At 44.8% G+C, this 255,727-nt stretch overlaps 1 protein-coding gene across 4 annotated transcripts; it reads left to right on the top strand.

The window, feature by feature from the left end:
- The first annotated feature begins 43,787 nt into the window (after nucleotides 1–43,787).
- GFRA1 (GDNF family receptor alpha 1) lies at nucleotides 43,788–255,220 on the top strand. Of its 4 annotated transcripts, none has more exons than XM_045040726.1 (11): nucleotides 43,788–43,805; nucleotides 44,663–44,968; nucleotides 45,785–46,078; nucleotides 47,269–47,352; nucleotides 105,828–105,842; nucleotides 191,443–191,779; nucleotides 219,144–219,253; nucleotides 221,932–222,066; nucleotides 226,012–226,193; nucleotides 250,855–250,908; nucleotides 252,039–255,220. In XM_045040726.1, the coding sequence occupies exons 2-11, from the start codon at nucleotides 44,929–44,931 to the stop codon at nucleotides 252,192–252,194; spliced, it is 1,407 nt and encodes a 468-aa protein (XP_044896661.1). In that variant the 5' UTR covers nucleotides 43,788–43,805; nucleotides 44,663–44,928; the 3' UTR covers nucleotides 252,195–255,220. The 4 variants fall into 4 exon arrangements, with proteins under 4 accessions (XP_044896661.1, XP_023096743.1, XP_023096746.1 ...); XM_023240975.2 differs by lacking the exon at nucleotides 43,788–43,805 and adding an exon at nucleotides 44,207–44,361; XM_045040727.1 differs by lacking the exon at nucleotides 43,788–43,805 and adding an exon at nucleotides 44,478–44,495.
- Nucleotides 255,221–255,727: the final 507 nt, after the last annotated feature.

The following is a 255,727-nucleotide window of genomic DNA, read 5'->3' as shown; positions in this document are numbered from 1 at the left end:
ACGTATGATTATAAGTTAATTTTTAAACTTTATTATAAAAGAATATGTACAGAAAAGTGAATAATATAGAAAAGAATTGCCCATAAACATACCATTCAGAAGCAAATATTAATAACATTTTGGCTATTGCCTTCCGAATAATCCTCCTCACCTTGAATTGTTCTTTCCCAAGCTTGAAAATATTATGAATAAGTAATAATTACAACTAATACTATTTATTGAATGTTTGCTGGGTACTACTCTGAACACAACGATTTTTACTATTACCTTCACAGTATTGAGACACGGAAGAGTTAAGTATCTTGCCAAGGTGGCAAAGCTAGTATATGGCAGACCTAGAGCTGAAACCAAGAAATCTGAGATCAAAGACCATGAATTTAATTTTGGCTTTGACTCTGTTTTCCTTTGATTACATCATAAGCAGTTTACCATTTCGTTGAAAACTCTTCATAAGTACATTTTTCTATCTTCATAATCCCCATCATGTGATGCATGTGTAAAATGTAGATGTACTGAAATAAATTTGACTATTTTATCTGTTCAAGGATGGAAAACAAAACTGAAATTGTGGTTTGAACCATTTTCTTTGAGCGCTCGTTTGGAGGCTTATGAACTGTGCCACAGCACTGTCAAAGGAAAGGGCTTCCAGAAGATAAATTATATCACTAATTAATATCACTCCCTTCAGAATTATTTCCCGTGGACTTGCACAGGGAGCAGCCTCACAAGGAGGCTGCTTTTCAAAAGCATGCTGCTCTTTAACATCCCAATTTTATTAGTTACACTCAAACTCACATTTATTATTTAACATGTTCTTTCTGTACTGAAACTTGGCAGAGTGGAATTTGGGCAGCCTTTGGGGAGCCTGGTCGCCTCACTCACGCAGGCGTATCCAAGAGAGAACTGTTGGAAATTCTGGAATGGGGTAAGGGGGAAGAAATGTCTTCTTCGTCTTCTGCAGTATGTAACAGAGTATTTTGGTGCTCTTAAATCCCAAGTTCAATTCTTAAGGTACCAAACTATAGGTACCTCTAGGCATGGTTCCTTTCTTTTAGTTGTTCAAACAAACATGACTATACAAGCCCACAATCAAATTCTAATTTTTTTTAATAATGAGTAAAAGTACCATGTTACGATATTAAAATATTGTTATCGTGTACTAGCTTTATTCATTTGTCATATACTAGCTTTATTCATATATTGTATTCAGTAATATATTCTTATAGATATACATGCTAATTACATTCTATAATATTCAGAGCAAGGGTAGCATTACTTAAATTGATGCCAAATAAAAATGGTATATGGCATGCTAAAACTAGGGCATACCGTTTTCTGAAAATGTTATCTTATATGTATAAAAAAAAGTGATTCATTCGACAACTGTTTAATGAGTCTGCTATTCAATCAACATTCACTCAACAAATATTATTGAGCATCTCCTATGTGCCATATTAGAGAAATAACAACAGGATTTAATAAAAACAGAACTACATAAAAACTATTTTTCTTCCCCCGGATATTTCTAACCTCATTGGAGAATTATTATATTTTTCAGCATTTTGGCATCAGTATAAACAACTGCTCTCAGATGTTTCAACAGATGTTCTTTAGAAAGAAAGCCAATTATTTGCATTATGATACCACATATGATTCTCAGATCTAAACTTTCCATCTGTACATGTTTCATTGAATTGCATACCTATGAAATATAAAAGTTAAGATCACTCATTGTCTCTCAACCTCAGACTTGTGTTCATAAAAACTCTAGCACCTGGGTTATTGAGCCATTGATAATTGCTTTGCTAGAAGGCCTTACATAAGGCTAGATTGCTCTTGTGATTTAAAATGCATTTCCTCTCCTTTCTTAGATTGATGACTTCCCTAGGTTCTAAACCAGGCTTGCAAATACCCACTAGCCCAGGGCATATATATTGCAATGAAAAGAAGAAAAGTAATTCATTTATTTTATGTTTTTCTTAGGGCATCTGCCAAAAAGAAAAACAAAACGTAGGTTCAACCAAGTTTAACAACCATTTATTGAGTATCTACTAAGTATAAGAAAGTCTCTGCCAGGTACCATGGGGATACAAAATTGAAAGGTACAAGCCCTGCCCTCCTAGAGGTCATCAGCTATCAAATGAGATATAGCATGCACAAATAACTCCTAAGCAGGCTGTGTATGAGACCTTCACTCCCGTGTTACGGGAATCTGGCAGAGGGAGAAAGAATAAGTCTGATGTGGGTGACCTGGGAGACTTATCACTTGGGGGTAGACTCTGAGCTACATTTCAGTGAGGGTGCAACTTCAACAGATAGCGAGTAAGGGAGAAAAAAAGCAGAAAGTTAGATGAAGTCAACATTGAGATGGTGTTTAACATTTTCATAAGCTATATAATGGGAAATCATGTAATGTTTTCTAGCAGGTGAGTGGGCCTGTCCGAGGTGCTCTAGGTACTCAATCTGTGGCAGTGAGTTAGAAGTACTAGAAAGGAAGAGAACAACAGCTAAAAATGTATTAATAACTTAGTACGTGCCAACCACCATCTGAGACCTTGACATGTCTTAATTCTCCTTATCAACCCAATAACCTTATAAGATCAATGCGTTTATTTGTTCCACATTACGGTTGGAGAACTGAGGCAGAGAGAACTAACCTGTTCAAATCACATACAGTAGCAGAATCAGGATTTAAACCCTGATAATATCTTAAGGCAGATCCTTAACCACTTCATTTGCCGCCTCCAAAAACTAGAGGCTGGAGAAAATAAGACTATTTCAGCAGCTGTGTTTCATTTCAAAGCAGATACGTTTAAAGAAAAAAAAAAAAAGCTCATCACCAACAAATTAATATCTTTTCAAAGGCTTTTTGGATTTATGGAATTTAGATTAGTAATGCAATCCATGTATAACAAATTAAAATCAAAAGTGATTTAAAGAAAAATAATTGAGAATGGATCATGCTTTGTAAATGTTTATTTAACCAGCAATATATCTAACATGAAAAACTAAAAATGAAAATTGTATACAAAAGTATTGTATTCACTTCCTAATATTTATATTAGTTTTCTAGAACTGCTAAAACAAAAGTATCACATCTCGGTGCTTCAGAACAACAGAAATATATTCTCTCACACAATGGAAGCCAGAAGTCTAAAATCAAGATGTCGGCAGGGTTGGCTCCTTCTGGGCCCCCTAAGGGAGAATCTGGTCTTTGCCTCTTCCTACGTGCTGATCCTTACTAGGAATTTTTGGCATTCCTTGATTCCTAGATGCAACACTCCAATCTCTACCTCCATCGTCCCTTGGAGTTCTCTTAATCTGTCTCTGCCTCTTTGTCTCTTTCCTCTTCTTGTAAGGATACTGCTCATTTTGGATAAAAGGCTTACCATACACCAGCATGACCTAATCTTAAATAATCACATCTGTAATAACCTTATTTCCAAATAAGGTCACATTCTGAGCTACTGAGGGTTTAGGACTTCCAAGTATCTTTTTGGGGATACAATTCAATGCATAAAACAGACATTAAAACTCAAGCTGCAAAAAAATAGTTACAAAAAAATCTAAGTGACTGATTTATTTCTATTACAATCAAAGCATTTTTAGTGTTTAAAGCATTTTAGTGTTTAGTGTTTATTTTAGGCTTTAGAAAACATCTTGCACAATCCTTTTATTTTATAGGTGTTAGCACTGAGCCCATGGAGGTTGATGGATTTTCCCCACATTGCACAGGCAATTAATGTCAGAACTAGTCTAGAACTCCTTCCTAATTCCTTCTGCTCCAATGAAAGATCTTTTTTGTTCACCAGTGGCTCTCAACTACTTTAGTTAAAACAATTCCTCTTTTATCTTTTTTCTGTATTGAACTTTCTAGTAAGAGTTTGAAGAAAGGGTATACAGCTAGGGTTCAGAGCTGGCCTGGGGCAATTCACCTACTGTAGGAGCCCTTCTTCATTAAGGAGATTAGATAGATAGATAGATAAAGAGAGAAAGACAGGTAGATAAATATAGGTGCATATTGAGAAAACACACATGCATACACACATACACATACATATATAAATGCACCCATATATATGGTAAAGTCATATATATAAATATAAATATAAATATAAATACTTAAAGGTGCCAATTTTATTTTTGGTCTTGCAATTCCACAATAAGAGTGAAAGTAAACTGTCAATTCTTAATTATTGATTGAGAAAAGCAGACTTGTTTTGTTTGTGAAATACATTGCATGAAGAAATTCCAATAGCCCATTAAGAGTCATGGGATTAAAAAAAAAAAAAAGAGTCAGGGGATAGCAAACTTTGGAATTAGGAAGCCATAGTGAAGGTGCTGAACTTGGAGCTTCACGCTGTCAGAGTCAGGAGCCCAGCACAGGAGCCAGGAAGGCTGCCCCAGGTGCACCTACCCGAGATTAACCCATCAGCCCCCCACCCAGAACAAAAACAAAACAGACCTTGGAAGCCATTCTCTTCCACCTTGCATAATTAATTTGTTTAGTTGATAAATATTTATTGCGTGGACACTATATAAGGCAGGTAAGAATTTTCTATTACAAAGGTGAATAAAATGAACGAGGGCCTTGAAATCTGGTTGTGTCAAATTGTAGTTCCCATGACAATAAATTTAAGTGGTTTGGGATTGCACAGAAAAAAATTAAAAGAGAAATTTAAGCCTTTTTTTGTTTCTCACCGGTTATTTGTTTTCATCATTAACATAGTCTCTGACTACCTCATAAGACATGGTTGCTTAGTAAATAAATGACTTTAGCTATTGAATACTTTCAAATTTAAACCAACAATTAACATGTCCTACTCTTATTCCAATCTCCATGCAGATTTCTATTAATTTCAGGAAATTGGTCATAGTGACTATTTGGAAATTTGGGATAAATTTTAATACTTCTATTACTTTCTATGAATTATTCACAGTGGCTCTCTGGAAAGTTTGAAAAAAAATGTGATGTCCATATATACATATAGGCAGAGTGAACCATAAATCCTCTTTCTTCTTAAAACAATTTGCTAAATTGCTCATTTATCAGGATAAAATTACTTTATGCTTCCAATGCTTAAAATGACTTACTGGCCTTAGTACAATAGTATTGCATTATAAAAGCCAGACACTGCCATTATTTTCCCTTCACGATGCCATAGACAGTTCAAAATGTTTCATCATAGTTTACATGGCTCATAAACCTTATCTTTTATTTGACATTGCAGGTGTGTTGATAATAGAATATGGAAACTCTGTACTATGGTTAAAGGAAACAATTAATTAGCATTTAAATAAAAGAGCTCAGTAAGAAACATTTTAAACAGAGAATAAACTGATTATTTTATAGGTAAGAGTATGCAGTTCTGGAATAGAATTGAAAGGAATGCATACAGAGTGAAAGGAATTTAAATATCTGAAAACTAATAAGGAAATATTACAAACATTAGAATTACTGAAGTTGTATATACATCATCATTTGGAATTTGACGGCCTTGTAATTCCGTGCTTGCTATATCCCGTTATTCCACTTATAAAACACGTACATGAATAGTTTTCTTAAACTGTTTGATGATCTACCTTTACCATTTCGTTTTTCAAGATGTTAACGCAGAGCAAAGCAGGAAAGAGCTGAGATCTTGCACTCCACTGTGCCTTAGCCTCAAGTGAATAAATGCAAAGATTGTGCACACGGGATCCAAACACTCGTAAAAAAGATTCATGGTGATATTCTTAGAAGAAATTAATAAAACCTAAGAGAACTTGTCAGAAGAATGTCCTCAAGATGATTTTATTTCAGTAATTGTTGTATTTTAAATGCTTTCATTTTCTTTTGTGATGTCTTTTATCTTACTTACAGATGCTATTACTCATAAAATATGATATTTCAGTCCAGAAGGCTGTAACTATAAACGAGACATAATATTCTCATCTGGAAGTAGATAAGGGGATTCAAATCTCCTGCTTCACGGTGTAAGCTGATTACTGCAGAGGTCAGAAAGCTAGTTTCCACTTCCTTTAAGTACCAGCTATGATATTTTCCACAAATGACCAGGCACCTTGTCTTTCCTTTATTCAGCCCCCGCATCTGGTTGGCAGCCTGTGTCGGTGGCTGACGAGATGGCCTAGGAATTCTGTGCCTTGAGAGTGCTAAGATGACTTTAGGGTGAGGCCTTGAGGAGTGACCACGAGCATCATTCACAAAGTGTTCATTAAAGCACTATTGCGTACACACAACAGCGAACAAGATGAATAAGCTCTCTGAATGCATGGAGCCTCTGGGGGAACAAGAAACAGAGTACAGCCATTCATTAATTCAACACGCACAGAGTAAGTGAAAGTGTAAAATCTATCAGCGTGAGGCAAGGACCTGCTGTGGCCAGTGCAGACAACACATTTATGCTCCCACAAAGCCCCGAGGGCAGGACAGAACTGGTGTCTGAGAAGGGAGGGACCAGTGGGATCATGGTACAAATGGGGTTGATGAAGTGGTCAGGGCCAGACCATGCAGGTCCCTGAGAGCAGTGGAAACAGTTCAGATTTTATTCAGAGTGCAGCAGAAGGCCATAGATGGATCTGTAGGAGACTGAACCCAATTTAAGAATGAGAAGATGACCGCTAAGCATCATTCCCTTGGTGGAGGTGTGATTTCACATCCCTGAACGGGGTGTTGACCCAGGTCCTGCCCTCGGTGTGGCTGGCAACTAGGTTGGGGACTTTGAGCAAGTCTCTTTTCCCCTTATTTCACTTGTTTGCAAATGAGAAGAGGAGAGGCAGGGTTAAAGAAAGGAGGAAATAGGAAAGATGAAAAGGAGAAAACATCCTCAATACTTAGAGATGGAATGTTCAGATAGTAAGTTGGAAAAACAAACAAACAAGAATTTCATTTTTAGAGAGAGGGAAACAAAGCATGAGAGTCTCTTAAAGATAGAGAACAAACTGAGGGTTGATGGAGAGAGGGAGGTGGGAGATGGGCTAGATGGGTGATGGGTATTAAGGAGGGCACTTGTGGTGAACACTGGGCATTGTCTGCAAGTTATGAATCACTGAATTCTCCTCCTGAAACCAATATTGCACTGTATGTTGATTAACCAGAATTTAAATAAAAATTTGAAAAAGAAAAAAAAGCGTTTAATTTTTTTTTAATCTTTATCTATTTTTAAGAAAGAGAGACATTGTGTGAGCAGGGGAGGAACCGAGAGAGAAGGAGACACAGAACCCGAAGCAGGCTCCAGGCTCTGAGCTGTCTACACAGAGCGCGATGTGGGGCTCACACTCATGAACTGCGAGTTCATGACCTGAGCTGAAGTCCATGACCTGAGCTGAAGTTGGATGCCTAACCGATTGAACCACCCAGGTGCCCCAAGAATTTCATTTTTTACAAGTTCCTGAGCAAAAAGGAGTCATTCCGGTCCACACCCTGTAAAATCCCAGTGTAGGACACATAGAAATGAATATAGAATTCTTTTATTTTTAATTTTTTTAAAGTTTATTTATTTTTGAGACAGAGAGAGACAGAGCATGAACGGGGGAGGGGCAGAGAGAGAGGGAGACACAGAATCGGAAGCATGCTCCAGGCTCTGAGCTATCAGCCCAGAGCCCGACGCGGGGCTCGAACTCACGGACCGCGAGATCGTGACCTGAGCTGAAGTCGGAGGCTTAGCTGACTGAGCCACCCAGGTGCCCCTTGGCCACTCTGATTAAGAGTTCATATCGGGGCCTTAGGGAAGAAAAATTCAAGACTCATGCCAGAATCCACTCTACATACATCCATCAGATTTAGTTGTGCATGAGTGTGTGCCTAGCAGAAATCCACCAGTACACCCATTCTGACTATAAAGATATTGAAACACTGCCACAGTCGTTGGTAAATAACCACTACCAGGCTGTCCCAACTCCATGACCATGCAGATCTCCCATAACCTGGCAACTAAGAGGTAACATCCAGCTTAGCAAAGAGCCTCAAGGAGCCTGCTCAGGTTCAGTTCTGATTTCCCAGCGCCTGGGCCTGTGTACTGTCTTATTGATGGATGCTACAACAGATCACAACTTTAGTGGTTTAAAACAATGCGAATTTGTTGTCTTACAGTTCTGGAGGCTACAAATCTAAAATGGATCTTACTGGGCTAAAATCAAAGGATCTGCAGTCCTTCTGGAAGCTCTCGAGGCTAACTCGTTTCCTTACCTTTTCTAGCTTGTAGAAGTTGCCTGCATCCCTTGGCTCCTGCTCCTTCCTCCGTCTTCGAGCCAGCAACATAGCACCCTAAAATCTCTTTCCTTCTCTGCCATTCTCTTTCAAGGATGCTTGTATTTCTGTTGGGACTACCTGGATAAGTCAAGATGCTCTCACCATTTCAAGATCCTTAATTGGATCACATCTTGAAAGTCCTTTTTGCCACATAAGGTGACATACTCCCAGGTTTCAGGGGTTAGGATGAAAATATCCTTGGGGGGGGCCATCATTTTGTCTACCATGGTGGTTATACATTTCAAGTAACATACCTGAGCGTATATAATACGCTACCTAGAATTCTCATAAAATAAAACTGAGTGTGTCACAGTCAAAATATGAGATACAAGAGTAAAGAATCTGAGTCTATAGAAAAAAAACTTTAAGTAAGTAGGTCTGTATTTCAAGAACTTTCTGGAACACTGCAGACCTTTAATTTTCCTCTCTTGTTTAGTCGTTATCAGCATCAAATAGATGAAATACTTAAAAGGAGAAAAGAGTTGGGGAGTACAGAGAGAAGAATTGAAGAAGACGGAGAAAGAATGCAAATGTCACTTGTCTGTCTGAATCTCCTGTGAGGGCTCGGCAGAGGAAAAGGACTCTCAAGCGGATGGATCCCAGCAAGGACAAGGGAGGACTTTAGAAAATGATGGTAAGGTGGGACTAGTCAATGTCCCACTCTTCTAGGGTCAGTTGTCTCTTAATCTGGGGTACCGAGGGACAAAGAGAGTGAAAAAAGGCAATTTCAATTTCTTCTGTAACTGAAGAACGACTCGGGGTTTGGGAAAATTTTAACATGAGTAAGGGACAACAAATCTAGTATAGCTTATCTGCTTTTGGGGGCAGGACCATATCTGCCTTGGCTCCTTGTGTATAACAGTTCCCTGTATGCAATAAAAGTAACAGTCCTGAGATGAAATCCAGGAGCCACAATAGAATGTTGGCCTCATGAGGAAGCACCCGTTTGTTTTGTGCACCATCAATTCCAAGCTTCCAGAATAGTGCCAGGCCAATAGCAGGTGCCCAGGAACTCTGCATTGAATACATAAGGGAAAAATGAATGTATGCAAAGCTTCGGTGTCAGTAAGGTTTTTGGCATGAACAAAGAACGTTAAATGTTTGTTTTAATAACCAGAAAACCCTGGAAACCAATACACCAATGAACTAACACTTTGATCTGCTAGATCAAAGCTGAAGTGACCAGGTGAACTGAAAAGACCTATATTCCTGCCTATACATAGTTGCCAGATTCAGCAAATAAAAATACTGGGTGCCCAGTATCTGAATGTCAGGTAAACAATGAGTAATTTTTTAGTGTAAGTGCATCCCAAATATTGCAGGACAACCTAGCTCTAGAGTCATATTGTATCATCTTTCAGCTAAATTCTGACTTGGTAAAAATGCTGTGTGTTTAATGATGGCACTGTTCAGGAAGAAACAGGAGATGCTGCCCTAGATTATGTTGAATATGAGGGTAGGGGAGAGTGAAAACTGGCTGTGTCATGTTACCCTATAAAAGCATGCTTTTCTGTGAGCGAGGGCCCATGGAGGAGGACTAAAACTCAGCTTCTCATAAATTCTTCAGAGCTACCAGGGAACAGTAATCAACAAGGATATAATCTGAAGGGAAGGTCAGCGAGGCAGGTAAGAGCTGCTGCCTCCGTATTACCTAAAGCACACGCAGCTCCACAAAGCGGGACAGGGTAGAGAGCACGCGAGGGAGGAGAGAATCATCCCACGCGAGCCTCCTTCGACCGCCTTTAGGAAAAAGCCCCCGTCTGCCCCAATAGCACTTTTATTTTATACGAATGTGGTGCTTGCTTAGTTCACGATATAAAGGTGAACATGTTCCACGTGCTAAGTGGTTTGTCTTTCATGCGTCCTGTCGCTGATGAAGCAATTCAGTTTTTCTCAGAAAGGACGTGGTATTGCTATGTTCATTTGTGTCTGATCTGGAGAATCTCTATCAATACTTTTTTTCCCCCCACTAAGCATTTAGATGCTACCTGGCTGTTAGGCCTGAAAATACCAGATGGAGCTGGGGAGCAGAGCAGACACTGTTGTCATAGAAACAAGATGCTATCCCGGCTCTATGCAGCTGCCATCTTTTTTTTTTTTTTTTTCCCTTTCACTGTGAGCAGTTCTGATAGGAGCCCATACTGATAAAATATAGAGATTCCCCCCCGCCCTTGGAAAATAGAGCTACATTTCAAGTACTGCTTGGACAATTCGTGAATGTGTCCCTCAGTTTGTGGAGAGCCTAAACCTATGGAAAAATGACTTGATTTCCCGGTCTTCTAATCAGAGTATCTATAACTGGGAAGCCCATGTTTTGATACCATCTTCTTCCCCTAAACTGAAATGATGCATTTGTCTTATCCCCAAATGAGATGATATCCCTTGTAGCCAGGGAGCCTCAACGTTGACGTTCCTGGAAAATGCAACCTAAGTGTTCATAATCACTCTGAAATGTGTGTATTCAGCACGAGAATAGGGAGTGACTTCTCCTGGTTCTCTGAATTCCCCACAGTAGCTACAGAATGCTGAGTACACAGGCGGGGAATGATGAATTCCTGTGGCTTGATGTCCAAATTTGAGGGATGCAGTTATTGGCCACAGTCCCACATTGCTGCCTTTTCTCTTTCGGGTAGTTGTGGCATCCTCAAGGGCACATGACTGTGAAGAAAGTGCCCACCACAGATGGGAAGGGGAGTGGCAGTGTTTTCTGGAGGCAGGGCTGCATTTGTGCTGGGAAATGGGTTAAATCCTAGAGCCTTGAAGGTCTGGCTTAAAAGGCTGTGTTTAGCAACAGAGGACTACTAGAACTAAGGTGGCTGAGGGCAGTTGTTCTTGCACAGTTTCCTAATGCTGCTGGAAAAATGACTGCAAATAATGGCTTAAAAAACAACACATATTTATTATTTTACAGTTCTGAAGGTCAAATGTCCAAAATCTCTTTCACCAGGCTAACAAGACATCAGCAGGGCTGGCTCCTTCTGGAGGCTCTAGGAGAGGCTTCTTCTTTTCTCACTTCCAAAGCCTACCTACCTTCCTTGGCTCCTGGCCCTTCCCTCCATCTTCAAAACCAGCAGGCCACCATCTTGTTTCCATCCTCACTTTGCCTTGATCCATAACCAAATCTCCCTCTATCTCCCTCTTAAAAGGAAACTTCTGATTACATTTACAGCCCATCAGATAACCTAGGATAGTCCCCCCCCCCCCCATCTCAAGAATCTTAATTTAATTACACCTGTAATCTCCTTTTTGCTACATAAGGTAACACCCACAGGTTTCAGGGATGAGGATGTGGATATTTGTGTGGGGGGGGGGGCAATATTCTTTCTGCTTCCAAGTGATCATCAGAATTACCTGGGAAACTTTTCAAAAATAAAGATTTCCAGGCCCTGCACTAGAGTGATTCTACTAGAATTTCTGGGCAAAGGCCTGAAAATCTCTTTGTGAGACTCTCTCAGGTGATTCTCTGGAAGACGTCTGTTAAGGGCTTCTTCAGGCTCTTTCTCAGACACATGCAGTAAGAATTATAACACTGTGATTAGGTTTTCTGGATCATGTTCAGGGTCAATGAGTGTATGGGAAAGTTTTTAAAAATGTATTTGTTTGAAAGCTTGGAAGGTCATACTATCCTCTGAGGTTCAGAATACTCCCACAGAACGGCTCCAGCAAAAGATTGTGTCACGTGAACTGGGCCTAAAATCTCTTCAGTTTAATGGTAAACATACCAAATTGTTTGCCAATGCCTCCCTAGACCTTTAACCGTATGAAATATGTATCTTGATATCTGGGATTAGCTGCTGTTTCTTCTCCTTGTGGAGACTTTTGCACTTAGTGCCTCAGAACATTCTCTTCCTTCATAGATGCTTCCATGTTGTTCTCAGAGCTCTTACAGTTGCCTATTTTGCCTGCTTCAAGAAAAATGGCTGTGGTAGAGGAAAAAACCCATACAGTGTCTTTAGAAAAACTGTAAATATTTCATCATTTCTTACTAAACATACATTATTTACTCTGTAATGTAAATATTTTATGGCCTGCAACTGGCAATTTTGGAATATATTGGTATGTTTGGAGAATTGCAGTTCAGTTACAAATCCAACACTGCACACCCAGCTCATATTTAACTTACACAACTCTTTATAAAGCATTTAACTCTCAGAATGAAGGAAGTAACAGAATCTATTTTTCAAAGGGGCCTTGAGGACCAGACTTAGAACCTGAGACAACACATCTTTGTTAAGGACGAAAGTTGGAGGCTGTAATAGCCCAGGACTTGCCTTGCCTACAGGATGACAGCATAATATAGTTCCCCGCGCCTGAGTGGGTCTGATTTCATCCAGTGGAGAGAAGGGCCCACAAGCAGCCCTTTAGAATGTTCACGATCTGGTTGAGAGTGGAATCTGAGAAGAAGAGTTTTACCACACACAAAAAGGCAGAAAATCTTCCCCAGCTTTGGGATAAGTATTTGGAGCTATGCATTGGACAGGAAAATCTTTTCATTAAATAAAATGGCTAGATGTCAGAACATTTAAGCCAGATTTTCAAATATAAACCTAAACTGTTTAGAGATTTTTTTTTTAATTTTAGTGACTCTCCAATATAGAGGTCATAGAAGCTGCCATCATTCTAAATTACAGCCCATTTCAGAGGTTGGCTGTAATCCAGGAGGTTGCATTATTCCAAATTGCCTGTCAAAAACTGTCAAAACACTGCCATTATCAAAAAGTAGTCCTTTTAAATAATTTTCTCACTCTCTTCCCTGAAACTTTACTGGCATTGAACCTTAATATCATAGCTTATAGGCATAGTAAGTGAAAGCCTTTGAAATGAGAAATGGGGGGAAAACATTCGAGGCATACAACAGCAACAAACAAAATTCTAGGCAGAAAATTGAGTCAAGTTTGGAAATGCTGTAACCCCTAAAGCAAAACCATGACTAATCTACACGTGAAATGGAAACCAAAGAATACGTAATCATGAGGCCTAATAGTATGACTTCCCACCGTCACCCCCCCCCCCGCCATGTTTAACACGTGGAAAGAATCCTATAGTTAGTTGCTACACTCCATATTTTTCCTTGTTTTCCTCTCCTTCCATACCAACTTTCTAAGAAAACATGTTCCATCTTCTGGATTACTGATGCCCTTTCCTTTCATTTCATAAATATGGAAATTGACACCTGGACTACGGCCTGATTTACCCAAGGCTTCATTTCAGGTCTACACCTAAACCCTGTACTCTTTTTAATACACATTCCGGCTCTCCTTTTGAACTGGAAACCCCTTTCATCTTCTTTTCTTTACTTTAGACTTGACCCTACAGAATTCCGCTGCTTGGATTAGAAAAACCTGCCCCCCAAAAGAGCAATCCCTGCCACCTACATTCTCTTGGATATAGACCTTGATGCTAAAACTTCCATTCTGGCAAAGAATTTCAGCAACTATTTTGTTTAAGACCGTTTATCTTTCAAACGGTGTAAGATGACAAAATATTTTAGAGAGACTGCTTTTATTTTGAGTCATTACAATTCAAGCAACGAATTAGGAAATCAACAGGGTAATTCAGTCCTACAATCACTGTGACAGTCGTATTTGTCAACAACTAGTTTGCAGAAGAAATGGAACTCAGAGAAAATACATAGCTTCCAAATTCAGACAAAGAGATGCACAGAAATATTTCTTTAAGCTATCAGTAGTATACTATAGAGAAAATTCAACGTGCAGGTGAATTCTTTTAACAGAAAGACAATGCTTTGAACAAATGTAGCATAAAGATATTTCAAAATAGATCCTCAGCTTCTGAGGATGCCGGTAATATATGTAATGGTGCTTGATCTCATTAACAAGCAGCTCATACCCCTCAGCTACCATAAAATACAAATCATCATCAGCACATTCTTGAGAGCAGTATATCTGTCTGACCCGACTTCTGCTCTACAGTTAACAATTTTGTTTTAATCCATAAAAAAGAAATTCTCATCATCTCTCAATTGTACAAATGGGTTCCCAAAAGATCACACTTAAGTCTGGTGTTCATAGTGCATGTGGTTCTACGTTCCACAGCAAGCTCTCAGGTTTGGGAGATGTTCTTTTTAAATCACTGACAAGCCATTATTAACTCATTATCCACAATGGCAACCCCAAGACCTTCCAGTGGAAGATTCCACAAAGCACTACCCCTCCCCCCCAACAATAGAGTATTTTGTTGAGTACTCTTTACTGGACGAAAATATCTGAATTTGAGAAAAATTATTTAAAGAAGTATTTTCCAAGCTGTGTTTTAAGGGATTTTTAATATTCCTCGTGATTTTATAGGCTTTCCTTTAAAAAAAAAAAGAAGGGACAAAAACAATGATTCTGTATGAAAATAAGTAGTCCCCTGGAGACTCAGAATGCACATTAGTTTATTAAGGTTTATGAGACATCCCACAATGAAGAGACCTGATTTGTAGAGTTGAACACAGCTTCCCAAACATATTTGGCCATAACCCTTTTTTCATGAAGCATATGTCACCATGTTAGGGCCAATAATGTTCTACAAAATACAGTTGGTAGTTCAGAGCCTGGTATGGATTTCTGTTTAGGTAGCTCCCAGGACTTGTCCACAGGCCACTCAGCTTTCTTTCTCCAAGGAATTCCAAAAGTTACTATCCTGCTCTATGCTAGTAGTATTCTGCTAAAGTATTGGTCACCAGGGAGAAAGGACATGAATGTGTGTTTTGAACAAAGTAAATCGCCACTGATGATTTTGCTTAAAACACAGGTCCTCCTGATGATAAAATAATGAACATGTATTAGGCCCTTGCAACATGTAGAGACACCATTCTCAGTTCTTTGGGTGTGAACTCATTTAATCTGTAAGAACATACCTATATATTTTTTTTCTTTTCCAGATAAGGAAACTGAGAAACAGCCGGACTGAGATGAAGCTCCTTGTGAAAGTTACAAGCAAGTAAGTAGGATTCAGATTTAAGCCACCTGGTTCCAGAATCCCAGAATTAGCTGTTAGGCACACACACATACACACATGCTCATTTTTACAAATGCATAGTTGGGCTCATCTATGCACATTAATTCCCATAGCTATTGAAGTGTGACCAGTATTTCCTTATGACCCCTCAGCCTGAGGATGCAAATAAGATTAGGAAACAAATAGCACAGGATGCCTGAGTGGCTCCATCAGTTAAGCATCCGACTTCAGTCAGGTCATGATCCAATGGTTTGTGAGTTCGAGCCCCATGTCGGGCTCTGTGCTGACAGCTCAGAGCCTGGAGCCTGCTTCGGATTCTGTGTCTTCCTCTCTCTCCGCCCCTCCCCCACTCATGCTCGCTCTTGCTCTCTCTCTCTCACTCAAAATAAAGAAACATTAAAATTTTTTTTTAAATAAAAAATAATAAAACAAATAGCACAGTATTATCTCACTTTCAAGACAACAGTTACCTTTGGAAATCAGGTCTTATGTCACCTTGCTCCCACACAGGACTACATGGGTGTGACTTTAATTCTCCTTAAATTAATTAATTATAAGATAATAATAATGGTAGCTTAGATCTGCTTTCTCTTTTCTCAATGTTTCTTTTTGAGAGGGAGAGAGAGAGAGCACACGAGCAGGAGAGGGGCAGAGAGAGATGGGGACGGAGGATCTGAAGGAAGCTTTGTAAGCAGTAAGCCCAACATTGGGCTCGAACTCACAAACGGTGAGATCACGACCTGAGCCAAGGTCGGACGTTCAACTGACTGAGCCACGCAGACGCCCCACATCTACTTTCTTGTTTGATCTTCACAATTTGTGGCGGAAGCAGAGCCGTTAGTATCATTGCCTGCGTTTTATAATTTGAGCAACTGAGGTTCCGGTTTGCTCAAGTGTTCATGTGCTAGAACTGGTTCTACGCTCCAAAGCCCCCACTTGGGGTTGTCGTTTTCTGAACTGAGAAGCCCTAATGGATACAGCTTCTTTGTCCATTTAAAAAATTCTGTCAACCTTACTCTTGTTAAAGAAAACTGAGAGGCCATTGCACGCAGAGCCGAAGTCCATTACAATGTCACTTGAAAAATTGACCTAAGAAACTAGTATTTAATTATGACTACAAATCATAGTTTCTATCCATTCTGCAAAGTTGTGTTTATTTGATCTTGCAAAATCTAACATGTCTATTTGGTTCCCCATTAAATATTTTTTTTTTTTATTGTGAACACAACCACGGTGTGGCCCATTCCTGCTATCCCAACTTCACTTTGCTCTTTTTCTAAATTGTATCTCCCTTTGTACTTAATCATCATTTGGAATGATAGATGACCACAAGGAGCTGTATCTTGCAACCGTTCAGCTGTTTTAATAAATCACAAACAGTCGACACATCCCTTTGGTGTACGTATCCAGCTAAAGATGAATTTAAATGGCAGGTATGTGAACAAAGTCATAGGACAGCCTGCCCACAAAGTATATAGCCCTAAGCACTATCTTCCACCTGTCTATTTTCAGTTTGGTATCTGTAATCAGTCATATTTTATTCCTTGTATGTTAAATGAGATGAATTATAATGTTTGAAGCCGTTAAGTATAAAACTAAGGCACAAAAAGGTCTAATTTACAACACAGGGAAGTGAGAATTTTGCCGTGACTTGTGTTTGCCCACACACTCTTATTTTAGTTCCTTTGTAAGAGATCAATCCCCGTCAAGAGTCCAACAAGCAAATCTATCTATCTATCTATCTATCTATCTATCTATCTATCTATCATCTATCTATCTATCTATCTATCATCTATCTATCTATCTATCTATCATCTATCATCTATGGATCCATCTATCTATCATCGATCTATCTATCTATCTATCTATCATCTATGGATCTATCTACCTATCATCTAGCTAGCTATCATCTATCTATCTATCTATCTATCTATCTATCTATCTATGTATCTATCTATTTATTGGATTAAAAACAAGCAGCACTGAATTATGCTCCTACTTCTTATGTGTAACATAAAGAGAATGTTCACACTCACTTTTGAACTATAGACAACTCCACTGTTACCCACACTACACTTCAGTTAGAAGCTTTTGTATGATACCTTTTGTCTTACAAAAAGAATATGCAACTCAAGCTTAAAGGTCAAACATTAGCAAATTCGAAGCCTTAATGGAAGGAGATGCTTTTGAGATGTATTTTCAGAGAACAGGAGGATGTTTTGCCCTGGGACAGGGAAAGGCTTGGTGTCCTGGCCTTTGGAGCTCAGTGTTAACATCACATTCAGATCTCCCCCTTCTCTGCAACCAAACTCACATGGTGCCAAATGGCCAATCCCCTCTTTTCAGGAAAGAGAGTTCAGTGCTTTTCTCAGGCAGAAAGGTTTTCAGGGAGAGTAAAAGGCACTGAAGGTCATCCCTTGGCCCTCTGGTGATATCCAACACAGATTAATGTCATAGTGACAGTCTGCAAATCATGTTAATGCAACACTTCAATGAAGGGACAAACAAATTAGACTCTTGTTACAATATCTGCTTCTGTGGATAGTATCAATTGTGGGGGCAATTTCATAGAATTCATTGCTCTGTTGATTTCAAGGTAACACTGTGCCGGGCACCATGTGGAGTATTTTTACATGGATTATCCTCTTTAATGCTCAAAATACCTCTATGTAGTAGATACTGCCATTATTCCCATTTTAAAACTGAGGTCTAGAGAGATTAAGAAATGTGCCCAAAATTACACAGCTAATATATTAATGGTGGTGCTGAACTTCAAATCAGGGTCTATTCGATCAGTTTCTGTTCATGTGTGGTGCATTTTGTGGACTTTAAGCCAACATCTCTTCCCTGTTTAGATTTCTGCATACATTTCTCCCAAAGAGTTGTTTTCACATAAATTCATAATCTCTTTCCTTGCAAGGCAAAAATTTAATGCTATTTAATCTTCAAAGGATGTGTTGAATGCTAACAAGCTACTCAGGCATTTGGGGAGATGGGATAAGGGAGAGGAGGGCGTGGGAGTCAATTCCTGGAGTTGCACTTTATTTTAAGTCTGATGTTAGGAAATTCTTGAAAAATTATTTGAATAATTACCATCATCCTACTACAACTATTTATTTTATTTTTTAATGTTTTTATTTATTTTTTTTTATTTTTGAGACAGATCATGAGCAGGGGAGGGGCAGAGAGAGAGAGGGAGACACAGCATCTGAAGCAGGCTCCAGGATCTGAGCTGTCAGCACAGAGCCTGACGCGGGGCTCGAACTCATGGCCTGAGCTGATGTTGGACACTTAACCAACTGAGCCACCCAAGCGCCCCTACTACAACTATTTATTAAGTTCTCCCAAGTCACCAAATGCTGTGGACACAGGGTTTTTGCTCCATAGATTTGCTCTTTGAAGTGAAACCTTCCTCCACCCATCTCCCTCCACCCACAGAAAAGGAAGAGGGAAGACGAGAGGGACAGAGAGACAGAGAACAAAGGGTTTTGTTTTCCTTCCCTATGAAGTCTGGTTTTCCCAGACTAGTTGAATTCAGGTGCTCTGGTTTTTCTCTATACTATCGAAAAAGTAATTCTTCCACCACTTACCATTGTGTGGTCTCTGGAATCAAGGCTCTTTTTCTTATGAAAATGAAACAATGGCCAAATTTCCACAGCCTGGAGAAAAGGAAAGATTGAGACAGTTTTCTCAATAATTGCTTCAATTCTCCCTCTTGCGCTAGCTGTGGGAACTTGGCCAGCAACTATTAAAGAGATGTCAGATTGATTTCCTCCCTCCCTCTTTTTACTGTTTCCTCTGCCTAAAATGCTGTTCTCCCCCTTCTAAGTTATCACACCCCCTCTCATTCTTCAGGTCAGATGTCACGTCCCCTGGGAGACCTCAACCAACATCCCTGTCTCTCCACTTCCCTGATTACTGCTCATTCCCTCTATCCCCAGAAAAATTAATCACCTCTCCCCCTTTGCTCCTGTAACACTTCATTATACTATTCCCATAGCATTAATCACGTTGTATTATAGTTAGCTGTTTGCTTTTCTATGTTCCCCTAAAAGCTGCGAATTTCCTAGAGGCAGGGAATTTTTTAAAAATTCACCAGTATGTCCTCATAATGCCTGGTACACAAGAGATGCACAGTACTTCTTTATTTGATCAGGCTTGCGCCGGGAATGGCCTCTACACCACCTTAGCCGAATTTCAAGGGAAGAGAATTTTCCTGTGTTAATTCCTCCCCTCATTTCCTCGCAGTAAACACCAGACTCACTGCTCCATGGGGTGGCATCATGTCTACACTTTGAAGCCTAGGTACACTTGAATGAGTTTGAGCAACACGTTTTTGGTGAGGATGGGACCTATTTCAACTGGCTTTACTGGTGTCAACTGAATCAGAAAACAGACATCAGAGAAAATCACATAAAACAACAAATCCTTATTCTTACAGTGGTTTCAATAGTTGACGTAGAGTCTGTTTCTTATGTGTTACAGAATACTTTCTTCTGGGGACTGCTTCCCTTACCCCAACTGCACATGTAATCAGTGGGGCTGTCCATCATGACATGTCTTCTTCTCATGGGGTTGGGCATGCCCAGAACACTCTATTCCACTGGGTACCATGATTGGCAAGGATTGGGGGTGGTTCCCTCAGCGGAACCAATTGGTGCCCTGTTTCAAACTTTGATACCGATTGGGAGGGTTGTTGGGAGTTGGGGAGGGAAGGAAGAGAGAATGTGAAACAAAAACAGAGCAAGATAGAGACAGATGGAATCTCTTACCTTGTAAAATCATCATGGAAGCCCATGAACTGGACCAATGAGGGGAGAGGACAGTACACGTTATGGGGTAAGAGATCCAGAGGAGTGCTCTGGGCCTCCGTGTGCTGTTCCATACAAAACCAGTGTAAAGATTTTTAACCAGTTTCATCCTTGCCAGAACGCCTGAAAAAAGAATTCCTCCAGGCCACACCAGCTGTCAGCAGCCCTGCCTGTCAGGGGTCTTCACATAGTTACAGCAAGTGTGGGAATACATCTATTACAGAGGAAGAACAACTGAGAGATGGAGACAGACATCTTCCTGATAACATCGTCTGAACACTTGGATCCAGCCTTACTTGAGCTCTCCAATAACATGCAATAATAAGTGATCTTTTTGGCTTAAGATAGCTCGAGTTTGGCTTTTCTCACATGCAACTGAAAGAGTTCTGACCAATAGATTTTTCTAATACACAAATCTGCTTATTGTTTTCAAGTTATGGGAAGAGCACTTCGAGAGCAACGATGCAGGACCATTGAGTTAATCTCGATGGCATATTTGACGGTTACTTTTGGGAAGACTGTTACCTAAAGATGATTTCAAAGGAGTGGGTAGGTCGAGAGGGTTCCGAATCAGGCTCTGTTAGAGCACGTGTGTCACCCATATATCGGAAGTTAGTTCCCAATAAAATTTCTTGCCTACATGAATACATCTGGGTCTCTCAAAGGTGGCTGCTTTGGCCTACTAGAGTTTCCATTAAGGATATCACTGCCTATGGGTTCTGCCCAAATGTACACTTCCTCTAACATACAATGAATTTATATTTTGAGTGTCTGGGTACTTTTCAAGTACCTTGCTTGGTAACAAAGGCTTGAAGTTAAGGAGATTCCTCTTAGTTTGCATTGTTTCTTCTACTACCTAAAAACAAAACAAAACTCAAACCTAAATAATTTAAAATGACCATTGACCAGTCAAATAGTTCTCACATTTTCAATTTTCCTGTAATAGATCATGTCTCCATTGAAGTGGACTATTACAGCTGCCTGAAAAAGTATTGTTTGATGTCTGTAAGCACAGTCAGCAATCAATAATTTGAAATTTGTACCATTTGTACCTTTAAGTCCTGGCACATCATTTTTTTATTTCATTCAATCTGCTTACTGTTGAAGAAAAGGGATTTTGAACCATTGCCACAAAGCACATTTATGTGTGAAACAAGGTTCATTTATACGGTGGGAAGTATATCATTTTGACGTTTATTTGCAATATTAATTGTATATATTGATTCAGTTTTTTTCAGAAATTGTAAATTCATTATAAATACTACCACTGATGACCTTATTTTGGTGAGAATATTTTCCTGCAGAACTTGAAAACATTTTGGAGTCAAGACATGGATTTTTAAATTCAGAAAGACAACATATGCTGTAATATTAAATTAAAATTCCATAATCAGTTGTTAGTTCAAGGACACACTGGAGCAGGAAATGCATTTTTTTTTTAAATGTTGTCTCTTAGCTGTGAGATTAAGAAGGAGTGGCCTTCGCTCTCAGCATTTCTTCACTCATTTCTTGTGTTTGATCTTAGCCCAAATATGAATGTAGTGTGGAAAGTTACCTTTAGCCATTTCCAGGTGTCACTAGTGTTTTTAGTTAGTAATCATAAAAGCAGCCTAACCCAAGGCCCTTCTCTGCCCTCCTCAAGTATGCCCCCCACCCGACCCCCTATACGCAGACGCACAAGAGTAGGTTTGGCTTTGGAAATAGCTGAGTAATGATCCTTTCAAGGAACACTTGAGTTCAGCATACCCGGGAAGAAGGGGAGTCAAAGAACCACCACCCAAGATCCCTGGACACGTCTTTGGAAAGAAGAAAAAAGATTTGAGACTCCTCACAAGGGATGAGATGTTGTCAAACTGTTAGAAGGGATATGAGATTTTGGCCAGGCAGGCAAGCTTGTCCCCGAAGGATTGCTGCCTGCCAGGAAGAACACTCGTCAGAGAGGATAACTACCCTGTGGGAGAGAGAGAATCTGGATTCTATCCTTTTACTCACTCAAAAGTGTAGGTGAGTCCCCTTAGTTTGCAGACATGGTAATTAAAACAAAAATTACACCAAGCGCTTTAGTATTTATCAAGCGCCCACCTACTGTGGGATGATGTGATGGGCATCATGGTGGGGATGGGGGAGGGGAAGATGGAAGAGGTGACCCTCGCAGCTAAGAGGCTTCTCATACGGTGGGGACCTCTAATACGGTGGGGGTATAAAGCAAATGTACAGAACCCTAAGACAATGCAGAAGGAGATAGGCACCTGCAGAGAATTATACATAAAGTGCTATAAATACTTCCGGGAGGGAAGACGATCTCTGCCCTGGGGAATTTGAGCAGACTTATCCAGGAAGGAGCATTTGAGTTGAATCTTGAAGGGTGAGTAGAGAGAGATGGAGGGAAGAACATTATGCAAAGGGAATCACATAAGCAAAAGCCCAGAAAATATATAACGTATTCAGAAAACATTGTCTCGTATACATGGCACATCGAATATCTAGGGGAAAGAAGGGACCGCAAAAACAGATTGGAGCCAAAGTGTGGCAGGATAGGTCTTAAAGACGAAAACAGAATCTGAACGTTCCTCTCAGACACTGGGAGACCAGTGCTCTTCGGGAGGAGAGACAGGGTCCTCGGTAAGGTCTGGGAAGGTGTCCCCCGTACCGTTCTTCTTGCAGAGAAGGATGGGAGTGGACTGGAGGAGCTTTCCAGGCGAAAGGCAGTGAGGGGCCGAGTGGAGTAGAGGCAGCTGGCATGGAAGGAAGGGGAACAATAAAGGAGTCGTGGCAGAGGTCAAACTGTCAGGTCTCAGCAAGTGGGGTGGGGGAGGCAAGAGCCCAGGGATCGGCTGGAGCCCTGGGAACGACAGGGCGGTAGGAGGTGATGAATTCCATTCTGGACACGTTGACTTGAAGTTTCCGGCGTGAGGCTGAAGAGAAGAGTCCAGCAGACATCTGGAAATGTGGTTGGGAGAGAGGACGGAGCTGAGATAAGCACCTGGGAGGCAGCCACAGGGAGGTGAGCGTAGAAGCCCCGAGAATGGATGAGAACCACCAGGAAAAACATATGGAGGGAGGGCCTGGAGGAACCCAGAGGAAACGGAACATAAAAGGAGAAAAAAAGCACTTTGGAAGACTGGCGAGTGCCAGAGAAATGCTAGATAGTAATGAGGATTCATGGGCTGAAAGGCTATTATTTGGAGCTGAAAGAGACCTCAGAGATCCGTGGGTCCAATCTTTTCATTTGACAGGAAGCAGCGACTTAAAAAGGTTAAATTACAGCCGCCAAACAGCTGTATTCTGGGCTGTACTTAGGCCAAATGGCGAAGTAGGTAAAGCTGGTTTCCCTCCCGCCTCCTTTTCCCAGACTACCCTCTCCCTCTTCATTATTTATAGTAACATGCAAAGTAGTGGCCATTGTTAAGCTCTTTCTCCAGAGGTGGCAGTGGCACGGTGTAACGGTTGGGACTTTGGAGCCCAGCTTCCTGGACTCCAAACGTGGCTCCTCTGCGTAACGTCTGCGTTGTGACTTTAAACAAACTCCTTGAACTTTCCAAGCCTCAGTGTCCTCGACCGTGAATGGGGTAATAACAGTACTTGTCTCCTCACTAGTACATGTAGAACACTTAGAGTAGTGCTTGGCCTCTCCGAATAGCTATGGAAGCATTAGCCATTATTTTATGAAGTACTCTAAATTAAGGAACCGTGTAATTTATTGTTCCAACTGGGATGCTTTCGAGCAGTGCCATGTGGAGCCATATGGGAGCCCGAGGCAAAGAAAAAAAATCAGTAATGCTGATCTTTCTTTTACTTAAAATGTGGGTATTTTGATAATCATGGGTTTTTTGGTATTGATTTAGATTTTTAAGAGGATTGCCTTAAAATGTGGTGTATCTTGCTTGCTGAGTTTTTGGTGCCCCTTGAATTTTGCATCCTAGGCAAGTACCTCACTCACTTCCTTCCCCTAGTTTTGGCTCTGTGGTGGGGTTGATATGGAAGACTTTGAAGAACTCTGTGGGGACAGCAGGCATACGTCAGTACTTTCCTGGGCACGGTGACACCTGTGATTGCCTTCGCTCTCAGCGCACCACCTATAGAGCATCTCTTTGTGTGTATGTGTGTGTGCACATACACGTGTGCGACTTATCTCCCACCAGTGTATACACTACCTTTCCCAGGGCATAGCTGTGGCCTCAGGACCAATCAGGAACCATGTACGAAATTCGGGTGTGTTCTTCAAAAGGTCACCTGGCATTGGAACCTGGACCCCAAGCCATTACCTCACTGAACTTGTTTCCCTGGAAGGGTGTGGCCTGAAACTTCAATCCTTATAGCCTTCAAATCATGCCACAAGGCCCAGCGAGAAGCTGATCTCACAAGGTGGTGACTAACAGCTTAACATCTTACGATTTCCTGGAGCGTTTACCTAATTTGAGGGATAATATTAGAACCTACTGTCTCAAGATTAAATGAAAAACTGTATATAAACTACTTAGTAAAATGTGTGGACATGACAGATATTCATTAGGTGGCAAGCAGTAACCACTATTATTTAATGACAAATAATTATACAATACCTAAATAGGTAGTGATTATTACTATAGTTGAATTGTATGAAGTTGTTGGTAGTCAACAGTGTTTGACCTACAAAAATAACAACCTCGTAGAGTTCAACCTACTACTACTACGATCATGATAATTAGCATATTAGATTGAACCATATTGAACCGCCATGTGGGAGATCAAAAATGATCGAGTGTTGGCAATCTCATATGGTTCCACCTAATAAAAACAGTACATTGTTGGCACCATTGGATTAATCCAAAGGTCTGAGTGATTAGCAACTGTTACATTGGGTAATCACTTCACATGGGCAACTGCTTACTTTATGAATTAGAAAGCTCTTCCTAATTACATGCGATACAATTATCCGCACAGTATATTGTGTTCATTCCCCTCCATTCTACAGACATTTCTGGAGCTTCCCCCATGTGCCAGGTGTTGAGAGAACACCGAAGGGGACTAAATGGCTGCCAGAGCGTGGGTTTTCTCCAGAGCACGGTGTTCTGGAAACAGAGGTTGTACCTCAGATTGTGTCCTCTTAGAAGCCAGAAATTACTATAAGTAATTGCTGCACGTGGTGACTTCCCTATGTGGATGACTCCCGGAGTTTAAAAACAAAAACGAAAACGAACACAAAAAAACTTCACTTTTTTTCAGCAGAGCCAGTGAAGTTATCAGAAATGATATACGAGTCAGTGTCAAATGATAGAGGGAGTTGTTGCATTTCCGGCTTTATTCCCAGTTCTGTAGGATACAGCCCAGAACAGGCTGAAAGGAAACCCCCACACTTGATTTGGATTTGCTGACACACTGTGAACCTCTTCTGCCCAGACTCCTAAGTCATCTCTATAAGAAGACAGCATTTAAAAACGTGGAAGGATCATACTCTCTGGAAACAATATGGTGTAAGTTACACTATGTCAGCCAGCATGACCTTTTTATGTTTGCCTTTGGAGAGAAGTGGAGGGATTTGCAGATTCTTCCCTGTCTTTCCAAGTCTTCACTACTGACTTCCTAGATTCTCTCCCCAGTGTAATAATTCAGCCTCCCTTCATTTACAAAGAATTTGACCTCATCTGAAGTTGACGCAAAAGTAAGTGTTCTGGTTAAATGGGGGTCAAAAAACTGGGACTCATCAGCAGTACAGGAAAATGCCCGGGAAGTCCGTTGCCAAGGATCTGTAGAAATAAACAGATTCAAGATTTGTTTTTGGTTTTGGTTTTTTTGTTTTGTTTTGTTTTGCTTTTGAACTCCCATTAAAACCAGTGAAGCAGAAACTGGGACACGATTAGCCCTCAGAAACAGTGGATGGCAGAGAGGCAGGTGTATGTGAACCCAACGCAAACAGCTCTGACTGCAAGAACTTTTTCCATCGAAAATGACCAACTACGAAAATAGTTTCTAGGAAAGATTTTCCGAGGATGTCTCAGTCACTTAAACAATATTGGGAGGCTCAATCTTTGTTTTACTGACTTAATTATTAGCTACAATTTTTCTTTTCTTTTTCTATTTCTGTTTTGTGCTAAGAACATTTAAGATCTACCCTTTCAGCAAATTTCAAGGACACAATACAGTATTAATAACTACAGTCACCATGAAGTATAGTAGACACCCCAGAACTTACTCACCCAGCGTAACTGAACCTTTATACTTCTGACCAACATCTCCCATTTTCTCCAGCCTCCAGCCCCTAGTAATCACCATTCTACTCTCTGCCTTTGTGAATTTGACCTCTTTAGATTCCACCTATAAGCGAGATCTGCAATATTTGCCCTCCAGCTTGGTTTCACTTAGCACAATTCTTCCAGGTCCATCCATTCGGTTGCAAATTACAGATTTCCTCCTTTGTAAAGGCTGAATACAATTCTATTGCCTATGGCGGCTTTTTTTAATTCTCTTTCTTTCTGGAATAGAGGCGAAAGAGCCTTCAAAACTTCAAGTTAACAGTTCCGCTGGTGTTATTATGGTCAGCGTGAGCCGCTGGATTCCTCCATGCACAGAGTACAAAATATGTCTGCTTGTTCTCTCATGTTCTATAATCTGCCCCAAACAGTTCCTTTATTCCTGGCGGCGTGGAGTCCTCCATTTCTCTTCCTCTGATTCTTGGTCTGGTTTATCCTTACAGACAGGAAGGAGCATTCTCACTTCTGAGAGAGGCACTTTTTGAAGGATAAGCCACAAGCTTCTTAAGGCACTGCTTTTCTTTAAAAGAAAAAAAAAACAAGTGAAGGTTTTATTTGCAACATTTTGTTTTCATAATTGTTTTGCTACCCAGCGTCTCTAACACATAAATGTATTGATTTTAAGCAGCTGGTAAGCCAATTTGCTTCTTCCAAAATTGCTGTTTGTGGGTCATATTCATTTATTTGTTCATTCACTGACTTTTTTTTTTTTTTTTTGGATCTCTATTTTATTAGGGAAGCATAATCCAGTGTGAGTTATCCAGTGCTGTGAGTTACTCAGTGAGTTCTCAGATGCTGAGAACTGATCAAATCTGATTGAGAAATAGCTTCTACCTTCAAGAAACTTGCAATCAGGTAAGGCAAAAATCATTGCTATACACAGTAACCTATAACACAAGGAATGTTGTAATAAATATCATCAAAATTAACCTAAGTATTCATAAAAACATTCTTCTGAATTTCTTTGAGACTCCTGTAGCCTAAAACTTTAATTTCTGAGGGGCGCTTGGGTGGCGCAGTCAGTTAAGCGTCCGACTTCAGCCAGGTCACGATCTCTCGGTCCGTGAGTTCGAGCCCCGCGTCGGGCTCTGGGCTGATGGCTCAGAGCCTGGAGCCTGTTTCCAATTCTGTGTCTCCCTCTCTCTCTGCCCCTTCCCCGTTCATGCTCTGTCTCTCTCTGTCCCAAAAAATAAATAAACGTTGAAAAAAAATTTAAAAAAAACCAAAACTTTAATCTCTGATTCAAACATTTAAACAATCATGTCCCACTAGGCTTTTTTTTTTTTTCTATCAGATCTTTTAAAAGTAATTTAACCAGAAAGACTTCCTCTATTTTCCCTCTCAAAGAACCACAGCTTTCTAGTCAATGCGTCAAGATCACCCTTATGGGGCATCGGTAAACTCTGATAAACGTGAGTCATCCTTAAATGTGAACACCCAGGAATCGATGTCAATGTTTCATCAACAACAAAAACGTAGATTAGTGATTGAAGTAAAAGATGTCTCAAAAACTCAGAAATCATCACAGGTAATAATTTCTTCATGGCTAAGGAAAAACATTTTTAATGTCATCAGCTCAGGGGCCTACAGGTAGGTATTCAAGTATCAAATAATTCTTTGACATTCTCAGAGAACAGCATGGAAAGAGATTTTAATATTGATAAGTGACACAAAATTACATACAGCAACAATTTCCTATAATTTCCCAGTACTTGGCATAGAGTTCCGCGCACTATCAGTGAACAGATAAATGAGCACACGTATTTCTTTGACCTAGTAAGGTGCCTGGCATACAGAGGCGCTTACATATTTGTTAAGGGAATGATCGATTAATAACTCCTGTTTTAGGTACTCAACTAAGTTATGACCCCCATTTACAGTCCTCAGTACTGATGAATGTTCGTGGCAACTCCAGTATCTCAGTATGTGAGGCAAAGGGGAGAGTGCACACGGAACAGGGTTACTGCTCTTCCCTTCCCTTCACCTGATCAAATCTTACACATGCTTTGACTCAGTGTGAATGCCAGTTCCTCAAAGACACTTTCCCTGACTCCCAGACCAGCATTGATCAAAGTCTGGCTCATGACCCACCTGTATTAGATTCACCTGGGTTATTAGTCAAAGCGCAGATCCCGACTCGAGCAGATGCTTGCGCACCCATGTTCATAGCAGCATCAATCGCAAGAGCCAATAGATGGAAAGCATCCACGTGTGCACCCACAGACGAATGGATACACAAAATAGGCTGCATTCCATATCCACAATGGAATATTACTTGGCCTCAAAAAGGAAGGAGATTCTGAGACATGGCACAGTGTGGTTGAACCTGGAAGACATTGTACTGCTAGGGGAGAAGGTGAGGAGTGAACATGTGGCGTTTCGGATCGGGAAGAGAAAAACGGTTCTGGAGATGGATGGTGCTGATGTTTACACAATGATGAATATATTAATGCCATTGAATTGTGCACCTAAAATTTTAAATACTCAAATGATAAGTACTTTGCTTTCTACCCTTTACCACACACACACACACACACACACACACACACACGCACACGCAAAGGGTAGGGGCAGATTCCTGGCTTCTACTTTGGCCTATGTAAATCACAAAATTGAGAGGTGGGGATAAGCATGCAGCGGGGACCTGAAATTTTCCCGGGTGACGCTGATACAAAAATCTGGGACCACTGAGCCAGACCAGAACAAATTCCCCTGCTTTATACCTCCATCACAGTCTACTCTTTCACTTTACGATCACGCTCGTAATTCGATCGTAAGCTCCATGAGGGCAAAAACCATGGCTTGGCTTGGCTTGGTGGGCACTGAATCCCCAGCATTTAATACAATACCTGGCTCAGAGTGGCATCCATTGTATATTGACTGAATTACTTTATTTGAACAAGAGTTTCATATTCCTTGTTTGCAAACTATAATAATTATCTTGAGTGGTTGGTATGCAGATTTGAGATAATACAAATATAGGACCTCCCACCATGCCAGATTTATAGTAAGTGTTCAGTCACCAGAAGCTGCTTTATTATTATAATTATTACTGGGAGGAGGAAGAGTATAATTATTCAGGGTTTAGACCAGGAGTTACAGACTCAGATGCTTACAGGCTCCAAGCAGATAATGTGATTGCATTCAGCATGCTGCTTTTATACTAGCCAATAGGAAGGGGTGGGCACTGCAGGGAACTGAACGTGTACCTGCCATATAAAGGAGGTTACCACTACTGACCTCCCAAGGACGAGAGGTGCCATATAGGTCCTTGGTGCTATATAGGTTCTCCGGCCCAGAGCTACCAGATCTTTTGACTCTTTAAGAGAAGCGGAAAGTAAACTTTTATATGAAATTTCCCAATTTGTAAAAGTCACCTCGTTCTTTAAAGATTTTCAAAGCTCTGTGCAAACCAAACAAAACACGTTTGTCCACGGGCCATGAATTTATATCCCCTGATATACCTCAAGCCCGGGTATCAGGTCCCTAAGATAGACACTCCTTCTGCTGACAATAGAACTGGAATCGTCCATCAGGATCCTGCTTACTGTACTTCTGGGCTTAGGAGACCATCTAGTTTAAATCAATCAAATCAATCAAAAGAAGGGTGATGACAGTGTCCTCCTTATAACTGACCTATGAAGGGGCTCAGGAGTGTGGAGGGCCAGGATAGATGTCCATGGATGCTCAGACCAGTGTTGGCATGACTACCAACCCAAATGGTAAGACAATAGCAGAGAATCCTGCCGTATGCTTTTATTTCATTGCTTTCCAGTAGGTTTCTTGGTGAAGTACTTAACTGCCTTTGCAGTTAGGTTATTTACCCACACCTAGGAGGACAGAATTATTTCCAACAGCTAGGGGGCTCTAGCAGTCCACCTTTCAGACACAAATGGATTTGCAATAATTGTTTCAAATCTAAAAATGGATGCTTTGCCATCGGAATCTCTAAATATCGATATATTAATGTTATTGACACGCTGACGTTGTCAAATATTATTTTCTTTTTTTCACTTTTTCTCCCGTCCATGAATTTTTTTCTTTGTGTAATTAAGCTTCTTGATTTTATGTTACAAGTGTTTTTTAAATGATCTCAATTAGAAAGTAAATTTCTATGATTGTGGTAAATAAGGGAGAGGCCTGGTAATCATACTAAGCATTTAAGTTGGTGTATTTTCACTCAATTCTTACCCAGCACATCTAGGGAAAAATTATATATTGATACCGATAGATAAGAAGTTCTCACTCCACCAAAATTACATAATTTGACCATTTTAGAACCCAAACAACTTTTCAGCTCTTAGGGATGTTCAATAAAAGCAGCTTTAAATGGTGCATCTACGTTCTAGCTGCTCGTCACTCCTGCTATTTTTTCTGACATTTCCACCATCAAGACACTTAAATGTAATAAGTTAGCCTTAATTCCCAGTTTCTCTTTATTGTGCCCTCCATTCTGCTCTAGGACATGTTTTAAAAGCACTTAGAGGCCCTTAATGGGCAGAGTTAGCAAAATCTTCATCCTGTTTCCACAGCTCAGTTGCATACAAAAGCCTGAATAAACTCTTTCCTCCTTCTGCCTTCATCCCCTAAAAATATTGATTGTGGTGGGGGTGGGGGGAGCAAAGGGAGATTTCTCTTACGTGAAAGCTACACAGAAAAAAAAATTTTTTTTTGAATTGGTTCTTTTCAGATGCTAACTGCCCACTTCCTCTCTCTTATCAGCCACTTTAGTGCACTACTGGAAATAACAGTACTTAAACAAGTAACATAGCTTCAGTTTTCTGAACATCTCCAACATCACTGTTTCCCAAATATACTGACTTCGGGAAAATAGAAAATGCATTTTCTTCCAGACCTTTCTTTCCAATTTGCAATCCCAAGAGAGTTTAAGGGAAATGCAAGCCACATGTTCCTGGCCATTTCTCCTCAAATACATTCATCTAAAGGTTCTATTTTTTTTTCTTTATGAAAGTAATTTGAAGTCTACAAAGCTTTTAAAATCAATTTTGGTTATCTCCCCTCCCACCCCCTATTTTTTTCCTAAGAAAGAGGATGTTTTTTGGATAAGATTAAAGTAATATAAACTCTGTAGGGTTTGACTTTGGCTCCAAATTTAAGTCATTTCGGTAAGGGTGGGAGTTCCAAATTCACTTCTTTTTTTTAATTATTTTATTTATTCTTTTATTTATTTATTCTTTATTTATTTATTTTGAGAGAGAGTGAATACAGGCAAGTGTGTGAGTGGGGGAGGGGCAAAGAGAGAGAATCCCAAGCAGGCTCCATTCTGTCAGCGCAGAGCCTGACATGGGGCTCAAACTCAAGAACCTGTGAGATCATGACCTGAGCCGAAATCAAGAGTCAGACACTCATCCTACTGAGCCACCCAGGCGCCCCCCGAACTCACTTCTAAACTATCACATCACCTAGTTCCTCATCTATTTTTATCATTTCCTGTATTACATTGCTTCAAATTCTTTCGTAAAGCTTTCACTCCCTCCGCCCATGTTTAGAGTGCCCATTTGTGCCAGACCCTGTGCCAGGTGCTGGGGGTACAGCAAGAACACGGTGGACATGTTCCTTGCCTTCATGGAGCTTAGAGTCTAGCAGAAAAGAGAGATGTTGAGCAAGGGATTACAAGTCTGAAGACAGAAAGCCAGGGCATGGCAGACAAGGCTTCCTAGAGGAAGTGTCCTATAACTCAAGACCTTCGGTCAAAGAAAAGAAGGGCCAGGTCAACGGTCAGGCTCAGCAAGCAGCAAGTGCAAAGCTCTGCGGTGGAAAGGAAAGACGGTCAGTGTGGCAGGTGTTTAGGAAAGTGAGGGGGAGGAGCATAAGATGAGGCTAGGAAAGACCACACAGGAGCCTGTTTCCCTGTCTGCCTCTTAGAATTCATGGCACAGTCATGGCCCCTAATAGGGACCAAACTAGATCCTCCCAGACTGACACGTCTCCCAGACCAGTCTGCTATGAGCTTTTCTACTTGAGGGCCACTAGCCGGGCAAAGCAAAGGCTCAAAGGGCAAAGGCACCTCGTTTGAAATCTTTTACATATATAGGCACACATCTGTATGTTTATTTACATTTGTGAATATATATATATTATCTGTGAATAATTTTCATATATATTTTATATGTATCTTTGTGTATGTATGCGTGTGTGTTATGTGTGCGTGTTTAGGTGCGTCTTTCATATTTTATCAACTTTTCAGTGAAGCCCTTTCTCTTTTCCCTTGCCTTTCTCCGATGCTGCCTTGGTGCAGACTTCTTTTTCATAACACCCCTAGACTTTGAAATAACCTCTCCAGTCTCCTTGCCTCCAGCCTCTCTCCTTTCCAATCTCCAAACAGCTGCCAGGTTTAATAATGTCACTTCCCTGGCTAGAAATCTCTGAGAAGTCCTAGATGAACCACTGATAAATCTGTTTTGCCAGAGTTCAGAATCCAAAGCAGTTTCTGGCCCCAATCCACGTAAGCAGCCTGGCCTCCCGCCATTTTGCACCCCCCAGCCCATCTTCCCCACCATCCCACACTGTAGCCATAAAGCCCCACAGACTTTCCTCTCTTCATCAAAGCGAGCATCTCTCAACTTATGCCATGAAACACTGGTGCCATGGGATATTTATAGGAGTGAGACTTTCAAATACTTAAATATGTTGGGAAATGACGATAAAGTTTGTTATGGGTTGAATTTTGCAGCCCCCCAAATTCACGTGTTGAATTCTGAACGCCCAGTACCTCAGAGTGTGACCTAATTTGGAAATAAGGTCTTTATAAGGGGTAATCAAATTCAAATTAGGTCATTGGGGTGAAACCTAATCCAATATGACCAGTGTCCCAATGCAAAGGGGAAATTTGGACACAGGAACACACACATAGGGAGAATTCCATGTGAAAAAGAAGGCAGAGCTTAGAGTGATATATCTCCAAGTTAAGGAATGCCAAAGATTGCCTGCAAACCATTGCAAGGGAAGAGGTATGGAACAGATTCTCCTTCACAGCTTTCAGAAGGCATCAACCCTGCTGACACCATGATCTCAGGCTTCCAGCCTCTGGAACCGTGAGACAGTACATTTCTGTTGTTTCATCCACCTAGTTTGTGCCACTTTGTCATGGTACCTCTGGGAAACTAATACAGTGCCAAATGGCTTACTACAGTGCAAGACTTTTTCAGAGTCCTTCATATGCTAACATGCATCCTAAATCTCCAGAAGGGTTCAGAGCATCCCTAACTTATTTGAAAATGAAACTTTTTCCCTCATGGGAATGAGCGTTCTGAGGAACAAACTTTGCGAGATGTCCACCTAGGACCCTGAACTCAGCTAAAGGTTAAAGAGGAGAATATGTAGTGAGTGAATGTGTAAACAAGTTTGCCATAAATTGTGAATAACTAACAGCCATTACCCATTCCCAGAACATTCTCCTCCACAAGGTGACTCTATAATTAGCAGACTTTTAAGCCCTGTGAGAAGTTGAGTAAAAAATTGCCAATGGTGAGAGTAAGCATTTAGGGTGATAGGATGTTCCATTCTCTTATCTCTAAGTATTACCTTGACCCAGGAGTCATTTTATAATTTGCAGGACCCAGTGGAAAATTAAAATACAGGATTTCTTGTTTATAAATTATTAGCTTCAAAAGACAGAGCATGAAGCCAAGATCTGGGCTCTTCTAAGCACGGAGCCCTATGTGACCATGCTCATGGAGCTACTCCTGCCCGGACTGGCCCAACATAATCCTTTATAATCTTATACTGCTGTGTGCTCATTGGATGAGTTACATTTAGAATATTTCTGCATTGGAGGTCCCTAAGACCACCTCTAGGTTCAGGATTGCCTAGGAAGACTCACAGGACTCAGCATCTGGTGGTACTCATGGCTATGATTTACGACCGTGAAAGGAAACAAAGCAAGATCAGAAAGGGAAAAGACAAATGGGCAAAATCCAGAAGAAACCAAGCACAAGCTTCCAAGAGTTCTCTCTCTGAGGAGTCACACAGGATGAGCTTAATTCCCTCAGCAAGGAGGTGTAACAGCTCGGGAACTGTTATCTACTAGAAGAGCTCATTAGAGACTTTGTGTCCAAGGTTTCTTTTGGGAGTGGGTCATATAATGATCTTCTTCCTAGCGTAAACCAAAATTCTAGACTCCCAGGAGGAAAATGAGTGTTTAGCATAAACCATATTGTTTTCATAAGTAGTTCAGGCAGAATGAGCTGTTCTTATCAGGAAATGATGGGAACCATCCTGAAATCCAAGTTCCCAGGTGTCAGCCAAGGGCCAACCTTGTAAGCAGGCCTTTCTAAGGATTGCAGGGGATATTAGTGACATTAAACTGTCACCATAGACCTTCAGACATGAGCCAGAAAGATAGGACACCATTTTGGTAGGACAAGCATCTGTCCTCAAGTCCCTGAATGAGCCTCGTGCTCACTATGGAATTGATAGCATTCAACAAAAATCTGCCCACTGAAAGGCTGCACTGACTTGATGTTCTTAACTATTGTTTGGCCTTCACAGTGATCACAGGGAAGATAACTCAGGTTAAGCCAACTGTCCTGTAGTATTTTTGGAGAAACATGTAGGAGAAGGGGTCTGGGGTAACTCTCCAGATATTCAAATTTCTATTTATCCAGGTTGTATTTAGTCTTAATCAGTCGATACGAGGTTACTATTTTAGTATTCCATAAATGAAACAATCAGACAATTAAATATTCATTTTCAAAGATAAATTAGTATTTAACACTTGCCAATTCAATGCGCAAGGAACGTGGCAATATCAACGTTTGGTTTTTGCTCTCTAAGATGCCATGAATGTTGGAGCGTTTGGCCTACAGAAAAGGATATTGGGCTTAGAACTTGGTTCCTCCACTAAGAAGCTATGTGGCCCTGTGCAAGTCATAGACAGCTCTGAGCTTCAGTTTCCTTATCTGCTCAGTGGAAAAAATAACATCTCTCCTTCATTACAGAATAGGTATAGAAACCAAATAATGTAATTGAATTCATGTGGAAGTGGTTGGTAAACTATAAATCAATTCGTGGGGGGGGGGGGATGCTTAAAGAATAAAGGAAAGTGACTACATTTAAGAAAGCCAGCATGCTTAATAAATGATGACAATAACCCAACCCCATTATGGGGAGCAGTTACTGTCATCGTCTGCATCACTGATGGCGCAATTAACTTAATTAACACATACCTCTGTGGTGAGTCTGCTGAAATAACACTTTTCCTTTTTACATGCCCCTGCCTTGCCAGCAAGGCATCTCCAAGTTATGCGTCTTCCAAGTAGGGAAGCCAGAGTGTGAAATGGCTTTGAGTTGGTATGCAGAAAACCGGATTCCAGAATATCCACATTGTTAGCTGCTCAAGATACCTAGAAGAAATAATAGAGGCTTCATCAAAATCTTGTAGAATAGGGAAAAAGACCAATGCATCTTAAAGTGGAGGTGTGCCAGGGTGGGTTGACTATGACCCCATAGGGAAGTCGTTCTCATCAAATCCAGAAAGATTTCCCACAGAATAACATCCTGTTCTCCCTAAGGTTCTGACAAAGGGGCCTTTGGCCTTTGGTCTGTCATGATGGTGACGGGGATTTTTGACAAGTGAGGATGAGTCTGTGTCTACATGAGGAGCAGGTATATAGCTGGGCTGCTCTTCCGTATCACGAACCCCTTCTGATAACCTTGGTTGAGTTCTCTGTGGGACTGCAATGGGGAGACCTCAGATGAAGGGGCATACCACTTCTGTTTCGGAAGTTTTCCACTTCATTCAAGTTCTTCAGAGTAGTTGAAAACTTCTCGGGAATGTTCCTCTCACTCTTTTACCCTCTCTTTTCCTCTTCTCCCAATTCCATGGATCCATTTGCTTTTCTACCTTCTACCTATGTCTTCTGATTCTGTAGAGCCTATTCTCATTTTATGTTGACCATTCATTATACACTCCTTTACAATATTATTTGATTATTTCAGATAGGCAACTCCTCAGGGAGATTACATTTTCCTCTAGAGCCAACATTCTCCTGTATGTCCTACAACCGCCTAGTGGGGGGCCAGCGCATCATAATCTAAGTAAATAATTGCTGAGTTAAATTTGTTTTCCTTTCTTTCTCTTCTCTCATTAGAAATTGAACGTACTAGTTCCGCAAGATCAGCCGCATGGATCGGAAACCCGGTGTAACAGCGGCTTATATAAGACAAGTTTATTTGTCCCTCACATAATAGTATGGGGCTAGGAATCTGAGGCGGGCAGGCAGTTTTCCTCCAGGAGGTCATCTTGGGACTCGGATCACTTGTTTCTGCTATCTCTCGTTATTCGCGCCTGCCTGGTCGAACAGCACACCAAGCCAGGAGGATGGTTGATGATGGAAAAGTATAAAGTAAGAGCGCCCCTCAGATATCCTTCACGTCATTTTTGTCACATCTCATTCATCGTATCCTGGCCACGTGACCATAATGGCTACAATGGAAGCTGGGGAGTGTAGTCTTCATTCTGGCTGGCCAGCCATCCAAAGAAACATCAGAGCATTACTAATATGAAACAGTGGTTTTCAAAATTTTTAACCATGAGTCACAATAAGAAAGACCTTTTGCATGGCGATTCAATACAGGCACCATACATAAATAGAAATTAAAAGTGTTTTGAAACAATACTTACTCATACTCTGTGCAGTGCATTTTATTATGATGATTTTATAGTTTATAAAATAAAGGTGTCTGCAACTAATGAATGAAGAGTGGCCTGCGACCTGAAAGGCACAGCTATAGAAGGAAGAGAGAAGAATCCTAGGGGGCAATTAGGCGTCTCTATCACTGGGAAGGAAGCATTCAGTTCTCATCTTAGGCAAGATCATCTCCCCGCATTCTTAGTGGTGACTGTCACAATGCTAGGTACTGGATAGGCACAAGAAAATAAATAAGTCAACCAAAGCAATCAGTCTATGAATCAATCAAGCAGTCAGTGAAATCTTAGAGAGTATAGATAGAATCTCTCTACTGACACTTGAGGCAGGATATTGAAGGCTAGAGAGGACTTTTCACCAAGAGAACCTTTCAAGGTGGGAGAAGAGGAAATTCTTTTTGTCTCTTAACACAGGTTGTATGTAGATAAACCGCAAACACAAATATCCACCCCCATTGATCCTTCTGTATTTTAGGCTTATCGGATAATTCACATCAAAACCAAACTGGTTTCATTTTAATTCTTTGACATGGCCTCTAATATATGGACGGTGTCAAGGGCAACCTCATATTTTCATTATGATAGTATCTCCTAGACTATCCTAATTCACTTTTGTGCTCGAGAAATCTATATATCAGATTTGTCATTCTTTCCATAGACTTCAACTTTGAGGAAAACCTCATCTCCCGTGATGTTTTCTTCTTGACAGTTTCAACTGACTTTTGTCAGATTTTTGACAGGGGAAAATAAAACCAACAACTCAAAGAACATTACACGGCATTTGTTTTCAGAGCCACAGTTTTGGATGAGTTTGAAATGACTTTTAAATGATGTCACAATGGATGCTTTAAAACAGGCCCCACATCCTTTGTGCTACAAGCACCGTTGGCTTAATTAGTTCTGGTGGGGGCATCATCATTAACTGCAAGCTAATTGCGTTAGTGGGCTCACACTACAGTGGTTCCAGAGATTTGGGTTTTGGTAAACAGGGCATTTCCATGGTGTTTATGGAAAGACGCCTGGGCAAGTGGTCTGACAAGGACAATCCGCACCACAGAGCCTTTGACCGCTGCAGCCGGGACCTCCGACCCGCTGACCCCTGGTTTCTGATTGCCTTTGACACCTCCCTGCTTCATTCCCCGGACCCAGTGAGCTTCAGTAGAAATCAGAAGTTTATGCTGTCTTAAAGGCTGCTAAAGGGCTTCTGAAGAAAAGAGTCAATGTTTTCATTCCACGTCCCAAAGCTCATCTGGATCTGCATCTGTGTTTGCTGTCTCCAGAGAGAGAGGCTAATTACTGGACAAAGCTGGGGATTAAGCTTCCCTCTTGCCCTTATGAAGCAACAGTCCCTCCGGAACAGGGTTTAGGACTCATTAGAGGAGAGTGGTGGAAAGAAGAGGCGTTTCTTCCCCATCCTTTCTGGATAAGGAGGACCCACATGTACAGGGCTTTTACTCCGGCACCTTTGACGATCACTAAGAAAAGCTCGCAAGTCCCCCGAAGATGGTCTACTTTTTGCCATATATTCAAGCACTAAGCCTTGACAGGCACATTATTTCATCAGGACTGCATACCTTCGATGCATTCGGTGGCATAAGGCCAAAGTACAAATGACTTCAACGCTCATGAAATGCACTATTCTTTAACAAACGCATTAACATCTTCGCACTGGGGTATTAGTATGACGAAATGAAAATTGCTTGAAAACGAAGGAGGAAGAGAGATTCCCTAGGATAGGTTCCTAGGGGTCAGGCACCTTGACAGCCAATAAGAAACTGCCATTTGCAAATAATGTTCAAAAGACATATCTTAATATAGTCAGCCTGGAAAAGAGCTTTGAAATCTGAGAGCAAGTAGCTCTTCCCTTGTCACCAAAGGGCAGATGTTGAAGGTACAGCAGTAGAAGGTGAGCCCTGTGTCAGCAGGTGCACCCTCACACCAGCCTTCCAAGTTTGGATGATGACTAGTTTCTCATTTTCCTAAAAGATTGCACGAGGTCTTGTGTGTCTATAAAAGCATTTCTAACACTATGGGGTCAATTTGGCTTTTAAAATTTTGCCTTCCAGGATGAAGGCTCCAGGGTAATTGTAATCTGGCTCTTCTAAATCTTTCTCTCCCAGAGAGAGGCACATTTCTAGATGATTAGAGAACTTCAGGTGAGAACGCTACTCTGCCTCTGGCTTTATGCCTTAAAATATGACCTAAGGCGAGCTATCATTTCCCAGAAATGAAATATGTCATATGTTACTATTAAAGTGAACTAGAAAAAGAGCATTCTATTACAATAATGGGTTTTGTGTTTTTTTTTTTGAAAATGTAAATGTCAAATCCCCAAAGGAATAATACATATTTGATACTATTATTGGTACGGCAATACCAGTAATTGCGTGAAGTACTTATATTTAGTATTGTTCATATAGTAAAGGGATTTTATGTAAACCTTTCAATAGAATTATTGTGTCAGAGGAAAATGAGAAACAACATCACTCATTATTCATGCAATCAATATACATTTATTGGAGGTGACTGTGTGTCAGTCATCACTCTAAATGCTGAGGATGCCAGAGCAAGAAAGAGGAGGAAGAGGAGGAGGAGGAGGAGGAGGAGGAGGAGGAGGAGGAGAATAAGAGGAGAATGTCTTCCTGCCTTCAAGGAACTCACATTCCAGATGAAGAGACAGATACAGCAATTAACTCCAATGTGTGTTGCAACAGCTATAGTAAAGATCCCAACAGGGCTGTGGGAATATACTACAGAGAACTAGTCGTTCTGGCTGAAGGCGTCCTTGCTATCCTTAGTGGCCTGTTGGAGCTGTACTACATTTTTTTAATGTTTATTTATTTTTGAGGGAGAGAGGGATACAGAACGCGAGTGAGGGAGGGGCGGAGAGAGAGAGGGAGACGCAGAATTCAAGGCAAGCTTCAGGCTCCGAGCTGTCAGCACCGAGCCCGACGTGGGGCTCGAACTCATGACTGGTGAGATCACGCCCTGAGCCGAAGTCGGAGGCTTAACTGACTGAACCACCCAGGTGCCCCAGTACTGCGTTTTAAAATTTTATTTTGAAGCACATATTAGGCAGGTGGAACAGCATGGGCAAAGGTGTAGCAGTAGCAAATAATAATAATAATAATAATAATAATAATAATAATAATAGATAAAATCATGGCACATTTAGGGAATAGTGAGTGGTTTTGTGTAGCTAGAGGTAAGTCTGTCAAACCGCCTAATGTCAAATACTTTGATGGTCTAGTTTGAGTTAGAGAAACTTGAGTGGTTGTTGAGCAGTATAAGTTTACAAAATGAATGTGTTTTACATTATACTCTATAGGGCCAAGGCAAAGAGAGTAGGAGACAAAATACTGCATGGAATAAAACCGTCATTCTCACCATGACTCATCTGTTAACTCATGAAAACACACGACGAAATGCAAGCAAATTGCTCATTTCACATGCTTATGGGTAGATTGAACCTAATTTTGTAGCATTAAAACCAATTTCCCACCGAGAAAACATGTCACAGAGGATACCATGAGCCTTTATCATTATTAATAATATTTGATATTTCAGCGTCACCTTTCATCTTGAGATCAGGCCTGTACACATGAGAATAGATAAGCTCCAAGGAAACAGAGATAATATTAATACAGTAAGTCACATGCGTTTCTATCTTCCATATTGCAAGGGCTTTTCAGCTGTGTGTTTGTCTCACATTTAGAAGTTAGTAGATATAGTTGCAAAGCAGTGATGTTTTGTTAACTCCTTCTACAAGAAGTCTCAGGGTAGATAGAGTAAGGGCCACATCCTTCCACGCACAGCTCTCCTTGGAAGATCAGCCTTCGACGCATCCATTCTCCATTCTTTGGCTTCTTTGCCTGGTCATCTCCATTCTGAGTGGAGGGCACACCAACAGGGAGTTGTGTCTTCATGGATTCTTCAGCTTCTTCAAAAGAGTAGCAAGGCATAGTGATCATGATCGTATCATCATCACAACAATAACTACTACTACTGTTTCTTATGCAGCACTCATTTCACGTGTGCATCATTCTATAATTCTAAGAACTTTACTTATACATCACATTAACTAATTTCACATCAACTGCCCGACAGAACTTTCTGTGATGGTGATGTTCCGTATCTGGGCTGTCCAATACGGTAGCCACTAGCCACATGCAGTCACTGAGCACTTGAAATGTAGCTAGTGCTACCAAGAAACCCCATTTTTCTTTCATTTAATTTGAATTATCTTTTCTTGAAATAGTCATATGGCTAGTAACTCTTGTCTTGGACAACAGACTTCTAGTGGCTGGCGGTTTATTTTTTAAAGAAAATAAAGCTCTGTTTTCATCATCGGTAAGAACTTAACGAGGACTAGTTTGAATGGTTCCAATACATTATTGAAGCTATAAATATTTAAAAAAAAATTTTTTTTTCAACGTTTATTTATTTTTGGGACAGAGAGAGACAGAGCATGAACGGGGGAGGGGCAGAGAGAGAGGGAGACACAGAATCGGAAACAGGCTCCAGGCTCTGAGCCATCAGCCCAGAGCCTGACGCGGGGCTCGAACTCCCGGACCGCGAGATCGTGACCTGGCTGAAGTCGGACGCTTAACCGACTGCGCCACCCAGGCGCCCCGAAGCTATAAATATTTTTAAAGAAGTCCCATGTTTTACATTTGGAGAATTTTTTTTTTCCATCCTTACCCCACCCTGTTAAAATTTTATTTAAAACATATCTGTGGAACATTAGGGCAACATAGAATCATTTCTAAACAAAGAACACTCATAAAAGATGGGGAGGGGTGGCTGTCCTCAAATGAAACCTCATTGTCATCCAATCATCCCATGTGGTCAGCAATGATGGATACTAGTCTATCCATTGAGAATTGGAATTCTAATTACTGACTTCCCAAAGGGAGATATTCACCTCCACTTATAAAGTAGAATGAGGAAAGGGGGTTTTATGTTTTGGGTGTCCATGGAGAAACACAGTCTTGATTCATTTTGGGCCCTCCTCTTACTAAAACCACCTCCCTGGGATTTCTCTGGTTTGTGGGTGAAAATATGAGAATAAACTTAACGTGAAGAAATTGATTAGAAGACTTAATTACATTTCCGCGTAGTCAGCCCAGTAACTTAGACTGTTACCACTGTTAGAGAACTAAGTAGCCCTTGGTTTGAACCATCTGTCGCGAAAATGTGACATATGTTTGCTTTGTTTACTCAACAACCAAGTGTAAGCTGATACACTGAACAAGAAATCCGTGTATGGTATGACCGTGTGTGTGTGTGTGTGTGTGTGTGTGTGTGTGTGTGTGTGTGTGTGAAAGAGGGAGAAAGAGAGAGACAGAGAGAGCTCATGTGTTGAGCGTCAGTCCTCTCCTACTGTTCCTGAGGAACACGTGCACAGACGTGCAGATCGGTGGAGTGTCCCCTGGGTTTGGGGCGCGCACGGAGGCGCAGACACACCAAACAATACACAGCACGCACTGGAGCCACCACAGCCGAGGGGCGCGCCTGGCTGTTGTGGAACTGAATGGAGCGCTACCCTCCTCTTTCCTTCTTATCTCCCCGCCCTTAACACCCCAGCCTCAAACTTCACCCAAAGCCCGTGCCCTTTTCAATTAACCTCTCTTGATGAAGATCAGCGTTTCTTTTCTCTCCTCCCAGGCCCATTGTCTGGTGCGATGGGTTTGCAGATTTGACAGCTGAGCTCACCCAGACTCGATTCAAACTCGGTTTCCGTGAATGATGAACTTGGATATCAGCAACGATCCCGAACACAAGCCCTGAGCAGCGGGACTGCCATCCGCCAAGGAGGGCTGTTCCCCAGACCCTTCTCTCCACCCAGTGTAGACTTCAGTGCTCCAGGCGCCCCCCGGTGCACTGGGAGAGGAGTGTGTATTGGGGTGGGGGGGGGGGGTGGTCAGCAGTATAGCAGAGATTGAGTGCTCCCAGAAATTGGGGTGAGAGGCTGTGTATGTGCTGGGGTTTTAATTTATGATTTAAAAATTTACTCTTGAAACAGCCAAGATGGAGGTCAGCTTATAAATTTCCCCAAGCCAGATCTGACGCGGTTTAAATGCAGTGGCCGGGGGGTTCCGCTTTTGTCTCCTTGCCCAAGCTCCCGGAGAGCGATCGAGACTGCGTGTGCATGTGTGAGTGCGTGCGCGCTGGCGTGCATCGGTGCGTGGGCATATCCTGCGATCTCGGCTCCGAGGGTCTGGGTCTGAGTGTGTCTTTAACGCGCCAAGTCTTGAGTCATAGCCACGAGTGACGTGGGGAAAAACTTTGTGTTCGGAAGAAGGGTCTGGTTCGATTGCACTAGGTCGGAAGAAAGAGCCCTTGTGCTTTGTGCCCTTTTTTTTTTTTTTTTTTTTTTTTTGTCTCTGAGAGAGAGAGAGAGAGAGAGAGAGAGAGAGAGAGAGAGAGAGAGAGTCTGGCAGCACTCGCGGCCCGCTGCATAGCGCTGTGTGTCCTGTGCGCGCGTGCTGGGTCTGGCGCCGGATCCCACCGCGGACCGGCGTGTTCATCTGAGGCGTCGCGGCCGGCGAGCCTCAGAGGGGCTTGGCGGGTGTGCTACGGGGCGGCGGGAGCAGGAGCAGGCCGAGGGTCCTCAGGCAAAGAAATCTGGCCTCGGAACCCGCTAGCCTCTGCACAGCTTCCCATATCCCTCACCGGCACCCGAGAGCCGGGGCTCTGCTCGGAAATCTTCCTGGCCCCACTCAGTCCTTTGAGCTCTCGGAGATTACCGCATCTTTTTCCTAGCGCAGAGAAGTGAGTCCGGAAAGGGAAGAAAGGGGCGGGGACACCCCCCCCCCAATAAATAAATAAATAAACAAACTGTCTCCTCGACACAGCTGGACACGGTCGGTTGAGTCCAGGTTGGTGGCATTTGGAGAGAGTTTTCTCGTTCTGTGGGTTTGGGAACCCATCGCCGCTCCCCCACCCCCTTTTCCCCTTTTGCAGGCGCCCCTCAACTTTGGGGTCCGGGGGCGCGCGCGACTCCGGGCTGCACCTGCCCTAGCGCTCCGGGGCTGCCGGCCGTTGCGCTCTCCCCGGGCGGTGGCGTTGATGAGCCCGAGTCCAGGGCTCTGGGCGAGTGTGTGCACGGCGCGGACACCCGGGAGGCAGCGGTCGCACGGCGGGTAGGGGCGCGCGAACCGGGTTTCGGCCCCAGCCGGGACGTCGGTTCCCCATGGCCCCGCTGCCTCCGAAAGGAGGCGAGCCCAGGGAGGGGAGGGGGGACGGCGACCGGGGACGGCGATTGGTGGTTTGGGTGAAGAGGGCCGGCAGCGGAGCCAGCGAGCTGGCTGGAGGAGGGGGCGGCGAACTTCCAGGGAGAAGGGGCTCTTTCTGCGCCAGGGCTGGAGGAAGAGCTGCTGCCGCCGTGTGCTTCGACTCCCGGCAGCTGCTGGCTCCGCTCGCAGCGCTCGGAAAGTAACGTTATTTATTTATTTGCTTGCGTTCTGCCTCTTGGGTTGGACCCGATAGACGCCCCTTGGACTTTGGGAGCCCGCGTCCGACCTCTCCAGCCCCCGCCCTGCCCTCGCGGGCGGCTCCCCGGAATACACGTACATGCCCTCCCCCTCGCGCCCCCTTCCTGCGCCCCGACCGGGTTAGGGGTGGGCCCTCACCCGGGCGCTAGAAAGTCCCCCAAGGCGGGAGCAGGGGAGGGCAGAGGGGCGGGGGAGGCTCTAGCGCTCTCGGCTCTCATTTCAAAGCGCGCTCTCCCTTCCAGGTTGGGTCAGACCTGAACCCCTAAAAGCGGAACCGCCTCCCACCTTCGCGCCAGCCGCCCGCCGGGAGCTGAGTCGCCGGCGGCGGCGGCGGCGGCGGCGGCGGCGGACGGACCCGGGAGTTTCGTCTCGCACTGGATGGAGCTGAACTTTGGGCGGCCAGAGCAGCGCGGCCGTCCGGGGAACGCTGTATGCTGAGCTCCCCCGGAGAGACCCAGCGGCGGCTCGGGATTTTTTGGGGGGCGGGGACCAGCTGCGCGCCGGCACCATGTTCCTGGCGACCTTGTACTTCGCGCTGCCGCTCCTGGGTAAGTCGAGGCCGCCGCTAGCTTTCCTACCCGCTGAGTCCGAGGGGTCCTCGCGGCAGCCCCTTCGAATTGCAGTGCGGTGGCGCTGGGTGTGGGCGGGCGAAGTTTCATTTGGGGGAAGGGGATCGTGAATCCTCAGCACGCTGGGCTTCGGAGGCGGGGATGGCGCGGCACTTGCCCGCAGCTTTTTGTGCATGGTTTTTAATTTCTGTGCCTTTTCATGCCCTATCCTGGCGGAGAGCGAAGGGGTCCGAGCCCTCCAGCCCCGGGACCCGCGCCTCCAGCGAGTCCCGGGAGCATGCGGAGGCGCAGCGGGCAGGTGGGGTGTGGGCCAGCATTGGACTGGGAGAGCAAACTTGGAAGGGAAAACTTTTTCCACCGAATAGCGGCTGAGCGCTCCCCGCCCGGCCGGCCGCGGACCGGGGCTCGTCCGCCCAGCGCCGGGCCCGCAGCCGCCCTCTTGTTCGGAAAGCCCCGGGTTGCAGTCGGGTGGGGCCGAGCAGCTGCTCCCGCCGGGCTCTGCCCCGGAGCGGCGGGGCGGGCACGCGCGGTGGGCGGCGCGCGCTGCGGGGCAAACCGCGAAAAGCCCGCAAAGCCTGGCTGGCTGGGGATCGGCGTGGGGGTCGGCGTGGGGGGTGGGGAGACCAAGGAGGCAGGAGGTCCCGGGGCGGGAAAAGGACTCCCCGGCGTAGAGGGGCGGGCCCGTTGGCTGCGCAGGGCACCCCAGAAGCCCGCTCTAGCGCGCGCCCTCCCCGGAGCCTGGGGCTTCGGGCCCCTGCCCAGCTGCCCTCACGCTCCCTCCCCCTCCGCCCGTAGACCTGCTCCTGTCGGCGGAGGTGAGCGGCGGGGACCGCCTGGACTGTGTGAAAGCCAGCGATCAGTGCCTGAAAGAGCAGAGCTGCAGCACCAAGTACCGCACGCTGAGGCAGTGCGTGGCGGGCAAGGAGACCAACTTCAGCCTGACATCGGGCCTGGAGGCCAAGGACGAGTGCCGCAGTGCCATGGAGGCCCTCAAGCAGAAGTCTCTCTACAACTGCCGCTGCAAGCGGGGTATGAAGAAGGAGAAGAACTGCCTGCGCATCTACTGGAGCATGTACCAGAGCCTGCAGGGTACGCGCCCGCCGTCCTCGCCCCCCCACCCCTCCCCCTCCCCCCTCAAAGGCAGGCGGGCCCCTCGGCCGGGTCCCGCTGACCTCATCCGCGACTCGCTTCTCCCCAGCTGCAGAATGAGGACCTTTCATTGGCCCCCAGGGACAGCCGCAGCTGGTGTTTGCTGCCTCCCGAGCAGCATTGTTGGGGCCTGGTTGTTGGAAAACCCATGAGGGGGTGGGGGACACCCCCGGGCCCCCGCTGACCTCTCTGAAACCTGGTCGGAGCATCCGAGCAGGAGCCCGTTAAAAGACTTGGCAGGAACTCACAACTTTTCTCCAAGGAGAGCTGGCTTCAGAGAATAATAATACAAAGACTTGCCCTGAATCGTGTCCGGACTCTCTCCCCTTTCTTCCTTTCTATCTATTCTGACATCAGATAAAGAATTAAGAATAAAAGGTCCAGTAGAATCTATTCTGTCTTAACCCCCCACAAACCTGATCAAAGGCAGATGTGTGAGAAAGCATTTGTCATCATAGATTCCCTGAGTCTTGAACCAGCTGGTGTGGTTCAAACCTCGGTTAACACAGAAGTGGCTTTGAGAGAAAAAGGACCACTTGTCACAACCACCCATTCCAAGGGGAATTTGGGGGTCCTTGTGTGCCAGAGGTGTCTGAGGTTTGTAAATCTAACACAAACGTTCAGTGCATTCCTTCTCCACGGAGACTCACACCAAGAATTTGTAACCTACAGACTTGACCTCTCAGCTGCCACTTCCTCCAGAACCTATGCCTGTTGAATAGCCAGCATACCCGCTTTCTGACCACATGCCATGTTTAAGAGCAAAGACACGGGGGGCCTCTTTTGGGTCACCTTTCTTCCATTGGCTCCTGGAGGCAAGCTGGGCTGGTGACATCACTGGTTTCTTCCTCTCGTATTTCATTCCTTTGCAAAGAGTGGGAGAGTTTTCTGGCAAGATCAGGCTGGGTTGCTCTCCAGTGTTTTCATGGCACTCTGGGGAGAGCAAGGACAACAAAGGCGGAAGGAGGGAAAAATATCCATGGCCGAATAGATGCCTTTGAGATCTTTGAAAGTTTCAGCATCTTTTTGTTACACAATCATAGCATAATTAGAATTTAGATTCAATAACAACAACTCTCTGAAATATGCCTGTTTTCCAGATCTAAGCCCAGTCATTCTGTTGTTTTTAGGAAATGATCTGCTCGAAGATTCCCCTTATGAACCAGTTAACAGCAGATTGTCTGATATATTCCGGGTGGTCCCATTCATACCAGGTAAGCAGATTCGTGCTTCCACTCTGATGCCTCTGCCTGCTTGAAATCCATTGGCTTGCATTCGCTTTGGCTCTCAGATGGTGTATAAGTAGATATTGGAATGGCACAGTGTTTCTGGGAAATTAGAAATAGGATGATGATAATGAAGAGGCAGAATGCCTAGAGATGATTGTATGACTTGAAAGTAATTCTAAATGAAGTAATGTGGTGTGGTGATTTGAAAGGTTGGAGGGAGGTGATTTGGTTGCATTTTTTTTCCACATTGAAATATGATTGGCTGGCTCTTGCATAGGGAGTGCTGCTTCTGTCTGTAGGTGGCAATCATATTCCCTTCTTGCTACACACCATTCACTGTGCCTCCCTGCAAAGGGATCAGTTTAAACGATGCCACTTACTTTCCGAGACTTCTGAAGATAATCTTAGCTTGTTGAAGAATCTCGGACGGACCCACGGGTCTGCCTTTGATTTGAAAGATTAAACTCTACCATTTGTTAACAATTCTATTTTTAATTTTTCCTGAGCAAGTGTGGGCACGTATAAAAGAATGTGTTACTGCTCCAGTGGCCCTTTAAAAAGTGGTCTCGCTTCCCGGGATTTGTTCGGTCTCCTTTTGCAGTTCTACATTTGTTTTGGAAGTACACTGCGTTGTAGAATTACGTTTTTCATAACACTGGCAGCTCCATAAATAATGAGCAAGGTAGTAGTTTCTCTTAATGACATACAGATTCCCCACTGATGTTGCCTTTCTTTGTTTACAGTTAAGACATTTTCTCCAGTGTATACAGCCGTCACAGATTATATGTTTTCTTGGTGGTTGTACATGGCGGTTCATGTTGAATTCTATGAGATGATGGTTTGTGACTGGTGAGGGTGTCCTGGTTTCTAACGTTTCTAAACGTTTTCTGTTTTCCTGCAGAAAGCCATAGACAGCCAAGGGAGTATGTAAATAGTGATACTATGTGTGGGTGTATTATACATACATTCACAGACATCCTTTGAGTACCTACTACGTTCTAGCCATTGGGATTTTGGCAGGGAGCCAGACAGATGTCACCCCTGCCCTCATGAATCTTAGAGACAGCCAGCAACTGGCGTTTATTAAGCCCCTCTTATATTCCAGGCATGATGTTAAGAGCTTTTCATCATGAACTTAGCTAACAATCTTCACGTGTATCTTAGATATTATTATTTCCACTTTAGGAATGAAGCAGTTGAAGCAGTGTGAAGTCAGGAAACCAACCCAAGACCGCAAAGCTCATGATCAGTGACACCAGAATTTAAACCTAGATTTGTCTGATTCTAGGCTTTTGTAATATCTGCCCCTAGCTGTTCAGGGCGCGGTCTTTTGACCAGTGGCGTGGACATCGCCTGGGAATTGGTTAGAAGCGTGGGATCTCAAGCTCCATCCCAGACCTACTGAATTAGAATTTGCACTTTAAGAAAATCCCTGGACTGGGTGCTTCATATACACATACAGCTTGAGAAGCATTCTTCTACATTATTCTGTTTTTTTTTGATTCAGAGGGAAAAAAGTGTGTGTGTGTTTGTGTGTGTGTGTGTGTGTGTGTGTGTGTGTGTGGGCGCGCGCACGTCTACACGTTTTTTGGGATAAGATACAAGGGTATGAGTTTCGCACCAGAGGCATTCGTGTATTATCTAAACAATACTGATAATTTCCACTCCAAATCCCTAATAATGCTCCCTGTCCCCTTGGCCCCTCTAAGGCAGTGTCTCAAGCCCTGGAAGAAAGACCCACAGACACATCTGGGCTCTCATGGGAGCAAGTCTGTAGGAGCTGGGGTGGGATATGGCACACGGCATACTGGAGGCGAACCTGGCCTTCCTGGTCCTTTGAGGAGCAGTGCCTCTTGCCTGAACCTGCCCTGGGGAAGACTTACTCCTTAGTCTTTGTACTAAGATGCTTGGAGGGATTGAACCCCCCCTGGGTACAGTAGGAGTGAGGAGGTGGGCAAGGAAGAAGGTTCATTTGGGTTTTAATTTCAGAACTGCTATGGACTATAGGACTTCAGCAAACTCATTTTCCCTCTCGGGGTCTCTCTTTGCTTGGTATAATGAGACCACTGAAGTAAATAATCTCTAGTCCTGACAGCTCATGATTCTGATGGAAGATTGAAGTCACCTCCAGAACCCATGCACTGTGGTCTTCAATGGTGTTTTCAATCCTTGCATTCATTCTACACTTAAAAGGGCTTGGCCATTCTCAGATACCACTGGTTTGTCTGAATTTCTTTTATGAATTTTGGAAGTTCTTCTGCATGGACCAAGTGTCACTCATTCATTTTCTTGGATCCCTTTCTCTGCCAGGTTTCTTTTCATAGCAGACAGGAGCCTGAGGTTGTGAGACCTGTCCTGCTGAGAACCCAGAAGTCATAATGAATTAATCAGAGCCAGGAAGGCCTTGTCAGGAGCTAGGTTTTATATCTCAAGGGCATTGAGTTTAGGTTCCAGTGCTAATGAGCTTTGACCTCTGACAGTGACCGTGTCCCCTGAGTGGGCCTAGGGAAGCCAAATGGAACCTTGAGAGGCTTTAAGTCATTGAATAATGCATCTTATCCAGTTTGGCATTTGTAGGATAGAGAAAGACAGAAGAACAGGATGACGAATGTTGCTTTCGTGGTTTGAATCCGAGTTTCTAGAACGTCTCTTCTGTCTTGAAAATCTCTCTGACGAAACCAGGACAACAGGGCCTCTGCCTTTTACAGATATGGTGGCAATCACAGTTTCCATATTTGGGTTTCTTTGCCTAATGTGAAGGGAATGTTTATCCACGTACATTAAACGTGAACTGAATTGTCTCACCGAACAAGACATGTTTGACGTTCTCGTGTTTCCATTTTCTTTGGACTCCTCACACCCACGGCCGTCTTTGCCATTGTTTACTTGATCAGGCTGTGTGGACGTGCGATCAGTGGCCTGGCAGGAACAAGGAAGGGAGGAAAAGAAGATAGAGTCTAAAACCTGTCATCTCTGGTCTGAAGCCTGCGCTGCAGGAGGGAAATCAGACAGCCTAGTCAGGCGAGAACTGGGGAGCTGCAGTGGGGAGTTGGAGGGACAGCCCTTGTGGAAACGTGTTGGTGGAAGCATTGGACCTTAAAAACACTTTTAAGGGCTCAAGGAGGTGCCTTTGTTGTGGGTTGATGCCAGAGTGGTTCTTAGAGGTCTCAAATGGGAAGAACCAGACCGTGAGGGGGAGTGCACAAAGGAAGGAGGGAGCCAGTGCCAAAGGAGGTTGGAGGAGAGGAGAGAACACGGAAAAGTGTCTTGGGAGCCAAGAGAGCAGAGCCACGTGGGCATATGGAGCCCCAGAGGACAGACCTACCACGTCTGTTTCACCTCTACCGTAACTTTCTGCTTTCGCCTTTTCTTCTTCGTGAAAGTCCTAGAAGCAGCAAAAAGTAAAAAGTGATTCGAAAGGGGGATGAACGTGTTGGCCGTGCTTTTGGACTCTCTAGGGGGAGAGCAGAGTAACAAGAAATTTGGAAGGCACAGTGGGTGCCAAGAAAAGCCTGAGGATGGACAATCAGAGGGGAATATAAGCACCTCTATGGCAGCAAGGGAAAAAGAGGGCTTCAGGGTCTAAAAGTATTGACTGGGAGGTTGGGTTTTGTAGAGAAGAGTCAAGAGACGCCAGCCTTTCTCAAACATAACGAAAGCCGATGGTACTGCAAGCAAGAGACAAGATAGAGGTGGGGAAAGGGCGCTATTAGGATTTGAACATGCTGACTCTGGTTTGGGGAAAGACAAAGGTCTAGCTCTCTAGCTCTGTCATCATTTCCTGCCAAGTCCCAGGAGTGGCTTAGACCTTCCCAGGAAGCCTTAGGATCTTGACATTGGTTCCCACATACTTGGAAATCTGTTGCTTCAGGAGAAGATGGCCCTAAACACTCTTTTGAGTATGGCTTCTCTTTTTCTGAATGATGTTATGAATAGTTAGCCATGTGGAGCATTTCTGTTTTAATGTGCCATCGTATTTATGTCAGTATGAAAAAAAAAAAGCTTTCTTAAAACTTGTATATATCGAAGATGGGTCTTATAAGGTCCTGCGCTATCTTGTGAAATCAGGACAAGAGAGAGGTGTTTGTAAATACCAAGTCCTGGGGTGTCTGGTGGCCCTTTGCTTTGCACTCGGCTCTCCAAAACAACTCTAATCACGTTTTGCCAATAGTTTAGGACCCCCGCTGTTCCTTGTCTGGCAAACTCCTCAGCAGGCCGGCTGGTGCCTGCCCGCCTTCTACAAACCCCGTCACCTCCTCTGCACTCAAGCGCACCGAGCAGTCCATTCCCCAGGTATTCCATGTGCATTCGCTGTTTTGTGCCTTTGCACATGCTCTTGCCTCTGTTAGTGCCTCGACACGTAGATCCAACTTCATCTCTGAGGGCCGTGCTGGATTCCCCCAGACAGGCACCCTCTACTCGGGACTCTTTTATGCTGCATTTTGCTCTTGCCTTTATGATAGCAGTTTATCACCGTGTATTGAGCGGCCTTATGTATGTGTCTGTCTTTCCCGCTGGAAAGTTAGGGACCTGCTTGTTATGCCAAGTTTCCTGTCAGCATGGAGCATTCTTCCTGGCTCTGAGTAGCCATCTTGTTAATCATGGGTGCTTGGATATCAGGGAAGGGCCTTAGAGGTCTAGTCTGACCTTCTGTTTTTACAGAATTGAAGCTCAGAGAGGGGAAGTGATTTGGCCAGGGCCACACTGCCTGAGGGTGGCCTCTAAGACCTTTGCCAGGACATGGCAATGCCATAGGGGAGGCCAATGTTGGCCTCTTTCTGTTCTGCATGCTTTCTGGACAAACTTCATCCGTTCCTGGGATGGAAGCTACCGCTTAGACTGACGACTCAGTGCCTTCCCTCTAACTCCGGCCTCTCCAGAGCTCTCAACCAACATTTCCAGCTGTGTCCTGCACAACTCCGTCCGGATGTATCTCAGTTACTTCACCCCCAACGCATCCAAGACGGATCTCACCATCTCTCCCCTTTTCTCCTTACACCCTTCTCTTTCCGACTCTTCTGTCTTACATGTGACATTGTCTGCCTAAATCGTAAGCTTTGGGGTTACTTCCACCCTGTCTGCCATTCTCATTCCTCAGCCAGACCCATCACCAAGTCTTTTGCAGTCCACCGGCTGTCTTTTGAATTGCTTTCCTCTCTCCATCCCCTAAATATACTCAACTTGCACTTGAATGTTACATTGACCTTCTTATTGCCATCACTGTGTCAAGTTCCTCTCAATCCAACCTGGCCTTCTCATTGGCAGGGCTTATCTTAGCACCCTGGTGACTGGTAGGAACAATCTGGCTTCAGTTTTCCTCCATAGATCCTTCCACTAACTGACTTTCCATCTCACCGCAGCTGCCCTGCGTCCAAACAAGCCAGGCCACTGTCTGCTGTCCCACCAGTGCCCTGGGCAGCTTCGTGCGTCCACACCTTTGTGGGTACCAGTGCTGGAGAATGAACTTATGCTCTGAGGCCTACCGGCCTGGGTGCCTCCTAGCTCTGCCACTCACTTCATTTTGGACACATCACTTGAGCTCACTGTACCTCAGGTTCCTCGGATATAAAATGAGATGAAGGTTATTACCTTATAGGTTCTTGTGGACTTGAAGACACTATATGTAAAATACTGGACAGAAGCATCGTTGATCCCCAGGAAGTCTCAGCCACTTTTCATGCGGTGCCAAGGTCACGTTAGCTGTTGGCTCGCTCCTGATTCCAAGACCGGGACTCTTTTCAGCAGACCTTGTTCCCTGGTCATGGAACAACGATTCTATATCTTGAAAAGGATGGCCATCCCAAGGCTTCAGGAAGGCTGCTCATAAACTACCTGGGACAAAAATGAAAAATCTATTCTTTATCTAAAGGGCCCTGGAGGAAAGGCCTGTCTCTTAATAACCCTGTTTGAGTCTTAACTTCCCTTTGGGGAAAGTCTTCTGTATTCCTGCTCTGAATCCCCCTGTTCCTCTGGGGCCCTGTTTTTATGTTCTTTGGTCAGAGGTGCCTGTGCTGCAGGTGGTGATAACCCGGGGTGGGGGCTCTTCCTGTGTTTAAGGATTCTTGTGACCAGCTTTCCCTTCTCAGCTTGACTGATTCCCATTCTTCTAACCTCTGCTCATAAATCTGCTCTCCAACGCCCCTCATAGCAGGAAGAATTACTGCTCCCTGAGAAGGGCATGCCTTAAACCTGGGAGATGCGTCCGTCTCCACAGGCCGTGCTGAGTACACTTACATTTCACTTTCGCAGACCGTGACTTTTGGTTTTTATTTTCTCCCTCTCTCAGTCCCTCAGCAACTCATTTTTTTTTTGTAGAATAATAAGAAATTACAAACAAGTAAAAAAGGAAAAGGAATTGAAATCAGCCTTAGTCACAGCTCCCAAAGATAGCCACTGTAAACATGTTGATATGAGACTTTCCAGAATGTGTTTTCCTGTAAATGTGAACGTGTATATACGTAGGTGTGTATACACACATCTACACACATATGTCTTTTTTTTCTTTTTCCAGAAATAAGGTAGTCATAGGCTACACGTACTCTCTTACTACCTGCATGTTGACCCGAGGAATGTATGTCTTCTTGTATCACTGACCACTTCCCGAAGGCAAACTTTATTAGATTAACTGTCAACCTCGAGAAGTTCATGGAGAAAACAGCAGGTCACTCCAGTGTCTAGATACTTATGGCCAAGGCCTGAACGTTCCAGTGAGGGATGTGAAGCTAGAGAGAGCCAAATATTTTTGCATCGCATGACCATGGGTCCCGTTACCGGAAGAGGGGAGATAAAACATCAGTACGTGACAGGTAACGGCATGAACTGAAGATTGTGACAAGGTGCAAAATTATTTATGGCCAATAGGTCTGTCCTCATTCCTTCTCCTTAGTCCTTGGAAGTGTTTCTTTCTGCCATCTCTTAATTTTTCTGCTGCCCAAGCTTATTCTTTCCACAAGATGCTCTTTCTTGGGTCTCTGGGATATAGTACTGAATTTGCAAAAGAAGGTGTCAAGTCAGGATTGTTTGGTCCATGGGGTACTGTTCAGGAGTCAGGAGACTGGTGTTCTGTCTCCAGCTTCATCCCTCACCAGCCAGGTGACCTTGGGCAAGTGTCTGCCCTTTCTGAGAGGTAGCCACTCCTTTGATAAAATGAGGGCAGTGGACTAGAATGGTCTTTAACATATTTTCCTTCCTTTTCTAAAGGGCCTGCATATTGAATCTTGAATTATTCTGGGACAGACTGTTTTTCTTTGCAGCAATTTCTTCATACCAAAGAAACTTGTGATCTTGGTATATATATTTTTCATATTACTAACACTTATAAAGCATGATTTATGCAATATATACCTTACTTGAACCAGAATGTGTTTAAAGCATCTCATTTGAATACATGGAAGAAAATGAAACAAAATAAGAAGTGAGTGGGAAAAGAGGGACAAGGGGAAAATGAGATAGGAAAGAGAAAAATGAAGCCAGGAGTGAGTTCAGTAGACACAATGCACGTCATCAGATTATATTTAAACAAATTAAATCATCAGAAGCGCCGTGTTTGTTTTACAGAGGGATAAATAAAATCCCTAGATTGTAGATGGAGTAGGACTTTTGGAGGTCATTCTCGTCCAATCCCTTTATTTCACTGATAAGAAATCTGAGAGTTCCATAAATTTCTAGGGCAGTAGAACATAAATTGTGCAGGACAGTGATGACAAGTAAAATTAGGTGTGTGTTTGTTTTTAAATTGATATTCGAAACTCTCCACATCCTGGCATTTCCCCACCTCCTTTATATTGTCCTTCCCCTGCTCAGGTCTGTGCACCTGTTCTGAAGCCATACTTGGTTTCTCCACAGTTAGGGTGAGAACCACAGCCATTGGCTTTCGTTCAGGAGGGTCGTTGTCTGTTGTTTTGGAATTGTTTCAGAATAAGGGTTAATTACTAAGTCTCTGTTTGGCAACAGGAGCCGATAGCCGGAAGGTTAATTTTCATATTTTTTCGGCCCCCTTCAGAGTTGTCTGCAGGGGAAAGTGAGAAATTATTTTTTGCTGTAAGCTCTCCCAGCCTTCAGATTAAAAAAAAATTAATCTTTCATCTGGAATTTTTTGTTAAAGAAGCTAACCGCTTCCCGTAATTTAGAGACTCAGCTAGCTGGGTCAGTGATGAAAACGAATGGGTGATTTGCATAAGGGGCTAATTTATTATGTCCCCTGGGCATTTCTTTCATCTCTTTCCATTCTAATTAATGTTCTAAGAGGGTCTATCACCATATCAGAAATTAGGGGTGAAAGCAGCCATTGTTAACCTTTATTCTTATGATTTTTTATCTTCTGTGATCTTTTAACCATTTTCTTTTCGTATCCAAGAATTTACATAGATAGGGCTGGGGAGTGTGTGGAGAGGAGGTTTGGGGGCTGTGCTCATTCACGAGCTTTATTCAAACAGTAGGTTGTTGTAAAAAAAATAAAAATGACTCCGGATAGCTCTCCAACCACAGAGGGATTTGCAAAACACACAGAAGGGCACCACCATGGTGCAGAATTGTTTCTAAAGTCGAGGTCTCTAAAACACATATAAACATGTATATGCACACAGAGGGAGATATATTTGTACGTCTGCCTGTTCGTGTCTGCCTGTATTTATAGCGTATGCGTGAATGTGGCTATCTATATTATTAAGCAGTTCGCCTCCAAAAGATCTTCCTTGACATGTGTTGCAGTTGGTTCTGGCTGTGACAAAGGCAGCTGTGTGTGAGAGAGTGTGACACAGCTGAGGAAAGGCAAGAGAACAAGCAATTTCTTCGAAAATCAATTGCAATTTACTCCTACTAAATTGGCCCAGGGTCCGCCCCATCCAAGCATTAGCATATGACAGACTTTTAATCATTTGGTCAAATGGCCTATTTTTGGTCAAACCACAGTTCCCTCCGGGATGCTGCCCATCAGTACTAGAGCTCTGTAATCTCCAGACCTGCACTTTTTTTTGTTGTTTTTTTTAAGTGGAGGTGAGTGTGGGGAGAGAGTCCCCCGGGGTGTCCCGGCTGATCGTCCTGCACTGCCCGGCCTGTTCATGGGCATTAGTTCCTTTCGGTCCCCCATGACACTTAGCAGCAGGTATTCTCTCTGATTTCCAAGACAGAGACCTGAGTCCAGAGAGGTTGAGCAGCTTTCCCAGGGCCACACTGCCCATGAGCGGAAGAGTGCAGATTTGTATCTTGTTCCTGTCTCCTTCTGCTGTTAAGTGATGAACTTTTCAACACAGGCCTGGACTCTTTATTAAGGATATGCTGAAGGGAAGACCTGCTTCTCTCCCTCCTTAATTCCCCGTCTTGCCTGCTCTGTCTTCCACCTTCAAACACTGTTCGACAAAGGGCCTCTAAAGTTGAAATACGAGCCAATCTCTATTATTTTAATATTTATCCCTGCATTCTGTGGGGTTCTTAATTGACAACCGAAATCCAGAACACGCACGCTATTAAAACCATTCCTGCGGAACTGCAGAAATATTAACCAAAGAAGCAATTTCTGGATTGTATCTTTTTTTCATTTCAGTGTGAGACGGAAGGCTTCTAAACTAGAGCAGAATGCCTAGGGCCATTTTTTGTCATGTTGTCATATAAATAGCATTACACAGTGGTAAAGAAAGGAATATGTAGTTTAGTCCCACTTTAAGGTGACCTAATATGCTATTCATTTGTCTTTCACCATGCTGGTACCACTTTCCTTTCCGTCCCTCTGAATGGTCTAAGAAGCACCATGCCGGCTGTTATTTCTATTACCCTTTGCACATTATCGTTTGGTATACAGTTAATAATGTATGAAAATAAGTATTGATTGCATTCTTTGTAGGAACAGGCCAGCAGGTTTCTTAAAGCCCATGTTTATGAAATGTTTCATTGATCCCTGTTACTATGAGTTTCAAATGCAGAAGATACCAGGAAATCCATGAATTCTGGGGAGCCCTCGTTGGAACCACCGTTTCCTTGTGCCCTTGAAGGTAGTTAAGTGGCGTTCGAATGGGAAAAGGAGTGACCGCACTGAAACTCGAACCATATTCCCCATGAGACGTCAAGAGGAATAAAAATAATAATACTTGCAACAGCTGAGAGAGGTCATTGACTAAGCGTTTCGCGTGGAATAATTTGTGTCAACCTGATTAAATGGTAGGTACGCTTAGCCCCACTTGGTGGATAAGGAAACTGAGGTCCAAATGAGAAACTTGTGTAGGGGTACACACCTAGGAATTGGTTGAGCCACATTCTCATCCAGGAAGTCTGGTTCCAGAACCCAGGCTGTAGCCCCCATTTGCAAATATGTAAGAGGAGAGATAGTCTGGGAAAGTTAGGTGCACAAACTGCATGAAGGATTATTAGGCACTTTGTACTGACTGACAGAGACAGTAGAGGCAGAGATAAAATATAATGCATATATTTATTTTAGGGTAAAGAGAAGAGTTGGTCAGTTTCTGTGATCTGTATCAATTTTCAGTACTTCAGCGTGATGGAGTGACATTTCTGCCAAATTCCCTCATTGCATATTTATTTATTGAGAACTTACCAAGAGCCTAGTATGAAGCCTGGGTGATTCAGGAGTAAATAGGACCCAGCCATTGCCTCCGAAAACTTTTCTTTTTGGTTTAGGAATAGGTATAAACAAAAGAAATCATGATGCAAAATGGTGAGTGATTGAGAAGAACTTCACCAGGCTCACAAGTAGCCCCAGGGAGGGCTATTCACCTGACTTGATGGGAGTTGTGGGTCAGAGAAGGCTTGCTGAAGGTGACTTGGGGCCGGGTTTTGAGGAACGGTTAGGAGTTTGGTAGGTAGAGATGGTTGGGGAGGGTATTCGAGGCAGGGGCAACGGCGTGGGCAAAGGCACGGAGTGTCCAGGGTGCTAGTGTTAAGTCGCTTGCTATGGCCGGAGCGCAAGGTACAGACTGTGGTGAGAGAAGAACGGGACAGAGAGGCGGGTTTGCCACACTCGGGGGCTTGGCCTTTGTCTCAGCAGAACCGGAGAAAGAGAAACTGGACTCCTTTACCTCAGCAGTGCTGCATTTTTAGGTTGAATCATATGAAATTGCCACTTTTGGTAGGTCAGCGTGGCACAAAAGCAGAAGTCGCATCTGGTTCGGCTTAGACATTCTGTGTCCTCAAAGCATACAAGGGCTCTGGATGCTCCTAGACTAGAGGATGAAGTAGGCCTGTTAGCATGAGTAGTAACTTCTTATCACACAGGGTACCTTCTGGGGAAGGAAACAGTGAGGCCAGGAGCCCTGTGCTATTAGCCTCCGTTCCTGGTACCTTCTTCCTGCGGGGAGAGAAGGTGCACCAGGCCCCAGGATGCAAAGACCAAGCGCGCACAGCTTCCCATTTAGATGCCAGCGGTGCGCAGAGGCGCCGGGGTCAGTGGGGCCGCCTGGTCCTCGCAGGGTGGTCCTGGGAAGGCGGCTGGAGGCACCCGTAGAACAGATGACAGCAGAGCAGACGGGTGCCCGGAGGAATGAGTGCAGGAGGCAGAGCGGTCCGGAGCCAGGGCCTGGAGGGTCTTAATGATCGTGGTAGGAGAGAACGTCCCTAAAAATTATTCCTTATATGCTGGGTTGCCTGGCGGGTAAGAGGAGGCCTCCGCTGGTGGGTGGTGGGAATGTGGACAGTCTGGGCCCCCTGAGAGGAATGAGTCTCCGCCTCCCTTTCTGCGTCATCCCCGTCCCAACCCCAGTGCTGCCCTCTGTCCTGGGCTCAGGATGGGCTTCTGCCTTTTCCCTTCGTGGCCAGTGGCTCAGGCTGTCTCCTTGGATGGGAGGCATGGCCCTCCCAGCTTCTCTGTGGACCTTTCAACCCCCGTTGGGTAGTACCTGTTTAGAGGACTCGACATACGGGCTTGTGTTTCCTCTGTTTTCTCTATACTATCTCATTCTTCTGGTGCCCTAATCCCGTGTCTCACTTGGCTGTTTCCTGCAGCAGTCTCTCAACTTGCTTCAGAACGTTTCGCAAGAGAGTGTCTGAATAAAAACTCAAAGATCCTAAATGCAAGGAGCTGTCTTAATTGAAAGAGATGCCCGCTCACCCCAGGGCACGCCTGGCGAGGGAAGGATTGAGGAGGGGCGGCCGCTGGAACTGGAGCCGGTAATTAGTGCAGCTCACAGAGCTGGGTCTGAAGAAGTGACCGGACCCTCCCTTGTGTCCTTTCTTGAGCCCAGGGTGTGTTTATGACATTGTTTTCATGCTATTGTCGGAGGGGGAGCAGGGAGAGAGGGCGCTGCCCTTTTGGGCTGTAACTGATCTCCGGGTAGGAACGCACCCGGAGCTGGGCAGCACTTTCCCACATGAAGAATCAGCAGGCAGACCATCTGCATTCATTCCAGAGATTGGGGTGGGACTGGGGAGGGGCAGGAGATGAGGTCCTGATGATCCGGGGAAATTATGAAATGTCTAAGAGCAGAGGCACAGAGCAAAAGTCTGGGGGTTAAGCACGCCCAGATTTACGTTCCACGTTCCAGCACTTACTAGCTGTGGGAGCACGGGTAAATAGTTACCCAGCTCTAGGTTCTGTATCTCAAAATGGGGATAATAGTAGTATCTAATGCATAAGGTTATTGGAGGTAACACTTAGGAAGAGTGCTCGGAAGCGCCCAGTAAATGGTGGCCGAGTGACTGCCAGTCTCTACCTCCCTTCTTCCTCCTCTCCCAATTTATTAGCACGAAACAGGAATGGTAGATTATTTGAGTGGATGTAGATCTCTTCTGCTCTGAAAACAAAACAAAACAAAACAAAACAACAAAATGACAAGGAGAAAAAGGAGAGGGAGACTTTAATAGCCGTACCTGAAGTGAAGACCACCAATTCAGTTCAGTCCAAAACATGGATTATCTACTCTAAAGTAACAGTAGTCACATTCTTGGAGAACTCTCTCAGTGCCTGGCACTGTGCTGGCTTCTAGGGACATGGTGGAGAACCAGAAAGAAAGCTCAGGGCAGAGTGAAGTGCCACGGAGGGAGAGGGGAGGAGGAGGAAAGACGAAAGGAACTCGATGGTAGAAAGAAAGTTCTAGAAGGAGGTGCCAGGGACTCCTGGGGTACAGGGATCTGGGGAAAGATTCCAGGGGAGCCAAGGCACACTGGTGGGAAAAGTAAAGGTGTTCACCCAGCACGGAAGTTTATATTGGATATGCTGATTCTGTGTTGAGTGGATGTGGGTGTGGTGAAAGCCTAGCGGGTTTTTATTACTATTATTATTTTCAAGGCTGTTTAAAAAATGTAATGTTTGCAAAACAAAGTGGAAACAGTCGACGCATTGTTTTCTCTTAGTGGTATAGGGTTCACTGGCTGTGGGTACTTTTTCATCCTTGTCTTCCAAATTGTAATTTTCAAAGATGAGACGTTTCATATTCAAGAGTTTCCTTTGTCTGAAATAAATTATTCATTTCTACCCAGTTTCAGAAACAATGAACATAATACTTAATGCATCACAATTAAGCGGGTGTAGTTTCATATAAAATTATGTTCTATGCATTTTGGTGGCAAACAAAGCAACGTCTCCTGTATCTTGTCGACACTTGTTCCTCATAAGCAAAACATAAAGATTAGAGACTCAGAAATGTGTTTGTTTTCCTCTCCTGGTGGAGGAGGGATAAGTTTAGACCCGGGCAGCCTCATTTTGACATTTCCCAGCTGTTGGTGGCTACCTCGCTCTGCAGAGAAAGTGAAGTTACTGCTTCTATATCGTGCATGGGGTCAGGTGAGGGTCAGAATTCTTGAACACGACCCATTCATCCTAGTCCCCTTTGTCTGGATATGAGGTCTCTCTGGAATCCTCTCACCAAAGGGCATTGGCTGGGAGTGACTTTTGGGTTTGGTGGCCACTGCTGTTTGAATGCCGGCTGCTTTGTCACGTGTACCTTTACCAAGGGTCCAGCTCTTGGAGTACCCTTCTCGTGACAAGGACTCCTCGTGAGGGCAGGCATTGCCAGCTAGGGGTCAGCTCTCTAGAGTAATAAGCCTCTTCAGGCTTGAAGGTTTAGCTGTGATGGCCCCCAGGCATGTTTTTGAGATGCCTCCAACTCAAGTCCCAGCCCCGAGGTCAGAGTCAAAGCTGGCTGTGGTTGCCAGAGAGCAGTTGTGAAGACATTAATTGTGAAATGCCTGCTGTCTGCCCAGCAGGAGGGTTCGCGATGCCTTCATAGGTTATTTCGTCTGATGCTCACAAAAGCCCTGAGTGTTGGCCCGGAGTGGGGGAGTGGGAGTGGGGAGGATTATTCACGTTTTACGTGAGAGGAAACCAAGAACTCAGAGAAGTCAAATGGTGTGCCTTAGGCTGCACAGCTAGCTGGTGGAGGATCCGGAACATGAGCCAAGTGCATCCAGCTCCAAAGGCCTAGCTCCTTTCATGCTCTTCCGCTGGTCGCCTGTTTGATTGTGAGGTCAAAACCCAAAGCAACCAAAACAAGATGGATTCTCAGCTACCTCTGGTCTAAGCACTGGTTTGTATTTGAACGGGGAAAATGACGTCTTTCTAATTTTAGGGAGACTTAGGAAGAAGTCTCTGCACTTGGCCAGAAGTTTTCCCAGATGCTTCCCTGTTCTTGACCCTAGTTTAGTTTGTTGAGCGCCTGCCATGACTGGCGGGACTGACCTTGGGCCCCCAAGGATATGGGCCCTCTCGCGGTCTTGGCTTCCTCTCGTGTGCTGGTGCCACACTGAGTCCCTTGCTCCCACCAATATTTCCTGCGTGGGGTTCAGAGGACCCTGGAGTCTGCACTCTCAATTTGAGGAGCTCCTTTTTTAGAGTTTATCCATGTAACTGCCTGCTGGATGGTTCCGTGAAGACATTCTGGCTAGAAGTCTGGCAAGTTCCCTATTAAGCTTGCCTTCTCTCTTCAACCTGGGGGGGGGGGGGAGGGGAGGGAAGGCAGAGGCATGTTAGCATCTTAGGGAGGTGTTTTTCTATTTTGGGGGGAGCAGCGCTGTGGTGGAAAGAATGTGGATTTGGAGTCGGGCCTGGGTTTGCATCCGGACTTCATCAGATCATGACTTAGGCAAGTTATTTCTGTCTCAGTTTCTTGATTTGTCAGATGTAGATAATATCTGCTCTGCAGAGTCACCGTGAGGTTGGGATCTCAGTGGTGTGTGTGTATAACGCACTGTGCGGGGGCCTCAAAATGATAGAAGTTCTTTTCTTTTAATGCTTATTTATTTTTGAGAGAGAGAGTAGGGGCAGGGCAGAGAGAGTGTTGGTCAGAGGATCCGAAGCAGGCTCTGCACTGTCGGCACAGAGCCCGACGCGGGGCTCGAACTCATGAACCTTGAGATCACGACCTGAGCCGAAGTCGGACGCTTAACCCACTGAGCCACCCAGGTGCCCCTCTTTTTTTTTTTTTTTTAAGTTTATTTATTTTTAGAGAGAGGGCGCCAGCGAGCGTGAGTAGGGCTGGGACAGAGAGAACGAGAGAGAGAATCCCAAGCAGGCTCCACACTGTCAGCACAGAGTCCGATGCGGGGCTCGAACTCATGAACCGTGAGATCACGACCTGAGCCGAAGCCGGACGCTTAACTGACTGAGCCACCCGGGCGCCCCTCGAGAAGTTCTCACTGAGAAAATGAGAGTGCACTCATTGGCCTCGAGACATCTCACTGCACCGAGGGAAGGCGTGTGTGAGGATGGCCCTTGTCCTGGCTTTCCAGTTTGCTTTCAGGTTCTGTGGCTGCTTCTGCAGACCCATTCGTGGGTTTGTAGTTGCAGTCTTGAGATGAACGATCGAGCCTGTTTCCTGTGTGATACAGGGCGGCCACACCCCGTCGTATGCGCCAGCTGCCTGCCTCCCTTGTTATAATCTGCAGCCCTGCCTTTTGGGTACTTAATTTTCCCCAACCTTCCCCGCAGCCTGGCACCTGAGCGGAGGGTCAGTCTTCGACTTGTTCCTCCACACACCCTCTCCCTTAGTTAAGAGAAAGTGCAGCACACACAGATGGACCTTCCAGAAAGGGCTCTTACGCAGATCCGGCCGGCGCTCGGCTCACGCTGTGGTGAACCCTGGAGACTGAGGGAAGGAGAGTTCTTGCGGGTTCACACGCAGGGTGAGTATCCTGACTCGAATGGGAATTTTCCTACTAAGAGCAGGACCAGATAACTTTTTAGATAAGCACTCTGATGTGGGCCAGAAATTCCGGGCAAATATTTACCCTAGATGTACAACACCAAGTTAAATGTTGTTTAGAAAACCCTAAAATAGAAAAATTTATACTTGGGGGTTTATATTTGGTCATTGTAAACACAAAACAAAACAAAAGGACTGTGTTGTTTTCTGTTTCTTCTGAGCGGCCTCTTAGAATACAGAATGATGACAACGCTGTGGCCTCCCTGGCCTGCCCGTTCGTGTACCTTCCCCTTGCTCGTTCAGCCTTCTTCCGTGTTCTCCTCTCAGAACATACCTCCCCTCTGACCAGAGTGACTCTGGTGACTTTGCTCTGTAATCCCTGACCATGGACTTGGCCCCGTCTCACTGGGGGAACCTCATGAATCTCCACATGCTGAGCGTGGATGCCGGTGTTTCCAGACTTTCCTCCCCACCAGCTTCCAGGAGTAAAGGAATACTATAGACTGTGGTGTTTAAACTCCCAAAGGACTGGCCTTGGGGACTTGAGAAATTCTTGGCATGTGTCAAGTCCCTGGGTTTGAGTCTTTGAACGTCCCATTAAATAAGTTGCTTCTTTGGCTAGACCCTTCTGTTCCTCTTTGGCAATGCACAGTGTATGGGTCAGACCATCGGTTCTAAGCTAGCAAGTTCACGGATTTTGTGCTGTCATTGTCCTGTGGGGGAGGGGTATGAAACTCTGAAAGCTGTTCCCAACCCAGCTGTGTCGGTCGAAAGTTGTTGTGCAACAAACAGATGACTTCCCGGGAACTTCCTGTTCTGACCTGCCACGTGCCCTTCCGTGATTTGTCAAGGATCTTTGGGTGGCTTCAACAAATCGTTGACAAAATTTTTAAATATCAAGTTTTAAAATACCAGCAAATACTTAGCAAGCCAACGTTTGTGCGCGGGGCATGGTGCTGGCTCCTGAGGGCTTGGGCACAGACAAGACAGATGAGGCCCCTGAACTCATGAAGCTTACAGTCTAGCAGAGGAGACATAATGAATTAAAACAAGCATTTTTTGATGGCAGTGAGTACTCTGAAGAAGACAGACCGCTGTGACAGCAAATGGAAGGGAAAGAGAAATCCCATCACACAGGGAAGTGAGGAGGCAATTCTTGGAGGAGGTGACTTTGCCCTGAGACCTAAATGTCAAGGAAGAACTGACCATTCTCCTCACTGGCTGAAGTGCAACATTAGAACGCCAAGGGCTCTAGGGGGGTAAAAGGCTGGTGCAGTTCTTCACGAACAGGGATGCCAGGCTCCTGGGAGCCTGTGTGTCTTTGTCTCTGATGATCACCTCTTGCCGCCTGGGGCAGGGAAACAGTGATGGGGTACAGATCACCACCAGGGGTTCCACTAGGTACCTGTGGCCGGAGGGCAGTTGGTGGTGGGAGCAGTGAGAGGCTTTAGGGCCATTGCATCTGCTTTTGGGGGTGCTCGTGTAACTTATACCAAAAAAGCATCCATGGCTGCATCCCCCCACTCCAGAACTCTGAGATGCGAACAGAGCAGCTGTCTGAATTGGAGACTGTATCTGGGTGTGACCAAAGTGACCAACTTTGCCCTGTTGCCTTGAAAATGTAATTCTTCGGTGACAGTTCTTTGTTGGGGGCTGGGTTCCTATTCTCTGTTGATTCGTCTCTCTTATAAAAAGAATGCAGAGGGAAATAATTCTATAATGTTGGGGTTGAAAGAGTCTTTTATGGCCCCCAAGTCCAGGTGTCGGTGGATGCATGGATGACAGAACAGGAGACCAGAATGGTTAAGGAGCGAACTGGTCCAGGAACAGAGTCCCACACTTCTTTCTCTGCCCTCAGTAGACATATGCAGAATGTCCAAGTAAAATAGGCCTGAAGGGTGGGGAGACTTGAAGCTGTGATGACTTTGTCCCTGCAGGCATCTGGACTATCCTTGGAAAAGGAATTCTTAAGTAACTGGCTTCGTGCCCACTTCTCTGGCCTCATCTTGTCTCATTCTCTTCCAGAAGGGCACAGGGACTCTGTAGTCACTCTGCCTTTTTGCTGCCCCTCAAATACATCAAGACTACCTCTAACAGGCTTGCCTAACAAAGGGAAATTGTTAGCTCTTGGGATTTATAATATATCCAGAGGTAGGGCAGATTTCTGGCACTGTCCCCAAGAACATGACTTCTTCTTTTTTTTAATGTTTATTTATTTATTTTGAGAGAGAGAGAGAGAGAGAGAGAGAGAGAGAGAGAGCATGTGTGCACAACAGTGGAAGGGGCAAAGAGAGAGAGGGAGAGAGAGAATCCCAAGCAGCTTCTGTGCTCTCAGCACAGAGCCTGACTTGGGGCCCTATCCCACGAACCATGAGATCATGACCTGAGCTGAAATCAAGAGTCGGACGCTTAACCCACGGAGCCACCCAGGTGCCCCAAGAACATGACTTGACCTTCAGTCTTGGATCTGCCCCTTTGTATTAGGGTATCGTCCTCAGGGTCCACCCTTCCCCGGAAGAGTGACATCTTCCAGAAGCTCCACACTTGTCCCTCAAGGTCACAAAAGGGCCTCAGCATTTCCAGACATCTCAGCCTCACACGTGCCATCCTTGGCCAGGTACTTGGTGATATAATGGTGCACAAAGTCAGATTGGCCCTGCCTTCATGGAGGTTATAGTCTAGCAGGGAGAGAGACACAAATACGTGGAAAATCCCAAGCGTAACAAGCGCTCTCAAGGTGAGGCTGGTGGTAAGAGCCTGTAATAGGGATCAGATGTGGGCTGGGTGGGACGAGCCCTCCAGGCGGGGAGAGGGCAAGGCCAGTGGTGTGAAGGAGCAGGCCCTGGGGAAGGCCAGTGTGAGATGAGACTGAAGAAGTGGCCTCAGGCTGGTTAGGACTCCGCAGGGAGGAGCAGGCCTGCATTCTCAGCCTGTGTGCCTAAACATCCGAGTGTAGTGTGGCGGAAACTGTGGGGCCTGCGTGGTTTGCTCAGCCATTGTCGTCATTGTCACATTTGGGGACCGACTACACCCATCTGTGAAAAAGAAGCTTCTGGGCGTACTAGGGATTTAATTCATTTACTTTTCAAAGACAGCTCCACTCTTTTAGGCTGGCCCCTCCACTCTCCCAGCCTCAGCTGTGGCCTGGGCTCGTATTCATGCCTGCCCTAGGTACCTTATAGCCTTGTTGGCAGGCTTGCTTGAAATGACACACGGCAAATGCTTTGTGAACTCCACGGTTCAAAACCAAGTTGTTTTGGGTGTTTTGATTTTCCTTCAACTGTGGGAAAAGATACAGATTCAAGACAGTTTGAAATCGTGAGTCCTAGAACTTTGGGGCCGGAGGGAACCTGAGGGAGCTTTTGGTTAAACTGTCCAAGGTGAGATGTGAATTGTTGAGGCTGTCTACCAGCTGGGGGTTTGACGTCATCTCAAGGCCGGCTACCTCCCGTCCTCTGTGGGCCGCGGGTCCCCTCCATGCCTTTTAAGACTCCAGGGGAACTAGCGGCTGTTCCTCTACCCACCTGATTGGAGCAACCTGGCATGTTGTAGGTGAAGCTCAGGTCCAGAGACTGTGGGTCACTTGGCCCCAGCCTTACAGTGAGAGAAAGGCAAAGCCCCCCCGTCTTCTAGTCTCCAGCTCTGTGGCTGCTCCCCTCTTCTCCCCCTTCTCCCTCACCCCACCTGGACCATGTTCCAGAGGAGTGTAAGTACATAGATCTGTCTGATTCAGCCTGTGGAACACAACATTGGCTGCCCAATTTGCCTCATATATTTTTCAAAGGGAACTACTGAGGGGCACCTGAGTGGCTCAGTCGGTTAAGCGCCGACTTCGGCTCAGGTCATGATCTCATGGTCCGTGAGTTCGAGCCCTGCATCTGGCTCTGCGCTGACAGCTCAGAGCCTGGATCCTGCTTTGGATTTTGTCTCCCTGTCTCCCTGCCCCTCCCCACTCATGCTTTGTCTCTCTCTCTCTCTCTCTCTCTCTCTCTCTCTCTCTCTGTCTCTCTGTCTCTCTCTCAAAAACAAATATTTAAAAATTAAAAAAAAAAGGCACTACTGGGGTTAAAGGAGTCTATAAAAGCATCACTGAGTAATTGGTTAATTCTACAAGTATTTTCTGAGTGCCTTCTTTGAGCCAGACATTGTTTTCTATGTTGAGAATATGGTGGGAACATGCCAGATAAAGGTCCTGCCCTTGAGGAGCTTCCCTTCCATCTGGAGGGGAGGTAGGTGATAAAGGAATATGTATGAAGACAAAGGGAAGTTACGGGGTAGAGAGTGAAAGGGGGTGGGCACTACTTTAAATAGAAGAAGCCCCCTCTGGTGAGACATTTGACCAAAAGTCACAGTAAAATCTGGTAAAGAGCCTTTGAGGTTGAGAAGCAGCCAGTGGCCAGGCCCAGTGGGGGTGGGTGGGCCAGGTGGGACCAGGGAACAAGATGACAGGTTAGAATGCAGTGGAGCGAGTGAGGGTAGGAGAGAGCCAGTGAAGGGCTGGTCACCCCCTGGCTGGGGGACCTTGTGAGCCGTGATAAAGACCGGGATTTATTTCAAGTGTGATGAGAGGCTCTTGGAGAGACGAGAGGAATTTCGATAGGGTAATGGCATAATCTTATCTAGTTTTAGAAATATCTTTGGATTGTGGGTCTTGGTTCTTGTAGGGCAAGAGGAGAAGCAGAAATCCTGGTTAGAAGACTGATGGAGCACCAACTCCAGAGCGGATGGGGACTCACACTGCATTAGTGATAAGAAGCAGTTAGTTCCAGGCAATGCCCAGGATGTACTGATGGAGGGTGAGAGATAAAGAAGAGTCGGGGATGACTACTGGCCAGTGTTGGTGTTGTCATTTACCTGGATGAATGGTGGTTCTGTTTTCTGAGGTGGGGAAGACCAGGGGTGAGTGTTATTTTTGCTTTGGGAGTCGAGCGTTTAGACTTCTATTTTGGACATACTGACTCTGAAATGCCTTTTGCTGTTCTGAGCAGATGTCTTCCTGTCTGCCTCTCTGGAATTCAGTCATCATGGAACTGTTTGTTCATCTGTCCATATTTTATGCTTTTACGGCATAGGTATTTCCATGAATGGTAATCCACTCTGGATGGGTGTTTAGGTTAGTTCCTTGCTTTTGAGATTACAAATAATGCTGCAATAATACTTTTACTCTGTCCTCTCTGTGCGTAAATGGGGGGATTTACCCTTATAAATAGAGCTACTGTGTATTTTGGACCATGCACATTTTTCGGGTAACAGTTTTATTGAGATACAATTCACATTATCGTTTAAGGAGACATACGGTTTCACCCTGTTTTTAAATCCTCCAAAGCTAGATTTTGTTTTTAAGTAGTCAGTACATTTTCAATTTACTAACCTATCAAACCAGCTTCTCTGCTAATCCCTCTGGGTTGGTGTCCTTTTTGCAGATGTGTAGCTTTCTTTTTTTAAAATATTCATTCATTTTGGGGCGAGCACAAGCGGGGGAGGGGCAGAGAGAGGGGGAAAGAGGCTCTCTGTGCTGACAGGCTGACAGAAGCTAGCCTGATGTGGGGCTTGAACTCATGAACTGCGGGATCATGACCTGAGCTGAAGTCGGATGCTCAACTGACTGAGGCACCCAGGTGCCCCGTAGATGTGTATCTTTTAATAGTTACTTCATCAAGCGTCTGTGCAGACTAATCATTGTCTTTATAAACATTTTCTTCTTTTTTTCAACTCATAGACTGTCTATTTTAGAACAGTTTTAGATCTACAAAAAATTGAGCAGGTAGCACAGAGAGTCCCCATATATCTTCTCTCCTGAGTCTTTCTTGAATTAGTATGGTGCATTGTTTCAATTAATGAGCCAGTGTTGATACTTATTATTAACTAAAGTCTCTATTATATGTTACCATTCCACTTTATGCTGTATGGTTCTATGGGTTCTGACAAATATATAGTGTCCTGTATCCACCACTACAGTATCATACAGAATAGTCTAATTGCTCTAAAAACCATCTCTGTTCCGTTGGTTTCTCTCTGCCCTTCCCCCTGAGCCTTTGGTGACTACTGATCTTTTCACTGATTGCCTTCTGTAGTTTTGCCTTTACCTGAATGGCATGTGGTCAGAACCATACAGTCTTTGAGACTGCCTTCTTTCCCTTAGCAGTTGTGCTTACGGTTTGTCTATATCTTTTCATGACTTGATGGCTCATTTCTTTCTATCGCTGAATAACGTCCCATTGTCTGGATGTGCCACGGTTTATGTATCCTCTCTCCTCTTGAAGGATATCTTCCTTCTAGCTTTGATTGCGTTCAGTTTTTGGAGATTGTGAATAAAGCTGCTGTAAATAGGTGTGTTCAAATTTTGTGTGTGTGTGGATATGAGTTTTCCACTAATTTGGGTAAATGCGTAAGAGTGTGATTGATAGACTGTATTCTAGGTCCATGCTCAGCTTTGCAAAAAGTTCCAGACTGTCTTCCAAAGTGGCTGGACAATTTGTGATCCCACTGGCAACACGAGAGCGCTCCTATTGCTCTGCACCCTTGTCAGCATTTGGTGTCATCAGGTTTTTGGATTTTAGCCATTTTAATAGGTTTATAGCGGTATCTCATGGCTGTTTCATTTTAATTTGCAGTTCCCTAATGGCATGTGATGTTGAACATCTTTTCATATGCTTATTTGCCATCTGTGTATCTTCTTTGGTGAGATGTCTGTTCTGGTCTTTGCCTCATTTTAACAATTGGGTAGTTTGTTTCCTTATTGCTGAGTGCAATATTTTCGGTACATATCCTTTATCATGTATGTGTTTCGCTGTGTTTTTTACATTTGAAAATGCCGTTATGTAGTCTTCATTTAAGAAATGGATGGACTTTATTTACAAATGGGCTTCCATCAATACTATTTTTTATTTCTTTTTTGTTTTAAATTTTACTTATTTATCTTGAGAGAGAGAGAGGTGGGAGGCAGAGAGAGAGGGAGAGAGAGAATCCCAAGCAGGCTCTGTGCTGTCAGAGTGGAGCCTGATGCAGGGCTTGATCTCTCAAAGCGTGAGATCAATGACCAGGGCTGAAATCCAGAGTCAGGTGCTTAACTGACTGAGCCACCCAGGTGCCCGTTAGTCTTCATTCTTGAATAATTTACCCGGGTATTATGATATTCTACTTTGCTAATTATTTTCTTTCAGCAATTTTGCAACACCAGTCCACCACCAGTTGGCATCTGGTATTGCTGATGTGAAGTCTGTTGTCAGTCTAACTGTCGTTCCTTTGACCTGTCTTTTTACTGTTCCTTCTTTCTAGTAGTTTAAGAATTTCCTGTTGTTTTTGTCCACTGATTTCATGGATATTTAGTCTGGTTTAATTTTTAAATTTCTCCTATTTGGTATTAGGTACATTTGATTTTTTTTTTTTTTTTCCTATCTGGATATTTGTATCTTTGTTTAGTTCTGGAACATTCAGTGATTCTTCTAATACTTTTCTGTTCTCTCAAATTGTCTTCCTTTTGAACTTCTGTGAGACAGAACTCTTATTCTGTCTTCCATATCTAAGAACTTTGGATTCATGTTTTCCATTCCTTTATTTCTCTGAGGTACACTCTGAGTCAGGTCTATAGGCCCTGCCTTCCTAGTTAATTCTCCCTTTCGGGTTTTGTTGAATCCATCTATTGAGTTATTTATTTCAACAGGTATATATTTTCATTTTAGAATTAGGGTATACATATTTATATATATGTCTATGATTTACTCTTACTCCTTTTTATGAGACATGTTCCGTGGTTTCCATTTTTTCTATCTCACTGAACATATTAACATATTTTCTTAAAGTCTCCTTTCTGATTGATCTCTTCTCTTTTCCTCCCATTTTTTTTTGCCCCTGCAGACTCTGCCATGACTGTTTATTTTGCCGTATGTTTCAGTATTTCAACTATAAGTTCGTCTTCTCAGGAGTGGCTTTCCCCAGGAGTCCTGTGTAAGGTCTGGAAGGCAGTGTAGCTCATTGCACATCAGTCAAGTCTGGAGGTTTGGAAGTCTGTTTTGAAAATCGGACTCAAATCAGAGATGATGTCTTTTCAGTTCCACATTATATAAAAAGTCACTTAAGCAGGTGATGATGATTTGTCCCCCCAAAGCTAATCTGTATACAGTAAAACATGTCCGTTAAAATCATCTTACTTTGCTTCTTTCATTATTTGAAGAGAGGAGGTGTCCATGAAAATAGAATTTTAATGATAAAGAAGCCCTTCAAAAATTGCCCCCTTTTTGCTTCAGAAACCGCATTTAATACCACAGAGTCTTGAAGTCATCTATATTTGTTTGGCTGGGCCTTATTGGTTTCACGGGTTATGGGCCAGTTTTAAGTGAATTCCTTGGCTTGGGATCCACACATCATGTGAAGAACATCCTCAGGAATCCACAGTCTTACAAAATACAAGCTTCTTTCCCCAGGGTGTGAGCAGAGATACTTTGGGCCTGTTTTTAAGATCTGAGCCTTCCGGGCCACCGGTTTTAGGGCAGGGAGGTCTTTGCGAGTCTCCTGGCCAAGGGCCTGTGACCATGGTGGCTGCTCTCTCCTGTCCCTGTCATATTCTCAAGATGGGCTACACGTTGGAATCAACCAGGGAACTCTGGTGTCTGATGCCTGGACCCCACCCCCAGAGGTTTTTGGAAGCTCCCAGGTGATTCAAAATGTGTAGCCCAAGTCGAAAATCATTGTTTTGTAAACAATGTTGTTCTATTGTTGTTCTATTACATTTAGTACTTCCTGTTTTTCCTTTTCTGTTTTTTTTGGGGGGACTGAATGGGGAGGGTTGTATGCCTGGATCAGCTCACGTTACCATACTGATCATAAACGAGAAGCACCAAATTTTATTTTATTTTATTTTATTTTATTTTATTATTTTTTTTTAAATTTTTTTTTCAACGTTTATTTATTTTTGGGACAGAGAGAAACAGAGCATGAACGGGGGAGGGGCAGAGAGAGAGGGAGACACAGAATCGGAAACAGGCTCCAGGCTCTGAGCCATCAGCCCAGAGCCCGACGCGGGGCTCGAACTCACGGACCGCGAGATCGTGACCTGGCTGAAGTCGGGCGCTTAACCGACTGCGCCACCCAGGCGCCCCAAGAAGCACCAAATTTTAACCAGCGTGCTTAGATAAAAGGATGGAAACAGAAGGTTTGAGAGGCCTTCCTGGCTTATTGAATTCTCCCCACAATTTTCAATTTCTCTGCAAAAGATAACTCTTTTTCTGGCCTCCTCTTCCCCCTTCATTTCTTTGGGCATGTGTGCTTATCACATATCTTTAATTAAAATGAATTTATAGTTTGGGGCCGAATTTAAGTTAATGGTATTCTCTGCTTCTCCTTTGTGATACAAATATTTGAACATATTCTGTAGTTGGAGAATATATTACAAAGTAAGTTAAATTTAGGAGACATAAGTGTAGTCAGATTTTAAATGTCACCTAGGAAATGATGGGAATTGTTTTTTAGGGAGGTGGATAAAGTTGATCGTTTCAAAAATCAAGGAGAGAAGTGATATTTAGAAGGGTAGTAGTTTTTCTAGTTGATTTAAGAAAATACATTTGATATGAATGTGATTTGTGAAGTGGAAAGAGGGCCATTTTTGAAGGAGTTCTTTGTTATTTAAAACTGTTTTCGTGGATACTTTCTCTCCCCAAATAATAAAAGGATCAAAGTATGGCAGTTTGAAGGACACATTTTATTGTAGATAGATTGGGGTTATTTATTTTTTTTTTTTGAGGACAAATTGTTGTTATTTGCTTAAGTGACTTTTTGTTCGGGGTGGAGTTTAAAAGGAATAATCCCTGTGTAGAGTCAGATGTTCAAAATAGGTTTTTAAAACTGCAGACTTGACTCTGGTCTGTGCTGAGGTACATCTGTGCATAATTGTAACCATAGACACTTGTGTCCCTAAGTATGTACATCTGCAAATAATTGCACTTTCAGTTGCCAATGCACAGGATGGGTTTTAGGCTAGGTCTAAATAAGAACAGTGGGGAGATAAAGCAATTATCTGGATAATTCAAGCCAAAAAAACAAGAATTCCCCATGTTATAGCTTCAATTTTCTGGATATTTCAGTGGAGGGGATGTTTTGATTGAAATCATCTGAGTAATTGCCACAGTTTTTCCACTTCACTTTGTATGTGTAAACACAGCTGTTGTGTGATTGACATTCTTTTTTTTTTTCTTTTTTTTTTTATGTCTCCCTTTTGGAAATCACCATTTTTCCAGATCAAAACTCTTGCTCAGGAATTGGGTACTTGAACCCATTTTCAGGTCCGTCGAGATGACCTGCTGCCTTCCAGTGAAAATGGCTGGGTAGCAAGTTGGTCTTCCTCATCTTTGTGTTGAAGAAACTTGTTTCTGGATCCAGTGAAATTTCTAGATCGCGTCAGAATACAGTGGACAGCAGTAATCTAGCTAATGCTACGAAATCCTGCACCTAAAAAAAGCGGGTCCTCACCTGTATCTAATGATCACAGATAGCGTGGCAAATCCTTCCAAGTTTAGAAAACTATCCAATTTGACCATCCTGTCGGTTCCAGATGGTACCTGCATCTGATGAGTCTCCATTTACGGCCAACGTGGAATCTGAGCCAATGCATTTGAATTCCATTCCCAAACTCATCTGCCTCGTGTGGCAATATGTATTAATACCCATTGAGCTGCCGCTGCTGAGGATGCTAATCTGGTAAAGGGAGACAATGCAGAGACACTCAGCTGGGAGGCCTCTGAGACCTTCTGAGACTCTGCATTTTTGCATCTGAATGAAGGCAGTGTAAGAACTGAGAAATTGTGTGTTTGAGATTTGTTTTGACAGGTTTGGTTCTCCAAGGCCTCTCTGTTTTCTCAGTCTCTTCCAGGCAATTTGAAACGCTCACAAGATAGTTGGATGAAAGCATGGGGACCAGGATGCTCTTGGTGACAGGTTCTTGGAAATGTGTGAATTGGTTTTCTCTTCCTGTTGTTGGTTTTAAAAGTTCTTTAAGTTCTTCTGGCAAAGTGACACTCTGTCACTTCAGTATCTGAGAGTATTGTCTTGCAAAACCACACGTTTTGGAAATCCGGTGTGTTATGAAATTATACATTTTCCATTATGTGAAGATAGGTGCATCGTAAGTAAGGACTTGTTTCTGAGGACCGAGAGACATTTTATTTATCTATTAGTCACTTTAGCACAGTGACTGAGAGCATAAGGTCTGGAGCAGATGGTTACCTGGCAGGTTCCAGCTCTGTGAGTCTCAGCTGGATGATCGTGACCTCTCCTAAGCCTCAGTTTCACCATCCGTACAATGGATTGATCTGAATTGTACCTACTTTATAGGATTGTCTTGAAGATTGAAAGCTTAGGGTCATCCCCGGCACAGAGTGAGCACTCTGTCATTAAGCTGATAGTCACTTTTTTTTTTTTTGCCCTTCAAAATCGATTTTATTGCAATAATCACATTTAAAAGAAAAGATCAATTTGTTTATATTTCAATATGACCAAATGCTATTCACTCATTTATTCCTTTCACTGTACAGACATTTGCGTGCAATGCCAGGCTGCAGAGATGTGTGATTTAGGCTGTCTTCCTCAGCAAGCCCCTCGGGCTAATGGGTTAGAAAAGCAGATGAAAGTTACCTGTGCTGCACTGTGGTGAGTGAAGGGTAGATAGGCATACCCTTGGTGGTGGTTTCCCACCTATTTGAGGGCCTCCTTTGCGCTCTGAGCAAGTGGTGTCATCAGGTGGCCACGAAGGACAAAAGTTCAAGGCGAGTCATTCGCTCTTGAGGTGCTTTGATTTTTGAGAGAGGGTCGGACCCGACCTCTAGAAGAAAAATCCGTCTCTAGAAAATGCCTCTTTGTGAGTCTGGTTTTGTTACTGATTATGAGAAAGAAAACAGTCGTTTGGTGCCAAGGAGTCACTCTTAACTCTGCTGCGTGGGGAAGTGGGTGGATCCCCACCCAAGCTCTGAAAGGGAGAGAGGCAAGGTTGAAAAGAGAAGGAAGGAGCCTGGTGTTGGGTAGGTCACGCCCAGCAGCGGACTGGAGGAGCAGTTTGTCACGGTTGGTCGCAGGGATGGGAGTAACAGGCGGGTGCGTTAGGTCAGCCTGGAGCACAACAGTAGGGGCTTTGTCCCGAAGATTTAAGATTATGGCAGCTGCTTCCTAGAACTCACGGCTCACTTGGATTTTCTTGGTGGCTTGAGGAACGAGACACAGAACTTGACAATGCAATGGCTTCCCATTTTTTATATCACACTGTGGAGAAATCGGGTGAACACCTGCTGTAGATGTCCTTTGTCCCTGGTTGAAGTGCTGTGATTTCCTGGATCTCGTGAAGCTCGAAGGGGCACGTGGGGACCTTTCAGTCTGATGACCCGCTACTTGTGTCGTGAGGAGACGTGCTAACAGGGTCCTCTTGTGCAACACTTTTCAAGATTGCTTTTGGTTTGTGCTGAAATTTAACTCTTCTAAAATTTTGATACCTTCTAGGAGGCTTGATTATCAGCTTAAGTTTTTGTTCTTGTTGGATTAAAAAAAAAAAAATCCCAAGGATACGTTATCTTCTAATGAAGACCAGTGACCTTCTTTTGTTGGAGATGATACTTGTCTATTACAAGATAAATAATCATTTTAATTATTTCTGTGGCATGGGAAACTACTTTTTCAAAAGAATTTTATTCTACACGTATGCCAAGACTAAATTAGTGTTTAGGAAGTACTGAAAAGAATTCATTGTTAAGTTACGTTTTTATCTTACATCCTATCTGGCTTGCTTTCTTTAATTGAATGTTATTATTTTGGACCTCATAATATTTGCTGTGGGTAAAATAACAATAACTCATTAGATTCACTGCCTCTGCATGAGATCAATAACAAAATTTCCATTATTTATTTTCCCAAAAGACCTTTAGACACCACACTTCCAGCATGTTATAAAGGAAAGGGATTTTATAATGATTTACTTTAAAAAGAATTTCACCTCTGATGTATATCCGGCAAAGCCCCGCTAGAATTGCACTGTGATAATAATAATTATAAAACAAAAAAACGTCAAGAAATTATTCCGTCGTGATCTGCATTTTGACTACACACGAAACCCTAGAATTACGAGGCCCGCAAAGCATAACAATGTTTAGAGCCAGGCTTTGTTTGAACAAAATTTATCAACTTGATGTGTTAAGAAGAACGTGAATATAAACATTTTTAGTGGAAAAACCCACAAATGAAGATGAACGTGTTTGTTCATTGATTGGCTAGCTGATTGCTCTCTCTTCCCTTCTGGATATCTCGGCAAAATAAATTGTTCTATTTGCTTCTAATATAGTTGGACATGCCTCATGATACTCGAGCTTTGAGATTTCTATTCCGCAGGTCTCTGTATGCACCCGGTGAGGAAAATGAAAAACACAACACGTAAGCTTGCAAAGTTTCTCACTTCAGGGGAATTGCAGATGCTAATCCTCTAGCTAGCAAGCTAGCCTTTAACGGGGGTAAATATTATAGATTTTTTTTTTTAATTTTCTGGTATTGCAGCCTTTAAAAGGAGTGGTCATCTGTCTGCATGTCAATAGTTGAAAATTAAATGTGGAGGAAGAGATTTAAATATTCTGTCTCCGAAAAATCTGTAAGGTCCCATGGATTTTAGATTAAATGGATTAGATTAGAATAATTGCGGAGGACATTATTCCTTCATTGAGCAGATTACAACCAATTAAGTTGTAATTCTGAGCCCTCGTGAAATAAATATCTCTTGTCATCAGACACGACAGCGCAGTGTCAGCGAGAAGACGGGTGTGAGTTTCCCCGACGCCGTCAGTCCCCGTCCAGAAACTGCACGCGGGCACGGAATACATTTCAGAGAACGTGGACGGGGAGCGCTGTGCGTCTCATTCTGAGTAATTTGAAGTCTGGGCCTTTCGCGGGCAGCTGTTGCTATCTTTCGAGGCGCTGGAGGGCTGAGTGCAGGTGGCGAAGTTTGCAATGTTCTTCCAACACTTACGAGGCAGAAGAAGTAAACCATTCGGAGACCGTGTGAGGTCACAGGGAGGTTACCTTTCAGGCCAGCATTCCCCGGGGGCCCGTGACGCTGAAAGACACAGCTTTCCTGGTGTCAGATGCCCCACCTTCCCGGCAGCTGCTCGCAAAGGAGCCCGTGAAGAAATCAGCTGTGTTTAAACGCACTTAACGTTGTATATAATTCCGGTGTTGAATTTATTGGAAGGCTGAGACAAATGTAAAACACAGTGTAAAAGCCAGGCTACGTGTGTCAGCTTTCTGGCGCATTTGGAAGGAGGTGAGGGTTTTCAGGACGTCTGCGCTGTGGAGGGAGACCGGCCGTGACAACCCGGAGTGAGGTGTGGACGTCGGTCGGTGATCTAATCCGCAGTGACGCTCGGATGTGTCAGTGCGACGCCCCCCGGGGATCTGGGCGCAGGTGTTGTTTGCCCCCAGGCACACGTTGCCCCTTCTCCCGTGACCTTGTTGAGCAGACCTGGGGAGCTTTTGGCCGGCAGAGGTGACACTTGCATCCATTGTGGCATGTCCTTTATCCAGGGCTTGAGTAAGATAAAATAATGTGTGCGGATCAGGCAGGACCCAGGAATAGCTGGAAACGTCTTCGTCTCACCATCCTGATAATATCCAGGTGTGGAGCTGTGTGGATGCAGCTGCCTGGAGAGTGAGGAGGAAGCGGGCTGAGAGAAGTGAAGGGGGCCGAAAGGGAGCAGAATTGTCCCACTTGCTATTGTTTCTTGCTACTGGTTTGTTGGTTCATTCACTGGTTGGTTGGTTCATTCATCTACTCGCCAGGTATTTGTGGCATTGTTCTGGGCAATAGATACAAGTTACTCAAGAATTTAGGCTTGAATCTAACCAGCCTCCGCATGAGAGCTTCCTCTGCTACTAACTGGCTGTGTGACTTTGGACAAGTCATTGAACCTCCCTGAGCCTCAGGTTCCTCATCTGTAAAAGGTAGTCATGGAAGCTTTCATGTGTCCATCGGTAGAAGTGCGGTTAAATATTTTATGGTCCAGCCACAGACTGGAATACAGTATAGCAGTAAAGAAGTGTGAAATGGCTTTCTACGTAAAGACCTCCAAGAGCAGTAAAATTTCCAAGTGCAAAGAAACTTGTATAATGTGATACCTTTTGTATAAGACAGGAGGCTTATATATACATAGAATCTGAATGGATATTACAAGACACTGATAACAATAGTTACATGCAAAGGGGGTGTGGGAACTTGGCATATGGGGGACAGAGTGGGAGGGAGACTTCACTGCTTTTTTTTTCTTGTATTTTTGTATGAAATAATCATAGTACAGCTTTGTAAGTTTGTAGTGAGGATTGGATGAGATAATGCACGTATCTCAATACCTGGGTCAAGGGGCGCCTGAGTGGCTCAGTCGGTTAAGCGTCCCACTTCGGCTCAGGTCATGATCTCACAGTTTGTGGGTTCGAGCCCCGCGTCGGGCTCTGTGCTGACAGCTCGGAGCCTGGAGCCTGCATCCGATCCCGTGTCTCCCTCTGTCTCTGCCCCTCACCTGCTCACACTCTGTCTGTCTGTCTCTCTCTCAAAAATAAGTAAACATTAAAAAAAATTCAATGCCTGGGTCAAAATAAGCACTCAGGTTATGTTTTTACTAACATGATTATGGTGGCAGTACTGTTGCAACAAAGTTATATATAAGAAGTAAACGTTTCCAGTTTAGTGGAGAAGACAGATAATTACAGGATGTAACCCAGGTGTTGGTGGGGGTGGGGGAGAATGTTCTGGAAGCACAGATGAGGTTGCACCCCAGCTTTGGGGGAAGACAGAACCCTCACAGAGGTGGTGACAAGGCTGTGTCTTCATTTTCCAACTTCATCTCCTTTCTTGATTAAATAAATGTGTTCTTTAATCCTGACAGTTACCCCTTCCCTCTTATGGGATACACATAGTGTACGTTTAATTTGTATATATTTGGGGATTATTCTGTGGTTTTCATCAGTGCCTGCTTTTAATCATCTTTTTTTTTCCCGCTGGGTCTGTTTTTTCCTAAATCGCCTTCCTCCTGGAAATCAGGAACCATATTAATTTAGCTTGTTTTCTTCATAGTAATTTGTTCTTACTTGGTGATTTTTATAAATATGAAATAGTATGCACTTTTTCTCTATCTGAGAAGGTACTGGAAATCTTCTTTTGGGGAATGGACAGAAAATTTTCCACCCCAGGCCCCTTTTTCTGCTGAAAGGGACTTGTTGTTCCCAATTCTATGTTTCCTGGCAAAGCACCCAAAGTTGTTTGGACCAGGCATGGGAGGGAGTGCCTACCATTGTGGGGCAGGTCTCTCCTGGGGATTTTGGACAAGGGTGGTTATCCCAAGACGGCACTAGGGGGCGCCAACATTCATTGGCCTGCTGGTTATGTGTTTGTAACAAATGCCAAAGCAAAGGAAGGTCTTGATCAGAATAGAGGTGATCTTCATTGCTCCCTTCATTGGACTCCTCCTCTGTCACTGTCCTGGAGGGCAATGACAAAGCTCATAGAGGCAGTGTCTTGGTACAGGCTGCAGTAATGAAAACCATACACAGGGTGGCTAAACCAACAGGAATGTATTTCTCACGCTTCTGGAGGTTGGGGAATCTATATTTACAAGTAACAAGGTAGATTTCATCCTGAATCTTCTCCCCACGGCTTGTAGGTGACTGTCATCTCGCTGTGTGCTCACATGACTTCTTTGTGCATGCTCAGGGAGAGAAAGAAAGCCAGCTCTTTGGTGTTTCTTATAACAGCAGTAATCCATCATGAGGGAATTCACATAAACCTAATCACCTCCCAAAGGCCTCACCTCCAGATACCATTGCACTGGGGGGATAGAACATCAACATAATGGATTGGGGAGGATTTCAACATTCAGTCCATAACAAGTAGGATGGACATTTGTTGGTTCTGGGGAAGGAAAGTTGCTGGAGCTAAATTATGGTGAACCCCGCCCTCTCACCAACTGTGTAACAGCCACAGACAGGCCAGATCTGCCTTCTCGGTTTGGATTAGGGCTTCGCGTGTTGGAGGTAGGTCATGAGGTGGGGCTGCACGGGGTCAGGAAGTTTCTCAGAGCTCAGAGGTGCAGTGACTTTTGGTGCAGGACCTTAGCAAGATGTTTGGATGTCTAATCAGATGTCATAAGCATGATTTCATTCATTGTTAGGGAGAGTCTATCACTCTGAGACTCACTTCTTATGAAAGGACACTGTGGAACAGAAAGAGAAACTTTGGACAGCCTGGGGATGCTCTGGCTTATCATAAGTTGTCAGATTAAGTTGCAGTGACCATTTTAGCTGCGTGCTTTTTCCCTTTTGTTGGCCTTGGTAAACCAGCTCTGAGAGTATGGTTTCGTTTGGTGGTCTGCTGAGAGAGGGTCTGGAGCATGAATATTGAGATTTTCCTAATGTTACTCTTGGTTAGTGGTGCTGATCCGTGTTCCACCCCAGGCCTCCATGCGGGGCCCTGAGTAATACAGTTTTTGTATGTGTGTAATGTTTTACACTAAAGAATGTTTGTGTATACCAGGAGGGACATTAAGAGGCCAAATGCATTGCCTGAGGCCACTGAGTGATCTAATGGAGGGCATGACGAGGTTTATAGACCCATGTCTGTGAGGAGCTAGCTAGATTGGCTCCAAACGAATGGACCTCCCTTGAGTGAGGTCTCTTTTGCTGTGTATTTTAAGGTTAAGCTATACTGAGGATCCAGAAACACCCATGCCTAGGTGAAAAATGCTGGCTAGGCTTTAGGATTCTAGTCCCTATTTCTCCACACCAGTTGGAGCTGGTTACTTCTTTATTTTTTTTATTTATGTTTTTTTTAATGTTTATTTATTTTTGAGAGGGAGAGGGAGAGAGAGAAAGAGAGAGAGAGAGAGAAAGTGAACAGGGGAGGGGCAGAGAAGAGAGGAAGACACAGAACCCGAAGCAGGCTCCAGGCTCCAAGCTGTCAGCACAGAGCCTGACGCAGGGCTCGAACCCACGAACCGTGAGATTATGACCTGAGCTGAAGTCGGACGCTTAACCGACTGATCCATCTAGGCGCCCCTCTTCTTTATTCTTGTTTCCTTATTTCACTAGATTCCTGAGATGCTGTCTACTAAAAAGTTGTTTTGACCCTACCCAGGTGAAAACTGAATGGGTTCTTATAGCTAGAAGCTCTTCCTAGCACTTTAAAAGTTTCACTGGGAGGGAAACAAAGGCAACCTGGTTGTAGGCATTTTCCTCGAAGGTGACCAAGAAAAAAATGGCTGTAGAATAATCAGAGGTTCTGCACAAAAAGACTGCATTTGTCAGGATTGTAAATACAAGTACAGTTTTACCTTCTCCCAAAGAGCAGGGAGATTTCAGATGCTTATTCAACCTAGGGGCTGGGGAAAGAGCTAAAAGAAGTCATATCCAAAAATGAATCAGTCCGCAGCTGACCATTCCCATCATCCACGTCAGGGAACATTGATTCTAGCACATAACAGACTCCTCTCCAAAGACATGTCCAGTGAGGTCTAAGGAATATCATTCTTTTTCTCCCCTTTTATGTAAGATAGGCTTTTATGCATAACATGTGTTGGGGGAAAATGAAAAATCAAGTGTATTTGTTAGAAGAAACCAGGCAAAGCGCAGGTGACCCTTGAACAACATAGGTTTGAACTGCGCAGGTCCACTTATGTGTGAATTTTTTCTGTACAGTTCAGTTCCACAAATGTATTTTTGGTGCCTTACGATTTTCTCTTCTCTAGCTTACTTTATTGCAAGGATACAGTAGGTTATGCATATAACATACAAAATATGTGTCAATTGACTGTTAAGGCTTCTACTTACTTAATAATTATTCAAACTAATCGTTTACTTAATAGTAAACGATTAGTAGTTGAATTTTGGGGGAGTCAAACGTTAAATGCCAATTATCTACTCTACAGGGTGGGTGCCCATAGTCCCTGCGCTGTTCAAGGTCAACTGTATTTAGGTGATTCAGTTTTCAAAGAAGAGCCAGTTGGGTAGGACAGATGCCTTTAAAGGAGGGAGTTGCTGGTCACTTGGGGGCCGCTGATAGGTCGTGGCTCTGGTGAACTGGTGAGAAGGGCCAGGTGACCAAGGGGAGTAGGAAGGCTGTGCCTCTAGGGAACTTCTAGTCTAACAGGGCGGAGTGGGGAGAGTGTCACCAGAGAGGATGGTGAGCCGTGGGTACTTATACCAAGAAGTTTCTGGGCTGGACCCGGCCAGGCTGCAGCATTGTCTGTCCAGGGTGTTTGTCTGGAGAGATCACTAACCGGATTGCTCTGGGATGCTGGAATGAATCCTGGGAACTCCGTGAGGCAGGGAATCCTTATATTTCAATATGCTTACACATTGCCAGGTGTACTCAGAGAGCTGACTCACTCAATTAAAATTAATTATACCTTTTAAATAATAACAGGAAAGAAGTAAAGATGAGTTGTGAGACTTCTGGCCTGAACTTAAAGTCACTTGTTCTTTGACCGGAACTAGCAAATATTTAATTAAAGGCCAGAAAGCTTCGTGGCCCCCCTAAGCAGGAAAACACATGACAAGTGGGCTTTCTATTTCTAGCAGTTACCTCTGACTGTGGGGGCCTCAGACTGGTGACAACCCTTAGTTGGAGGCCCTGGGAAGATCTGAGGCTTTGGTGACCCTAGAACTGGAGGCTATCCCATAACCCTCCTGATTACTTTTTAACACCTTTGAGGAGTTTAATGATTAAAATGTGTTCCACTTCGGAAAACTTCAGAACAAGCTGTAAAAAGTAATTTGCAGTTCTCCTTTTCTCCATATCTATGCTGAATGTGGTGTTTAATTACTCCGTAATAGCTTTTGTTCTGATTTGTTACAAAAATAGACAAGTCCTTTATCATCATTAAACACTAGGATTAGTATTTTTTTTTAAATTAGGGATCATTTAAATATCATAAAAGGTTTGAAGAAAAATGGGAGAGAACTGTTTTTTGAGATACAAATTTTTAAACACAATTCCTTGATATTTACAATAAATGGATTCATTCAAATGGTGTATATTTAAAGAGAAGTCAAGCCACTAAAACACTCAGCTCTTTAAATCACCCAACAGCTATTTAAGACAAGATCCTGGAGGGTTGCCAAATTATACTCTGTAATGTAGATTCCCCAGGAGGGTGAGATCGCTGGTGTATTTGCTCACATTATTTCTGAATAGTATGGAGTATGTTTCATTTTTTAACATGTTTATTTTAACAATTTTTAGAGTCCAACAGCAGGGGCGATTGGTGGGTACAAAGGGCCAGCACTCTTACCTGAAGCTCCCACCAGTTTGAATTACTGGACATTTATTGGTGAGAAGAGAAAGTGAGCCATTAAAGAAGAAAGAGAGGGTCAGCCTTCTCTCTCTCTCTCTCTCTCTCTCTCTCTCTCTCTCCTCCTCCTTGGTTTTTCTGTCCCTACTGGGGTCCCAGTTGGATCCTGGTAATAACATCAACTTGTCCACTGTAGACACGGCCACATTTTAAGGAAATCTTTCTGAAGTGGTCCTGTTTGTAGAAGGAAGTGCAGTTCCTTCGCAACTTGGTAGAATTAGTTTTAAATAAGCTTGCGTACCCAGGGCTTGATTTAGGTGTTGTGGAAATGTGAAATAATGCCTGTCACAGGGCATTAGCTTTTATGTTGTAGTTAGAATTTAAGTTTATGGGTATATGCCAACAGATTATTTTTCTTCACTAAGCAGGTGAGTTGGGAAAAGGTTGGCAGCTGGTTTTAGTTAAGACAAAGGTCTAGAATTTGGAAAGGGGAGAAGGGGAATACTTTTTAAGAAAGGAAAACATTATTCAATCACGGCAGCATTCAGAACAAAAAACTTGCACCTGGATTTACCTAACATGCACACACTGAAGAAAAAACTTCATATAAAATTAAAAAAATTTTTTTTCAGCGTTTTTATTTATTTTTGGGACAGAGAGAGACAGAGCATGAACGGGGGAGGGGCAGAGAGAGAGGGAGACACAGAATCGGGAACAGGCTCCAGGCTCCGAGCCATCAGCCCAGAGCCTGACGCGGGGCTCGAACTCACGGACCGTGAGATCGTGACCTGGCTGAAGTCGGACGCTTAACCGACTGCGCCACCCAGGCACCCCGAAATTTAAAAAAATTTTAACGTTTATTTATTTTCGAGAGAGACAGAGCGTGAGCGGGGGAGGGGCAGCGAGAGAGGGAGACACAGAATCTGAAGCAGGCTCCAGGCTTCGAGCTGTCAGCACAGAGCCTGACATGGGGCTCGAACCCATGAACCGTGAGATCGTGACCTGAGCTGAAGCCGGATGCTGAACCCACTGAGCCACCCAGGTGCCCCAAAAAACCCTTCATATGAATTATATCATCTGAATCTGCAATGAGATCCAAGTGATCTTGGGACTAACAGTTATCTCCATGTTCTATATGATACATTTGCTGTGGTGGGTACAAATCTATAACCTTGAATCATAACATTGTAGAGGTGGATGTGTTTTTTTTAGCAGTTATTTAGTTCAACATTATTTAACACCCGAGGGGGCTGAGGCTCAGGAAGTTGCAGTAACTTGACTCATGTCACAGAGCCAGCTAACGGAAAAGCTGGGACTAGAAATCTAGGCTGTCTTGTACATATCAGAGCTTTTGGAACACTCCCGAAGACAAGTTTTGTGCCTGCTCGATCGCCTTCTCCAGGACCCATCTGCCACTGATGGTCCCTTATACCTCCTTCAGGAATTCCATCAAAACATGACTGTGAGCATTTCTTCTTCCCTGTTCAGAAGTCTTCTTGGCTCCCCATGGAATGAATTTAAAATATAGAAGAATATTTTGAAAATAGAACATAAAGTCCAGATTTTCCTTAATATCACATTCAAAGTCTTTCCCAAACTGTAATCTAGCCCTGTCCTACCTTTCTGTCTTCCTCCCATTCTCTTCTCCCCTATGAACACAACGATGCTTCATTTGTCCAGAGATGTTCTGTATTTCCACATGCCCATGTCTTCTGTCTGCTTCTGCTTTGACTCCTCCTCTCTGAGTTCGTTGCTGGGCTGCTGCTTACTTCTGTAACACTCTTCTTGCTGACAGTTTTGATAAAGTATTTTCTATCTTACAGTTTTGTGTGTGTGCACTCATGTGCACACATGCCTGATTTCTTCAGTAGAAGGTAGGGGCCCCGGCCTGTGTATATGCATGGTTTCTGTCTAGTAGTTACTCAGTAAAAATTTCTAGAGTGGAAACCAGTCTTGTTTATATCATCAAGGTTCTTCCCTTCCCTAGTGGGAGAAGCTAGTAGATTTCAACTGAGAGTCAACAAATGCCTTTGTGCATATGTATATTCATTGTAGCAATTTTCCAGAAACTCTTGGGGAGCAAATAGTTCCCACCTTGGGAGGCCACACCACACATAGTGAGAAAAACTTGGATTTTGGCACAAGAGAGACCTGATTTTGAATCCAGCTCATTCATTTTTTTTTGTCACTGTGACCTTGAACAAGTTATCAGTCTCAGTTTCCTCATCTCTAAAATGTGATCATGCTATTTATCTTTCAGAGATGCTATAAGGATTAAATCAGAAAATACGTATGAAATACTTGGAGTACAGTAGGCGCTCAGAAAATGGTGCTAAGAATCTTCATGATGGGTTGAGACTCCCTTTGGTTAGGAACCACACTTTAGGGACACGTGGCTGGTTCAGTGAGTAGAGTGTGTGACTCTTGATATCAGGGTCGTGAGTTCAAGCCCCATATTGGGGGTAGAGATTGCTTAAAAATTAAAAAAAAATAAATATAAAAGGAACCACTTTAGGTTGTAAATCCTCAGTTACTTTATTTGCTATTCATTGATGCCCTTTGGATCGATGAGATTAAACATGGACACAATACTCCAGGAAGTTGTCACATGGGTGGGTGACTACTCCCTCGGGTGGATGGTTTGGTAAAGTACAAAATGGCCAAAATAAGTTCCTTGGGAATTTTAAGTCAAAGTCACAGCTAGAGATTTACAGGGAAATCTAGAGAAGAGGAGCCTCCCAAAGGGTGCCAGGTGGGGCTACATAATACTGTGGAACAGCCTCCCCTCCCACACAGATACTTGCAGCAGTGAGAACTGCTTAAGATAAACTATCATCTCACCTTTACAGGAAAAAGAAGACGGGGAAGGATACCACCAGTCCCTCCAACCCTCCATCATTAACTGAGCCCCAAGTGTATCCAGGCACTAACAGATTTCCTTAAAACATGTAGGTAATTAGGGGGAAGGGCAATCCTACAGCTGATTGTCTGTATAGATGCACCATAGATCTGTGTTTTAAGCTAGGAGGGGAGCACCATTCTCATCTTCATTAGTCACTCCAAGTATCTGTCCTGTATTGAATGCATCATGTAGCAATTAAGGGAGCTTGGGGAGGGTTGAAGTCTTAGGAATAAGACTCTGAGAGCACAACCCTTCCTTTCCCTAATCTCCTTCCACATGAGAAGAGATCTGTGGGATACTATTGTTGGTGCTCAGCAGGCTCCAGATAAACAAGAACCAAGGACTCTGTAGGGCCAAGAGCGTACAGAATCAGCCCAGAGTGTCGGCTCCTTCCCCATGGCCCAGTGCTTTGATGCAATTTGTACTAGGTCATTCCATAAAAATGGTTGAGCTTCTTTTGGGGCACAACTGACTAGTTGGTTCAGCCAGCTGTTTTGACTGTGTGATCATTGCTCTGGTCACCTGGCCTCATTGCCTGACCTTCCTGGTATTCAGTTGTATATAACCAGTGCATTAGTTTTCTATTGCTGCTCTAACAGATTACCCCAAATTGAATAACTTAACCAATACCAAATGATTGTGGTTCCTTAGTTCAGAAATCCCGTATGGGTCTTCCTGTGCTAAAACCAAGGTGTTAGCAGGCTGTGTTTTTTTCTGGAAACTCTAAAGGAGTTTCCTTGCCTTTTCCAGCTTCTAGAGGCTACCTCCGTTTCTTGTTTGCTGGTTCCCTTCCTCCATCTTCAAAGTCATCAAGGTAGCGTCTCTCTGGCCATTTTTTTCCTGCCTGAACATCTCTCTTGGGAAGGGTTCTCAGCTTTGAAGGATTCAAAGCAATGATTAGGTTGGGTCCATCCAGATAATCCAGAATAATTTCCTCATGTCAGGTTCCTTAATTTAATCACATCTACAAAAGCCCCTTTTGGCGTGTAAGGTGACATGGCCACAGGTTCTAGGAATTAGAATAAAGACCTCTCTAGGGGGGCATTTTTCTGCCCGCCTTAGCAGAGATAGAGAAGGGCAGTGCTCTTACCCACCCTTTGGAGCCATCCTGGCTTCCTAGGACTGCCCAGCTGGGAGATGATTGAAGCATCTTGAAATCTCTTCCTCAGAGGCCTCCCAACTTTTGGTAGCCTGCAATGACATTTCCATCATAATTCTCTTAACTTTCCAAATCATACCACCCAGGGCTTTCAAAGGCAGTCAATTGCTCATGTACTACCAAACATGAGAGATAATGGGAGGGGGTGGGAGGAGAGTGGAAAATGATGCTGTGATTACCAAGGCTCTGAAACAGTTCATTTAGAAATCTCCATGTTACATCCAGTTTCTCTGAAACTCTAAGTCAGGCACATTTTGTAACAAGTGCTATAATTTGAAGATGTCTCAAGCCACAAACCGGCTCCAGAAATGAGCTTTGTTCTTTACAGCACACTTAGCCCCAAACACAGGTCCTTTAAAATAACTTGATGGGCACTTACTGAGGAATATCCTAGAGGGCAGAGATTGTGGTATATTTATCTTTGTATAAGCCCGGTGCTGAGCACAATGCGTGCCTGCCCTAAGTGCTAGAACAAGCACGGTACGTATGCGCACATAGAAGGAGTGGGTCTCGTGTGACAGGACACGGAATTAAGCACGTTTCCCATTTCTACTTATGGAGCACTCAAGAAATTAAGGACTCTGAGATATTTTGTCTCTGCTTCCATAACGCACAGAATGGAGGCAATCAAGTCAGTGAAAGTGTCTTCTATTTCAGTTTACTGGAGATTCTGAACAAAAGTAGCTGCAGGAATTGAAGAGTGTCTTGTTTGAGGAGGCAGGAGTCTAGTTCGCACATCATTAAAAAAATTACCCTAATGTAGTCCCTCTGCATGCCACAGGGAGTAGTGTTTGTGGAATGAGAGACTGATGGTATAGCGCACTGGCTTATTAAAGACAGTAGCTCTGGAATTAGGAGGCGTCGAGTTAGAATCATGGCGGTGCCACTTACCAGCTTTGGCCATGTACCTTCACCTCCAGATTTGCTCTCTTAACTCCAGAGAGTGGGGACCAAAGCACCAGTTGACACAGTCCTTTGGGCATTGGCCGGAGAGAGAAGAAGCAACCAGACATGTTGGTAGGAGTCTTTGCTCGGCCGCCCGGTGACGCCATCTTTTATCACTGAGATCCATTTCCGTTTCCTCTCTTGGGGCACAGACATACCTCTGGATTTCTCCAGGGCCAGAGATCTGGAGCTTGCCTCTGCCTCACAGGCTCTGTTCTTATTGTCCTGGACATGGGGATGCAAGAGGCACTTGGAGAAGGAGAGGCAGAGACCTCCCTAAACAATTCAGAGTTCACAAGTGAGGAGCGCACAGGGGAACCCTCCCAGATGATATGCAAAGCCCCTTTTAGATGAAACCCCTCTGAGGAGAAGTCTTCCTTCTGTGAATGGGGGGATCTGTCATCTCAGTCTGGTCTTTAATCATTTTAAAAGGCAGCCCTTTTGATCATGAGTCTTAAAGAGTTCAGACGAAGTTTTCTGGGCCTGCCTTATTTGGGAAACATTTGTGCTTTGTAAAGACTCGGGCACACCAATGCTTAAAGGCCATGCCGAGCATCTTCGACTCTCGTCCAAGGGACCAATTGACAGAGGGCAGCACACAAGGAACCTTTTGTGCCTCCATAATTGCACAGCAGCAGGCATTTTATAACTGCTGAGTGGACTTCAAAGTTAATCACCATTTAGAAGTCTGCGTAAAACAATCCTCTAAAACACTGGGGATCAGGAAAGTTTTGACGATTTATTTGTATTTAAAAATCTAAGCCAGTACTCCCCAGTAGTACTGAGCTACACATGTGATTTGTAATTTCTGTGCCACATTCAAACCATAAAAAAAAAGCACCGGTGAATTCATTTTGACGTTTCATTTTCACCTAGTTTACCCCAAATATCATTTCGGCATGTAATTCAGTATAAACGATTGTTAACTATTTTACTTTTTTTCTCTTTGAAAAGCGTCTTTGAAATTCAGTGTCTGTTTCACGCTTAGAACACATCTCCATTCAGACTCACCATGGTCAAGTACTCAACAGCCACGCAGGGGTCGGTGTAGACCGAGGCACTGGGCTGTGATTCCTCGAGAAGAAGGGATGCAGTCTTCCGTCTATGCCAACCTTTCTTGGTACCCAGTGTGGTGCCAGCACCTGAGCGAGGTTATTTAGATGTGTTCATGATGAAGAGCTGAATGCAGTTATGAGATCGGCTTGCCTAGCTGTGGGCCCGAGCGGTGGAGGTTGGCATAACTCGTCATTGGAAATACAGTCACAGCCCAGGACTCTTTTTTCAAACAGCTGTATTGACATATAATTCACATGCCATACAGTTTATTCATTTAAAGTGTACAGCTCAGTGGTTTCTAGCATATTCACAGAGTTGTGTATCTGTCAGACAGTCAATTTTAGAATATTTCCATGGCCCAAAAAAGAAACCCAGCTGTTATCCCCCACTCCCTCATCCTTTCTAGCCCTAGGTAACTATCAATCTGCTTTCTGTCCCTAAATTTGCCTGTTCTGGACATTTCATGTAAACGGGACCATACAATATGTGCTCCTTTGTGACTGGCTTCTTTCAAGTATGAGGTTTTCAAGATCTATCCATACTGTAGCATGTATTAGTTACTTCCTGCCTTTTTATTGCCAAATAATATCCCATTGTTTGGATATACCACATTTTGTTTATCCATTTGCCGTTTGAGGACCAGTGGGATTGTTTCCATTTTTTTTTTTTTTTTTTTTTGGGCTATTGTGACTAATGCTGCTATGAACATTTGTGTATAAGTTTTTGTGCAGATATGTTTTCCTTTCTTTTGGGTGTATACGGAGGACTGGTCTGGCTGGATGATATGGTAACTCTGTATTTGACCATTTGAGGACATGCCAGACTCTTCTCCAGAGTCTGTATTTTAAATTCCCAGCAGCAGCGTTCTGGTTTCTCCAGATCTTTGGTAACACTTGTTATTGCCTGTCTTTTTGATGATAGCCATCCTAGTGGGTATGAAGTGTTCTATCACTGTGGTTTTGATTTGTATTGCTCTGATGCCTAATGACGTTGAGCATCTTTCCAGGTTCTTATTGGCCCTTTGTATCCCTCTTGTGGAGAAATTTTTATTTAGGTTTTTTGCCTCTTTGAATTGGGTTATTGGTCTCTTTATTTTTGAGTTGTAATAGTTCTCTGCATAGTCTTGATGTAAATGCCTTATCAGATATGTAATTTGCAATTACTTTCCATAGTTTTGTGAGTTGTCTTTTCACTTTCTTGATGGTGCCCTTTGAGACATAATTTTTTTGAAGATGTAATTGGCTTTATTAAGTGACTCGTGAATTGTTCGACATTTTATCTAGCAAGTAGAGAGATGCTCCCTGAGATACAAAATTTTTAATTTTGCAGATGTTCAGGTTGTCTGTGTTTTCTTTCAATGCTTACGGTTTTCTTGTCATATTTAAGAAACTGTTGTCTAATCCAAAGTCACAAGGGTTTAGCCCTATGTTTTCTTTTAAGAGTTTTATATCTTTAATCCATTTTGAGTTAACTTTTATATATGGTATGAAACAAGGTTTCAATTTTTACATGTAGCTATTCAGTCGCCCATCACTATTAGTAGAAAAAATTATTTTCCCCTCATTGAATTGTCTTCTCAAAATTCAGTTGCTCATAAATGTGAGGATTTTTCGCTGGGCTCTCAATTCCATTCCATTGATCTGTGTGTCTAACTTTATACCCATCACACACTGTCTTGATTACTGTAGCTTTGTAGGAAGTTTTAAAGTTGGGAAGTATGAGTGTTCCAACTTTGTCCTCTTTTTTCAAGACTGTTTTGGTTTTTTAAGATCCCTTAAGATGTCATAGGAATTTTAGAATCTGCTTTCAAGTTTCTTCAAATAAAGCTGGATTTGATAGGATTTTTTCTGAATCTGTAGATCAGTATGGGGAGTATTGCCATTTTTTCAACTATCAATTAAGTTGCCTGGTCTAGAATTTTATATTCATGAAACCGCACAATAAGTATTCTTTTGTGTAAGACTTCTGCTCATTGTATTAATGAGACTCATTCATGTTGTGTATACTAATTCCATTTTTTTGTATTGTAGAGTAGTATTCTGTTGTATGAACATACTTCACATCTGTTTATCCATTCTCCCATTGATGGACCTGTGGACTATTTCTAACTGTTAAGAACATTTACGTACAAGTTGTTTTCGTGGCTCTGTATTTTCATTTCTCTTGAGTGAATCCCTAGGAGCAGAATTGCTGGATCATGGTGTAGGTATATGTTTAGTTTTATAGGAAATTACCAGATCTTCCCCCGAGGTAATGCTATTTTACACTACAACTAGCAATTGGAGGAGAGTTTCAGATGCCATTTATTAATCCTCGCTGACATTTGATGTTGTGAGTCTTTTTAATTTTAGCCATTCTGGTGAGTACATAGTGATATATTATTGTGGTTTTAATTTGCATTTCCCTTATGACTAATGATGTTGGACACTTTTCTTATGTGCTTATTGATCACTTTGTGAAGTGTCTGTTCAGATATTTTACTCACTTAAAATGGTGGGTTGTTTGTCTTTTTATTAGTGAGTTGAAGGAGTTCTTTACAAATACTGGATGCCAGATCTTTGTTAGATACAGGATTTGTGAATATTTTCTCTCCAAAATCGCTTATTACTCATTTTCTTAATGACATTCTTTATTGAGCAGGGTTTTAAAATTTGATGAAATTGAATTCATTTTTTCTTTTATTGCTATTTCTTTCAGTGTACTATCTAAGAAATCTCTATGTACTCCCAAGTCACTAGAATATTTTATGTTTTTTTCTAGAAACATTATAGTTTTAGCATTTATTTATAGGTCTAAGATCTATCATGAATTTTTGTGTATGGTGAGAAGTAGGAGTCTAAGTTTATTTTCCTCTATATGGATGTTCTGGTGCCATTTGTTAAAGATACTTGCCTTTCCCCACTGGATTGAATCGACTCCTTTGTCAACAATCTAATGATTGTAAAAATGCAGGTTTGTTTCTGGGCTCCCTGTTCTGCTTTATTGATCGACTTGTCTGTCTTAATGCCAGTAACACTCTGTGTTGATTACTGTGGCTTTATTATATGTCTTGGAGTTGAGTAGTGTCAGCCCTCTGACTTTGCCTTTTTTTTTTTTTTTTAAAGACTGCTGCCTATCCTAGGTACCTGTGTTTCTTATAAATTTTAGGATTGGCTAATCATTTCCTACAAAAAGTCTGGTGGAATTACTATTGGGATCCTGTTGGATCTATAGATCAATTTGGGGAGAACCAATATCTTGACATTACTGAGCCTTCCAGTGTGTGAATACAGCATGTATCTCTACTTCTTTAGGTCTTCTCTGACTTCTCATGAGCCCATTTTGTTTTTTCTGAGTCACTCGTCCTGTTGGTTCCTTTTCTCTCATTTCTTCCTTTCGGAGTTCTTCAGTGCAGTAGTGACGAAGGAGTGTCCTACAGCTGTGATTGCCGGTGGGATCTCTGACAAATTAACTTACTATTTAAAAGAGGATGAGGATGATATTTCATTCACAGAGTTCGGGGAGTATTATATTAAATATTTAGGTAAAGTCCTTAGAAATAAAGGCTCCGCAAAGGTTGGCTTTGTTTAGGACTGCCCTTCACCATCCAACTCAGCTTGTATCTGGTCCATGAAGTCCTATTCTTGAAAGATCTCTTTTCTTCACTGTTCTGTTTTATTCTTCCTGTAGAATTTAACACTTTTGCCTTGAGCGTGTCTGATGCTTCTTTTATTGTAAGCTCCCTGTAGGATCTGGACTGTAGTTTCCTATAGGTCCATTGATTGTTCATTATAGTGTATCAGCTTCAGTGAACACTAACAAAGCATCAGAAAATTTAAGTTTATTTTTCCTGAGTGCAGTTGCATCATCTTATGTTTTCCTCGATGACATAATGAAGGCTGCTTTATCCTCAATTACAGCTGAGGAAACTGAGGCATTCCAAGAGGGACTAGGTACCAGCCATGACCAGTTAGGGGCAGAGCTAGAACTAGAAGCCAGATTCTGGACTTGAAGAATAATAACCATGATGCTGGAAAAAATTCATATATACATATCTATGTATGTATATGTATGTGTGTGTGTGTGTGTGTGTATGTGTGTGTGCACACATATACATGTGTTGTGTGTGTGTGTGTGTGTGTGTGTGTGTATAGCAAGCATGCTTAAAATTTCTTAAGCTCTGTAAGATGTTGGAATCCTTTTTTCAGGGCAAGCCAACCACACAAATCCTTCGTGAAAATGACATTTACATTTCATGACTGTGTTGAGCCAGTGAATAATGTCGTACAGGTTTAAAAGAATCTTAAACTGCCAAGCGAACTTCCCCTTCTCCTTTTGAAAAGCTACTCAGTGGGGTATGATGTGTGGTAACAACATTTACTGCTTGCCGGCTCTTCTTCACAAGGATAAAAATTGACAGCCGCAGAGGTTTTGTAAAAGGTGTCCTCAGCTCTCTGGGTCCTCTGCCCCTTGGAAATGCCCGGTTCTATTGTAGAAGAGCCCAGCCCAGTGTGAGTTCCCTCCATGTGCGGCCAAGACGTGGGCCCATGAAGAGAGAGGAGCCACGTTATCTACACCGAGACTGTGAGTGGGTGACTTTAAACAAATGTACTGCTTTCTGGAAGAAAGACCCGCGCTCTGAAAGATTCATGGAGTGCCTATAGTGCACATTTAATTACTCACTCCCACCTCCCTCTGCAAAATACTAGCATTTATGTGATAGAGAGTGTGGGGCAATACTTTAGGGTTTAATGTTTGCTCACATAATAAACATTGATCCTGCTTCCTCAGGAATGAGTACGACTAGGAGAGAATGAATGCCCCTTTGCTGGACATGTTTTTTCCTATTGTTCCCCTGGGCTGCATCATTCGATGCCAGGGGGCTGGTGGCCATGGGGAGTAGCCTTTTTGCTTTTAGATCCAAGCAAGTACATTTTATTCCTTTATTCCCTGCTTCTACTAAGTGCCTTCTGTGTGCCGGGTGCTGTGTTAAGGCTCTAAGGGCTAGGGCCACCTGGGTGGTTCAGTCGGTTAAATGTCGGACTTTGGCTCAGGTCATGATCTCACGGTTTGTGAGTTCGAGCCCCGCGTCAGGCTCTGTGCTGACAGCTCAGAGCCTGGAACCTGCTTCGGATTCTGTGTCTCCCTCTCGCTGTGTCCCTCCCCTGCTCATGCTCTCTCTCTCTCTCTCAAAAATAAATAAAGATTAAAAAAAAATTTTTTTAAAAGGCTTTAGGGAATGGATGTGCCTTAATCCTCCTAAAAGCTTCTGTGATTCCCATTGTATTGGATGGTGATGCGGAGCCTTAAAGAGGGCAGCTAACTTTGCTGGTGGCAGAGCCAGGGTCACAGCTCAGGCACTGGGACTCCAGAGCCCATATGTGTCCTGCCTGCACTGGCTCCCCCCCACCTGCCACTCTCCCTCTGTCCCCCCACCTCCCACTTCCTCCTCTTCCTGAATCCTAGAAGGATGACAGCTGCATTAGCTGCACAAGTCTCTGTAGCTCAGGTGTATGTCCTTGTGTTGGACTGTCCTCCCTTCCCTTGACCTCTTCTTGGAATTCTTCTCTTTTCATCTGGCTCTGCGTCTTGTCCCTGTGTCCTTATCTTACCTTAGCTGTTGCCATAAACCTACCGAGATAGTTGCGTTTTTTTTTTTCTAAAAAGAGTATTTGTAAAGTTTTTAGAAAGTCAGGGCTCACCTAGGTGGTTTCTGCAATTGGACTCCAAATCCATATGACGATAAAGGCAGAGAAAAAAATGTGGTTGGGGTTCCAGAAATAGGGGAGTTTAGATATGAAAAGGTATTATGGATAGGGCTCAAGTTAACTCCCTGGGGGTGTTTGAGGGAACGAGGTACTTCAACTGTTGTCCTCCGTGTAGAAGGACAGTTGGGGGCATTCATTAAGACACAGTGTAGCACCGTGGTTAAGAGTTGGGCTGTGAAGCCAGACTGCTTGGGTTGAATCCCAGATCACTTGCTTCCCCGTGACCTTTGGTAACTTTAGCTAACCTTCCTGAGCCTCTGTTTCTTTATATGTAAAATGAGAATAATAATGATAGCTAACTTTTAGAGTGACTGAGAGGATTAAGGCAGTCTGTGTAAAGAACTTGAAATAGTGGGTGATCTACTGAAGGCTCTGAAAACATATCAGTTATTATTAACGTTAAGATGTGTCTACCACACTCTAATATTCTGCCTTGGACTTTGGGACTTCAATGGACAGAACATCATGGTGCTTTCAGCTTAGCTGCAGAGAAAGAGAGAGAAAAGGACAGGTATGTATTAGTACACCAAGGAGATGTGCAGGTGGTTGGGGGTGCATAGCAGAGTCCCTAGGAAGGATTTCAGGAATGTTCAAGATAGAACTGTAGACCCGGAAAGGATGGCAGAAGTTTTCCAGTCAAACCATCTTTGGGATCTAGAGCACTTAAATGGCTTGTCCACATTTATGAAGAGGAATTATGGTAGAGCCAGGCCAGAACCTGTACCTCCTGAAACTGAGGTTGGGCCAGAGTGTATTGCGTGGCCGAACCTCCTCCTTGAAGACGTGGGCCAATTTGCCGCAGCATATTTACTTCCCAAATCATCCTAATCAGCAATGCTTGATGTTGGGGGCGGCTTCTCTGAACTCAGACTTTAATTGTCTCTGGCTCCTGGGAGCTCTCCTGATAGTAATTTGTGCCAACCCATCAGAATAATGATGATGGCCATTGTCTTATGTTTACTTTAAAGTTGTCTATCCTGGTAAGGATCACCTGGCAAAGAGAGAGACTTATCCTGTTGGACATCTATAAATATCTAGTTTGAATTTAGAAAACTGGGCAACCAATCCAGTTAAAGCCTGGCGCTTGGAGACCTGCCTGAGGAATGCATGGGTGATGAAGTTACCCAGTTGGCTTGGAAAGAGCATCTTTTATGTTGGGTGGGGGCCATAGAAATTGATTCAGGAAGGCATGAGAACCTTAAAGATTTCAGATGGTTTATAATTTATCTGTAATGGGAAAAATACTCTACCGAGATAATATCTTGGGATAAATTTGAAACCACCAGCTGTATTATGGATGTGTTTGTGGATGTATGTGAATTGCAGGGAATGAAATTTTTTTTTCCTGTGAATGTAATTTAGCGTGGATAAGATGACGAATAAGCAGTATGCAATAAGAGCCCATTTGATATAATGTGTGTAATTTTAAACTTAAAACCATCATGCTTTAGAACTGGAAGGGACCTCAGAGATCAAACCGGTTTGTAGCTGGAGGAACTGAATCCCAGAGAAGATGAGTGGTTTTGCCTCGAGTGTGAACTAGAATCCAGATATTTAGACTATTGTGTTCGGAGACTTTTTAGAACATAAGGCTTGATTGCCGCAGGCTCTTTTTTTTTTTTTTTTTTTTTTTTTTTTTTTTTTTTAAGCAATAATGGTCTTATAGCATTGCTAATCAGAGCCAAACTGATTTCTTCTGGAAGGTGGACTGATGCTTCAGCCCTTTGCATATGTGGATGCTTAATAAAAAATACTTTCTGTGATCCCCCCCCCTCAATTAATACTCAATTATGTAAGTTTAGGGAAATTCGAACAATATTATTTATCGAACTCTGTTGTTCGAGCTTTTAATGTGGCTTCTTATGATTTCTCAGTTAGCGGATTTAAAAGAATTCAGAGAAAGTCATGTATACTTTTCAAAGAAAAACATTGGTTGCTAGAGGGATTGAGTTTAATATAGTTTCATATCATAGAGGTTTTAATAATGCAGTCTAAAGTATTTGTACATGAATTCATTAAGCCCAGATTAGTCTTATTATAATTACTCAAAAAGTAATTCAATTTAAGAGAAAACATTTTAAATGGATATAAAATACACTGTTAGCTGGGAAGCCATACTGTTCTACTTTATCAGCACCATAAAGTACTAGCAGATTTGAACATAACTTTCACAGTATACAGAATGCAATCATAAAAAGTATTATTCCTAAATCTATTTTTTTATGTTCTTTCAGTAGTTAAGAGCTTTATCCCTCTGTGCTAGGAATGAGATATACTAAGGATAGCATGTCATAAAAATCTTAGGGACTTACTAGCTCGCATTGAGTGCACTGCCTTCCCCAAGTCAGTGCAGGGTGATGTGTTACAGGCACACGGCCTCAGATTGATGTTGGTAGCACATTCTTCAGAAAATGTAGCAGGAAGCTACTTCGGGGCTTTAAAAAATTTCTTTTCTGACTCACAAATACTTAAAAGACGTTTACTGAGTGCCATGTGCCTTCAGAGGTACGCCAATGATGGGCTAAGTATTGGTCTTCATTTCCAACATGATACAAGGTGAGGAGAAACCAGGAGCAAGGAAAACCATAGAACTTTCCCTAGCCTGCATCCAGAGTGAGACGGAGAAGAAAGAGGGGGAGAGATACAAGGCCCACCTGCATGAAAGAATGGGCTAGTTTTTGGCATCGAGGGCTGGAGACTGAGGAGTGAGGCCTTGCAGCTAGTGCTTAATAACCAAGAATCACAGGGCTGCGTTCAGTTTGAGCCGCCTGAGTGTGCCTGGGGGAAACCGGGGGAGCATGGAAATGGGCTGTGTGGCCACAGGGCTGCCTGAGCTGTCTGGCTTTGGAGACACAGAAAACTAATCACAGCTCCTGTGTGGTGCCATTGAGGCCAAGCCAGGAGCTCTGGAGGAGTCTTTGCTCTGGCTGTGCTCCAGGAGAGCACAGACTTGCACCTGGAAAGGAAGGAGCTTAAGTGGCTTATTGATTTCAAACTTAAAAAATTATTTAATAAAGCAGCAACCCCCCCCCATTTTTTTTTAAGGCAAATTCTTCATAGAACTCCACTGTCCCTGGCAGAGTGGGTCTCAATTCCGCTGCCCCCATGCAGTCCCTACCTTCTTGGAACCCTGGGCCTCATGGAGCATGGCTTCAAAGCATGGATGAAAGCCCAGGGCAGGGCTGCATGAGCCCTTTACATCGTGGCCTTGAGAAATAATGACAGGTCCAGAGGAGCTAGGCAACATCAGAGGGGTGAGTGGCACCATAAAGAAAGACCAGGCCTGGCTTTCTGCAATTTCTGGGTTTTAATCACAACCCTTTAGATCATCAGGATGTTACTGGATCTCGGTCTCTGATATAAAACATTAAAAATCATTCCTTCATTAGGTGGTATTTGGGAATTGCTCCAGAGTTTCTTAATGGCATATAGCTGCATGACAAGAAGGAGTTAAAACGATCATTTTATTTTATTTTATTTTATTTATTTATTTTTTTAATTTTTTTTCAACGTTTATTTATTTTGGGGACAGAGAGAGACAGAGCATGAATGGGGGAGGGGCAGAGAGAGAGGGAGACAGAATCGGAAACAGGCTCCAGGCTCTGAGCCATCAGCCCAGAGCCTGACGTGGGGCTCGAACTCACGGACCGCGAGATCGTGACCTGGCTGAAGTCGGACGCTTAACCGACTGCGCCACCCAGGCGCCCCACGATCATTTTATTTTAATGGATTTTTTTTTTCTCTTCTGATACTTTTACAGTCCTATATAAGTCACAAAGGCTTTTCAAATGGTAAGCAATCAATATATGTGTGTTGACTAATAATCCTACAATGTATAGAATATTTCTGAGTACCAGTTATTGTGCATTTTTATATGCATTACTCATTTAATCTCCATAGCAATTTATGAGGTAGCACAGAAATTAGCTATTGTTATTATCTGCGTGTTGCTGATGAGAAATGCAAGGCTTGGGGAAGTTAAAGTAATTTTCCCAAGATCGCACAGTCAGACGTGGAACCAGCTCTGACTTCGAGACCTGAGCTCTTTGCTATCCTCTTCTACTGCTGGTTATTATAATAACATTAACTTTCACTTATTGAACGTGTACCGTAAACCAGCTACTCTGTGCTAATTGTTTTCCACGTATCTGGGTTGTCCCTTTGAATTCTAAAAGAAAGTTTTATTATCTCCGTTTTCTAAATGAAGAGACCAAGACCCGGAGAGAGGGCTTAAATAGCTAGCCCAAGATGGCCAGGATGGTTAACTAGCAAGGATTTGAACTTAGTGTTATTTGATGCTAAAGTCCGTGTCCTCTGTTTTGCTTAAATTATTCCAGCTTGATCCTCGTGATAGCTGCAGGGGAGAGAAGAAGCTTCTCTCTCCCATCCCTGTCTTCTAGATGAGAGCATAGTCTGCGAGAGGTTTCCTCCTTGGTTTCCATCTGGTCGAGGGGCCAGGACCCAATCTTAGGTCATGGGATCCAGTGGCCATAGTTATGCGGTAACATGACACTAGATTGTATTTGGGAGAGAAGGAGTTAACCCAGCTCTCCTTGGGAAGCACGCCTGCCATTTTTGGACCTCAGCTTTGTGAGTGTCCAGCACAGCCACTCTGGAGTGCTGGTATTCGACAAGAGAGGAGGCATTGGTGGGCCCACTTTTCAACAAAGAAAAGAAAGGATTCTCTTCATTCACAGAGTTTTATAGAAATGTAGAGACTGAATTCTAGTTGCCCTTCCTATTGACGTATATGAAATCTGGTTTTTGAAATCTGGCGAAGGGAGAGCTCAGCTGATCTTGAAACTGATTTTGGTTGATGGCGTACCTCACCCCATTCGAGGAAGCAGGGTTCATTTCAGCTGTTCTCTATGTCTCTCCCTTTGCCCCTGGTTAGTTGGGTCCCGGTAAAATTTGCAGTGCTTTACTGTAAAAGCACTTGTACTTGAAAGAGAATTTTCTTTCTGTAGCTCAAACCACAGGAGGACTCACAAGACAGCTATCTCCCCAGGTGAGACTTCTTAAATGGGAGTTAAGTGCATGCATTTTCAAGAAACTAAACTCCCCTCATATATAATTTAACCTAGAAAAGAAAGCAAAATTGAGAGAGTAGTATGATTACATTGTTTGAGAACTGGTAACTTTACCTCCCCCCGTCTCGTGGAAGTCGGGCACACTTTCTCTGTTTGGCATATCTTCAGTGCTGGGGGCTGTGGGCTGAGTGTGATGTTGTAATAATAGTGAAGTTTTCTCTAACCATCTCCATGGACTGTGGATTGAAATAGTAAATTATTCCTAGCAGGCTCAATGGGCAATGAGACTGCCATCCAGTTCTCCTCATAAAATAAAGCAATAGATAAATAAAGGAGAGCCAACTCACTTAACCCGCGTGGCTCTGTGCACTGCTAATTATTAACCCAGGCGCAAGAGAGGGGTTCACCCAGAGTGTAGTTAAATCATTTTTAATAGAGGTAAACACTAGCCATGTGGATGAGTAGGCACTCAAGAAAGTTTTTAATCAGCAACGCTTAGGAATCACCCAGTCTAATTGCCATAACTTATTAATAATAATAAGTAATCCAGTCTTTTTATGGCCCCTGTCTCTGGAGGACTCAGTGCATTAAAGAACTCTAGGGTGTGAATTCTCTCAGTGACTGTGGGGGAGGGGGACAAGTACCCTTGATGCTCATTCCTAACGGAAGAAACTGGGCATCAAGCTAAGAAAGACAAATATGAGCTCCTTTTGATTTTCTTCTCCCCACATCTGAGTCGCCATCTTACACATGGCCTTTCATCTATCTATAGGACCAGAATGGCTCCGGGGGGTGGGGGTGGGGCTGGGGCTGGAGAACAGGCTTTCTTTGTTCCTGTGACTGATTGAGGGAAGTGAGTGTGAGCAGAGCTTTGTCTGAAGGAGTTTATTTCCTCTGCACGAGTGTCCCTAGTGTCCTTTGGGCTCAACCTGACTGTGGCTGGGTGGGTGTTGGTGACTCCCAGCCCCGTGCTTGTGTGATTTCCCATTCCTGGGAAAGCAGGAAGGATGGCACTGAGTCTCACTCTCAGAGTGATTCTTAACGGCAGCTGACGGGAGAATGTTTCTGTAAATTATCCCACTGAACCTGCCCAACACCAGGGCGTGGGTGTTAAAATATCTCCAGCTCATCAGCAAGGAACTTCAAGTGCAGAGTAGTGTAAGTGATTGACTCCCAAATAATTCTGAGCGATTGGTTACACTAAAAGGAGAATATGTCACTCAAATGTGAGGGCCTTTTGAGTTTTATAAGTGACTAGTCCCTATGGCTTGGGGATTAGGGGTGATGGACATGAAGGTGGTAAGAGTATTCCTGTAGCTAATACCCTCTGAGGTCCAGAATTTGGGGGAGGTAAAATGTGGCCAAACAGCACAGGATTTACAGTCTTCTCACTTACTTTCTGTTCTTCTGCCCGTGAATCGTGGGAGCCTGAGCCTGGATGGCTGTTTCAGTCTAGACAAGTGAAACTTTAAAGAAGGTACCCAAGCCATTATTATACAGAGCAAAGAGCTAACTAATGCTAAGAGCGGAATGATTTATGCCACAGACTACAAAAGACATAAATTTAGAGTGTAAATTACAAGATAACTCATGTGCAAAATTGTTGCAATATTTATACTGGTGTTTATTAAAATTTACATTTGAATAAAAAGGTGCAAAATGTAAATGAAGCTGAAAAAGGTTTTTTTTTTTTTTAATTTTAAATAGCTTATACAAAATTCAAGAGTGTTTCTTGGAATAGAGGATATGAGTAGTACTCTATGCAGGTTTGTCTGCTAAAGCGTGAAATATACAATGAAATGGGAAGGGATAAGGTCACTAAATCCCTGCCTGAATTTCCTCCCTCCCTGCCCACTGATACTTTCCAGTGATTCAAATCACTACTGAATTTCAAAGGAAATGCTCCCTGTCAAAAGCCATGGATAGGAGGTTGAGGATCGGGGACGGATGTCGAGACTGGATCCGTGTTTAAAAGACTAATCTTATTTCACTGATATTTGCAAGGTTGGAAATTTTTGTCTGCATTCATTAGAGGAGAATGATAAATCTCTAATTTGTACTTTGCTAATAATAGGGATGAGCTTTTGTGCTTCATTAAGGTTAAATGAATCTCATGTAGTCCTGGCTGAATCTTTAGTGCCTTGTGTGACCTTGGGAAATATCTCCTTCTCTGGGACTCAGTTTCCTCCTCTGCAAATTAAGAGGTTGGACCAGATGAGTGCTAAGACACACCAGCCCTTTTTCCTTCCTTCCTGTGTGGGCTCATACCATGCCAGTCATTGAGGATCCACAAAGGTGATTAAGACCCAGGACTCTTGTCCTCGGGAGCTTGTGGGCTATATAAATAACGAACTATAAGATGAGCTATAATTGCAAAGTGCACAATTTACTCTAGGAGCAGAGAGGTGGGAACAGAGACTTCCCTCTCTGTGGGGATAGGCACTGAGAGACTTCACAGTGGCTGTGACATTTGAAGGCTGAGGAGGAGAGCCACTCCAGGTGTGCAGGCTGGTCCGAGGGTGGGTGGTATGGACTGCGTGTTCCAAGCAACAGATGCATGTGATGGGTATATTTAGGGAGCTGCGCATGGTCCTTCTCACAGTCTCCGGACAATGTTGAGGCATGGCGGGTGAGTGCCGTCCTTCCACTGCCGTGTCGGAACTTGTACCAATGATGAATGGCGGAGGTTAGAAAATAATAGATAGTGTATATAAGTTAGGGCAGAGTCGAAGTTGTCCTGGAATGGCACCGATATGCCCATTTACATCCCAATTAGCTTTCGTGAGCGTGAGGGATAGGGTGGTGTTTCAGCCAATTGCCTGGGTCCTGGGAGCCTGCAACCTGACATAGCTGTGCCACAGCCTGCGTATGCCCTTGGGAGTGTGTGTATTGTGTGTGAACGACACCCTTCGCGAGGGTCACAGCTACGCCAGCGGAATGAACACCGTTCCCACAGGTATTCCCCTCCTTGCGGGCTGTTTAATCCACTCAGGTGTGCATCCCATCTGCACCTTTTATGGGCTCTCCACTCTCTGTGACCTCGTAGGAGCTGATGTGTAGCTCCTGGCAGCAAATGTAGATGTTGATGGTCCAGTTCTTATTTAGTTTCCAGTATGAAAATAAAGTTTTAAAATTCAGATTATGGACGTAAGGCATGGTCCGTGTTACAAATTAAAGTCGTACAGAAATGCTTACATAGGATTTCAAAAAGTGACCCCAGATCCCATCACCCGAAGACAAACATTTCCATGACGGTCTTTCTTCGTGGAGATAAACGCTCGCACATGCTTCCATATGCATTCGTAAGTGGTCTCGGGACACGTGCTCCCTGTTGCTGGCTGATTTTTTTCATTCAACAGTAATCAAAGTCTTTAAATAAAGATTTTCAATGGCTGCACCATAATCCATTTTGTGGGATAAATTATTTTTGGTTTGATTCCCTATAGATAAATAGGCAAAAATCATTGTTTTGCCAGTATACACAATGCTGTGATAAACGTCCTTATAGACTCATTTTGTACCTTTACTTATTTCATTAGATTAAGTTCCTGGAAGTGGTACTATCAGGTCAAGGACTATATATTTAACATTTTCTTACATATCGTCAAGCTATCTTCCAGAAGTTTTGTACCTGCCTACCACCCCATTAGCAGGGTAGGAGCGGGCTCATGTCTGGGTGCTGCTGTGTTCCTACCAGCACTGTATTCGACCTTAAGTTACTGAATGAGAAATATGAACAGATGAGAGAACTTTTGGGGTGATTGGGAGGCAGTTGAGAACAAAATGAGCCTGAATGCACATCTGAGATGTTGAGAACAGAATGAGCCTGAATGCACATATGAGACGTCAGAAAAGGGGCGCCTGAGTGGCTCAATCGTTTTGAGTGTCCAACTTCGGCTCAGATCATGATCTTGTGGTTTGTGGGTTCAAGCCCTGTGTCGGGCTCAGTGCTGACAGGTCAGAGCCTGGAGCCTGCTTCAGATTCTGTGTCTCCCTCTTTCTCTGCCCTGCCCCGCTCTCTCTCTCTCTCTCTCTCTCTCTCTCTCAAACATTAAAACATTTTTTTAAAAAAAAAGATATCAGAAAGGACCTGGCGTATGCATAAATGTTCACCAAAAGACATGTACAAAGATATTCATCACAATTCCTAATTGTCAAACACTGAAAACAATCCATCGACATTACAAAGGGAAAATAACTTAGGATATAATCACACAGTGGAATAGTATATAGCAGTGAGAATGAGTGATATGCTGTGTGGAGCGTGGATGATTCCCACAGTCACTGTGGAGCAAAAGGCAGATGGTGTGAGTGCATTTCTATGAAGATTAAAAACAGGAAGAAACAAATGTAAGGTAGAAGGTGTGCCAGTGGTTACCAGTAGAGGGACATTAGTGACTGTTTGTTTATGCTTTTTGTTACCTGTATGTTTCCCAGTACCAGACATAGTCCTTGCTATATGGCCTCTCAAGTAATTGTTGGAAAAAATAAAGTCACAGTTTTTCACCTTTTAAGAGACTTTGACCTAGGATAATAGGAAGATGTGGCATTATTAGTCGTGAGTTACATATGGAGAATTCACACAAATGTCTTTCTCTTTGATTTCAATAGGGAACCTTAGTATACTTGTAGAGCCTTCCCCTGTTGATTCTCTTGTGTGGTGTTGTTTTTGTGTTACTTGTAAACCAGGCAAGCACTTGGTAGTGGGTGAAAAGATGGGGTTTTGGAATCAGACATTTGGGTCCAATCCCCAGCCGATTGTTTCCTCCTCTGTGGCCTTGGATGAGTTTCTATGGTCTCGCTTTCCCCAATCTGCTGAAGAAGGATGAGAATACAACCTACTCTAAAAGGTGGTTGTGAAAAATAATAATATTAATTTTAATAATAACCACCAAATTCTCTATGTTTACTACGTGCTGGTCACTGATGTAAGCTCTTAAAACAGAGGGCGTAATTTGTTTGATCTTTCCAGTACTCCTGTCTATTTGTGGTTTAGGAAATGTAAGCCACAGAGTTAGTTAAGGGTTGGGCCAGGATTTAAATCCAAGAGTTTCATTCCAGAGCCCGGGCTCTTAACCACTGCCTCTGAGTTAAGGGAAATATTGTACAAAGAGTGCCCAGCAAAGTCAACATATGTTAGCTGTGATTATCATCATTGTCATTTGCAATATCATTATTAATATTTTTTCTCCTCTCTCTCTCTCTCTCTCTCTTTTCCCTTGGTTTTTCACCCTCCTGGCAGATATTTTCCAGCAAGGTAAGTTCACTGTCGCCTGCCTGCTTTGCCACTGGCTGTGATCGTTTGGGAACAAGGGTGTCCTCTGTGGGCAGAGGGTTGCGGGGCTTCGCATCACGGGGGCTTTAGGAGGCACCTGAGGATGATAGGTTCAGGTGGCCTGAAGTGCCATCAGCCTCTCTGGGCCTCTGCTATCCGGCTTCTGCTTCCGGACCATACTTGGAGGTAGGGTGGGGGCTGGGCAGTGTGGCCAGGAACACTGGGGAGAGTCATGGCCGGGTCTCTGTCAGGGAACGGGTAGGCTTGGGACGCGTGTGGCTGGTGAGGAGCAGGTGTCTCTGGGGGGTTCAGATGGAAGATCCCTGTCCCTCAGGGCTCTTGCATCAGGGCCACCTGCTGCCTGGGCAGGGCTTCAGACGCCAGTTCCATGTGGAGGTTTCTTTGCTAAAGAAATGTGTCCCTGTCCTGAGAGGAGGTGGAGGTAAGATCATGGCATGACACCTTCAACCCAGGTGTCCCTGGAAACCCCTCCAACTGTGCCTGTGACAGAGATGGAGCCAGGCGAGGGCATAGAGTGTCTTATCCATTTTGCCAGCCAAGGTCATGTGTTCTGGGGAGTTGGAGATGGGAAGTGTAACTGCGTCTTCTGGTTGCGTGTTTTAGTCCTCACTGAGGATGCACAGCCCCTGTGCTCTGGGGTGCAGAGGGAGGCTCGTGGGCACAGCCTTGTTGTACCTGCCAGACACACGTTAAGGGGAAGCCGCCTCTTCCCCCCCACCCTTTGTTTTAGATCACAGCCTGAAACCACCCGGTAGGATCAGCAGGGCATAACTATACTCAAGCTGGGCAATACGTTTGTGGCACGTGTTTGCTATGTCTTTCTTGAATCCAAGGCTGGCTCGGAATAAAAGACACTGGTTTAAAAATACATCTAGGCATCCCATAAATAGCTTCCGAATAATCTTACAGGCTTGATATTTTCACAACGATTATTTCAGCCCAAACATGCAGCGTGTGTTATGGAGAATGTCTGCCTGCTCTCTCTGATAGAAGCGCCGTTGTGGGTAACAATGAGGGGACTGTTGTGTTTGTCTTTTAAGAGTCTGGAGTCACAGACCTACTTTTATAAATAATTCATAAATCCCAACAAGCTATAAGTAATAAGTTCCATTTGGCTAGAGACTAAGAGATGAGCAAAATTGAAAAGGTGCCGTGACTGTTGATGTAGTGGGAGCCCTGTTGTCGGGGCCCCTCGGTGCAGTGTGTCTTCTTCCTTGACAAATTGGGGGTTCATGGTGATGCTCTGGGAGGAAAAGAGGTTTTTTTTTTTTTTTTTTTTTTTTTTTTTTTTTTTTTTGCCTGAGCTTGAATCCACTCACCAGCCGACGCTGAATTGCATTTCTCCTTTTGAGACACGAGGCGCTCGAATTTGGGAAGTCTTCCTGGATCATGAGGGCTGAGGCCACCGGAGGGTGGGAGAGAAAAGGCTTGTAGCAGAACTGGCTTTTCTTCGAACGACTGTGAGCATTCACGGTTGTCATGGTTGGTATAAAAAATGGCTTATTAGGCTACCTATGTCAAGTTTGGCTCCTTTTATAATCAGTCATTCCATTTGATTGATGGGATTTGCCTGTCAGTAGCAATGATATGCAGAGCAAAAGTTATAATCATCTGCAAATCACTGGCTATCGGGACTTAATAGCATCTTCCAGAGACGGAAGCTGCTAGCTGCCCGTTGCCCTGCGTGATGGTGGGCGGCAGCTCCTGTGTAAGATATTACCAGGATTTCGGATGCAGAGAATTGAACTTGCTTTTGTGAATAATTTACGTGGCTCCGGCCTTACAGGACCGTTACATGTGGAGGGACATTTCTCTGAAATGGTAGCAAAGAACCCACCAGCTGGTGCCCCTTCCTTACCTTTGCTTCCGGCCATTCTGCCAATGAAATTAATGCTCAGTAAAATGTGACAGTTAAAAGGTGTTGGATGGGGCATCTGGGTGGCTCAGTCGGTTAAGTGTCAGAGTCTGGATTTCAACTCAGGTTATAATCTCACAGTCTGTGAGTTCGAGCCCTGCATCACGCTCTGTGCTGGCAGGGTGGAGCCTGCTTGGGATTCTCTCCCCCTCCCTCTCTCTCTGCTTCTCCCCCCATTCATGCTGCCTCTCTCTCTCTCTCTCTCTCTCTCTCTCTATCTCTCTCAAAATAAATAAACTTGAAAAAATGTGTTGGTGACAGTCACATCAGACCAAGACAGAGGGTTCTGTGTCTTAGAGATAGTCGAAAACGTGACTGCACGATGTCTCCTGTGGTTGAAACTCTGTTCCAGAATTGTACCATTAATTTGAAACACGGGGGGCCAAGCATGGTGCTTGAAACAGACAACCAGAAAGCTACGTGGCTTCAGATGAACAGAAACCACCGCGTCGTCGCTGAGGCCCCATCTACACACACGGTGGGAACTCCGGGTGTCTTTGGCCTCCCGACCGTGCCGTGGGCGTCCAGGCCGTGCCTGAGGAGTCACGGGCAGCTGCGGGAGACGCTGCTTTGCCATTGTGTTCTTCCGGCGGTGAGTGCGTGAGACCTGGCTGCCCCGAGGAGTGCCTGCCTGTTTGGGCCGCTGTGCACCGTGGCGGGCTGAAGAGGGAAGTAGCCTCACAAGTTGACAACATCAGACATTCTCAGAGGAAACCGAAGTTATTTCCCCTGGATTGCATTATCTTTTATTTCACTACAGATCAATCTTGTTATAGTAGGTGACGGCTCAGCAGCTACCGCTGGGCCTTTCTTTGCGGTGTCCGTGCTGTGTGCACGTGGGGACGTGTTTCTCCTCCGCTCCTGTGCCATTTTATAGCTCGTTACATTTCTCTCTTCCGTAAAAGCCCCTTGCTGTGGCGGTTAGACCACAGGGCATGGGGAACTGTCAAGGACCAGTGGGCCCGCAGCTGGGCCTTCTGTCTAGATGAGTTCCAGGGCCACGGGGCTACATTTTCAAGGAGCCTTAATTGACCCGTGTTCTCTGTGGACAGCAGAGCCCGTGTGCCCCTGGATGGCTCTCAGAAATTCCAGAGTGCCATAGAACTGCCTTCCCAACATCAGATGCAATTGAAAATGCTGTATGTGCACACGTGTCTAGAATCTTGAGTTTTAGAGCACTTTCATATCAATCGTTTAATAATGAAGCCAGGACCACACACACACACACGCACACACACGCACACACGCCTCATTTGAAGTTACTGAAGCACCTTTTGAATACTCCTCTAAAAGCTCAACCTTGAATCTGAAATTGAACAGAAACCGAGTGAGTGGCTTGGAAATCAGAGCAATGCCACTCAGCAGGGCATTTGAAAGCGCAAGTGGGCACAGTATAAAGACTTCACCATCGAGTTAATTCTCTGCTCTGTGCTGTGAACTGAAGTCCCTGATAGACTCTGAGCCCGAGGAGGCAGAGCGTTTCCTCCTGCTCAGTTCTCACCTGGAGCTGCGATCTTGCTATTTACGAGCTTTTCCTTTCGGCTCAAGTAATTTTTGATACCTCTCAAACATAGTGCACTTGTTTTTCCAGCGAACGGTATATATGTGCCAGGCACTTTCTAGACCTTGAGGATAAGGGGACGGACACGACAGCGAAGGCTCTCTGCTCATGGAACTTACAGTCTAGCTTGGGGGGCACTGGCGCTCAGCATGCCAATAAACGGGCAACATAAATTCTGAGAGATGCGTGTGGTGAAGACAGAATCACAGGATGGTGTGCTGGTGGCCAGGAGGGCTGGACGGGGCGGTTAGACAGTGCCCAGAAGGACCAGCTATTGGAGGGTGTGGAGGAACCCCGATGGGCCAAGAACACCCCAGTGTTCCAGAAGGAAACCGGTGCGGCTGGAGCTCACAAGTGAGGAAGAGCGTCGTGTGAAATGAACAGCGAGAAGAGGGCAGGAATGTAGTCTGGAGATCAGAGGAAGGAAGTCAGCAGTGGGTTTTAAGCAAAACAGTGGTGGGGTCCTATTTCCATTCAAGATTGCCATACTGGTTGCTATGCAAATGCATAAGGACAGTGTGTGAGAAGTTAAAACCGGACCAGGGCTGAGCACTGAGCAGGCTCAGGTGGGGCTGAGGTGGTGGTGGGGGGGGGTCTGCCCGCAGGCCCTAAGCATCCCCCTTAGTGGGTCTCTGCGACCCCATTCCCGGCCAGCTTGCCTCCACTGAGTGTCCCATTTTTTGCTCGCTTTACCTGTGGGGAGTAACATGCCCATAACTGACACCTCCTCTCCTTAAGGCTGTGCAGGTTTTGCTCATCAAGGACATCGTGAACATGCTCCTATACATATCTTTAGATTTTTAAAAAGCCACCTTTCTCCAGTGTACGTATACATGTGTATCATAGGTATCACATAGTTACGTGTTAAATGCTTAGGAGACCTCGATTTGGCTCCCAACAGGATTGCCTTTGTGGGGGCGATTGAGCCACTTGCTTTGCCCTGTAACCTCAATATTTCCACCTGTAAAATGAAGGAGTTGGGAAGAATCCTTGACCCCACGTGGCTTCCTGAGGATGCTTTATCTTGAGGGGTTTTACGTGGATTTGAGTTAATAGAGTGCAGAAATATCCCATACTGCAGGTTAACGACTGTTATCTAAAGAACTTGGGTGAAAGCAGAGGCTTCCCTAGTGGCTGAGAATTAAGGTTCAGAGAACTGTGGCTTCAGAAGTGGAACCTACTCACACGGCCAGTTTGGAGCATCAGCTCTGGAATTCACAATGGATGGCATTGCTTTTACTAATTTGAAGAGAACAATAAATCATAGTTTGGTTTCTGGCAGCCCAGCCAAGCCTGGTAATTGTTGGGGTGGGCTTGTGGTGACGGATACCTCTGCCATTTATAATGTGCTTGACTTGAGCTCTTTTGCGTATTTCAAACTCTTGGGCAAACTGCTGAGGCTGGATCTTAGGTTTTCCCAGCCACCTCAGAAATCCCATCTATTCTGAAGCTCTGACCCTTGAGCCGTGAATTATGGTTCCCCTAGTAATGTTACACGTCATGAAATATTGTTTTCTTTGTGAGTGTGGGATTTGGGTGAATAAATTAAATTTATTGTTAACCGTTTCCAGGTAAAAGTTCCAAGTTGTCAGTTAACTAGCAAATGAGAAGAATGCATTAACATTTTTATGGTGGAAAGTGGCTGTTTCACATTTCCCGTATGCTAATGTTTACTGTGTATGTATATTATTTCCCATTCTTTCCAGAACCAGTGGAATATTCTGAGTTGTACATTCTGGAAATGCATCCGCCTCTCCAGCAGCAACTGAACAATGTTACCATTTAATTTTACATGGATTCACTTTGTGTGTATGTGTGCGGCCTATGAGGGCGAGGATAACCATATTTAAATAATCACATTATCTGGGATGCTTTATCACATGCGGTGTGGGCTGTGGAAGGTGGCCTGTTTCCTGCCAGGTGACCTTGGGATAGGTGGGTCTTTGTAACAGATGCATCTTGCGTCCATTGCAATCCCAGGGCATGAGTTTGGGGTGAAGTTTTAGAGGCTTTCCTCCCAGTAACTTGTGTTTCAAAATCGCCGCATCAGTAAAAGGAAACTTGTAGATCCTTCTGTTGAGATGGTTGCTAATAAGTTTAAATTATTATTTTATTGAGATAACAACGATGGTAATAGTAATAATAATTATGCCACATTTGTGTACCTCCTGTATGCCAAGCATTGGAACAGGAACTTTGCATACATGTTCTCATGGCCTATGCCCTCCAATTTTATGAAGTATAAAAATCCCGCTTTATGGAGGAGAAGACTGAGGCACAGAGTGGAATCGACCCAGTGACAGTTCTAGAACTAATGAGCGGTAGAGCCAATTATTTTTTTAATTGAGAGGCTTTATTCTATAGAACAGTTTTAGATGTTCAGAAACTTTGTGAAGATAGCACAGAGAATTCACATATACCCCACATTCTATTTCCCCTGTTTTTAATGTCTTACACTAGTATGGCACATTTGTTGCAGTTGATGACCCAATACTGATCCATTATTATTCACTGAAGTCCATAGCTTATTCAGATTCCCTTGTTATTTTTGTTTCTTACCTAATGTCCTTTTTCTGTTCTGGGATCCTGTCCAGGAGACCACATTACATTTGGTTGTCATGTCTCCTTAGGCTCATCTTGGCTGTGACAGTTTCCAAGACTTCCCTTGTTGATGACCTTGACAGCTTGGAGGAGTACTGGTGTTTTAAGGAATATATCATAGGATGCCCCTCTCTTGGACTTTATGTGATTTTCTCCCCTCATAATTAGACTGAGATTATGGATTTGGGGAAGATCACAGAAGGAAAGTGCCATTGGCATCACATCATATAAAAGACATCTACCATCAACATGATCTATGACTATTGATGTTGATCTTTATCACTTGGCTGAAGTAGTGTTTGTTGAGCTTCTCCGCTGTAAGGTTACTTTCCCTCCTCCCTTCCATAGTGTGCTCTAGAAGGAAATCTATCCATAGCCTACTGTTAAGGAGTGGGGAATTAGGCTCCATGTCATTGAGGGGAGAGAAACTACATAAATTATTCTTTTGCATGGGAGATTCGTCTCTTATCCTTCATTTATTAATCTATTCCATCATTTATTTAGATTGATACGAAGTCATGCATATTTATTTTCTACCTTGGGTTATAATGCAGTACAGCTTTATTTAATTTCTTGCTTTGGCCATTGGGAACCTTTCCGGTAGGCTTCTTGTGCCCCTTTGACATATCCCTGTCAATTTTTGGTTGAGCACTTCTGCAATATTTTCTGATACTATAAGATGCATCAGGCTCACCTTGTTTATTTCTCACCCTTGTCCTAGATTCAGCCATTTCTTTAAGAAGATGGAGGGTGATATTAGAAACCAAGATCTGGGAGCTAGGTGTGCTCATTGCTACTGGAGTGCCATTTCTTTTAGGCCCTCTCAGGTGACAGAGCAAAGAAATACAAGTGTGCATTTTAACCCACAGATGTATGCATATCTGTTTCTAGTTGTAACAAGGTGTATCTGTGTTAAGCCTCAGTTCTTACTGAAGTCTCTGACTCTAATCCATTACCACATGGATCATCCTAGCCTCCTTCCGTTGCTTATTGTACATTCCCACTCCCAACGTGAAACTCCTGAGTCAGGGTATTGAACCTAGGTAGTTTGATTTCTGGTCCTGCAGTATGCTGTTCTGATTTTTGGCAGTAATATGCTGTCCATGGGCTTTTGAATACCCCAGGGGGGACACAGTCACAAATCCTTGACCCTTCCCAAGGCCCAACATGATGACACAGGTGCAGAGAGGTGAGGTTATTGAGTACATGTCTTACTTTGGGCTGCCATAACAAATATCATAAACTGTGGGGGATCAAGCAATAAACATTTATTTCTCATGGTTCTGAAGGCTGGAAATCCTAGATCAAGGTGCTGGTGGATTCTGTGTCTGCTGAGAGCCCATTTCCTGGTTCATAGATAGCCATCATCTTGCTTTGTCCTCACATGGCAGAAGCAAGGAAGGAGCTTTCCGGGGTCCTTTAATAAGGGTACTAATCCCATTCATAAGGACTCTATTCTCATGATCTAACCATCTCCCAAAGGTCCTACTTCCTAATACCATTACATTGGGGTTAAGATTTCAATGTATGAATTTGAGGAGACACAAGCAATCAGTCCATCATGGTGCCTCTCTGCTTGCACATCGGACCCAAGCTTTCTGTCATGACTTCATGGTTAGTTCTAGCTCTGCAAGCTTCTAAGTTGGTTTGTCTTTTCTAGAGTGGAGGCTGATTGAAGAGTGCCTTGTTTCTGAGCTAAGACATTTGTACTTTCTCCCACAGCCTGAGCAGGCCGAGGATGAAACAACTGATCTGTTTATAATATTCTAGCTGTTGAGTACTTAAGGTCCCCTGTACCTTCCTTGATTGATTGCTGCTTTTGGGGTCCAAGATAGACCAGTCCTGAAAATTGCTGAGTTTGTTCTGGGGGCAGATTTGAGGCTGTGTTTTCCATTTGGGCATGAGGTTCATGAGAAGTTAAGCCTGTTTATCTCTTTGGGCTGCATCCACCTGCCAATTTCCCCTAGCTTTCTCTCTCTGATGCCCCTTCCCAGATGCCTGGGCTAGTGCACTGTCCCCTCCAGGCACAGGAAATGTTCTAACTTGGAGCCTTGCCCGTGACAGCCACTTTCATCAACTGGCCAATGGGGGCACCTATGAAGACAGCTGGTGACCATTTGCTAATGCTCTCCTGCTACCTCTGGTGCACCTGGTCCTCTCTAGCCCAGCAATCAAGGAGTGGGGGGCTTGTGAACCCCAAGAAGTCAGGAAGCTTCCTTCATTTGTTTTTGGAACCTGGCTTGTCCCAAGCCATGGAACATACAAACAGTTGTAGTTGGCTTATTTATATATATTTCTTCATAGCTGAAGCACCCTTTGGGGATGTAGTTTGTGAGCTGATAGAGATGTGTTCTTTATACTTGACAGTGGATTTGGTGACATGTTCCTAGGCTGATGGCTGGATCTGGGCACTAACTGACAAGCATCTTTCTTCTAGGGAACACTAAGCCAGACCTCCTTGATCATTTCTTGGCACCCCTCCCCCATCTGGTCCCATTCATCTCCATAAGCCTCTACCAGATTGACCCCTACTCTTCAAAATGCCCATCGCACCTCTGTGCCTTTGGATCTGTTGATTGCTCTGTTTAGAGTATTTCCTCCTCTTTTCAGCAAGCCTTGTCCTGCTCTGCTCCTTACACTCAGAAAACTACCCAGGTTCTGCCATCATGGTGGCTGGCCCAGGAGTAGGTGCTGTGGGTGTTCATCCTGATGCTGATGCCTCCAGTGTGTGTGTGAGCAGTGGACTCTCCTTTTCACATGGTCCTCTAATGTCTCGTTAACACAATATTCACAACGATTGTGACATTTTACCTAGAAATCATTGAGAAGGTGCCACCCACTTCCCCTCCTAGATGTGTCCCTGCTTCTGCTTACTCTTCAAAATTCAGCCTAAATCCTCACTGCTAGGTTATCGTAACTCACTCCCACCCTTTTGGGTGGGGAATTCTGCCTTCCACTCTGGACCGTCCCACTGTTCCCTCTGTCAGCACTCTCTCATGTTGTCGTAATGACCTATTTAGCATCTGTCTTCCCACACCAGATTGAGCTCCTAGAGAGAAAGGAGCATTCCTTTTATTTTGAATCCCTAGCACATAGTAAGTGCTCAGTAGGTGTTCGACACAAGAAAGTGGGACAAAATAACAAGTCTCAAAGGAATTCGCATTTTGTGTATGTCTGGGTATGTGTGTGTGTGGGGGGGGGGCGTGCGTGTGTGTGCACGTGCACATGTATGTGTTGCTTTTATGTGTGACTGTCCAGGTTCTTTAATAAAGTTGAGATACTGTCCCTACCTTCCAAGAGCTGGTGATTTCACTGGAGACCCAAGGCCAGTCAGTCTGTGGACCTGTGGGTGCTGTCCTCTCCCAGTGTAGGAGGCAGTCAAAGAGGATGAGGGTCCCTGGGAAAGGGGAAACAACTGAAATAGTGGAGCTGGAGATTGTTTTGAAGGAAGCAGAAGATCTGAGCAGGCAGAACGAGGGCAGGTGCGTGGGTGGGTGGGGTCTGGGAGGACGATGTGGATGGAGGTGGAGACAAATGCAACCATGGTGTTGTGTATATGGATGTTGAGGGGGCAGTGAACCTGACAGGCTCTGGGTTGGGCTAATTATGGAGCCTTCACTATCTGTTGATTGCCAAGAACCTCTTTATTTTCTGGTGCTCCCTGGCACTCCCGTATGATTGAGAAAATTTTGTCTATCAAATGAATAGTATTGGTTATTGACTTCTCCCATTTTTTATTATTCATTTCATTACTTCTTTTGTTACTCAAAGGTGACCCATCAGCCAATGGCCATTCCTGATCAGCACAGTGAATGTTATATCCCTGAACTGATAAAATTCCAGTCCATAAAAAATCAGCTTGATATGTTAGGTGACTTGAGCAATGGTTTTAAAATCTAGGCGGCAAAGTTAACCTTGTTCTAGGAAACCCAAGAAAACCATTGTAATTTCTTGAGCAGAGAAGTAGCATGTATGGGCATGTGATAAAACTGTGCTGGGTATTGGGCATCAGAGGATAAAGATGGCCTCTCCTTATTTGGCTTGTGCAGGTGCGTACATGAACTCACTTCTTCCCCGGAATAATGCTCTAAGGTTCACATGCTCATTTATCTCCATTGTTACCCCCATTTTTTAGCCACTAAAATAGATTCAGAAAGCTTAAGTAATTTTACTTTGTAAAAGGTCTCATAGTTAGAGAAGGACTGAATCTGAGTTCAGACACAGGCAGTTGGACTCGTACTGAATTCTCAATGACCCCATCGTACATCCTGGGGGGACCAGGAGACTGCGTTGGGCTTTCCAAAGGATCAGGATAGACAGCGCCATTATCACACAAGACGTCCCAGCCAAACCCCAGAGAAATGAAAGCATATGTCCAGCAAGAAGACTCATGAACCCAAGTCTTCATAGCTGCTTTATGCATATAGCCAAAGATTGAAGATAGCCCAGGTGCCCATCAGTAGGAGAAAGGACAGTTACTATACCTGCAGAATGGAATACCACTCGAAAACGGAAAGGAGCAACGTGTTGACACATGCAACATCGATGCATCTCGGAAATGTTGGGCTGAGCGAAGGAAGCCTTTCACAAAAGAGGGCACTGTGTATGATTCCATTTATATGAAACTCTTAAAACTAAACTGTGATGGACAAAATTCCGAACATTGGTTGCCTCTGGGGAAAGGAGAGTGAAGGCTGACTTGGAAAGAGGCAGGAGGGAACTCCCCGGGCTGATGGTAATACTCTGTCTTGATGGGGGTTTGGCCTATACAGATGTGTGCATTTGTCAAAACTCAAGAGAATGTACATGTAATATTTGTGCATTTCACTGTGTGTAAATTTTTCTTTAAAAGGAGAAAACTGGAAAACAAATATTAAATTCCAGCTAATGATGCACACACTGAAGTATTCAGAGACAAGTGCACCAATGTTTGCAATTTATTCTGAAATGCATCTAAAAAAACCCGAAAAGATGTATTGATGGATGGAGAGAGGGAAAGACAGAGGGACAAATCTGTGATAAAGCAAGTAGAGGACAAGGTTAATTGTTAATGTAAGTGGCAGGTACATGGGTTTTCATTGTAAATCCTTTCAACTTTGTTGTATGCTTGAAATCTTCATAATAAAATGTTGAAAGGAAAAAAAAAAAAGAGAGATCCCAGTTGAGATCCTTCCTATAAACAGAGAACACATGGCCTCATTAGCCATAAATGCAGAGGCCAGTCAGGCGTTGGACCGCCCCAGAGGAGGAGGCAGGGCCTGGGGTCTGGCTTCAGGGTTCCAGGGCTCCAGGTGGGAGATGGGAGAGGACAGCCCCCGGACACTTACTAGTTTCCTGAAGCTGTCGTAGCAAATGGCCACAAACTTGGTGGCTGAAAACAATAGAGATTTATTGTCTCATGGTTTTGGAGGCTAGGAGTCTGAAATCAAGGTATCAGTAGGACCATTTTCTCTCCACAGGCTTTAGGGGAAGATCCTTCCTTGCCTCTTCCAGCTTCTGGAGGCCCCAGCAATCCTTGGCTTTTTCCCTTGCAGCTATGTTGTTCTAATCCCTCTCTTCATGGTCACCTGGCTTCTTCCCTGTGTGTATTTCTGTGTCCTTTCTCATCTTATGAGGATACCAGCCTTTGGATTTAGGGCCCAGCCTAATCCGACATGAACCCACTTTAACTTTATGACGTCTACAAAGACCCTCTTTCCAAAGGAGTTCACATGATGAAGTTCAGGGTAGACGTGCATTTTGGTGGGATACTGTTCAGTCACGGCAGATGACCAAGCAATGTGGGAGGCCAAAGGAAGAGAGAGCCTTATGGGGCAGAGAAGAGAGTAAGGAGCTGGCAGGGGAGAGGAAATCCCAAGGAGAGTGGAGAAGGAAATCACATTACATTTGGCAAGATAAAGAAACAGGTCTGAGAGAGAGGAAAGCAACGCAAGTAAGGTTTTCCAGGAAAGACCGAGGCCTCACCAGGGGCCTCTCTATCCATTTATCTCCTGAATATCGTAAAGAATTAAAATGTAAATCTCAGAAATTAAATCCACGGGCACAGTGTAAACAGAGGAGGCTTCTGCAGAACAGACAGAGCTGTTCTTTTTCCTTGTTAAACAGCCATGGTGGGAGAGCACGACTGTATGCACAGGTTTTATTTGAGATGGATTAAGGTTCGTGATGAGCGAATCTCGGAAGGATTGGAGATGCTGTTCTCATAAGCCTGCAAAAGTTCAGCTCCTTATCTGAGGCTTATCCAAACCTGACGAAACCTTTTAGGCCAGCATGGAAGTTAGGGTCCTCCAGTGGCTGAAAGTTAATATCCTGCATCAGGAAACCACCTGCATTGTGAGGGGGCAGGGGGTTGGGAGAAGAGAGACTTATAAATTAGCGGACTCTTGGAATAGAGGCCGGCTGTGGTTTGGGGCTGCCTGAGCTTGGGCCACCCACTCTCTCTGGTGGGCGGATTACAAGTTCAACCCTTGAGCCCTTTGGCTCCTTCTCCAAGGAGGTGATGCATACTAGTTCCTGAGGTCCTTTAGGACATCCAGCTCTAGTGATGTGGCCCCAGAGCCCCGGTGGTTGCTGGTCTCTCTTCTCACTATGTCTCCCCCTCACCGTGCTCAGTCACCTCCTCAGGCCTCCATCTGGATTCTTGGGCCCATCATATGAGCTCACTCATGGCTCGGCACCCTGGAACGGTCCTCCTGTGGCTGCTACTCTTTGTAAGCATTCGGAGATGCCTTCCCTGGCAACCTTCGCTAAGATGTAGCCCCCAGACATGCCCCCTCATTCCCTCATCTGATTTCTTTATAGCACTTCTGTAAAACAGATAGTGCGTTGAAGAGCATGCCCCTGAAATTCATGCCTACCTGGAACCACAGAATGTGACCACATTTGGAAACAGAGTTAGTGAAGGACCTTGAGATGAAATCATCCTGGATTTAGGGTGCGTCTTAAATTCAATGACTGGTGGTCCTTACAAGAAGAGAGGACACAGAGAGAAAGCCACGTAAAGCCAGAGGCAGCCATTGGAACATTCCAGGCACAAGCCTGAAGCCACCTGAACCTGGAAGAGGCAAGGAAGGATTCTTCCCTAGAACCCTCAGAGGGAATGTGGTCCTACTGATACCTTAATTTTGTAGCCTTCTGGCCTTCATAATAGTGAGAAAATACATTTTTGTTGTTCTAAGCCCCTAAGTTTATGATATTTTGTTGTAGAAGCCCTAGGAAACTAATACAGTACTCAATATTATCTGAAATTACTTTGTCCGTTTTTTTTTTTTTTTTTCTTATTCCTTGCCCGTCTCTCCAACTAGAACATAAACTACATGAGAGCAAGGGCATTTCTGTTCTTATCATCCCTCCATCCCTATGTCGAGCATAGTGCTAGACACATCATAAGTGCTCAGTGTATGTTAAATTAATGACCCCTATGAGATCCAAATTGTCTCCATCTCTGGTTGATGAAATAGTTCCCCAAAGAAGTTTATTAACTTGCCCCAGATCACACATTTGGAAGAGTCAGGATTCAAACTCGGGCTGTCTGGTGCTCTAGGTCAGGTTTATTTTACCACACCACAGAAGTTTTGTTGTTATTTTAAAAAGGTTATCCTTAGTATCTTTACAGTCTGTTTTTGAAATAAAAAGTGTTATACCTTACAAAACCGGAGCTGGAGGTTTTTACACGGGTTTTTGGGTATTAGCCTGCCCTGCAGGGGAAGGAAAGGCACGCAAGCACAGAGACGTGCGGCAAAGTGAACACCAGAGTCTCCCGGGCCTGACCTCCCACGAGGGAACCAATGCCGTCCACACCTCGAATGGATGGAATTGCAGTGACGGGGGAAGGCTCACGCTCAGATGAACTCCAGTTGCTGCTTCTTTCCTCTCTCCGCTCCCCCGCCAACCCCCCGCCCCCAGATTTGGTGTCCCCCCCCCCCTCCCCCCAGTCACTTTAGCACATCTGGATCACCTGTTAGATATTTTCTTGGGCCTGAAGCTTGGCTTGTGGGTTTGCTTCCTGAGGAGTCCCTTGCTGCCTACCCTTTACTGTCTCCTCTGGTTCTCAGCCTCGACAAGTTCTGATCAGTCTGTCCTTTTTAGCTCCTGTGGACCTGCTTTGTACCTACTTCTTAATTAGTTTGCTCTGGTGCCATCCGGCAGCTTCACTCTCTGATACACACACATCTCCACACACACACTACACCCTTACACACACACACACACACACACACACACACACACACACACACAGTTTTAACTTGGCTTTTCTTTTTTTGTGTGTACGTAATGTACATACTGTAAGTTTTTTATTAAAAGAAATATGCTTTGGTGTGCTAGCATAACTGCTCTAGCTTCCTGTGTTCCATAGTTGTATGTGGTTCAGATTTAGTACCTATGAACAGACATATAAGACATTTATTACACTTTTTACCAAAGGGAGTTAATGTTGTCCTTGCACCAACTTTTTCTTTCCCTTTTCTTTCTTTCTTTCTTTCTTTCTTTCTTTCTTTCTTTCTTTCTTTCTTTCTTTCTTTCTTTCTTTCTTTCTTCTTTCTCTTCTCTTTTCTTTTCTTTTCTTTTCTTTTCTTTTCTTTCTTTTCTTTTTGCAAATAAATAAAGCTTGGTTCTTAAGGGGAAAAAAAAGATGGTATAGAGTATAGGCTTTCTAATACCCTCTCCTGGTGCTTATTTTCGTTAGAGGAGGATGAATCTGGCTTTCAGAAAAAGCTAAAAGGTCATTCGCAGTCCCTTTGGCTAAATAAAAAGCAAATCATCAGGCGTGGTGCTGCCAGTCTGGGCTGGAAATAGGATGTGGCATTAGGGTCAGCAGAATGGTTTTCCTGCTGCCCTCCTCAGAGGACGAGCTTCTTGTGGGTGGGAGCGATCTTTTATCTTTAACTCCAGCACCTGGAACACAGTAGGTATTTAATAGATGTTTGAATGAATTTGTGGATGGATGGATGACTTCCAGCCTTACAGTGAAGGCAATTCTAAAAAAGGGCTTGCTATATAGAATTTAGAAAAACGATGACATATGTGGCCACTCTGAAGGTATATATCAGCATTCTGTTCTGTTAAAGGAGGCCCTGGGCTGTCCAGTCACAGCGTATGTGTTTGAGTGGATCCACAGTATATTCGATCCTTTTTTACCTTATATTTTCCAGAGTCACTAAAGTGTGGTGGTTCTGAAATCTGCAAAAAGTGTAGATACAAAGTAGAAAATTCATGTCATAGTGGACGGGGATTCAGAGGGCGTGGGGACTTTTTTGGGCACCGTACCTAATTATTATGCGATGTTGGGAAGGTCAGTTTTGATGCTTGAAGTTTCTCACCCTTAAAGTGAGGGGGTTTGGCATCATCTTGAGGACCCATCCTGTACAGTCTATTATTCTGTGTAATGCTGGTTTCCAACCACTTCTGCTTTGGCACACAAAACTGTTTCCCGCAAAACAGTCTTTCCCCCAACGTATATCTTTCCTTCTTAGTTAGAGTTTAAGCCTGTCCTCAGTCACTGTCTCCCCCATGACATAGCTCAGGATGGTATGTGTGTTTAAACCCACTCTGGACAAAGTATCAGTCACCCTGATTCTGCCAACGTTTTTGGAACAGCTCAGGACTGTGATTTCTGTCACTTCTTATTTGCAGTGGCGATATGTGGGTTTCTGAAAAGTCAATTTGAATTTTGGAGGAGATTTTCAAGCCTTACTTGGCAAGTTTCTAAGTGTGCTGTTCCTTGCCCTTCTTTCTGTTGGTAGGGATCCCCAGTTGGGATTGGCTCAGATTTGGTGCACCTCTTCTTCAGAAACTGTAATGTCTGTCTGTTTGTCTCCACCCCATCCCCCATTCCTTAAACGTAAGTGTGGTTGGCATAATAAGGGCCCCCCAAAGGTGTATGCATACTAATCCCTGCAACTTGCAAATATGTTGCATGGGAAGAAGGATTTTGCAGATGTGAGTGAGTTAAGGATCTTGATTTGGGAAGATTATCCTGAATCATCTGGGTGGGCTGCATGCGGTCACAGAGGTCCTTATAATGGCGACACAGAAGGGTCAAAGAGAGAGAAGTAGATGCAATGACAGAAGAAGATAGGAGAGAGACAGAGAGAGACAGAGAGAGACAGAGAGAGAGCTTTGAAGATGCTATGCCTTTGGCCTTGAAGATCCAGCCAAGACCACAAACCAAGGAATGCAGGTGGCCTCTAGAAGCTGAGAAAGGATTCTCTCCTAGAAAATCTAGAAGGAACACAGCCTTGCTGACACTTGGATTTGAGGACTCCTGAGCTCTAAAACTATAAGATAATAAATTTGTGTTGTGTTACACTAGTAAGGTGGTAATTTGTTATAGTAACAATAAGAAACGAATAGAGAGAGGGAGGCCTTTCCTGTTAGATTAAAAATACTAAGGGAAGGCAGGTTACTTGGGCAAGATGATTACATATTCATTCATCCATTTAATGTTATGGAGCATCTGTTATGTGCCAGGCACTGTGTGAGGCACAACGTGGGTGTGCTATGTTAAGAAAAAGGAAGTCAAACACTGACCTGACCCTCAAGGAGTTTACAGTTCTATGAGGAAGATAAGAAAAGTATAAGAATAGGGGCATCTGGGTAGCTTAGTTAGTTAAGCTTCTGACTCTTGATGTCAGCTCAGGTCATGATCTTGTGATTTGTGGCTTTGAGCCCTGCTTCAGGGTCTGTGCTGACAGTGCAGAACCTGCTTGTGATTCTCTCTCTCCCTCTGACTCTGCCCCCCTCCCACTTGTGCTTTCTCTCTCTTTCTTTCTCTCTCTCTCTCTCTCAAGAATAAATGAATACATTTTAAAAAAGAATAATACCACAAGGCTGTAAATGGTCTGTAGATAAATGGTGGGCAGGCCAACCAAGCAGCTGGTTAGGGCGCTTATCTATCAGGGGAGGTGGGCTGCTAAACATCACCAAATATGGCTTAGAAAAGACTGTACAGACTCTTCTGGAAAAGAGTATGGGGTATGTGTGGGGAAAATTGTTTGATAAGTAGTTGGGAATAAGGATTGGAACCCAGAGGAACCTTCTTTTTTGGTAAGACATGGGTTTTCCTGAATAGGGTTTGCAAGTTGGGGTCTGAGCTGAATTGCTGGGAACCAGGCAGAGGAGTCTGAGTGCCTCACTGATGCTCCCCTGACACGGCAGTCAGGCTGCTCTCTGCAAGAATGCCAAACAGGGCTGTCAATTTGGAGAGCACGACATTAGCAGTGTGCCTAGCAGGCCACATATCTCAGACTGACTATAAGGTATAACGAAAAAAGATGGAACAGAATCAGTAGGGAAATTTAAAGTAAAAAAGAGTTCCTCCAGAATGCGCTGAAGAAGGCTCCATGGGGGAGGTGTTTTCTAAACTTGGCCATGAAGGAAAAGAAAATATTATTTCATTGTAGGAGTTGACGAACTGTGGCCTGCTGGCTGGCCACCTACTTTTATAAATAAAGTTATATTAGAATGCAACCACGCCCATTTATTTAAATATTGTTTATGGCTGCTTCTGCACTACAGTGGCCACGTTAAATGGTTTCCACAAAGCCTGTGTGAACTGCAAACTGGGAACATTCATTATGTGGCCCTTTACAGAAAGAGTTTGCCGACCCCTGCTTTTCTGCGTCTCCGTCGCAGGTATTTGGGCAGAAGCCATAGTGAATCAGGAGTTTCAGAAGTGGTTCTCAGGCTGTTTGGGGAATTAAGATGAAGACATTGACAGAGAGAGGATATCAGACTACCATTGGCTCAGGGGTGCTCCTAAATGCTGAAGTATCTTCTTTTTAATTTTTTAAAAATGTTTTAATGTTTATTTATTTTTGAGAGAAAGAGAAACAGAGCACCAGTAGGGGAAGGGCGGAGAGAGAGGGAGACACAGAATCCAAAGCAGGCCCCAGGCTCCGAGCTGTCAGCACAAAACCCAACGTACGACTTGAACTCAAGGACCATGAAATCATGACCTGAGCCCAAGTCAGAAGCTTAACCAACTGAGCCACCGAGGTGCCCCTGAAGTATCTTCTTAATTTGGTCACGCAGCAAACAATTACTGATGTCCTGCTATGTGTGAATCCGTAGGCTAAGGGTTGATCATCAAAAAAAAAAAGTTTTTCTGTGGTTTTGTTTCTATTCTAACTATTGAGCATTGGTAATCCATGGATATAAGGTAATTCTGTATCAACCAGAATACTTAATTATTCAGAACTCCAGTCCTTGATCCAGCTAAATATTGTGTCCTTAGGTAGATATCTACAACAGCTCTACCAGAAATTTTAATTAACCTTTCAGACTCCCTTTCGATTTCTTCAAGATAAATTAGAAAACATAGTGTCTACTGGGTTCATCCACAGAGAGGGGTAGTTTAAAGCTGACCTGGAAAGGTGAGCTGGGTCAGGAATGATTCATTGGAAATGGCTTTGTTTTCTTGACTTTCTGGTGGGAAAGAATTTGTGGTTATTTTTAGGTATTCTACTCTCATTTATCATTCAACTTCAGCAACATCGATTTGCCTAACGGACCCAACTTGTAAATAGTAAAACAAATTCATGGGAATATTTAGCAACCACTTTCTGCATATACAGCAGGTTGAGAGAGAGCAAATTGTTAGTAACTCGCTAGCCATTCTAAGGCTCTTCATTGGAAGCTTTATAATGAGCTTGCTTTTTATAGATTGTTGACTCTGGATTGGCTTTGGGACAGGACTGGCACAGATAAATGGAGTGGGGGGAGGGGGAGGACCATGTGAAAGCAGATCTGAATGCAGGAATATCCCAACTGCGGTTGGCTTAGAGACTGTCTGTACCCCTTTGCCTGTCTTCTCAGGTAGCAGAGCACAAAATTTTCCCAACAAAAGCAGGTTTGTGTCTCTTGGGAGACCAGTCCTTCTCTGCTAGCTGTATCAGAAAATACAAGGGGTGCCTAGGTGACTCAGTCGGTTGAGCATTCAACTTCGGCTCACGTCTGATCTCACTCTTCAGGAGTGAGTTCAAGCCCCACATCGGGCTCTGTGCTGATAGCTTACAGCCTGGAGCCTGCTTCAGATTCTGTGTCTCCCTCTCTCTCTGACCCTCTCCTGTTCACACTCTGTCTCTTTCTCTCTCTCAAAAATAAATAAACATTAAAAAAGTTTTTTTAAAAAGAAAATATAAAACAGATATGATTGATGGTGAGGGATTAGTGACATTTCTGTGAACTTGGGGCTTGGTGAAACCCTTTATCTTTTATTCTCAGATGTAGTTTTTTTTTTTTTTCACTTCATCTCCCCAAAGTAGGTTTGGTTTTATTTTCCTTTGGATGGTAAAGAATATGTTAATAGATTTTTAAGAATCAACTCAAAAAACCCCAAAGTCTTAAAAAATCCTTTCTGTTTCCTTCCCCTCCCCAAACTTTAATAGCCCCTGGAGTGGGTGTGGAGGTGGTAGGAATCTTTTGTACTTTTTCTAAACCCACTGTTTGCACAAGTGGCTGTTATGACTGCAGCAACATAATTGCTCTTAAAATGCCTGGATAATAAAAAAAATCTATTTTTATTTTGTAATCTTGACACTCCTTGGCTCCCATTTTCTAGGCCACTTTAGTAACTTCTGAAAATTAGCCTGACAAATCGGGTTTCCTAGCTTGATTAGGGAATAGCTCTTTGTCATGGGGTGGGAGTGGAGGGTACGTAGCTATGTGTGTGGAAGAGAGCTGGGGAGAAATAGAGGGGGTGGAGGGGTCCAAAGAGTATATAGATTTGATTCCAAGATGGCAGCTGTGTCTGCCTTCACTTGACTGCTTCAAAGCATGCGTGGATAGAAAATGCACTTGGGGTGCCTGGGTGACCCAGTCGGTTAAGTGTCCAGCTCTTGGCTTTGGCTCAGGTCATGATGTCATGGTTTCATGGGGTTCGAACCCCGCGTCGGACGCTGCACTGACAGCGTGGAGCCTGCCTGGGATTCCCTCTCTGCCCTACTCCACTCATGCTGTCTCTGTCTCTCTCAAAATAAATAAATAAATAAACATTAAAAAAAAAAAGAAAAGAAAAGAAGATGCGCTTTTCAGCATTCCCCTGGGAATGCCTCTGTTTCCCAGGCTTGGTTGACAATGAGAAGCATCTTTTATTCCCTGTTTATCTTTGGTGCCCATAATTCTTTGCTGGGCTGGCCAGTTTGGAACTTCAGCGCCATGGAGGGCCCAGCCACACTCTTCTGGTTTTCTGTATTTTTCTGACTCGTGCTCCGAAGGGGATGTGCTCAGGCTGAGGCCGGAGGGAGGGACAGAGCCTCTCAGCTTTGAGAGAGAGGACTCGCGCTGGGCGAGCAGGCACGAGGCAGCCTTTTCTGACGCTCAACATTCTGCAGTTTGACTCTTTGTGAATTCAGCCTGCAGAGAAAGCCAGCTGTGTTTGCCTTGGACGATTCCTTCACCTTTCACAGACCATGATGTTGATGTCATCTGGACTGTCAGGGGTAGAACCATCTCACTTGAGTTTGCAAAGGCAAAGGCTAGGAACAGTGCCAGAGGCCAGAGCAGGTCATGGGATGGAAGCTCCTGGACAGGCCTGCCCCTCACGTTTGGGGGCCCGGGGCAGAGCTACAAGCACAGGCCGACCCCAGCCACTTTCATAGGCAAGAGGCCTCAAGATACCGAACCTACAAACCCAAACTCCTGGTCTGTGGTAGGAACGAGGATTTGTGGTTTTTGTTGTTGTTGTTGTTGTTGTTGTTGTTGTTTTGCTTTGTTTTGTTTTGTTTTAATATAGATATTCCTGGTCCAAGAGGACAAGGAGTGAGCTGCCCATTCAAAGCAAGGGCATTTGACATCAGGGCCGGCAAAAAGCCCCAAACCACTAAGAAATGAAATTACTCCTTCAATCACCCTGAGGACCCAAAGAAAGAATTCATTCGGACTCTGCAGTGTTAGGCAGGCGGCTCCCAACCTTCTGTGGACTACAAACTAACTTTGACTTGTTCACACTGCCCCGATCTCTGAAATACCGGGGCAGAAATACCTTTATTTTTCTTTTACGTGCTTTAGCTCGCGTTAAAATGTTTTCAGGTATTTGGAGACTCAAAGAGACAGTCCAGTAAAACCTCATAATTCTCCCCTGGCCACTTGTAAGTCACCGCTTCTAATAGGGTGAAAAGGTGCAGTGAAAATTAAGTCAAGCTGTATGGTTTAGAAAGTCAGGTTTTCACAACGTGGCTGCTGAAAAGTTTATTGCCTTGTGCCAAAAAAAAGTCATTCTGATTTCATTTTTGAAAGTTGAATTGAAAACTCAGAATATACTTTCTTTATAATTATGCTTCTTATTTGGCAACATATGGTGAAAATTTATACGGCCTATCAATGTGAAAGAACAGAGCTGAGGCTCCAGGCTTTTATGGTGATTACATCTACCTGTGTAGGGGTTTTATGTGCTTACAATTTGAATCATTTATAGATGCACACTCAACAGAGTTCTAGCATAACTAGTACTGTGGGGTTTTTTTGCTGACTAAATGATAGGCAAAGCAATTTTCAACAAATGTCTCCCAGTAGGCTGTCATCATAGAAGCCTTGTAATATTGCTTTTTAACCTTAGTGCTGGCAGCCATCCAGAAACGATTGCATTGGTACCAAACTGCCTTGCACCAGGCAGTTGCCCTTTTCTCCACGGGAACCTGGTGAACTCTCAAGTAGGTGCCGGCTTCCTCCCTCCCACTCCCTTGTTTTTATTTCAAGGAGATCTTTTTTACCTGTTCTTGTTCAGCTGTAGGTAGCCGGGCACACGGGAAGTTTAAAAATATAGCAAAACAATTTTCTGGATTGTGTTATTATGCCTTTAATGCATTCAATTAACATTCAGAGCTTTGTCACCAAATAAATGACACACATCAGTGGCACAAAGGGGAAGGAAAGGAAAGGCTTTGTGGCTTCCCCCCGCTCCCCCCCAGGCAAAGTCAGATCTAGCTTCCTTCCTTGTCTCTCTCTTCCCCCTCCTCCTTTCCTTCTCTCTTTCAGAACCTCCTGTAAATGGCTTTTGGGGGATTGGTAGATCATAATTCTGTTTGGGGAGGGATTTGTGGTGTACTTGCCCTGCGGAGGAGGTCCGGCAGAGGGTGGGATCTGGGCAGCATCGCTGATGTCTCTTCAGGAACCAGAGCTCCTGCGCCGCATCTTTATGGGAGCTCTGGAGAGGTCTGTGGGTCTGGCTTCCTTCCATCTCCCGTCTGCAGAGTGCCGGCCTGGGGCGCACCTGACTTCCTCAGAGCCCACTGCGCTTCTTGAACTTCAGCAGGAGAACACACGGCTCACCTCGCCTGTCTAGGTCGAGGAAGGAGCAGTCTGGTGACTGGGTTTAGTTCTAGAGGTTTGATTGCAAACACCACTCAAGTTTTGAGTTCACCTGCTCTGTGTCGTAATGGACACTGAGCATTTCATAGAAACGCAGCTCAGTTATTCTGTTGAATGGGTGATTCTCCTGCCTTTCTGGGGGGGTATGCTGTTGCATTCGTGTGCCACACCAGCTCTGTGTGTGCCTGACTCACGAGTGCTCCTTTCAGCTGCCTCCCAGTTGCTGTGCTGCACTGCCCTTCCTGAGCTCTGGTCCCCCTCTCTGCCTTGCCTGGGGCTCCCATCAGGCTTGAAATGCCTCCCTGGGGGGCATTCGTCTTCTCCTAGAGAGCTATGCCCATCTTTACTTTCATCAGGAAGGGAGACCTTAAAAAAACCTCTGGCCTAATGCATTTGCCTTGACCTTCTACAATGATGAGTGCTATAAATGGAAAAATGGATAACTATTATATATCTGTGGTTCATAGAAAATCCTGTCTTTCGCTTAGAAAAAAGCATTGTACTAGATAAAATTGGAAATATAAACGGTAATAGAAAATCAAACTTGAAGGGTTGAATAAAATTGCGGAAGTAGTGGTTTTCAAACTACTTCCCTTGTTTCTGTTGCCTGAGAGATGTTTCATTCAATAAGAATGAATGAGTGAATGAATGAACTTGTTGGTGTAATAATTCTGCTTTGATTGACGCTTAAGGAGAATTAAACTTAAGAAAGTTAATGTATCTGGGGCTCCTGGTGGCTCAGTCGGTTAAGCGTCTGACTTTGGCTCAGGTCACGATCTCAGTTTGTGGCTTCCAGCCCTGTGTCAGGCTTTGTGCTGACAGTTCAGAGCCTGGAGCTTGCTTCAGATTCTGTGTCTGCCTCTCTCTCTGCCCCTCTCCTGCTCACACTCTGTCTCTCTCTCTTCCTCTCTCTCAAAAACAAATAAACATTAAATTTTTTTTTAAAAAAGGAAAGTTAATGTATCTAATTGCAAATGTAAATGTTGCCCCAAAGGGTAAAATGTGCTTGGAGTGTAGCTGGCGTTCGGGTTGGAGGGGAGAGAGTGGAATATGGAGAGGGAGACAAGTATAAATGAGTGCTCCAACCAGCATGCTGGGAGCAAGGGGTGCTATTCCTTTGGTGAACAAGATGTGTTCATCGAGGAAACTCCTTGAGGGAAGTGTTTCTCGAACTACGATTTGAAGGAACAGAACCATTGCGCGAGAAGACCCACCCTTTCAAACAGTTGCCCTTTGCGGGGGACAGACATTTATTCTGCCTTTAAATCAAGGAAGAGGCAGAACCAGTCCTCTGGCTGAAGGTGGATTCATTACCTGGCCCAGGGAGCATGCTCAGATGCATAAGAATGCCCAGCTGCCAGCCCCTCCCCCTTTTAAAAATTGTGCTAACATAAAGTTTGCCATTTTAATCACTTTTGAGTAGACAGTTCTGTGGCGTTAAGTATATTTACATTGTTGCGTAACCATCACCACTATCTATCTCCAGCACTGTTTCATCATCCCAGCCTGAAACTCTGCCCCCATCAAATGCCAAGTCCTCATTCCTCTCCTCCCCCAACCTTGGTGACACCATTCTACTTTCTGTCTCCGAGAATTTGACTATTCCAGGTAGCACATGTAAGTGCAAACATTCAGTATTTTCCTTTTGCGTCTGACAACTTTCACTCTCTCTCCTGTTTGAAGACTGGGTTCCCATCTCCAGGAGCCTATGTAGCAGGGGCAATAGTATTCATTCTTCTGAACCTCAGCTCCCGTGGGGACCTCTGCATATGGCTGGACCCCTACTCTTGAAGTCCTTGGTTTAAATGGTGGTGCCTCAAGGAGACCCCCACCCCACCCATCCTATCTTAAGAGATCCCTTCTTCTTGGTCCCTGTGTTCTGCCTCTTGCCCTGTTTCTCCTATTTCAGTGTGTGAGTATATAGAGGTTTATGGTTTCTTTGTCATTGGCTAATTGGTTTTCCAGATTTTAAGATCTGTGAAAGGTGGGGCATCTACCTTCTAAATGTGTACCTGGAGTGTAACCCAGTGCTTATCACGTGGGAAGTGCTCAGTAAACACAGGGTGGAGGGAGGGATGGGAGAATGCGTTTCTGTCTCTAGTCTTGGCCAAGAACCATCATGAGAGTGTACATGTGGCTGTGTTTTGAGTGCCTCCGAGTTGAATACTAACTTGCTGTTGCCTTTCTTACTGGTCTGCATTGCCTTCACGTAGATTTTCCGTGGCAAATGTTTATATCGCATACCTCTCCTTTTTGTAGCTTAGTAAGCTTCTGGACTGCTCTGCTCTAGTCCCTCCATGCATGTATGCTCAGAGAAGGTAAACAAACTTAATACCAACCCTGTAAAGCGCAATTAAAAGCTAAAACCTGCTACAGAACAGGCAATCCCTACATTCTTGTGCCAGAGAAAATGCCTTATGGGTGAGCTCCTTCATTGCATTATCCAAGCCACTAACTCCTAGATTATTATGTTAATTAGACTTTATTAATATTAAAAATAAGAGAGCAGTTTTTAGGCCTGGGGAATTAGAACATACTCCTTGAATAAGGCTGAAGTCTTAGAGGGGCCTCATTGAGCACCTAGGACAATTGACTCACGGTGTGAAAGAGAAGAAATTTCAGGCGGGGACAACAGGGGGCACCCAGACTTCTCCAGAGATGCTGGCCCAGGAGGGGCTGGAACTCAGGGCGCAAGACCCCAAGGTGGGCATTTGTGAATAAAAAAACCAATATGTAAATATGGAATATTCACAGGATATTTGCATTCAGGAAGAGTTAAGTCTTTTTCGGAAATGGTGCTTTTATTAACTCAGGCAAGTATTATAGTCATTGTTTTTTATACCTTGTTGCCTTTAGAACCCTATCTCCATTTAAATGCAATGCTTTCATCATTTAAATGGTATAGTTATCTGAACACACCTGTGAAAAACCTCCCAGACTCCTCCATTGAGGCTTAACATTAAAGTTTCCCAGAACATTACTGGTTCTTGGGGGAAAGGACTGAGATGTGTCCCTTGGTCAACAGGTCACCTTCTGGCTTTGGGGGGTCACAGCTTGAAGGGACTGTTAGTTTGAGCCTGGGGAGGGGAAGAAACGCTTGAAGTTTGCTTAAAAAGCTCACAGGGGCTTGAGACACGATTTGCACTTACAGCTGTTCTGTTTCTTTGGGGGAAGAAGAGTCAGATTCCTTATAAATGTAGTACTTTCATTTGCCAGGGAAAATCTCATTTCTTTTACGTTCTGTTCACCTGAAACGCTCGTAGGAGTTTGCTGGCGATTAATTAAGCAGATGATAGATGGCACTTAAAATGAACATTCAGCATTTTTCTCTGTCTGTGTACAGACTACAGAGATAATTGGATGGGAAACAATATGGTATTTAAATGTGGGTTTCTTTAACAGAGCCTTTCCCCTTTGACGTCTATAGATAAAGAAAGATTGGCCTTTCGGAATCGTGCCGTGTCACAGACGTGTGTGTAAACCAATCCATTGTGCCACATGCCCTCATTTTATAAGGGCACCCGCTCATTTGGCTGCTGGCAAGCCCTTGCTTAGTGGTGCATCAGTAATTAGGAACTGTCATCACCTCTGCGTGAAGTAATGTGGCTTTTTTATCTTGTCACTTAGTTCCTTTGGGGGTTGTAGTGGGAGTCACATTTCATCACTGGTAAAATACAAACCTATTTGGAACACGGAAAGGTGGTCCAGGATTGTTTTCGCTGCATCGGGACCCTCAGAAGTATCTTCCTTTCTCAGGGACTGTCACTGGGACAGTAGTGCCTGCTGCCATCTTGGGTTAGCACAGGAGGCTTTCACAGCTCTGGTGCCATTTCCAGGTCTTGTGCTGAAGGCCTGGTCAAGCCACAGTGCAGCTGCTGCAGGCTGACCCCTGTGTTCTGAGGCCCTAGGAATGGGTTCCCCTTGGTTCCTCCACTCTCAACAACCCCCCACCTCTGCCCCCTAAAAAAGAATGAAGTGAAAGAAAATAAAAAAGATAAAAACTGCAGCTTTTCTGGAGGCACAGAGTCCATGTCTAGATATTGGCTAGGGGAATCCAGTTGTGGGGTGGGTTTCTTGGGACATTTGTGGGACATTGTGAAGGGCACAACGATTGATAAAATAGCAACAATGACAATGGCCCCCAGCCTTTTATCATGTTGCCTCATGTTCAGCAGACTGTGAGATGAGAATGTGTGTGCAAATGATCTCTTAAGGAAGAGCTCCCTGAAGAAACAAGTAAGGGAACAGGGGAATGAGGACAGGGAGGTGGAAGAAGCCAATACAAATGCAGATGAAAGCCTCTTGGAGGCATGTGGTCTGTTGCTGAAAGACGGGTCCTGTAGGAGGCTCTCTGCCTTGGTCCTGTCTCCAAGGGCAAGAAGGTCCCAGTTCCCCATGGCCAGGGCTCTGGTTAAATAGCCAGGAACCTGGGATGACTGATGCAGCCAATTTTCCCTGGGCTTCCTGCTTTGAGAACTTGATCCAGCCTCACGTTAGGGCAGGGAGGATGCGCGGAGAGGGCTTCATGTCTCTGCTATGTGACCTCTAAGGAGACATTTCAGTTAGAGCTGGAGCAGCCAGCCATGGAGCCCAGCTATGGTGCCACATCCTCTTGGAGATCAGGGCCTGGCCAGAGACGGGCCTTCACTGGTGGCCAGACTCCAACCCTAGCCTGCTGGGGGGTTGGTTTGAGGCTGTACCTAGAGCTGCGGGTCCCTGCCAGGCCCCATACAAAACATGTCACTCTTCTGAGGAAATGCTGCCATTCATCATCAGCTTGGTAAGTGAGGGCATTTCTGAGAACCAGGAAAGCCAATGGGTGCTGGCGGGTAGGCTCAGAGAGAAGGCTGCTTATCCAGCCTCCTCCAAGCTGTGTGGACCTCTCCTCCTGTAGCTAGCCAGGAGGCGACTGGTTCTGGCCACCCAGGATTTTCAGGGGATCCCCAAGTCATCTGGGGGCTTTGGCAGGCAATTCCTCTGTATGCCTGGAGAGTCCATGAATTGGTTACTTAATGGTCAGGAAAGCTGCTATCTTTACAGTGTAGGGAGAATCAAAGAGTCTGTAACCAGTGTGTGTTTCATGAGCAAGTGGGCTTATGCAGAAGCCAGCGCAGGCTTCCAGGTGGGGTGGGTGCCACATCTTGTGAAAATGCCCCATGCAACCTCAAGAAGCACTTTTAGCAGCCAGCACCCTGGAATGCTCCCAAGCACTGGCCAAGGCAGTGACCTTCACTCTAGTAAATTTCCCAGGGGAGGCAGTGGGGTGACGCAAAGAGCATTCATCTGGTGATCTGGCAATCTCTCCCAGGCCCAGATAGTGAAATTAGAGCTTGTCTCTGGGGATGCCGAAATGGAGCAAACACTCTTCTAGCCTTCAGGGAGTTTGAAAAGAAACCGGGGCTGATAGGTGGGCAGTGATGCTCAGGCCAGCGGCCCGGGTGTGCTACCAAACACACAGGTGCCTGGCACCAGAATGTTTTATTAAGCAGCATCAGCTTCTGTTGCCTTCTTTAAGAGACCCGGTGGATATAAAGGAAGAGTGGGTGAGGGAGCAAAAGTAAAAGAAGAGGAGGACATAAAGAACAGGGAGGACCAAAAGCTGGACATCTCACCCAGCCTGCAAGAGCCCTGGGCCTTTGTCCCAAGAGGAGGAGCCTGGGAAATGGGAGAGCCCGGAGGGCGGGGGCGGTGGGTACAATGTTTATACTCACCTCTCTTGCCCTTATTGGTTGACATGATGAGTGCCTTGGCCTCTGTCCGTTGGGGTCTGCCCTCTTGATGCTGAAAACAAGTGAGGGGTTGGAATGGGGTGAAAAAGCATGAGTCAGAGTGACCAGTGTTTACATCCACCCTCTTGATCTTGAGCAAGTTAACCTCTCTGAACCTTTATAATAATAAAGGGAAGTTCATGGGGCTGCTGAGACAGTTCCATGACATAAAGCATTTAAAGCCCTTAGCAGACATTGGTATGTGTCACTCACTGCAGCCCATGAGTATAAGCCATTCGAATTGGATCAGACCCATTGGGGTGCTCCCTGAATGGCGGGTAACCTCCTAGTGTGTAGTGCTGTCCTCACCCACCAGGCCTCATCTGACCTCAGGTGATCAGCCTTGAGCCCCAGGCCCAGTGAGCAAAATTTCCTTTCTCCTCCTCTTCCTGAAGCGCACTGATGAGATGGTTTTGAAATGGTTAAACAAAAGCAGACGGATCAACAAAAGCTGTGCTTGTTCACTCAGAGGAAAAGAATGCATTTTTCCCTTTAACACTCAAGGCTTGGGAAAAGTCAGGAAGTGGAAGAAAAATGAAGAGGGCAAAATTCGTCCAGGCAGATATTTGGGAAGGCCCTTGGGTGCTCTTGTTTCTGAAAGATAAATTGCACAGCGCTGGGCCATCACAAACTACTGCACTGCTTGCGGCCGCAAGCATGGGGCAACCAGGATCTCAAGACTGTTGTGAAATGTGTTCCAGGAGCGCTCAGCTCCCGGGGAGGTGTGAAGGTGGATATTTACCTGCTAGCTTAGTGATGACGACTCTCACAACCAACACTTACTTCCTGCCGCCCCTCCAAGCGTGGGCCCGGGGTGTCTCTCAGGACTGGCAAAGTGATAGTCACAGGTCCTTCGCATTTCTTTCCTTTCGTGATCCTTGGAAGAGGGATGAGTGAGGTTGCTAGTGCTCTCAGAAGTGGGATGTGAGGTAAATGATGGTTTGTTGGCTCACTGAGGCAACTTTTGGGCTGCTTCTGGGTTATCTCTAGTTCAGAAGGTGGGGGGACAGCTTGATCTGTTTTGGAACTGGCCTTAGCGTCTGGGGGCCTCCTGAATGTAGTTCAGTGAATGCTACTGGCCACAGAATCAAGAGCTCTCCGGATCCGCTTACTAAGCAACTTTCCAAAGTGCTTGTTTAATTAGGCTTCTGACTTCTGGGGGTTGGGGGTAAGGGAGTGATTACAGACAGAGCAATGTTCCATCCAAACTCTGCCACTTAAAACAGATTTGCTCTTTAACTGAACATTTAAGACATATTTTCTTTTTATGGTTCCTAAATAAAATACAGAGCCAGCAAGAAAGTTGTTGTTGTTATTATTATTGCTATTATTATTAATAGTAATATTATCATTAGACCGGTTAGTCATCCTCTTTGATTTATGGAATGCCATCATCATTGCATTGTCAAAGAGACAGCCCCTGTCTTTGGTTTATCTGGGTTTTCCCCACGCCATTTCACATCTCTGCCTCCTCCCCACCTCAGCCCCCACTCACATGTGCTTAGTGTATGTTCTTGAAGGCATGTGTATCCTTGGATAAGGTATTTTTTTACATGCCCATGTTTGCTTATTTGCTTTCTCATACAAATGTTACTGTGCTATAGAACTTGCTCAATTTCTAACCATTTCTACTCACAACTTTTATTTTACTGTTTTAAATTTTTTGATGTTTGTTTATTTTTGAGAGAGAGAGACAGCACGAGTGGGCGAGGGGCAGAGAGAGAGAGAGAGACATAGAATCCGAAACAGGCTGAGCTGTCAGCACAGAGCCCTACTTGGGGCTCGAACTCACGAATAGCAAGATCATGACCTAGTCCGAAGTCGGATGCTTAACCAACTGAGCCACCCAGGAGCCCCTCCACTTAAACTTTTAAAGATCAGTTCATGGTTTTGTACCGTCTAGACAATTCATAGCTTTTGCTGCAGGGGATTTTTAATAAATTCTTGGGAAAAAAATGAGCCAAAGCTCAATGAGATACTACTGGGGCCATTTTACAGATAACTAAACTAAGACTTTCAACATGGGAACATATGTTGAGATGCGTGGCTAGGTCTTGTTTCCTTTTAACTCCTGGCCCAGTGCCCTTTCTGCTACTAAGCCAGCGACCTTGGTTTTCTTAAGTCCCTTGGTTAACTTGAGCCTGTGAAAGTCTGGCCTTGGTTGTCTTGATGGTTGCATCCTTACAAAGTCCCAGGGCAGAGGCTGAGTACCCATGCCTTCTCTTATTTTGCACATATGGCAAATATACCTGTGTTTCCTGCTGCTCAGCAAGAGACACAGAGCCTCCTACATGCAAGGGCGAAGGTAGTATCACAGCACATTATTTTTCTTATGGACACGAGAATCATAGCATCTCTGTTCCCAGGATGTCACACATGGCATCCAGTAGGCTTAAGTTCATTATTATCATCCACCTCAAGAGCTTTATCAACATCAGCTCTCTACCAGGAAACACATTATTTAGGGATGACAGCGGTTGCTGGTGATGATTTAGAAGGAGGGGAAAGGTGGGGCTTCTGAACCCAAGGTCCTACCTTGTTGAAATTGTGGATCCATATAAAGGCTTATCAACGCTATTCAGAAATGGGATGCTTTCTCAAAAGGCTTATAAACACTATTCAGAAATGGGATGCTTTCTCAAAAAAAGACTGCTGATGTGGTTTACAGAAGGGTCTAGAAAGAATAGGATTTGGAGGAGGTGATTGTGGGGCTGTGGAAGCCCAGGAAGGATGGATCTTCCAGTTGGAGCACAAAAAGAAGCTCCAATCCCAGAATTCAAAACCAAAACAGAGCACTTAGAAAGAGACCCTAAAAGAAGGGGCTGGAGGGAGCTGAAAAACAGGAAAAGGAGATCAATGATTGGCAGTTGTTTGGTGTTGATGCTAGAAGTAAGGATGAGATCATTAGTTTTGTTGGGAGAAGAAGTTAGGAAGTTGTTGGCAAAATTTGTAGTGACTGAATATTGAATGAAAGTTGACACATAACTTTAATTATATCACTCTGTTATTTGTTACTGTATTATTACCATCCTTTTTATGGAGTAACTGAATAATGAGAGAGAGAGAGAGAGTTGATATTGATGAAGACCTTCAAGTCGAAATATTTATCACAGGTCCCAACTTTCTTGGAATATGTGTCAGGGAACATAGATTCACAAAAGAAAATTTCGTATTTGTGAGGACAGTGTAAGTATTTGGCTTTTATTTATGTTCTCACATGCTACACAAATAGGTTTTCTGTCCAGTGTGTTGGAATTTATGCTGCGGAGTCTTATTACAATATTGTAAATTGAACTATGTATGAATTTTCCTTTGGAAATACCATTATTTTTCCTGAATGTTCACCTCAGCTAGACACTTTAAAACCTTTGAGTCAAAAAGGTGTTGTCTGAATTAATTATGTATTTGTTCGGAAAGAAATATTTGCTGACTGGCATGGATTGGAATCATGATTATTAAGGAATTTAATTCATTTGACAAATTGCAGATTGCCAGAGTTATAAGACTCACAGTGTAGGAAACAAAATGTCTCCTTTGCAAGGCAGGCTTGGTGGGTGACACCTAGAAGGTGTGTTTCATCTCTAGGGGACTGTGCGTAGGACGAGCCTCTCTGGGCTGACCACCCCTGGAACTCTAGAATCTGACCCTGCCTTTCTGTGACCATAAAACATGTGCCTTTATATGCAGTGTCTGCTTGCTTCCAGACCATTGTGGCTCTTGAGAGCCTTCAGGAATGGGAGAAGTCATCCTCAGCTGCCATTTAGGGGCAGCTCTTTGCTCTGTGTCCCGGGGGGTGATCCAGCCTTCTTTCTCATAGACTGTCTGTGTTCCCAGTACTCCAGCCAAGCCAGGTTACTCATGGCCACCCCTGTGTACTTTCCTGGCTCTCTTTCTGACACCTCTTCTGCATGGAGTGACCCGTTCCTGTCCTTTCTTCCTATCGGGATCCCATTTATTATTCCAGGCCCAAGGCACACCTCTCTGTGTCAGACCATTATCTTAGACCCCTTGACCTGAAGGGCTGCCTAGATCTTCTGTCTCCAGTGTCCAGCTCTAGGGTCTGCAGAGAAGGCAACGGACACTGACAGTGAAGGGAATGGGTCCAAATCCTACTACTTATCAGTCATGTGACCACTACTAGTCACTTAATCTCCATGCCTCAGTTTCCCCACCGGTAAAATGGCGATGAAAGCAGTTACCTCATAGGCTTTTATGATGGGTCAATTAGTTACCATTTGTAAAGTGCTTGTATCGGTGCCTGATGTACAGGAGGATTAATATGTTTAATGAAATCCTAAGAATAGAACCATTTGGTAGAGGGTGTAGTTGGTTGGCTCAGGGTTATATTTGGCTTTCTCCTCTGATTATAAGCTGGTCGGGGGCCACCCAACCTCGTGCTTCTGTGTAACTCCCTCTGTCCTTAACACACCAGCCATTGTTAAGGGAGAGAACAGATGGGGAGTAGGGCCCTGGCTAGGGAGAGCTCTGGCTTTTGCAAACAGGCATGGTCTGCCTACATATGGGGTGCCCCAGTGCACACAAGGGGTTCAGAGGATGGACCCAAGAGGGTGACCCCACTGGGGGAGAACCCTAAGAGAGAATGGGAGAGAAAGCTCTCAGTCTACAGAAGAGCCAGGATGATGATTTTCTATTTGCACCTCTCTCTTCCAAAGGAAGAGTGTCTCCGCTTGGCTTGGGGGCTCCTCTGGTTTGAATGTATTTACTGACTCCAGCAAAGTCGCATACTGTGGGGCCCCCAGTCAGATCGGAGGTGCGAATTAGTCACTGCCCTCTTTTGGGCATCCACTGCACTGTTTCTGCCTCTTTTCGAACTTGGCACGGTTGCTCATCAGATCCGAAAACTGTCTCCTGCCCCCAACTTTGAAACCTTGGGTTGCTTTCCTAAACTACTGAATTAGAGGCCCGAAGTGGTATAGTCACTGAGTCCCCGCTTTCTAACACCCGGAACGGTGTGACCCAACCTGTTCTCAAGAAGTCTGACATCTGGCCAAATGACACTTAAACACTAATAAATCAGGAAGTAGTTAATTAACGGTACAAGACGGTAAAGACAATACGTACGCTCTGGGTTTGCGGAGAGAGAGATCCCACCTCCCAACCCCTCGTGGGCCAGAGTGCTCGGGGGAACGGCTCCTGGCACACCCAGGATTCCTGTGTTTATAATTTGGCTTTATTTGAAACCTTCATGATTTACCAGTTGGGAAGAAGCCACGCCCAAACGAAAACATCTGTATGCAATTCAAACTCAGGTATACTACAGGTAGAACTGTCTTTGCTTTTGGAAGTGTGCGTTTTATGAGTCTAATGCATTTGGTACCTGTGAAGAGGTGCCAATGCAATTCTGGAAGATTTAAAAAATGCAACCACGGCATCAGCCAGTGGACCCCGTTGTTACGGATATGGCAGGATGGGCTCAGGCCTGGGGGCTCTAGGGCCTCCTGCCTCTGGCTGCCCTGAACTTGGGCTCTTTAGTGGACGCTGTTTTTGTGGCCTGTTCCCTTGCTGTCGCAGGAGTTGGGACATCTGACCTTGTCCTCCGTATGCCCAGATGTGCAGATGCGTATACTTATTTGTTAGTAGGAGGAAATAGTGGGAGGCGGGTAGAGGGTGTTTAATTGATAGTGATACCACTCGGATATTCAGGAAGCAGTTTTACTGTTTCTTGTTCACATGATTCATTTTCTTAGCTAAATTACCATCTCCTTGGTGGGAGGTCATGTCCCTGTGGAGACTGGGAGTGGATGCTTGGTGCCTCCTTCTTCCCTTCAGCACGCTCTCATCTACTCCTGTGGATTCAATGACTCACTTGTATTCTGATAACTGCCAGCTCTGGCCCGGGCCCTCCTCCCAGGTTCTAGAGCCTTGGTATCTTTTTTATTAAACATTTTTTAATGTTTATTTAATTTTGAGAGAGAGAGAGAGAGAGAGAGAGAGAGAGACACACGGAAGGTGAGCGGGGGAGGGGCAGAGAGAGCAGGAGACACGGAATCCGAAGCAGGCTCCAGGCTCTGAGCTGTCAGCACAGAGCCCGACTCAGGGCTCGAACTCACAAACTGTGAGATCATGACCTGATTGGAAGTCAGATGCTTAACCGACTGAGCCACCCAGGTGCCCTTGTAGATCCTTATTTTGGACATTTCTCCCTCAGCTTCCCCAGGATCATCAGTGCCCCAGCCCAAGGCCTGCCCTTTACTTGTTTCCTCTCGCAGAGGGCACACCGCCTTGCTTCCGAGCTTGGAGTCAGCCTGTTTTCTTTCTCTTCCTCCCCTTCGCCACTCCTCATGTGGATATTCACTGGGACTAGGCATTCTACCTTCTGGGTTCATTTCAAATCCTTCCCCTTGTTGCCAGTCCTGTCTCTTAGCTCTCTGGCCCTGGGCCCTATTATTTTGCCTGGACCACTGCACAAGCCTCCTGATGGACCACTGTCTCTCTGTCCTCCACGTGTCACTCGGTCACCATCATAACACCTAGATTTGCTCCTGTAATTGTCATGGCTTGAGAACTCTAGATGACTCCTCATTGCCAGAGGAGGAAGCCTGCATTGTTTATCAGAGCTTTTGATATTCTTCATAGTCAGGCCTCCACCTTTCCTTCTGGCCTCAACTTCTCTAGCATCTCCGGTGTTCTAGATACACTTGACTTTTTACCTTTCCCTAGACAAGCCAGGTATGTTACAGCCTTTATGCTTTTGGTCATGTTATTGGTCTACCTTATTCCCCTGGTGAAACCCAGTGCCATCAGACCACAGCCCCATCACAGCACCTGCCAGACTGCGTGGCAATCTCTTGCGTGCCTGTTGGCCTGTTAGTAGAGGTGAACTTCCTGAGGGCTGACACTGAATCTTTTATTTCCAGTGCCTGCTTCGTGGTAGGCCTCACATTACTCGTGTGGGTATGGTTAGAAGGATGGAAGGAGGAAAGGGAGGGAGGGAGGGAGAGAGGGAGGGAAAACGGAGGAAAGAGTGAATGAATTCCATTTAGAATCCTGAGGTGTTCTCTATGGAGACACTTACGTCTTGTCTCCCGATACCTAAGGATGCCATGTCCTTTTTTATTTCCTGCTCCAAATCTAGCAAGGAGAACTGGCACCCAGTAGGCTCTTAGTAAGTAAGAGTGGATTGACGTATATTTGTGGAAGATGTGTTCTGACATTCTCAAGCTGTAAAACAACAACAACAACAAAAAACCAGGCAACTGGTTGATATTCTGTCTGCTTATAAATTAAAGGTTTTGCTTGTCATCTTTTTAAAAAAAATAGTGCATTTGCTGGGTTATTTGTGGTCGAAACAGTCTGCCTGCACCAGACATTAGTATCCCCTGTTTTTCCTTTCTTTCTTTCTTTCTTTCTTTCTTTCTTTCTTTCTTTCTTTCTTTCTTCCTTTCTTTCTTTCTTCCTTTCTTTTAAATCCACTTAGGAAAAAGTAAAGGGAATCATTTGGTAAACAGCTGGGAGCTTCATGTCCCACGTGGACCTGGCTTTTTGACTTAACGCTTAGGTCCTGCAAAAGTTGAAACGGGCAGGTGCCTTCGGAAAATAAGGCAGTGAACATAAAAAAGAGAAAAAGTGCTCCATTTCCTTCTGAATTTAAAAGGCAAGGCGACTGAATGATTTGTTTCCTTTTATTACCATGTTGCTGTTTACGTTTTGTAGCTACGGTGATGGAGCAGTCCCAGGGTGAGAGAGGAGAGGTACACGTGGTGAGACCATGGCAAGTCAAAGAGACCCGGAGGATGGTAGGGGTCTGGGCCAGCTACCCTCACTGATTTTTCTGAAGCTTCTAACGTAGCCCACAAAGCCAGGCTGGCAAAGAAATTCTGGACGACGTTCCCAGGCGAGGATTGGAGCGAGCATAAAATCAACCCGCGTTAATCTCGCCCTTTAATGATCTATGTATAGTAATCTAACATTGCATTTTATTTCTCTTCTTCTGTCCTTGGCTGAAGGCAGCCTGCTGGGCTCCCCGCTTGCTCAGGCTTTCTGATAAATGTCAAGGCACCTTTTGGAGCCGGCACGTAGTTAGACAGCTAAGGAGTCACATATTTCCTCTAAGTCATCCTCTTTCCCAAGGATATGGCTCCATGTTGAGGATAAAGCCCGGTGCACATTCTGCACAGAACAAACGCCATTAACCTGGAGGAAAGCTGACATTTCTACAGGCTGCCGCAGTGTTGGTATTTTATTTGCTTCCCTTGGGGCCTGACCATATCCTGCCTCTTCCTCGTGATGTGCTCAGGTGAAGCTTGAATGCCGTGTACAGGTTTTCTAACAGGTTACGGAAGAAAGAGATTTCATTTAGAGTCCTAGGATGGAGGGAGCAAGGAGTACCTGTCACCTTAAATTGATTAGGACAGTGCTTTTGCAGGCCGGACCCACGGTTGGCGCTTTCTCATCAGTTATGGGGAATGGTCGGGCAAATCACTTGGAAAAAAAATACAATAAATCCACAACTCTCTCAGAGCCATTTATATATTATATTTTGCTTTCAACATCGAGAGAGGGGAAAAAAAATCATGTTTTAAGGCTTATTAAATGTTACCCATACAGATAGTTTTAAAAGATAATTTATATTAGCACTGGTGCGTAACCTTTTAAATTAATATTTCAGAACTGTGACAAGAGTTCAGTAATCCCTAGTAGTATATTATCTGACTGTTCCACTGAGAAATTAGCACTTATGGACTAAGGTATAAAATTGAAAAATCTAACCCATTTGGTAGTCTGTTCTCAGATACTAGAGCCTTCTTAAATAGAAAGCCTATTAGCGTGAGAATTCTGATTTCTGGAATCAAATCTGTTTTAGGTCATTATGGAGTTTTATATAGAAAGGCCTGTGCTGCCTAACAACACGCTGAAGTGTTAAAAGTAGGCAGACTATTGATTTTTAGCAAGAGTTTTACTGCCCCAGACACTGAAGAATGATTCTCATGACTAAAATTTATAGGTTATTAAGGAGAAGAATGTAGGAAAAAGACTAGTTGGAAGATTCACAAAATTAGCTCATTTTGTTCGTTAGAATTCACTTAGCACTTTTTCCTGAAATATAGATATATCTGAGTCTGAGAAGGGCTTTTTGGTTACATGGTAAATTTATATAGATCAGAAATATACCGGAATCGTATTTTAACCCACAAGGACACGATCACTTTTGGAGGTTTGCAAAGAAAAAGCAAAGCGATTTTTTTTTTTCTTTGAGAAACCTAATTTATTGAAAAGATCAGGGTTGGCAGACCCGGCCGCTGGCTGAGTTTTTTCATCTGGGGGAGGGGGTGCTGTTTAGCACAAACTCAGCGGATACATTACAGAAAGCTTTCTCCAGTTCAGGTAGGTATTTAATGCAATGTTTTGTTTTAAAACAATCAGATTTCGTGCCTCTGTTTAGAATAGAACCTTTGTGAATCCTTTGCAGGGGGGTGATATTCTGTCTTGTGCCCTTCAGAGGGAATGTGTAGATTATTGGAAAGGCAGTTCTGTGAAAGCATTAGGTACACTCTTCATCACATGTGGGTTAAAATATAAAATGTGCCTTATACCAGAGGCAGTCCAGGACTGGACTGCAGTAGGGAGCTCAGTAGGGGCGTCTTGTCTCAGCTCCATCACTGATCTAATATGGCTCTGGACCTTCTGAGCCTCAGTTTCTTCGTCTGTAAAATGGAAGCCGGGACCCCCATCATGCCTTCATCAAACACATCCTCAGACTGTAATCACAGACAGCATGGGCTCAGCAACCAGGAACGCACCAGCCCCACAGCGCCCATCCCCACGGGTGCTTGGTACCCAGGGCAGTGGAGGTGAGGAGGAGACTGAGGTATCTGTATGGAAGTGCCTTTAAAAGTATATTGACGTAAGAACCCGAGCACGTAACCATTTCCAATTTAAAAATAGATGTTTGTATTCAATACCAGTCACCCAGAAAATATTCCGCAAATACTTGTCGTGAGTGAATGAATTTGTACATCCAAGTTTATACCGTCTCCTTCAGAGGAGACCCCTGCAAGGCGCTGCTCAGAGGCCGCTAAGGGTGTTTTCACATCAGTATTTTGTCCTCACACCTCCAGGTACCTCCAACAGTTCACCAAGGGCTCTTGGCTTCCGTGTGTGCCTTTTCTTAAGCCTGTCTCCTGGTAGCTGCCAGACAGGGCTTCCTCAAGTGCAAGGCTGAGCAAGTGGGTCTGCTCCAGCCCGCAGGGGTGGTGGACTGTTGAAACGTTCAGGTGGGGATGGCCCAGCCCTATTGGAATGAGGTCCCCACTCCTCAGCCCGGGACGCAGAGCCCTGTGTTTTCTGACTCCTGCCAACTCTCTAGTTTTCTCCTCGTCTATGTTCCTTCCTCCAGGCCAGCTGGAGCTACTTGAATTTCCCAAAAGTGCCAGTCCCTCTGTGGCCTCCTGCTTTCACACCTGCTCTCCTTTTTGCCAGGCATGCTCTCTGTGAACCTGTTCTTCCTTTAAGAAGAGACTCAGGTGCCATTTCCTCTGGAAAACCTTTGTATCCCTTCTTCCAACTAAGTGTGGGGTTCCTCCTGTTTCCCACGGACAAGCTTTCCATGTTGTACTGTGATTTTTGGTCTCCATGTCTGCCTCCTTGCTGGACCCTGACCTTACCGAGAGTAGGATTACTGGGCCTTCATTTCTCTCCCATCCCACTTCACCAGGAGGCACACCATAGGCCCTCAGTAAACATCTGTCGGGCGGGTGGGTGGACTGATGAGTGGAGATATATATGCTCCCAGTCCTTGTAATTTCTAGCATATTGTCCATGGTCAGGAGCGAAGGGCAGTGCAAAGAAATTAGAGACTGCATATTCTTTTTTTTTAAGTTTAATTTATTTATTTTGGGAGCGGGGAAGGGCAGAGAGAGAGAGAGAGAGAGTGAGAGAGAGAATCCCAAGCAGGTTCCCAGCCATCAACACAGAGCCTGCCACGGGACTCGATCCCACGAACCATGAGATCATGACCTGAGCTGAAATCAAGAGTCGGAAGCTTAACCGACTGAGCCACCCAGGCACCCTGGGACTGAAGATTGTGAGAAATCCTGGATGCTCTCTGCCTGTCTTCCAGCAGAACTCCAAAGGTTTTGTAAAGATGAGAGAATCTAGCTCACGAACATTTAACCTCATCCCGTCTTCCAAGGGGCTCTCAGGGCCGAGGTGGATAGGGCTCCAATCTTGAAGTACATCCTCAGGTAAAGGAAGGCACTCAGAATGGAGCTGGGAGCAGATCCCGGTGGGCACAGGACAAGGGAACAGGCGAGACCACCTCACTGGGGCATGCGGTGACTGTGGGCGGGCTGATCGAAATACTATTTTCTTGCCACACCTTCCTGTCCCTCTTTCCACACTGACACCTGCAGAGCGACCCTTCCTGAGGACCCTTCTGTAATGGTGGGAAAGATGGAGTCAGGATCAGAGGCCTTCGGAACCTCAGTGACGGTGGGAGAGGGCATGTGAAACGGAGGAAGCCCTGGTCTGAGCAAGCAGGGAAGTTCAAGGAAAGCCACTACCAAGATGCACTTGTGGCCCAGCATCTGCCAGAGCCCACCATCGCTCCAGCTGTGTGTGCTGCTTTGGGAAGCCTAATAAATCTGGTGATTTAATTACACTAAATTACTTAATCAGAGAACTTTTTATGCTACAAATGATTACTTTAATAAACCAGAGAGAATAAAGAAAAATTTCTTGAATATCTTTGCCAAATCAGTCTAGGCCTCCATTTTCAATTTAATAACTAATAGCAGAGGAGATTGAAATAGATGTTATTACAGATTTTTACAAGGCAAAATATATTTAAGCAAGATCAGAAGGTTAATTAAAATTATGGTCGGGTCTTGTCATTACCCTGCCACTCTTTTTCTTCTGCACGGTTGCTCTGAGTTTAGCGTCTGTTTGATAAAAATGCTTAAAATGGAATCCTCATTTAAAAAGAGCATTATACTCAGAATTGTTTCTGAGCCTGATCTCATATACCTACGTCGGAAATAAATGCATAATTAACCCTTTTTCATGATAAATTAACATTCATTTTCCCAGGATTAGTAGGAAATAGCATAATACAGGGTAGGGTTTGCCTTCATTGGAACAGTCCCTGGGGACCTCTAACATTCTTAAAGGATTAGTGAAGCCTGTGATTCATTGTGTGTCTGTGTACATGAGAATAGGATGCGGTTCCTGACTGTCAGGGAGAGAGGTTTTCCTAATTGACAGCTTTTACAGCTAAACGTAGAAAGATTTGCAGCCTCGCAAATACCGTGAGGATGACTTTGGAGCCCTGGCCGGGGTATGTTAGCAAAGGGAAGTGCCCTGTGAATATTTAAAATTAAAAATGAATTCTCCCAGGACTTTCAGACATCAAGTTACAGCAGCCGTTGAAATCAAAGTCCCTGGAGAACAGATAAGCTTTCAGGAGAAGCTCTTTGTCTGGTGCCTTCGCGTCTAAACTCTTAGGGGTTTCTTGCTTATCTGAGCCCAGTTTTATCAACTGAGAGGTTTACATTTACATAAACAGTATAGTTTGTTTCATTTGATTTATTAAGATCAGGTTGGAAAAATCAGGGGCCTTTTGGAGAGCAGATTTCTCAGCCTCCCTGAGTGTGTAACTCAGAATTCCCAAAGCCTGATGAACAAAGATAAGTTGCTATCAAATATGTATTAAGCGCCCAAAAGTCATGGGGTATGGAGCCTGCATTTTAAATGTCTAAGGGCAGGAAGTCAGGAAAGACGAGGGTGAAAGACACTCCTACTACTATGGTCAATAACATATAGGTATGGGGCGCCTGAGTGGGTCAGGCGACTTCGGCTCAGGTCACGATCTCGCGGTCTGTGGGCTCGAGCCCCACATTGGGCTCTTTGCTGATAGCTCGGAGCCTGGAGCCTCCTTCGGATTCTGTGTCTCCCTCTCTCTCTGTCCCTCCCCTGCTCATGCTCTGTTTCTCTCTGTCTCTCAATAACAAGTAAACGTTAAAAAAAAAATAAAATAAAATAACATAAAGGTATAGGATTCCTTTCCTTTGGCCCGGAAGGCAGGAATCTAGAAGGCTGATGGAACCACCACCTGTTGGGCATCTACCATGTCCAGGTCATGTTCCAGGCATTTAATGTGAATTATCTCAATAGAGAACTTGAAAGTAAAGACTGAGACACTTCTTTTTTTTTTTTAACGTTTATTTTTGAGACAGAGAGAGACAGAGCATGAACGGGGGAGGGTCAGAGAGAGGGAGACACAGAATCTGAAACAGGCTCCAGGCTCCGAGCTGTCAGCACAGAGCCCGACGCGGGGCTCGAGTCATGGACCGTGAGATCGTGACCTGAGCCGAAGTTGGCCGCTTAACCGACTGAGCCACCCAGGCACCCCCTAGACTGAGAGCCATGTAACCCAGAGAGAGGATGAGGCCGACCCTTCCCCTTCCTTTTCAGTGCCATCCATCTAGTTAGATGCTAAAAAAAATATAGTTGAGGATTCTCTTCCATCTGTATATCAAGACAGGCTTGGTGTCACATTGTGAATAGCCGTGGAGACTTTCTCTTGGTCCTCTTTGAAGTGAACTTATCGGGGACCTTTGATTAGCAGGTGATGAAGGTCAGTTTTATGGGAAGGAGCTTTTTATGTATTTATTTTTTAATTTGAGAGAGAGAGAGAGAGAATGTGAGCAGGGGGAGAGGGGTAGCGGGAGAGATTAAGGTCCCAAGCAGGTTCCAACGTGGAACCCAGCGTAGGATTGAGCCCCCACTACCCTGGGATCACAACCAGAGCCAAAACCGAGAGTCAGATGCCCAACTGACCGAGCTACCCAGGTGTCCCTTATTTCACTTTTTAAAGTTTAGATTCCTGGAGAGTCTTTGGAAGTCGAAGGGAGAACTCTACTGATCAAGTCAAGGAGAATTTTGGTGATCTCAGGGGTGCTGGGAGGGTTAGCTAGAGGTCCTGGAGTTAGTCCTGTGTCCACGGTGGCAAAGGCAATAGGTGAACGGAACTAACTATACGTGAGGTGACTGGGGAAAGGAGGCACAGCCAAGGAATGGGGGCCAGCCTTTTTGCCAGAGGCCGTGAGGCTACCACTCATTTCTCAGGGGCAAGGTGAACTTAACGGCCCCATCTGGAACCTGTGTCTAAATACCACGTAGGGTTTCGTTTTCAAAGGGAAGCTATTCAAGTGCTCTGAAGTACTGAGAGGTTGTTTACATAGCAGAGTCATTGTGGGTTTTATTTTCGAAAGAAAATCTGGTACACATATAATCTGCATGCTGGATGTGGATGGCTTCAAGAAACAGTTGGATCAAATAAAAGTAATGATGAATAAAAGAACTTTAGCAGCAGCCAATACACATGAAAGATTCAGCACCAGCCCCACAGTTTCTGCCTGACAGACAATGGCAGGGAGGCTCTCTGGGGACCTTAAGAGAATTCCTTGCCCAGCCTCCACAAGCTTGATCTGCCCTACCACTGGTCTAGGCCACCTGAAGGGGCTTAGTGTTTACTTCCACAGGCCAGCACCCACACATTTCCTTTGGAGGCCAGGACCAAGGGTGACGCCACAGCAGGTAGACATTTGGGGAAGGAAATAGCTGACCCAGAAAGACATCGGGCCAGGGCCACCCAGTGTGGGAACTGGTTACACATGCTGTGGCAACATGTGTGCTTTGGCCCCATTAAAAACTCCTGGAGCTGGCTTTCCCATGCCTTGTCCTCGGTCTTCTCCTGAGACCTGTGTTAACAGTGATGTGGCTGGGGGGCACTGTACCCAGCCTCCTCCGGAAGGCATGCCTCGAGAGGGCAGGAAGTTTCACTTTTTCGGTTAAGCTCTCTACCATATTCCAAATGCCTAGGAACAGTTCCTAGCACTTAGTGGGCCCTCAGCAAATAATTGTTTATTGACGGTTGAACTTGCTTGTCTGGCCTAAAAAACATCTGTGGGGTTTTGGATGATTGATTCTGAATAAGAATTAAGGATTTCATGAGTCAGGACTGAATTTTGCCCCTGACTGAAGGTTAATTTTTATGGGTATTTTGTAGCAGTGGCTGTGTCAGGACTTGAGATATAAAACTGGCTTCCTCTAAGAGCAGCCTGGTCCCTTAGAATGCTGGATAAAAAAGCAGATTCTTGGGGTCCACTCCACACTCATTGCTTCAGACTATCTGAAGCTTGGGAATCTCCGACTTAAAGTCAGGCTGTCTGGATTGTTCTGCGCAGTAAGACAGAGCCTGATCTTCCAGTGATGATACATGAGAATCTAACAAAGAAACTTGGAAGAAAAAAAAAATGACTTTGGTTACAACTGATTTTCAAAATGAACTCATTCAGCATTCAGCAGGCATCATGGACCAGGCATTGGGCCAAACGCACAGGGATTTTAAAAGGATTGAGATAGTTTCTGCCCACAACAAGTTTAGGAGCTGGCCGGGGAGAGACGACAGAAAGAGAGATAACATGATGTAGAGAGTAAGAAGCCATGTCAGATAAAGTGCTCTAGTTGTTCAGGGGAGAGAAGGACAGAGAGGCAGGAGCAAAGGGAAGGCATCAGGGAGCCAGACCTGTGATGATCCATAGAAGTGCCCGATTGGTGATGGTGGGGAGGGCGAGCTCAAGTTCAAGGGATTTCTTGGCCAAAGTATCGATACGGGACAGACTTGACAAGCAGTTGGCAAATTAGGAAAACCTTCAAAGTCTGATGTCAGGGAGGGAAAATCCATGAAGAAGTAGTCAGTTGGCCATCTTCTGCTAATTGAAGGTTGAAGAAGATAAGATCTGAGAAAGCGTTGTTGGACTTGAGGTTAAAGAGATCTTTGGGATCCTCCAGTGGAGGGCATTCCATGGTTGGTTTTGGTGAAAGCAGAGTTTAAGGCTGGTGAGGAGGACTGAGGTGAAAGCTCTTCTCTTTCTGACTCTGCGGTGAGATGGTGGAGAGTCAACAGTAGACGGCAATCTGGAGGATGGTGGGAAGGTGTTTTTAGGAGAAGCGTTTATGTTCAGAAAGGACTGTGTGGGAAAAGAGAGATTTATTAAAGATGCGAGAGAAGTGATGTGGCCCCACAGAGCAAGTATGGTTCTGGGGTGTTTGTGTAGGAGTGTAAATAGCCACAAGGTCTTCTGTCTGTCTGTCTCTCCTGTGTGTGTATGTAAGAGAGAGAGAGAGAGAGACGCCAAGACCAGGGAAGTGATTGGAAACCTCACATGTTACACAGTGAGTTCCAGAATTGTTTCCTGGGCTGGGAGAGAAACAGTAATCCACCAGACTTCTCCTGATTAGAAGTGATTTCCGGAATCACGGAAAGTGCAGTTCATGGCCATGGTTGGATAACTGGTCTGCATTACCGCGTGAGAGGGCAGAAAGTATAGTTTCGGTTGAATTACAGTCTGGCACTGTGATTGAGTCAGTTTCCCTCTTGGGCTATCCTCAGTGTTACAAAGAAAAAAAATGGACCAAACATTTGGAATATTTCAGGAGTATGTAAAGTAATTTCTTATTATCCACAACAGGAGAAGGATAGATGAGCGATAAAAAACAAACATTGTGCAACATGGGTCACCATATGTCTGTTATTTTGAGCATTCCTGGATAGATTTGAGGATTCGGACGTGTTGGAGGCAGGTCAAGATATTCAAGATAGTATTGCCCAAGAAACTGAGACTCTCATTTAGTCAGAACACCTCGGACTCAGAGATTTCAGGATGAAAAGTTCTTAAAAGCTCGGCATTTCCAGAGAGTACAAAGTCTGAAGGACAGTTATAAAATCCAACGGCATGTTATTAAGAACTGTCTGTCCCTTGCAGGGCAGAATGAGAAAGTACAATATTGGAGAGTAGTGCTGGTAGAATACTTAGAAAAGAAACAGTTTGTACAAGAAACTCACAAAAATTTGGTACAAATGGTTTCATGAGTTAGGAATAAAACACACCTATCTGACAGTGGTCGTTGGGGAGAAAATGAGGGCTGGTTTCAGAGGGAGGGGTTTCTGGTCAGGCTTAAACTCTGCTGAAGGTAACACTGGATCGCTCTTATTTGAAAGTGGAGTAAAGATCTTATTTTTCAAGTGCAAATAGTATTTGACTTTAATAGTATGAATTCTGTCAAGTAGTCCATAGAATAAATTTGCACACAGTTTAACATAACACGAGTACATTAAATAGGATTTGGCATTAAAAGACCCAACACCAAATGGGAATCCGAAAATGAATGGCCACATTCTCCCCAGAAGACCATTCACCCTGAGGCCTTGGGCATTAATTGAACTGAATGAGGAAGCCACTGGGGCAGCTGTCGGGAGCTTATTTGATTTGTGAATAAACAATGCCTTCATTTTAAATGCTGTTCACTCTTACCCAAACCAAAGCAGTACCAAGAGCACAAAAGACACTAATTGGTTACACAAAAACTGCTGAAAAGCAAAACAATCCGAGATTTTGGGGGTCAGCGGCGGGTTTTTATTTGAAGGAAAACGCAGAACAAAGGTGCGGCTAATTTTGAAGCCCAGCGAATGGTACTAAGCCCCAGGTTGTGTCTTGCAGTTAATTGATACAGAGTATTCAGACATCCAGTAATGAGGAGTTGGGATATGACAGGCTATCTGGTAGAGTCTAATCTTTGGGCTTGTCAGCCTGAATTAGCCAGCATTCTGTCTGGGGCATACAGGACCACTGGGACAAGAAGGGCTGAGGAGTGGCTGTCTTTTGTTGATCCCCCCAGGGGAAGTAAGAGGCCAGGTTCTCCTGACCTGGTGCAGCGCCCGACCTCTTTAGGAGTAGGCATGGTGTCAGCTGAAAAGAAGCACCAGAGGGTTCAGTGGGTGCATTTTTGGAGCATCTAGAGCAAGAACTTATTGGCATTACATGAGGTCTAGCGGCATTTGATATGCAACATCTCCCTGATGCCGGAGAGAGAGATTAAACTCGAGGACCCAGACTCTTGGGGGTCCACATGAGTTAGAATCCCTAAATGAGTAGGGCCACATGAAGGAAATCTGTGGCCAGTGTTTGAGGAAGTGTGAGACTGTGGCTCATGTGGATCCCCCTGCCCGCCATGACTCCCAAATTTGCCAGGTGCTTTCCTATCTAAAAAGGCAAAGTGGAAGAACCCAGGACCACGTTGGGGGGCATGTGCTTTGGGTTCTGCAGACCTGCCTCAGGCCATCTGATACGAGGGAAGCCAGGCCGCAGAGCCTGGGGGGAGGGAGGTCTCAGGGGAGAGACACAGGCATGTTTCCAAGGAGAAAATTGCATTTATTCATGAATTCACATGAATTTCAAGATGCTGCTTCGAGTGTGCGCTTAGCAACTGGCAACCCAAGATGAAATGGGCCTTGAAGGCACCATCGTAGTGACGCTGGGAATCTGGGTCTGTGGATAAATTGCTTTCCAACAATGTCTTCAATGGGTTGAGAACAAATAGGTTGTCTGTGGTGTGCTTTGGCCTCTGGTGTTTCTCATGCGAGTACCTGGCATGTGGACACTTAGGGAACACTGGATCCAGACAAAGGCAGTTGGTATGAACAGGAATGAGGAAGAAAGTGTTAGCATGAGTGCCCGTGAGTCCTTTTCCTCCCCAAATCATATGTGTTAATGGAGCATAGGGTTATGCCCTACTCGTAGAATTTTATGATATTTTCTTTCCTCAAGAGCCAGTGGCTAACTAGAGGTGTTTAGTGACCTTCTTTATGAGCAGGTTCCTCTTATGGGTCATTACATTGATTTTCCTCATCTAGGCCTGGGGAGATTAAGAGCGGGGCACTTGGCCTTTCCCACACTGTGGATCAGGGGCTGCCTGCCAGCAGCAGCATGTGACATTAGAATTGCCAGTAGCCTTGTGACCATCACAGTGAGGAGGTGGCTGTCCTTCCATCCCGTTCTACATGCAGGTATATTTGCCTTTTGAGAGAGGGGAGAGGCAGACCCCAGATCTGTCCTCATGGGTCTGGTCACATCATCTACCCAACAAGGGCATGCACAGCCCTTGCAAGGAAATCTTCTGTCTTTTTGTAAACAATTGAGATACAATTTACATACCATAGACTTCACCCCGTAACCGTGCTTATCAGCCATCCTTTGAACAATGGAATGATTGTCTTTTTAAAAATCTGTTTTGGTCTTTGAAAGTTTTCACCGTGGGGTTTTGGCTTTCTTATGAGCTTCTTCCATTAAGTCAAGTGCCCACGGGTGTGTGCATGTGTGTGCACGCACGTGCACACATTTTCCAGAGCCTCTGCAGATGAATTTCTTTGGAATGGGCTCTGAGGCCTACCACATGAGCTTGGCAAGAGGGGAGCCCAGAGCCAGCTGAGCTTGGGAATTCCTGCCCAGGAAACCCCTCCCGCTGCTGGGGGGCCTCTGCCCTGCTCCAGCTTCCCAGCTACCTCCTGACCACAATTCACGCGGTGCACCAGCTTACGTGGGAATACATGCGCTGAGCTCTGAGACTCGAGTTAATGATAATCTCATTGGATCTCATTCTCTGGCCTCTCTCTACCTAGGCCTCAGGCCCCTGCTCTTCTCTACCCTGATCTCTTCCTTCTCAGATCCATGATACGGGCCAGACTAGGCCTGGCTGCATAGACTCCAGGTCCCACTACTGTTGACTTGGCACCTTTGGATTCCGGGAGAGATGGTGAAACGTAACGTGGTCCTGTTATGCCCAGAATTCGTGATCCCCAAAGACCACTAGGGAGCCGAGTCCGATGCAAAAGCAAAGAGCCTTTATTCGAGCTAGCTCGAACTCAATCCCCTACCTGCACTGACGCAGCGGTGAGATACCAGGGAAAGAGAGCGAGTTTCAAAAGGACAAAGGTTTTATTGGGGCCTGGGGGCAGTTGGTGAGATAATGGCTACGGCCTCAGCCGATTGGCTGGGGAAGGGTCCTGGGGAAGGGTCCGAGTCCTGTTAGGCAGGTGAGGGAGGGTTTACTCAAGGGGAGGAGGTGTGGTCAAGGTGAAGGACACAGAACAAGATGGAGTCCTTTCAGTCCCAGAAAACAAAGTCAGGAGAGAGAATCCTACTCCGAAACTTTGAGCTTGAGAAAGAACTGGCAAGCGGGAAACAACCAGGAAATCTAGCCCCTTCTCAGCCAGGTGTGATTACCTGAGGTTGGGACCTAACATAATTCTAAATATTTCAAATGGCTCTACACACTGCTTCTTATTTGCATAGGGTCAAGTGACCCATTTTCACATTGACCTACAATCTTTTGCACAACAGTAGCAAAATTGTACACAGGATGTCCATTTTCATGGCGTGGTTGTAATCAATTGGTTTCCTGATGTGAGAAGTTTCCATGCTCTTTTTATTACAGAAATGCCATTGTTTCCAAATTAGTTCTTCTAGAACATGGTGGGATTCATCATAAATGAGATTCTGCACGTTTGGGAGTTGGAAGGTGAGGGTCCTGGATTCAGAATCAGTGGGGACAACAGCACATCAGATGCTGTGAATCAACATGGAAGTATTAGGCAGGAGAACTGTCCTTCCAGTGACCACACTGAAGAAAACCCAGAGTTTTAGAAGATAATGGAGAGTGTGTTTCCTAGGGGAAGTTTTCCCAAACTGCGTTTAAGATGCCAATCCCACCCTCCTCTTCATCTGGTTAGTCTCACGGCACCGTGGCTCACCTCTCATCTCCAAGTTGGCATCTTGGCTCTTAGGCCTCTGAGTTTGTCCCTCTAAGACCCATTCTCCAGGCTGGAAACCATCTTGTCTGGTTACCTGCACCATCTTGCCCAGAATTCACCTGAGAAGGAGATCTGAGTCCCAGCTACGTCCTGGTTTCTACTCTTGCATGGATTTCCTTTGCCGGGGTGAGCAGTAAATTAAGATCCTATAACCGAAGGATTAATAATTCATTGTGGTTATTGACAGGTGTCCTCCTTTCCAAGCAGTTCAGGAACCCACCCTGGCTTGCGTAGAATTTAATGTGGCATGTGAGTGGATATTCAGATCTATTCATGGCTGTGTGCCTGGTGGTCCCTGCCCCTTGGGGGTTGTCTAAATGCATGATTTGTTAAAGGCAATACATCCTTTTGTGAAACTTATATTGCCCATTAATTGGTCATTGATCGCCAGCCCATTTAGGACCGTTATTCTTACAGATAATTGTATGCCTTTGTCATGTTGTATAACACTGGATCTTAGTTTATTGCTTGTGGATTATGGTTTCATCCCAGGCACTTGAATGATGTCTAATGATTTCTTACTGACATTCATCCAGCAAATATTCCTTGAGCATCTACTGTGAGTGAGATGAAACACCAAGCAGAGATGGAAAAGGGATGTTTGCTGCTGCCAGGTGTTTCCTGACTGGTTGAGGAAATAGTGACCTATACCCAAATAACGATTGTGGGAAACTGCTAATAAGTACCCTTCTCTTACAGTGTTGGTGGGAATGTGAAGTGGTTATGGCAGTTTGGGAGAGTCATTTGACAATATCTTTTAAAATTAAAAATATTCTTGGGACACCTGGGTGGCTCAGTCAGTTAAGCGTCCCTCTTTAGCTCAGGTCATGATCTCGCAGTTTGTGAATTCGAGCCCCATGTAGGGCTCTGTGCTGCCAGCTCAGAGCCTGGAGCCTGCTTCGGATTCTGCGTCTCCCTCTCTCTCTGCCCCTCCCCCACTTGTGCCCTGTCTCTGTCTATCAAAAATAAATCAAATGTAAAAAAAAATTAAAAAAAAATTATTTCCTTCGATTCTGCAATCCTCTTTCTAGGAATTTAGTGTATGAAGATGTGGCACTCAAAGCCATCAATTCCAGAATGTTTACTGCAACATCCTTGGTAACAACAAGTAATAAAAGCCAAAAGATGAGCACCAAAAGGCTTTTGCATCCAGCAATGGGGGACTGAAGGATAAGTGACAGTTCTTGCAAGGGGGCTGAACAAAGTCGATCTCATGACTGAGGCAGTCCTGTGTGTTTGGCCTGGAAAGATGTCCTGGTAGACTGGTTAGTGGAAAGGAAAAAAAAAAAGAAAGAAAGAAAGGAAAATTTCACATGATTCTGTTTTTGTAAAGAAAGCAAATTATTTTGGAATCTTTATGGTTTAGTTATTGGTGGGAGGTGGGATCAATTACTAACGTATGTGATTTGTAAGTTGCAGAACTGTTGGCCATCTTCACTTTTTCTTTTCTGAATTGACCTAAGAGCAGCTCTGGTGGGTGGGAGGAGGGGAGAGGATGTGCTGTCCCCTTGGCCCTCTGTGTGTGGTCTCCTGGGGCCCTCGTTCCATGGGGGGTGGGTACGTGGTGCTCAGAGCGGGCCTTCTGCCCCTGCCACCCTGCAGCCAGTCTCATTTCCCTGGTCCCAGGAGGGGTGTGGAGCAAACGAAAGCAGTGTAGTGCGCAGTGCAAGTTCAAAGTGCTTGCTGTAGGCCAGCTCTCCGCATGCACGGGCGGACCTAGGGCCCAGGCAACACGGAGCTTTATACCTAAAAAGAGCACTTTCCCATGGGGAAGCTTCCGTGACACAGAGCTCTTCACTTCCCCTGTTCTGTGTCTCATTCTGCGGAGTAAGGTGGGAGACACAGGATAGCACCTGGTGTCACCTGCCTGGGGTCCACCACACGGGAGCATGGAAAGTTCAATGATGAGATGGGCTCACAGGATAAAGACTCGGTATGGGACACAGGAGGCAGGGACAAGTGGAGGAAAGGGGGGGAAACAAAGAAGTGTGTTCCTCTTCTTTCAAACCCAGATGGCCCAAGTTTGTTTGACTGAGGAAACCTTCACCTCAGTTCTGTGCTCAGTTCAGTGACTGTGCTCCTGTCACCCAGTTCTGAGGAGCACACTCGGGAAGGGCTGAGTTAGATGTATCATGGGACACAATGGGCCAGAGTGGGGTTCCTCTGCCTCTGCAGACAGGCAGGGTCAGAAGGTAACTTGGGACCCTGATTTTAGTGACATTGAGATCATGGTAGAGACTGGTTCATTTTTCCTCTGCCATTTTGGTTTATATTTACTTACTTGGGTCCATAGCTGCATTGTCCATATTTGAATGCAGTCAGGGTATATATTAGCATTTTTTTAATGTAGCTATATCACACCTCCATATCCCAGGGTATGACAATGCACTGGTTTCTTCAGGTACAAAGTTCTGCTGCAGAGGATGGGCAGCCCCTGTATTTGGTGGCATTTAGGGGCCCAGAGCATGCTCATGTTTAGAAGAACCACCTGTGCTGCTCATGAAGACCAAGACTGTGCATCAGCGTGGGACCTTCAACACTTCTGCAGACCTTGGGGCTCCCTGTGCCCCGTGAGCTTGCCCCTGGGAACCCAATGCCTTTGCACCAAGGGTAGCCCCCTAGACTCTGAGCTTAGCTTTTCCATAGAAGACCTCATTGCTTTGCCTTCTCTGAGTGCTCCCTGGGGGAGCAAAGGGGGGAGTGTCTCTCTCTGCCCTTCCTTGTTTTGGGGTCCCCAGCATCCTGCTAAGCAATGTCTAGACACCATTGTCCTCATGCCAACCCTTTTCTCCTCGAATGCTAGGTTTTCCCCTGGAATAATGCTTTCTCAGTGGACAGACCTCACTCTAGGGCCCTAAGTCCCACTCCTGCCTTGTACCAGAAGCCCAGAGTTCAACTCCAGCCTGCACAGAGCCCTTCCTTGGGCCTGCAGAGTTTTTTCATGAATACAGTGGAGAGAAAACCACTTTTTTTGCCCACCATCCAAGGCTTTTGCCTGAGTCATTCATTCATTCAACAAACATCTTTCCAGCCTGGCACCATACCCATCCGTGGTTCCTAGCCCTCATGGAACTTCCAGGCCAGCCATCTGGTCACATAATTTCTGAATGTTCTTGGTGATTGCTGCCACAAGGGAGATTTTCGATCATAGGGTGACTCTCATTACATTGCTTTCTTGGTAGCAGACTGATCAGGAATCGTGGTATCACTCTTTTGGCCCATGGCTAATTTACTCTTCGTAGAGTAAATCTTACTGCCTGCACTGGTTTTGGGGGCATGATGTGGATCCAGTAGGAGTTCTACAGAGACAATCCCTGATGAAGTAGAAATGACGTCATATACTGCCAGGTAACCCTTCCTATTATGGAGGTTTTCAGACCCGCCAAGTTCACTACGTAAGGAAAGGAAGGCTCTTGTCTGTTCAGATTCTTGTGTTTGTGCAAAGCCAGGGGGACATTAGAGTGTATCATAGTTGCCCCACATCACCATCCCTGAGATTCAAGACAAGAAACTGGACTGTGGAAGTCTGTTCATTCATTCATTCGTTCATTCATTCATTCATTCATTCCTTTATCAATCGTCTATTGTACACGGTGCCGGGGATATAAAGCTTACTACGTTCTGTAGTAAAGAACTCTCAATTTAGCAGGGCAGACAGACACATGAACAGATACTCTGACAAGTGTCAGTGACTCTGTGAGGGGTGGCAGGCTGGGAGGAGGAGAAGCCTCATTGGAGGAGGCAGGATTGTGATAATCAGCAGGGAAGGCTTTTTTTCAAGGACATGTAGAAAATTACCAGGCGGACAAGGAGGTGCTCAAGGCACAGGGGCAGCATATTCAGAAGAATGGAGGCTTAGGTGAGCAGAACGATATTCTGGGGGGAGTGGCCAGTAGGATAGTGCCCCCCATCCCCAGGAGCGTTGGTGTGCTGGCAATTCCCCAAATGGCTTGTTCAGAAAAGTTCAAGAAAGAGCATGTCTGCCCCTCCTAAACATGCGATACCCGGATCTAGCAGCGCTGTGGGTATTGGACCTTCAGAAGTCACTTTTATCCACACAGAGAGCAGTTTGCATTTGGGTCAACCAGCAGCTTATCTTCAGTAAACTACTTCCAGATGTTCTCCCTCCAGACTTTGCTGTCCACTCACCAGTGGTGCCCAGAGAACTAATGCTGGGGGAAATGGTTGGACTCCCCTTTCCTTTACATGCCTAACGCTTGAAAGCACCTGTTCGCTGAGTTCCCACCTTGTTTATTCTACCTGGGAGAGCAACGCAGGTTGTGGGTTGTAGTCAGAGTGTGTTGTTTTGTGATGGGGCGATGCTGTGCTGCTCATCGCTGCAAAGGAGTTGATCCGGCAGTTGAGTAACTGGCTATAATTCGCAGGCATTGGCCATGTTACATTTGTAAATGAGAGCCCTCGGTGTAACACATCGGAGGAGGAGATAATGAACCCTCCCCTCCTTTGGTAACACAATGGGCACAACTCAAATTAAAGAACAAAAGGGGAGCAGTGTAAAGCCGCAATGAAATACCATCGCTAATTGGGTTTTCTTTTCACAATAGCACAGATTAAATGCAGAGTATCAGCTTAACCTTTCCATTTGCTGCCTTTGTCGGCCAAAAACAGATGGTTAACATAATTTATATTTTTGTTCTTATTGTAGTTCTTAGCCATTTAATTGGAATCAGGTTATCAAACTGTTTTGTAAACAACCTGGAATTGAGGTGTTTATCACTGAATAAAATAAATAAAGAATAGGTCAGGAGGGGATACATACTCAGTTGAACCAGAAGAAAAACACTGCATGGGAGACGGAGGGGGAAAGACAGATTTTGGAAACAGTTTTCGCTGTGTTTCAGCGTTCAGGCCCCCACACAGCCCTTTGCACAGGAAAGGTTTGTCAAATCATGTAAATATCATTTATCCTCTGAATGAAACATGCAAAATAAAATTCTGGGTAAATTCTTCAGAAAACTGAAGAAAATAATTTAAACCCATAACTTAATTTGAAATTATGTCTAATGACCTGTAATTTCCTCCTTTTGAAATGGTCCCATTACATTAATCAGATTGATAGAGTTGTGATAGATTATTCTCACTGAAAGGAAGGTTCTTTTGTTGTCCTCGCTGATGCACCATCTTGAATCTCGGACTAGGAGTCGTTCAGAAAACCACGGCTCCGTCGTCTGCTCTGAGGAACGCACTTTGTCGGGCATGTGGCGCTCTGCAATTCTTCCTTCCGTGGCTAAGGGGAAATGGTCTCGTTTGGTAACTGCTTCAGGTGAAACTGACTTGCCGGGGCCACTCAGGCCTGCGTGGATGGTAGCCTTCTTTGTTTTCTAGCATTTTCTTTCTGCGGGTGTGCTAGAGAGCCTGTTCTGACAGAGGACTTCTCCCTTTCCAACTGGCCAGATTCATACACCAGAGTTGGTCTTACAACCATCTATTTTTTACCAAGTCATAAACCTCTATGGCTCTGGCACTGCCTGTAGTTTCAGCATGCGTCTAGCGTGATGATTTGGTGGCACAAAAGCAGGGCTGTTTTTACACCCTGACAGCCAAACCTTCAATTTTTCATGAGGTGCTAGAGGAATAATTGTCCTTTCCGGCATTTTCCTCCGCACATTGCTTTCAGAGCTTTGCCTTTGTTAAGCATCTTTCCCTGGACCCGACCGTACTGGAAGGATGAAAGTTGTTTCAGGAAATCAGTGAATTCGGGGTGCGATATAAAATCATATTTTATAATTGCGTGTTCCATTAATGTTTCATCAGCGTCTGGGCTCGGGAAGAAAAGCCTTTGTTTTCATGGGGGCCCTTTCTAGATGTTTGCAGGTGACTTAGAGCAAATCGCTATCATTCTGGGGCTGCCGATCAGCACCCCAAGAGTGAAAGGCAGGTGATAGGTGGCATCTGTTGCTTGCCTCTTCCCTCCCTCCTCTAGAGGGGAGAAGATTTAGAGGGACAGCATGTATTTGAAACAGTACGGTGTTCAGAACAGCACCACGAATTCTTAAAAGGGCAGGGGAACACAAGAATCTGAGTTTAATCCATTTTGCTCTGCCGGTCACAGCCCTGCGACCTTGGGCAAGTTACTGCACCAGCTTTAAATCTATTTTTCCATAGTTTTACTATGGGAATAATAACACATATCTCGCAGGATCACCGTGAGGATTAAATGACAAAGTTCTTGACACATAAGAGGTCTAAGAAGCTGTTAACAATATTACTTTAAAATGGGGCTGAGATGACAAGTGTTTTCAGCTTTACGACTATCCGGTTTGTAAATACCCACTCTAGAAAGCAGCTAAGATCCTGGGTGGTTGATTTCGTTACTCAGGATGCTTCTTTTTTCTGAAGAACTAGCAGTTACTTGGAGTAGGGTGTCTCTTAATTAGTCTCTGTTTAATAGTCTCTATTGATTTAGTCTCTAGTGATTAGTCTGGGTAGCAAAGGGAGAGAGGCTCAGGGACTTCAAAGCTGGTGGTGGGCCATTCGAATGGGGACCTGGTCTTCTGCATGGGCAGATCCCCTCTCCCCTCTGCCTCAGCCTGGAGCCTGGCATATTATAGGCCCTCAATAAGTGCTTGTGATGAAGGTGTTCAGAGTCACTTTTGAAAAGTTAACATTTTTTTTATTATCTCAATTTTTAAATTTCTTTCTTTCTTTCTTTCTTTCTTTCTTTCTTTCTTTCTCTTTCTTTTCTTTCTTTCTTTCTTTCTTTCTTTCTCTTTCTTTTCTTTCTTTCTTTCTTTCTTTCTTTCTTTCTTTCTTTCTTTCTTTCTTTCTTTCTTTCTTTCTTTTCAAGTTAGTTAACATACAGTGTAGTCTTGGCTCCAGGAGTAGAACCCAGTGATTCATTTCTAACGTAAGATACCCATTACTCATCCCAAAAAGTGCACTCCTTAGTGCCCATCACCCATTTAACCCATCCCCCCACGCACCTCCCCTCCAGCAGCCCTCAGTTTGTCCTGTGTATTTGAGTCTCTTATGGTTTGCCTTCCTCTCTGTTTTTGTCTTATGTTTCCTTCCCTTCCCTTATGTTCATCTGTTGAGTTTCTCAAATTTCACATGAGTGAAATCATATGATATCTGTCCTTCTCTGACTGACCGACACGAAAAGATGCTCAACATCACTCATCATCAGGGAAATACAAATCAAAACCACATTGAGATACCACCTCACACCTGTCAGAATGGCCAAAATTAACAACTCAGGCAATAAGACATGTTGTCGAGGATGCAGAGAAAGGGGAACCTTCCTTTTGCACTGCTGGTGGGAATGCAGACTGGTGCAGCCACTCTGGAAAAGAGTATGGAGGTTCCTCAAAAAATTAAAAATAGAACTACCTTACAACTCAGCAACTGCACCACTAGGAATTTATCCAAAGGGTACAAAAATGCTGATTCGAAGGGGCACATGCACCCCAGTGTGCACCCCAAGGGGCACAGTGCTACCAACAGTAGCCAAATTAGAGAGCCCGAACGTCCCTCAACTGATGAATGGATAAAGATGTGGTTTATATACACAATGGAACACTACTCAGCGATGAAAAAAGAATGAAATCTTGCCATTTGCAACAACATGGATGGAACTGGAGGGTATTATGCTAAGCAAAAAGTTAACTCTTAAAGTTGACTTTTTTTTAATTGAAGTTCATAGAATAGTGACCAAACCATAACTTACAGCTAGACATAATTTTACAAAGTGAACACAGCCACACAGTCATGTAAGCACCACCCAATGAAGAAATAGGGCATTGCCAGGATCCAGATGCCCCCTCCTGACCCTTCCTAGTCACTGCCCCCACCCCAAAAGGAGACACCTTTCTGTCTCCTGCCAGCGTGGATTAGATTTGCCCATTTGCACGTTACCTAAGTGGAATGACGCCACATGTCCTTTTTGAGATTGGCTTCTTTTGCTCAACATTGTTATATTCATGAGGCTTATCCCTATTGTCGCATGGAAGAACTGCTCGTTTTCATTGCTGTCTAATACTCCATGGGTGATATCACAGTTTATCTGTCCGACATTTGTTCAACGTTTGCTCCCATCCAGTTGGGGGCTATGAATAATGGCACCATGAAGATTCTGGTATATTTCTTTTGGTGAATAGGTGTGCACATTTCTGTTGAGTAAAATTGCTAGGCCATGAGAGAATGCTTGTACTCAGCTTTAGTATTAAAAGTTTAGTTTTTGCCAAGCGGTCATATTAATCGACACTCTGAGCAGCACGCTGTAAGAGTACTGGAAGCTCTATATCCTCAGTCATGGTTTTTTTTATTTTGTTTTGTCTTTTAATTATGTCCCTTCATTTTAGTCATCTTGGTGGGTGTGCAGTGGTTTTCTTTTGCGTTTTCCTGATGACTAATGATGTTAAGCACTTCTCCCTATTTTTTTTTTTTGGCCACTTGAATATTCTCTTTTGTGAATTGCATGTTTGAGTGCTTCACTCATTTTTCGATTCAGCGATTCAGTTGTCTGTCTTTTCATGATTGATCTGTGGAATGCTTAAAAAGTCCAGCACAAGTCCTTTATCAGATAAATGTATTGCAAATATCTCCTCCCACATTGCAGATTATCTTTCACCTTTGAAATGGTATCATTTGATGAACAGAAGCTTGTTTATTTAAGGTAGTCCAACTTATCAGTTTCCCCTCATGGTAACTGTTCTTTGTGTTCTGTTTAAGAAATATTTGCCTATCTCAGGTCTTTACTATATTTTCCTATTTTCTAGAAGCTTTACTATTTTAGTATTTACTTTCACAATTAGTGGAGTCACTACTTTTTCTTTTAATTCTTATTTATTTATTGAGAGAGAGACAGACAGACAGACAGAGCATGAGCGTGGATGGGACAGGGAGAGAGGGAGAGAGAGAATCCCCAGCAGGCTCTGCACTGTCAGCATGGGACCTGACTCAGGGCTCGATCTCATGAACTGTGAGATCATGACCTGAGCCAAAATGAAGTCTTACACTTAGCCGATTGAGCCCCCTAGGCACCCCTGGAGTCACTACTTTTTAAAGAGCTCTCAGATAAATGGGAAGCTATCCAAAGCGATGTCCTAAAGTGACGGATGCATAATGTCTAAAGCAGCAGATAACACTCAACCTGGCAAGAACTCTGGCATTGTTCAGGCGGGATGTCTTTGATAAAGCCCTGCTGCTCTGCAAAGGCCTGACCCTGACCAGATAGCCATAGGAGACTTCTGAGTTTTCAGGTGCCCTAGTCCTCATCTGTACAAGCCTACTTCTGCTCCAGGAATTCCAGAAAGATATATTCAGGGAGGGGGCATAAGATGCACTAAGGGAGTGGAACATTAGCCCTAGGACCTCTGGTAGGGCTTCATTCTTTGTTTAGCAGTCTCCTTGCTCACCCTGTCCCTGCATCTTTCGAAACTTTGTGTCCAATTTCTAAACCTGCTCTTCTGACTCACTAGATCCGTAGATTACTGGATTTCTAGTGTTAAACAGATCACTTTAGTGTCCTGAGTCTGTTTCTTGATCTGTAAAATTGGGACAATAAAGAGGATCACGTAGAGCATTTATTTGTTGGATGGATGGATGGATGGATGGATGGATGGCTGATTGATTGTGCTGACCATTAAATAAGACTAGGTTTATAAAGTGCTCAGTCTAGTGTTGACATGCAGTTCAGTGCTCAGTAAAAGGACTTGTCTTCTACTCCCTTGCTAACACACAATAATTACTTGCTGAACACTAAAAAGTCATCAGCTTCGCAAATCTAGCACAGCAGATATTAAAATAAGTCTAAATTATGTTAAAACGTCCACAGCAGAGTTTGCTTTATGATCCTGGTAGCAAACGTGTGTAACTTTCTAACATCCCAGAAAAAAATAAATACATGAAAGACCTTGCCTTAAAATGTTTGAATTGGAACATACCTGCTGCTGCTGAGTGGGTTGAATATTCTGCTAGAGAGGCACGTTTCCGCAAACGTTTTTAAGTGGTGGTTGGGAAGATGACGTTGTATGGTTAACACAGTGTAGGGTACTGAATTATTGCAATATTCTTCCAACCAGTTTTCCTGTTTCCTCTCTGGTCACCTTACACCGTTGTGCCCTCCATTTTCCACCCGGCAGTGAGTAAGATCATGTCACTATTTTCTCAAAGCCCTCAACGATTTCCCGTTGCACTTCAATTAATATCCGAGCTTTTATCCATGCTTATGAATCTGCGTATACCTGACCCTTGCCAGCTTCCCTAACCTCATTTCCTACCACTGCGCCTCGCACATCATGCTCCAGACACAAAGCCTTATTCCTGGTGTCTCCAAATCATGAAGATTTTCCCTGTCTCCGGTCTTCTCTTGCCTTCTGGGAGAGCTCTTTCCTGACTTCTGCCCCTAAATGGGTGGCAGGTTCCTCATCATACCGTGATGTTATTCCCTCCATAATACATAGCGTTTTAACTTATTTTTCTGCTTTGCTTCTTTCTCCCACTGCAATCTAAACTGTGGCTCACTTCTAGAACACGGTAGAGGCTCAATAACCAGTTAAATAAATGAATGACTGTTTGTTATTGGCCTGTGCCCGTCTGAGATTTTAAAACTACCAGCCTGCCAGATCTTCATCATGTATCTATCCACCTGCATCCTACCCTTTCCAACCACCAAGCCCTGCTCTCTGCCCCCTCCAGTGTCATTAACAAATTCCAGATGGGCCCTCTTCTTTTCATCTTGCCATAGGAACTGGCAGTCTCTTACCTGCCTAGCAGATCCATTGTCACCACTCAAGTCTCTCCTTCAATATCATTTTTCCCAGTGACAAAAGTTACTGCTCTAATCCCATATTAATGATCATCACTTATCTCCTCCCCGTCAAAAAGTAAATTAGTGGTTGAGTGTGACATCACGGGTGCCCCCTCCTTGTCTGGCCTTGTAACAGGTGTATGTGTGTTCCTAGCATCCCTGCCAGGGGAGGGGCTTCCTCATGCCATCAATTCAGTAACATAAACCACAGAGGCTCCTCTTCGGAATGTTTCTTAGTCGATGGTCTCTTGGTTGGGGCTCACAGAAACCAACTCAACTTGCTTAATTCACAGAGGTGATAAGAACCCAGCTGTATCTCTTGGAGACCCAGGAGCAGAAAGCATGCCCAGGGTTTATAAAGGGCCTTGCCTTGATAACCAGTCCTGGTTGAAGCAGTCAGTGGAGAGATTTCTAGGAGGCAGTCCTTGATCCAGATGGGGACACCTTGGCTTAATCAGATGCGGCAGGGGTGAGGGACACTAGAGAGGTGCTCATTGACTATTAAAAGAGTTCTTTGGGAGGCGTGGTCTTTGCAGGCATCCCGGAGACACCTACCATGGAACCCCTCAGAAGCATTTCCAGGCCATATGTCAGGCAGGACCACTAGCAGGAAAGGCTGGCCAGCCCTGATCTGGGAGGGTTCCTGAAGGAAATGCAATATGGAGGGTGGGGGGTCCTTGGGAAGAGCAAGGGTACAGCGAATGAGGTTGTAAGAAGCTCATTTCACCAGCTGGAAAGAGAAGGAGCCACGCAGACTCTTAATATACAACTACTGAGAAGATTTGGAATCTGGTGGGCTGGGCTGGAGAGCGAGAGGAGGAGTGACTAGACAGACCTTCAGGGATGCGGTAGATCCAGAGGGGAGGCATCTGCCTGAGTTCAAATCCCAGCTCCGCCACTTAGTCTTTCTGGGACTCCATTTCCTCATCTTTAAAATGGGGAGAACAGAGTATGATAGTGCATGTAGAGTGCTTAGTTGATACTGTGCTAGACACATAGTAAACCCTCAGTAAATATTAGCCAATATAACCATTAATCTTCAGGAGGTCACTCTTAGTGTGCTTGAAACGGGTCACAAGGGAGTCTCTCTTGGCCTCTGGGTCCCTGAGGTCAAGCTTTAAAATGGTATCGGTTTTGTTTTTAATGATAATGAAGAATGGTTTGATAAATAGTAAGCCACAATCATATCCTGCCCAACCTGAGTAATTAAAGGACTGATTCTTGACTTTACGTAACTAGGAATGTACATGATACGAGAAGTTCTAAACCAGCTCCTCCACAGATGTCCTCAAATCACATGTTGGAAGGTGGGACGTTAGGATGGACTGAGTCGGCAGGTAAATCTACCTGGACTGACTTGAAATGCTTGGAAATCGTACGCAGTAGCAATGCACCAAAGAAAGAATACATTTTCTACTTCTCAAATTATAGGAAGCTGCAGGGGGGGTGGGAAACGCGTTTTCTCCTTCCAGTGTATCTTGAGCAATTTGTGTGTTCACAGTTTAATACCCCTTCAGCTATGCATTCCCTTTGATCCCGAGCTTATTAAAAAATGCAAATCTAAATTGTATCTTATTAATGTGATCCTTTGTGTTAAAGCTGTGGGGGGTTAAAAATCCCAGTTTCTCTAACATATTTGGATTTTTAATGTGCAAAGTACGACGAGAACCTGATTATCCGCAGGCCATATTTTCTAATCAACTGTTATGAAAGATTTTTTATTGTGCTGCTATTTGTTGCTTTCTTGGAATTCAAGGAGATAAAGAGTAATGACTTCATTGTTATACCCCAAGTATTCTCCAGCATGTCGAGAGCCTTATTAATTTGCTGTAACTCCTCCAACATGACAGTGGCTCTGTCTTACAGGAACATCCTGGAAGCATATCTCAAAGACATGCATAACGTTGGAGGTACTTGATCCATATAATATGCTGGTGATCCCCCTAGGCTTGTGGGGTGCTTATGTGGTGACAGTTCCCAGCCAGTCCCTTGTCTGGATGTATGCATCAGTCCTCAGACCCAGTCTACTCTTGTTATTAGAACAATTTCTTTCCTGTAAAAAATAATGCGCTTGAAATTTAATTTGAATCAAGTTAAAAATTGATCCCATTAGAATACAGAGGCATTCTTCTCCCTGCCTCAGTTCTGCGTCTCCTCGTTCTCTCGTCCTCCCCCTCATTTTTTCCAGGCCCTGAAAAAAGCCGCATCCGCGTGTTTAATGACTTTCTTCCTTTGCATCACAGCCAATTATTTTACATAAGTCGCTGTATGGAAATGATCGTTTTATATTCACTAGGCTGTCTGTACGTACCCACTGTGAAGCTCTTTCTGGAACGGTGGCTGTGATGGTGGAGTCATGGCACTGTGGAAGAAGTAAGTGAACTGGTTAATGGTAAAATGCAAACAGCCAGCCCTATTTAGCACCCGCTCGGTGCCGGGCACGTATTATCTCATTCAATACTCACAACAACCCTGTGAGGTTCGTACTGTCGCTACCGCATTCCCACTTCACAGATGGAGAAATGGAGGCGCAGAGATCACGTCACTCACCCAAGTCATAGGCTTGGAGGGTCTGGTTTGAGGGTCTGTGCCCATAAGTGCAGTCCACCACTCACGTTTCTCTGCCATAGGAGGACGCGAGCGTGTCTCCTGCCTCTGCCCTTGGCTGGCTGTGTGACTCCAGACACTTTGCTGCTTCCCTTCACCTTTAAATTAGAATATTGGACTAGATTATCTCTGAAACCACATTTGGCCCTAAAGTTATATATAATTCTTGGCAACTGTTTGAAAGCGTTCCAAGGTTCAGGCAGGAGACAAAAGGCCTAATTCTCAAAACAGCCTCCCCGCCCCCCTCCGCCCCCTGCAAATAACTTTGGTTGTTATCACTGTTGATAAAAGCACAGTGGAAAGAATCCCAACTGTCACATCCTATAATATCTGTCATTGTAGGTAGACATTGTTACCACTCACATTCAAAAAAGGCTCCGTGCTGCTTTCTGACACCTCAGCTGTGGTCCCCAGGAAACGGATATGTGGGGGAGGAGCGTTTGTAGGTGGGAAGAGTGGAGGGTGTATTTTTAACTTGAGATCTTTTGCAGTCGCTTCCTCCCCTGTTTGTCTCCAGTTCTAGGAAATGAGATTTTCACTCGTTCTCATTCACCGAGATGGCATCGTGGTTCATAAAGGAAATTTTCTCGTGGCTACTGTTGAAGTGTTTTACAAAAAGAAGTTTGATGTGCTCTGTGAGCGGATGGCAGGTGGCAGCTTTTCGTGTCATTCTTTGACATGTGCCGGCTGATGTGAAGTGACGTGTGGTGACAGAGTCACGCTTGGCTCTAGCGGTTTCTTTCGTCTTAATAAAACAGGTAGCTCCTTCTGTGGGGAGTCGGGAGCAGGGGCATAAACTGGTCTCTTCTGGAAGAAAGGCTGTGTTACCGTGTGCGTTTTGGGGTGTGATGGTGCAGTGTGAACCACCAGCTTCAGCCAGTGGTGCACGTGAACTTGACCTTTGATGACTGACAGCTGTCGCAGGATCCATCAGGCTGCTTCTCCCCTCGGGCCAAACAGCCTTCGCAGTCCCTTCTGCAGAAATCCCCACCACCATTCCCCAGGAGGCTTTGGGGTGCCGCGACACTCAGCGTGTCCTCTGCCTGTATCTCTTCACGGAACGTTTCAAGTATACAAGTGGAAACAGTGAATGTAGTTTGGGTTTCGCAGGACAGTCTTACGAAGGTCCCGGTTGCTTCCATGTATGGTCACGTTATTGTTGGACATCCCACCACTGGTGGTGTGGCTTCTGGGGATGTGCCCACTGCCCACTGTTCCCACTCACGAGCAACGTGGCATGACCCGAACACACAGGACCAGAGGTCATAGAGCAATGTAAATGTGTCCTGGGGCACCTATGCCTGATGTGTGCGGGCAGCAGAAGAGAAACAGAGTATGAAATGGATAGAGCCAGAAGTTACCCCATTGGGGAAAAAATGCGAAATCGTTAAACATGTCAGATGCGTAAGTGATCTTGTTCTTATCAATACCTGCACAGGTGCTCCCCTATGGGGAATATTCCTGATAGTGTAGCATATACAATAATATACACATCAAATTTTGTTCCAAACTCTGTATTCTTCTTAAAGAGAGCCTCCTCAGTTATGTATGCTGTGACCACAAAACCTGGGATCTGCTCAGGTATTAGATTTTGTTCCCATCTTGATTTGGTGTGTCTCCTTCTCTTGCATTTTTTTTTTTTACCTTCACTACATGTATCAATATATTACATATGTGTGAGTATTGTGTAGGTGTACACAACTATTTTCTAGGTATTTATTCTTTATGCAAATGTTACTACTCCATACATATCCTCTTACAACTTGCCTTGTTTTCAAACACTCTTCTGAGATTTCTCCATCTGGTTGCACATAGCTCTTACTTCTTTCTTGCCACTCCCATTTATAGTATGCGAATATATCAGAATTTGTCCTGTCTTCTGTCAGTGGGCATTTGGGTGATGCCCAAATAATGGCTAATTGGAAGTAAATAATGAACAGTGAAAATCTTGTGTTTATCCGTATGTCTGGTAGGTCTCTGTAGCTGTGGCCCGCAAGCACTTTTGCTCTTCCCCAAAACAATCTTAGGGAACTGTGCGCTTCCTCATTTTTAAATAGACATGTAAAATATTTCAGCTTAAGGTCATGTCATTGGAAGAACTGAATTCATGTAATATCGTAACATGGATATTTAAAGATAAAATTAAGGTCACTCTTTTCAAAGCATTCGACAGAATGAACATAGGGCAATGATTTGATTCTCACTGGCACCATTTAAATAATATACTACTAATATTTTTCTTTTTTTTTAATTTGTTTAATGTCTATTTACTTTTGAGACATAGAGAGACAGAACAGGAGCAGGGGAGGGGCAGAGAGAGAGGGAGACACAGAATCTGAAGCAGGCTCCAGGCTCTGAGCTGTCAGCACAGAGCCCGATGTGGGGCTCGAACTCACGAACCGCAAGATCATGACCTGAGCCTATGTCGGACACTTAACCGCCTGAGCCACCCAGGCGCCCCTACTAATATTTTTCTTAACAGTCAAAAGTTTATATCACTCTCTTTGCTCTTTGACCTGGAAATTTTGCTCTTTTCCATCCTCGGAATTTATCTTAATGCAATATATTTTTATGCCTGACAGTCTTTATTGATCACCTCATCATATTCTTCTTTCATATTGATTCATAGGAGTTCTGTGTGATTTCTGAGTATCATTCTTTTGTCATTTTGTGAACTTAAATGTCTTATCCTGGTCTATGGCTTATCTCTGTACTTTGTTTTTGGCATGTTTTGGTTGTACTGAACTTTTGATTTTAATGTAGTCAATTTATTAGTCTTTCCTTTATGTTTGGGGTATGTGTGTCTTGTTTAAAAATGTCTTTCCGATCTCAAGGTCATGAAGATAATCTGTGTTTTCTTCTGAATGGTGTAAAATTTTTTTTCACATTTACTTCTTTTCATCTCCTTTAGAATCTATTTTTTTTTGTATGGTTGTCTTAGAAATTTAATTTTATCTTTTTCCAAGGGGATCCCCAGTTGTCATAAGACTATTTTTAAGTAGTTCATCATTTGCCAGCTGATAGTTTCTGCCAAATTCTCATATGGCTCTCTAACTCTATTTTATTCCTTGGGTGTATTTGTTCCTTGAGTTTTTAAGCAGGGGCTATTTTTTGCGTGGCTGACCTTTTTTTTTTTTTTTTTTTCTTCACAGGTAAACAGCACATTTATGTTATACCATTTGTTTAGTTAGTAGTCACTAACTTGAACTGAGTGCAAATAGGTATATTGGTCTTGGAATATAGGGGCAAAATTTATGTGGCTTAGCGTATGGTAAGCACTGTAAATGTTAGTGTAAGCACCATGAATTGATGAATAAATGAATGAAGGAGTGAGCCAAATTAGTGAATTATGTTGTAGAATTTTGAGAGAATTATTAAAGAATACTTGTTATGGTTTAGATTATTATTGGCTTGTTATACTTCTGGATGCAGAACATTGATCTCATTAATAGACTTAGACTTCTAGGAAGCCATTTCTTTTAGCAGTGCAGTATTTCTCAAAATGTGGTCTAGCAGAATCACATGGGAATTGTGTTAAAATGCAGATTCCTGGTCTCACTCCAGATGCACTGAATCAGACTCTAATGGGAGTGAGATTCAAGCCCTCCAGGAGATTCACCTGCTCAAAAACTGTGAGAGTCACTGGTTTAATGTCAATGTCCTTCAGAGCCCCGATTCAGATGTTCTCCCAAATAGAGCAGTGACATTTTGGCCAACACACGTTTTTGAACAAACAAAGCCAGCAGACTTGCAGGTCAAAACACATCAGAGTGAGACACAGTGGCCCGGGATTGGGTTCCTGGAGTCTCACATTCCCGTTTTCTGAGGGCGCTGATGCAGGGCGCTGATGCCTTGCTGCGTGACCTCCTCGTGCAGGCTCCTCAGTTTTGTGTCTGTGAAATTTCCCTGGCTGTGGCTCTTCCAGCCATGTTCCAGCCTTGTAGAGGAGACAGAGGGGGAGGGAGTTCAGCTAGGACAAGGACCCCTGTCAGCTGCTATCTCTTTCTCTGTCTCTAAATCTGCATAACATATGGATATTTTGTCATCAACTCAGAGCAAAGGGAGCCTTTCCAAAATTTGGCTTGGGGACCCCGTGCGGAAACTGCCGTGCCTGCCATTTGTAGGTTGTCTTGGCCACACAAAATAACTGCAGAAAGGTCAGGAGACCCTTCACGCTCTGCCAAAGACAATTGAAGAATTTTATTCAAACCACCCTCTTGAGTAGAATACTTAGGACTCCTAGGTTTTAGAAGAATAAATAAACCCAAGAGATCTGGCTGGCCCTATTTGCTTGAGAAGCACTCTGTCCAGGGTCCTAAAACCCAGCCCCGGGAACTGACTTCTCATGAGGAGCCCAAAATGCTCCAGCCCTTCCTCTTTGCGGTAATTCAATTTGAATGGACATACACTCCAAATATATGAACTGGACAACCGGTTTTAAGCAGGGGTAAAGCCGGATCATCCCAACCTCCATCCTGAACAGTACAATCATTATTTATTTCATTCTGCTTGGCAGTGGCAGCAATGAAATCTCCCAAAGTATGAAATGTTTTCATCAAGTAAGGCATTAAAGATACTGGCCTGTTGGAGGGGGGTGTGGTCCTGTGTTTTACTACAGCTAGTATTCTTCAGCTGCATCAGGGCATGAAGTGGTGAAAAAAAGCATTCATTTCATGCAGTGATAAAATAAGGCCAACTTCAGCTTTAATCTTTATGAGGAGGAGTCTCATCCCTGTTGGAATGTAATGACTGGATGCACCCCATTTAGTTTAAAGTAACAGATCTATATAGAGTTGTTAATTTGTAGATAAATATGGGTTTTCTACTATTGATGTTTCTTGATCTGCACAAAGTGGTTATATTAATACTGAAACATTATTAATCAATAGTTTGCTCTTTAAAAATACATCAGTAAGACTACCCAATTACCTTTAAGTATATATCAAAGGGCACAAAGCATTCTGATGTATACTCAAAGTCCATTAGAAGCCACCAGACATATTAATTAAAATTTTTAGTTACAATGAACTTCACAACGTGGATAAAAAAAATTCTGCTTTGGGTAACCAACAGCTGCTGGCTAACTGAAAAGCTGAGACGTGCAAATCCATTTCAGGGCACGGAAAGATCTTGGGGATTTTTGCCACAGTGAAACCCGGGGACCACTTCATTTTACTTGAATCCAGCACACTAAGGGCTTTTTCTCAGGACCATCAGCTGAAAGATGCAGAGGGCTTCTCTCTGGCATGTGTTGAAAGGGAGGGAGGGATTCTCATACTTTGTAATTAAGCATTACCAAAGTGGTGGTGGTTTTCAGGTAGTGCCGGTAAAACCTCCCTGGAGATTAAAAACCAAAGAGGACACTAAGGTGTGGGTCACAGCCCTTTCAGGGTCTTGCTGTGTGGCCAGGCATCACTGAACTTGAGCAGTCTGGTTGTGGCCAAGTGCCCACAATGAATGATCCTGCACTGCCTGGTCCCTGCCCCTTGGGCAGACATATGTACTGATGGAAGACTCTGAATTTGTGCTGACATTAAATAATCTTTTTTTTCTTTGTCATCTAGCAACAGCAGTAAGCTTTCCTTTCAAATTTTCAGTTCTCCCTGTCAACAGTTCGGCCACATCTCTTGTCTAACAAGAGCCACATAACCAAATTATTCACTGGAATGACATCCAGAATTCACAAACAGTCCAGGAGCTGGAAAGAAAGAAAGAAAGAAAGAAAGAAAGAAAGAAAGAAAGAAAGAAAGAAAGAAAGAAAGAAAGAAAGAAAGAAAGAAAGAAGAAAGAAAAAAAGAAGGAAGGAAGAAAGAAAAGAAAGGAAGGAAGGAAGAAAGAGAGAAAGAAAGAAAGGAAAGAAAGAAAGAAAGAGAAAGAAAGGAAGAACAAAAGGGAAAGAAAGAAAAAGAAAGAAAGAAAGAAAGAAAGAAAGAAAGAAAGAAAGAAAGAAAGGGAAAGAAAGGAAGAACAAAAGGGAAAGAAAGAAAAAGAAAGAAAGAAAGAAAGAAAGAAAGAAAGAAAGAAAGAAAGAAAGAAAGAACAAAAGGGAAAGAAAGAAAGAAGAAAGAAAGAAAGAAAGAAAGAAAGAAAGAAAGAAAGAAAGAAAGAAAGAAAGAAAGAAAAAAAAGAAAAGAGAAAGTCAAGACACATCAGTGCTGTCCTGTTGTCTCCACCCTCTGGCCCCCTACCCTTGGGTTCTGCACATCTAGTTTCTTATTGCAAAGAGAGAGAGCATTAGCTCTTAGGGTCCAGGAATGTGATTTATAGTAATATGCTCACTTAAACAAAACTCAACAACTAAGACCCGGATGCCCTGGGATGGCACTAGACTCTACAGTCTCATACATTTCTAATTATTTTTCAGAGAGGGACAGCTTCAGCACTGGCAAAGGAGGTAGCCAGGAGGAAACATGCCGGAGATCAACATCACATACCTGTGCTGCTTGTTTGGGATATACTCTCCCTGCACGCCCTGGATATCTGTCCCTGAGCCATTATCCAGCATAAGCCATCCACTGAGACTAATGTCAGGTGTAACTGATTGTCATTCAACGCAAGTGAAATCTTTAGGTGAACATTAGTCACTGCTTTAGACACGTTAGCTTCAAGTGGAAGCAGTCAATTATAGACCAGAGGTTTTATGGCTACATTATTACCATCATACTATTAGGTTTTCAACAGTAGCATTCTGTTTGATCGATCTGTGCCAGGACATTGATGGATAGCTTTGTTCTTCAAATGTCAAATATGTGGGACTTCTGTACTTTATGTATTTACTGACACACTAATCTCCTGTGGATACCTTTCCCCCCTTTGCAGTGTTTGGTCTTAGCAAATGATTGTGATCCCTTTCCTTAGAAGACTGGATGAGGTTTATAAGCACATTTATAATTTCCTTTCTCTTCTCTCTTAGATGTGGAAGCACTCCAGAGTTATTGGTACTTTAAAGTCTTTACCACACAAATAAGAGAACCTCTCATTAGTATAAAGAAATAGATTTAGACAATTGCTTTTTCTTTTCTTTTTAACATGTGGACATGACACTAGAAACGAATTCCCAGATTCAGGGTATAGGTTAGATTTCTAAAACTTTGACCTATCTTTTGAAAACTGCATTTAATTTTTGCTTCTTTTTACAAATGTATTTCTAATAGAAGCCAAATCTCTGAATTGCATAAACGACCACTGCAACCCCCAAACATCACTAAATATGGTCCTCCTTAAAATACTGAACAGAACTTCTTATGTGAAATCTTGAAGGGCTCATAGAAGACTCTAGAGGATGGATCTCCTTTCGGTTAAAACTAAAAGCCATTAAGTTCAGTATTGAAAATCATCTGTTCTACATAATAAATAAAATAGGCACCAAGAAAGCCTTGTTCCCCACCAGACAGCCAACTGGGCTTCCATTTTGTTTTGTTGTGTTTTTCCCAAGAACTTCTCGGGAACTTCTTGGGAAGGGCATGCGATAGTCCTGGGAAGGCCAGCTTCGTTACTGTGTCAGACCAGTCTCCATTTCAACCTCCAGGCTTCTACTCTGGGTACCATAGCCCTACTGTATTTTCCAAATTGGGAATATTCTCAGCTCTCTTGGCTCAGTTGATTAGCAAATGCCACAGGGAGGAGTCTGTCCAGTCATTCTTGATAATGGAGGCAGCTCTGGAAGTATCAGTAGAAATTCTCAGGAGCCGATCGTTATTCTTTTTTTAAGGCCAAAAGCACAAAGGCTAATACTTATTTTTGGTGACATTGTGGTAAGCCGTCTAAATCACCGAGATCTAAGGTCTGGCTTTGTGTGGTTCTTCCTGTATTGTAAAACAGGGTTTTCTGCAATACAGAATCTCTTCTGTTAGTGCAGGGGTGTTGGGGACCCAAGCCGTCCTCCTTTAGGACAGAAATTGACCTCTGCTTTTCATCCCTCCAGCCCTTCCCCCCTGAGGGGCAGCATGGCTGGCCATCCTGAGGCTGGCCTTCTTCACATCTATTGTCCCCGAATGCCCTAGTGAAAGGGTGACCCTGTACCTCTGGCATATCCAGGGGTGCCGAGAGCAGCATCAGCACCACTTGTGCTGAATGTCATTCTGCTCTCTCTAGGCGGAAAGCTCATGAAATCATCTTGACCCCAACACTCATATTCAGCTTCCGCCTTGCCCAGGGTTAAATGTAACTATTCAAGCGGCCATTTCTCACGAAAACTAGCTGGTGCACAGGTCCTGATCTTCCTCTGGGAAGGCACGTTTTGAAGCTTGCAGGAGGTTTGGGATTGGAATATGTGCAGTTTGCCTAAACTGTACCTGTTTTGACTAAGCAAATAGCTCAGCTCTAAGAGCTGGCATGGCTGTCACTTAGCCCAGGCTTCTTAATTTATGTGTTACATCAGGGACACAGCAAGTCCATAGCTGATACGCTTGTGTGTGAAACTGAGGAAGGATGTTCCAGAAGCAGCCTAAGTGTGCTGAGTTTCTCACCTGCCTCGACCTGCCTCCACAGACCCACAGTATCCCGTGGACAGGAGCCAGGTGGGAGAACGCCTCCCGCGGAGAGGTGGCTTGGTGCCCACGGCACACCACACAGTTATAGCCGTATTTACTTTGTGATTCCTACAGGAGACAGAGCTGCGGATTAAGTTGCAGAGACACAGCGGCGGTCCCCAGTAAGGAATTTCAATGTAAAAATGCCAGGGTTTAAACGTAATCCTTGAGCTAACCGGTGTAGTCCTTCAAATGGGGATTGGACAAGAGTTACACTGAAGCTCGGAGGAGTAAATGTGTGCATGCGTTTGGAACCAATTTAAAGCCAGAAATGAAACGAGTAGGAACACTTGCCCACATACCATTAAGATAAAACACAGAGGTTCACCAAGGCACGTAGATGGACACACACAAGCCTGTTCTGCTGTCTGCTTCCTCTGCGGCTCACGGGGGGTCGTGGGGGATTAGGCGGAGCTGTGTTTTTAGCCCACCTGGTAAGTCTAGCCTAGGCTTGGTTCTAAAGTTACGCTGGGACCACGGGCAAGAAAAGCCCTCTGGTCAACAAGAACTTCACAGAATAAGGCAGGAGGCCCGAAAGAGCTTCCCACTAGAAGCACCTCTTAGGGCCTACTTTCCCAAATGTTCGGTGACCAGAACCAACCAGAAAGCCAGGATTTGCTAGGAGAATAAGTGGGGGTGCAGGTGGGTAGTAAATACGAAAGGTTTAACACACTGAAAGTTAGTGAATTCCAAGTGTGGTCATCAGAAGTATGTGGGTGCACTTTATTTTTTTTATGTTTGTTTATTTAATTTGAGAGAGAGAGAGAGAATGTGCGCGCAGTGGGGAGGGGCAGAAAGGATGAGACCGATTCCCAAGCAGGCCCACTGCTGTCAGAGCAGAGCCGAATGTGGGATTCGAACTCACGAACTGTGAGATCATGACTTAAGCAGAGATCAGGAGTCAGTCACGGAGGCACCTGGATGGCCCAGGTATTGATCTCACAGTTCGCGGGTTCGAGCCCTTCTTCGGGCTCTGTGCTGACAGCTCAGAGCCTGGAGCCTGCTTCGGATTCTGTGTCTCCCTCTCTCTGCCCCTCACCCGCTCACATTCTCTCTCTCTCTCTCTCTCTCAAAAATTAACAAACATTAAAAAAAAAAAAAGGAGTCATTTGCGTAACTGACTGAGCCACCCAGGCACCCCAGCACTCGGGTGCTTTGTAAAAACACGGATTCTCAGAGGCTGAGACAGACCCCAGGAACCCGTGGTTTTGTCCTTTAAAGTTTGTCCTCTAGGTGCTTCTGGTGCCCAACCCCTTAGGTTCCATCACCCCTTGAAGGAGCCAACTCTTCAAACACTGAAAACCTATTTGCATACAAGAGAAATAAGGAGCTAATCTTAATTAAAATAAGTCGCCTCAGAAGCCTTAACCAAACAAAATGTGATTAACCGGACTTGACACGAAACACCTTCTCGAATGAAGCAAAACATCATTAAAGATGTATATATGTAATCCGGAGTCACCGATCTGACTAATGAAGACGGACATCCCTTCTGTCCGTAATCTTCTGGAACGTGGCTGCACTTCATTCTAGACGTTCTTGCCTGGCTAGGGCTTTTCCTTTGGAAACGGCCTCTTAGGCTCTGGCTACTGTCTTTGGGGAAAGCAGCACACCCTGTAAACTCAAAGTCCTGCCATTAGTCTTCATGCAGCTCTTGTTTATGTTCCCCAAAGAAACAATTGAGCTGTAGCATGTGAGTGATGTTTGCATGGCTGTGGTGAAGGTAAAAGCCACTGCAGGTGGATCGGCTTAATGGGGTATTAATTGGGAAGCAGGTGAAGCAAATAGGTAGCACAGCAGGTATGTAAATAGGCTCGTGGGAGGAAAGGCATTGCATTTTATGCTCTTTAACTAAAAATAAAGACCTGATATTTAGCTTATCTTTGCTGAAATCCCACACTGTGAGGGCCCTGACGACTGCCAGCATCATCAATGATTCATTATTATCTCAGTATCAGCCAGGCTACTTAATAGGATCTTCGGCCCCTTCATTTTTCATTGTTTCAGCTGATTCTTTGGCTTCAGAATGCATACTTTTCCTTGTCTTTATGTAGAGCAGAGGAGCATTTTTATCGATTGGGAAGTGGCTTTTTGATAGGTTGTGTAGGGGAAAAAACATTCGGGCCTCGGGCCTGCCTTCTGGTGGCATCCTTCGGCTCTCTAGCTCATCGGAGAAACACTAGCTAATGAGCCCACCGAGAACGCATACATCCGAATGAACGATGCCCTTCAAAGTAGTCACCTTAGAAGCAAAACACTTACTCCCGTGCTATTATTGGCTCAAAATCTTTTCAAGAACGCCACTTCCCTGGTTATTGTCAGAGCTGATTTGAAAGTCACCCATATGAAAAACTCCTTACGTATATTTGTGACTTATTTTCTACCCCTGAGCACTGTGCCACATTATTGCCTGTTACCACACTTTGCGCTAAATGACATTTGGCTTTGAAAATCTGTCCCTGATGCAGAGAGTTGCTGTGGCTCAGAGTATGCGAAAGAACGTGCCTCAGGCTCCTAGGGAAGGGTTTCAAGAAATGTCTGGAGTGTTGGCAGCCTCCTTGGGGTAAGAGTCCAGCTTCCAAGAGCGATTACTTTGCCTGGCACACACTTGGAAATTTCTCAACTTGAGTATGCTAGTTTAAAAGCTGGGGCATAATACTTTGAGGCTACCTTTTGATTTAATAGTAACTTAGAAAATTATTGAAAACAAACCATTCCATGCTTCCATTCTAATTCCTCCTCTCTAAGGTGATACATGAGTGGAGTAATGCAGAGGGGCCTGTGCTTCTTCATTACCTGGTTGGCCCACATTCAGTGTTTTCTCTGGGGCAAAGGAGCGCTGGTTTTGAAGATGTGTTTAGCCTTTTACTGGTGAAATGGCTAAATATCCGTGGAGTTTGCACAGCCTAAATATTAATGGAGCTATCGTTTGTACCCCATACAATGAATTAGGTTTACATTATCATGCAGATCTTTTCCTGTAGTTGAAGTACTCATTAATTTTACTGCTAATGAGATGTTAGCAATTAAATACCTTTAATTAATGAAAATCAGACAAAAGCAAAGGCTGCTCTCTGCGTCTTCATAAAAATAGGGAAGAGTTTTGTAGATCTCACTGTGAAATTTTCTTTCTTCTTTAGAAGGACCACAAATCTGAGCTACTTGGGATCAAGTGTTCTGGTTGAGAGAAAGTCATTAAAATATTTCGCTTTTAGAAAATGAAAGGAGTAGGCATTTGGGGATGTTATAAAGATTATCTGAGATTGGGGGGGGGGGGGAATACTCCTAACCGGGAGCCAGTCCTACATGTAATAGCAAATTTCATGGTTGACGATGCAACAGGGTTGAGTACAATTAATAGTTCTGAAGCAGCCGTTGAATTCTGGGGTAGGCCCTGAACACATAATTAGATTATTAAAAATGGCCTGTCTTAGGCCGACTATTACTAAATTGAAATCCAATTATGGCTTTATGATTTTGCTGAAAAATATTTAGCTGTTTCGCTCGAGTCCTCGTGGAAGATCATTTCCTCTTCGTATCAGAGTTTGCACGTGTCACAATACATTTTCCAAACAAATCTGACCTCAATTATCTCAGAATCAATCTTACATTAGATAAAATATATTTTAATGAGTGTTTTTATGTATAATATCATAATTGTGTCTCTCCATACTTGAGGAATTAAAAGATGGCGATAGAGGACTTTGCAGAATATCTGTTTAATGAGAGGCACGCATATTTTAGAAATAACTAAATTGTGCCATCTTCATACACGGAAAGCCGTGGTGCTCAGATATGTGCCGGAGTGTGCTACGAGACAAACTTGGTTCGGCTTTCGGTAATTGGCATTGGAACTGTAATAAAGCAGTTGTTTGCAGAGAGATGGGCTCAGAAATTTCATGCACTCCTGCAGTGTGGATTTAAATGCTAAGTTAAATATTTATGAACCCGAGATTTTTATAATCGATCATTGTATGATTTATACGCCGTAATTATAATTAGGTTGAAAGAGATTTTAAAAAGCCAGTTTCCTGGTAGCCAAGGCCATTAAATAACGCTAAGCTGCCAAAACAAAAATTAGGTGGGAACCCAGCCACCGAGTTCTGAGCGCCTGTCCCCATATTCCGTGTACAATGAGGCACAGCACCTCACCAGCCGTCTCACCTGGGCAACGACTCCTGCATCATCTGCTATCATTTTTCATGCCTTTATTTCCAATCTAGTTGAACATAAACAAGTAGAAAACTTCAGAGATCCAATGTATAACAAAAGGAAAAGGTGGAGGAGGTTGGAAAGGTTAATTAAAAATGTAATGATCCCATTTGCTGAGACAGCACTATTAATCATTTTGCAGCAGCGAGCATGTGACTTGCACACCACTTATAGGAGGCATCTAATTTTTTAAGGTATGGATGGGGGTGGTGGGCCACAGTGTGCGCATTATGGAAATGGAAGCTCTAAAGGGTGAGCTTGGGGTGAGTGAGTTCATCAGACTGAAGGATTACTTCCAAATTCACAGGTCTTCAGAATAGTTCAGTCACTGTGAACCCCCGAGAAAACTTGGGCATGGCTTGAGGTTTAATGTAGCCATGTAAGGTATGAAAAAAAAACAGGCCGAGGAGAGAATCCATCATTGTGTAATACAATATGCCCGAAACAGTGTATGAATGACAAAATGGGCTCCAAAGAGCCACCGTGTGCGTTTTAAATGTAATTTTTAGCACCCCAGCTGGAAAAGGCCAAGCTCTTGAAGGATCGATTACAAGGGTCGCAACCTGTATGATCGGATTTGCCATATGATACACGTGGATATCAGAAGATCAGACCGTATGTGTAAGCTTCCAGAAAAGCCTGCTCTACTCCTGTGAAGATCTTGGAGCTTTTGCCCGTTTTTTATTTGCTAGAATAACACGTTAGAGGGATCCTATTAGAAGAAGAACAGTGGTTATGTTAACATGGTAATTAATCAAGTCGGAAAGAAAGAGGAAACCAGTTGTGAATTCAGTTCTGCAGCCCCAAAAAGAAAGGCAGAAAGATATCCGGAAATTGGCAAGCATTCATAAACAACATTCTCTCCCCGTGTCTTGTGAACCTTCTGCTTCATAAACCACATCTTCATGCAAGCCATGCAAATTTTAATATACTTACTGTTTTCTTTCGCCTCATAATCTATAGAAATGGATTTCTAGTTGTTTCCATCTGTGTTTCATCCTGAATCATTTTGACTGGTTAGCTGGCTCCAGCATTTGCCAATAAGGGTGGCATTTTCTAAGTGTAAATAATGAGGGGCTATGGCCATGGTGATAGCCTCTTTGATTTGGGACAGTGTGAGGATTGTACTTGGGATTAAGGCAGTTCCTTGCTCCAAAGGAATTCAGAATGTGAAAGCTTCTTCCAGTGCATAAATCATGCCTGACACCTCCACATCTCCCTGTGTTGGAGGGGTCTTTCGCATTTGCTCTGCCTGTTGGTCAGGGTTGAGAAAGTTCCAAGGTCCTTGTACACTTTGGAGCAGCAAATAGCTGAGAGGCTAGTGCTTTGGAGTGCTAGGATTTCTTTTCACACCTTGTCCCTGATCGTCAAGTTGTATCCCAAATGCTTGGTGTTATAATCAGAAAAGGCATTTTTTTATTAGAACCATCAAGTCAAAGAACCTTGAGGCTTGAAGGGACTGTAGATATACCCTCTCACAAATGGGGAAACTGAGGTCCCCTGGGAGAAAGATAACTTGTACAAAGACACTCAGATGATTGGACCACATTTAAAATCCCTGACTCCTAATTAATTGTTTTTGTTTTGTTCTTTTTTTTCCCCCCAGCAACACCTGACCCTTTTTATTCCATGGGTCTGGGAGCTGGCTCTCCCGTTGCTATGTGGCAGGTTATACTGACAAATAGGAAATAAGTCACATCAGATGTGATCACAGCCAAAGAGCCTTAGAATGATGATAGAGAAAAGCAATATGTAACCGACAAAGTAACAACGTGGTTCTATCTAACTTTGAAAGGAAAAGCTGGTTCAATGGCTTTCTCCAGAAAACAGTGCTAGGCTGATGCTGGAGAGGAGCTCCTTAGCCTGCACAGCCCACACACATGCGTCCTCCCACAAGAAAAAGGATTTCTAGTAAACAGCCTTCATTCTGAGAATACTTCCCATTCAGGCAGCATCCCAGACATTCTACCAAGTTAAAGAATGAATAACAGCAGATGGAGGGAGAGATTAGAGATGGAGAGGAGGAGGGAAAGCAGCATTTTAGTGCTGAGCTCTAAAATGAGCTGTGGAGAGGATGGCACTCAGAGTTATGGCAAAGCTGTCCGGAAGCCTCCCCACGCAGGCGAGAAGGCGCGTGTGCCCAGACCATAAAACACAGGCGTATGCCTGCTCCTCAGTGCAGTGTGTGAGCTGATGGGGAACTGGGTGTGACTCAAGAGGACTAAACGGAATCATTGTGTACATTTCTTCCTCTGCCCTCAGGTCATCAACGTAGCATTTCTGAGCATGCACGGTGGGGGGTGGGGGCAGGGGGGTGTCTATCAAATAGATATGGGGGGGATCAGTCTTCTCACCAAGTGAAACCCAATTCTCCTTTATGTGTCCTGCGATTTATGGAGTGTTTAACCAGGAAAAGAGGTGAAAGAGGGGTGCTAAGAGTTGCTTTCCATATTCTGTGCATGTGATACTTTTTATTTTAATAGGGTATATTTGAATCTGGGTTTTGTTTTGTTTTGGTTTATTTTTTTCTTTTTGCCAGTCTTTTGCTTGAACATTTTCAAACATACAGAAAAGTGGAAAAAATGTTACAGTTGACCTATCTAGATTCTATCAATAAATGAGAATGCAATTGTTTTGTAAGTATTCATCTATCCATCCTTCTTTCCACCTATCAATTCATCTACATTTTTTCAATGCAGATATCAATATACTTTCCTACACACTTCAGTATACCTATCAGTAATCAGTTTTTAGTATTTGTTTAGGCTTTTTTTTTCCTTTTCAGGGAAAATTTCTGTAAAATTTCTGTATATACAAGCTTTAAGTGTACCATTCTCTAGGTTTTGACGCAAACTTCTATCGAGATAGAAGCTACCATCACTCCAGAAAGTTTCCTGTCCCTTCCCAGCCAATCCTTACCTCTAGCCCCTAGAAGCAACCATTCCTCTGTTTTTCATCATAAATTGTTTGTCTGCTCTAGAACTTCACATATATAAAATAATTGAATATGTACTTTTTTTAAAATTGTATTTTAGAGAGAGAACCTGCATGCATGAGCTGGGTGGGGGAGGGGCAGAGGTGTGAGAGGGAGAATCTAAAGCAGGCTCCATGCTCAACATGGAGTTTCACTTGGTGATGGATTCCGTGACCCTCGGATGGTGATCTGAACCGAAATCAAGAGACACTCAACTTACTGAGCCACCCAGATGCCCCGTATGCACGTTTCATGGATGACTTTTTTTTTTCTTCAACGTAGTAGTGTTGAGATGTATCCATGCTATGTGTGTAACAATAGTTCATCTGTTCTTAATTTCTGAGTGGTATTCCATTGTGCAAATAGACCACAGCCTGTTTAACCATTTTCCTATTGATACATGAACTGATTTTCCAGTTTTGGGTTATTATCAATACAGTGTTATATTCTTATACAAGTCTTTTTATGGATGTTTATCCTCATTTCTCTTGGATAAATATCTAGAAGTGGAAATGCTGGGTCATAAGGTAGTCATGGGTTTACTTTTATAAAAAAGCTGCCCAGGGGTACCTGGGTGGCCCAGTCGGTTGGGCATCCAACTTTGGCTCAAGTTGTGATCTCCACACTTTGTGGGTTCGAGCCCCGTGCTAGGCTCACTGCCATCAGCTCCCACTCCTCTTCGGATTCTCTGTCCCTCTCTCTCTCTGCCCCTCCTCCCCACCGCTCACATGCTCTCTCTCTCAGGAATAAAAAAATAAACATTAAACAAACAAACAAAAAAAGCTGGGACACCTGGGTGGCTCAGTCGGTTAAGCGTCTGACTTCAGCTCAGGTTGAGATCTCAGGGTTCGTGAATTCGAGTCCCACCTGGAGCTCTGTGCTGACAGCTCAGAGCCTGGAGCCTCCTTCAGATTCTGTGTCTCCCTCTCTCTCTCTGCCCCTACCCCACTAGCTCTCTCTCTCTCTCTCTCTCTCTCTCTCTCTCTCTCTCTCAAAAGTAAAAAAAATATTAAAAAAAAAAAACTAAGAAAAAGCTGCCCAATATTTTCCCAAAGTGGTTGGACCATTTTACACTCTCACCAACAACATATGAGATTCTAGTAGCTCTACATCTTCGACAGTATTTGGGTTGTCAGACTTTAATTTTAACCACTGTGGTGGATGTGAAGCAAGTCTCATTGTGGCTTTCACTTGCATTTACTTCCTGCTAACTAATGATGTTGAACGCTTTTCATGTGCTTCTTGGCTGTTCCTATGTTGTCTTTTGTGATGTGTCTGCTCAAATATTTGGCCCATTTTTCAATTGGTATTTTTTTATTACTATTATTGAGTTTTAGGTATTCTACATATATTTTAGGTACTGATCCATTGTCAGATATGTGTTTTGCAAATATTTCCTAGTCTGTGATTTGTCTATTCATTTTCTTCATTTATTATCAGTGTCTTTGGAGGAGCTGAAGTTTTTAATTTTGATGAAATCTAACTTACCAAATTCTCTTTCTTTTATGCTATGGCTTTCTGTGGTCCTCTTTAAGAAAACTTCACCTACTTCCAAGATTGTCTTATTTTCTTATAAAAACTTTGTGATTTTAGCTTTTAGGTTTAAGTCTGTGATCCATCTTGTATTAATTTGTACATATGTGGGTTTTGGTGATGTGGGATTTTGTTGTCGTTTTTTATACGGATTTTCAATTATCCTGGTACTGTTTGTTGAAGAGCACTTCTATGTTAGATGTTTTTTAGTGACTGTCAAAAATTAAATAACGGTAGATTTGTGGGTGTATTTCATCTGAGTTCTGTTTTATGTTCCATTGTTTGAATTGTCTATGCCTATACTGTATCACACTGTCTTGATAAGTGCAGCTTTGCGGTAAATCTTGAAGTCAGTATAAACTCCTTCAACTCTGTTCTTTTTCAAATTGCTTTGACTATATTATGGCCCTTTGCATTTCCATATAAATTTTAGAATCCACTTGCCAATGTCAATGCATATTATGATTTGGGGATAACTGTTACCTCAATGATATTGTGTCTTCTTATCCATGAACATGGTATGTATTTCCATTTATTTAGGTCTTCCTTAATTTTCTCAGAAGTGCTTTTTAGTTTTTAATGTAGAGGTCTTGCATGTCTTTTGTTATTCCTTTTTAAGTGCCCTTTTTGAGTTCTCTTATAAGCAGAATTATGTTTTTAAATTTTCTTTCCTAAAGTTTTGCTAATAGCTTACCAAAATGCAATTCATTATCATATAGTAAATGTTATCTCCTTTGACATTGATAAATACACTTACTGATTCTAGTAGTTGTTTATAAATTCTTTACAATTTTCCAAGTCATCTGCAAACAGAAATGTCTTCCTTTCCAATCTCTATCCCTTTTATTTCTTTTCTTTGCTTTATTGCAATGACTAGGGCCTCTAAGACAATGTTGACTACAGGTGGTAAGAATGAAATCCTTCATTAGTTCCTGACGTTTTGGGGGAAAAGTCAATATTTCACTATTAAATATGATTTTACCTATATGTTTTTCATAGATGCCCTTTATCAGATTAAGAAGGTTCTCTGCTATTCTTAGATTGCTGAGCATTTTTTATTATGGAAGGAGTGCTGAAATATGTTGAATGCTTTTGCTCTGTCCATTGAAATATAATCAGGTTTTCTTCCTGTCTGTTAATATGGTAAATTACATTAACTTTTAAATATTAAATCAGCCTTGCATTTTGGGATAAACTCTAGTTGGTCATGGTTCCTTATCCTTTTAACATAGTGCTAAATGCTATTTACTAACCTTTTTGAATCTATGTTTATAAGGAATATTAGTCTGTAATTCTCTTCTTTTGTTTTCATCATGTTCTGCTATTTGGGTAAGACTGGCCTCACATATCAAATTGAAAAAAGGGTCCTGGGAATATTCTGCGATTCAGAAACAAAAAGCAAATCACACACTGACCTGTGAGCTGGAAATCGATTCACTGTTGTTGTTGTTGTTTTGTTTGTTTGTTCTTTATTTTCTTTTGCCGCTCTGAATGTGCCAGGTTGTGCATTCTGAAATCTTTCACAGGTTCTGAAATAATGGTAAAGAGATGGTGTTCTGGCAGGGCTATATATCGAGGAAAACAGAATCAGCTGAAAGTGGGTTTGAGTCAATTGCTAAATGAAGTCAAGTTTGAGCAATTGGTTTGGACATAAGATGATTCATTCTGTTCCCACTTTGTACAGAGCTTTTCCTTTGAAATATTGCTTTTCTTTTTGATAACATTAAGAGGAAAAAAATTAGTAGTTTATGTAGTTTTAACAACTTTGAAAAGGAAGCTAACATTATTATAATTAAGCAGACATACACTGGACCATTTTTTTCTTTTAGTTTTCTTAAGATATAATTAACATACAGAACTGTGTGAGTTTGAGTTGTATGGCATAATGACTTGACTTATATATATTGTGAAAATATTATCACAAGTGTAGTTAACATCCTTTACCTCACACAGAGACAAAAAAAAAAGAAGAATGCCTTTGTGTGTGTGATGAGAACTTTTAGGGTTGACTTTCTTAGCAATTTTCAAATATAATATGGAGCATTGTTAACTATAGTCATCATGTTGCACATTACATGCTCAGTACTTATTTATCTTATAACTGGAAGTTTGTAGCTTTTGACTACCTTCATTCAGTTCTCCTTCCCCTGCCTCTGCTAACTACAAAGCTGATCTTTTTTTTTTTCCATGAGTTTGGTTTTTTGTGTTTTTGTTTTGTTTTGTTTTGTTTTGTTTTGTTTTGTTTTGTTTTGTTTTGTTTTGTTTGGGGGGGGATTGGTTTAGATTCCACATAAAAGTGAGATTGTACTGTATTTGCCTTTCTCTGTCTGACTTATTTTACTTAATATCCATGTTGTTGCACATAACAGGATTCCCTTTCTTATAGCTGAATATTATTCTATTGTGTGTATATATGCCATGCTTTCTTCACCCATTCGCCTGTTGACGGGCACTTAGGTTGTTTCCATGTCTTCCCTATTATAAATAATGTTGCAGGAGCGCCTCAGTGGCTCAGTCAGTTGAGCATCTGACTTCAGCTCAGGTCATGATCTCACGGTCTATAAGTTTGAGCCCCACGTTGGGCTCTTTGCTGACAGCTCAGAGCCTGGAGCCTGCTTCGGGTCCTGTGTCTCCTCTCTTTGCACCTCCCCTGCTCACACTCTGTCTCTCTCTCTCTCAAAAATAAACAAACATAAAAAAAATAATAATGTTGCAGTGAAAATGGGGGTTTGGGTATCTCTTTGACAGTGATTTTATTTCCGTCAGATTTATGCCTAGAAGTGAAATTGCTGTATCATACCGTTCTGTTTTTAATTTTTCAAGAGAACTCCACACTGTCTTTCATAGTGGCTGTACCAATTTATAGTCCTAGTACAATGCACAGGGTTCCCTTTTCTCCACATCCTCACCAGCATTTGTTTTTTCTTGCCTCTGTGTTAGCCATTTTAACAGGTGTGAGGAGATACTTCACTGTGGTTTTGATTTCCAGTTCCGTAATGATTAGTGATGTTGAGCACCTTTTCAAGTACCTCTTGGCCTTTGGAATGTATTTTTTGGCAAAATGTCTTTTTAGGTTCTTTGCTCATTTCTAATGGAATTATTATTGTTTTGCTATTGGGTTGTAAGAGTTATTTATATATTTTGGACATTAACCCCTTATCAGATAAATGATCTGCAAATACTTCCTCCCATTTCATAGGCTGCCTCTTCATTGTGTTAATGGTTTCCTTTGCTGTGCGGAAGCTTTTTAGTTTGATGTCCTACTTGTTTATTTTTTATGTTGTTCCTTCTATCCTATCCAAAAATTCATTGCCAAGACCCCTGTCAAGGAGCTTTCTTCCAGGTCAATTTTTCTAAAACTTATGTATAATACAGGCTACTTTAAGAGAGGAATAAGTGGTCTGGACCTCATGTGTTGAGTTTTATTATTTTTATTATAATTTTATTTGACACTCAGGAAGAAAGAACTATAAACTTTTATTTTTTTAATTTTACACAACTATAAAAACAGCACACATGTTCAATATGAACAGAACTTTGAAAACAATGAAATGCTAAGTTAATAACATTAATTTGATGTAAGGGGTACTAGTTTTGTGGAAACTAAATTAATTCTTACAATTGGAAGATAGTTCTCTGTTTCAGCATGACTGCTTTGGAGGATAGCAGGCCTGGGTTCCTAGGTGTCATGTGATGACTTAATTGTTCTGCCATTTTCTTCCACTTGAACTTACATGAACCGTTTGTTCATATATCACTGGCTACATCATTTCAGTATTAAGTACACCTCTGTGCCTCTATTCTTTTTAGCCAGAGATCACAAAGCACCATTCAATACCAAGGCAAGTGGAAATGCAGGTGGTAAAATTATGTACCAATTTCTAGCCTTAAGGGCCTAATCCAGAATACCCAGAATTTGGTCATATCAATTTATTTTAGATTATCACTAAGAATGCGTCATTTAGAAATCTCCTGTGCAACTCTAGACCTTCGAGAATATGAATCACTGTTGCTGATGGGCCCAACAGCACGACATTAAAAGTCTGAAAAGCGGAAAAGGCTGGAAGTGTTACCGAGGCCTGTAGGCCCTGGTGATCCTGTCAGAGCACATGGTGAACATTTCATTTCTTGAGTCCTGAGGAGTTAGCGTGTGAAAACAGGGGAGCCAGAGGGAAGCTGGTCTGGGAAGGTCAGGATGCAGAAAATGCACCAGGTGCGCTTGCTAAACCAGGGATGTATGTGCAGCCGCTGGCTTCTTGTGCTGCTCGCCCGACATGGGCTGGATGTCTTGTTTATTGCCTTTCACATTAAATTTTTGGATTCAGGTGTCGTAGCAGAGACGTGAACCTGAGGCATAATAGGGTTCTGCCTGGTGGTGCCACGGTATCATTTTGTGATTTCGGACTTATTGTGTCCAGGGTTTTCTTAAAGCAAGACCCATCGTCAGTAAAACAGGAAGTGTTTTTCTTTCCCTGAAATGTTAGACTTGCCTTGTGTGCCGTGTCCCGGTTTACATTTAAAAAAAAACATTGTAGTGAGAACTTTTACCATGAGATTTACCCTCTTAACACACTGACCCTCGTAACTGTGTAATACAGCACTGTCAACTGTAGGCATGAGGCCGCCCTGCAGATTTTTAGAACTTACTCATGTCTAAGACTTGATGCCCCTTGAATAACAACTCCCCGTTTCCCCCTCCTCCAGCCCCTGGCCACTACCGTCCTACTCTCTGTTTCTCTGAGCCTGAGTGTTTTCGAAACCTTGTAAGTGGAATCATGCAACGGTTGTCCTGCTGTGACGGGCTTATTTCACTTGGGATAATGTCCTCAGGGTTCATCCCTGTTGCCACCTAAGGTAGGATTTCCTTCTTTGTGTAAGGTTGAATAACATTCCGTGTGCCCTTTGGACGTGTACTAAATGCACCACTCTGTCTTTCAGACCCACCCAACCCAACGGACCCCTTCTCCTCTCTTGTCAGTTCTCTAGCCTCTTGTAATTTCCCAAATGCCTTCATGGCTCCCATCAACTGGGGCACAAAGAGAGTGAAGGGGGAACCCAAGCAGGGGCTGAATAAGGCCTGAGCAGGAACTTGCTGGAGGAGGGGCAGGGGGCAGGGCTCCCACAACCAGCTTCATTTCCTTTGTCTGCTCATCTTTTGACTTTGTCCGTTGGGCCTGGCCCTGCCAGTCCACCTGACTACTGCAGTGGCCCTGGCCTCCCCCGTGCTCTCTGTCCAGGCCGCACCGTGGGCAGCTTGGCAGTGGACAGCTCTGTTTTCTCTGAGCATGAGCAGAAAGGGTTTGGGCAGAAGGCAACGCATGTTTTGTGAGATTCCTAAAGCCTATGTTTGTAAGCCCATTGAAATTCCATCCAGAACACTAGCTGAGTTTTTCTAATCTGCAGCCTCAAGACCCATAGATCCCACATTTTGTGTGTGGCAAGTTAAGTGGTAATTGAGGTTTGCAAATTTTCACGTAATTTGTTCTGGTTTTCTTCCAATGGCCTGTGAGCTAGAACTTAAATACAACCTTGTCGTAGCCGCTTCTTCCTGTTTAGGGAGCTGGCATAATATTTTGTCTTCTAGGCTCAAATAACCATGTAATTACTCTGTAATCATATAGTAATTAGCATGTACTATATGCATTTATTACATAATTATATTCCTGGAGGAATTGCATGGCAATTATACTTACATTCAGCATATCATTTTATATACTGCATAATGAACAAGTATATAATTTGTTGCTTTTTTCTTTTCTCCTAATTTCAGTTTACCGACCAGGAGCTGGAAACTTATTCTCCTGTTGCCTTGTTTACACGTAGTCAGGCAGGTGCCTAAGCAACCTTCCCTCGTTTGGCCTCGCTCCGTACCGCCTAATTATGCATCTGAGGGAGCACTAGGGACTTGTGGGCTGCCCTGGGTCCCCAGCCTTTGCACACCTTCTATTTTCTCCTTGTCGTGAACTCATTACCTATTCGCTTCAAAACACAGAGTTGATCAGAGCTCGCCGCAGCGCCAGGGAAGAGGCCGGATCTCGGTGAAGACAGGCCAGTGTGCGTGGCCAGGCGCCCGGCACTGCGATCACACCTGCCTTTCTCTCCTTTGCAGTGGAGCACGTTCCCAAAGGGAACAACTGCCTGGACGCCGCCAAGGCCTGTAACCTCGACGACACCTGTAAGAAGTACAGGTCCGCGTACATCACCCCGTGCACCACCAGCATGTCCAACGAGGTCTGCAACCGGCGCAAGTGCCACAAGGCCCTGCGGCAGTTCTTCGACAAGGTTCCGGCCAAGCACAGCTACGGAATGCTCTTCTGCTCCTGCCGGGACATCGCGTGCACGGAGCGGAGGCGGCAGACCATCGTGCCCGTGTGCTCCTACGAGGAGAGGGAGAAACCCAACTGCCTGACTTTGCAGGACTCGTGCAAGACGAATTACATCTGCAGGTAAGCGGGCTCCGGCAGCCGGGTGATTAACGAGCCGGCGAGGAGAACCTTTGTGGCGGCTTCAGTGGCCAAGCTCCTGTTTTCTGAGGTTCAGAAACGGGAGGGGGGATGGGTGAGGCTGAGGGGAGGGCAGGCGGTGGACCGGATTGGCCAGAAACTGACCTCTGCGTTGACACAGGGTTTTTCAGAAGCTGGTCAGGAAGGTTCCTCTCGTTAACCTGGGGAAAGCTTTGAGAGGTGCTTAGTAAGCACAGAGGGTCACCTGAGGCCAGGTGACTTAAAGGCTTGTGCTGGCTCAGCAAAGCTCTGAGCTGCTTCCAAGGATCTTAACGGGTTAATTGGGTCAGGGGAGGGGTGGGCTGCAGATATGGGGGCTCTTGACTGTCAAGGTCTGAAATCTGGGAGAGACCAGTGAGAGGCACTGTGTCCAGCCCTGAAGAGAACTTCCAGAATGCCTGGGTCTGTTCTGGGCCGTTGCGTCATCCCTGCGGCTAAGAAAAGCGGGCACCCTCTTGTTCGGTCATGCTTCTGGATCTCAACCCGCATCAGAACCCTCTGCTAAGCCCTGCCTTGTTGCTGAAAACAGTACCTTCCTTTTCCTTTTTGGCCACATCGTTCATTTATTTTAATGTCTGAGGGAATCCACGAACACATTCTCCGTGTTAAAAAGAATAACAAGGAATAAAGAATTAGGTAGCTGCCCCCTCCCCTCTGCTCCCACTTGCCCTCAGCTGCCACTGTCAACAATTTGATGTGTGTCCTTCTAGAACTTAGGGTTGCATTCAGTTGCTGATGGATGCAGGCAGATTTTGATAAGCAGAGACCTGAGTCTTTGCAGCCTGAGGCGATGATAGTGTTGCGTTCAGATGTGCAGGCTGGATCCCGGGCTGGAGGTGCGGACGGGGCGTCATTTTGACGACAGGTGCACTGTATCCCCAGGGTAGAGCCAGGAGCCTCCAAAAACCATCTCTGACAAAATCCTGTGCACTCAACAAATGTTCACAGGTGGGTGGGCAAGGAGATGAGAGTGTGACTGTGTACTTGTTTTCTTATAGGCTCCCCATTTCTAAAGAGCAGAGAGCAATGGTGAAGGGGGGGCCATGTCATATTTTGAAGATACTGGTGAGCTGAGTTTCTGGCCAGTTTTATTCTGATAGAATGACAGCCCATTCTTTGCTTAAACTAGTTCCAATAGTGACCAAAGACAATTAAAAATCCTCATTATCTGCAGGATTCCTCCCATGCTGAAGGTTTTTCTGGAAGTAATGTCCTTCCACTTGTTGTTATTGTTGGGAGCAGGTGATTTGCCGTGTGGGGAAGAATGTAGATGACCCTTTGTGCCCTGGGATGAGCCAGGTGCTCCCACGGTGCACTTCTCCAAGGACTCTCTCACTCCAAGGCCTCTGCTCCCCTGAGATTTTCTTAGCTATCGGCTAGAAGCAGGGACACAGCTTGCTAGAAGGAAGGGGCAGAGCCTGTGTCCAGCCATAACCTGGGGAAGCTGGTCAGCCAGGGAGTAGAAGACCTGCCTGGGGGAGATGAATGTAGCTGAGGAGCAAGGCACAGGGAAGAAGCTGTAAGAGCCGGTTGGGAGAAAGCAGGGATTCATTTTTTTTTAAGTTTATTTATTTATTTTGAGAGAGAGAGAGAAAGAGGGATGTGAGTGGGGGAGAGTCAGATCGAGAGAGAGAAAAACCAGGCATGTCAGCATGGAGCCTGACGTGGGGCTCGAACCCAGAACTGTGAGATCATGACCTGAGCTGAAACCAAGAGTTGGACTCTTAACCGACTGAGCCACCCAGGCGCCCCGGGAGCAGAGATTCTGAACTGCCCTCCTGCGAAGACTCCCGGATCTGAAACTCAAGTTCCTGTGCCCCCTTTAGTCTTCAAACAGAAGAGATCCCTCTTCTGGGTACCGGACTTGGCTGAAAGCCAGCCAGCTACAGCTCCTCCCTGTCTCTACGGTAGATGTTACTGGTGTTCTCTGATGGGTCCAAGCCAGGTGGCCTCAAGACAGGAAGCTGTATGGGGAGGGCACGGAGCTGTGGGCGAGCCCAGCGAGCCGTGGCCGGGAGGTGGGAGAGGCGGGTGATGATGGAGACTTCCCTTATCATTGTGAGGTTTGTCTCGCAAGCTCCGCAGGAGATCTGTGACCTCTCCTGCACAGGCTGAGAGCCCATCCTGAGCCCATTGCCTGGCCTGCTCTTCTCAATGTAGAGAATCCTTGGAGAGCTGGAGTGAATTACCCAAGTGGGATTGCTTTTCTGCTGAGCTGTAGTGAGAAATAGCTGGAAATTTGGGAACTTGGGGCGTTCTGGGGGAGATGGCAGAAGGAACATGCAGAGAGCAGGGGGCTCAGACTGATCTACTGAGAAAGTTCCAGGAATTATTTGTGTTTTGAGACAGCCTCAGCAGCAGAGAGTGGCCTCAGCGGAACGGGGCAGAAATGTACGGGGGGAACAGCGGGGACAGTCCTGCTTGGTAACTGATGGTGCCCGGTCACACCAAGGTGGGGGGTGCAGTGACCGCGGCTGCCGTGCAGTGGGGTGGTGGCCTGAATAACTGGAAGGCTGTTTGGGAATCCAGATGCCGGATGACCCAGGGGCCCTACCAAGTGAAATTTGTCTCAGTGGGAGCTGATGGGCTTTGTAGCCTGTCTTGAGTCTTCCCTGGGAAGGTGAATCAGCAACTTCCCCGGTGGTACCCATTGCTAAGTTATTTAGCCTATAATTTCTTTCCAGAGCCTCGACTTCTTACTGAGGATTACCTCCTCCCTGTCAGATGTGGTAAATGTAATTTAAGCTGCTGGGGAGACTAGGGGTGTTTTCTTTCATCAGATTTTATTAATCTTGTCTTTAATTTATGCCTTCTTTCAGTCTCTCGTCCGTCCATCCTGATGAGGCCCTTGTAGTTACTAATGCCCAGGGCAGCAACTGGTACTCCCGGGAGCTGGGGCTGCCTCGGGGTTTCGCGTTACAGGTACCCTGACCCTTACCCACTCAGAGAGAGGGAGGCACCGCGGATAGGATGACTTGAGACCTCCTTGAAGTATTCCCAAAGGAAAGGGACAGCGAGAGGAGAAATTGCTTCCTAAAAACAGTTTTCTTTGAAAGCTCACACTTCTCAAATGCTTCGTTTGCATCTCTACATCGGCGGCTGTCAGAGCTGCTCCGGATCATTAAAACTCCCCTGCACTTAATAGTTTCCAACTCGAGGCACACGGGCTCCTTCCGCCCGGGTCCAGCGGTGCCTCTGCACAAAACCTGTCTCTCTCCTGCCCTGTGCCTTCAAACAGACGAGTCGCAACTTGAGCCTTCCCTTTTGACTCTTTTCTTTTTTTCCCTTTCCCTTTTGGAGAAGCTGACCGGTTCCTTTCCTCTTGGGGTGGTTGGGACCTCCAAGCTTGTCTACAGAGGTATTATGAGGAGGGCGTGATGAAAGTTAAAAGGCTCACCTTCTTCCCCTGAAGCACTCTGCCTCCCTTGCCAGTGGACCCTCTGATTCCTTTCCTTGGTACCTGGAAAGCCAGGAAAAGAGGGAGCTTAAGGCTACTGAGCAGCTCACCGCCTGTGGCTCTCGGTGCTGCCTCATGGTGTCGCTGTTGAGAACGACCTGGAGGAGGCTGGGTGGTTTGGTGGCTGTGCCCTTCTTGGGCCATTCTGCACAAGCCATAAAGGTGCTGCATCCTGGGGCACCAGGGGAACTTTGTTCCTACTCGGTATATAACCAGTTTCCCAAAACATTGACATTGTGCCCTGGGGGTGGGGCCCTAACAGGTTCCAGCTGGAGCCAGCCCACCGACTTAAACACGTTGTATCTGAGACTTTTCGCTTTACCGGAAGTACGTTTGGAAGTGAATGTTGCATTCCTTCTTTCCTCCTTTCCTCCCTTCCTCCCTCCCTTCCTCCCTCTCTTCCTGCCTCCCTTCCTCCCTTCCTCCCTGGCTGTGAGATCTAGTACCGTTGTCTGTAGGCACAGTGTGCTATAGCAGATCTCTAAAACGCATTCATCTCGTGTAACTGAAATTTATACATACCGATTAGCAGCGCCCTGCTCCCCGCCCCCCATCTCTCAGCACCCGTAATTCTGTTCTTTGCTTCCATGAGTTTGATGACTTTAGATACCTCGTATAAGAGATATCATGCAGTATGTGTCCTCCTGTGACTGGCTTATTTCGCTTAGCATAAATTCCTCCAGGTTCATCTATGTTGTCATGCATTGTGGAAGTTCCTTCTTTTTAAGGTGAAATAGTGGTTGGTCAAGGATATCTCATTCTAGAAAGATTCTGATACTGCTGAAGCTCAGAAGAGAGGGTATCAGGGCCTCTGAGCCCTCTGATCCCAAGGGTTTCTTGGGGCCCGGCAGATCACTCCCCTGGCACCCTGGCTCTGTGCCCCCATAGTTTCCAGGAGTGGTGGCTTTGATCAAGTCACCAGGTATATGGTTCTGTCTTTCCCCAGGGACTGAGGATTCTATAATTGTGTCCTGGAGGCCTGGTTTTTGTTTTGTTTGTTTTTAGCAGAACCAGGAAGGCCTCTCAGGTACAGTTCCAGAGGAACAGCATATGTAATTTTCAAAATACTGCCCTAGCCAGCACCACTTTTTCACCCTGGGGCTGACTGTGTTATACTTCGAGGAGATGTGTTGTTGTGAATCTATTAACTGGACAACCGGAGAACACATCACAAAACCACGCAGCAGATATCTGTTCCAGTAACTTACTTGGGCTGACAGTGTTAGTGCACCTTTAAAAGGTGAGGAGTGTTTCATTTGCCTGGAATCCGATCTCCTTCCCACCACGCACTGTGGTTCTCAGAAATCAAGGACATCCTCCACTGCTTCGGCTGCATTCCCGAGTTGAAAACTGGATTCTGTATTACCGTATCTGGGCTTGTCTTGACATGCGGCAAGCACAGGAGAAAACGGCTCAAAGGATAATTAATGCCTAAAACTAGATGGGTAGATTAATTTGGTACTTAATTTTATTTTACGCTGATTCATTCACAAATGGAAATCAGCAATTAGACAATGCAAACTTTTGAACCATGGAAAGAAAGGTTCGGGAATATGAGAAAATACAAGTAAAACATTTTCCAGTTCATTTGAGCAGTTTTTACTTCAAATGATTACATGGGTGTCTTTAGCAATGCATTCGGAGTGCCGAACGGCTAGGTTTTTAATGTGCCCCCACCTGCTCGAGCAGCCTGCCGCCCAGCCTGTGTGCTGGGAGCCCCCTGGACCCTTGAGGGGGAGCTCCTGTGTGCAGGCGGCAGATTGATCAGGATCCTGAGAAGAGCAAGGATGTCCTCCAAAATCCGCTGCCACATTCTTTGACCCCAGCTTCCTGTTGGGTCTTCCAGGCCCCCACCCCCAGCCTGTGCACTGAGGAAGCCAGTGGCCGTTCAGCACCAGCTAAGCCTTATCCGAGCCTCGCCATCGACTGGGCTCAGAGGGGCAACCCGAGCTGTGAATCAGGCGAGAGCCTGCTACAACTTGCTCTATCTTGTCACCTCGTATCTCTTTCCTTATCTCTCTTTTGGCAGAGGCCGGTGTGGAGCCATTTGTCTGCCACTGCTGGAGCCTGTCGCTAAAAAATGCCTGTCTAGATTTACATCCCATTCTCTGTCTCTCCAGCCAGCCCCTTCCCTGTGCCTGCCCAAAGCTCGGAGTCCCTGCTTCAGTTCCTTTGCTCCTTCCTCCACCTGCCCACGTCCTCACCATACTCACTTTTGCCATTCTTGGCCCGAGACAAAAGAATCACAGACTCCTTTCTTTATATTTGCACATTCTGTCAGTTATTAGATACGTGTGGACACATGGAGTCTTGGCATCAGAACCGTCTTTTACCATCTTTGAATTCGTGAAAGTGAGTAGAAGAGGGATGGAATGCAGTCTGCCCAGGAAGCCCAAAGAAAGAGCCCCCTATTTCTTTGGGGAAGGAGGTGTCATCACGGAGGGTCTCAGGAGCCAAGAACATCATGGAAGAGAGGCAGAGAAAGTCAAGCAGAAGGAAGGCTCTGGGTTTGGGGAGGATACAGTGGTAGAGGTGGGAGGTATGGGCCTGGAGACTCTCCTGGAGGGAGAAAAATCAGTGTGATATAAAGGCAAGGGGTTGGGAACCACTAGTGCCATGTTGAAGTATTGACTTTGTCCATTGAAGCTTTATGAGGGGAGAGAAACATGGGCAGCTGAGCCTCAAAGGGCTTCTGGGTTGTAGGGTGGAGGAGAATCAGCTTGGGAAGAGTCCAGGGAGCAGGTGGGAGATTCTTGTGGTGGACTGGAGGAGAGGTGACCAGGAGAACAGAATGATAGTTGGAAAACTTGAGGCACCATGGAAGGGAGGACTTGAGGATTTGCTGAGCACCTGGCATAGACAGAGGCTAACGTGGGTCTCTGCAACCTGGTGGCCTGGCAGATGATGGTGTTAGTAGCCAGGATGGGGAACAGAAGAAGGAGGGATGGACTTGTCTCTTGGGTTAGAGGTAGGGGAAGAGGACCATGAATGGTTTGGGCCATGCTGTGTTTGACACTTTCATGACTCTTTCGGTCCATGAGAGAAACCTAACTTAACCTTCTAGGGCATTAACTCATAGGACTGGGAAGGCAGGGTCATTGAACACGACCAGAACGAAGGGCACCGTGTCACTAGCACTGCATTGTTACCTCGCTGCTCCCTCGGACTGCATTTTTCTCCTGTCCTGTTTCTCCACGAGTGCTGCCACCCACAAGTCCATGCACATATCCTATAATCTCATAGAGACAGACAGATGCTTCCCCACTGCAACCTGTTAGAAAAATTCCATATAAGGACTTTGATTGGCCTTGGTTGTGGCATGTGCCCATCCCTGGCCCAGCCGCTGAGGTGAGAGGGGATGTATACTTTGACCCACTGGAAGCCACGGTCAGCAGAGTCTACTACTAGAGGCAGGGAAGGAGTGGCTAAGCTCAGAAGAAACCAGATGGGGTCTGCAATGCACAAGGATGTCTGTGTTCTGCATGGAGATGAAAGGTTCCTACAGCCAGGCACTTAGAGGTAAAGGCACAGTCCTTTCAGTGGCCCCAAAGTCCCACAGGAACTGTCCCTTTGCCCTTGTCTTTCTGGCCTCTTCTCCAGCCATCCTGTCTTGGATGTCTCTGCTTCCTCGAATGCACCAGGCAGGTCCCGCACCTAGACCTTTGTTCTAGCTCTTCCCTCTGCTATAACCACTCTTTCTCCAGATGCTAACTCCCACACCTCCAACTCTCCTTAAATCTCATTTTAATGAAGCTCGCACCACCTCCTATTTAATGCTGTGTGTCCCCTGCACATTCCCAACCTTATTTTGCTCTCCTTTTTCAAAGCACTGATCACCTTCTAACACATTATGGAGTTTACTTATTTGTTTTGACTATTGTTTTCCTTTTCACTGGGATATAAGTTCCACAGTTAGGATAGATCTATGATACATCCTAAGTGCCCAAAACTGTGCCCAGGAAAATACCCTGTTCTTACTAAATGTTTGCTGGATAGGTAAATGAATGGATACATTTAAAACATGAATGGGTCTCAGACAAGGGGCTAGGAGTAGATTTTAGAATGATCAACACAGAGGTTGTTGAAGATACATCATAGGATTTATTTCCCAGGGAAAGGTGGTGAAAAGAGAAATAGACCAAAGACCGAACCTTACGAACGCCAGGTTTATGGTAAACATGTCTAAAGAGACGTTATAGAGATTAGAAGTTAGAGAGTTGGAAGACCAAGAAAAGTCCTCTGCAAATCTGAGGGAAAACAGAATTTTAGGAAGAAAAGTGTGGTGAGCATGGGTGTCAGTCACTTGGAGGCAAAAGGAGTAGAACTCAGAGTAACACTGGTTTGAACACAGGAAATCTGTCCATCCACCCAACCACTGTTTGTCCATCCATCCATCCATCCATCCACCCACCCACCTATCTGTCCATCCATCCATGCATCTACCAACCTGTCTCTCTATCAATCCACCTGTCTATCCATCCATCCACCCACCTGTCTGACCATCCATCCATCCATCCATCCATGCATTTGCCCATCCATGCATCCATTCACTCTCTGCCCATTTATCCGTTCATCCATCCGTGCATCCACCCACCCATCTGTGCCTCCATGCATCCACCCACCCATCTGTCCATCCATCCATCCATCCATCCATCCATCCATCCATCCATCCAACTGGCTAGCAGTTATTGTGCCTGGAGTGAAAACCCAGCTTCTCACCTATAGTGCAGCAAGGAAGGCAGGCGCACATCCAGTCATTACAGGCTGGCGTGGTAATCTGTGGCCAGGAAGATACAAAGTGCTACGGGAGAACAGAGTGAGAACAAAGGTGAGAACAGCTCACTCAGAGTGGTGGGTCAGTACAGCTTCCTAGAAGAGCTGCCATCTGGGCTGGAAGGATGTGCAGCCTGGGAGAGAGAAGTGTGGCACTGATGAGACAGGGGCCCGGGCCTGTGGGTGTGAGGAAGGTGCGATGTAAGCGACAACCCAGTCACCGCGCTTTGATGATAAGCAACGTTGAGAACGCTGTGTAAGTGTGGTCTCTAATCTGCCCAGCTGCCTTGCGGGGGGACAGCCCATGGAGCAATGAGCCCAGGGATGGCCCAGCTCCTGCATGGAGGAGGTGGGGGTCAACCGGGTCTTGCTAACTCGAAAACCTGGTTTCCGTCATTTTTTTTCCAAATGATTGTCTTTCGTGACAAGAATACAATGTTCTCACACTGTTCAGCCTTACTGCCTTTAGTTCCAGACAAGCAGAATGATAATTCCGGCCAGCCTCTGAATCTAGACACTCTTCATGGCTCAGTAACTAAGACAGCACCAATTTTAAAGACAGTTTTAGCAGACAGTGAGGACATAATGTCCGTCAGAACCCCCTAGCATCATTTAAAGAAAAATCTACTCAGGTAATACATGCTCATTAAGCTCTTACTTTATCTAATTTCCTTTTGAGCACTCATTGCTTATTACAGGGAGCTTTCTCTGTGACAGCTTACTGATGACAAGAGTTGTTTCTACAGGTAGGAGAAAAATGCTCTTGACCACACTGGTTTATTCTGTTGTTGTTGTTGTTGTTGTTGTTGTTGTTGTTGTTGTTAACTCAATCATTCACTCAGGGCGCATTTATTGAGCACAGTCTGTTTGGCCTCGAGGGTCTCGATGTGTGAGTCATGTGCCTGTCACCCAGTAGCTCCCGCTTCACCTGGTCATACTCCATGAGTCTCTGCCAAACTGTCATGGGAGTTCAGAGTCCTCAACCCTCACCTACCCCAAGGCGGCAGAAATCAGGGACCTGGCTGTGTACCTCACGGGAGATGAATTCTTTGCTGTCACAGAGTGACAGCGAGCTCTAAATAATCCATGGTTATGTCACCAGGCTGGGGTCACCCAGGTGTCTGCCTTCCTACCTTCTCCCTGCCCTGTGGCCGTGTCATTAATCAGAGGAAGACCTCCATCTTGTGAATAGCGTCGTGACCGCAGCACTGGTAAAAATGGTGGTGGACGAGAGACGTGGAGTCCTTCTCGAAAGTGCTGAAGTCGGGATGGGTGGGAAGGCCCTAGGGGTCAGCTGCTGGCAGCTGAGAGGAGCCCCAAACGATCCCCTCTGCTGCTTTGTGCGGCTTGTTCCTCTTCAAAGGGGACCCTCCTGTTCTGCCCAGCAGCCATTTCACATACTAAACCCGTGAAGTTCACAGGCAAGCAAACTGCCTTTCTCCTCGAGCCCACCTAAAGCCAACCACACAGATTTTATGATCTCTTTCTTTTTTAACTCCAAAGGAAAGGGTTGCTTCCATTTCATACAGCTCTTTTTGCAAACAGTTTTATCCAGTGAGCAAAGAATGGGGAAGGGGAGACCTCAGTGTTCCCGGGGGGCTACCCTCTCATCCAGACCAATAAGTTTTTGGGGTCCAAGGGCATCCTATGCTGACCAGCATGCTGGCCCCATAAGCTGAGGCTGTTACCTCTCTGTCCTTGCCGTGCACAGGAGACAAGGTTTCTGTTAGTCATGCACAGTTTGCACTTGACAGAAGTACCCACGGTCCATGACCCAGAGCAGTCTCATTTCTGTGTGAGGAAATCTGCCCCCTCGTTTGCGGGGGAGCTATAGTGTATGACTCGCGCCTGGGTCTCATAGCCCGGCTTGGAGCCCTGCTCCGCCCAGGAGACCCCAGATCCCCACTCAGGCATCACCCCAAGTTAGGTATCCCACAGTCACATTGGCATTTACATTTCTATGGGGTATTTCCAACTCAGTGAATGGGAAATCGTTCTGTAATTTCCAAAAGCAATTAATTAGGCAGAAAATTTTGCATCCAAGAAAAACAAGAATTGAAAAGAACCATCAGTGTGAAAAGTTGCACACCAGGCTGGAGTTGGGCCTCCCCCCCCCCCCCCGCTTTCCCAGTGGTTGTCAGTGAGTGAGGTGGACCTAGGCGGGCGCCCTGGTTCTGCTAGGGCATGGGCAGCTGATATCTATGCCAACGAATCAGCAGTTGGGGGTGCCTGCCCCCCAACACAGCAAACACTCAAGAAGTATGTCCCTTGTTCTTTCCGTAAGTTGTTATCATAGAGGACCAAAAAAAGAAAAAAAAAAAGCTGGAAACCCAGATATAACATTCCCTTCCCCCCAGTAGCATGCAGAGACCTTTAAAGGAGGACTGGTGGGTGGAGGGGGTAGATTCTTACTGCTTTACACTTGTATGCACCCACGGCATTAAGCGGCATGTGGAAATGCCAAGGCGAGGCCGGATTGCCAAGCTTTCCACATCACCGTCTCTCCAGTGTGGCACCGTCAGGGAAAAGCACGGGGGCAGAGGCGGGGGTGGACGGAGTCCAGAGGTGTTTGGAGCGTGTGTCATCCCAAGAACGTTCCTGTCCAGAATAGACAATTATTGACACACAAAGATACGCAGTGAGACACGGGCGGAGGTGGCCACGAGACTGTTGGGCCTCAAGTGCTAGATTCACTATTGTTGCAATTGAATAGGCAGTGGGGGGACCCCTGGCAGCCTCCGGGGGCACGTGCTACTTCAGTGACCCAGAGTCACTGTGGATAAAGGGTTCTTAGAGGTGCTTGCGTCTGAGTCAGTGATGTGAGCGATCCAGCAAAGGGCAGTGACTGACTCAGTGCCACCGAGACCGATCCCTCCTGTCCCCTGGGTGGTTCTGTGCTGTGAATCATCCTGTCAGCCCATCAGGAAGCAAGCCACGACTGGGGGCAGAGTGGCTCGTGATTCAGGAGCCCAGGATCTGCAGAGCCGGGGACAGGATGACAGGAATGTGTGGATGGCGGTGACGGCGATGAAGGTGATGACGAGGAGGGCAGCATTCGTGTGGCATTTGCCGTGTCCCGAACACGGTGCTGAGCGCTTCGCCGCAACCCCCGAAACGGGGCTGTCGCCAACCCCTGCCCCCCTGTCACAGATGAGGAGTTCACACAGTGGTGTCCCCGGAACGAAAGCCCAGAGGGGGCCGCAACCTGTGTGCCCCTTGCAAACCGCTCACATACTTTTCCGAAGGCGCTCCGTGAGTGTGGAGTCGAGTTATTCCATTTAAAACAAAAATTTTAAACAAGAGATCTTTGCGTCTTGTCAGGAGAGGCCTTACGTGCCCCTCACCAAACATTTTTCGCTTCTCGTTAAAACAGTGGTTTTCGTGGGGCGCCTGGGTGACTCAGTCAGTTAAGTGTCTGACTTTGGCTCAGGTCATGATCTCACGGTTCATGGGTTTGAGCCCCGCGTCGTGCTCTGTGCTGACAGCTCTGAGCTTGGAACCTGCTTGTCTCCCTCTCTCCCTGCCCCTCCCCCACTTGCTCACGCTCTCTCTCTCTCTCTCTCTCTCTCTCTCTCTTTCTCTCTCTCAAAAATGACTAAATATTTTAAAATTTTAAAAAATAACAATGGTTTTCAAACTTTTTGGTTTCAGGGCTCCTTTACACTCTTAAAATGACTGAGACTCCCAGGGGGGTTTGTATGCGTGGGATAAAATCTATTGGCACTATATTGAGAATCAAAGGTGAAGAAAGGTTTACATATTTATTACTTCATTTAAAAATGACACGAAGAAAAAAAAATAACACCAAGAAGCCCTGTTCCCTGTTACCATAAATAACAGAACAGATTTTTATTAAAAAAAAAATCACTGTATTTCCAAAACAAAAGAACTTAGGGAGGAGTATGGCCCTGTTTTGCACTTTTACCATCTAGTGTCTGGCCTCAGGACACCTGGAGCCTTATACCTTCTATCTGCTGAGGCATTCAATCTTTTGCGGCATCCCACGTCATGGGGCTTCTGGAAGAACAGGGCACTCTCGTGAGAACACGGGAGAGAGAAAGGGAAATAAGAACTTAGCATGGGAAGGAAAACAGCTTTGGCCTCACGGACCCTAAAAGGCTCTCTGAGATGGCCAGGTTCCCTAGACCTCATACTGACAGATGCCACAACAGAAGGACCAGAATAATCTTGGGCTAGATGGGTGTGTGTGTGTGTGTGTGTGTGTGTGTGTGTGTGTGTGTGCGCGCGCGCGCGCGCAAACATTCCTGCCGCACCCTTGAACTAAGACACCCTGAGTGTGTGACAGCCCGTGCCCAGCCCATTCACCTCCAGCAGGTCAGCATGGTGAGGCTGGGCCGGGTAGGAGCCGGGTGCCAGAGCTCTTGCAGAATGGCTGCAGAACGGCTGAGAGCTTCCGGTCAGCCGTCACTCTGGGGCTGTGTGGCAGGCTGGTGCACCGGGCCCAGCTTGGTTTCTTGCTCCGAGAGATGCCCTTCTGACAGGCAGCACCTTCACGGATAGCCCTTCTCCGTTCTGGCATGCCAGAGGGGTTCAGTGTCACGTTCGGCTCAGGCAGGCAGAACTCTGGGCAAAATCTGTCTGTGTCCGGAAAGACTCACTGACACTTTTCCCCTAGGTAAGAGCTCATATCACAGGTAAACTTCTGCTCCTTGGAATGCTGGGTGGGGTGGTACACCTTGAGGTGAGCCATCTCAGGGGATCATTTGCCATGGTGAGAGCTGATGGATTATAATAACGTTGGACCAAGGGTAACCCTTAGAGTTGCAAATGTCAGGAACCTGGAGGTCGGAGGTTTTTTTGGTGAGCACTCAGCGGTTGAAATTCCTGCTGGAGAATTAGCTGGCTCCATCTGACAGCTTTGAACTTCTTAGGCTGGACGTCTGGGGGAGAGGGAATGCCCTCTCTCCAAGAATATTCACTCCAGCAAAGGATCTTGACACTGCTAGAAACCTTTCTAGGAAACCTTTCTCTGGAAATAGACAAAAGCCAATGGGAAATACCTCTTCCTCGTTCCAGGTTCAGAAATCCAAGTTAAAACATTTTTAGCTAAAAATAAAGTGTATGGCTTGAAAAAGTGTGCTTCTTGCTTTGCATACTGGCCAGTGGTTGGTTCATTCACTGGCTCTGCAGGACTGGAGTGCCACATGCTTTGAGGGACCCAGAGGATCAGACGCGAGTGAGCCATTAGAACAGAGTGAACCCTCCCAGGAGAGGGAAGAGAGCTGGACTCAGGAACTTCTCCCAGGTACCCCCGCTCTGTAGCAGTGGTTCTCCAGCGTGAGCCTGCTTTGGGATCAGCTTCTGATTCCTGACGTCTGGGGTGGGGCTTGATATTTTGCACTTCTAGAACATTCCCAATGATACTGCCTGAGTCCGCACTTGGAGAGGCACAAGAATGTGGACCAAGTGACATTGGCTGAGGTGTCTTACCCTGCTTTCAAAGGGGTCTACACAGCTGGGGGTGAGAAGAAGCTGCACAGCCAGGTCGGACTTGTTGGGCACTGATGAGGGTCAGAGAGGATAGTACCCTGTGGCTGGGCTGTGGGCTGTCAGCCCCACGGTGGCAGCAGCAGGGCGAAGACAACGCTTCAGAGTTTCTGTGCTGCACTAACGTCAGGCTCTCCTCGGAAGGCTGTGGGGATCCGGTGTGAAAGGCTCTGATACCGCCCTGAGTATTAGCTCCTCAGAAACCAAGGACATGGAGAAATGGCTAGTAAGTCACTGCCTGAGCAGCCCCTCTGCCAGGGGACAGTGGCCTCCTTTGCACAGAGGATGTAGACAGTTCCTTATTCATAGGCCCAGCTTGGCCTGCGATTGGAATTCATTTGGCGGAGTGATGGCTGCAAATGCAAAATAAAACAGAGGGCTTCAAGGTAATCGCTTGAAAAGGAATCCTCCTTCCAAACTGACCTTTGGAGCAATCTTTGACCCGAACTGTTCAAATGAAGACAGCTAACACGCCATGCTCTGCATTGCTCTTGTCACGTTTTCCAGGTGGAAGCATCTGTGGTTGTGACGAGTGTGGATGGGCAGTGCCCGTGATGGGGCCGTAATGTGGATTACTCAGATACACACGCATGCTTCCGATTCAGAAGTGCTGTGGTTCCACGGGCCGAGGTGTCCTTGAAGCTTGGCCTTTACGGTGCACGGTGACGTCTCACCCCTAGCTCACTGCCGATCGTAAGAGAGGGAAGGTGATGGTACAGGTGGCGGGAGGCCAGATGCCATATCCCGAAGGAGCCCTTTGTCTGTCTTTGACCCTATCCCCCCATGGCCACCACCTCACACACGGTGTCTTGCACTGGAGGTATTCAGTGGTCCCTGGAAGGTTGAAGCCCTGTGCCAGCTTGTGCTTGGGACTGGACAATGAAGCCGGAGAGGAGCATCTTTGCCGCGGGGTACCTGGTTGCCGATGCACCCTTAGGAGTCCACCCCGAAAGCCCCAGGCATGGGGCTCCCTGGGCTGCTCCCCAGCATCCCCAGGCTCAGAGAAGGCAGAAGAGGTGTTTTCCGGGTATACAAGAGGTGCCACCAAATATCGTCCACAGGATTCTGGGAGACCGTCCTCTTGAGGGAGCTAGGCTAAGTGTTCCTTGGCCACATGGGGCGTGTGTGATGGCCCTCAGGTGGCTCCCGAACCCAGTCGAAGTCCTATTTGCGTGCAGAGTCTGGCCCTCGCTGGCTGAGGATCCTGATCATCTCCTGGATTCCTCTATACCTGCCCTTTCATGTAAAGGAGGAGAGACGTCTGTCCCATTACCTGCTCGTAGGCCTGCGGTGGGAGAGAAAGAGCCAACATTGCAAAGCACCTTGAGAGTCGTAACAGTCACATTCCTATTTAGCCCTCTTCTGTGCCAGGAAGTGGGTTCCAGGCCTTACTCCTTCTCGCAGCCCTGTGGAGGGGACGCTGTTAGTGTCTCTGCCTTTTCTACACGGGGAGATGCAGAGATGAAGCACGGTGGCAGGGGCAGTGGAGATTTGAACGCACGGTCTGACGCCAGGGCTCCTGTCCCTTCCCACTATGCCCACACACAAGCTCTGGGGAGGCTCCACACACGGGTCTGCTTTTCCGGGAGAGGCACCCAAGGAGACGGTCCCAGCCGGGCCAGCCCCTACCAGGCGCCTTCTGTCTCCGGCCTCAGGAATGTTCTTTGAGGTCAGGAAAAGGCTGGTTGGGAGTGCTATTAACTTCTCCCTGGGGGCCTGGGAAGCCCCAGTTTTTGTACCCCTCATTTCCTGATTTCAGTGGTACCCTCTGGGGTGACGGTATACACAGCCTGGGGAGGAAGGTGCTCAGTGAGGGAAGTCCTGCAATGAGGGATTTCTCTACAGAGCTGTGGCGTGGGATTGCATTTAGCCCTGCTGAACAGTCACAACAGATATTATTTTTTTATGTTTTTAAACTGCAAGCATTATTAAACAAAAAGAGTGCCCACTAATTCTGTCATTACACTTTATTGGACCTAGTAAATAACACTTATATCCATTTAAATCAGATTTCAGCTCCTCAAGCATGTGCAATTCACATCAAAATGGCGGCGGAAGTCCAAGAACTAAAATTTAAAAACTGAACATTCATTCCTCTATCAGTGTTGTGGGGGTGAGTATCAGTTTAAGAATCTGTGGTTTTCTTTTCAAAATTTGGCTCTGACTCTTACCAGCTCCGTGACTTTAGCTGATTGCTGACCTTTCTGGATCCCAGTGCCCTCCACTGTACAATAAGGCTAACCCCGGGTGGTCAGGCTATTGTGTGTTAAATGATGCAGGCCTCTGAAGCATCGCAACAGTGACTGGGTCTAAGTGAATGCAGTCGTTGTCAATACCATGTCTGGGGCAGTTAGACATGGGCCGCTGTTTCTCCTCTCCTCTTCTGTGCCGAACACCAAGACATCATGATGAAGATCAGTCTATAGGTGATTGGAGCCACGGTGTGTGGCACTTGGGATTCGTTCATTCATTCACTCATTCACTCATTTACTTGGTGCCAGACGTCAAGCCAGTCCTGGGCGCTCATCTTCTTATGGTGGAGACAGGACTATTAACAAGGTGAAGACATAAACTAGGAAATGTAGGAGAGAACATGTGGGCGGGAAGGCCAAAGTGGACGCCCTCCTTGGGGCTCAGAGCCAGTGAGGCAAAGCTGGGGGGGAAGCTCCCCCCTGAGAGCACTGTGAGTGGGTCACAAGAAGCCCTAAGGCCACCTGGTTGGATAGAGTGGTTGAGGGGAAGTTTACTAGAAAATAACTTATGTGGACCATGGAAATCAGCTCCATGGCCCTAAAGAATAAAGGGAGAAATGTTCTTTGAAATTCAGCTGAGAGCTTTAGGGAAATTGGAGCTGGGAGTATGGGGGAGGGGTGGCTGTTGACCAGAGGATATGCAAAGTGAGAATGGATTACTAAAGGGAGTTTAGATTTTCTGAAAAAGGGAGCATTAACCTCTGATGGCAATGGAATAAGTGATATATTCTTTTGACGCGTAACACCGCAATTCCCTGTCTCCTGAGCATTGCCCCATCCAGGAAGGAAGATATTAGGGACTAGTTGTTTGCAGAGCTCAAAGTCTCTGTTGACCTTAAAACAACTTGCCTGGAAGAAAAACGACCTAGTGTATATTTACTATTGAACATAATTTTCCTTAGGAAGTCTGCAACCCTATTAAAGATTAATAGGGAATCTTATTTTCATATGTTTCTGCTTAAAGTCTGTTTGTGCAAGTGTAGGCTGTGAGCCATTCAGACATCCATTTACCTTCTTTCCCCACCCCCTCCCAGGGCAGGCAGAAGTTAGGCTCCTTTAATGTGCGGAAGGTGAATTAACATTCTGCTGAGCAGAGCTTGGAGCTTGGGGCTCAGGTACCACAGAGGTATTTAGTGCTTGTCCTCTGGGGGCAAGGGCAAGGGGAGGAATTTTGCAAATTATTAAAGTCAAGAGAGCATGTGTAATTTCAATTTTTCATCTTCTGGGAACCCCCCAAAGAAACGAGGTTTGACTGAAGGAGGCCAGACGGCATTTGGGATAATTTCTAGAATTTACCTGTGTTTCTCTAAAGTAATTAGAGTTCGGTTTCTCTGGCTATAAACATCATCGTTCGACACTTCTTTCTGAGCGTACAGACGGCACCCCTTTACATTTATACAGGCCTGATGCTAGCCAGCTAGGTAGAGGGTCACATATGGGGACCACGTGTAGTGACCTGTAGAATTGCTCTGACCTGTTTCCGTGAGTGTGACTCCATTGGCCTATAAAACACATTTCTCTGCTAGAGGATGTGCAAGACTCATAGGAGACATCTCTCTTGGGTCTTAATGGTAGGAATGAGCCTGATGTTAATCATGAGTGTATCGAGTATGTGTAGACCTCAAACAGGTGGATTTGACCTCAGGACAAAGCATCTTATATGGCGAGTTATTAGCAGATGAATTATAAGAAAAATGTCAGTGTGGCTGTCCCTACCTTAGGGCTTCATAGAGGTCTCAGGATCAGTGTGACCTTCTGGGCTGGTCCAGAGCAGAACAGAAAACACAGCACAGATGAGTCCTCTTCTCGTAGTGTTGAAGGACTTACTGTCATTTAACTGGAGTAAGTGAAGCTTCAGGGAAGTTAAGGTACTCACCCCAAACGCCATGTTTAGCAAGTGGCCGCGTTGAAATCGGGTCCTGGTCCATTTTCAAAGTCTATATTCAAAATCTCTACTGTGCACTGACATTTAGTAGTGTTTTCGTTTTCTGTCGCTGCTGTGGCAGATTACCACAAACCTGGTGGCTTTCACACAGATTTATTCTCTTACCTTTCCAGACATCAGCAGCCCTGCACAGGTCTCACCGGGCTGAAATCAGAGTGCCCTCTGGACTGAGCTCCTTTTGGAGGCTCTAGGGGTGAATCCGTTTCCTTGACTTTTTCCCACTCCTTGGCTCTTGGCCCCTGCCCCATCTTCAAAATCAGCAAAAGCTGGTCTAGTCTTTTGCACATGGCGTCTGACCTCATCTGCCTTCCTCCTCCACTTTTAAAGATGTTATGATTACACTGAGCCCACCTGGATGATGCAGGACATTCTGCTCACCTCAGGATCTAAAACTACAATCACATGTGCAAAAAGGCCCTCGCATGATGTCAGGTAACCTATTCCGTGGTTCCAGGGACTACAGTGGAGTGTAGACATCTTATTCTGCCTACGGTAGGTTTCCTTATGAGGTATGTTTTTAATTTTTGATAAATCATGAATCGTAGAACCAGTTTTTCCCGAGTCGTTGCTAGAAAGCACAGAGCCAAATATGTAGCTTTTAGCTTGCCAAGGGTGTGTGTGCATTTTGTCCTGGCCCTACCGCTGCTTCTGTCTTCTCTTTAAGTGGCCCCAAACATCCTCACTCATTTTTACGTGTATTCTGTTGCATCAAAGCTACATCTAAATGCATCTCAAAATTCTTTCTGAAGTGAGAGAGTGGGCATAAATAATTAAGTGAAATCATAGTGGGTGACCTTTGCTGCCCCAGGATTCCTGAGCGGTTGGCTTGGAGCTTCTTAGGTTCCAGGATAAACGTGAGGCAACTTTTGTACTTCGCTCCTAAAGATGGACGTTCCTGCAGAATTTTACAAAGCAAATTCATATCATGTTGGTCTGGGGCTTTAAGGCATGGTTCTATGGGTGAAACGTTGGCGGAACATCTAGATTTTGGTGCCCAAGGAGAAACCTGGTGGCCAAAAGTCACAAAACTGATCACTAAAGTTGCCCTGCAGCCATACAAAAGACTTATTGGATAAGATTGACTCTTAAAAGAGTTTTAGCATATTTGTCACAGATGGCTGTTGGGTATCTGAAAGCTTTATGATAATTTAATCATCCAGAAAACCTCCAGTTTCTTTTCTCCCTCGATTTCTTCCTGTAGAAACAAACACGGCCAAAGCTAAGTTTTCTGCACCAAAAGACGTGTTGTGGCATGGATAATACAAAACAACTTTACTTGACTTGGGGATGCAGCATGGGACTGTTTGAGGAGTTTCGGCGCCCTAATGTGACTTACGGCCTGCTTTTACTGTGACCATCAGTGTGTGCCTTGGAGAGATTGGTGAGGGCGGTCAGGGAGGGGTGCTGGCCGGAGGGCAGCTCTGGGGTATCCCATCCGAGGCTGCCAAGAGCCCCTTCACCGTCGGAGTGGACTCCCTTGCCAACTGCCATAGCTTGCTTTTCAAATTTGCCACGTAGAGATTAGCTGTCAAGCTCTGTCAGCCACTCTGCAGATGTTGATTGACAGCTGTCAGTGTTCATGCAGGGTGGCTTCGTGAGGGATGCCGAGATCGATCAGATGGTGACCCGACTTCCTTCAGGGGGCTGCTGCTGCTTGATGTCGTCAGAGAGGCTAAGGATACATTGCACCTCTGTCCTGAAGCCTGCTTGCCCTGAGTCCCCACCCTGGAGAGACACCCCAAGCAGGACATAGGGACCAGAGCCATGTGTGACTTCACCTGCATCTCCCGAAGTCCTTCCTTGGTAGGTCAGGCTTTGTCACAGCACTGTGGATCATGCCCAGAGGGCGATGTCCCTAGCCTTCTGTGACCATGATGCTGGGCCCAGAGCTACCAAAGTAGTGGATAAGCAGCTGTGATCAGGGTTCTCCAGTACGAGTGAGGAGGGAGAGGGGTGTTTGTTCAATGGGTTATAGCCTCCAAGTATCAGGATGAAGCCGACCAGGGATTTGGGAGCGACAGGCATTGATCTCTACTTGGCCACAAGGGCCATCTTGTCCCAGGAAGCAGCATCAGACAAGGCTTCTTGGACCTCACAGTACTCTTCTCGAAAAATGTGGGATTGCAGTTTGGCTGAGTCAGTGAGAAGTACGTTAAGTGGCTGAGGCTTTGATCATCCCACCAGGAGTGGGAGCCCACATGAAAGGGCTGAGAAACTCAAGATGTGCAGAGCTTTGAGTGTTTGTGCCTAGGTATGTGAACCCGCCCCAGGGCTTTTGCTCTGGAGTGGCCACACTCACTCCCAGGCCTGGGGAAGACTGGCTTTCTGAAGGGTGGCCTGACTACCCCCCTCCCCAGCTCCACAGACTGCCCCCCCGGAGAACATGCTGGGCTTTTGCTCTAAGAGGCCTGTGTGCACACCACAAAGTGGGGAACAGCAAGGCAAGAAAACACCTCTGCAAAATGTCTTGAATATAGGCTCTGATTTGCTGGAGGATGCTTTCCAGATGTTCTCCAGTAGGCTGCTGGGGGAAGAAGGGCTAAGGTAATTTTCTAAAAACAGAAAGAGAAAAATCTGTTTTGTGTCACTGTACCAGAAAATCACCATTCCAGAACTCTTGCTTTGTCTTCCCGGCTCTAATATTAGCAGCATGTTTTTCAAATTATTTTTATTCTGCGTAAGAGATTAACGGCATCAAGAAACTTACTGATATTTAGTTATTTAAAAATATGTCTTTTCCCCTAACCCCCAGGGGAATAAATAGCTTTTTTTAAAAATGACTTTTTTCTATGAGCTCATAGGACTGCGGGATATTAGGTAACACTGCAGGATTCCTGGCTTCAGACTTCTCAAATCTGTGTTGGTCAGAGTCGCCGCCTTCAGTTACCCAGATGTAGCCCGAGTCTGTGATACAGGGGCCAGTGGAAGACAGGCTAAGATGTGCATTTCTCAGTGTTGAGCTTGCTGTGGGTTGTTTTGCAGCAAGGGCTTAACGTTGGAATGGGCTAGGAATTGGGGAGCAAACAGATGAAGGGATGGGAAGTGAAAATGTATCAGGCAATGTGTATTCTGAGTTCCGGGTGAGGCGCTTTTATATAATTTATATAATTCGTTCTCCCAGCAGCCACCTAGAGCGACTGTGGATGGCATCCGCCCCATTTCCCAGGTGAAGAAATGGGAGAGTTGGGGAAGTGAACTCATTTGTTTAGGTGTGAGACCCTGAAAGGTGGAGTTGGGGTTAGAAAGAGGTGCGCGTCCCTCTCAGGCCTGGCCTGCTTTGTTTCCTTTAACTTTGTTTCCTTTAATTGAGAAAACTTTCGGAGACTAAATGGCTTGCATTGAAAACCCAGACTTTAAAGCCCTGATGTTCACATTGGACTCAGAGAAAAATGCTAGTAATTTGTTACACAAACAGATTAATAAAAGGATCCTGTCTCAAGGTTCTGGCTTTCTACAGGGGGCAGTCAAAGGTCTGCAGTCCTGTGTGGGCAGTCCGCAAAGCCCCTTAATTAAGGGAAGCCTAATTCATTGGTAGACTTACCACCCTCCTATGCAGGGTTCTGTCTGCATCCTTGGCCCCTGCTGTGCTCCCGAATGTCACTCAGAGTGTTCACTGAGGCTGTAAAGTCAGTGGAACATCATCAGGAAGAAGGCTCTGAAGAACAATCTGGTCAAATGATGGGAGGGGGAGAGCAATTATACACTTGATGACTTAAGTAAGATCCCTGGGAACTTCAAATCCAGCACCCTCTGCATATTTCCCTTCCAAGGCTGTCACCTACCATCGGCCACTGCCCACCGTGTGACTCCGACCAAGAGCTTAACCCTTTTAGCCTTCAGCTCTCTTGAGTGCGAGATCAGGGGATCTACTAGAGAAATCTGGGTCTCTGTACTCAAAGGAAACCCAATGCCTAAGACACGAAAATCACGTGTAATGGCCAAATGGAATCATGGATGAGAACAATAATAATGCTTTGAAAACAAGTGTTCTTTTCTTTCTTTTTCTGAGTATCTTGAAGTGTCCCATAGATTGTATTTCTGAAGTGGAAGGGTAACCCAAGAGCTAAGTAGTTCAGCAACGTCTGCAGGAGTTCTGGGTAGTTCATATCAGAGCCTGGATCTCATTCAAAACCTCACAATTCCTCGTCCAGAGTTCAGTTCCACCAACCATGTGGCTTGTGTCCAAGAATGGGATTCATCCTGGAAAAAAAAAAACAAAAACAAACATTCAAAAGAATGGGATGATCCAGGATGAGTTAAACTGGTCATCACTCATATGGTTTTTTTTTTTTCCACCTGTTTGCCAGAACACCTTTTTCCTAAAAATGTTTCTGAAAAAGAAGGTAAATGATTCCCCACCGCCCCCCCCCCCGTCAAAAGACCATATGCTGTTTGAGGAGGTTCTCCAAGATTTTATCGTTATAATCATTTTTCTATTTCCAGTTAGCAGCGTGCTTCCGTTAGTATATTTCCTGCATAAACCACTGTTTTCTCTTTAGCAGATTTCCTAAGGCTAACTTGGCATTTGCTGGCGTTTTCCTCCTCTTTGAGGGTGGGAATTTTCTCTTTCGGAGGGAGATGCATTTCTACATTACTGCCTATTCATTTCCTTTTCATTTTCTCAGAGAAAAACAGTCAGGTTCATCCCTGCTTGTAGTCATGGAGATTTCACGTCTCCAGAAGAAATCCAATTGTGGAATTTCTTTGTTAATCCCACACTGGACGTTTAAGCTTTTGTGTTTGGATCCGTGCAGCCGAGGGGGGGGAAGGCACTGAAACAGGTTACAATGTGACTCTTAACCCAAGATGGGCAGGGGAAGCATGTTCAGCAAGGGCTGTCCTGGGACAGCTGGGGGATGGGAGCTGGGGGGTAGCAGGTGCTCAGACCATAGTTGGCGGCTGGACAGATGAAGATCTTAAGCTATAACCATTTGCAAGATGCTCGCATCCCGCCTGTCACCATCTTCCTTGGGGACCTGTCCTCTCCTGCGTTCTCCCCACAGCACCACTGTGCACTGAGTTACCTGCGCCTTGATTCTGCCCCTCCTTTCTACAGTCTAGAAAACCCGCCTCTAGTAAAACCTGCCTGTAGTAAAACTCGCCTAGTAAAACCCTCCTCTCCGTGCATCCTCTTTTCTTCCTCTCCTTCAGGTCCTCAGATCTCCCCACTGGCTCTCCACTGGCTTTAGTCTCCTATTGGCCAATATCCTTTGGCCAGTGTCCCGCTTCCCCATTCCTGCTAGAATGGTGAAGGCACAGAGTAGGTCTCCAGCAAATCTTTGCTGAACACCTGAGCGACCCCGGAGTCTTCCTAATACGCAAACCTGATCACGTTACTTCTCTGTTTAAAAACCTTCAGTGGTTCCCACTGGTTTTAGGATAAAATCCAAACTCTTAGGTCATTCAAGGCTCTTCACATCCTTGCCAGCATCATCACCCATCACTCACCATTCCCCTCGTGTGGCTCAGCCATCCCAAGTGCACAGCTCACAATGATCTGGGTGATGGACGTGTTACGTTTAGTAGTTGCAAATGATTTCCGGCTCTGGAGTCCGATATTGAGTGTGGTCGCGCTCCACCGCAGAGGTCTACAACCTGGAGGGAGTTACTTCACCTCTTTTTGCTTCCGTTTCTTCATCTGTAAAATGGGCTGGTAGGATTACCTTCTAAGGTTGTTATATTAAACGTGTGCCTACATGTCAAGACCTTAAATCAATCTGGCAAGACAAACATTCCATTGTCGTTACCCCAGGAGTACCATGAACGTGCTGACTTTGTCACATGCCGCCCCCTCCTGCCTGGTATATCCCCTCCACCTTTGTTGGACGGAGTCATCCTGTGACTCTCAGTCCCAATGTCATGGCTTCTCTGAAACCAACATCTAGCTGTGTCGCGTCAAAAGCTTATTAACACGCGGCATCAGTGTTAATATGTGTGCGGTTGTATTGTGGTTCTACTGCTCACTATTTGACTCTAGGCTAAACTTGCTAAGATGTGGTTCCCTCCTGAAATTTGGATAAGAAAACAACTGTCCCTACCTTATTAGAGTTGTCGGAAAAAATAAAAAGTGTGTAAAGACATACCTGACACTTACGAAATACTTCATTCATGTCTGATATTATTTTTATTAGCGGCCTTTCTGTCATTTATCAAGAACTAGCCACTGTATTGTTATCATCTTTTTATTTGTCTCTCTTGGTGGGTTGACTTCAGAGACAGAGAGTTTACTGACTACACCGCAAGCACCTGGCACATCTTTCAGGGGTGGAACCATGGAACTGACAGGTCAGCTGCTTTGTCAGTACATGTAACCAACATGTGACTTTAAGAGATTTCAGAGGCTAGGGTGCCTGGGTGGCTCAGTCAGTTAAGTGTCTGACTTTGGCTCATGGTGATGATCTCATGGTTGGTGGGTTTGAGTCCCGCATTGGGCTCTATGTTGGCGGTGCAGATCCTGCTTGGACTTCTCTATCTGTCTCTCCCCTGCTCTCTCTCTCTCTCTCTCAAAATAAATAAACATTTAAAAAATAGAGGATTGTGTCCATCTGTAAGAGAAGATGTTAGGAAGAATTAAATAAATAAATAAACCTAAAAAAAGAGAGATTTCAGAGAACTGTGTCCGTCTGTAAGAGAAGATGTTAGGAAGGAAGGGTGTTTGAGGGCCGACTGTTTTCTTTCTTTGGAAGGTACTAAACACGAGATGAAAACTGGTCCTACACCGTTTCATTTGGCCCAAATGACCGGGGATGGAGAGGAAGCCGCACCAGGAGGGTCGGGACCTCACTCCCGAGACATGACGAGTGCTTTGTCAGGAGGATTGAACACATCAAAATGGTCCTAAACGGGGTTGTGCAGATACGTAGTAAACACCCGTTTCTCCAAGAACAACACAAAGCCCTCGTTTGCGATCACCACGGTGCAAATACTCCTACTGTGGTTACTCTCAAACTACCACCATGCTGTTAACCAACTCGCGAAATCCCTGAAAATACACCAGTTGGCCAGTAATGAGCTGGTTCCAGCACAACACTGGATAAACTTCCTCTGACTTCAGTGTTTCTCTCAGTAAAATGCAAATCCCCTGAAGTTACCATCCTGTCTCCAAGTAGAGACATCAGTAGGAGGTGGGTCCACTGTGAAAAACAAAACCATGGAAATGTTAGTGTTTTGGCAGTGCTGCATGTGCTCAAAATTAGTTTGAAACTCTTTTCTGTCCACTGGCTGTGTTCCTCTTAGGACCAGGGATCTGTGCCGACAATCTTCTCTCGCAAAGCAGCCTGTCCAGGGTTCTGCTCAGAGCAGTATATCTGGTTTTATCCTCCCAATCAGGGTTATACTCTCTGCAGCAGACTGACTCAATTAGCCCTTCATTCCAGAGTCCAATTGTGAGTCAATTCTGAGGTTGTTAAACAAAATGAATCTGGTGGCATTAGCCTCTCGCTGAAGGATAGTAATCCGCATCACGGCGCTGTTCGGTTAATAGGCTGCTTGAGAGACTACAGGAAACGGGGACTTGGAGACAGAGCGACCTTTCGTCCATCTCTGGGGGACAGGCCGGAAGCACGGGACTGCCAGGCAAAGAGAGCCGCTCAGGTTGTGTGCCGAACTAGAGCCCCAGCTGCCTGAACCGCATTTGGCCTTTGCGGCGTTAGGAGCCCAGGAGCACTAGATCATTAACTTTCATGACCGGGAAAATTCTTCTGAAATTAACACTCAGTCCAAGCCGGATGCCATTGGAGCCAGTTGAGTAAGCCTGAGCCACCGTTAGGGATTTCCTCTGAAAAATAAATCCTTTAACCAGGCTACAGAAAATGGCCCGGTTTTATGCCCTTCAGTGTGTTCAATTAGAGTCTGAAAACACCAGCTAGGCTTAGACGGTGGGAGATCCGGGCGCCCATACAGGCACGCGTAAGCCTCATTTGGAGGATTTCGCCAAACCACTTAGCTTCAGCACCTGCCCCGGGGATTGGCGGTGATGGAACCAGGCACCTATACAGAGCGCACAGATCGGCACAGGTAGTGAGGCTCAGACACCCCTCTTTAAAAGGGTTCAAGGAGAGACCAGCCCCTCACAAACACCGTGCTGCCTTTGCAGTGGCGGTGAACTTAGAGGACTTGGTGGGCCTTCTAACTCTCTTCTAGTTAGAGTCGTAGTAAAGGGACACCTTAATGGGCTTCCTGCGGACATTTTACAAACCTCTGATATCCACACATCCCTCCTCGCTCTGGCCCACGGATGCAAGGTTGTGTCTATCCTGAAATATGCTGCGTAAATACAGTTTCTTGCATGGAAAGAAGTAAAAGCAGCCCTGCGTGTGTGTTGGCTGCCGGCGTGGGGAAGCTGAAGTGAAAAAAGCTGAGACAACCATCCATTGTCTCCCATAATTGCTGGATAATTTCAGTTCTCTCGGAGTCCATTGTGTTCGTCACTCAGAAGCAGAGCTGTTGTCTGCTGCGATGACCTCAGAGGTGGCCCCGTCCTCATTCAGGATTTCTCCAACAATACCCTCTTCAGATTGAAAAACAGCCAGTTAGCCACAAACAGTCCTCTTCCTCGCCCGACCAGCGTGTCTGTTGTCCCTCTTCACCCCCTTGGGTCTCTGCCATGTCGCCACCGCTCAGGGCTTCCCAGTGGACTGTGTGGGTCCCTAGGGAGTCCCCAAACTGCAGATACGTACAGTAGTTGGTCAGTGGTTCCTCCGTGCACCGCCTCCCACCAAAGGCCCAGTCACACAGTGACACCTCACCCAGAGCCAGCGTCCCTGTCCCTCCTTCTTTCCCCTCCAGTTCTGGAGAGACGAGCCCCTCCTCCGTGTCACTTGGCTGGAATAAATCTCTGTCCCCTGGGCTGTTGGATGAGAGATAACTTACAAGACAAATACACGTATTTTTAAAGCCAGCAGGAATTACGGGAGCAGATGGGCTGTAGGATCCTATTTTGATGCCAGGGACATGTTTCTGTATAAAGTAAATATTTTCCCAGTGTGGATCTCTGGTGAGTGTGTAGAGAAGCATATTTCCTAAAGATGCAAATAAGTCTGTCAGAAATAAATATTGAATGCAAACTTCAAAGCATCTAGATTTCTCCCGTTATAGGCCCTGAAGACTTCTCTGCAAATAAGCAGACACACAGGTAGGCAAGGGCCGGGTGAAGGCGGGGACAGCGAGGGGGGCCAGGGGAGGTATATAAGAGAGAATGCTAACATCCTAAGAGTTCACATTTTATTTATTTATGTTTTTTTTTTTTTTTTTTTTTTTTTTTTTTTTGGTGTGGACAAAGGCTTGTCAACGAAGGAATAAAGTTACGTTTGTCCGGAAGCTAATGTAGGGTATTTCAAATCACACCCTTTTTGCCCTTTCTTCCCACTGTAGATCTCGCCTTGCGGATTTTTTTACCAACTGCCAACCGGAGTCAAGGTCTGCCAGCAGCTGCCTAAAGGAAAACTATGCTGACTGCCTCCTCGCCTACTCAGGGCTTATTGGTAAGATCGGGGAGAAGCAGGACGGGAGGAAAGTCTGGTTTACAAATACTCACAGACTCTTCCCGTTGTAGCCTGTCACTGTCTGTGAAAGGAAGAATCTCCCGGTCACCCTCTGTGCTGGGGCTTTGCTGTTAAACCCTATAGGACTCACCTTTAAAAAAAAATAAAGCAACTGAGGATCCTGGGTATGCAAGGGCAGAGGCAGGAAGCAGGGAGTATCGCAGTGCAGGTGAGCACCTGACAGGCATCTCAGGTGGAGAACTGACCACACAGAACAACGGCAAGAAAGAAAGCGAGGCTGTGGAAAAGGGAAGCGAGTCAAACCAGTTTAACTGAATTAGAGAACGTGGAAGTCATTCAGGCTGGGGACATAGAAAAGGCTATTCCCCAGAAATGGCCCTTTGGAAATAAAACCCCTAACTAACTGGGGTCCTTCTCGCCATTGGTATTCTTGGTAATTCAGCTCCTGGTATGCAGGGAGTGATTTAGCCTAAAATTTCCCTCTGAGAACAGACATAGCGGAAACAGTGTTTTCTGCCTCTCAAGACCCAAGAAGAACCAGGTTCTGGGCATTCAGGGCAACAGCACAGTTAGGGTACCAGTGAGTTAGAAGAGTCACAAGCGAGGCAAATTCGTGTCTGTGGATAGAGGGGTAGGCAGGAAGAAAGGCAGGTGTTCCGGATCCTGGGGCCTGAAGAAGCCTCGATGGCAGGGCTCCGTCACGATTGACATTTGAGGACAAACGCGTAGTGAAGGCTGTGGAGGGGTGAGGAAAATCACAGTCGTCAGAAGTGTGATGGCTCAGCCATGGTGTGTGTTCCTGTCAGGATCGCACAAGTCACCAGGCGGGAAGAACTTCCCACCAAGAATGACAGCACGGACTACAGTTTTTGTCACCAGAGTGCCTTCAGCAAGAGCTTTTGAGAAAAACATCAGCGATGGTACTTAATGCAGGCATATTACAGGTGCCTGCACACCCATCCCAGGGTTTTTTGAAAGGACACCCGTGTTCTCTTGGGCAATGCCTTTCACCGGTGTTGTTTACCATTTTTGTGTATGTGTCCCAATGAGTGTATCTTCCTTGAGTCAGTATTCCAAATTTGCATTCACCCTTTCCTTTTCTTAAGTCTCTAGCAGGGGTTACTTACCAACTATGGAATTATAGGTTTAAGAACCAATGGAAATAATTAAGGCATGCTCATTATAAAAAGTTAAAAAAATACAGAGAAACCCAAGGAGACAGTAGGAAGGATCTACAACTCTACTTCCAGACCTAATCACTATTAACACCTTAGTCCATATCCTTCCAGGTATACGTGCTCATTAAATCCTCCATGAGTAGACAAGGCATGTTGCTGCCAGGCATTTCTGGCTTGGCAAACCATTACATGCCTGAGGTTGATGAAATACTCATCGCGTAATGGAATGAAATGGTTGAGGCAACGCACTTTACAGACCAAAATTAACTTCCCTCTTGGGTCTGGATCTTTCCCTCTGCATTGGTTCTAACTTCTTTTAGGACAAAGCCTGTGCCCACTTCTTCCACGTTGTCAGAGATCCACAATGGTGCCAGGCATTCAGTGGCTTCTTAGTACACATGTTTTAACCTCTTGACTCAGTGTTTGGGGTGCCTTTTCCTTTCTCACTCAAAGTTAGGTGCTCACTGTCTGCTGTGGGTCAAAGTTCCCATCACAGAGTATAATGGGAGATCACGTAGTTCAGATTGGTAAGGAACGTAGGGCAAAGAAGATATGTCCTCGACCCAGAAGAGCTCACAAAGCAATTTTTCTTCTGTCTATGAACCAAATATATCCTGCGGATCGCTGACCATCTATTACTTCTTACATCCACAAAAATGTATAAAAACAGAAGGCTTCTTGGCATGAATAGGCATCGCCTGGTGCAAGCCACCCGGAAGAAGACATTTGGGTTGTATTAAGTATAAATTCATTGTTTATTTGCTCCAGCACAGAACTCATCAGAAAAACCATGAACACAAGACGATGTAGGCAAGAGAGACCACCCAGCATTTCTTTGAGGACTTTTGAGGACTATTGAGATAATACTCTAGAAGCCATCAGCTTAGAGAATTTCCGTTGTTTATTTCCAATTCCTTCACAATTTGGAAGACTTTATTTTAAATCACTTGAGAGTCTGGTGACCAGAGGCCTTGTTATATATGTTCAGGATGTGTGGTAACCCAAAGGATAGCATCTAAGCTTCCCGTGTTGCTTTGAAGAAGCCATTTGCTTCCAAGGAAAGTGGATTCGAAGTCCTAAAAGGATTTTTAAGATATGTAAAACCAGTTCTATCTATTTATGAAGATTAATGACATTTTCGAGAAAATGCAAGGGATTTGGGAACTCATGCATTCTAAGTTAATTCTCTCCTACTCCATAACATCCATACCATTTGTGCAGAAAAAAAAAATACCCTAAGCGCAGCTGAAGGAGTTCTGTTATAATTTTTTAAGTAAATGTGTAAATTATTTTATGTGCTCAAGATAAATTGCCAAGAAAATGCACTGCTTAACATAATTTCCCACTCAGCAAACACAATGTTTGTAATTATCCATGGTGCATCCACCATCAGAGGAACATTTGTTTTCTCTTTTAGGCTATAGAAAAGTCTGTATCATCACACAAGAAGAACAAGATGCCTTGTTTTTACTTTTTTAGGTACAGTCATGACCCCCAACTACATAGACTCCAGTAGCCTCAGCGTGGCCCCATGGTGTGACTGCAACAACAGTGGGAATGATCTGGAAGAGTGCTTCAAATTTTTGAACTTCTTCAAGGACAATACATGTCTCAGTGAGTTTAAAAAAAAAAAAAAGGAAGGAAACACAAGCGTGCTCTCCTCTCTGTGTTCAAGCTGTACCTTCATGTCTCTTGGGTCTGCCTCTTCTCTCTCTCTGTCTCTCTCACTCTCTCTCTTTCTGTCGCTTTTTTTCCTGATCTCTGATGGTGAATCCAAGCATCTCTTGGCCACACTACGCAATGCAGCAGGGAACAGAGCAAGTCAGTGCTGCTAAGTCTATGAATCCAGAGGCCTAAGAGAGCAAGAGATTCAAACAACGGAGGGTACATTATGTCGGATAGAACACTCCTACCCACAGATCAAATTTTGATCTTGGCAACCAGCACAAAGTCTGTTCCAAAGGTTCTTAAAACCTGGGCACGATATACGATGTGAGAAGCTCAGACAAATTAGATGGGGGTAGGCCTCCAAGGGCTCTCTGAGAAAAATTAGAACGTTAACATCAATAGCCCCCTGGATGATCAGGATTGGCTCAGAGGAGAAGCAACAATTCTTGAGTGGGATAAGCTGGCGATGTGGCCAGGAGCCTCAGGATGTGTTATCTCGGGAGACAGAGTTGAGCACTAAGGGGGCTCCTGCTTGGAAATAGTTTCGGCTCTGATTGTGGTGTCCTTCAGGCAGTTAGAAAACACGTTTCCCAAAGGGTGAGGGATAGAGAGAATTGTTCAGGTGTGAACAATGGGCATGTGTCGGACTGGGCCAGGTGTCCCTTTTATCCACTGAGATGTGCACACTGGAGGTGACAGTCCAGCTGAGATGCTTGAGTACCTCACTCACACGTTGTGGCAGCCACCTTTAATTTATTGGGAACCTTCGACTCACTCTATAGGGAGTGCAATATATATATTACCTCATTTACTATAATCTGGGCAAGAGCCCTCGGAGATATGGGTATTATTGTCTCCATTTCACAGTTGAGTAAACAGCTGTTTATTCGTATAGACCATCCGTGCAAAGGTGGATCTGAAGCCCGAGTGCCTTTCTCTGCAGCCCCTGTCCCCCGTGGGGGGACTCATTTGCTTTTGCCTCATTCCTGATATTTAAGGGCCCATTGGCCAAGAGCAACTGCCCGAACGTTGGGGACCAGGTGTAACTTCCTGGTGAGAGGTATTGGAACAAGTTTCTAGGAATTAAGGTTCAGCCACCCCTCTGAGAGCCGTGGCAGTTCTCCAGGATGCTCTGCTATGCAATGACTGATGACCAAAGAATTAGCTACCAATTTACCATGTATATGGAAAAGCTTTTAAGTGTTATTTATTCTAAAACCTCTCTATTGTTTCCTTTGTTGAAAAGACAAATCTACACGATTTGCTTACTAGGTACTTTTAATAATGCGGCTATAACCAAATGTTTTGATCATCTTAAAACTAACACAAGCTTCTGGACACCTAAGTGAAATTGAAAATCACACACATATTCAAAAGTGCGGAGACATTTGCTAAGATGCTGGGTGTACCGCTGAATTGTACCTCGGATCTCTTGTTTGGTCTTGACTGAAAAAAAAGAAATGTATGTATATATCCCTCTTTTCCACATCCTGCATAGCCTTCTGGTAGAATGCAAGTTTTAATGAAGATAAAGCAGTGACAACATAGGTTAGTATGGGAGAAGATCGTACTCACACTGGCTGGACAACTCCTCTTTCGTGGAGAAATTAAAGGTGTCCCCGCTTAATAATATTTTGGTGAAGGGGAGAATAGTCCGGCATCTTTTTGCTAATGACTTTTCAATAAAAATAAATGCATTTGGTCTTCAATAGGGACCAAAGCCAGCCAGAATTTTTCATAGTCATTCCATTTATACTTTGATCAGAAAGGGCACGGCATACCAAAGACACAGACAGCACCTGTAAATTCACTCTCTGGCAAAAGACTCCAGAGTAGAAGGATTTGAAATTTGTAGGTCCCAGCTCAAATGCATTAACCTAATTCTTCTGCCTTCAGATTAGCCAGAGCTCTCCCAGACGCCTCTGTCATGAGCACAACTTTAACCAATTGTTTATTTCTGGTTATTGGGAGTGGGGGGAGGAACAGTTAGTTTTAAGCCAAAATACCTGGCCAAGATGAGGGGAAGAGAGAGAAGAATGAGCTTGCGGTGGAGGTAAGTTAGCAGTTACTGTCATTCGGGTCTTTCTCCAGAAGCTGTTTTCACCTCCTGGACCACTGTATCCGAACTGCGGTTCCCCATTCCATTCTTACTGCTGCTTCTTTTCTTTTTAAGTTTCTTCGTTTTGAGAGAGAGAGAGAGAGAGAGAGAGAGAGAGAGAATCCCAAACAGGCTCCGCACCATCAGCACAGAACCCGATGTGGGGCTTGAACTCACAAACCTGTGCCGAAATCAGGAGTCATGCCCTACTCCTGCGTCATCGCCTCCAAGCATTTCTCATCACGGAATGTATTGCATATGTCACTTACATGCCTCTGCGATCCGCGTGGGACCCCCGTGAGGGCACGGACTCTTGTCTTTTGTTGCCATCACGGATGTTCACTGCTGCATGTTTAGCACAGAGCAGCTCCTGGCACTTAGTACACATTGCATTCACATTCCATTCAAGTAAATGAATGAGCAAGTGAACCAACTCCCCAAGTGCAAGGCAAACACCCCGGAAAGCACAGGTGGTTCCAATAATGGGGAAGGGGTCTCTTGAATCCACATGAGAGAAAGGAGGGTTGTGCGGTTTGTGGTGCTGGTTGTTCTGGGTTATTCGAGGCAACCAGTCCGCTGCGTCTCTCTTTCTCTGCATTCTACCGAGCCAGTAAGCCGTGTAACACGGCTAGGAGCATAAAAGGTATTTATATTCATTCAAAGCTGTTTCTTACAGCCTAAAAAAATGTAAAGTTTTGGAAAACAAGCTTCCAGTTTGCCTGAACTTAAAGGATAACAATTTTAGAACAAAATGTCACTTCTAAGAGGAAGATTAGGCTTCAATTATTCTGTCTGGTATATCGAAAAAATGCCAGCAAGGAGTCATATATTAACAATTTGCACATTCAGGTCTCAAATGGGGGAGTTTGATTTCTTACACAATGAATATGAAATAAAAAATTCCTAAAGCCAGGCCAAATCCCCGAGGACCTGATTAAAAACTGTTTTTAATTCATTGTGGGGAGGGGAACAACACACAACCAATTTACTCTTGCCATAAAAACAATCTAATCCCATGCAATTGTAATAAGCTTTTAAAGTTCTACATTTTAAACTTTTCATTTAAGCAGGGCTGCTCCTACCTAATTATGCAGATTTTGTTTGGAAGACTGGGAGCGGAAAGGGAAAAAAATAATCTTACTTAAATTTTCACTATATATTGATGAGATTTGGGGTAGAATTTTCTTTTAAAGAAACTGGTTCCATCCGTACTCTGAGCAGTGCCTGGCTCACAGAGGCTGCTCGGAGAGTGTATAGGGTGCTCCGTGGTGGTAAGAAATCACAGTTTTCGCTGTGTGATTTCACTGCCTGCCAAATTAGTGTGGATGCCACCAAGTTGCCTCAGTCTCATAATTAAGGATATGTTACTTTTTCCAAAAAAGCACCAACTAGTTCGCGTTTCGAATAGACTTTTAAGAGCGCGCGAGGATGTTCTTGAAAGATGGGACAGTGATGGGGATCCCAAAATACAGGTTCGAGGCTGGGTTTCAAAGTGATGAGCATTTCAGGGCAAGCATCTTGCTCAGCACCTGGTGCATAAATAGGAGCAATATTTGTTGCACGTTGAACGTACCTAAGCGTCCGTCGCAGTGTGTAATGAATGAATTGATTTTTGAGCACCTGACCTGATGGCTGGCTCCCAGCATGTGTAGGGTGGATGGATGGATGGGTTTTGTTCAGAGAAGTCCAATACTGCAATCAGAATTTCTAGCGTGCCTCTCTGGCTTCGTGTATCCTGTCTGTTACATTTGCTGCTTGACTTTGAAATTGGATTTCCTCCTGTTTTACTGCAGAAAATGCAATTCAAGCCTTTGGCAATGGCTCCGATGTGACCGTGTGGCAGCCGGCCCTCCCGGTTCAGACCACCACTGCCACCACCACCACAGCCTTCCGGGTCAAGAACAAGCCCCTGGGACCTGCAGGGTCGGAGAATGAGATCCCCACTCATGTTTTACCACCTTGTGCAAATCTGCAGGTAAGAGCCGAGCCCAAACTCCCAGCTGGAGCTCGCCTCGGGGGGGGGGGGGGGCGGGGAAACACGGACCGATTTCCTACACTGCATTTAAAGATAGATGGCTGATGATGGAGGGCTGCTCGGGTTTGAATCTTAAAAGTGCATTATAACCACGATACATGGAGATTGTGAAGTGCCACAGAGTGGGGACAAAGGTGGATTCTGGAACGGATGCCCATTTCCTGGAAGTGTGACTTTGGTCCAGGTACCCGTAGTTGGCCTTGGTGTCCTCACCTGGAAAATGAGGGGGCTAGGCAGACGAATCTTTAAGCTGTGTGTCTGTGGAGTGAGTGGAAGAGTTGAGTCGGGTACTGATTTGTATATTACACTCATTCTGTGTTGTCTACAAAGCAGCAGCGTATTGAAAGAGAAGGTATTCTTGGGGTTGTCGCCATTGCTGGCATTTAAACCCAACGTGGAGTACTTAATTCTGTCTGAAGGTGAGCCAGAGACAGTGTCGCTAGGGAGGTGTTAACTCCAACGTAGAGTCCTGTATGGCTTCATTCTTCCAGAAGCAGAAGAAAATGCTTTTCCAAAGTAGGAGGAGCCGTGTGGAGCTAACCTACGAAGCCTCTCGTGTGAATAGAGGCCAGGGAGAATGGCTGAGAGATTTCCTTGGGGGTTAATCCAGATCTACAAGGGCAGACCCACAATGGCATGCTAACAGTGCTTTCCTGCCTTTAGTCAAAACAGAGGGTTTGTTTTCCTTTTTATTGATTTTTTTTCGGAGTAACGAGTACTCAGCTATTTAGCAAGACGTTGCATATTTATATGTTTGCGAAATATTTTCACACATTTTACCTTATTGGACGCCATCCTCCTGAGGGTTGTGGAAGACTAATAGTATTATCGCTAGCCTCGTTCTTGCACTTGAGGACACCAGGGCTTGGTGAGGTAACACTTTTGCTGGAGCCTATGGAGTTTGTGTCACAGAACTGGTGCTGGGGATCTAGGAGACTCCTGCTGCTTTCGTGGTTCTTCCTGTATTTGGGGGGGTAGTGGTGACCACATGATAATGTCTGCTTCCTGCCATGCTGGGGAAGGGGTCACGTGCGAGGCCCTGTGATATCACTTCACACTTGTCCCTGCAGTATACCCTCCCTTCTCTCTCCCCACCCTGCTGCCACCAAGGATAAGGCTCACCAGAATGTTCACCAGAAACCTTTTACCAATACCTCCCTGACCCACAATCCCCTTTGTTCCCTATAGACCACTGGGGCAGTGGTTTTGCTTCTGATTTGCTTGCTGTCTTCTCTCCCACAACGTCTCCTCTCCTCTTCTTGGATATGCTACATTTCATTCAGTGACTCTGGGTCTCTGCCCCGTCCTCCTATGTCTTCCCCGCGAACATGCCCCCTCGGACACACTCAGACACACTCACACACGGCACTAAGGAGAAGGCAGGCAAGGAAGCCGTGCAGCCTAGGGTCTACCAGATGTTCTTCATGCTTCTAAAGCATTTCCTGAGTGTGTCCAATCTCCAGAGCACTGTGCAGAAACTGCCAGAACTGGGAGGAGGATTGGAGAATATTATAGCATCTAACTGCCCCGTCTTGCAGCGGAGGCCTCAGGCTCAGGAAGGGGAGGTGGCTTGCACAAAGTCCCCCCAGCCGGTGAGAGGAGGGTCTGGAGCCAGACATCGCACCACAGAAACAGGATCTATTCTTTGTCTCCAGCCGGTGCTCAGTGTCCTGCTTCCTCCTAGGTCAGCCTTCGGTTCTTGTTGGGTCCACTCAGATTCTAGCGTCAGGAAAGACAAGCGGCCAGATGAGGGATAGGACCCTGTTGCCATTCAGTGATAATAGTGGGCCACAGAAGATTCTCGGCTGGTAGAAGAGGCAAGCTCTGGCCGCAGCATGATCGGGTTCTTTTCTGCACGTGTCTGAGTGCACAGAGCATGACCGCAGATGCAGCATTTATCCGGTTTATTGAGCTCTTTCCGTGTTTGGGAAACTTCGTGGAGTTGGGTACTCAAAACATTTCTCTCCTCAGTGAACTTAACAAACAATGGACAAGATGCCGCTTGTCAACATTTTGGGAAGGTCAGACCAAATTCACAGAGGACATTTCAGAAGAATAGCCATCATTGGAAACTCCACGAAACTAGTTTCCTCCACGAGAGATGACTCTGTTAGCCATAAGGAGGCATTCTCCCCACTTTCCTGTCCCCTGCTCCCCCCGCCCCCCACCAAGAACACGGCGACTGACTTCTGCTTCCTCTGGTGCTTGCGTGCCTTGGCTACACAGTGTTTTGCCTCCGACACAGATCTGCCCAGCCACCCCTCCCTACAAGGAGGGCTCTGTGCCGCTGCAAGGTTGCCCTGGCAACATCAGGGGACACGTGCGCCCTGTTCCCAAGAAACAGCGCCTTTCCTTCCCCTGTATCAGTGATAGGAAGTCTGCCTCCTAAACAGAGGGCGAAGTAAAATTAGAGTGTGATGTTTATGTCAAGGCCGCCATTTAACTTCTCAGCAGAGGGGAGATGGAAGTGTGGGACTACCGAGGATTGAGCAGGCTGCCCAACTTCTCTACCCTGTGCCACACACACAGAATCCACATGCCTTGGAGCTAAGCCGTATTTCACTTCCAGGGAGCCCTTCAGGTTCCACCACACCTCGCCTTTCTTCCGAAGACAATGACCTCCTTGAGCCTGTTTTAGCACGTGTGAGGCAGGGAGCGAGGGCATGGGCTCTGCAGCCAAGCTTGTGTTCAGACCCAGGCTCTTATCCTCACCGACATCATGGCTTCTCCAAGCCTCAGCTTCTTCCTCTACAAAACTCAAGGATGACCAAGCTGCGAGAGTCGAGGGGATTAATGGGGGTAATGCTTCAGTCCCTGGGGCGGAACGAACACTCCAGAATGGTGCTTTAAAAATGTCCCATGCGATGCCTCATCCCGAGTCAGTTGGCCACCGGGTCCCTTGACGGCAGACGGAGGGTGGTGTTGTGCCTTGCTTGCAGACGTCCTTTCCTTTTCCAAATGAGTCAACTGAGGCAGGGAAAGGCTAGCGATTTAACCAGAATCACGTAGTACTTCTTTGGAAGGGCTGGGATTTTGGACCCAAAGCCAGTGTCCTTCTGCCTTATTCCATGAGCTTGGACAACCCGGGCTCTTTCTTTGAATTAGGAATGGACAGAAAGGAGGAAGTAAAAACCAGAAAAGGAAGTTATGCAGTATTTGTCTTTCTGCAGTTGACTTATTTCACTTAGCATAATGTCCTCCAGGTTCCCGACCTCACTTACATATAGGATCTAAAAACATCAGGCTTTTAAAGCAGAGTAGAATGGTTGTTACCAGGTGGTGGGGGAATATAGGGGTGCTGGTCAAAGGGTACAGGTTGCAGTTAGGTGGATGGATGGGATCTGCAGCTCTCATATACAGTATGGTGACGATGGCTAACCATACTGTACTGTATACTTGGAACTTGCCAAGAGAGCAGATCTTAATTGTTCTCACTCTCCACCCAAAGTGGTAACCGCATCAGGTGACAGACACTATGTTTATTAGCTTGATTGTGATAAACCTTTCGTCATGGATACATGCATCAAAACATCACTTGGTATTCCTTAAATATATACAGTTTTCATTCGTCAGTTATACCTCAGTCAAGCCTGGTTGGGGGAACAGAAAAGTCGGCGAGGAGAAGCTGGTTTTGACAGAGGAGTTATGACCCCCCCATGCTTCCTGAAGGCAGCTATTCAAATAATAAGGAAAACGCAAAGTTCCTGCTTTAGGTTGGGATTCTTCATGCAATTCCAGGAGACAGGAAAGAGGGGAAAGACTGAAAGTTTGCCAGTAAAAGTTTTTGCAGCTTGGTGATGTCTTTAGAATGACCTATACTAACAACAGTGGAAAGAATCATTGGAGGCCAGAGGATAGGAGACGAGTGAGTGATAGGAGACGAGCCTTCGGCTCGAGAACGTGGTCCCTGGCACTGATTTAGGACTCTCGCTTTGGAGTATCACTCCCAGGAGACTCATTCTCTCCATCTGTCCTTCTTTGGCCTGCCTGGCTGTCTCCAGATAAATTACCATTTGCCGGGGGTCCTAGAAATATCTTAGAATGGCGTTTGTCCCAGCCGCATGTGTCATTACTCAGAATAGAACTGACTTAAACCAGCTTGGGATCCATTGGTAACAGATTTGGAGAAAGTCAACTATCTTTGGCAGCTCTAAAGTTCACTTCCCTTGAGAGGCACCCTCTTGTAATATTTTAAAATATACAATAATATGAGAAAACTCTTGGGGACTTGAGTTTCTGTCTTAACATTTGAGATAGATTTCCCCCTCGGAAAGGAAGAAATAAGAATAAACATTTTCAAAAGTCGGCTTCAAAGTGCAATTATCAACAAACCAAGTGCAATTCTTTTGGAGGAATGGGTGGCCTTGGGTGTGGGGCATACAGGACTCGTCTGCAGTTCCTATGAAAGGCTTGCCTTTAAAAAAGGAAAGTTGATTGATTGGAATAAAATGTCATAGAAATGTCCAAGTGCTAACCCCCTGAGGTGATAAAATGCCAGGTTTTGGGTAACCCGCCAAGCTCCCATGTCAGGATTAATTGGCAGTCATATTAGTAACAAGTGTGACGCAGGCTGTGCTATTGTTGGCATATCCCTTGGACTTGTACAAAGTGGTCACATGAAAAACAAAGGAAGATTAAAAATTCTACCAATTATTTCATCTTACGTGCACTTGAGTGGTCTGCTAGCTAGAAAAATCTCAGGATATTTAAACCAAATGGACTGTGCTTGTCGCTTATTTAAAGTAAATATCTTTGGAGATGTAAGTAAGCATTGGAAAAATCCCTACTTGGCATCATTGTTCACTACTTAAGTCTGGAAGCTTAAAGTGAAGACCCCTTAAAGTGGCATTTGTAGGTCTTGGATGCCATGGTCAAACAGGTTGATACCTCCTCTTGGCTGCAGCTGAGGACCCCGGGGGAAATTTTGCTGTCTCTGCCCCTGCCACTCTTTCCCCACGAAAGAGATGTGACAGGAGAAAGCCTGGTAGATTTGGGGGGCACACACTCGGATCCATGGCCAGCACGGTTGGTGTGGAATAGCTGTGACCAGTTAGAAGGCTCTGGTGAACAGCACAAGCCACAACCAAAGTCAGGTTTTTTTGTGAGCCAAAGAAAACGTGTGTGGGGAGACATGGAAGGCCAGAGGTTGCAGACAGATCTCAAGTAGGGCTCCTCCCCTCTCCCTAGCGGGACTTTTAAGGCAGCATTCTCGGAAAGAACCAGCAATGCAGCTTTCTCAGTCATAGAAGAGATGCGAGCGCAGTCCCGGGGGTAGCCTTGGTGAGGATGCTTACTGCTAAAACCGCCAGTGCAGAGGCCGGCTGTCCCCTTCCCCACAAGAACCCATCATCTGCCTTGGTGGTTGGACCACACTAACCCTAAGGGTCCCACAACAGGGACACTGCTGGCCCTCAGTGGGCCATGGGAGCAAAGGCCTTGAGGTGGGCATCTTTCCTGGAGGGGAAAATCTGCAGCATCCACTGGATTGGAATCCACATCGATATCTCGCTGGCCTCCCTTACTCCCTCCAGTTCCTTCTCTTCACAGAGTACGGTTTGAAGCCTGTAGAAATGGTCTGGGTGCTTGTAGGATGTAGGATGTTTACAGGTGGCTGAGAGGGACAGAGGGCAGGCAAGATTTGCCTATCCATTACACTCCTCCATGTTAGAGTATTGAAACATTTAATTAGAATATTGACCATTAGAATGTTGAAAATGATCTAGGTCTGAAGCAAGACTTCCCATCCTGGAAGAATAGCGTGCCCTACCCCTCCTCTGCCTCAGTGCCTCATCACCTCAACAACGTCCGTCCCTTCGTCCCTGATAGGGTGACACCAGACCGGAAGTGATTTCGAAACGCTTCCAGGGCCAGCCCCCCAAAAGTCTAGATGTGGCGGTGGGAAGGCAATTATCCAAACCTGCTAAATACCCAGGGATCCTCTGGCTGTGACCAAGTGAAAATTTTAAGTGTTGAGTTTTAAAAGGAAAGCTGCCAATGGGTGTTCTGTAAATCATTTGTGCCAGCAGACTGACCCCATTATGTCAGCTAATCCTGGAAATACAGGAGGTAAATTTAAATCTTCGAGCACGAAGCACTTAATCAATATTCTAAATGTTTTTCTTGCAATTTATGCTAGCAGAGCAATGGGGTGCTTTGGCGTCCTGTTAATCTTCCACCGGAGAAGAGGCACTCGAGACAAGGCCAGGGTGGTGGGATTTCACACAGGATGGTTGGTGGGAGGGCAGGAAGCTGGAAAGGGAAAGAGGGAGGTGGTTATTTCCACACGAGTCCCCTGGCATGGGGACGCTCATCCACCGATCCCAGTGGGCAGAGCCACCCCGCGTGCACCTCCTTGGTACTTTCCTTTAACCCGTGCTTGACAGCCTTGGAGTTGACTTGCCAGGGAGAGCATGAGCTGGGGTCAGATGCACCCGAGTGAGAACCCTGGTTCAGTTCTTATTGCTGTGTGACCTGGGGCACGTTTCCTACCTCCTCTGAATGCCTGCTATACAATATCACCTGCCGCTCTGGTCTGCTGTGAAGATTGAAAAACCGGTGCCCAGACGCAAAGGGCCCAGCTGTCCAACCCTTGTGATCGATGAGATGTGCAAGAGCTTTGACTCTGGACCCTGGGGCCATAAAGGAAGGGCTCTTCCCAGTGGCGGGGAGGCCGTGAAGCAGAAAAGATGGATCTTTTTAGTGCTTTCTTAATTTCTAAGAACCGTTTGAACTGAGTGATATCCAGCCAGTTCTAAGAATTGGCCATTGTAGAAAGTCCTAAGGAAGGAGGGAAGTGCAGGTGTTCTTGGGACGGCAGGACAAGGAGGAAGGGAGACCAAAAGGCAATTAAAAAAAAAAAAAAGGACGAGGTCTTGAGGGGTTACAACTGTTCCAAACTCCATCTCACCATGCCCAGAAGGACTGTCCTGGGAGTGTCATCCTAACAGCCAGCTTCTTGGCAGCGTGACTGGGGCCGTGACAATAGTCAGATCTCGGTCCGTTCTGGGTACCAGAGTGGGACTGTCTGCCAGGGGCCATTGCCACGTCTCTCTAACCAGCTGCTGACATTGGGAAGAGGGGACACACCTGTAAACAGGAAACAGTCTTAGTGGCAGGAAAGATAGCGTTTTGAGAACCAGCCCCACCTCTTTGCCTCCGAGACCAGGACTTTGAGTCTTTCCCATATCTGCGTTCTGCCTGTATGTTAGTTGCTTAATATTTATGTTTAAACTAGATATGCTTACTTCTATCAACACTGTCATTTTTAGACTCATCCGAAGCTGTTAACATATCTGAAATATATGCAAATCAGTGTGCTCATCTTCTATAATCGTAAATATTAAAATTAAAACAATAAAGAGTGTTTGTAATGCCACCTAAATAGTGTCATATACACCAGTGGTCTCCCAGACCCTACTTGGAGAAACGTGATAAATCATGTAATGTGACAGAACCCAGAACTATTTGCTTTGATAACATGCATCGCCTCCTTTTTTATGGTTGGGTATTAATAAAGCAAATGTGCATAAGCTCTTCCCATGAGTCGAGTACTTTCCTCAGCACATTATATGTATATACAGTCACTCCGTCCCCACAGTAACTTCATGAGGTCAGTACTGTTGTTCCCATTTTTTCAGACAAGAAGCCTGAGACACAGAGAGACTTGAGCAGGAGAGGAGAAATGGAAAGGTAGCACCTTCCCCTTCTGTGTATTTTAAATGGCTACACTACATTACCTAAATCACTGCACTTTACCTCTTTGTTTCCGGATAACATTATTCACTCAGTATAGATTAAAATCAGTTCCTAGATTCTTGTTGAACATCTGGCAGATGGAGATACCAGACTGGCTCATAAACTGGCATAAAGAAAGGAAATGACACCTATCCTGACACCAACTGGTGTCCCTAGAGCAACTCAATTCTGACGCTGGCTCTCGGAGTCAGCACAGACTCCAGAGGTTAAAGGGCACAGCCCCCAACAAGACTGCCCTTACTTCATATGCCAGCCATCTTCAGGGATCCCCAGGCCACCTGCACTTCTGACCGACCAGCCACACATTCAGGGGTTCCCATGACTCCTCAGGTTCAATTCACTAGAACGACTCAGAACTCAGAAAAGCACTATTACTGATGATTACAGTTTTATTATAAAGGATACAAAGCAGGACTAGCCAAATGCAGAGATATGTAGGCTGAGGTCTGGGAGAGTCTCCAAAAAGAGAACTTTCGTGCTTTTCCCTGCGGGATCAAACACATCACCCTCCCAGGGCACTGATGCATTCACCACCCAGGAAGCTCCACGGGGTTTCAGGGACCAGAGTTTTAATTGGGGTTTCATTACATAGGCATGATTGATTGAGCCATTGGACATGTGATTGAATGCAGTCTTCTGCCCTTCTCTGGTCCCTGGAGGTCGGCAGGTTGGACTGACCTCACGTGATTCAAAGCCCCAACCTAGTTGGTCTTTCTGGTGACCAGCCCCCGTTCTGAGTCATCTCATTACCATAAACTCAGGGGTGATCCACAGGGCTCAATGAATACCAAAGATCCTCCCATCACTCAAGAACTTCCAGGAATGTAAAGGTTATCTCCCAGAAACCAGGAACAAAAGCTAGTCAGATTCTAATTTTAATTCTGGGGCCAAACAGTGAAACTCCTCACAAGAAAGCTGGAGTCGAAATTTTGAACGTGGGCTCAGTTCACCACTTACCAGCCGTGAATCCTTGGGAAAACTACTTAGCCTCTTTGTCTCAACTTCCTCATCCATGAAATGGGGATGATGGTGGTAGAGCCTTCTGGGATGTTACAAGGATTCAATGTGATCCCACCCGTGAGGTGCGCTTGGTGTACCGCTGAGCTCTGAGGAGGTGCTGGTCGAGTCTTTCTCATCTGTGAGCTTTGTGTAGCTTCTGGCACTTGGATCTCCCTGGTCCCCTCTGTCCCATCTTCTGGGTCAGTGCCCTGAAGGGCCAGGCTGGGTTTTGCATTGCTTTATGGGTCCTATTTTCAGTGGTTTTTCTGGGCTTGGTAGCCTGTAAGGCTTTGCCACCTGTGCAGCAGGCTTATTAAGGATAAGAGAAGGTGAGTCCTTGTCAAAGTGGTGTTTTTGAAATGTAATTTAGATTCAGATGCTTCTTCATGGGAAACCGCTTGCTTCCTTGGAATTCTTTGCAGAGGGTGGGCTGCTCGCCTCTATGCCAATCTTGCAAATTTCGATAAGGATTGTTTGGTGATCTCTTGGCTGTGAATTGAACAGCTCCCCCAGGTCAGGCTTGCTCAACCTTGGCCTATTGACATTTTGGTCTCTCAGTTCTTTGTCGTGGGGAGGGTGGGGGCTGTCCTGTGCCCTGTAGGGTGTTTAGGAGCACCCTTGGCCTTCATCTTCTAGATGCCAGTAGCACCTTTCCCTAATTGTGACAACCGAAAATGTTCCCGGGCATGGCCAACGTCCCTTGGAGGGCAAAAACGTCCCTGAGGGAGGACCACTGTCCAGGAAATGAGGGCTGCCTCAAAGCCCCCCTTTCCTTTTGACCACAAGGGAAATGGAGGTGTTGGAGAGTCTTCTCAGGTTTCTCTGCGTGATAAGCAACATAGGGAAATGGAAGAGCGGAGAGCCAAACTGGACCAAATCTTTCCTGGGTAGTCCAGGCATGAACAATGAAAAGGGGCTGCCGTTGCCACCAAAGTCCCATGCTTGGACATTTAAGCTAATTTGCCCGAGGAAGCACTGCCCTCGGGGTGGGACCTGAGGATACTATCAGAGGTAGCATTAACTGAGGCTCTTGACCCGGGTCTCACCATCCAAGGACCATGGCCTTTAGGGCCCCGCACCCTCACATTCTTCTGTGGAATGTTTTTCACCCACCCAGCGTGCTGGACGAGTGACCCACAGGTGACATTTCAAAGGAGACTTTTGCCGGACGACCGGAGTGGGTGGCAGCGTTTATATGTAACCCCCCATCAGGCTTCCCATGTGGACTTTGAGCAGGGGGGAGCTCCAGGAAGGGTGGTAACAGAGCAGGATCCAGATCAGACCGCCAATGCCAGACTCGTCGCCACTGAGCCCTCAGCACGTGTGCTGAATCCCAATGACTGTGGCAGCACCGATGCCATTTCCTGAGCCTTTTGTTTAAGAAAATGACCTTGGTGCTGCATGTTATTTGTGGTATTTGGTTTATGATCTGTGTGACGTTTCTACCATTTCTGCATATTGCAGAGTGTTTGCTAGCACCTACTGTTGTTTCGGTCTCATAAAACAAAAGAAAAAAAAAACCAAATCTTGGCTACACCTAGCGTTTCCTCTGCATAATGCTCTCCTGCTTGGAGTGAGTTTATTTCCCCTGCTCTGGGAGAAACGAGCCATGAGGGGTGTCTTCCCTTAGCAGAAGTGCTAAGCCTCCGGGCCTCCCACCCAGGCTGCTCCTGGGCTCCCCCAGAAGCCTCCCTGCAGAGCTGTGGACCAGGCGGCCAAGGGGCCTAGGGGCCTGCGTGATGGGCCCAGCTACTCCCAGCATGAAGAGGCTGCCAGTGGGCTCCTGGGATTTAATCTGCCCGGCTCCGGCTGCCAGCTGATGAGCTCAGAGGGAAGCTGCCTCTCAGGATCCACCCACGTTCGCCCTGGGAGGAAGGAGGCTGTTGTAAAAACAGTTTTCGAAAGAACTGCTTATAGAGCATTTTCCAAGCCCCTTCATCCAGGAGAGTGCCTGACTTCCAAACTCAGAAATTGGGTACTACTCCTTTAAGGCAGCATGCTGAAGCACAACTTCAGTTGTGTATTCAAACCCTATCGGACATGGAAGCCTGCAGCCTATAACTGGTAGCAAAAAAAACAGGAATCTCATCTCGGGGGGGCAGGCTTCCTGGTAGGTGGGTGGCCGGTGTGCACATCACCCGCACCGCAGGGGTGGTGGCACACGTTGTATCAGCACGATTGGGCCACCCAGACAAAGCACCACAGACTGGGGTGGGGGGGGGGCTTTTGCAACTGAAATTTCTTCCTCATGGTTCTAGAGGCCGGAAATCCAAGATCAAGGCTTGGGTTCTCCTGAGGTCATCTCCATGGCTTTGCACATGGCTGTGTTCTCACCATGTCTTTGCAGTGACTTTGCCTGTGTGTACGTGTCCTTGGTGTCCCTCTGCGTGTCCACATCTCCTCTTCTTATAAGAACACCAGTTAGGGTGCAGGGAGCCTGGGTGGCTCAGTCTGTGAAGCATCCAACCATCAGTTTCAGCTCAGGTTGTGATCTTGTGGTTTGCGGGTTCGTGGGTTTGAGCCAAGCGTAGGGCTCCATGCTGATGGTGCGGAGCCCGCTTGGGACTCTCTCTCTCCCTCTCTCTCTGCCTCTCTCCTGCTTGCTCTCTCTCTCAATAAATAAATAAACTTAAAAAAAAAAGGAACACCAGTTCCAGTGGTGTGGGGCCCACCCTAACAACTTCACTATAACTTAATCACCTCTTTAAAGACCTGTCTCCAAATACAGTCACATTCTGAGGACCTGGGGAATAGGGATTCGACATACAAATTTTGGGGGGACCCCATTCATCCGTAACATATGTCTGAGGGGAGGTACTTGATAACTAAATATTTGACATTAAAAAAATCTCACTTATGGGGTGAATTTAAGCAGAAAAAATTACTCTTGCCACAGGTCTTCCCACAGTGCACTGGGTTCTGCTAAGTATCTCTTGTGTATAGCCTTTGAACGTGAGAGACTCGCTCTCGGCTGGTCCTGTGATGGAAAGAACATGGGAAGTCCCCTCCCTTGGGCTGCCCCGGCCAGCCTGCACACACCTGCTCTCCGCTTTGCGTGGAGCTCTGGCTATCACTCGTGAGCTTCCACAAATTTAATTCAAGCAATGACTTTTTGTGATTGGCACATTTGCATTGTAGCAAACGTTGGTTCAACATATTGTTGGAATACACAATACTGTAATTTAAGATTATTTTATCAGCAGTAAAGGGTTTTATAATTCATTTAAAAAGTTGTAATGGGCTTGAGCATCTTCAGTGGAGTTTAATAATATAGCGTTTTATAGCTGGCTGTAAAACTTCAGATTACGGTTTTAGCAATTGTGCAATTCTATTTTATAGTTTAATAATTGTTCAAATGAAGGAGAGTATAACGTTCCTAAAAACCAATTTAATGACTTAGAAAAATAGCCTTTATCAAAATCTAACGTACACCTTTAATGAACCCAGATGTCACCTTTTCAACAAAGGCGGATCATGGCATCTATTTTTCTCAACCACAAAACCCTCCAAATGAAGCACACCCAGTGTAGTATCTCTGAGGTATAGTTTTCTCTTTTTTAAAAAAATATTTTATCCCTAATCTCCGATAGCCAGAATAAGCCTATTTGCCAAGCACAAGGTGGATGGCAGCTAGGCCAGAAGAGCTTCCGCAGGAACAGGGAGTAAATTGGTTCTCTCTTTAGAAGGTTCTTTGTTTTACAGATGACCCCTTCATCACACTGCTTCAACCGCAGCTGCTAACTTTAATAAAGTCCCTTATTAATGCCTTCAGATAGCCCATACTTAACCATTCTGTGAGTGAGTGGCAAAATGGGGAACCCTACATTATAATATAATTGTATACTATTATTACGAGCAATAAAAGTGTTAGCATATAGCATTGGCAAAAGGCATTAATTCATGCTGTCATTGGAATTACAGTTCATGTTGTTATATTTTGGGATTTTCCTGGGTTATATTCTCAGACAGCTAAAATCAATAAAGAGTAGGCTCTACACAAACACGATTACCATGGAATACGCTTTGGCAACATGGACCCAGGACCCTTGGGTGCAGTGATTCTTGGGTGAACCAGCTCTGGTTCAGAGCCGTGTTGCAGTTACGGAGAAGTGGCAACAGCCAGAGGAAGTCCATGTGGCTGGGCTCCTTCCTGGCTGGGGTGCAGTCCATGGGCTTGGGGCTCACGGGCCATTTCCGCTTTGTGTTAGTAACAGCGGTGGCTGTGATGCGAATGGCAGGGAGGCAGACCCTGAACTGTCCACCAGATAAGTAAGCAGGAGAGAGGTCCTCAGCAGTGGTAGACTCTCTTGCATCACCCTGAAATGATGGGGGCCTCCTTTTCCCTGCTTCCCACTCTGTTCTCTAGCAGCCCCACCCTTCGTTGTCAGCTCCAGAAAGCTTCTAGCTGAAAGTTGGTGCTGCGTGGGAACAACTTAAGGCTGCCTGTCCCAGAAGCATCTGAGTATTCTCTCCCAGATCACAGCCACCTCAGCAAGGATACCACAGCCGGCAGGCATTCTTGCCGTCCCGAGGCAGGCACTTGCTTCAGGCGTCAGCTGTTGTCTGTACCTATTCCTGCCCTGGCACGTGGCACCCCCTAGGTTACAACGAGGCGGGGTGGGGAAGGGTAGTAGCCCTTAGTGATTCTGAAGTCCCATGAAGAGCACAGGCATCGTTCAGTTTACTCCAAAACCAAGCTCGCTTTGAGATAATGTAGCTCAAGCGTTGAGTGTGCCCATGCTTGACAAGGGATCACGCAGACAATAGGCCAACAGAAGTATGGTTAGTTCGCAAAGTTGCTTTTTTCCCTGTTTGTAAGAAAAGGAGGTTGTGCTTAAGAATAAACAACACTGAAGGGCCAGGCTTCTTGCTATAGTAGAATCAAACCTTTCTGTGGGTTTCAATAGAGAGCAATTTCACGTCCTTAATCCTTGGATTCATCGTCTGTAATATGGGAATAATGAGCACCTACTGCCTAGGAGGGTTGTAATAATTAAACAAATTAAAATTCTCCAGCATAGTAATGGAGCCTCCAGTTCAGCACGGTAACTGTTTTTATCATCACTTGATCCTCCTGGTTGGTGAGTGCTGAGCACGAGACGGAAGGAGCCTGTACTAAGGGGACAATTGGTGGCCTTTACCCCCAGATTTTTCAGGGACATGAACTTGGGCATCATACGGGGTATGTACCCTGCAAAAGTGAGCCAGCCTCAAGTTGAACTATTTTTTAAGTCTTTTTTTAAATGTTTTATTTATCTGAGAGAGAGAGAGCGAGAGAGAGTGCAGCACGAGCAGGGGAGGGACAGAGAGAGACACACAGAATCCGAAGCAGCTCTAGTCTCTGAGCTGTCAGCACAGAGCCCGATGCGGGGCACGGACTCACCAGCAGTGAGGTCATGACCTGAGCTGAAGTCGGACACTTAACTGCCTGAGCCACCCAGGTGCCCCGACTTGAACCAATTTTTTATGATCACCCACTTATGATGCCTTCTCCTACCACTTTTGTCAAAAAGGGGGGCTAATAACTTAAAGATGGGGATGAGAAGACTAGGCCCCCTCAAGGTGTTCTAGGAAGAGCCATTAGGCCACTTGCACCTGCGGTTTAGAGGGCAGTGAGGCTGGCCCATCAGAGGGACAGTAATTCAGCAGTTGGACAATTGCTTAACCCAATTGCCGGATAATAAACATGCTTAATAAAAAGGAATAGGACGTCTGCACCATCTTGGCCATAAATATGCTCTCTTGTTCTGGGTAACCTATGAGAATACCTCTGAGTACACTTAGATCACATACTATAAATAAATCCAATTTCTTGTATCCCCTGCTGACCTCTTATCCTTAGGACCTCTAACCAACCATACCTCCCTGATAATAGGCTCTGCCTTGTGTTTGAGCCGTGGAGCTCATGCGTGGGAGGAAAATGGCTCCGGTCCTCCTGTGACCTGTGAGGTTCAACAGAAGGCTCCCCTCCCTTGGACCCCTCCTGTTCAAACCGCGAGAGGAGTCACAGCATGGACAGGGCTGTCTGGGAAGGAAGCTCCGGGTGGTGGGCACTGAGTAGACACTGCAGTTTTCCCCAGGTGGCTGATGCTGTCCTCTCCTAGGCAGCATGCGTGACCCCAGGCTTATTATTGATTCCCTGGGCCCCTTCTCAGCTGTCAGCGGGATAAGAAGAACTACTTCTGTGGGTGATCTGGGGGTTATGGGAGATCACGTGTGCCGTGTCTGGCGTGGAGTCCATATGCATGGGTTTTGGAGTCAAGGGGACTGAAGTCAGACAGATGACCTCTCCATGCAGACACCCCAGGCTGCAGAAACTCGGCGAGTCCCAGCCTCTCAGAACCCTCGTTTTCTGATCCGTGCAAAGGGGTAGAGCCCCCCTCAGAAAGTCATGTGAGCGATTGGGAGTGTTCAGTGAAGCACAGATGGGGTCATTATCGGAGGGGGCCGTCATGAATGGTAACTGTCACGGTATCACTCTTGGTCTCCTTGGTTTTCCTCAATTATCTGTTTTTCTCCGTGTACGAAGAGCACATTTTTCTCTCAAGTTTTTAAAATTTTTGCTTTCACCTGGTTTTCCACAGTGCCCAGGGTACTCCATTTTCTGAACAGAGGGTGAACTAAAGCCCAGGGTCGGTTATGTCTGCAGACCACGGCGTTTTATATCAAACCTTAGTTACCACCATAAGTCACAGATCCATTACGGGGCCGCACTCAGCTGCACATAAATGCACAGGAGAATGAGAGGCTTAATAAATATTATCTGATGGCTATGAGGATGCGCGTCTGATGAGACAGACTTCATGCACTTCTCATCAGAGACCACAATGAATCTTTTCTGTTGCCCGTGCACATTTGCATTTCCGACTGCGCATCTGAGAAAACAAATGTTTCATTTTAGGGCCATCCCCCTAGTTGCCTTTATACCATTCTCTCTTGAATGTTCGCTATACAAAACGCCTCCCCTACCCCAAACCAAAATGTCTTTCACACATTGTTTGGCATCATCTGACTGTTAATTGGGCATACTTTTCTAAAATACAGGTCATAATTGCTTCTTGTCTGAATATTTTACTAATCAAACAAGTTAACCATGAAGGAAAACACAGTTCTCTGGTGTAGTTTGCAACCTGTGTTTGCCCCAACTTAGGGGAGAGCAAAATGGATGCAAGATGATCCTGTGAAGTATGGACAGAAGAAAGGCCAGCTCGAGTGCCATGGGAAGCTCCCTGCCGTAGACGGTGTCTGCACCCAGCGCTACTGGCCATCTTGCCATTAGTGTTGAATTACAAGTGCAGGGCTGCAGGAATCCTTTTTATGGAATGCTGGAGACTGACGGGCAAGCCCGAGGGACTGCTTAGCTAATGGAGGACTGTTGATATATCCTGCTGGACTGTATCTCTTTCACTGCATTCATTTTTTAAATCCAAGGGATCACAGAAGACCATACGCCAGTTCTAGTCACTGTCATGTTCGCAAGCCAAATTAGCTTCAGCTTTTGCATTTCTCCAGCCCCTGCCCCAGTCCCAGAGCACTAGCCTAGACACAGGGAGGCTAAAGCAATCGTCGACAGCAACCTGAGGTTTTCAAGGACTTCCACCTTCACGTTTGATTCTCAGAACAACTCTGCGAGGCAAGCAGCAGGGTAGGGATTATTGTAATTAAAGCTGATGGTTGAAAAGCCAAGGCTAGGACCTTCCTAAGCTGTGTTCATTGTATCATACTTTATCAGTCAAGCCGGTACCAGGAAGCAAGTTCTAAGCCATAGTAGAAGTTCTTTTAACTGACCCTCATGTAACCAACTCATCAGAAGCCAACCTTTCCATTCTCTTGTGAACATCTAACGCCCAAGGCGGACTGCATGCCCCAAGCTGGTGGCCTCTGTCCTCCTGCCCACCTCTGCCCTTGCTCTCTCTCTAGTTGAGAGGCAGGCTTAAAAGAGTCAGGCATGTTTGTTCTCAAGCCTTTTTGTGTTCTTTTATTTGTATTTTGCTTACATAATTTAATTCAGTATTCCATGAAGGATTGAAATCGAAGCACAAAAGAAAGTATAGTTGTTTCCATGAAAACTAAGTGGAATACCTTGAAAGAGCCAAATCCTTTTTTTAAAAGAAATGCCTTTGGATTAGTTGTGGGTGAGACAAAATTATAAAAGACTGAGAAAAATTACAAAAATGTAAAACGATTCTGCACTGAGATTCCTCTGCAGGTAGCAAACAAATGTCACTACCGTTTTAAAGAAACTGAAACTGGAAATTGTAGACCATGAACAATTCTGAGTGTAGCTTATGCAGAACATAAGCCAGGGAACTGTAACAAACTCTTTCTTTAAAAAGCTTTTCTCCCCCTAAGTATGTACGTATGTATGTATGTACGTATGTATTTTGAGAGGAAGAGGGAGAGAGAGAACATGCACATGTCAGAGAGGGAGGGGCAGAGAGAGAAGAGAGAGAGAGAATCCCAAGCAGGTTCCATGCTGTCAGCATAGAGCCCAACACAGGGCTCGATCCTATGACTGAGATCATGACCTGAGCCAAGACCAAGAGTTGGATGTTTAACTGACTGAGCCACCCAGGCGCCCCTAAAAAGCTTTTTTAAAGAAGGTGGCCTTAGTCATGTATCCAAAAATCAATAAATGAGGGACATTTAGATTTGAAGTTAGAATATTTGATATAATACATACAATGAAATATCCAGCCTCAAAAAAGAAGGAAATCCTGCAATACGCAACATGATGGATGAATCTGAAGGACATTATACTAAGTGAAATAAGCCAGTCACAGAAAGACAAACACTGTAGGATTCCACTTATGTAAAATATCTAAAATACTCAAACTCACGGAAACAAGTTTGCTGATTGGAGTTCCCTGGCTTATGTTCTGCGTAAGCTACACCTAGAATTAGTTCCTGGTCTACAATTTCCAGTTTCAGTTTCTTTAAAACGGTAGTGACATTTGTTTGCTACCTGCAGAGGAATCTCAGTGCAGAATCTTTTTACATTTTTGTAATTTTTCTCAGTCTTTTATAATTTTGTCTCACCCACACCTAATCCAAAGGCATTTCTTTTAAAAAAAGGATTTGGCTCTTTCAAGGTATTCCACTTAGTTTTCATGGAAACAACTATGGTTTCTTCTGTGCTTCTATTTCAATCCTTCATGGAATACTGAATTAAATCATGGTGGTTGCCAGAGGCTGGGGGAGGGGGAAACAGGAAGTTGTTGTTCCCTGGGTATACGGTTTCAGTTCTGCAAGATGAAAAGGTTCTCGAGATCTGCTGTACAACGTTGTGCCTGTATTGTGCACTTTAAATTTGTTAAGAGAATCGATCTCATCTTAAGTGTTCTTCTCACAAATTTTTAAAAAAGGAACTCTGAAATAAAGTTTTATACAAGTGTGTAATTTTTGAGTAGTTTAATGATTTTGCCCTTAACTTAATTTCTCAGTTATCCAATAATCTATGGGCACAGTCCCCAAACCTGTCAGGTAAGAGGGTTTCTACTCTAGGCTTGGCCCCTGAGCTTAACCTAAATTGGACAGTTAAACTTGGAATGCCCCACGAGTGCCAGGAACCCAAGACTTGCTAGACTCTAGAACATGAATCCACGTCTCATTCAAGGTCCAGACGCACCCCCACACCCACACACAGACACACACACATAAACCCTCAATCTGGCCTCATTTCAGTTCACTGCACTGATTTTGGAGGCCTTGTCTGTACAGCCCAACCAACTAGGATCTGAGCCTGCCCTTCTTCTGGGTAAGGAAGCATGACTTCAGGCCTCCAAAGCCTTTTCCCCACCCCCATCTTCCAACCAGGCTCAACCTGCCCAGAGCATACCAGACTAATGAAACTTGGCACCCAGTGGGCCTTCTGAAACCTATGCTAAGTGAAATATCTTTATAAGGTTTTCTTGGAACTTAAAGTAATGAAAGCCTTCTGGCTGAGGTTCAGTTCAGTGTCTTGCGGGTAGCGAGTAGAAAAGCCTCCCAAGGATTATCATCACTCCTTAGAAGGACGCTTGCCCTATCTCACCGCTGCCCTCCTCACAGCCCCTCAGACCCTCCCCAACCCGTGTCAGGGTCCACGGGGCTGGCAAAAATCAACTTGGAAAGGAAATGGATCCCTTCCCTGTGGAGCGCGGGCATTAGAGGACAAGCATCCAAACCCAGGGGCTCAGAGCAGGTCTTATTTATGTGTCCGCTTGTTTTAGGCAGCTGACTTTACTGCACATTATTCGGACCAGTGGTTGCAAGTGGTTGTTACCAAGTTTGTCGGAAAAGCAAATCAGTAGGAAGGTGAGTTTCAAAATAGACAGCGGCAGGGATTTTGGAAAGTCTGGCCAACAGCTTGTGACCAGACCAGCAGTTAAAACCTCCCCAGGCTCTCCCAAATCCAACAGGCAAAATCCAAAAAGCGGAAAAGACTATGCTACAACAGAGCACTGGACAGACTGCCATTACTTAGCTTGGATTCACTTCACAGGCAGCTTCTTTTGTCTTTTTTGTGTAGAAATTAATTTGGACGAGTGTATATCAAGTACGCAATAGAGTTGCTGCCTAGTAAGTACTGCCCGTGAAAGTCAGAAGAGTCTGGTTTTTTTTAATGCAATGTAACAATGCAGACTCTAACCTTCAGAATTATGTGCACACCTTCTTCCTATGTTTTGTCCTACTTGAAGACATAAGACGTGTAGATTTAAATTGAGAAATGGCCATTTCAGGAGGAACTCGTGCAATGGTTTCCCCTAGCAAAGGACCAATTTATGCTGCAGAAGAGACTCATATGCTAATAAACTGGTATTGACAAGTGTGATAGATGCAGCTAGGTACTTAGTGAGTGCTGGAGAGCAAAGTTGATTGCATTTTACAGTCTGTGTATTTCTCTGTTTATTGCTTGTATTCTGTCATTAAGCAAACAGGTTCCTAATATAGCGAATCTCTCTAATCAGTAAAGCAAGGGAGAAAAGAACCAGAAGCATCATTAATTACGACCATTTGGCTGCAGCCTGGACAGTCTGTTGCTATTGGATTGGGCAGCTTCCTCTGGTTTTATTTTCTGGGGGTAAAGCAGAAACTGGCTCTCCTTATGCGTGGAGGAGAGCAGAGAAATGTTCCATGCCCTGCTGGCTGACAGCTGCCTAAAAACCTGAGATGAAACACTGGCTTCTCTACAGAAACAGAGTCCTGGGGCAGCAAAGGCCAGGCTCCGAGTCGGTGTGCTTTTAAGTCTCTGATTCCGTAAACAGAGCAAGTGTGCTGCTCCAAAGCCTGCCTTGTCCCCCGGGCTCCGGGAGAGCCTCCTGTGGACAGAGCTCCAGTGTGCGTGCAGTGGCCGAGGGGTGGGGCCGGACTGGGGATGCGAGTGGCCTGAGTGTCTGTGCGTTCTGGACAGGAAGGACGTTGGCACCATGGCAGACTTTCCAAATGCTAATCACTGGGATGAAAAGCCAAAGCGTCATCATCGTTCTGACTCCAGGTAACAGAGGTTAACAACATCTAATGCATTTATTAACCCTCTGGTGCCAGGGACTGGCGAGGTCTGGCCCCACAATTACAGTGCCGTGGAAATTCTATTATCTGACGTGCCTGGACTAGTGGATTACTGCCAGTGACGGTTTTATAACACGGCTGGAGGGACAAGGCTTATGAAGTGCCTACATACAAGTTCCCTAGTTTTCCAAGGCTCCTGGGCCGGACACAGTCTTCTCCAGTATCCCTTTCATCTCCCTCTTCTGGAGATGAAAACCCTGTGGTACTGTATTTTAGTAGCGCTGTTTCCCCTCAACTCAGTCAGGTGGCTTCCTCCGTAACTGCGAAAGTACGAGTTAGCTGCAAAGAGGCACTCTTTCATAAAAGAGATTAAATAATTCATTTTTCAACATGCTGTGGCAGTGGTTAAAATTGGCTCTCAGAAAAATGAAATCCACTCTCCTCTTCTTTATCCTTCTCCCTTTTTGAAAGGGATGCCGTATCGTAAAGCCACACCGTAAGTTTTGGCGTCCAGATAGGTCCAGGCTGGCCATGCTGTGTGTAGGGTCCCTGCGGATGTTGTTGATGAGCAGGGCTGCTGGGCCCACAGACAGGACCTTGAGCCAGCACTTCCAGGATTACACCCTTATTTTTACCAGTTCAGAACTCAGCAGTATAATGTACTCTTCTTAAGTAAGTTTCTAACTTACCTCATACCTTAAAAGGTCTCAGACGTTTTGTTATGTGTTTCGTTTTGGTTTTTTTTTTTTAATTTTCCTGGTTTTTAAAACTTTTCCTAGGACCATCCCAGTTTTTAGCACCTAAGACACAATGTTTAAAGTCTGTAAGCACTTTTTGCAATGGTGGAAGGTGGGAGCCACCCTTTAATTTTTGTCTTTATTTATCATAACCGACGAGCGAGACAATGACAGCTTAATGATGTTTCCAAAAATGCCCAGGGTAACAGCCTTTAAAGTGTGGAAATCATAGGTTGCTCAGGCTTCTAAAATGGGCCTTAGGAGCTGGATTTTAAGTGGACTCCGGATCTGCTTATCAGATTTCTGACCCCGGTGTCACTAGAAGGGTTAAGATTGGATACAGAACTCGCAAGCATGCAGCGAGCTAGATGTACACGGGTCTAAGCTCCCAGGCTCTGCCCCCTCCATCTGCAGCCTACTAACCCTTAAAGGCACCAGGTACCCAGTGTGGCAATGCTCCACGTGTACGTGATGTGGACAGTCCAGGCAGCAGACCCACTGTCCCTCATCTTGTAATATACACTTCAGGTTTGCTGTGCGATTGAAAAAAACAGACAAACAAACCCTATGTCTACGTGCAATCTTTTGATTCTGTTACTCAGATGCCATCTGCTATTCCAATAATGGTAACATTTGTGCTTCACCTTGTAATCAGACTCCTAGACTTTCCTGCGGTCCACATGAGGTTCAGGTAGAACTCCAGGGCTGTTCAGCTCAGCCTCTGCAGTGCTGGGAGTTTCCACCCATACCTCTCAGTGGGAAGCTGTGTTCATATACTATGTAAGCAGAGTATCTGAAGGCCTGTGTGGGTGCACTTCTAAGCCTCTGGAGTGCTAAGTCTTTCTGTGGGCTGGGTAGGTGCTTAACGGGAAAGAAGGCGTTTTCTCAGAGCATCTGCAGTGGTCTGGGTGCACATTATTACTTTTACTCTGAAGGTTACCCAGTTATGCCAACAAGAATGGTCTTCAAGGCAAGATAAGCTTTGAGATGCTCCCTCCACTTCCAGCGAAGTCAGTGGTGCTGCAGGGTGACCAGACCTCACGTTGACCTTTCCTTTAGATAGAGACCAACAAAATGTCCACTTTGGGAAAAGAAGAGCGCAGAGGCTTCATAGACCTGGAGCTAGTCTGAATGCATTTTCCTGTGTGATCGAGCCGTTATCCCAGCTATTTCTAGATGTAAGGCAAGAGCCTGCAAACCTATAAGCCTGTACGCAGTGTGAAGCCCTCAATGACGAGTGAAGGTCAGAAATCTACGTAGGCAGATCCAGAGTCCACCTATGAAAATCTGTCAAGACAGAAGACTTTTTCTTATCCATTGGCAGAAGTGCCTTTACGAAAACAGTACAGCCTTGGTTTGTGAGCATAATTCATTCCAGAAACATGCTTGCCATCCGAAGCACTCATACGTCAAAGCGAACTTCAAGAACCATTGGCTCAGTTGCGACCATGTGACATCGGCATCATGTGCTACTCGTACTGCAAGACATCAGTCACATATCAGGTTAAAGTTTATTAGAAATGTTTGCTTGTCTTGTGGAACACTCGCAGAACAAGTTACTCACAGTCCAAGGTTTTACTGTACTTAATAACAATGGGCATTATGGTAGTATTTCAAGAGGTTCCTGAAATGACTACGTGTAGCTAATGGGCATCTCAGCATGTATATATAATGAGTACAGTGCTACTCACTGGTGCTAATCATACGGAACAAGGTAGGAAGGAGACCCACCTGACCCTCAGAACTTAGAGGGCTGTGGTTTTGGACACTGAGGCATAGTGTAGCTATGATACAGCACAGCAACAACTTGAAGGCATAATGTATTCCAGACTAGAAGTCGGGCTGCTTTCTCTGTGCATTTTAGTGAACTTCTTAGTTATGCAAAGGCCCTTAGCAAGGGTTTGTGTCTTTTGTGGATTATGCACAGGCAAGGAAAAAAGAAAATGTGATGTTTTAAGACCATTTTGGTATCTGGGCACAATTCCAATCTTGAACAGAAATAAAACATGTAAAGTTCTGTACATTATTCTCTGCAGGTGACAGTGCAATGGACCAGATTTGCTATTACTACAGATTACAAGTAGGCTTTTGAGTAAGGTTCAATTGCTCTTTCAATTTCTCCTCTGATCTTCTTATATATAACATTTTGTGACCTTTGAACAGCCTGGGGATGCTTCACAGTGTCTTATTCTTGATGCCTGTTTAAAGGTTTCTATTTCATATTCACAGCTGGCATATGCAAATATAGGTAAAGATTATGATGCCTTTCAAGTAGCATTATGGTCAGTAAATTACTCCTTGGGTGAACGTGCCATCATCAGCCTAGCATGTCTTCAAGGAGTTGCAAAAGTCTTCCTGCAACAGGCAGCCCACCAGCATCATTCACTCAGAGCTGATTGCCCAGACACTGCTTGATTCAGGTGCGGTGCTTAACCACGGTCATCCTGTTGGCACATGAGCTCTCTGTCTTTGGTGCCAACAGATTCCTATTCTGGGGGAAGGGGGCATGGGAAGGGGTCTTCATTTGGATTTGGAGGCAGGTAGAACATGAAGCATCAAGCATGCCAGGATTGCCTGGGAGAAACACTGTAATGGAAGAAAGAGCACATTTGCTTTCAAGAGTTTTAGACACCTGGTCTGTATCTGTCTCTACCAGTAAACTGCTCTGTGACCTTGGAACAGTCACTTAACTTCACTGCACTCTGTTTTCCTTTATAAAACAGAAGGGCTGTACTGGGTCAGCAGTTCTCATTGTAACTGAGCGCTGGAATGTTTCCTTCAACTCGGTTCTCTGGTGGAAGCTCAGTGGGGACTTTCTCCAGTGCGAGGCGACAGGGAGCTTAAATGCCTTCAGGGCTCAGCCCCCTCCCCACTGCCCTGGAAGCAGTTTTAGGAGTGCTGCATCGGGATCTGTGATGCCCTGCACTGTCGCTCCAGGGGACCCATCTCTAAGAGTCTCTGCCCTGTGCCGTCACTCGCAAGCAGTGAGCGGTTGACTCAACTAGAGAGCAGCCCTGGGAGCCCAGGGACTATACGCTTTTGTTTGTTGACTGAAGCGAAGAATAAACAAGTAGGTAAGCTGCGGGGAGACATATCTCTATATTACCAACGAATGGGAATTTTTATTGCCACGTTTTTCCCTCGAAGGCACATGCTGAAAATTAATATTTAGAGATATGAATGAGTTCCCAATATGAAGGACTTCAAAACTTTGCCTTTAGTAACCTAGTCTTGTGCCTTTTCCACTAGGGGCCACAAGTAGCTAATGAGCCTTTGAAATGGGGCAGGTCTGAAATAGATGTGCTAGGTCAATCATACCCGATTTTGAAGACTTGGTATGAAAAAAAGATGTAAAGTATCCCATTAATAACTTTTTATATTGATTACGTGTTGAAATGATAATATATTGGGTCAAATAAGATGTATTATTACAGTTATCCTCACCTTTATCTCTTTACCTACGTGGTTACCGGAAGACTTTAAATTATATATAGGCTCAAAGTTGTGGCTCACATATTTCTGTCAATGGCCTTGCCCTAGAAAACTGACTGGATCATCAGTAATTGTTATTCCATACTGTATATGAGTGATTTTATGTATGTGTGTTTGTTTCTCTTCAGGCACAGAAGCTGAAATCCAATGTGTCGGGCAGCACGCACCTCTGTCTTTCTGATGTAAGTTCTGTTTCTCTCTGGGTCTCCCTGCCTTTCTAGAGACAGAGCCTTTGGGCCCCTGGTGATGATATAAAGGCGGGTGATGATGTCAAGGCTCAAAGGCAACAAGGTTTCAGGTCCAGAAAAAGATCTCTGGCACCTTCCATGTCCCTCTGGCCTTGGTGCCAAGTGAAGTCTGCGGATCCCAGGCCACAAAGTTAGGAGTAAGTGTGGCACCCAGGAGCGTCATCTCAGAGCTGGACCCAGCACGGATGCCGTCGTTCCGGTGCCCGGAGACTACGTGACCAGAGTCGCGTAAAATCAGCCGGCATGGGACAAGACAGACAACAAATCCCCCTGCTTACTCTGTGCACAGTCCCTTTGACCTCTGCAGCAACCCAGAGATGGCTCGGGCAGGCCACATTAGCAGGCCACATTACTCTCCCTGTTTTACAGATGAGACGAAGATTCTGTAGTGTACCGATCGCTGGGATGTGGCATTCTGGGACTGAGTGGGTGCTGTGGTGGAGACGGAGTCATCCGTCTTGAGACAGCTGTGCTGACTGGGGCCAGAAAGCCTGAGTTCTGGTGTGGGCTTTCCACCTGACAATCAAGGCAGGCCCCTTTATCCAGAAAACCTAGGGTTGGGCGGGCAAATGGAGAGAAACGTTGCTGACTGCTCTGCCGGTCTCCAGGCACTTTGTGGCCCATCTCCACATGAACTGATACTTGCCTGGGCCAGTATCTTTCCTAAGGTGATTCTTCGTGCCCTTCTTCCACGCTGGGAAGGGCCCACGGCTACCAGAAGGAGAAGGTTCCATTTGCACAGCTACTGGCAGACCCAGGAGGCAGGAGTGAATGAAGGCTCCTCGCTGTCCCACAAGAGGATTTCATTAATCCATAGCAGAGGGTCAAGAAGCAGGTGTTGTCCGTTTTATCCTAAGGCATCCGATTCTAACCCAGATTCAGGATTCCTTCCTGAGTACAAGTCAGTGAATTGAAGTCTCCGTATGTGGTAATACCTTGGATCAGCTTTAGTGAGTGGTGCAGCCAGTGGGAGGCAGGGGCGGGAGAGAGAAAGTGTGGTTTAAATACGCTGGGATGGAAGGAAGACATGTAGTGGGTGATAATGAAAATATTCTCTCTTACAGCGTGATTACGAAAAGAACGGCCTTGCTGGTGCTTCCAGCCACATAACCACAAAATCAATGGCTGCTCCTCCAACGTGTGGTCTGAGCCCGCTGCTGGTTCTGGTGGTAACCGCCCTGTCCACCTTTTTGTCTTTATCTTTGGCAGAAACATCGTAGCTGCATTAAAAAAAAAACAAAAAAAAAACAATGCGGACATGTAAAAAGACAAAAACCAAGCTATCTGTTTCCTGTCTTCTTGTATATCTGAAATTCCAGTTTTAGGAGCTCAGTTGAGACACTGGGAAAACAGTTTCATTCAACTGGAACTTTTTCTTTCTTTCTCTCTTTTCTTTTTCCTTTCTTCCTTTTTTTTTTTTTTTTTTTTTTTAAGAAATCTTGTGAACCTTAGGGCTTCTATGGGATACCTGACGCTGTGCTACATTCCAAATTCAAAAGGCTTTGGGGCATGCTGTGTCGTAAAGGGGGAGTTTGTAAAGTTGGCTGTCTAACAAACTGGGCCCATGTTTTACATGATGATGTCGATGACTTTAACAATTTACCTCTGGCCGTTACTAGCAAGAGAAAGGAGTTAGTATTACTAAAGAATCTTCCAGAGTCACGTAATGACTGGTTTCTAATGACATCATTTTAGCCTAACATGGGTGCAGGTTTTGGTGGGATTTTTTTTTTTTTGTCACAAAGCAAAGATCCTCATCAAGGGGATCTTGATGGACTTTGTGCAAACCAGCTTGCATCAATGTTCACCTTTTCTATATGTACTAACATTTTCCACATTGTGTACTACAAACAGTTCTACACTCTCCTACCAAACAAAAGACACCTGTTGCATCCAAACGTAGTGTCTGTCTTCTAGTCAGTGTGGCGGAGGGGAGTGGGGGGAGGCGAGTGTGCATGAACGTTTGCAGTACCTTGATCGTTGAACGACACTCTCCCAAGCCTTCCCTGAGCGAGAAGCCCTTTAACTAACAGGAGTCCAATATAGCCAATATGTCACTCTAATACTCTTTACACGTATGAAGTTATATGTAGGAAAAAAATTTTACTACCAAATGATTTCAACTATTGGCTTTCTATATTTTGAAAGTACTGATACTGTCTTCATTTTTTACTGATGATTTAATACAAAATACAGGGAGCTCGTTTCCCTCTCGTAAGTGGTGTTCGCTCCGATGTTAACTTCACGAAGACAGCTCTTCAAAAGCAGACTGGGACGAGTCTGTGCTTTAGCAGAAAGCTCTGCACCCCGTTACTGCGGACAGGCAGGAGGAAACAGAACAGCCAGGTGTTGTCCTTTATCATTTCTTGACATGCAAGCGTGCATTCCCGTGAGGAAACTGGCGGCCATTTGTCAATGCCCTGCAAAATCTGATGGCACCTGTGACAGTTGACACAATCCAGTACCTTGGTTTTCATGTGACTTGACAGAGACTGGTTTGGCTGGGACGGAGGGCAGGGACCTGCTGCCCTCTCTTCTGAAGCAGATCCTTGCCAGCCTACCCGGGTCTTTTCCTGAGGGTTGTCTTGACTCTCAATGGTGATGACCTCGCCGCTGGTTAGAGTGATTTGGTCTGAAGGTCATCAGGACGCTACTTGCATCTTGTTATGTTGTGTGTCCTCCATGACAGACTCTGACAGACTGTGTGGGAAAGAAAGAAGGTTGTGGATCAGGAGGACCAATGATAGGTCTGTGGAGAAGAGTTGGCTGGTAAAGATATAAGGAACAGGACTCTGGATACAAGGCATCTGGCTTGTTCACTGCACATCATCTTCCATCATTCTCATCCTTAAACAAGTAGACCCTGAAGTGCACTTTCAAAGTCTGGTTGATGGCGACATTCCGAATCTGCAATGATCGAGTGCTAGGAGCCATGCTTCTCCAACACCGAGTAGAGAAGAGGAGATTCCACCTGAAGAGAGTGCTGGGAGCATTATCTCTCCCACATCAGTAGGGGGGCTGGAGGAGGAACTCAAGGTGCACAGTTCATACTGATCCCCTTTGCCCGCTGATGTTTGCCTTGTAAGAATTAATCAAATCACTGGGGTGGGAAATCTGTTCGATCCAAGATAAAGGCATAGTCTTTTAGCTCTTATTGGTGTTTGAAGTACATTTATATCCAAATGTTAATAAACATAAATGTATAATACCAAGTACTGAGTTTTTTCAGTTCAAACTGTTTTCAAGGGAAATTCATCAAACAGATTTGAGTCGTGAAAGGTTTCATAAAGACTGTGACTTTGAATAAACACATTAAATGTGTCGAAATATTTGGAATTCCAGTCATCTATGAAAGCATATCTCTTACAGAGAGTATTTTGTTTTAATTAAGGTATCTTTGTGTATCTACATTGGACTAATTGTATATGGGTCTGATTCTATGCGGTCTACTATAGAAAGCTATTGATTACTTCTGCGGTGAACAGCAGCTGTAATTAGCTTCAGATGACCGAAGAGGAAGTGCGAGTTATCAGAGCTAACAAGGGTAGCCTTCAGTGAAGAACACGGGGATGTGCAACACATAAATTAAATTTTGGAAAGCCTCATCTATCACCAACAAAGATCTCATTTTTCTTCACAGAGAGAAGCATATTAGAGTTACCAAATTCTAAACTTGAAAATACATTGCTGATTCAATAAACAGGGGGGAGGATGTTCAATGACACCATGTTAGAGAGATTCTTACAAAATGCTGCCGAGCAAGTGTTTCTGCTGTCCGGGGTGATTCTCAGTTTAACACCGTGGACCTGAAACACCACCATCATTTGTCCCAGGACTAAAGCAGGCAAGTGACTCAAATCTTTGACTTCCTTGTGCAGTGCTGAAAGCAAAAGTGATTACTTCCTGTCCCTCTGTCCCTGCAATTAGGGTAGCACCAAATGCAAGGGCTGTCGGCTGAGGTTTGGGCCTCTTGCAGAAAGCATCTCTTTGTCGTTGATTTTGACCAAACAAAAATAGTAACTTACGTCCGTGCAGACCACGCCTCTCACCTCGAGTCTAGCCACGCCCTGCTTATTTAAGAGAACCCAAAAGGAGGGCGATATTGCCAAATTGATTGGAAGCACATTCATTCCACTGTGATGTTGAATATCTTTGACCAATGTATGTTTGAGTGTATGAGTGTATGTTTAATAGAGCACATGAAGGAGAAAGCAGCGCACAATAAAGAGAAGGATTCAGAATGCCACTTCGATGTTTATTTTTCCATATCTGAGTTGTTTCAAGTCCCTAGAGCGTAAGTTGAGAATTACATAGATTATTTTTTATCAAGTATAGCGAACTGTGTCCAGAGTGTGATAGGAGTGTGGTTTTCATTGGAAAAAAAAATAAATAAAACTATTTAACAATTCTTTATCCTGCAGTAAAAAGTGTCTTAGAAACTGTCTTCGAGTTAGTCAAATGTGGGACAGTGTTTCTCTGGAGCTGCCGCGGCCTTTGATTTGGTCTGTATGAAGACCGTTCCTATCATGCGTACGCCCCAAGAACGGGTCCCCTCCAGCTGCATCCTGTCACCCACCTGTCCCTTTGTACTTCAGATTAGACACTCCCAAACACTCCATCGGCTGAACTAGGAAGGGAGCAGAGCAGAAGTGTTTTTGAGTCCATGTAAAGTGCTAATGGGGAAAAGGGATAGAAGGGCAGTGAAAGTTTGTCTAATTAGCAAATTCCTTAGAATCTAGCAAAGAATGTAATT

The sequence above is a fragment of the Felis catus genome, chromosome D2 (genome assembly GCF_018350175.1).
Source record: "Felis catus isolate Fca126 chromosome D2, F.catus_Fca126_mat1.0, whole genome shotgun sequence".
In the NCBI taxonomy this organism is placed as follows: Eukaryota; Metazoa; Chordata; class Mammalia; order Carnivora; family Felidae; genus Felis; species Felis catus.
This window is presented reverse-complemented; position numbering and strand designations above follow the sequence as displayed.

Coding starts and splice junctions, on each gene's coding strand:
- GFRA1 (XM_045040726.1), top strand. CDS start 44,929: ATGTTCCTGGCGACCTTGTACTTCGCGCTGCCGCTCCTGG. Junction 44,969..45,784: donor CTTCGCGCTGCCGCTCCTGG/GTAAGTCGAGGC, acceptor CTCCGCCCGTAG/ACCTGCTCCTGTCGGCGGAG. Junction 46,079..47,268: donor CATGTACCAGAGCCTGCAGG/GTACGCGCCCGC, acceptor TGTTGTTTTTAG/GAAATGATCTGCTCGAAGAT.